At 49.4% G+C, this 288,358-nt stretch overlaps 8 protein-coding genes and 3 non-coding genes across 28 annotated transcripts; 3 read left to right on the plus strand and 8 right to left on the minus strand.

Moving 5' to 3' along the window:
• Nucleotides 1-10,433: 10,433 nt before the first annotated feature.
• LOC144950034 (lysosome-associated membrane glycoprotein 1-like) lies at nt 10,434-26,200 on the minus strand. The gene is made up of 10 exons (XM_078879997.1): nt 26,060-26,200; nt 20,140-20,426; nt 17,601-17,717; nt 16,126-16,198; nt 15,390-15,554; nt 14,631-14,794; nt 14,241-14,363; nt 13,621-13,690; nt 13,321-13,488; nt 10,434-12,378 (listed from the first exon to the last, which is right to left on the minus strand). Exons 1-10 carry the CDS (start codon nt 26,121-26,123, stop codon nt 12,239-12,241), a joined length of 1,371 nt encoding a protein of 456 aa, XP_078736123.1. The 5' UTR covers nt 26,124-26,200; the 3' UTR covers nt 10,434-12,238.
• Nucleotides 26,201-30,620: 4,420 nt separating this feature from the next.
• LOC144950035 (cullin-4A-like) lies at nt 30,621-65,958 on the minus strand. Of its 2 annotated transcripts, none has more exons than XM_078879999.1 (20): nt 65,226-65,958; nt 53,814-53,929; nt 53,023-53,127; nt 51,978-52,046; nt 51,144-51,217; nt 50,584-50,746; nt 50,221-50,310; nt 49,230-49,312; nt 47,661-47,728; nt 47,205-47,323; nt 44,150-44,342; nt 43,116-43,220; nt 42,896-43,006; nt 42,547-42,632; nt 41,600-41,698; nt 40,922-41,035; nt 36,713-36,818; nt 33,031-33,203; nt 32,226-32,378; nt 30,621-31,326 (listed from the first exon to the last, which is right to left on the minus strand). In XM_078879999.1, the coding sequence occupies exons 1-20, from the start codon at nt 65,704-65,706 to the stop codon at nt 31,231-31,233; spliced, it is 2,604 nt and encodes an 867-aa protein (XP_078736125.1). In that variant the 5' UTR covers nt 65,707-65,958; the 3' UTR covers nt 30,621-31,230. The 2 variants fall into 2 exon arrangements, with proteins under 2 accessions (XP_078736125.1, XP_078736124.1); XM_078879998.1 differs by having other exon boundaries at nt 41,600-41,707.
• A 9,509-nt stretch (nt 65,959-75,467) lies between these two features.
• LOC144950036 (rho guanine nucleotide exchange factor 7-like) lies at nt 75,468-154,239 on the minus strand. 6 transcript variants are annotated; one of them, XM_078880006.1, is made up of 22 exons: nt 153,734-154,239; nt 144,937-145,883; nt 142,043-142,126; nt 138,773-138,857; nt 124,810-124,940; nt 116,816-117,014; nt 116,431-116,519; nt 116,008-116,102; nt 114,852-114,947; nt 113,121-113,243; nt 106,790-106,928; nt 106,278-106,337; nt 105,025-105,171; nt 104,383-104,469; nt 103,896-103,974; nt 103,317-103,456; nt 102,826-103,086; nt 101,982-102,072; nt 101,369-101,461; nt 82,758-82,857; nt 81,489-81,543; nt 75,468-80,919 (listed from the first exon to the last, which is right to left on the minus strand). In XM_078880006.1, the coding sequence occupies exons 2-22, from the start codon at nt 145,105-145,107 to the stop codon at nt 80,794-80,796; spliced, it is 2,451 nt and encodes an 816-aa protein (XP_078736132.1). In that variant the 5' UTR covers nt 145,108-145,883; nt 153,734-154,239; the 3' UTR covers nt 75,468-80,793. The 6 variants fall into 6 exon arrangements, with proteins under 6 accessions (XP_078736132.1, XP_078736130.1, XP_078736127.1 ...); XM_078880004.1 differs by having other exon boundaries at nt 124,798-124,940; XM_078880001.1 differs by lacking the exons at nt 75,468-80,919; nt 81,489-81,543; nt 82,758-82,857 and adding an exon at nt 86,486-95,591 and having other exon boundaries at nt 124,798-124,940; nt 144,937-145,879.
• Nucleotides 154,240-159,840: 5,601 nt separating this feature from the next.
• On the minus strand, nt 159,841-176,141 carry LOC144950038 (RNA-binding motif protein, X chromosome-like). 5 transcript variants are annotated; one of them, XM_078880008.1, is made up of 10 exons: nt 176,103-176,141; nt 174,686-174,807; nt 173,327-173,433; nt 172,445-172,562; nt 170,937-171,036; nt 169,532-169,615; nt 169,111-169,193; nt 162,450-166,612; nt 161,802-161,892; nt 159,841-160,575 (listed from the first exon to the last, which is right to left on the minus strand). In XM_078880008.1, the coding sequence occupies exons 2-8, from the start codon at nt 174,789-174,791 to the stop codon at nt 166,158-166,160; spliced, it is 1,053 nt and encodes a 350-aa protein (XP_078736134.1). In that variant the 5' UTR covers nt 174,792-174,807; nt 176,103-176,141; the 3' UTR covers nt 159,841-160,575; nt 161,802-161,892; nt 162,450-166,157. The 5 variants fall into 5 exon arrangements, with proteins under 5 accessions (XP_078736134.1, XP_078736136.1, XP_078736133.1 ...); XM_078880010.1 differs by lacking the exon at nt 162,450-166,612; XM_078880007.1 differs by having other exon boundaries at nt 161,802-166,612.
• LOC144950212 (small nucleolar RNA SNORD61) lies at nt 170,297-170,363 on the minus strand. Its single transcript, XR_013640361.1, has one exon. It is a non-coding gene; the product is annotated as a small nucleolar RNA SNORD61 (small nucleolar RNA).
• LOC144950213 (small nucleolar RNA SNORA17) lies at nt 172,877-173,012 on the minus strand. The gene has a single exon (XR_013640362.1). It is a non-coding gene; the product is annotated as a small nucleolar RNA SNORA17 (small nucleolar RNA).
• LOC144950211 (small nucleolar RNA SNORD61) lies at nt 173,716-173,784 on the minus strand. Its single transcript, XR_013640360.1, has one exon. It is a non-coding gene; the product is annotated as a small nucleolar RNA SNORD61 (small nucleolar RNA).
• A 2,322-nt stretch (nt 176,142-178,463) lies between the features above and the next one.
• Nucleotides 178,464-189,122, plus strand: LOC144950039 (zinc finger Y-chromosomal protein-like). Of its 2 annotated transcripts, none has more exons than XM_078880013.1 (7): nt 178,464-178,645; nt 180,181-180,356; nt 181,020-181,283; nt 183,276-183,410; nt 183,758-183,901; nt 184,465-184,632; nt 185,415-189,122. In XM_078880013.1, the coding sequence occupies exons 2-7, from the start codon at nt 180,254-180,256 to the stop codon at nt 186,647-186,649; spliced, it is 2,049 nt and encodes a 682-aa protein (XP_078736139.1). In that variant the 5' UTR covers nt 178,464-178,645; nt 180,181-180,253; the 3' UTR covers nt 186,650-189,122. The 2 variants fall into 2 exon arrangements, with proteins under 2 accessions (XP_078736139.1, XP_078736138.1); XM_078880012.1 differs by having other exon boundaries at nt 180,231-180,356.
• A 3,670-nt stretch (nt 189,123-192,792) lies between these two features.
• On the plus strand, nt 192,793-209,790 carry LOC144950042 (pyruvate dehydrogenase (acetyl-transferring) kinase isozyme 1, mitochondrial-like). Of its 2 annotated transcripts, none has more exons than XM_078880021.1 (11): nt 192,793-193,397; nt 200,405-200,546; nt 200,878-200,949; nt 201,078-201,262; nt 201,993-202,076; nt 203,556-203,633; nt 205,045-205,121; nt 205,813-205,908; nt 206,047-206,157; nt 206,327-206,440; nt 206,759-209,790. In XM_078880021.1, the coding sequence occupies exons 1-11, from the start codon at nt 193,277-193,279 to the stop codon at nt 206,894-206,896; spliced, it is 1,218 nt and encodes a 405-aa protein (XP_078736147.1). In that variant the 5' UTR covers nt 192,793-193,276; the 3' UTR covers nt 206,897-209,790. The 2 variants fall into 2 exon arrangements, with proteins under 2 accessions (XP_078736147.1, XP_078736148.1); XM_078880022.1 differs by lacking the exon at nt 192,793-193,397 and adding an exon at nt 195,195-195,255.
• A 1,655-nt stretch (nt 209,791-211,445) lies between these two features.
• Nucleotides 211,446-253,042, plus strand: LOC144950040 (phospholipid-transporting ATPase IF-like). 6 transcript variants are annotated; one of them, XM_078880014.1, is made up of 32 exons: nt 211,446-211,622; nt 220,931-221,050; nt 222,394-222,483; nt 223,202-223,282; nt 223,999-224,106; nt 224,844-224,972; nt 226,340-226,443; nt 226,873-226,926; nt 227,992-228,056; nt 228,590-228,671; nt 229,092-229,242; nt 229,663-229,860; nt 230,531-230,746; nt 231,198-231,400; nt 231,934-232,002; nt 232,444-232,517; nt 232,883-232,986; nt 233,689-233,870; nt 234,013-234,216; nt 234,604-234,757; nt 236,933-237,035; nt 237,842-237,987; nt 238,151-238,210; nt 238,440-238,567; nt 239,014-239,152; nt 239,451-239,474; nt 239,794-239,859; nt 240,202-240,305; nt 240,609-240,774; nt 246,200-246,412; nt 248,108-248,206; nt 251,372-251,565. In XM_078880014.1, the coding sequence occupies exons 1-32, from the start codon at nt 211,596-211,598 to the stop codon at nt 251,420-251,422; spliced, it is 3,714 nt and encodes a 1,237-aa protein (XP_078736140.1). In that variant the 5' UTR covers nt 211,446-211,595; the 3' UTR covers nt 251,423-251,565. The 6 variants fall into 6 exon arrangements, with proteins under 6 accessions (XP_078736140.1, XP_078736144.1, XP_078736142.1 ...); XM_078880018.1 differs by having other exon boundaries at nt 246,200-246,339; nt 251,372-251,452; XM_078880016.1 differs by lacking the exon at nt 248,108-248,206 and having other exon boundaries at nt 246,200-246,339; nt 251,372-253,042.
• A 4,959-nt stretch (nt 253,043-258,001) lies between these two features.
• Nucleotides 258,002-282,624, minus strand: LOC144950115 (uncharacterized). The gene is made up of 21 exons (XM_078880176.1): nt 282,469-282,624; nt 280,353-280,519; nt 279,722-279,746; nt 279,511-279,624; nt 279,020-279,148; nt 277,003-277,211; nt 276,054-276,168; nt 275,403-275,653; nt 274,825-275,164; nt 272,163-272,387; nt 269,277-269,445; nt 266,647-266,925; nt 265,939-266,018; nt 263,952-264,061; nt 262,912-263,314; nt 262,731-262,825; nt 261,881-261,959; nt 260,200-260,408; nt 259,252-259,363; nt 258,601-258,851; nt 258,002-258,363 (listed from the first exon to the last, which is right to left on the minus strand). The coding sequence occupies exons 1-21, from the start codon at nt 282,536-282,538 to the stop codon at nt 258,013-258,015; spliced, it is 3,783 nt and encodes a 1,260-aa protein (XP_078736302.1). The 5' UTR covers nt 282,539-282,624; the 3' UTR covers nt 258,002-258,012.
• Nucleotides 282,625-288,358: the final 5,734 nt, after the last annotated feature.

The following is a 288,358-nucleotide window of genomic DNA, read 5'->3' on the forward strand; positions in this document are numbered from 1 at the left end:
CGCTCGCTTGCGGGGGATTTGGCTCTCGGACCGTGGGGTTCGCCGAGATAAAATTTTGCCGGTGGGCATGCCCCCGGCCCCGCGGTGGGAATAGGCATTTCCGATTTTTAGTCTCTAAACTTTAAATTGGTCCGATTATTGATTTAGTGCGATTTCTCTTTATTTATTTACTTTTGCTGACCGGCACGTGACAAAGCACGCCTATGCGCATGCGCGAAGGCGGTTGCCCCAGGCAACGGGCAGCAACGCCGTCGCTGCGGGGTGGACGCCATTTTTAATTCCCGTTAAAAATATGCACACGCATTAACACGCGACGCTGAGGTAAATTCATCAAAGTTTCACGTCCTCTTCACTCCCCCCCCACCCCAATGTGCGCAATTACTATTATAGGGTCGGTAGCTAATACAATTATAGCGCTTAGACAGTATTATTCCAGCGCGGGGGGGGGGGGGGTGGTAGCGGCCCCAGCACCCAGCCTCGGCCGGGTGGGCAATCTAGACGAGGCCGGAGGCTCTGCACGGTACTAGGCCTCGACACCCCACACGTGTTAGGCGAAGACTTTGTGCTATAAACTCGATATACCCAGCGTTGCCCGGGGGAAAAATACATTTAAAATCTTCTGAAAACTTTAAAACATAACATACCAATGAAAATACAACTGTGTAATTAAAATTTTAAACCCGACCGAGCCAAGAATTGATTCTCTGAATCGCGCAAAGGAATCGAAGGTTGTAGAATCGGCTGATTCCCGTTTACTATAAGTTGGTTATAGAGTCGATATAAACTGCAACGAACGGGAAATATCCGGCGTTGCCAAGGGCAAAAATATATTTTAAAACTTCTGAAAACTTTTAAACATAACATACCAATCAAAATAAAACTCTGTAATTCAAATTGTTACCCAAGCGTGCCAAGAAGCGATTCTTTGGAATCGTTGCAAATGAATCGAGGGTTGTAGATTACTTTAGAATCGCCCTATTCCCTTTTTAACAAACTGCGTGTCGCCAAGTTTGCTTAACATTTCCAACAGACACACACATTCACACATTTAGCTTTCACATTTAACATACAAAACGTCAGCATGTACTGCTGTCATCATAGGCAAAAATATATACACCCTCACCACTCTCCCTCACCACTCTTCCTCACCACTCACCCCTCTCCCTCAACACTCACCCTCACCAATCATCCTCACCACCACCACTCACCCTCACCACTCACACTCAACACTCACCCTCACCACCACCACTCTCCCTCACCACCACTCACCCTCACCACCACCACTCACCCTCACCACTCACCCTCACCACTCTCACTACTCACCCCCACCACCACCACTCACCCTCACCACCACCACTCACCCTCACCACTCACCCTCACCACTCTCACTACTCACCCTCACCACCACCACTCACTCTCACCCTCACCACTCACAACTCACTCACCACTCACCCTCACCACTCACCCTGACCACTCACTCTCACTACTCACCCTCACCACCACTACTCACTCTCACCACTCACCCTCACCACTCACCCCTCTCCCTCAGCACGCACCCTCACCATCACTCACTCACCCTCACTACTCTCCCTCACCACTCTCTCAACACTCGCGCTCACCACTCACCCTCGCCAATCATCCTCGCCAATCATCCTCACTACTCACCACTCACCCTCACCACTCACCCTCACCACTCACCCACACCACTCACCCCTCTCCCTCACCACTCACGCTCACCACTCACCCTCACCACTCACCCTCACCACTCACCCTCACCACTCACCAATCACCCTCCCCAATCATCCTCACTACTCACCACTCTTCCTCACCACTCACCCTCACCCCTCTCCCTCACCACTCAGCCTCACCACTCACACTCACCACTCACCCTCACTCTCATCACTCACCCTCACCACTCACCCTCACCGCTCACCACTCACCCTCACCACTCACCATCACTGTGGTGGTGGTATCTGCTATGATGACAGTAGTACAAGCTGACGTTTTGTATGTTAAATGTGAAAAGCTAAATTAGTGAATGTGTGTGTCTGTTCGAAATGTTAAGCATACAGTACTTGGCGACACGTAAGCAAGTTTTTAAAACGGGAATAGGGTTAGTGGTGGTGGTGAGGGTGAGTGTTGAGGGTGAGTGGTGAGCGTGAGTGGTGAGTGGTGAGCGTGACTGGTGAGTGGTGAGGGTGAGTGGTGAGGGTGAGTAGTGAGTGGTGAGTAGTGAGTGGTGAGCGGTGAGGGTGAGTGGTGAGGGTGAGTAGTGAGTGGTGAGCGTGAGTGGTGAGAGTGAGTGGTGAGGGTGAGTGGTGATTGGTGAGGGTGTGATTGGTGAGGATGAGTGGTGAGTAGTGAGTGGGGAGGGTGAGTGGTGAGGGTAAGTGGTGAGGGTGAGTGGTGAGTGGTGCGGGCGAGTGGCGGTTGTGAGTGGTGATTAGTGAGGGGTGAGTGGTGAGCGTGAGTGGTGTGGGTGAGTGGTGAGGGGTGAGTGGTGAGCGGTGAGCAGTGAGGGTGAGTGGTGATTGGTGAAGGTGAGTGGTGAGGGCGAGTGGTGAGTGGTGAGGGTGAGTGGTTAGCGGTGAGGGTGAGTGGTTGTTGTGAGGGTGAGTGGTGAGAGTGAGTGGTGAGGGTGAGTGGCGGTTGTGAGTGGTGATTAGTGAGTGGTGTGTAGGTATATATACCTACGAGGGGTAAATATTTTTTTTGAGCGGGATGGGGGGGTCCACAATTTTCAGAAACCTTTTACATAAACTATTTACCCCACACTTTCTACAAATTTTTGGGCTTGTGCAAGCCTCATATATTTGTTGGTGGAGAAATGTACAAACGGCCAACCGGGCTTTGACAATACCTTCGTATCTGTGTATATAAATGTAAGGTTGTAAAGGAATATTTTTTTCACCCGGGCAATGCCGGGTACTTCCGCTAGTGTAATATATAGCATACTACGGCTAAATACAAAAGATGAATGAACGTTTTGTTGAAAAATAAAGATGTAAAAATTTAGCTAATTTTGGCTAAACGACATAGGTTAGCATGCTTATTTTTTATGGACGTGAAAATTGCATAGTGAAATTTCTGACTTTTAATTAAACATATGGCATACTAAGGCTGACCCAACTGAATTTGTTGAAAAATAAAGCTGTGGAAATTTGGCTTATTTTGGCTAAAAACGGTATGCCAATTTGAATATTTACTTGAACATTTCATCGTGAAATGTCCCACTTTTAATCTACATATATCATACTAACCCTATCCCTAAACCCTAACCCCCCTGACCCTAACCCTTAACCGCTAACCCTAAACAAACCCAAACCCAACCCTCTTTTGTATTGACAAATTGTCAACTTTGCACCTTAACGTTTGTTCTGAAATATATTTCGGGAAATGATTGCAGGGGGTGGGGGTTGACAATCACTGTCAGATTACACAAAATAAACGAAATCGATCGTAGGGAAGTATATTTGAAAAAACCTCGCAAAAACTCAATATTCAACGAGCGCGGACTCGCCTGAATTACATACAGGCTGCCGATAATCACCACGCAGGCCGCAATCTAAACACGTGTTGACGCACGATGTTAAACTTCATCCCTCATGGGGACGTGTTACAGCCTCCTCCTCGCCTCATTACAATGAAAAACAATGTGAGGATTTTGCACTTAAATAGCTTTAATGTTACACTTAAAAAAGCGACGGTCTACGAGTCTAGGCTATTACTAACTCTAAACACAAGACAGGCCTCGTAACTGTGTTTGACAAAAAAATTCCACTGAATGAGCTGGCAACTCACCTTGAGGAGCTGGGAATCCACCTTGACGAGCTGGTAAGCCATATGGTCGAGCTGGTGATCCACCTTGACGAGCTGCTAAGTCACATGGACCAGCTGTGATCGGTAGTTGAAGACGAATTCAACGACGCCACAAGAACCACGCGTTCTCCACGCGGTGCCCAGCCGAGATGGCGCCCTGCGTGGGGAAGCCCCGCCCCGCCCACGTGACGCCTCGCTCCGCACGCGCCTTCCCATCAATCATCCTCTAGCCGCCTGTCACGACTCTCGTTCACCACCTGGCCTCTACTGCTCGGTGCGCCCTCGTTCATTACATCGACAGTGCCACTTCCTTAATTATCTCTTCCCCTTTCTAATTTCTCTCAGCACCTGTGTTCTTCATATTAAAAAAATAGTAACTCCATGTAACGTGTATTTTTGTTATTCAATCTCCGACACTTCCATGTGTGAAAATGAAAGTATGTTCCAAATACAAATCCACACCCTGAAAGCAATCGCCACCAAACTTGGCTGGTATTTAATTCGTGGTTACGTCTGCCATCTGGTGGACATGTGCAGTGTAGGCCAACACAGTTCGCCAGCAGTTGCCGCTGTCAGGCGTCACCCCGCGCGTTCCCGCAGTTGTGAGTCGCTGCTGCTGCTGCGTCCTGGCGTGAGTCCCAAGCGGGTTGGCGGCAATGAAGCCGTGAAGACGCCGCACAGTGCCACTGCTGCTGTCACCGCGCCAGGCACTGCAGTGGTACCACGTGACCACACGGTGGCGCTACAGCACCATGCTGGTTAAGTTATTTTAGCGAGTTTACATGTTGGTTAGGTTATTTAGCGAGTGTCCATGTTGGTTAGGTTATTTAGCGAGTGTCCATGTTGGTTATTTAGCGAGTGTCCATGTTAGTTAAGTTATTTTAGTGAGTGTCCATGTTGGTTAGTATATTTAGCGAGTGTCCATGTTGGTGTGTATGTTGAACTTCTTTCACACCGTACATAGCCAACCATGGTCACCGTAGGTGCCGGAGAGGGACACCAAACTAAGCACGAAAAGCAGTTCTAAAGAAAATGTATTTTCAAGCTAGATTTTAAAAATGCGTAGCTCCAGTGACTTCTTAATGTCGGAGGGAAGAACATTCCAGACGGCTGCAGAAGTGCATCTGAAAGCGTGCAATGCAGCGACCGTCTTTGTTCGATGACTAGACAAAAGCTGCTGCGAAGATGACCAGAGTTTGCGTGATGGTTCATGCTCTTTGATGATATCAGCAAGGTATTGTGGTTCATTTGTGGCAAGCGCTTTGTATATAATGAGTGCAACCTTATAACGCTTGAGTTCGGCAACAGGAATCCAATGCAGTTAGGTGAGCACTGGGCAGACATGGGCGGATTTTGCAGTACCCGTCATGACGCCTCCCAAAAATATTGTACTCACTGCAGCTTGGTAATGTTTTCGGAATTTCTGGCCCGATTTCGTCGGGATTTGACAGAAATGTGTAGGGGCCTCAGATTACATGAAGCCTTGATTGAAAGAGTCACCCAGCTTAGCACGGTTAGCGAGGTACGGTGCGAAAGACGTTCAACATACATAGACGGCTACAAAAGGCGTCGTCTTTCATGAACTTTATTGCGAAGGTGTAAGGGGAGCATTTGAATTGTAAGAATAAACACTCATCGACAGACCTGAACACAATCTGGCTGTTTCCAGCGTTGACCAGGTTTCCCCCCACACTACACGGAGTGTGCAAGGGGCCGTCCATAAATGACGTCACGCGATTTTGGACGATTTTTGACGCCCCCCCCCCCTATCGTCACACGCGTCACAAAAAAGTCAGACCCCCCCCCCTCAAATATGACGTCACTAAGCTCTGCCCCCCCCCCCCCCCCAAAAAACCATGCTTCAAATCGCTTTAAACTATTGTAGTGCGTATTTAATGTGCCGCTGCACTCTGATGTTGTAGGATAAAACATGTATTAAAGTATATTTAATTAAGTGGAACGTGTTGTCTATATTTATTTAAAGTTGCGCATTTTGATGTGACGTCACATTTCTCACCCCCCCCCCCCCCGTCGTCACATATCGTCACAAATGTCTGTCCCCCCAGGTGCGTGACGTCAATTATGGACGGCCCCCAGGGCCATTTGCGTAATCGTTAATTTACTAAGTATGAACAATATTTGTGATCACATTTTTTGCAGAAAATTCTACAATTTGTAGTCTCAATGGAATCAACAGTAGGTGCTAGGGTTTCTGGGTTTGACGGCATCATTTCTTGCACTTAGCCATAGGAACGTGCAATTTACAAGATGCATCAGAATTAACTTTAGAGATGAAAATACTTGTATCGTCATTGAGGCCAAACAAACTGCTGAGCAGCAAATAAATAGCAAGTTGCCTACAACCAGGACCCAGACGATAGTGGCAGAGGACCCCAACAGATCCCTAGCATTCCTTTTAACCATAATTGAGATTCTGGCTGACAAATCCCGCGTGTTGTGAGAAAGGGGAGTGAGGTGTTGAACACAGCACAGGGTAGTGAAGGTCATGGTAGCGATGGAGATAAATGGCATTTATGGTGATTTTTTAAGGACTGAAAAAGTTACGGTGTTAATCATGTGTTACGATTGTCATGTGCTGTGTTGTTGGTGTCGATCAGAATTGCTGGTATTCCGCATCCCTGCTCCGCCGTCTGCCGATGAAGTACGCGATGACAACTCCGACGACAAAGACGGCCAGCACTGCCCCAACGATGATTGGAACCAGGAATTTGTCATCCACCTGACAATCCTCAGCTACTCACGTCAGGGGTCAGTGGCACAGGATAACAAAGGAAGACATGTTTCATGGGCACGTCAAATACAGCATATTTGGCAGCGCGGCGGCGGTTGGGATCACATCCGAGGTCATTAACTGCGAAATTTCAAACCTGATGGCAGTACGGAAAAGTGGGCTTGCGAACCTGGCTGTAGACCTTTGGATATAACCCCTATTATTATTTGTTGTGAGTGGCAGGGGAAGAGGGAGCGAGTGTCTTCAGGTGCACTGCTTTCCTCGTCAAACCACTCCTGAATCGGGAAATGGAATTGGCCAAAAATTCCATCCAGGCCCCCATTTTAAAAGTCTTGAGACCAAGCGTAGACGTTTTAAATCAAGCAGCACTTGCAGTAAAATAAAGGAAAACCCGAATCCCAGTTACATGTGAAAAACCACGAGTGAGAGGAATCTACAGTTATTTGAAACACGCTCAAATAACATTATGTAACACAATTTTTGTTTCTGGGTAGTAAGTGTTATTTCCTAATTGCTTATGCGTAAAAAGTATCGAAAAAGGCTATTATTCCCCCACAAACTTTGCTTTTGTGACCAGGGCAGTGATATTTTGAAATGGACCTATTTTCAATGAGAACACGGGCGAATGTGTCTTTTCGTTCACATAAAGTCAGAAAACAACATATGAATCACAATTAACATGTATTTATACTAAAGTAATACAATGACTACAAAAGATTTTAGTAGCGAGTAGTTTTTCGAGATTTAGTATTCTACTGTAAATCACTTTCACGAATCGGCCCCCAAATGTAGTCTCCCATCATGTTCTCGTTATACGGCAGCGCTCAAAGTCCAGTGTATCCTGGTGGAAGCGCTCACCTTGCTCCTCCGAGTACGCTCCCATGTTCTCCAATTTATCAAAATGAGCATAAAAGATATGGGCTTTGAAGAACATCCTACAGCATTTTATGCCGTAGTTCTTCACCAGTCTCAACCAGCCCCACAGTTTTCGACTTTGTGATTGCCCAGGAAGCCACGAACCACTGCGACAAAGCTGTTCCAAGCCGTTTTCTCCTTACTAATGAAGTTATTGGCGAATTCATTGCACTCCAGGATCTTCTTTATCTGTGGTCTGACGAAGACATCGGCTTTGGCCTTTGCCTCAGACAGCTTAGGGAAGAAGTCTTGAAGGTACTTGAAGGTTGCCAACTCCTTATCTACAGCTCTGACAAATTGTTTCATAAGGCCCAAATTGATGTCTAGTGGTGGCATCAGTACTTTCCGGGGGTCCATCAGTGGCTCTCACTTTGACGTTGTTCCTCCCCACAGAGAACTCGGTCCACTGTGGCCAGTCCTGCCTGTGGTAGTGCACCTTGGTGCCCCTGCTGTCCCAAAGGCAAAGATAGCAGGGAAACTTGGTAAAACCGCCTTGGAGACCCATCAGGAATGCCATCATTTTGAAGTCTTCGGTGACCTCCCAGCCATACTCATCATACTTCAAGGCGTCCAGCAAGGTATTGATGCTGTTGTAATCCTCTTTGGGGTGCACCGAGTGAGCCAGAGGAGGAGATGGGTACTTGTTACCATTATGGAGAAGCACAGCTTTGAGGCTCCTGGATGAGCTGTCAATGAAGAAGCACACTCACTGGTTACAGGCGATTTCGATTGCCTCGAACAGACTGGTCACATTGTGGCAGAAGCAGAGCCCATCTTGACGGGTGAAGAAGCTGCAAAAAGGTTGGTGATGCTTCCTCTGATCTGTGACTTGCAGTTTCATCCAACAAGTTCCGTTTGAGCCTAGACGTCAAAAACTCGGCATTGGACTTGGTGAGACCAAGATCTCTGATCGTCGTTGAGGTCTTTTTGGTTGAGGTAGTATGGGTTTCTCTCCTCAGCTCCACCTCTGAAATTGTCATCGGATCTACGTCTTCCTCACTCTCGGACTTGCTGCCCTCTTCTAATGATGGCTGCTCTCTCCCCAGAGTGGGTATGGGGAGCTCATGGCAATGTGGCACCAGGGAAATGGATGAAGGAAGGTCCGGATACGTGATAGCAGGTGCTTTCTTGCTAGTCCGACGTTTGGAAGGGTCCACCATGCAAAGTAGCAGCTGCTTGAGTATTCGGTGGGTTCCCACCAAATTCTTGGAATAGCGAACTTCATGGCGCTCTTTTCCCCTCTGTACAATCCGACAAAAATACATTTCACCCATGACTAAATGTGCAAGAGATTATCGCAACATTTTTCATATATATTTTTTAATAACATTGAAAATTGTAAAACATTTTAAAATTAGAAACTTTTACAATTAAAAAAATATTTACAAGTTTTATAACATAAAATTCCAAGCAACATCTTGCCTTCCAGAGTATTTTTTGCATTGCTCGCAGGTGAAATGAGGTGCCCAGGGTTCGTCTTGATCCCCGACAGGCATGCCGAAAAATGTCTTGTAGGTTTCATACATCTTCACAGATGCTTCCACAGAGTACGTTTTCGCTCGTTGATAAATTGGCGCAGACATAGCAAAATGCGTCTGCCGGATGCTTGCAACCTCTTGATGCCATCTCAGAAAAATGCAGATATGTATCCACTTAGGCAGCTGGAACTAAACTGGTGGGCTTAAGGCCCCTGTATTTATACTATTTATATTTTGACTTCAAGCTTTCGTGACTGCAGGAATTCATATTCTTCGGGTGTTTCGGTAAAGGTCACGTAGATTGGTTCAAATTAATGTTTATTTTATTTGTATTAATTTGAACCTATCTACGTGACTTTACCGAAAGACCCAAAGAATACTATATTACTGGAAAATTCTAGAATGTTCTAGAAGTTACTCCAAGTTTACTCAGCACTGAATCTGGAATGTACATTTTTAAATATCATCGTCCTAGTCACCAAAGCAAAGTTTGTGAGGAATAAAAGCCATTTTCTGTACCTTTGAGGCAAAAGCAATTAGGAAATAAACACTACCCAGGAACAAAAATGTTTTGTTAGTGTCATTGGTTGTGTTCTCCAAGATTCACAGAAGTCGATTTGATTTCTCAATGCAATAGCAGAACGATTGTAACCAGATAAAAATTTAACTTGAATATTTCCTGTAGATCATTTCCAATCAGAGACGTGAATTATATGCTTATAAAAAAACGAAGGTGATGCAATTTATTTTCCAGGTGGCGAGACTGGGTGGTGCAAATCAAAAATCACAGGTCACACACCTTAAGGAACATGTGTCACCACACCAAACACATTTTATTGCAAAGTGTTCATTACATTGTAGTCGTTGAGACCTCGCCGACAAAAATGAGAATCACAGGATAATTTGCATACAATCACGTGTGCATCGAGTGGAAAAGCACCATGGTGACCTTCAGCACCCAAAATTCCCTCCATGCATCAGCTGTAAGCAAAATGCATTTTCAGCCTCTCATTGGGTTATATGGGAAAAAATAACGAGGTGATCGAAAAAAAATATATGCTGGCCTTGTGCATAAATCAGGATTGGTTTAATATTCAAGCCAACTGCTGGAATAGGACTATTCATTCAACGAGACAAACCTAGCCATGTTAACCTTAGCAAAACCAAGCATTGTAAACCCACCCATTACACATTTTTTACACGTTATAATCATGTTATATGGTGGCTTGGGAATAAATTAATAACTTTGTCAAAGTGCAGCATTGCATATTAACAGAAGCCGTGCCATAATGTAGAAGACGAACACTGACATTTATAACTGAAACAAATAAACCTAAGCACATTAAAATAAAACTGGAAACACTTCCACGCAGCAACCCTGAATAGATTTGATTTTCCCAAATGCAAAACTGTTCTCAGACGAGTATCCATTACCGATCTACAGATGAGTATTTGTGCCCAACATATGCAAAAGAGGTGCGTGTGCTATTGGACTTCAGTTTCAGGCCAGAAGCAGTCTTCAACAGAGGCGCAGCAATCACCCAGCTTTGCAAAAAACTGAAGTGAATGGGAACCATTTTTTACTCTGCTGCTACAATTGCATGCAATTATTGCACCATAACCTGGTTACTGATATGCCGTTGCAGTTGCATGGCCTTATCATTGCATTTCAGCCAGTTTCACAGCGATGAATGATTGGAAAGCATTGCCTACAGATATGCTATTGTGCCAAAGCCTAGAGGCAACAGGGCAAAATACATTGTTAATCTGCACAAGACTAAAACGATGCAAAATGTTGGGAATTCAGCGACTGATAATCAAATTGACTTAAAAGTGGCCCACCTTTAAAACTTCTGACAATGACAAATGCAAGACTTTACATGTAATTGTTCATATGGATGGTTCACAAAACGCAGTCATAATACATGTACTGCTCTTGCAAGAGGACAAAGACAGATGTAACCATGGAACACATTGCTAACCTTTGTGGCTCAAAAATAAGTTTTTCCCTGAACACTCGCATTGTTCCAAAGTAAAATTCCAATCATAAACCTCACAAAGGACTCCTGTGACAATGCCCAGAAACAATTGTGACAAACATCCCCCACAATCCACACCACAACTACTTACCTCATCCTCTCAATGGACTCTCATGCTAATAAAGCCACTAAGAATCATGTCCCTACACAAATGACTGCATAGCCCAGGTTTCACAGGTGGCACTCCATGGACACACATTGAGAACTTATAACTGGGAATTGAACGTACAAGTCAGCATTTAAATATATTTTGTACACGGCATTGTTATTTTTGAAGTGTTCCCTTATGTTGCAAGTGACGGTGCATATCAACCAAACGCTTGTGTTATTAAAGTGGTCCGACCCTTTGACACGCTTAGTGGCGTGATTCAGTGTATTTAGCAGCTTTGCATAAACAAATCCTTTCAAGTGAACCATCCAGAAAACACCGTCCCTGCCTCACCGTGCAGTTGACAGCTGCCCCACTCCTGCTTCCTGGAGCCAAGAAGATTTTTTTTCTACAAATTATGCCAAACTGGGCTGGATTGGCAAGCAAATATGATAAACGCACATATACAAAAGTACGAGCAAGGTATTCTAACAGGGTCACAGCCCACAAGTGCACAGAGGAGCAGTATTGTGCAAATAGCTCAGCCCAGTCAACGTGTGGATTGAGATTTGTAATGAGACTGAATGCCGACAACTTGGCAGAATACTTGACCACTCGTGGTGTTGTATTGCACTCTAAAGCCACCAATGTCAATTGGTAATCACGGTCTCAATTCAGCTCAAAAGAACAACCATTTTTAAGCAAAGCTTAATTGTTTCCATCATTTTCTGTATATCACTGTTAGTTTGGAAAACACAAAATGCACTTATGAATGACGTTGTTGGATAGTGTAGTTGGATAGTGTAGTTCGATAGTGTTATTGGACTTGTGTTGACGGCATTTCATCAAGCACACCGAGTGTGCCAGCTGTAGCGAGCGTGTGTGTTGTGGTCCAATTAATTTAGTCACGGAAAGACTAACGGTGCCAGTGCAGGGGCTCATCTCATCTGTGTGTAAAACGACTCTCGATGGCAACATCCCATTGTGCAAGTGGCCATGCACTGCACCCTACACGAAGACAAGCTACCTGCACTGCGATACGGAATTTGCAACGTGCTTCTCTCTGGTGCTTTAGGAGGAGCCGACGCATGGAGTCGTGGCTTTGGTTGGGTGGGTGACGAGGGAGTGCGGGGAGCGATGTGTGCCTCTAGATGGACTGGTATCCGGTGTGGTTCTTGCGTCTGCCGATGAGGTAGGCAACGAGTACTACGACGATGAGGCAGGCGAGCACGGAGCCCACTATGATGGGGATCAGCACGCCGCCCACGTCCCGAGTACACTCCTCCGCTGCACACAGCCAGGGCCACGGTTACTCCTCACACACAGCTCCCCCTTCATTTCACTCCCCACACACACGACTCGCCCATCACTCACCCACGACACTCCTCGCCAAGGTGCAGCCAGAGTCGTATTTACTCCTCTCCACACATTCTTACTCATCTCAGACACAGCAGTCTCCGTTCTCTCCTCAATCCTCCACGTGCAAACAGGCATAGAAATGCAGTTTTACACGTATCAGGCTTTTGTGACCAATATCATCCATAATACAGGTTGTGGGTTATATCACTTAAATATAAATGTGTAATTAAATCCGCCACCACCCGACAAAGCCAATCAGGAAGGTTTGTCACGTGAACATGCCAATTCGTTACTAGTACAGCACACAAAAGTGTGTTGGAGAGCAAATCCACAACATTTACAATCCGAGCATGTTCTGTTCATATGATAAACCTCACTAATTGGCTGTGTCAGGGTGCTGGCAGGTTAACGACACATTCATATTTACGCAATCTAATCTAAAAAGAAATGTATTATGGAAGCACGGAAATGTGCATTTCCTCACGACATTGCAAAATCACCACTCACCACAAAGTTCCCCCTCACCCACCATACACCAGTCACCCTCACCACCACGATGCCACACAAACAGGAAGTTGCTCTTGATCCGATGCAATCATCTGCTAGTCAAGGCAACTGCACCGTCGGACTTCTGGCGTTTAGATCGATAATGGAGAGAGGCGTACAGCACAACTGCCTCACGCGACACAAACCACACAATGTAACGGCCGCATCAGGCTGCCCAAGCTCGGCTCATTCTCAACCAAATTCCAACTTCGGTCTCACCTCTTCTGTTGCCATCAGTAGTGCAGCGTCACCGAGTGTAGTGCCAGTGTGTGGTGCCACTGTGAGTGTAGTGCCGTTTCCGACCAAGGAAGCAGGCTCCCTCACCTGTGCTGAAGGCATCATTTTTCACTTGGAATGGCTGCAGTCGCAGGTCGCTGACCATCAGCAGGATCTGGTCACCGATGCTCTCGTTCTGCTTAGCCTTGCACATGTAGGAGCTTCCCAAGTTTGCAGGGAAGAGGGTCAGGTTCCCCTTTGAGCCCACAAATGTATCTGGGTGCATTCCAAATGACAGTGCCAACACAAGGACAGTTAAGCCTACGAAGATTGGCAATTGATTGTTTACAGCTATTTGCAATTCTGGCATCGCCACATGTATGAACGACCAGCTTGTACAAGTCTCACCATTGGGGGCATCAGGAATATGCAGCTTCAGGTCAATGCTGATCTGCTCCAGGTGGAATCTCTTGTTGCTCTGTAAAAACCAAACCGGTTATACATCTCCCCACCTGTTGCCATCACCCAGCCCTCATTTCCCTGTACAGTTATCAGTGCAAAGGAACATTAGAACTGTGACAGGTGAACATTACCAGATCCTCATTGAAACAATACAGACCACCATTTCCAATGGTTCTAAGCATAAGAAAGCCTCCAACTATCAAGACCCTTTCAGGAGGGTCCCGATTGGAATGTCGAAAATTATATTTTTTGCAAGGCGGTGTTATGGACCGGTGTTATGACCATTATAAATTCAAAAGGGTCAGTACACGAGTAAATATTGCAATGTAACTCGATAGCATTTTCATTTTAAAATTGGCTCGGAAACAAGGCTCATGAGACAAAGCCTCATGTGAAAGCAATAAAAAAATGGCCATGTGTTTTAGTCAGATGAACAAACGCTGGTATTGTCATTTTACTTTCCATGCACGACTGTCTGAAGCACTGTGCCACACGAGCGACAGGAATGTATGCGCAATGTACCCTGCATTCGTTCTTTAGCTACACCCATGCGCACACACACTTACTGTCGCAAAGGAGAAGGCAATGAAGCCTTCGGCAAAGGTCAGGTTGAGCAGTGAAGTAATGCTTTGGCAGTGCCCAGATGCAGATGTCCGACTCGGATGCACCACAAATATGTGAGTCTTGTTCTGCAAGAGAAAGTCTTGCGATCAAGAAATGATAATAATCACAATGTCCTGGAAAAAGTACAGCCTTGCTGCTACAGCCGAGTATGAAGTTTGCATGTGGACTTGGGAGGGAACCAACAGCGGAGAGTGAGATCCAGACAGCGTAGGCTGCATTTGAAAAGAAGCAATCTCCATGGATCGAAGGCCGACAGAGAAGATGGGGCAACCATGGTCGTATAAAAGCACCACAAATGAGCATTGCAAACGTGGCAACTGCCACTGCCTCACCTGAGAGTCCTCCACCTGCACCTCCAGAGCCACGTCCACAAGCAAGCATGCATGGCCCTTTTCCGACACGTTGTATTTCCCTGGCAGGAACGGTGGGCTGCTGGTGCTCGGGGAGTGCGTTGTGGTCGGGATCGGCGTCGTTTTGTCCTGAGTGCAGTCGGTCACTGTAAGAAAGAGGGAGAAAAATCACCTTAGTCATCTCGAATAAAAAAAAAAAAAAAAGAGTCTTTCAATCACCATACTAAATAAAAATTACGTCCATCATTCACTGCAAAGTTTGAATCAAATTTTCCACCAACATTTGTTTAAACTTTTGCGAGTCTCATCAGCAGGACATGGACCTTAAAACAATGCTGCTATAGGAAAAAAACATCCACTAATGCCAAGACAAAGCTAAAAGTTTGTTTAAATATAGCTTAAACCATACCTTGGTATATTGCCTCATTACACAACCACACAGATGACACTTGATGATGTTGTACAACTGTGTTCTCTTTAGTTGTTTACCAGCTTCCACACCATGCTATTCTTGCGCAAGTGTTCATTATAATAGTTGTATCTATTGCAGCTTCACAGACCATCACTTGGTCGCATTTGCTCATTTATTTTACTCGACTACAAACACTCAAGCGTGCATACATCGTCTCCACGATGGGCACGGGTTGAATGGAAACAGCACGGCAGCCGAAACGCCTCTCGGTCACTTTAAACGCATTACAAAGACACAGGACTGATCTGGACATGGCCTGCACTTGTTACCTGGCGAGAAGGTTCCATTCTCAAGGTTGAACGGCTGCAGCTGCACGTGGCTCAAGTCCAGAGAGAAGTTGGCAGTGACAGGAAGCTGAAGGTTGGCAATGCATCTGTAGGAGGTATTCGCCGGAGCCAGAGTGTAGCTCAGTGGGCCACTCGACGCCGAATACTCTGTAGGACATGGGTTGATAGGCGATGCCCGTTAATCGTTTACAGAAAGGAGGCTTAGCCATATACAGAGAGCAATATTGAATACTTTACTGAATATCACTGATCAGATATTAGTTTTATAGTATAAGAAGTATTGGTAACAAGGACTGGATCTTGTCTTTATAAAAAAACAAGAGTGCATGACTTGATATTATGAGTTCCTCGCACTTACATTTTGGACAACATTGGACAAGGCATCAAATCCCCCAGTCGTACTTTCTCTACTCTGCTCAATGTCTGCCAAATGAAGTCTCCACTGCACAGCTCCTTACACAGTAAGGTGGGCAGTTACACGGCCTTCAACAGTGGACCTAGGCATTAGGATAATTATTTCCAGGCCACAGTTGAACCGAGGATACACTAAAATAATGCAGACAGGCACATGCGCGACACCCCTGATGTAGACAATGCAACATCACATACGTTCTATGCCAAAGCAAACAGCCGGGATGTTAAAAACAAAATAGTGACTCAAGGCAAGAACATAAAACAGGAACCCGTTAGAGGAGGCCTAAACAGAGGCATTACTCACCTGCAACTTTTGCATCCGGAAATTGGTACTTAAGGGTTGCATTGACTTCTGTAACAGAAACCTCATTCTTGTCCTGATGAAACAAGCATACAGCAAGTTCAATGAGTATAAATTTTGTAAATGTATTCCATGTCCTGTGGTGCACTGTATAATCTAAGAAAAACTGAGGGTAGGTAGAGAATCACGGTCTCACAGTCATTCATGTGTAGTTTTGTGACTAATTTTACAGCTGTATATGGCCATGACAACACATGGCGGCATGAAGCACGAGCGTGGGTCGCCACGCACCGCACAATGTCACTCTTTGTTTACGAGCTGGCCGTGGAAGGCAGAAGTCAAGCTCAAACTTGCCTCCGAAGTCAAGGGAACCTAACAACAGGGTAGTGGGACCCTGGGTAACCTTCATTATTACTGCAGATGCTCCTCAAGCAGGCCAATAGCTCAAAACACTCGGAAGTGGACACACCTGGTGTATTGTTCAGGATGGTAGTACAGCTATGGATTCTTGAAGAGCGGATCGTATGTGTGGACTTTCAGTGCGTAACCCAGCTTCCTCCTATATGCCACGTATTCATGGCAATGGTCAAACATTTCAAGGTCAGGACCCTCCTGGAAGCGTTCATAGCAAGTGATGTTTCCCTGGTTAAATAAAGGGCATTTTTATTATATTACTTAGTCCGCATGGTTTACTTTTACAGTGTGAACTTCATACAGCCAGTGGCATTGCTTATGTCGCCAGGTGTCATAGACATACTTACTCAGGCAATCAGTGATGCGAGGGTTGTTTGGGGAACTTAGTTATCAGCACCCACAAATGGCCAGCCAGATTGGTTCTCACCACCGCCTAGTGATTTATGGCCAAATTGGACCTTCCCATGCCTCCCCTGGAAATGGATAATGAATGGCTCTCACTTGCATAACATCAAGAATCAGGAAACTTGTAGAATTTAAAAAAGGTACAACTGGTGGATGCGGTCACAGTGAAAGCTGCAGCAGCTGAAAAGTCTCTTGTTTGACACATACATGCAACCACACCGTTCAAATTAAATCGGCAAATGAAAATTATTGGGATGTGGAGGCACCTCACCCATGGATCACATGGACACACAGTATACACTACTCCTAAAGCTTCAATACATTAGTTCGTTTGCAATCGATGAAATGTAATCATGTGATACTGCATATTTATTCTCAGAAGGGTAACCTACAATGGGCAACCCCGCATATGGAGAAATTTGCGACCAGTCTCCAACTGAAGCTGCAAAAATACAAATTGGACTCAGGAGCTTAGCAGTACCAACTCTGCATGCACGGTGCACACCAACTCATTAACATTTTAGAAAAATTGATAAACGTGCCACTTAACGAGTTACATACAACTGCAGTAAAGGAATCTGAAAATAGTAAATAAAGAAAGTGGTGTTGAGGATCGGGTGAGGGGGGGCAAAGCTCATAATCATAAAGAGCCATCTCACCTTGGTGAACATAGCCAGCACAAATCCATGGGAAAACGTGAGGTTGAGAAGTGCCTCCGTGTGACCACACTTGCCACTGGCGACCGTATCTTTCGGATCAACGTTGAACTGGCCGACCTGCGGAGGGAAGAGATCATTAAGCAGCCTCATGGTCTGTCCTCGGTGAAAACACCACACGATACATTCACTTCCACTTGAATCAAATGTTTCCCTATACCATTCTAGATCTAGTGAATTGCTGGTTAAAGGACACTCAATTGATTTTGATAATGTTGAAGTTTCGTGCAAAACTAGCTACTACAGAATCTAGATTTGAAGTTTTCGTGACTGCAGGGATCCATACTCTTTGGTTCTTTCGGTAAAGTCATGTAGGTAGAAAATAAAATAAATCACGACGTTTCGATTGCAACACAAGCAATCATCATCAGGTGGGAAAACAACAGCAAGAAATGTTTTTGCTGAAGTGGGAGAGAGTTGCCGTGGTAAGAGGTTATACAGGCAAGAGAGGGGGAGGAGCAAGTAGGGAGAGGGAGGGGTGGGGGAAGCGTTGCGTGGACGCCAGGAGAGGGACACGAGGCTGGGGGGGGGAAGTGGGCGGGGCTGGGAGTGAGAGGCCGAGAGAGCTGGGGATGCCGGGGGGGGTAACTCGGAAAAATAGACTAGTAGTAGTGGTACCAGGCAGATATGATAGACGACAACCACTACAAAGCAGTTAGGGTTTTACCTGGTTAATAACATCCTTACAATGATTGCTCAATTTGTATCCATCTTCTCGGTTGAAGTTATGTCTATGTTTATATATCTGGATGGCTTCATGAACAAACCTTTGATAGTCACCCGAAGGTTTGCAGAGTACCTTGTCTCGGAAAAAAAATATCATGCGAGCCCCACAGCTGATGATTGCTTGTGTTGCAATCGAAACGTCGTGATTTATTTTATTTTATACCTATGTGACTTTACCGAAAGAACCAAAGAGTATAGCTACTACTGGCAAAGACTAATTAGATAATCCATCGAAATTGAAATAAATCAAAATAACTTTAACCGTTCGGATAGCTACCGCCTTAGTGCTGCGTGGAAGCGAATCATCAAATAATACATTACCTAAATGCATGCCTACAAAGGGCAGCGTACTTCAAAGGGGATTACCGTTGGTAGGGCTATTTTAATAGACAGGAAGGACAAGTTCAAAGGGCTTGCATAATGCACAATGTACGTTGCCTCAGTAATCTGCCCCCCCACATTGTGCAAGAGCGCAGTCACATATGCACCTCTATATAAGGAACGAAACGGGTGGACTTCTCCACAAATCTGGCTGTCGCCTGATGAAGCTAGTTGTGATTACTTGCGGAACATCGTACTCAGATTGTAAATGTGGTAGCTTGGCTCTCCAACACACCGGTGTGCTGTACTAGTGACGAATTGGCCACGTTCTGTTTACGTGACAACCCTTACTAGTTGGCTGCGTCGGGTGGTGGCGGGTTTTAACGACACATTTATATATTTACGCGATCCAACCCTAAAACCTCTACGAGTACCTAATGCAGTTTTAACCCTTCCAGAGACATGCGTTTTCTACTGTGCGCCATTGCAGCTAATCACCTTTTGTAATTTATTCTGTAAACTATCAGTTTTATTTCTGGTTTAAAAAAAAAATCAATGCATGGGGCATGACCCCTGGCAATTGTGCGATTTTTTTCTCTCCAAATTTTCCCACTAGATGGCAGCAGCACATATCATATACGAGTCCCAGCAAACAATCTACAGTACAGGAGAACCTTGAAAAGAACGGGGATTACATTATTGGAAAGTGCCGCAATAGGGCGAGGTACACGGCAAAAAAATGACACATCACAATTGAAATAAGTACTGATGTCAAATAAATTAATAACATATTTGAAATAAACTTGTAAACGCCCGATACAAAAAACATTCCGAGACAATAAAAAGAATACTGAATACTGTTCTTACCGATGATGATCCAAAGAGGGTGTGTGTGTTTGTCCGCGAGTAAGAAGCGGGAGTGCAATGGTTAGCACGTTGCGAGATGCATGTAGAACGGTTGGCAATGTACAGTGCAAACTTATTTTGCACTGTACATCGCCAACCGTGCTAATCGGAGGTGCAGGGGAAGGATAACAAACTGAACGCAAAAAAGATGCTTGCACGGCAAAGGTTGAGGTGCGACAGTCTGCCTCGTGTGCCTCGCCCGCCCGGCACCAAGGTACCAGCCAATGACACGGTACTTCCACGTACAGTATACCTGCGAAAAGCCCAAACTAACCCCTGCGATAGCTAAATTGGTGGACAAAGAGTTGCCACGATAGGTCGAATCCACGAGTTATAAACCTGCGATATAATACAAGTGTCTCCCGTACATTAATTAGGCTCAATAACTGGCCTCAGGGCACTTCCGAGATCCAAGAATAGCCAGGATTGGCTGTGAAAGTGTTAACTATTAATGCAGTGGAAATGAAGTGTTAACCAAGGTAACCTAATGTTAGTTTACAAGAGTAGCAGGCTGCACCCAGGTTCTCACCTTGATATTGCCGGCGTTGTCTTGGTAATTCACGTACAGCCTGAGCGCCAGGTCTGCACGAAGGCAAACGAGACTCTGCTGGCTCACGTTGTACGAACCCACACCTGGCTCCGGGAGGGCCGTGGTGCGAGCCGTGGTGCTGCTTTGTGTGGTAGTGTGGCTCTGTTGGGTGGTTGGAGGCTTGCTGGTAGTGGTTGCATTAGTCGTGGTGTTGTGAGCAGTTGTGGCGTTATTTTGCAGCAGCGATATTGTGGAGATCAGAGTGGGTGACACAGAGTCACCCGTCACTGCAAATGAGAATGCAGAGCATCGGTGTTTAGTGACAAAACCGTGGCACACAACTTCACCCTGGTGACATCAAATGCTGGGTCGGTCAAATTAACGTGGGTCCTACAAAAACATAATTCACGCAAACTTAGTATCTAGCAATTAACCCACATGTTCTGCCAAACAATAAATGAACAGAAAATACCATGAAATTTACACATTGAAAGTTAAATGCAATATCAATAAAAGTTTTCATTAGGGGCCGTCCATAAATGACGTCACACACCTGGGGGGGTTAGACATTTGTGACGATGTGTGACGAAGGGGGGGAGAGGGTGAGAAATGTGACGTCACATAAAAATGCGCAACTTTAAATAAATATAGACAACACGTTCTACTTAATTAAATAGACTTTAATAAATGTTTTATCCTACAACATCAGAGTGCAGCGCCACATTAAATATACACTACAATGACAATAGTTTAAAGCGATTTTAAAATGTTTCGTGGTATTCATAAACAATTGGATACAGTATATATTCTATTAGCTTAATTATGGGTAGTGGTAGGGTAAATATTCGATTGAATGAAAAAATCGTAGCAAGTACAGAGCATATATATGTACAGCGATAGGATTACAGGTAGCGATAGAAACAGGAGTGCGATGCACTGATGAGAGAAAACGAACTCGTAATCGGGTAGGGGAGGCACAACTATTTCCGGAAATGGGATTTAATCGTTTAATTTGGGGGCAAATTGTTCAGTTTCCAAGATATGGAAAATTCGTGTAACGAATCGCTCCGGAACTTAACTCTGCTGTAACCCCGGGACTGCATGTATTTAAAATGCCCATACAGTCCGTGTTATGAAATGTGTTACGATTCAACAAAAAGAGAAGCATTGTTAAACTCATAATTAAGAAGAAATATTGTACATTTGCATGTAACATTGTTAAAAATACCGAGTAGTAAATAAAAAAGAAAGTAACAAATAGAAAAAACCCCGTTTTATTTTCACTTACCTCAAGTCCCGATTGCTAGCTTGCAGTCGGAAGGGGCAATGAGTTACCACAATTGCACACACTCCAACGATCCCTCATGTAGTCTCAACAGGCTGTTGGGGCAGGCTGGCACGGCACACGAGGGGGCGAGGGGCCAGCGCCACGCCTGACTGCCTTTCTCCCCCCAGTGGCGATGTTTACACATTTGGGGAGGCCCAAGTCCCATTCAGATAATCGTCACCGATGTTGATCGTGAGCGGGAACTTTGTTGGAAGCCCAGCGCGCCAACCGTTGCACTACCACTCCCCCCCATACACATGCAGTGACATAAATGACGCCACTCCTGTGTTGCGACAGTCCCGAGGGATGACGGGTACTATGTGTGTGGGGTGCCCCTCTATGGCACCAGCATGGCACGGCATGGCACGGCATGACTGGCTAGAGGGCAGGGTCCGGGTGTCACCGAGGTCGGGCCAGGGCGCGATACCCTGCATGGTGAACCCGAGAGGGCACATGACCGGACGAGGGGGGCCAAGGGACCCCCAGATGGGAGTGCGAGGGTCACGTGATGAGGGACCCGGGCCTTCCCGAAGGATCTGGAAGGGGGCGTGGCCAAGGGCGGAGCCGGCCACACCGCAGCAGTTAGAAGCCACGTCCCGAGAGGGACCTGGGCTGTTCAACTCTGGGAAGACTCTCCCTCGTGTTAACTAAATGAGGAGCAGTGGTCACCACCCTATGTAGTTATCCTGTTGATGTTAAGAGTTGTATTAGTTAATAAACCGTGTTTGCCTCCAAGTTCTGGTGTGCGCCTCAATTGAACCCATTACACACACACGTCCACATAAAAAAATGCCTTATTATAGCTTTAACAGACTGTAGGAGCACGTCCTGTTAGCAAGTAGCACTTATGAAGGCCGGTATGGCACAAGAGGGGGTGTGGGTGGCCAACACCATGCCCGGCCACCTTTATCTTCCCAGTGGTGATATTTACACACCACACCTGGTACTGGCTTTTGGCCGTGATAAAGAATCAAACTCGGATCGCCGAGCGCGAGGCCGACTCATTACATCTCACGAGGATCGCTGCTCTGAACAAAATAGTTACGCGGTTCGGTTTGCACTTGTGAGTTTGCGTTTTAAGTGAATGTCATTTTTTTTATATTTCATGGCTCGCAAGTCGGGCCTTTGTAAGTCGAGGACTGCCTGTACCAGTAATATTTTACAATTACAACTAGTTACACATGGCGGCCGAAGTAACCGCTAAGTACATTTGCCCTCAAAAATTGGATGCTATCAAATTAACACTTTACAAAAGACCTACAACACGATATGAATGTATGACACTTCTAAATATGACCGCATTGTCGGACACTGCTATGGAATTGACGAAAATTGGTGGTAACCACAGAAAACAAGTGAGAATACTTGTGTATTCTGTGCAACGGAAACATGGAAGCAGTTTGGTGTCGATAATGGAGCAAAGTCTGGCAAAAATATGACACGTTCCATCAGCTTGGAGGTGGGGACAAGAGGGATAAGGGCCAGTTATAGTTGGAGGGTGTATCTTGAGGTTTTCCAGGTTTCAATGGCAATGACTTTGGCTTGCTTCTATTATCTAGAACATTTGCCCGTCCTGTGTACAATGGTGAAGAGATTTGAAAGCCATTTTTACCAACAGAGTCCCAGGTTCTTTAGGAACTTAGGACAAACGCCATCATATCCCAGTGCCTTGTTGGAACGTTGTGGCCCTGAAGGCCGCTTCCACTTTATCAGGTCTATGGTATCGTTAGATCTATTGCTTGCGGTAGTTGGGGAGTTGTTTCTGGACAGCTCATTTGTCGATTGGTGCCTTTGAACAGGACAGTGGCGTGTGGGAATCCACAATTTCCGTGGTTTTTGGTAGTCTGTGCTCTGTTGGTTGAGGCACCTAGGTTCCGGAAGAACTGCCAGGTTTTACAGCTTGAGTGAGTTACGTACAAGTCTGCAGTTACGTCTTGCCAACTTTTCTTTGTTTAGAGTTCAGGGACTCTTGCAGTACAGTGCCCATGTTGGTCACAAGTTCCAAGTGATGGTTTGACACTAAAAAGTTAAACATTAAGGTGATAGGTAACAGTATGGTAGTGTGACCCTTCTAGGCAGTCATGTTCACGGTGCTGCGTGAGCGGTGGTTTTATGATTTATGCACCACATGACTTTTTAAGCATGCATCCCCCAGCAACAACGTTTAAAGATCACAACCTGTGGTGCCGAAAACAAAAACCTGATTACAATTACGGTATGGATCCAACGATTTTAACAATTTCGAGACAAACATAACTACTGTTGTGCAGTTATCAAACCGTGGAGGTCAGAGAGGTGGACACATACAATACGACAGAGACAGGTGCAGATAGACCGACTGATGAAGACAAAGAGATTAGAGAAACACATTTGTATATATGTGACACGGAAAGGGTATCAACAAAAGACAAACAAAACTGTTCAATGTTTCCAGGGAGGTGGGGGGGGCTCCAGTAACTCAGCACTGGAAAGGAGCTCACAGGGAAACTCACGCGACCCTCTTCGAGCCACCCGACACCAGAGGGAGTTGTGCGCGTCCCATCACGTGAAACCCATAAGGCGGCTGGATAATATAATCAACACTCGCCATATTCCGGTGAAAGGTCACGGAGCCCACCATAGTATGACGCAAGAGTTCACTCCCCTGTACAAGGGGGTCGATAGTGGCGTCTGTGTACACATTGTACAGCTTCAGCCAGGATGCCAACACGTTCAGCCTTTGCACATTCCATCCACACGACACCGAACTTTTCCATTAATAAACAAAGTAGTTGCGAATTAACATCATGGTTGGGGGTTAATACAACCCATCATCCTTCTGGGATCAATAAAATTAGTTCGATTTCTTGGACAAGTCAACAGTGGTTGTCCTATGGAGCGACATTCCCTGCCACATGAATGATGATTTTCCACCACTGTCTCAGGACTAAACTGATGAGCACTGCACCAATGCCAATTTAATCGGGAAATAACTTTGCGTATTTAAGCCAAGTAATATGTTGTGTCGAATGTGTTCATATGGTCGAAACACTCGTATACGTAAATGTAAGCCGGGGTGCAGTGAAAAAGCCACTGTGTATTTGTCTTGATTTTAAGCTTTCGTGACTGCAGGAATCCATACTCTTTGGTTCCTTCGGTAAAGTTACGTAGGTAGAAAACAAATCACGTTTCGGGCGCAACACAAGCGTCCGTCATCCGGTGGTTTATTTTACACCTACGTGACTTTACCGAAAGAACCAAAGAGTTAGTTTATTTGTCATTTAAATGTTGATTTAACGTAGTGTGTATCTCAGCATAATCGCCTTCAAAGCAAGAAATGTGATGCAGTAGCAATCCGTCTACTGTGGAAGCCTCACAGACGTACAGTCAATTAAGCCTTCAGAGCCGGGATTAGGCAGCTCAAGTTAGAAACATTCTTTACAAGTTTGTGCCACCAATAATCCGTGTGACACGGCGTAACCACGGCAAGCTCAAGCCCGGTGCCCTCCCCAGGGCTTGAACTCACTGCCACGGGTCGAGTGCAGCCCTCTGCGCCACTAAGTCACCCAACACATGAAGAAATGCCGATCGACTTGCTGCAGAAGAGAATGTGGTGATGTTAACAATTGCCTTGCAAGTACGAACACCTTTAAAGTTATTAGTGTTCATTGAAACTGCAACGACTGCAGTGTGGGTTTCGACTCACGGCAGTGAACCCATATCCCAAACACTCTCAGCTCCCATTACTTGGACATCTGTGGAGCAAAAGCTTCATAGCTCATCAGATTCCTCCAGTCTAAATAAATATTCTAATTCTGACCTCTGTCAATCGTATTGCTATTACAAGTCACATTGTGTGAGATATACACACAAGGCAGTTCCTACGGGAAACGACTCGCAGTGGCCGCGCTGAGATATGCATGGGAGTCCGTAGACCAGGAGAGACCGGTTCCACCTGGGGTGGAAACATTAGTAGCAACTACCAACTCCTTTACATGGTCAGTAAGTTATGCAGTATGTGACTGAATTAGTCGCCTGATTGAAGTTACGTAATTAACTATTAATGGTCGCTTAGAGAAGCACCACGCACCAGGCAATGTTAACTCGCTTCAAGGGAATGGTTGCACACGCGACAACAAAGGGGCGATCTGGGAAAGAAAGAAAACTCAACCACCAATTCAACACGAGACCCAGCGCGGCTCCGCTGCAGCACTTGGCAATCCACATTCGACAGGGTTTACTTCATTGTTTCCGCCTCCCCGACTCACGATTTATTTCGTGAAATGGAACGCTCAGCAAAGCCCGACTTTCTGGACAATATTTGATGAATATTCTAGGACACTCGTTAAATTCAGCAAACTAAAATTGACGCAGTAAACAAGACGCGAGGCGGACGCGTGGTCACAGGCGCATTACCAACAACAACAACAACAGACAACACCAACAAAAGAGTTCGCGTCGTGAGCAGTGCAGACGATGGGGAAAGCAGCAGTGGAAGTGTGGAGGAGGGTCAGGAGTGGGCAGTGCGGAGTGGACGGAAAGCGCGCGTATAGGGGGAAGTTGCCGAGCGCGGAGAGTTGCCGAGCCCGCACACACACGAGGGTCTCTTCTCACCCGAGTGCGCGATGAGCACGAGGAGGAAGAGGAGGCCGAGGCCCGCGGTCGCCGTGGTCGCCATGTCTCCGTCTCAGCTGTTTCTGCTCGTGACTCCTCCACTTCCGCCTCACGCTCAGGACAGCACGTGACCGGTGATGGGCGGGGCTGATTGGCGCCCACAGCCACGTGCGACGCTTTAAACGGGCGGGAAAGCCGTACCACGTGACGCCGGATAACGAACTTCATTGGTTGAGCGCGCCAAGGCGGGGTGACTCGTTGGTATTTATGGGGGTCACGTGATACGGCGGGGAGGGAGGTCTCGTGACCGTGCGCGTGATCGACTCGAGATCACGTGGGAGTTGATCAGAGGTCGCAATCGGGTTTCTGATACCCGTACCCTACCCGATACCCGGCCGGGTATGGGTAGCCGGGTATCGGGTACCCGTTTGCGACCCTGGTGCGGCCGGGTACGGGTAAGGAATCAAAACCCGTTTGCGACCTCTGGAGTTGATGCTTCACACACGAAGACGGCCCCCGTATCGCCCGAGATGACTGATGGGACAAGGTTCTCTGAGTTGTACACTTCGGCTGGCAGGGCACACACGACGGCCGGGCGTGGTGTTGGACATCCCCACTTCCCTGATTGTCATGCCAGCCTTCATTCGTGCTTTATACTGTTTTTCTATTCGCGTGTTTTGTCTATAACTGTTAAATATGCAATACAATAATAGGGGTTTCCCCCTTTTTTCTGGCAACAAAACTGAAACCTTTTTACAGGATTCATGTCTGCATTAACCACAATACTTGCAGTGAAAATGCAAACAAAAACACTAATATATGCATTGTCCTTGAAACTGATTGGTCCACACCAGGGACGGCTTAGGAGGTTTAATTATGTTAAATATACCTTGTTTGTTTAATATTCCGATACTCGGTTCTCGGCAAAATTGTGTTTGTTTGCGTTGCTCGCGCACCACGGATCTCCTTTGTAATAAACTCCTTTAAAAAATGTTTTTTTAAACAACGGTTTTATTATCAACTTCGTTTAACTCACGGTTGAGACACGTGGCGCCTGCGTTTTGTGCGAGCCGATTCCACAGTTTAGGGACCGCGGCGTTTTTTACCTACACAAATATATAAATAACGCGTCCATACAAAATGTAAATTGCTTTAAAGTAGCGAATTAATTGATGCCGATTTTGATACAGGCATGCATGATCACCGGATCCGAGGACGTGTGCAAAATATGGAATTGATTGGACAACGGGAAGTGGACGAATTTTTGATTACAAGATTTAACCACGACAGAGGAATCAAGTTAAGTAAAACCGTTGAAAATAGCCGGGAAACTGGCACAAAAGGATCATCATCTGTTGCAATAAATCAAGAACTGTAAAATCAAACCATTGCCCCAGCTGAACAGTACAATAGGTTATTCCAAACAAGACTGAGATGCGAGATCTGCTGATCTGAATATACAGCACTTTATTTTCCTTACAATTCAAAAGTACTTTAATTTACAATACAAATCAAACCAACATGGAGCCGTGCAATGTTTTGTTTTCATTTTATAAACTGCTTTTATTTTTTAAATTCAATGTAAAGTTTAATAATGAAATATAGCCAGCGTAATGACATACACATCAGTTCAAATCTGTTGAACTGAACCACACATAAGCGCTTTCCATGAACTGTTTTGCGTGCATGTGTACATCGTGCCAAATGACAGCGTTCGCTTTAAACGCCATGAGTCGGGATGACGCTGCAAGGGGCCAGGGTGGGACTGAGCACGCACGCAATCGGCAATTCGCCATGACCAAACATTACATGAAAAGAGCACACATCTCACACTGTGCAGTCTCATTTCAACGCAGATAACACAAGTCATACATAACGGGGTTCCTAAAACAACTGTACTTACGGATATGGACTAAAAAATAAAGTTTAATATCCATGAACATGTGCGGTCACCACATTGCAAACTGAGCATCATCTCGAGTAGCTCGACTGGGGGACCCTTGGATGGGGCGTCACGTGCTGAAGGGGTTGAATTTGTAAAACTGCCTGTGCTGCATCTTAACCCATCTCCACTCTCACAGAGGGCGTCATGCGTGGCCACCATGCAATGAGGTCCATTAGGAGTCAAGTACATTAGTTGTATTGCAACACTGACCGTTGGGTCAATACAAAGGTCTGTGCTCTTGACACTCATAGATCTGTCATCAGGGTGGTTGCTCCAATGGATATGTGTTAATCAAAAACGGTGTCCTATTGAGAAAGATCCCACTAATGCCATATCTCAGGTATCACGCCGGACACTGTCAGTGTGGACATTGGTGAGGACACAGTGGGACAATTCAGGCTGGCTCCTTGCTCAATCATTCTCCATGCGGCGACGATCCCTGTGAGCCAGTGGCAGTGTCGATCGATCATGCAGGGATGTGTCGTGCTGGGAAACCATCTTATGGGCAACTTCGTCAAGCCGAAAGGACGCAGTAGAGCAAGTAGATGTCTTGCTTATATGTGGAGCACAGTCAAAACTCCAGGCACTCGTTTTATCCCACATTTAAAAGGAAATTGGTCAAACAGAGCAAGTAGGATTCTACTAAAGCGTTGAGAGTCAGCAAGGCTTTCTGGGTGAACATATCAAATTATAGTTTGAGAAAATATTAACGATGACTAAGTGAGGACCTTTACAGAGTATATTTCAGCAGAATCTGCAGTATTGTCAGTGTTTCCTGACAGGAAATTTTCAATGTAAAACTGAACCTCCACAACAAATGGACAATATGACTCTTACTAATGACACCTGTCTTTGACCAGCCCTCACAGCATTTAAATGGCATTACTGTCACTATCACTACGGTTTATCTATTAGCAGTGAACGCTGCTTCTGAGCAACTACACGAATTACACTTTGTAAATGTATTTATTTACTCAAGCAGTATTTTGCCAAATTTTCTAGGCTTAATTTACTCAATTCTTAATTCATATTCCTTCATGCCTGAAAGGGCTCGGAGAAACCAACGAAGAGTATTCTCCTCGAGGAGAGAATACTCAAACTCCACATGTCAGAAACCTACTTGCTGGGCTGCTTCTTACAGGGGCGATGGATGGCGCAAGAGAAACCAAAAGAAAAACCTCAACAGAATAGAGATGAATGCATACATATGGGTGCTCTGCGATATCCTGAGGTTTAACTTAAAGTCTACATTTCCACAGCCCAAATTAACCAGTCATGAGAGACATGGCGCGATGTATCATCATCCTGTTGGCGAGAACACACGGCTCTCGGCAGGGACCCTGGGTCTGAGGCTACCAGATTTCGGCCTTAAGACTTGCCAGCACACAGGTACGGATGAAATTAGTAAAAGCATGTCGCACCTAAATCTTGACGTAAAGCTTTCGTGACTGCTGGAATTCATATCATTTGGATCTTTCGGTAAAGTCACGTAGATAGGTTCAAAGAAAACAAAAATAAGTTTCGATCACAACACAAGCGGTCGTCATCAGGTGGTGTTGCGATCGAAACGTACTTTTTAACTTTCTTTGAACCTATCTACGTGACTTTACCGTAAGACCCAAAGAATAAGCATGTCGGAACCTTATCTCTAATTTCACAGATACCTCTTTAGCGCCCACGAGTGACCTAAGCTTTAGCCCAATTAACAGGACCTCATCATTTTCCTCAAAGTGTGACCTGGACCTACAGATCGGAGTTAAACAGGTGACTGGTTATCACCGTGAGCAACTAGCAAGGCCTTCGGGACCCACTCACTCCAGCATGAATTTAATACGTGGGGCATCACAGCCAACTACAGCTTTGTGAACTCAATCAACATTGTCTAAACTCGAAAATAAATACCCAGCAAATTGTTTGACTTAATTACGCTGAGAAAGTAGAGCAATCGATAGTCACAACTGTGGTGCCAACAGGAGAACTGCGAGACAGTAAATCCAGCAGCACTGGCCACTCGGGGCCCCAGCGAGTTATTGCTTTCATTACTTCTACGCCTGGCACAGCGAACCGAGGCGACACAATCTCGGCACGAGGGATGGAAAACTGGCAACACAAGGTAGCACCGAGGCAGCCGCAACCAAAACATCAACAGCGAATCAACGTAAGGTGAACGCTTTAACACTGGCGTCAGTGGTGCAGTCGAGGTTTTAACAGAAACTAGCAGAGAAAGGATCTGCATGGATAAACGGGGACGCTCATTTGTTTTAAAAAATAAACAAGTGCACAGGCCTACTAGCCGAGGCTCCAGACTCTACGTTGCTGAACTGAGCCCTATCCTTTCTTGGATGCATCCTCAGCTCAACTCACACATCCAAGGAGGATGCGACTTTAAAGCAGAAGGCGGCCGTGCTCATGGCTAAAATGGAAATGCAGCATTTAGGCAAAGTCTGGATGCCGTGGAGCTGTTTGAAGCGCTGGCGATGGGGTTCGCTCCAGTTTGCCGAGGCTTTGGCCCCGTGGCGCCGCATGCAGACACAAGTTTGGCTGCAGCGGTAATCATAGCGCATGGCAGGGACTGATGCTCACAGCGTGAAGCAGTTTGTTCCTTCCACGTGCGCATTTCTAATTTTTTTTTCAGTGTTCACTCTCCCAAGCGATCGTGAGGAGGGAGCAGAATTTTCAGCTGAACCCTTGGGGACACAAGCGGCCCACACCATTCCACTTTCCCCACAAACCAGTGTCAGAGGCAAAGTAGGCCATTATGAAGGAGCAGGGGCAGCAGTAGATGGGCAAGATGACCTCGGTCTTGAACTGGGCACCACCAATGCCATTGCAGATTTGTCCCCACTCCAGGCCAGGCTTCCAAGTGACACGGCATGGTGTTACCAACGCCATCTGCTAAATGCACATGGGCATCCGGCAGCTACACTCGTGTGTCCACGTCACTTCTGCGTTTCAGCACCAAGCACAGACGTAGGGCGGCGACGTGTGTACACAAACTTTAATTCATCCACTCACTTAACTCCAAAACCTGCATCAACACTATTGAGTTTTACTCGCTGTCGCATCGCGTTGCTTCCCCACACACTCTGCTCAGATTTGTCCATGGGTTAAAGCGTCCGTTTTGCAGACGAGCGCCGCTCCGCTCAGCTGCCGTGTCCGGTTTTTGGGAAGCAACGCTGCCCCAGTAAAAGCAGGGCCCCCCACGCTGCTCCGCCCCCCTTCACTCTCAGGCCACGTAGTGGTACTGATTGGCATTCTCCTTGTCGCGCTCCATGTAATCCCGGTCGATCAGAGACTCGATACGCTTTTTGAGGTCGGCCGGCTACAGGAGAATGAAGAAACAAAGAACAGCGACAATGTATGAGCGAGCGAGAGAGAAGATGCGAGCCCTGAGAGAGTGACCCTGTAAACATGAGCAATCGCCTAACAGTGAGCACACGTGCATGAGTGTGCGAGAAGAAAATGTACGCACAGGCATATAAGTGCGTGCACGTATATGAATATATAGGTATATGTGTAACAGGCTTTTGTTATATGGTCACTGAGAGAAGAGAAAGATGGACTGGTCTGACTGACTTGCTTCAGGAAACACTGAAGTTTGCAGTGACTTGAATAGACCTGATAGGCAGGGCTGGGTAGTGGACATGCATTGATTTAAGTGACTGAAACCTCAAGAATTACAGAATGAGAAATCTTAATTTCACGTCAGTCGGTTGAATTGGCCTAAACGTCGAGATCTGCCTCTCGTATCAGTGACAGATCAAAACAAGGAATATCAAGCATATGCATGAATTATGTAAAGCGCTCAAACCGTTTGAACTGGAAAGTACTAATTTGCGACAAAAATGTTGCTCAACGCTATGATGTCAAACGCCATGTGATTTAGTAAGCGACGTAATGGGTAGCTGAGGCGTCTATGGTGTGTGACATCACCTTATTAAGGGGCTTATCCATCTCTGGCTGCTTTTTTTATTGTACCGTTCAGCTGGGGATCAATTTGGCTGATTTATTCAATGGTAATTCCAAACATAGCAACAAGATACAATTTAATTCATATTGGATAATTCTTAAGAGAGTTGTCATGATTCTATTTTACAGACGGTAGAACTAATGCATGTTGCTTTCATCCTTAGTTGGTAATTATTACTTAAAAGCTGTGTGTTACCTCGTAATTAACAGTTTTCTTACGTGTAAGTAAGGTTGTGTGTTTGTCAGCATCACCTTTACGGGAAACTTGAGCTGGTTGTAGAGTTCCGTGACGAGCAGGTTGTGACTCAGTGTCTTCCTCATCTTCATGATACGCACGATGGCTGCATCAATCTGGTACTGCCGGTCTTGGAACACGCGCTCGTGCGTGCTCGCCTGCTCCTCCACCTGCCGTGATGCACACAGAGAGGCACTAAGACATCTCCTCGCTATGTGAAGGAAAATCGCCAAATATCAAATACCACCACAGTACTGTCTCCTCAGATCTCAGAAGCGAAGCAGATTTGAGCCTGGTTAGTACTTGGATGGGATAATGCCTGGGAATACCAGGTCTTGTAGGCTTGGACAAATGAGCCGACAGGCTAGCAATTAATTTACTCCATCTATGTGGATGGATTAAATTACAGCAGCTTCCTCGCTGAAGTTTCCTCCCACAAGACAAGCACTCATTAATATAAATGGCCAACATTCCAATGCCGGACCCTGTTGAAAAAGAGTATTAAGACAGCTATTCCGGGTTAAATTCATTACATTGTGATCACTGTTCTCTGAATTGCAATTTCTCAAATTTGTAAGCGACTTGACAATCAGTCGCTAGACTCCACCCTGTTAATCTTTCAGTTTTCAAAAACCGAAGGTGTGGATAATAGTGGATTAATAGAGCCATGGATAAGAGGCATTTCACTTTGATGCTCTAGTCCATGCGGTGTCCCGTAACTATCCTATCATGTTGCGCAACTCCTGGATCATGTAATACCACATGTAGATCGCACAACCTGTGATATTGCACAACCTTTGAGTTGTTGAGCTAACCCCTCACCGTCTCCTTCATCTGGATCTGGTTGATCTTGATGCGGAAGAGCTTGTGCTTGAAGTCCCCGTTGAGAAGGAAGTGGTCCCCGTCCTCCACGTCCTTGCTCTTGGGCTCTTTGTTGATGACGCGTGCCTTCCCACACGCCAGTGACTGCAGTGTACGCCGCAGCTCCCCATCCTCTGTACGCATCGTAAACAGACATGCAACACACACCCGTGAGACTCATGTGTACTACGCGGCTCTCCGTCGTCTGCGAGCGAGCATATATATACACAAAAATGAAGACCCCCAATATAGCCTTAACAAACTGTTGGGGCAAGTGCTACTAACGAGCACCTATTAAGGTTGATACGGCACACAAGGGGGTGGGTGGCCAGAACCACGCCGGGCAACCTTTGTCTCCCCAATGGTAATGTTTACACATTACACCAGGTACTCGTATGATGTGGAGTCGACCTAGGGGAGGCCGTGCGTGGGAATTGATCTTCTGTATGTACATACAGTGCCACTATGTACATAGAGAAGCGCACACACACACGTCTACATATATAGAGACGTGTACATTTATACACAAAAATCTGTACGCACGCACACACATGTATACATGTATACACAAAGGTGCAAACCTGTAAAAGCCTTTAACAGACTGTTGGAGTCAGTGCTGTTGGCAAGCACCTCTTAAGGCTGGCATGGCACACGAGGGTATGGGTGGCCAGCACCACACCAGGCCACCTTTGTCTCTCCACACCAGGTGCTCATTGAAGGCTGAATCGACCTGGCGGAAGCCCAGGACCTGTTCAAATTTTTATCACTGATGTTGGCCGTAAGTGGGAATCGAACTTGGGTCACCGGGTTTGTAATGCAGTGCGCTATCCACTTCGCTACCACTACACGTGTACACATACACGGACACCTGTACATGCACACGTATACACACACAGGTGTACAAATACACACGGGGGTCATTCAGGAAGGCTTCTCGGTACGCGCTCACTGTGCACAAGGCAGCACAAGGGTTAAGCCAACAGCCAGCGCAGGTTAGGCATTATCGAGACACATGACAGGGCCATAAAGAATGTCCACAGCTCACGCGGGGAGACAATGAGACTTGCCTCGCTGATAGATAAGACTCAGGCAAACATGGTTACTCAGAGACAAAGACAACTCGCATGGAGAGGAGGTATTGGACTCAGATGCACATGGAGACAATGCAGGGATACGGACACATTGAGAAGCCTGGAGACACAGCCTCATACCACAGGGGTGGTCAAAGGTTTGAAAAGGCAGCATTAAAAGCAAATTTTTTTTCACAAACTTGTTTTGATTAATTAGTTTATTTTGAGTTCGATCATCTAGGTATGTTAATTTTTTTACTATATCCCTCCAACAACCGACAGCCAATGAAACCAAGTTGTCATTTTGGCAAATATACCAACTAAATAGTTTTTTCAATAAAACAAAAAGTTTAAAGGTGTACAGAATGTTTGCAATTTTATACATTTCGCTGCAGATTACATTCAGCATCATCTGGTATTACCAAGATCCCAGCTCTCCCCTGAAAGTTTCCTTATCTAGGTCCTTCAGTAGGTGCCATAACATCATCATAACAGCCATGCAAGTGGACCAGTTGAATAGAGTTGATTGCTGGTTGATTGGTTGTGAATGGCAGGATAGATTAGTGTATTAAGGTGAATCTATTTAGTAACTGGTGAAAAGAAGCTCTCCTTAATTTGTTTAGGTAAAAACAGTGGCACGTGATTACGTAAAAGTGTACCAATAAATCAGCGTGTCTGCTCAAAACGCTAACTGTTGTGTACTGAACATTAACTGGGTTTGAGTCCAATACCAATAAAAGTGTTTATCTGCCAGGTGCTTTAAAACGTGTACGGGTTGCAATGGGCTTGGTCATGTGACCTTGAATTAAAGTCAGCATTTGAGGTCATGACTGCCAATGATGTTATCGTCATGGTGGCGAGGATATGTGATCTCCCTCACCTGGTATGCAGGCCGTCGTGGGTTCGATCCTGACCCTGACGCCTGTATATTTAGAGTTCCCATGTTTACCCCGTAAATTCATGGGTTTTTCTCCGGGTCCTCCGGTTTTACCCTCCACATTTAGAAACCTGCGTTCAGATTATTTGGCTGCTACTAAAAAATTCCACATGACACGCCACTTTGATGAGCTGTCATGTTTGTCCAGGTCACCTCTGAAAAAGAGCTAATAGCCGAGTGAGCTTTACCTGGTTAATAAAATAGTTTAGTTTAGATTATGGGAAGCACGAGCAGAGAGCACAGATCGATAGAGACCCCAGAGACTTGGGGTTCAAATTCAGGTATCAGCCCCCATCAGTAAAGTACAATTAAAATGAAGTGTCTTGTCTGATTACTTGTTTGGGGTGCGTGTGTCAATGCCGTTTCTATTCTTGTGTATGCAAATGTTCAGGATCTAAATGCCAACGTCAAGGTCTGCTCGCCACGAAGGGGCTCCAGGAGAAAGTTCGTGTAGTATTGCTATTCTTCCGTTGCAGACGTGGCAGACTAGTGGTTTGGGTTGCATGGCCACAATTGTCCTGTGGTGTTTGAGAATATATTCATTTGCAAGTGTGATTTCCCTCTCTGTATACATATTCATCTTCTTGGTTCTTTCGGTAAAGTCACGTAGAAGGAAAATAAAATAATAAAAATACAACATAATAAAATAATTCTCACGACGTTTCTATATATATCTTGTATTCTCCGCAGGGAATGGATTCTTTGCTACGCTGCAAGCTTCCTATCACCACTCTCCCATTGACATATTTCATTGCTTCCTCTTAGTACCTTTCACGCGACGGTCAATGGTATAGTGTATAGCATATTGTACAATAATAAATAGTATTAAAATGTAATGGTTAATACAATGTATAAGGTAATATATAGTATCGTAATTGTATAGTGAATATACAGCAGTGTGGTATACAGTTGGGTGGGTAGAATAATACATAGTGTAATATTACAATGTATGGTCTATAAGCATATTAGTTGCTGCGGCGCCATATTATTAACATTCCTTCCCTTTATTAATTCTAGCCTTACTCCCTCCCTTTGATACTGCTACTCCTGCATTGTGCATGGGCATAATGACTTTAAACCCCTCGCCAAACCTCCTACGCATTTCACAAGTAGTACTAATCACATACCTGCATTTTTCCATAAATATGCAAAATTCCTCTTGATATGCAAATAATTTTGTCAAGACGCTCTTCGCCCCTTCCATCCCAGCATAAATAGTCGTTCCAAGCCTGGGGCGTGCCATTCAGACTCTGTCTCCTTGACAGACCTGTTCTCCACCTGAAGACGGCTGCTTGCGTTGTGGCCGAAACGTCGTGAGAATTATTTTATTATGTTTTATTTTTATTATTTTCCTTCTACGTGACTTTACCGAAAGAACCAAGAAGATTAATCCCTGCAGTCATGAAAGCTTTAAATCGAAATGTATACATATTGTTCGAGATAATGCATGATTGTTACATTTTTCTATGTAACTCTGGAATTTTCCACTATTGCCAACCCCAGCTTGGGCTGGAGACGTGAAACAGGTCATAGCTCATCTGGCTCTTCCAGCTTAAAATAAAGTCTCTGTTTTTGTGTGTGCATGCGTTGCGTGTACGCTCGTATTCAGGGTGTGTATGCACGCGGACTCCCTCACCAATGCCTGTGGCCGTGCGAATATCTTCGAAGCTGAACTCCTCGCCCTCATTGAACATCAGCAGCACAAGGGTCTGAAAAAGCGACACCTGCAGCTCCTTCTTCCCCTGTGCGAGGAGGAGACGGAGAAGCCACGATCATTGACACACGGATTTCATTTGCAAATGCCCATTGCCAGGGCGGTCAAATCTTGTCCTTACGAGCCCCATACCAAAGCATCATATGGCTCAGAGCCACAAAAGTCGTACAGAATCACACACGCCTTCTTGCTCTCATGGCTCACACGGGGTGGATAACACTGGTCTACAGCCAAAATGTTTCCGAAATAAATGTAGTCCAATTAAAACGATGCTTAAAATTGTTGATTGGCTCTTGATTTTCAAGATATGCTACTGGGTCAGTATATACGATTCTGGACTGGCGAACGGCGGATGATAAGTGAGTTATAAAGGAAAGGGATCTCAATTTAAACCAGAAATTACTAAAATACATATTTCACTGGATCTATGAATAAATCTATGACTGGGTAAGGACAGTACTTGCTTATTGAGCAAAACAATGAATGATGCAATCTGAACTTGGTATTGCATCATACATATGTAGTGACTGTACTTGTCACTGTATGGTGCTGGGACTTGCGAAGTCACGGCCGGTGATGTTGTCATTGCGGGCAGCCCGGGTTGCGGGCTGCAGTACCAACTCTAGCGGTGGTTGGGCGAACGCTGGTTAGTGCGGATGCACGAGCAGCGTGCGGTGCCGGCTCCCGGTGAGGGAGCGAGAGGGAGCGTCAGCCAGCCAGGGTTACGCTGGGGCATGACGCTCTGGCTGTGACCTGTTGTCACGTGACCGGACGATACTGGAGGGGGGCCGCCGGTGGACGGTGGCCGAGGGGCGGTCACGTGGTCCCGGAGAGCTCTCGGGAACGTTCGAGAAGGAGCTGGAGAGACCTGGAAGGTGGGCGGGACAAGGGGCTGAGCCAGCCCCAGCCCGGGGGCATCTAACGAGGGCCCCGTGAGGAGCTCGGGGTTCTTCGTGTGCTCGAGGTGTTACGAAGATCCACGTACGTCGGGGAGAAGAAGCCTCTAGCCACGGGGGCCGGGACCCAGCTTGTGGTCCGGACCGGGATTTGCGAACCGTGTCTAGTTCTACATCCCTCTGCTGAACAAATTGCTCTATATCAGCTCTAGAAATCAGTGTCGTGCTCTCTTATTTGTCAGTGTTTGATTTTGCAAAGGGACACATTTTTGTTGAGCCAAAATGAGCAAAGATGCCTCGTACTTGTGTGAACAAAGCAGGTAACTTCTGCTTTGTTCACGGTGAAGTTACTTTTGCATCACAAAAGCGCAGTATAACCACTATGGTTAAGAAAGCATATCACCTTTATTTTGGCTGCAAAATTGAAGATCAGGACAAGATGTGGACCCCAAACATATGCTGCAGTACTTGTGCAAAAAATATTCGCCAGTGGTTGAACAGGAAAAGGAAATATATGCCTTTTGCAGTGCCAATGATTTGGATAGAGCCAACAGATATCAGCAATTGTTACTTCTGCATGGCGCCTCCAGTTGGAAAAGGTGTGTCAAAATCTAAAAAGTGGATTGCACTATCTAAACATTCCATCAGCTACACGCCCAGTACCCCACGGAGGACTGCCTGTTCCTGATGCACCACAATCACTCACTGGAGTCAGATGAGGAAGAGGATGAAACTTCTGGTCCTGAACCATCAAGGTCACATGACCCAGATTTTCTCCCATCCTCCTCCTCTGAACCACACCTCATAACACAAGGTGAACTGAAAGACCTTGTCAGGGATTTGGAACTACCCAAGAGTAAGGCAGAGCTGTTGGGCTCCATTCTTCTGCAGCAGTGGAATCTCCTGGCAGGTGATGTTTGGGTTTCCATGTTCAGTGACCGTCAAAAGAATCATGTCCCATTCTTCTTCATGGAAGGTTATCTTGGAGCCTGCAAGAACATCGATGGTGTGATGGCAGCCCTCAACAACTTTCATGATCCAGGTGAGTGGAGACTGTTCATTGTTCATTGAAGAGGAGTCTTAAAGCTGTTTGCTGCATAATGGCAATGTTTTTCCATCAATTCCAGTTGGTCATGCAGTCCATGTGAAGGAAACCTATGACAATATGAAACAACTTTTGAGGTGCATAAACTATGACCAACATACGTGGCAGCTTTGTGGCGATTTGAAGGTTGTTGCTCTCTTGCTTGGTCTGCAGACTGGATACACAAAGTACTGCTGTTTTCTCTGCGAATGGGATAGTTGCGCGAGAGATTCCCACTAAATCAAGATAGATTGGCCACTCCGAAAATCATTGGAGCCTTGGAGGAAAAGTTTTCCGCATCCACCACTTGTTGAATAAAGGAAGATTTTGTTACCACCCTTACACATCAAGCTGGGTTTGATGAAGAACATTGTCAAAGCCATGGACAAAACACAAGCAGCATTCAAGTACCTCCATGGAAAATTTCCAAGGTTAAGTGAAGCGAAGATAAAGGAAAGTGTCTTTGTTGGTCCCCAGATTCGTGAACTTCGTCTAGATGATGCGTTTGACAGTGCACTACGTGGCAAGGAAAAGATGGCATGGCAAGCCTTCCAGTTAGTGACAACAAATTTTCTCAGAAACAACTACAGGGAGTTGGTGGAAAACCTCCTCAAAAGCCTTGGTTGCAAAATGCCACTAAAGATACATTTTTGCACTCTCATCTAGATTTTTTCCCACTGAACTGTAGAGCATTGAGCGACGAGCATGGCGAGCGATGTCACCAGAACATTGCAACAATGGAGAAATGCTATCAGGGCAAATGGAGCCCATCAATGCTTGCAGACTATTGCTGGACTGTGACAAGAGATGCTCTATTTAATGAATACAAGAGACAAGCCAAGTAGCGCCGAGTAGACACTGAATAAGGACTAAACTATCTTTCCTATACAAGTAATTTTTTGTCTGTCTGTCTGTGTGTCTGTCTGTCTGCGCGGGTACCTTGAGACATTTTAAACTGACAAACTGTCGGGTTAACGTATCAAAAAAGTACACGGATACCACGCTGTATGCCTTGGGACGAAAAAGCGCTTTTCCTATTTCACATCTGTCAAGTTTAAGGTTGTTAAATGAACAATGTATTCCTTTTATAAGCACAGGGTGGTGCCAGAGCATGCATCTGCGCATGCGCGAGTTACGCCGACTCGCGGTGGTGGTTGCCCTAGCAACGCACACACGCAATCGGTGGGGGGGAATCCTCATTCGCGTTAAAAATGCAACAAAAAAATACACAAAGCTGAGGTAAATTCTTCAGTGTGATGTCCTCGTCTCCCCCCCCCCCACGTGTGCACTTACTACTATAGGGTCGGTAGATACTACTATGATAGTCCTTAGATAGTATTACTGTACAGTGGGCGGGGGGATGGTGGGGGGGGTAGTAGCAGCCCAGCCCCAGCCTGCAAAGTTGCCACCTCGGTCGGCTGGGCAATCTAGGTGAGGCTGGGGGCTCTGCACGGGACTAGGCCTCACCACGGCACTCGGTGAAGTTAGTAGTTAACTAGATACTATTATAGAGTTGTTATATACGACTATAGAGTCGGTAGTTACTACTGTAGAGTCGGTAGATACTACTGTAAAGTGGAGAGATACTACTGCAGAGTCGGTAGATGCTACCTTAGAGATATATAGATTCTGCTATAGTCAGCAGATACTACTATAGATTCAGTAGATACTAATATCGTCATTAGATACTACTGTAGTCAGTATTTACTACTATAGAGTTGGTTGATACTACTATAGAGTCAATAGATACAACTACAGTCAGTAGATACTACTATAGAGTCAGTAGATACTACTATAGAGTCAGTAGATACTACTATAGAGTCAGTCATCTCTGAAGCAGATTAAAAAAAAATTACAGACCAGTGTAAGCGGGGTGGTCCAGTGGGCTGGTTCGTTCATGCTGGTTGGCTGTGGAGTTTAAAAAAATTTAGACATTTGCGGGGGCTAGTGCCCCAAGCCACTCCTGTTTCCGCATATTGTCTGTGAGGCGCAATTGAATAACCCAGGGAGCCACAGTTGGCCACCCCCTGGCCTACTGCATCAGTCCAGCCAACAACCAGAAGTTGGGTTTTTTATGCCCACTTAGGATTGGACATTGTCCCCTTCATCCCCCCTTCCCCCTTTAGCCATGCAGCATAGCCCCAAAATCACCTCCTTGAACTCAGACTTGAGGACACAGTGCCCCAGACTGGGCTGCCACTGCAGCTTGCGGCCACTGTGCTTCCCCAGATAGAAGGTCTTGAACACCTCCTGCAGCTTCACCATCTGTGCACACACACACGTCAGAACATTACCATGAGCATCTGTGTACAAATGTGAGCAGGTATGCAAAGACATACCGTAATCCATATTTGATGAGTCGTGATTTTAGTATATCAGTACAGTAACAAATTAACTTACAAGTAAACTAAGCCACAAAACTAATGGTTACCCAATTCAGTTTTATCCACTCCAATTGCTGAAAGATATCAAATTTGAACTGACGGGAATTCATTTTGCCCAGATGACACGATTGGTTGTAATTAAGTTTACATGAAAGCATGTAACAGGTAGGCCGCTAGGAGGCGACTATCTCCTACCCATAATCAGATGACCCACATCCATGGGAAACTGCTATTTAAAGAGCATGAAGGTGCATTGTCTTAAGAAGCACCATTGAGTCGAGTGTGCAACACAGACCAATGCTTAATTAACTCTGGAAATACTTCTGCTATTTCATATTCTGGAACCCGACAAGACTCTACTGATTAAATTACTTCTATAAGGGACATTCCCTTCCTCCCGTGAGGATGTGAGTGTGCAGTGTGTGACCGAGGCTGGTCGGCACACCTCAGGGGGTAGGTGGACCTCCATAGGCGTGTACGTCGGCCAGTAGCCCATGGTGAGGATGTTCACCGTCAGCTCAATGTTGTTGGCATCATTCTGGTTCTGCATGTACTTCACGTGCGCATAGACACAATCACATATATATGCATGTGCACACAACACATGCATGTGCACACACACGAGCCAACATTCACCACGAAGTGCAGATAACATCACCACAGCGCTTGTGTCAGGCTAGGTGTACTTGACGGCTACGGGACAAGTGTTATGGGTTGTCTGAAATACAAAAAAAGACAAAGATCCCCCGTATAGCCTTAACAGTCTGTAGGGGCAAGTGCTGTTAGCGAGCACCTATGAAGGCCGGAACAATACACGAGGGGGTGGGTGGCTAGCACCACGCCCGACCGCCTTTGTCTCCCCAGTGGCGATGTTTACACACCGCACCAGGTACTCATTTGAGGCTGAGTCGACCTCGGAGAGGCCCAGGACCGGTTCAGATCATCGTCACTGGTGTTGGCCGTGAGCAGGAATCGAACCCAGGTCTCAGGGTTCGTAGCACAGCACGCTAACCGCGACACTACCGCGACACTACCGCTCCCCACGTGTCTGAAATACAAACACGTGCACACACAACACATCCCACGAGCGTACAAGAGGATGCACACACAAACACACAGGGTGGACAGGCTGACGGCCCCCAAAACCGGATCCCCCTCTCAACCCACACACAGATTGCAGATGCTACCTGTTGTGCTGCCTATTCAGTTCACAGACGCACGGAGCACACACCCCACGGCCTCATTAGAGAAAAGCGCTCGTGTTGTTAGCTGAAGGTGAGTCTCATGACCTTACAAGAACTCAAGCGCTTGTGCCGTGCCACCATTCCAAGAACATTAACATTGGGCAAGAGACAGTGGTGCAAGCTGTGATGTCTGGAGGCCATGAGTCACCTGCTTGAACTGAATCATGATATCCTTGGACAGCTCCATGTCCTTGAACATGCCCTCCAGTTTGCTGGTAAACGCCCCTCCACACTCTGCACACAACCACACAATGCCATTTAGCAGTATCCAGAGACTGTCGGGGCAAGTGCCATTACGGAGCACCTACTAAGCCCAGCAGGGCGTATGAGTTGGTGGTGGGTGTGGACAACGCAAAACTCATCTGCCTTTGTGAGTGCCGATGTGGACCACATTACACAGGGCATAAAGGGCACAAAGGAAACAGAGTTGACCCGAGACACATGGGGCATATGAAGATGTTAAACCCAGACACACACGGAAACATGCCCACACCAACCGTGCTTGAGTTTGGAGAGCATGGACTTCTCAGCGTCCACAGACGCACTCTTCCCCACCAGCAGCCTTTTCGCCAGGTCCTTCTTGTAGAATGCCTCAAACACGTCTTTTCCTGCAAACACACACAGATATAGCAGAGTGAAACATAGGGAGAGGGGGGAAGAAGACAAAGGAAAAGGGGCGTGGAAGGAACGAGGCTTGGGGACAGGGTGTCTCCTCACCGTGGATGAAGCGGAAGATGATCATGATCTTGTCAAGCAGCCTCTCCAGCTCCTCGTCAGTCGCCTCTTTGTTCCCCGCGCGCAGTTTAGAATCCACATACTTGGCTGTAAATGCAACACCAGCCATTCACCAATAAGAGGTGGTCACATCGCCAAAGTACTTGTGCGAGGCTAGGTGCACTTTGAGACCACGTGAAGTGTTGGAACACTCGCTGACAGGTCATGGAACAGACCCTGGTGCCATGGGTTGACTGAGATGGCTGCCAGATGCACCAGCTGTGCCCTCTACTGTGCCAACTTTATTCTTTTTAGCCACCCAGCACGCCGCTCATTGGTGTGAGCATCGTTCCTCTATCCTCTGCTGTTGCTGAAGGACTGCCTACAACTGCCTAGTAGCTTCCTTAACGAGCCTCCTCTTCAGAGGCTGATCTTTGACACTGCTGGTACCAGTCATCAGCAAGTCTACGTAGCTCGATATCCTCCTTTACCACATAAACCCATCTCTTCTCTACCCCGTGCAGCTCCTATTTAGCCCTTTCTACCTTGCCAAATAGAAGCTGTTTGGACATGTGGTGGCTGAGCATGCGGGCTACATGACCCAGTCAATTGTAGCGCCTTGCCTGCCGGAGTTCATTAATGGGACTGTGTCCAAATCTTTCAAGGATAGTTGAGCTCCTCACACAATGCAGTTTGGTTAAACCCCGGATGAAACATAAGCTAGCTTGCTTATTTCAATCTGCCACAAATGTTCCTTCACAGGGCTGCAGGTTTCACAGGCAACACAACATTTTCTAAAGTTTTGTTCATACCAGATCTTTAAAAGTTTTATTGTCACCTCCCCCATTAAATATGGACAGAACTAATGATTTAAAGGCCTTCAACCTTTTTGAAAGTGCTTTCACGTGAACTTGAGCACATGGTTTGAGAGCAGACATGGACCAGTATGCGAGCGGTGCCGACTCAGTGCTTGGACATGGCCATTATGAGCCCGCGATGGAGCCACCCTGCTCGATGCGCTTTGCGTGGGCTCTGACCGATGAGCTCAGCAGGCTTGTTGAGCCTCTTGTTGATGAACGTCTCGAAGGCCTCCTTCATGGCGTTGATGAACTTGTCGCTGCGCTGGAAGCAAACCTCCACGATCACGTCCACCTTCTCCTTGAAATCCAGCAGTTCCTGCACCATCGTCTTGTCCTTTTCGGGGTTCACCACGATCGTCGTGCCGAACACCTGCCACCCGTACACCGAGCAGCAGCCAATAATAATGTCAGCGGAGGCTTTTATGGAACGCTGAGGGGACCATCGTTAGCAGCCGAAAGCGCCTTCCTCTGCTGTGCTACAAAGCATTCACGGACCACGACAATGCGTGTCTAAAATGGGTGGGGTGGGGAAATTGACAGAAATTCTGTCAATGTACCAGATTTACAGGTGAAAGATAACTCTGCAGGCAGATTACATTTCAGTGTACATGGTTAACATAAAACACGATTGTAAGATTCCTCCAGATATTCATGCTAGGAATGTTCGCTTGGTTTGCTCTGAAGAATGTACGCACTCGCTCACAACAAAGACAAATATCCCCATATAGCCTTAGCAGACAGTTTGGGCAAGTGCTATTAGCGAGCACCTATGAAGGCCGGCAGGCACACAAGGAGGTGGGTGGCAAGCACCATGCCGACTAGCTTTGTCTCCGTAGAGGTAATGTTTACACAGCACCAGATACTCATTTGAGGCTGAGTAAACCGAGGGAATCGCCAGGACCAGTTCAGATAATCATCACTGGTGTTGGCCATGAGCGGGAATCGAACTGAGGTTACCGGGGTCATAGCGCAGCGCACTAACCACTACACGAGCGGTTCGCTAACACTCACTGCCAGACAGACACACTGACCCGCCCACCTCGACTTACAGACCCTCTCACACTTACACACTCAACCACACTAACAACAAAGACCCCCAATAAACATACAGGCTGTAGGTGCAGGTGTTGCTTAGTGGGCACCTATGAAGGCTAGCACGACTCAAGAGGAGGTGGTGTGGTGAACATCACAACCAGTGGCCAGTGTCTCCCCAGTACTGACATTTACACATCACACCAGGTACTCATTTAAGACTCAATCAACTTCGAAGAGGCCCTAGACCGATTCAGATAGTCACCACTAAGGTTGGCCATGGCTGGGAATTGAACTTGGGTCGCCGGGTTTGTAGTTCAGTGCGATAACCACAAACACTGCAGACACTCAATTAGTCACACAAATAAAGATCCCCCGTATAGCCGTAACCGATTGTAGGAGCAAGTGCTGTTAGCGAACATCTATGAAGGCCGGCAAAGCTCACCATCCCTGACACATGCCCCTCACTCCTCTCTCCCTCCTATCGTAACAAAAGGGGTTCCACAGGGTTCACGTCCTCGGCCCCCTCTTGTTCTCTCTTCATGTCAATGACTTGGGTACTGACCTGGATCATTCCAGGGTTAAGCTGTTTGCAGATGACACGATACTGATTACTGCTGGCCGCTCTCCGGATGACGTGATTGCTAAGCTCCAGGGTGATTTCAACCAACAACAACATCAGCTAGTTGCTCTTAAACTAGTCCTGAATACCTCCAAAACCAAGGTCCTATGCTTCTCACCAGGACTAAAGCAGGAAGTATTTTTTCCCCAATTAAATTCCTTAAATAATGATCAAATAGAACAAGCAAAGATCTATAAGTATCTTGGGGTCATCTTTTGATTAAAAACTGAATTTTCAAGATCACATTGATTATATTGGTAAAAATAAAAAATTGATTTTCTGTATCGACACAAGCACTGCTTCCCGTCTATGTTCTGTTTGGAATTGATAAAAGCTACCATACTGCCTCTACTTGATTACTGTGACATTGTATATAAATCAGCCCACAGTACTATACTGAAGAAGCTTGACTCAATCTATTACTCGGCCTTAAGATTTGCATTGAACTGCCCATATAGGACCCACCACTGTGATCTCTACATTGGGTCAAACTTAACATCTCTTAATGGACGGCTTGTGCATCAGATAAAATGTATTCACGATGCACTAACAAAAAAATCAGCAGACTACCTGCTGGATCTCCTCACTGTTTCCAAGAACAAACGTGACCTAAGGTCCTTGCTCATTTACCAGCTTCATATTCCTTATTGCCGTACAAACACAGGAGGAAGGTCCTTTGCTGTTGATGCCACCAGAGTCTGGAATGCTATCACCAATAAACTGCAACTTGGATCATTACCTGTGAGATCTGCACTCAAAACTGCTCTTGAGGAGCTGTACACCCCCCCCGCTGCCACTGCTATACAGAGTGGCCTGAAATCAAATGCATCTCTCCGAATGTCCGCTGCAAAGTATGATCTTGAGTTTTTATTATAGTGTGCTGATCTTTAAAGGTGCATTGAAAATTTGATACTCCTACTGATACTCCTGCTGTTATGGAGTGACTTATGCTGCCAGCTATGGCTACAAAGATGGGTCGTATATGTTATGTATATCGCTTATTGTTAAATTTGAATCACAGTTCCTATGATCACTGTTACATTGTTTTTATAGCTTTATTTTGGTGATTTCGAAAACGTATGGTGAAGGCATGTTTATTTGTTGAAGTACGGAGTTAGCCTGATAAATTTCGATTTAAAGCTTTCGTGACTGCAGGGATTCATCTTCTTGGTTCTTTCGGTAAAGTCACGTAGAAGGGAAGTAATAAAATAATAAAAATAAAACATAATAAAATAATATGTTTTATTTTTATTATTTTATTACGTCCCTTCTACGTGACTTTACCGAAAGAACCAAGAAGATTAGCCTGATAACTTTCATCGAAATTGTCTTATGGTTGTTATTGTTTTACTTGCATCCCACTGGGATTTTTGCACACAGCGTTGATATACAGTGTTTTTTTTCTGGAAGAATTTGCTGTTTATTTGCTGGATGTTTCTGTTGCGCGTCGTCACTTTAAGATGTTCTTTGTTCATGTTTTTGTTTGTTGCAGTTGAACCCGAGTCAAGAGCCGCATGGCTCATAGGGCTATACCTAATAAATGAAACTGAATCATGTCTCTGTGGCAGTAAACCACACCTTGATGTAGTCGGCCCAGTGCTGCAGCAAGACCTGGATTCCGCCCTTAACACGGCTGAACAGCTGATAGAGCAGGGACAGTTCAGGAATCCGGTTCTCATCCAGGAGGTTGTTCAACCCTGCAAATGCACACAAACTTATATACACACACAATATACATACTGACACATATCCACACAAACACAAGTATACAGATCAAGCAGACTGTTCAGTAGTGTGGAATTTGATTGGTGAGTCTCATGGTGTGGTGGTAAGTAGTGGGCACAGTCCTATGGTGAGTAGTGGTATGTCATGGTGAGTCTCGTGGTAAATTGTGATGAGTATTGGCAAATCTCATGATGAATAGTAATGAGTAGTTGCCAGTCTCGTGCTGTGGAGTCTCATGGTGTGGTGGCAAGTCTTGCAAGGAGTAGACAAGAGGCTATTGGTCAGTAGTGGGGAGTGTACAGGCTGCACCTTTCTGCAGGATGGCCGTCAAGTGCTCCCCTAGTAGCTGTTTCTCCACGGAGGCGATGAGTGACTTCCTGCAATGAGATGGCACAAAGACATACGTCATCAATGGGACATGCGTCGGTGAGCGTGTGTGAGCAAACAGGATTGATTGTGAAAGAATGAGGGCATATGCTTATGAGCAGTTCTCGTGTGGCAGAGGAGGACACTGGATCAGTTGAGCGGCTTTATCTTTCATCAGCCACATAGCGGAGTGTGGAAGCTACCTGACCTATTGCTCCATGCGAAGCTCCTGGTCTTCTCAGACACAGTTACACCTTTCCTTCAGTATACTTGTGAAACGTGGACTCCACTTTCAAGAAACATCTGCGCCTATTTGAAACATTCAGGCTGGTCTGCCTCTAAACCATCCTGGGTTTATATTCTTTGGCTCTTTCCGTAAAGTCACATATATAAAAATAATAATAAAAATAAAGTTAATTAAAAAAACCTTCGTGAGTTTACTGGCAATCCATAATGTAGACTGTAGCCTGATTTTTAAGCTGGTGAGCGTATTGGCAATCTATAATGCAGGCTGTAGCCTGGTTCGTAACCTAAGTGAGCACACTGTTAGTATATAATGTCGGCTTATTCTGGTTCTTTCAGACTTATTCTGGTTCTTTCATCCTGGGTTTACTTAGACTGGAATGCGTGAGTTCACAGACTCATTAAAGTTCTGGAAGCAAGCTGCATTGGCTGGGTCATGAAGCCTGCATGCCCAGCCATCGCATGCCCAGCCATCACATGCCCAAGCAGGTTGTTTGGCAGGATAGAGGAGGCTAACTGGGCACAGCACGAGCTGAAGAGGAGAAGGGCTGATGTAGTACCAGAGGATATGCAGCTCGTTGCACTTACTGATGATTAGTACGAGCGGTATCAAGATCGCTTCTGTGGAGGATGCTTGTGAAGGACACTACTGGGCAGTTGCAGGCAATCGCTCTCCAAAAACCGACACTCGTAACAACGAGCGGAGCGCCGGGTGGCTAAAACGCAGCAAATTGGCAGTGGGGAGCACAGGTGTGCCGTGACCTCCTGGTAGCAAGCTTTCTGTACTTTACGTGGCCTCCAAGTGCACCTAGCCTGGAAAAAGCACCGTCGTGATGTAACCAGCACTTCGTGGCCAATGGTGACTGCTGCTATTGTTGTCTTCTCATGTGTGATGAGTGGCGGTGTAGTGATTTTCACAATGCACTTCGATCCTGGTGGAACTGCATTGGTATACGTGTTAAAAATTTGTGTGCATTAGACCTGGGCAATTCTCACGATTCCTATCCTTATAACGTGATTCCGCTCTCAGAATTCAACACGGTTATTAGCAGCGCTGTGAGATTAGCAGAATCTCAGAATCATGGAGGAATCAGGCCGTGTGGACCTGGACATGGCATCGTATAACGGACGGCCCGTGGGGTCTGACCAGTCTAGTAAATTGTATTGTACTGCGTACACATTGGTCAAATGCTACAATTAGCTTCGATATAAGTGTGCCGATGCGCATGCTATGCGTGTGTGTGCAGTTTTTCCCATGTGCAGCATTACTGTGTGCTCTGGTCAAGGTAGGTGATGATTCTGTCGGACTCCTCCTCTAGCCGCTTGTTCACATGATGCAAGTACTCCGGCACCTGCGCAGATACCACAGAGTCTCACGTGACTGCCACAGTACACTTGGTACCTTATGGATTGATACAGCATTGCACAATGTGCTGCCTCAGAAACACTTTAATTAACAAGTGCTTTTCCTCTTTCATATCAGCTAAGAAACCAATTCCGCTCACTGCCAGAATTAGTTGAGCGTACTGTACACGTTCTGTTAAGATTTTTTTCTCCGTTAATTATTTTGAAATTGAGCCATCAGCGTCATGTAACATGACAAATACATTCCCATTTGAAGCTCACAGCAGGGAAAACTCCATCACTCAGTCAATGAACCACCACGAAAGATGACATCCACAGGCTGCTTATTCACACCAAGTGGCAACATTTTTGAACGCTCTGCAACAAGTGCCAATTGTTGTGTGGAGATTGTTTAGTCCTCTGGGCTTGAAATTAAAGACAACACCCACATTTTACATAAAGATGTTGTTGTACAATGACTGAAACTATTAATTGAAAATAGGTTTCATCAAATGTGGCTGAAACCCAGATCAGAAGTCAGAATTTTAGCAGTGCCGGTTCAGTGCACTGACACCGCAAGGCCTCGGCATGGAATGACTGACTACTCCCCCACACCATGATTCAGTGAATTGTCAAGATTTGGGGTTCTGATTTGACTAAAAAAAGTATTCCCTTAGGACTCATGTGTACCACTTTGTTTATACTGTCTTTCCTGCAAGGTCATACGAGCTGTCTCATTTGTTCTTATGCCAAAACCACCAGCCTTAAGGTAACATACACATATAAATTACACTTAACATAAACAATCGAGTGTCCCTAGTATTAACCCCCAAAGTTGTCCAAGCACCTCCTTGCTTGTGTGCACTGTCAGTTCGAATGCCATGTGGTGGAGATGCTGGTGATGGCAATAAGTCACCTCGCGCTCCTGCATAAGCCTCTGTCCCTCCGCTGCGTACAGGCGATTTGTTTCAACCAAGAACCTCTGCTCAAAGCAGTCCTGGTATATCTGTGCACCAGCCCAAGAGCACACAGCAAAAGCAGGTCAGTCACACACGGCCTCCCGGACACGCAGTTATAGGTGAACAGAACAGACTAAAAATGTACTGGGTACAGACAAGAGGTGTACAGGTGGCTCGTATACACTCATCAAGCGGACAGACAGCATACTGATCAATGGTTGTGTATATTTGGCTGTGTACATGGCTATGTGTGTACACACCTGCAAGTTAATACAGCACACTGAGCAATGGGTGCGTGTGTATACTTGGCACGTACACACCTGCAGGTCAGACAGCATGCTGAGGAGGCTGCGCAGGAGGCTACGGTCAACCGTCTCGCCGCTGCGCTCACGCTCAATGAGCAGCAGGAGCCCGTCGATCGTGCGGTTCTGCACTAGGCGGTCACTCACAACGTGCGTGCGGAACAGCTCCAGACCCATGTCCCTGTACACACACACAAAAACAAAGGTCCTCTGTATGCTGTTAGCGAGCCCCTATTTAGCCCGGCACGACACATGAGGGGGTGGGTGGCCAGCAGCACGACTGGCTGCCTTTGTTATCCCAGTGTTGATGTTAACACACCACACGAGGTACTCATTTAAGACTGAAACAACCTGATGGCGGTGCATGATTGGTTCAGACGTTCGTCACTAATTTTGGCATTGAGTGAGAAATGAACTCAGGTCACCAGATTCCAAGGATTGTGATATGTAAAAATGATAGAAGACCTTACTGCAACTCGAGATTTGGAACATTGACCCAAAAGCTCTACCACACACTGACTCACTTCATGCACCAAAGTAGCACAGCTTTACGAGTAGACAAGAAGCTAATAACTCACCATATGGAGGGCAACATAGAGTTCTGCAGCACGTACGTACGGTCCAGAAACAGGAAGATACTTCTGATCATTATCTGTGGCACAGAAAACACAGGTCAACCATGAGCTTCTACGTGCAATGGCACTGCTGGGCAGGCGGTGTTATAGCGGGTGCCCGTCAAGGCTGGGATGAACCAGTGCAAACCCGAACCCTCTTTCGGACTACATTGCAATCCAAGTACTTACTTCAGGTAGGGTTAACACCAGGTTTCAGGTACCAACTGTTGTAAACATTGGTTTATATAGTGTCCGTGAGAAATTTAATGGTGTGAAGAAGCCATAATTCAGCATTGGATTAACGTGGCTAATGATGAGAATGATAGCGTCTAAATGTGACCACATTTCAAGCCAGGTCAATGAGATCGTAGTGCAATCACTGACCACACTACCATACCGATACACTCAGACACACTTTAAAATAAACACAACAAATCCCCCACAGAGCCATTAAAACTGGTGGGGCAAATACTGTCTACAAGCACCTATTAAGGATGGAACAGCGCATGGAAGGGGTAGTGGGCAGGACCACACCTGGCCACCAATGTTTCCATAGTGGAGATGTATACACGCTGTGCTAGTTACTGATTTAAGGCTGATTTGACCAAGGGGAAGCGAGGAATTATTTCTGATACCACTTGCCAATGATGTTAGCCGTGAGCAGGAACCAAAGATTGCTGGGTTCATAGTGAGTGCAGGAACCACTGCACCACTGCAGCCCACACACAAACTCACATCATAGGGTGCGTCTTGCTTAGAAGCAGCTCATGTCAGTACCTATGGCATAAGCTGTCTTACCATCTGCCGGCAGTGATCTTGCCAGCACTTGTCGATGTGCTTCAGGAACAACACGCTGTCCATCGAGCCTGTGGGTTTTTGTTAAGGGCGACGGCTGTACACACATAGATGCCCGATTCATAACTTAGTATCAATCTGCATCTTTCATTTAACCAGCACTTCTTTTCAATGTATTTGCTGATACAGTTATTTATTCAGATTTTGGTTTTGGGTTAATCAGTGAATGTGTGGGTGAGTTTTATTATTGTTCTTCTTTCATATGGCTGATGTAGATGCAGAGCAACAACTACAATTTTACATTCAGGTGGTCAAGCCAAATAACCGTGTCATGTGTAGCGGAGTGTATCGCTGTGATGTCTCCTTCGCATTTGTGGATCAGGCATTGCATCGTTAGACGTTGCATGATCCAAGGCCGTAGCCATGAAGTCAACATTGGGGGGACCAAATCTTCCAGGGTGTCTGGGGGTCCCAACCCAGAAAAATATTAATCTCGATTTGAAGTTTTCGTGACTGCAGGGATCCATACTTTGGTTCTTTCGGTAAAGTCACGTAGGTAGAAAATAAAATAAATTATATCACGACGTTTCGTGGATAATGAAATTGACCTACGAATACCTATCTTTTTAATGAATTACCTTCAATAAATACATAAACTATGAAATACATTAAAATTCTACGCGAAAATTTTTGTTATAATAAGCAGTAGGAGAATGCAGCAATGCCAATGATCATTGCGATGCCATTACTGCTCCTGTATATACACATTTGGATAGACTGGGAAGTCATCTTGATCTCTTAACTTTATTTCATCACTTAATTTTATCACTTTCTCATATCACATTTTCTCATCACTTTATATCATAACTTTATTTCTCTCTTTCTCTCTCGATGCAGTCGTATAATGTTCCAGATATGATTCGCGGATAGCAAGTTCACTATTAACAATGGAATAATACATTTAGTAAGTGATAGGGTCAACTGGTAGGTGGGTGGGTATATGTGCAGGTGGGTGAGTGCTGCCCATGTTGCAAGTGGGCCAAGGATATCCCCAGAAGTGCTGGATCTGAGCGCGGATGTGCTCCTCGCACACCTGCCGCAGCTGTAGGTAAAGCTTTGCAGAGATCTTGTACGAACACAGGTTCTCCACCGCCTACCAGATGGAGGGGGAGCATGGCAGAACCAGCACCAACATCATCATTACCATGCACTACACCATAATGGATCCTCAATAGGGATATCATTTTAACTAAATAACTATGCTTAATAATTATACAAGGTTATGAAGATGCCTTCGGATCATGCCGACAGCTATACAAATGTATGTGGAACAAGGCACCGATTCAACGAATTATAATTTCCACACACTCAAATACTCGCATCAAATTGTGCGTGCTAGCAGTGATTAATTTAATTTATGTATGTCACGTAACACCCTGCAGCCACAACCTTCAAGTTCATTGTTTAACCAGGTGAAAACTCAAAGAGACCAGGCTAGAAGCACTACATTCACCAAAATAACAAAATATCTAGCCATCTATCAGTGTGAGCTCCAGGTTCGGAGGTGAAATGCCAACGTAAGCCAGCACTTCCGCTCTGTTCAAAACCTCTTTTGGCTGAGCTGAGTCCACTCCCCCATGTCACCCCCCTACTATGTCCACCTTTGTCTTCCTCTTGCTCGTTTGCCTTAGATTTCCCCAAGGATGAGGTGTGCCAGAAAGGCTCCATGTGAGGCTTGAGCTCCATGTCATAAAGCTTGCACTCTAGAGGTTATATTGGAACCCCAATCCATGACAGAGTGAAGAATGGTTCCACACCACCCTGTGTTGCTGGGCTCACCTGGTAGAGCTCCTCTAGGTTGTACTTAATGGAGGTGCTGTTCTGGATCGCCTGCACAGCCTCCTGCAGCTTTTGCCACGTCTCCGCAGGGTAGCTGTCAGGCAGCTTGGGCTTGTCTGCACACACGCACACATACACACATATATAGAATACATGCACACAACAGCCGCCAATCACCACTAAGTGATGGTGATGTCACCACAGAACTTTTGCAAGGCTAGATGCACTTTGGGGTCACATGAAGTTTGGAAGACTCCCTGGTAGGTCACGGGACAGACCCAGATGTTACGCGTCAACTAAGAGGACCACCACCTGTGCTCCCCACTGTACGAACTTGTTGCATTTTAGAGAACCGGTAAACCACTCACCTTTGTTGTTGGAGGGCAACTTCCTCCAACTGCCCAGTAGCATCCTTTGAGCCTCTTCCACATAAGTCGATATTGATACCGCTGGTACCAGTATTGGCAAGTTCAATGAGCTTCCCACACAAAAATGAAGGTTTTTGTTTGTTATACATATGTAGGGACATAAATGGCGTCCCTGGGGTGTGACTATTGTGAGGAGATGCGCTCCCTTTACCTGCACTTGTCTGCCGATGGGGACTCGAGGGGTCTGTCACGTTGGCTAGGGTGCCATCGGGAGAGTCAGGGGAAGTGACGTGGCAAGAGCCGGGGTGGGGCCACGCTCAGGGAAGGGAAAGGGAAGAGGCGGGGCCTTGGGACAGTGTGAGGCAGTAAGTGTGGGGCTCGGATGGTGCATGGTCACGCTGGTGGAAGCCGGAGCCGAAAGTGTTGAGGCTCCGGGCATGAAGAATCCTCCCTCTCTCTCGTTGAGGTGTAGAATAGCCTTGTTGTAGCTGTTACTGTTAAGTGAATAAAGTGTGGTGCCTCCTATCCCAGTGTGCCTCGTCAGACACGCATTACACATACAGTACGGGCTCTCATACAAATACAAGTGTACATGTTCATGGAGAGATCTAACAATTGCTGTTCACCACTAAGTGGTTGTGACGTCACCATGTGCCTGTGCCAGGCTAGGTGCACTTTTTGGCCACATAAAGTGTCAAAGCTCGCAGAAGATTTCGATTTAAAGCTTTCGTGACTGCAGGGATTCATCTTCTTGGTTCTTTCGGTAAAGTCACGTAGAAGGGAAATAATAAAATAAAATACATTTTTTACATAATAAAATTAAATTCTCATGACGTTTCGGCCACAACATAAGCAGCCGTCCTCAGGTGAAGAACAGGGCTGTTGGAAAGACAGCATCCGAATGGACACCACCAAGCTTGGCAGCGTATATTTAAGCTGGGTTAGAGGAGGAGAGCGCCTTGACAAAGGAATTTACATATCAACAGAGGAATTAGCATATTTATGGAAAATGCAGATATGGGATTAGTCACTACTTGTGGAATGTGTAGGTGGTGGGGGGGTCTCAAAGTCATATTATGCTCGAGTATTATGCAGGATTAGCAGTCATAAAGGGAGGAAGTAGGATTAGCAGTAATAAAGGGAGGGAAATTTTAATAGTAAGGAGCTGCAGCAGCCAAACCACCACGTAAAAAACTAAAATATATTGAGAAACTATGAAGGATGAAAGAGCACATGAGTGGGTGATAGTGTGGCCCGCATCATGATCGAGTGTATTTGTCCATCAGTGCCTTATTTATATACACAGCACGAAATATTTCAAAAAGGTTAAGTTGCCCAAAACCAAGAACAGGTTCAGATTTCGCTTGTCATTGATGGTTGGCTATGTACGCTGCGAAAGAGGTTCAGCTTACATACATGTTACCTGTGGCCGTGAACAGAACTCAGGACACTGGGTTGTATGTTGAACTTATTTCACACCGTATGTCGCCAACTGTGCTAATCGGAAGTGAACACAGATTGTCAGTTTTGTAGCAGAGTGCACACACAACTACAACAACCATTCACCACTAAGTGGCGGTGACGTCACAACGGTGCTTGTGCCAGGCTACAAAGACAAAGATCCCCCGTATAGCTTGAACAAACTGTAGGAACAAGTGCTGTGAGTGAGCACCTATGAAGGCCGGCACGGCACACAAGGGGGTGGGTGTCCAGCACTATGCCCGGCTGCCTTTTGGGTCCCGAGTGGCAATGTTTACACACCGGACCAGGTACTCAATTTGAGGCCGAGTGGACCTAGGGAAGGCCCGGGACAGGTTCAGATAATCGTAACTTGTATTGACCATGAGCGGGAATTGAACCCGAGTCACCGTGGTTGTAGTGAAGCACGCTAACCGCTACACCACCGCTATGCCACCACATGCACACATGCAGAAAGACAAAGACTTTCCATTTAACATGACAGACTGTTGCACCAAGTATTGTTTAGGCCAGCATGACAGACAATATGGTGGTATGACCAGCACCATGCCTGGCTATGTTGTATTCCCAGTCCTGATGTTTGCACACTGCACTAGGTACCCTGTAATGGCCGAGCCAGCCAAGGTGCAGGATAGATTCAGATACAACTTGGCACAGATGTTAACCATGTTCTGGAATCAGTCAGGGCACTGGGATTTATAGCACTACGTGAACCAATGAAACACTGCAAGTACACAAAACGACAAAAGATCACCCATATTGCCTTAACAGACGTTTTTGGGCAAGTGCTGTTCATGACCGTCGTCTCCCCAGTAATGATGGTTACACATGGCACCAGGTACTCAATTGAGGCTAAGTCGACCTAGGGGAGGCCCAGAAACGGTTCAGATAATCGTCACTGGTGTAGGCCGTGAGTGGGAATCAAACCTGAGTCACCGGATTCGTAGCAGTGTGTTAACCAATGCACCACCGCAAGTGCACACACACGCGCACACATACACGGCACGCCATTGCAATGGTTTCCTCCCAATAGATCTGTAAGAATAATATTATCAAATTCCCCCAATGGTGGAGACAAACACTAAGCAGTGCTCATAAAGGAAAGGAGTCACGTTTACTTCTCTCAGAATCTTATTTAGACTGGAGGAATCCGATGAGCTATGAAGTTATTTTTCAGAGATGTCCAAGAGGGCTTCATCAGCAAGTTATAAGAATACAAAAAAACAATCAAGAGAGCAAAATAGAGAACAGGTAAGCAAGTCACGCAACATAAATAAAGTATATAAGTACAAATGGTATAAGTGCATAGAATCCTGAAATGCAAGCTTGGGCAAGGCAGCAAAATAACAACAAAAAGAGTCCCAGACCACACCAAGACATGTATATAGCCCCAAAAGCCTCACCGAGTCTCAAGAGCTTTTCAAGAGGGTCTGAAAAAATAACCTTGCAGAAAATGGTCAAAGGAGATTTCAGGAGCCTAGAGCAGTGGTCCATAAGGTGGTGGGATGTGGCCTGCGGAACTGTTGCAAATACAGTGATCCCTCGTTTATCGCGGTTAATGGGGACCGGAACCCCTCGCGATAGGTGAAAATCCGCGAAGTAGGATTGGCCCCCTAGGAATTTCCGTATAGGTGTGTGTGGGTACCAGAATGTTTAAAATATGTATATTTATACTTTATATATATATTTTACTTAAATCTATTTAATTATAAAACCTTAATATTATACATTCACTCTCTCTCTCTCATACGATACGTATTATGGTGTTCTACACTCACCAATGACAGTACAGTAGTATCTTGAGACTTGACTCCAGTAATGACGACGACGAGGATGACAATGACGATGACAATGACGACGATGACAGACCTGTGCAGTTCGATGAATGTGATGATGAATGATGATGATGATGGTGTTACTGCACAGGTATAATGAGGCCTTTAAATCAGTTCGAAAAATCCGCGACGCACTGAGGCCGCGAAACTTGAACTGCGAAGTGGCGAGGGATTACTGTACTACAAATTGTAGTTTCTATTTGAAATATCTGATATTGGTGCACTGTCATTCACGAAAAATGAGGGTTGAAAGTGTTCCGTAAATCCAGAAGGGCCTAGTGGATAACACTCAAGAGCAAAACACAGGTGACCTCGAGCCGCTTGCTGTATTGCCATCTCGTGGCCACCTCGCAGTCAAGCAGGTTTGAGTGTTGCACAAATCTTCATGTTCTCCAAAGCGCTGGACGACACGTATTCACGAGCTTTTCATATTCAGAGGTGACTGAAGACGGAAATATAAAAATCCAAAATACATTTCATTATTGGCAAAGCGCTAATTGCTCGAACAGAGGAAATGCCACTAAATTCAAATTGTTGTTACAATGATGTCTATTTCCCTGATAAACATACACGTCTCAGAGACATATGTATGTAGCCAACCGTGCTAATCTGAGGTGCAGAAGAGACCACGAACAGTCGTAGCCTGGCTCAAAACTAGCCTGCTCATAAACTCGAGGCGACGGCACGGCCGCTCATCAACACAAAACTCCCAACACGTACAAATTCATAAGGGCGCCATGGTGGCGAGATGTTAGATACCTCACCTGGAATACAGGATGCCGTGGGTTCGATCCCGATCCTGACGCCTATATAATTGGAGTTTGTGTGTTCTCCCCGTGATCGCGTGAAACATGCGTTGACAGTATTTGGCTGCTATACATTTCCACTTAAGCCACTTCGTTGAGCTATTACTTGTAGTTAGGTAGCTATATAGCTCAGTGGGGTTTCCCTGGTAAAATAAAAATAGTAAACCAAAAGTTGTAGGCTTTAAAGTGCTCACATTTCACCTAAAGAGTGCCACTATCCCCATATTAACGAAGAGCATAGTTCTGTGAAGCAACTCAACTTGCACACCCAGGCTACTGACATGAAAACATGGAAGCTGCCATGATGAATTGAAAACTCCATTGAGCACTCACAATATACGCATGCACCATACATCAGTCAGATTCATACAATAGCCAATGCCACATGAAATAAGATGAAATTCTCAGTGGGTTTATCCTAAGATAAATAATAATTACACCTCATGTGACATGGATTGGTGTCCAAGCAATGAGGATGTCTCAATGAGGAGCTTCGGGTCCATTAATAGCATCAAAAGGCCTGGTGGGTAAATGTGATGTTGGAACCAGTTTAGTGTTTCCTATTAAGAATGAAGATGCTTCATCCTTAAATAAAGACATCATAAAAGGTGCAGTGGGGCTTTCCTGACTGAAGATATAAAATACTGAAAACTACAAGCGTCCATACATTTGGGTTCGTCAAGAGCAGGAGATGGAGAGACTGGATCAAAAGGTGCCCCATGCTTCCAAGCCTGAGCCCTGATCTTCGTCAATGAGGCACAATCCAAACATTCAGATTTTTACAAAGACTTCTCAACACCTCAAATGTTCACCTCCGGCAGGAGCCGTTTGCATTGACAGTTCCGCTCCTAGGCTATGGGCTCCGTTTAATACCTGTAAACTGAATAAACTAACAAAATTTTCTGAAATCTTGATGCCATATAAAATAAAAAGTTAAAATGGTACTGAAGAACCGATTTGAAATTCACAAATGCAAGGCCTATATCACATTCAAAAACTACTCACTTATCACTCCACCTCAACCTCGCCTAGATTCCTTCTGGGCAAAGGTGGCCCATCCCTGGAAGGCTTACTAGGCCACAGTGGGAGATGGTGCAAAGGACTGTCCCATGTCACAGTTACGCCCAATTCTTCAAACCACTGCTGCCAGTGCGAGGTTGCAGATGTGATTGACTGAGCGGTGAACTCCGTGTAAGGCTGAAAGCCCCGTGTGGGGCTGTGAAGAAGTAGCTATGCGTCCAGTGTGATGCTGTTAGCAGTGAAGCTGCGAGGGAGTGGCTGTGAGTGATAAGCTTGTGCCGGAGGCCCCGAGGGGACAGGTGTCTATGACGTCTCCTGGCCAAACCCCATTTGGCGGAGCCAGGAGATTGAATCTCGGGGCTCCTCCAGAAACAACAAAAAGCCACTACGGATGGCCACGTGGAATGTCGAACACTTACTGCAGAGGAGAGGCTGCCACTCCTCTGTCAGGAGCTGGACCGGTACTGCCTGGATCTCTGTGGCATTCAGGAGGTCCGGCGGACCGGCTCTGGCTCCTCCCACCATGAGGGGTGGACAGTCCTACACTCGGGGCAGGAGACTGCCAAACAACAGGGAGTGGCTCTTCTTCTGAACAAAAGAATGAAGGGGGCGTGGGAGCGTGGCGGTGAGGTGTGGGAAGCTGTAAGCCCCAGGCTACTTTGGGCTCGCCTTCCCATCAACCGGAGACGAGGAGTGGTGGTCGTGGTTACTTATGCCCCCACCGAAGACGAACATCCGTGGAGGGATACAGGCAAGGCTGATGAGTCAGATGCCTTCTATGTCCTCCTGTCACAAGTGCTAGCTAAAGTAGCCACTCGGGAAAGAGTCATCTTGTTGGGTGACTTTAATGCCCGAGTTGGTCATGATGCTGGCACCTGGTCTGGAGTGATAGGAAGGCATGGGTCAGATCACCTCAATAACAACGATAGGAGACCGCTAGATTTTCGTGCAGCCCATGGGCTTGTAATTACCAACACGCTGTTCCAGCATCGGCGCATCCACACAACATCATGGATGCATGCCGGGTCCAAGCAAGAACATCTGCTGGACTACATAGTGACAGAACAGCGGATGCGGGCCCATGTCCTTGACACCAGGACCTACCGTGGAGCTGATCTGCCCTCTGACCATCGACTTGTCATCTGTAAGATGCGCCTGCCATTCTTCCACTCCGGTGGTGGGTGTACACCCAGAACCCCATTCAAATCTAAGGTGGCCTGGTCTCAGCTGATGAAAGTTGCAAGCTAGAATTTCATAATCGCTTGCGACTGGGGTTGGCATCGTCCCCCACTCCTCCAGATTTCGAGTGTAAATGGGTGAGGTTTAGGACTGTGACTCAGGCAGCTGCAGTGGCTGCTTTGGGTACGCAGTCCAGACCTCCCCAGAGACCCTGGCTGACAGAGGAGGTGTTCAAGCTGGCTGAGAAAAAGCGACAGGCCCACTCTAATCGTCTACAGCATCCCACGTCAGAGAATGAGGAGGCTTACCACAGCCTTCGCTCGGAGGTTCGGAGAGCTGTGAGGCGCTGCAAGGATGGGTGGTGGTCGCGGGTTGCTGAGAAGATGGAGTCTGCCTCAATGGCCTGCGATCACAAATCCCTATTTAACTCCAACAAAAAAGTAACCTGCAGTGCCACACCTATTAACATCATTAGGGGAAAAAACGGTGATTCAATCTCCGACCCCCAGGAACACGTTTGCAGATTTGCTGAGCATTTCTGTTAAGTCCTGGGGGAGGGGAAATCCCTCGACATGGAAAACATCGTGGGACAAAAGTGGGGATGACCCTGCTGAGGCTGCCGTGCCTCAAATATTGGAAAAAGTCATCCCCTGTGAGTGGCTGACTGAGGTGCCATCTGTTGAGGAAGTACTGAAGGCGATCCAGAGTCTGAGACCAGGAAAGGCACCGGACAGAGATAATCTCCCAAGCAAAATGCTGATGGAGGGTGGCGTTTGTGCACAGACTGCCCTACATGACATCATAACAACAGTATGGACCACTGGACGGGTTCCACAGGATTGGAAGGATGCCCTGGTGGTCCCCTCTAAGAAGTGTGACCGCACAGACTGTAACAACTACAGGGGCATCTCACTCCTCAGTGTGCCACGCTGAGGAGAGGCTTGGGGAGCCCCAATGTGGTTTCAGGAATGGGCGGTCCTGTACAGATGCCATATTCTCTGTCCGTTTGCTACAGTTGAGGTGTAGGGAATTCCAACAAGACCTACATCTTTGCTTTATTGACCTGGTCCAGGCCTATGATACCATCAGTAGGCCTGGGCTCTGGGTTGTTCTTCGTGCTTTCGGAGTCCCTGACCCTCTGCTTACGATCATTAAGGACCTTCATGATGGTGAGCGGGCCCGGTTAAAACTACGTGGCCGGGAGTTGGTGCGACAGGGATGTCCTCTGGCTCCAACATTATTTAACATATTTTTCGACCATGTAGTTCGTGAAGCCTTTGATGGCTGTACCAGAGGAATTTCCATCTGGTAAAGATACAATGGGAGGCTGATCGATGCCCGGGTGTGGTCAACCACATTATGTATGCCGATGATCTGGTAATTGACGCTCACTCAGAGGAGGAGTTGGAGGCGCTGCTGCTGAAACTGGAGCGTGCCACTAAGAGGTGGGGCCTTACTATCAGCCCCACCAAAACTAAGCACTTGCCTGGGTATTTTGTACCATCGGGCACTCCACCCCCACAACTCCCAATCGGTGATGGGGTCAGTTGTGGAGAGAGTGGAGAGTTTCCCATACCTGGGCAGTGTGCTCATGACCGGCTCCGGTTTGACAGCACAGGTCTCACTCAGAATCAGTTGAGCGGCATTATCTTTTCATCGGTTGCGTAACGCTGTGTGGAAGCTACCTGGTCTGTCGCTCCGCACGAAGCTTCAAGTCTTCTCGGCCACGGTCATTCCCTCCCTTCTGTACGCTAGCGAAACATGGACCCCCCTAATGCAGTATCTTCGCCGATTGGAAACATTTAGGCTGGCCTGCCTATGATCCATACTGGGTTTAAGCAGGCTGGATTGTGTGAGGAGCTCACAAATCTTTGAAAGATCGGAGCAAAGTCCCATCGGTGAGCTCCTCCGGCAGGCAAGGCTGCGTTGGCTGGGTCATGTAGCCCGCATGCCCAGTCACCGCATGCTTAAACAGCTTTTGTTTGGCCGGACAGAGGGGGCTATACGGGCGCGGCACGGGCTAGAGAAGAGATAGAGTGATGTGGTACAGGAGGATGTGGAGCTGAGTGGACATGCCGATGACTGGTCCCAGCGGTGTCAAAATCGGCCTCTGTGGAGGAGGCTCGTGAAAGACGCTGCTGGGCAGTTGGAAGCAGTCGCCCTCCAACAACAACGGAGGGCGGAGGAGCGACGCTCACAACAACGAGCGGAGCACCGCTCGGGGGGCACAGGTGGTGCATCAGCCAGTCATCTCGGTCATCTCAGTCAGTTGACCCGTGGCACCTGGGTCTGCCTCGTGACCTCCTGCCAGCGGGCGTTCGACACTTCACGTGGCCTCAAGGTGCACATGGGCCTGGCACAAGCGTCGTGGTGACGTCACCGCTACTTAGTGGCGAATGGCGGTTGTTGTTGTGAGTGAGCCCCCGTGTGAGGCTGAGTGAGCAGTTGTGAGCCCCGTGTGAAGCGATGGAGAAATGTCCTAACTCAGTCATGCCGGCCTCTGACTGCGGCTCAGGGAAAGTTATTTATGGTCACGTGAGTGAGGAAAGCTCCGCTCACTGCCTGGGAGCATCGTGGCCGAGTTTGTGTCGTGAGGATTGCGTGCGAACGCGTCACATATAAGACATTCCATCACACAGCACAACATGACAAACAAATATAACACAATAAAAGTGAAAACAAAAGAAAATAGAACCCAACAGAACAAATCTGATCATAAAGCAACTTTAACAAAAACTACCCAACACAACCAAACAATACAAAACACTGCCTAAACTACCTAAACATCACACGGAACCAAATACAACCCAACATTACCTAAAGCATACTAAACCCAACACAACCTAAACAATACACTGACCACAATACTACCCAACACTGCGAAAACAAGACACTAAATCCAACACGACCTAATATACACAACGTGGTCGTCATGTAAGCCTGGTCCAGCATGTATAACTATAGGTGGATAGTACAGCGATAAGACATCTCATATGAAACACTTATTAATGTCTTCATGAATGTAACACAGCTACAATAATTATTTGTCATACGTTATGTTGGTATTACAAATCTATTCAAATGCCTGGATGCTTGTGTTTTATTTAAAGGCCTAGCAAGTTTCAAGCCCCTCTTTTTGCCTAGATCCCCTGCCGGGTTCGCTCGACAGGGCTGCCTAGGTGATGAGGGAGGGCGGGGGGGTCACGTAGATACAAGGGCCGTGATTGAGGGCAGTGCCTGTTTATTGGCATCTGTGTTGGAAACTAAAGAAACTAAGTGACAGAGATTAACATCGCACTTGTGTAAAATGTGATCACTGGAACTATTTTACGAGCAGGAAAGTAAAAATGTTTCATAACCCAAAAACAATACAAGCGTGACCCACCACTACGACATTAGACTAGTGACGTCATTGATTTGACACTGGTACACATTCACTATCGCAGAGTTAAACACACATTGCTGCCATAGAGATACACACACCACGACGATCACAGACACGCCATTACGATCAGATACACCCAGATAGTTATACAAAACACCATAACAAACACTCATGCAGAAATACAAACACCTTCACTATCACAAACACCATGACAAAGAAACACCATTAACAATACAGACGAAACAGCATTACTAACACATACACAAATGATGTCACTAAAACACACACCATTAAACAAACAAATCACCAGAGGTGTGGACTCGAGTCATGTGACTTGGACTCGAGTCAGACTCGAGTCATGAATTTGATGACTTGCGACTCGACTTGGACTTGCATAACAATGACTTTGTCCCACCTATGAGATGTGGACTCGAGTCATGTGACTTGGACTCGAGTCAGACTCGAGTCATGAATTTGATGACTTGCGACTCGACTTGGACTTGCATAACAATGACTTTGTCCCACCTCTGCAAATCACCCATAGGAACACATACATTACTACTAGATATACACAAAATATAATTAAATAGTATACACACGATTACTGAAACGCTCGCAATCCTCACTACACAATAACACAAATGGACAAATACGATACACACACTAAACAATGTCACAAACGAAACCCATTCCCCATTGATGCCTGGTCCCCGCCATGTGAATGCGGTGTTTACATCTCAGGGCTGACAAGAGTTGAACAAGTTACCAGTGTCATCGTCACAACGCAGTACAGACGACCCGAAGTGAACTCCACTAACTCTTCCTCGCTCTTTTAGGCCGAGTCCACCTAGCGGGGCCTTCACGGTTTAGCAAGGAATCAGATCCGACACTCGTTTGTATGTATTGTGTATGGTGAACTTCTTTCGCACCTCCGATCAGCACGTAGCCAACCGTACTCATCGGAGGTGCGATCCTTTATGCACACACTCACTCACACATACAACAGCACAAGATCCTTCATGTAGCCTTTAAACTGGGGTGGGAAAAGTGGTGCTAGAGAGCAAATATTAAGGGGCCGGAATGCTGCACCAGGGGGTGGTGTGGCCAGGACCACGCCAGGCAGCCTTTGTATCCCCAGTGGCGATGCTTACACGACAGTGGCTTGGTCGACCTCGGGGAACAGTAGAATAGGTTCGATCAGGCCACATACTGCCACCACACGCCACTGATAAAACCATTGGCCTGGAGTCGAACTCGGATGGCCGAGGTCGTCGTGCGGTGCCCGAACCACTCCATCACCACCACACACGAACACACGGCAGAGCAGCCTGGGCCCGCACCTCTGAAGTTCTTGATGACGAGCTTCTTGGCCGAGCCGGGTTTGTTGTTGCCGCTGCTGCCGCCCGCGGCCGCCTTGGTGAGGCCATTCGTGTGGCCGAGCGCCGAGATGGTCGCCCTGCGCTGGTTCTGCTGCCCCTCGTCCATGTCGCACTGCTGCCCCTTGAACCTCTTGGCGGCGTGGTGCGCGGTGCCGTGGGGCGACTGCAGAGCCGAGTGGAGTTGGGCCTGTCCCGGACTCGGCTCCAACCCCTGCCCAGAGTCTTTCCCCGAGCCAGACACCTGCGCTGAACCCTGCTGCTGCTGCTGCGCTTGCCCCGAGTCTTTCCCCGAGCCCTGGCCTGAGACCTGTCCTAGAGGGCTGTGGCTAAACCCTGCCACCTCCTGCCCTCTCCCCGCTGCTGCCGCTGCTGCTGCTGCTGCCGCCCTCTCTCCCTGCTGCTCCGTGGCCCCCGCGCTCCCCTCGGCGCGCAGCATCAACATGAACCGCGGCCCGGGGGGGGGCTGCGCGCCGCGTGGCCGTGCGCGCCGCGCGTGGCTGCGTCTAGAGTCGCGGCACGAGTGGCTGTTGTGAGTGGCTGCTGCTGCTGATGCCTATGCTGTTGTGTATCGTGGCCGTGGTTATCGTTGTTGTTGTTTCTGGGTGTTTGTTGTTATTGTTGTCGCTTCTTGACGTTGCCGCTCGCGCTCCTTTGTAGGCGACTCTAAGATGGCCACCACTGCGGCACAAAGCATGACGGGAAGCGCGAAATAAATAAATAACCCGAGGAGGGGCGGGTCCAAGGGCGGGGCTCTAGCTGGTGGTGACGTCACGTCAAGGTTATTTTTAGCGCGTTGCGTCATCGCGGATTGGCGGGAAGCATCAACTGGCGAGGAGTGCCCGGATGTAGCACTGAAAGTGCGGGGGGCTGGGAGAACTTTCCCTCACGGAGGTCCAATTTGGATCTTTAAATACTCAATATATTTTAGCGAGCCGCGCATTAGTTGCCACTTTAACTTTGAGGATGCTTAGAACTGGATGATCCATTGCCTAATGCGCCGCACACCGCGTCTCGAACAGCGCCGGCATCGACTTGATGGGTGACAGCACGAAGCTGATTAAGCTGGCAAGTTCAAGTTCATTTATTAGGTATAGCCCTGTGAGCCATTCAGCTCTTGAATCGGGTGCAACCGCAACAAACAAAAAACAAAAACATGAACAAAAAACATCTTAAAGTGAATATGTGACTAAGTGCAAACAGAAAATCCAAGAAAAGACAGCAAAACATTGCAGAAAAAACACCGTACACCAACACTGTGTGCAAAAATCCCAGTGGGATGCAAGTCAAACAACAACAACAACCACAAGACAGCTTAGATTAAGGCCATCAGTCTAACTCTGTACTACAACAAACAAACATGGCTAAACCAATACACTTTTCGAAATCACCAAAATAAAGCCATGAAAGCAATGAAAAAGCAATCATAGGAACTGTGACAGAATTTTCACAATAAATGGCATAAACAACATGTACTACCAAAACCCTGCAGCCATAGCTGGCTGCATGAGTCACTCCACCTTTAAGATCAGCACACTAAATCAAAACACAGGTCATACTTTGTAGCGATCATCCGGAGCGAAACATTTTATTTTAGGTCACTGAATAGCACTGGCAGCTAGGGGTGTACAACTCCTCTAGAGCAGTTTTGAGTGAAGATCTCATAGGTAGTGACTCAAGTTTCAATTTATTGGCAACAGCATTCCAGACCCTGGGGGCATCAATAGCAAAGGCCCTTCCTCCAGTATATGTACGGCAATAGGGAATATTAAGCTGGTAAATGAGTGTAGACCTTAGGTCAAATTTGTTCTTTGAAACAGAGATGAGATCCAGCAGGTAATCAGCAGATTCTTTTGCAAGTACATCATGAATAAATAAGATCTGGTGCACAAGCCGTCGAACATTCAGAGATGTTAAGTTTGACCCAATGTAGAGATCACAGTGGTGAGTCCTATATGGGCAGTTCAATGCAAATCTTAAGGCCGAGTGATACATTGAGTCAAGCTTCTTCAGTACAGTACTTGGGGCTGATTTATAAACAATGTCACAGTAATCAAGTAGAGGCAGTATGGTAGCTTTAATCAATTCCAAACGGAAAATAGGGGGGAAGCAGTGCTTGTGTCGATATAGAAAACCAATTTTAATTTTTGTCTTTTTCCCAATATAATCAATGTGATCTTCAAAATTCAGTTTTGAATCCAGGATGATCCCAAGATACTTATAGATCTTAACTTGCTCTATTTGATCATTATTTAAGGAATGTAATTTGGGGAAAATAACTTCCCGCTTTAGTCCTGGTGAGAAGCATAGCACCTTGGTTTTGGCAGGATTTAGGACTAGTTTAAGAGCAACTAGCTGATGTTGTAGTTTGTTGAAATCACTCTGGAGCTTAGCAATCACGTCATCCGGAGAGCGGCCAGCAGTAATTAGTACCGTGTCATCTGCAAAAAGATTTACCCTGGAATAATCCAGTTCAGTGCCCAAGTCATTTACATAAAGAGAGAACAAGAGGGGGCCGAGAATGGAACCCTGTGGAACCCCTTTTGTTATCTTAACACTGTTTGACCTCCAACCATCTGTGAATACAGTTTGGGTGCGAGAAAAGAGGTAATTTTTTAACCATTTTACTGTGTTTTCGGAAAAACCGAGGCAACTTATTTTACTAAGCAGGATGTTGTGGTCTACTGTATCAAAAGCTTTGGACAAGTCAAGAAAAAGACAGGCGCAGTACTGCTTATTATCAAGGCTACTGTAAATGTGATTCATAGAGTCTAATGCAGCAGATGTGGTGCTGTATTTTTTTCGGAACCCAGATTGTTTTAGATGTAATAGATTGTTGGCGGACAGGAAACTGATAATTTGGTAGTTCAATAATTTTTCAAAAATTTTCATCAACGGGGATAAAATTGAGATAGGTCGGTAGTTATTTGGATCATCTTTAGGGCCCCCTTTGTGAAGTGGACGAACATAGGAATGTTTCCATTCTAGAGGAACTGATGCTTCTTTGATGGACAGGTTGAAAATATGGGCTATAGGTTTGTATATTAGGTGACCAACACTTAGTAGAGCAAAGACGGGAATACTATCTGCTCCGGTAGAGGAGGACCCTTTGAGGAAGGACAGTTGTTTCAGAACATTACTTTCGTGGATTGGCTGAAAACTAAATTCGCTTAATGTTTGGATAGGGGTGTAGGAATTTGCATGAGCAGGGGTGACTCCCAATAGATTATCAAATAGGGTACCAGCTTCAGAAAAATGAAGGTTAAAATTGTCAACTATTTTTTGGGGATCTGAAAAATATTCCCCATTTCGGTTAAGCTGAACGGGCAGATGATCTGTTTTGGATGCCTTTTCGATACATTTGATTGTTTTCCAGAAAATCCTGGCATTTCCATGAGATTCAAGGAGAGTAGAAGAGAAGTAGTCATTTTTTGCATGCCGTATTTTTTTGACGCATCTATTCCTTAAAATCCTGTATTCTAGCCAGTCATTAACCAAATTACTTTTCTGAGCACATGCCCAAGCCTTGTCTCTAGTTTTCATGAGTTTTGTAATCAAAGGATCAAACCATGGTGGACGATTGCCTTTAGTTTTAAATTTAACCAACGGAGCATGTTTGTTAAGAATTTGTAGAAACGTGTACCTGAAGGTCTCCCAAGCCGTAGTCAGGTTTGGAATATCACAGACCTTGTCAATATCCGAGTGAAGCACATCATTAGTAAATGCCTGTATGCTGAAGTGTCTCATGGAGTGCTTCTCAACCAATTTAGGGGGGGCTTTGTGTCTGGCTGATGATCTCACCCCAAAAATGAAGGAGTGATCACTAAGGTTATTACCTAGAACACCAGTCAGTGCGAAATTGTGAGGGGCATTTGTCAATAGGACGTCAAGCAGAGATGACTGTCCCGGATTTTTTAGGTTGGGTCTTGTGGGGACATTTATTAATTGCCCGGTGTGTGAGCGGGTCTTGGCGACACGTGGAACGATGCACGATGATGACTCTGCAACGTCCCACGAAGGGACCCGTGATGACTATTAACTTGTCGCTTTACGGTCAACTTTGTGAGATCGTTTCATCATCATCATCGTGGTGGTGCCCGGGCACCGTGAGGGGCAATGCTCACCACGTCTCTCCCTCGCACCAGTAAAAACTCCTCCTCCAGTCGCCACATCCCTCCTCTAGTGTCCTACAGCTCTCACCGTGAGTCTCTTAGATATCGGCAGATGTTTGTGTGTTCGCTTCTCCACTGCTGCACCACTCGCCTCGTCATGGTCACTCGGCGCTTCAGCCGCTCTCCTGCAACCACGGGGGGAGCTCCACCACAACCACCACGGGGGGAGCTCCACCACAACCACCACGGGGGAGCTCCACCATCCCGTGGAGAGCTCCACCACAACCACCACGGGGGGAGCTCCACCACAACCACCACGGGGGAGCTCCACCACAACCACCACGGGGGAGCTCCACCACAACCACGGGGGGGAGCTCCATCACAACCACCACGGGGGGAGCTCCACCACAACCACCACGGGGGGAGCTCCATCACAACCACCACGGGGGGGAGCTCCACCACCACGGGGGGAGCTCCATCACAACCACCACGGGGGAGCTCCACCACAACCACCACGGGGGGAGCTCCACCACCACCACGGGGGGAGCACCACCACAACCACCACGGGGGGAGCTCCACCACAACCACCACGGGGGAGCTCCACCACAACCACCACGGGGGGGGAGCTCCACCACCACCACGGGGGGAGCTCCACCACCACGGGGGGAGCTCCACCACAACCACCACGGGGGGGAGCTCCACCACCACGGGGGGGAGCTCCACCACAACCACCACGGGGGGAGCTCCACCACAACCACCACGGGGGGGAGCTCCACCACCACGGGGGGGAACTCCACCACCACCACGGGGGGAGCTCCATCACAACCACCACGGGGGGGAGCTCCACCACCACCACGGGGGGAGCTCCACCACCACGGGGGGAGCTCCATCACAACCACCACGGGGGGAGCTCCACCACAACCACCACGGGGGGGAGCTCCACCACCACGGGGGGGAGCTCCACCACAACCACCACGGGGGGAGCTCCACCACAACCACCACGGGGGGGGAGCTCCACCACCACCACCACGGGGGGAGCTCCACCACCACGGGGGGAGCTCCATCACAACCACCGCGGGGGGGAGCTCCACCACCACGGGGGGGAGCTCCACCACAACCACCACGGGGGGAGCTCCACCACAACCACCACGGGGGGGAGCTCCACCACCACCACCACGGGGGGAGCTGCACCACAACCACCACGGGAGGAGCTCCACCACAACCACCACGAGGGGAGCTCCATCACAACCACCACGGGGGGAGCTCCATCACAACCACCACGGGGGGGAGCTCCACCACAACCACCACGGGGGGAGCTCCACCACAACCACCACGGGGGGGAGCTCCATCACCACCACCACGGGGGGGAGCTCCACCACAACCACCACGGGGGGGAGCTCCACCACCACAACCACGGGGGGAGCTCCATCACAACCACCACGGGGGGGAGCTCCACAACCACGGGAGAGCCGGACAACGTGGCCGTCGTGGTTGCCCTTTGCTCTCAGCGCCCCGCTGGGCTCCATACCTCTCGACTCACGATCTCACCATGCGTTAGTGCAGGGGTCCTCAAACTTTTTAAACAGGGGGCCAGTTCACTGTCCCTCAGACCGTTGGAGGGCCGGACTATAGTTAAAAAAAACTATGAACAAATTCCTATGCACACTGCATATATCTTATTTTGAAGTAAAGAAACAAAACGGGAACAAATACAATATTTAAAATGAAGAACAAGTAAAGTTAAATCAACAAACTTGCCAGTATTTTAATGGGAACTATGGGCCTGCCTTTGGCTAATGAGATGGTCAATGTCCGGTTCCATATTTGTCACTGCTAGTCGTAACAAGTGATGCAAGTGTGCATCCGTTAGTCTAGATCTGGTTGGAGATTTCAAATGTTTCATTCTGGAAAAAGTCTGTTCACAGACATAAGTGCTGCCAAAGAGGGTTGCCATTTTGAGTGCATGGTTCCTGAGATGAGGATATGTCTCAGAGGAGAGAGATGCATAGAAATTATGAAGGCTGCTTGACTTGAATGCGTCTTTCAGAGAGTCACAATTCTGCAGTTCAGCCAGTTCCATTTGGTAAATTGTATCCACATTTTCAATGTCAATAGAAAATGGGTTACGGAAAAGCTGTATGTCCTGTTCATGGAGATGAAGCTCTTTAAATCTAAATTGGAACTCCTTTTGCAATTTTTCCAGTGAATCCACATATGTTTTGTTTGGGAATGCAACCAATCAATGGTTTTTCCGCTAACAGATTTTGAGTTGTGGGGAGATGGCAGAAGTTGTCCTCCTTCACTTGTTTGATGAGGAGGCCTAATTTTATTTCAAATGCTTTGACATGTGATTGCATATCACAGATGAGCTTCCCCTTTCCTTGAAGTTGCACATTGAAACTGTTGAGTAGCTCTGTTACATCTGTCAGAAAGGCAAGGTGCCATTTCCATTCTGCATCATTGAGCTCTGGTACTTCTTTGTTTTTTGAAAGCAGAAAAGCTGTAATCTGTGGAAGTCATAGAAACGTTTCAAAACTCTCCCTCGACTCAGCCAACAGACTTCTGTGTGGTACAGAACATCTTCATAGTCAACATTTAGCTCAGACAGAAATTCCTGAAATTGTCTGTGGTTTAGTGCATGAGCTCTAATGAATTTCGATTTAAAGCTTTCGTGACTGCAGGGATTCATCTTCTTGGTTCTTTCGGTAAAGTCACGTAGAAGGGAAGTAATAAAATAATAAAAATAAAACATAATAAAATAATTCTCACGACGTTTCGGCCACAACGCAAGCAGCCGTCCTCAGGTGAAAACCAGGTCTTTCGAGACGACAGCGTCTGAATGAAACAGCACACGAGCTTGGAGCATATATATATGCTGGGTTGGAAGGGGTGGGGGGGAAGGGCGCCATGACAAAAAAAATTGCATATCAAGAGGAATTTAGCATATTTATGGGAAATGCAGGTATGTGATTAGTACTACATATGCCCGTGCATTATGCAGGACTAGCAGCATCAAAGGGAGGGGATATGGGAAATGCAGGAATGTGATTAGTACTACATATGCCCGTGCATTATGCAGGATTAGCAGCATCAAAGGGAGGGGTAGCATTAATACTCCTTCCCTTTATTAAATCTACCCCTCCCTTTGATGCTGCTAATCCTGCATAATGCACGGGCATAATTAGTACTATTCACATACCTTCATTTCCCATATCCCCTCCCTTTGATGCTGCTAGTCCTGCATAATGCACGGGCATATGTAGTACTAATCACATACTTGCATTTCCCATAAATATGCTAAATTCCTCTTGATATGCAAATTCCTTTGTCAAGGCGCCCAGCTTATATATATGCTCCAAGCTCGTGTGCTGTTTCGTTCAGACGCTGTCGCGTCGACAGACCTGGTTTTCACCTGAGGACGGCTGCTTGCGTTGTGGCCGAAACGTCGTGAGAATTATTTTTATTATGTTTTATTTTTATTATTTTATTACTTCCCTTCTACGTAGCTCTAATGAAGTTAATACAAGATACCACAATTTTCATAACAGAGTCCCACTTCAGTGATTTACTACACAGCGCTTGTTGGTGGATGAGGCAGTGTATGACTATTGGATGAAAATGGTTATGTTTGTCCATCTCTTGGTTAATGCGAGCAATTACTCCTTTCTTAGACCCCAACATGCTAGGAGCACCATCAGTTGTCACACTGGCTAGTTTAGCCCAGTTCAGCTCCAAACCATTCACAGTTTGGCAAACCTTTTCATAGATATCCTCTCCTGTAGTTGTCCCTTTGATGCTTTGCAGTGCAGCAAGCTCTTCTGTGACTTCGAAATAGTCATTCGTCCCACGAATAAAAATTAGAAGTTGTGCAGAATCACGAACATCATTGCTTTCGTCGAGTGCCAAGGAAAAATAGTAAAGTTTTTTTGTGGAGTTTTGCAAATGCTGATGCAAATTGTCTCCCATTTCTTCAATTCTCCGTGTAATTGTAGGTCCTGAAAGACTCACTGTACTAAATAAATCGGCCTTCTCTGGACACATCTCTTTGGCAACAGAAAGAAGGCATTCTTTAACAAATTCTCCCTCCACGAATGGTCTGCCAGTGCACGCTATTAGCTTGGTAACTTGAAAACTTGCTCGCAGTGATGAAATATTTAGCTGCTTTTGCTTCACAAAAGTATTTTGCTGAGTTGTTAATGTATTTTTCAGTTTTAATATTTTATCTTTTCTCACTTCTCCGACCAAAAAATCATATTTATCTTCATGTTGAGTTTCATAGTGTCGACGTAAATTGTATTCTTTGAACACAGACACTATATTCTGGCATATCAGACACACAGCTCTTTCCTTGTACTGCATGAAAAAGTAATCATAAGTCCACTGTTCTTTGAATATCCTACACTCCGAGTCAATTTTTCTCTTTCTTGACATCATTGTTTCCTAGGGAGTCAAAATTGCTATTAGTAAAATACCAATATATATACAGCGCTACAAAAACAATATGCCAGCAATAACTTTGCCCACACAGAGACATACAGACTGCACTGCCCATCAATGCAGTCTGATTGGGGGAACTCCGCTTTTACCCCAGGCTCACACTGGTGCGGGTGCCATTAAAACGTTAATTATACCTGCAGTTTTGTTCACAGTGCAGCCGGCCCCTCCCACATGCCCTGGCTTCCTCTGAGTCCTGGGAGGTGGAGTAGTAGTCCGGCTGCGCTGTTCAGTACCTCCCACCGCCTGAAGCTTGATTGCGGCCGGACTACAATTCCCATGATCCAGCGCTTCAGCCGGCCAGCCAATCGGCGGCGGCCGCCCCCTCTCCCTCTTCCACCAATGACCGTCCTTCTCATGTAGAAAATAAGTAACAGACAGGCAGCGGCGGCAAAAACACCCGGCGGGCCGGATAAATGTCCTCGGCGGGCCGCATGTGGCCCGCGGGCCGTAGTTTGAGGACCCCTGCGTTAGTGTGTAGTGTGTCAATGTGTAGTGTGTCAGTGGTTCGGAGACGAGGGTTCTAGGAGGCACCTTTATTCAACGCCTTCATAACTGAGCAGGTTCGCCCACGCACTCTCCGTGGTCGCCCAGCCTCAACACAACCCCGAGACAGCCAACAACTCTCCGGCCGTGCGACATCGAGCAGCCAAGACGACGACAGCGACGACGAGACGAGTCTACTCCCCACACCGGCACCCTGCTGAGCTCCCAGCAGCGCCTTCTATGCCTCCCAGCGCGGCCTGGCTCCTTCCTCCCTCCCTTCTGTAACCCACGAGCCGCCCCAGGGCCTTCCAGACGGCGTCTGCCATGGGCCTCGCCCCAGTTCCTCCGCCCTGCCGACACGGAGCCGTGTCCACCGCAGTCGCCGCTGCTGGGCACCAGCTGGCGCTATTACACTACAGGTGTATTATACTTCATTCTTTTATCTGATAAATGTCCCCTCTCTTGAGGCAAGGGGCGATCCATTTAGTAGGTACGCAAAAATCTGTAAAAACTTGACCCTCGCCCTGTACGCACGTGGACTTTTTACACCCCCCCCCCCCCCGAATCCTATAGAACGGCCGATATTTAATCCACGCAGAAACGATCAATGATTAATAATATGAACGTGTTAAAGCAAACAGATAGTCCACCGCAGGGACTAACTCATTTGAATGGCAATGTAGACAAATTATCGAGGCTTCACCCCCCCCCCCCCCCCCCGTTTCCTATGCGTACATTGTCAGTAGACCCCCCACCCCATACGCAAGCGAAAGCATTTGGGTTACCCCCCCCCTACATGCTTACGTACTAAATGGATGGCCCCCAATTGACAAATTTCCAATTTCATCGCCACAGCCTTACCGTCAACATCTACACGATTCTGTCTCAGTCGTGAAGGTAATTCTCCGAGTCCACGAGCTCCGTGTCCCTGGAGTCCACGAGCTTCCCTCGAGTCTTTGCTACAGACTCGCCACTGTTACTTGCTCTCAAGTTAAATCTGTGAGTTTTCTCAACAAAATCATATACAGGATAATCAATAATTAACTCATTCATAATTTTCCTCAGTGAGGTGTAAATGAGGATATAATTCAGCGGGAAACAACATCACGCCATAATTACACTGCGAGATACATTTGCGCATTCACCAGTAAAACTTTATTAAAGACACCGTAATAGAAAAAATAACTCTGAAGAACTCCAAGTATACATTTATAAGCAGAGTTTATATAACAGTATGATATTACACGAGCCTTTGAGGCAATTATCCACAGCTAAAATTAAATCATTCATAATACTTAAGCGATACACCACCGCTCACAGTAGCACGGCCAATAGAGCAGAGTTCCTGACCTCCAGACCGTAAGTTCACACCCTGGTCAGGGTCGACTGTCCCCCCCCCCTTCATCACATCACCACTGTCGTCTCTTCAAGGTTGGTAAAATAAGTACCGCCTGCTGCAGCTGTACTTATTACAGGGAAGTCAACGGTCTCCTTGTGTTCACTTAAGGATACACTGGTCCCTCTCATAGGAACGTGGATTTTCGCAGGTAAATGGATGAGGATGGAGGTGTGCACCACCAGCATTCACTCAAGTGCTTATTTCAGGCCGAATCAACCTAGGCGACCACCTGATAAGACATACCAATCTGACTACAGTGTTAAACTTGCACATTTGCAAAGGAACTGGAACACCAGGGAGCATTGTCTGGACTTGCAGTAGGAAGAATGCTCCCTGTTCTATGCATTTTGCATCAGAATCCAGGCTTCATTTTCATGCAGGTATCATCTGTTCTACTCGTGGTTACGTGATAAAGTCCTCACATCGCTAAACAAGTATAATTGGATTCATGTGGTGTTGACATCGCCACTTCAATTGGCTGCTGCTACAGTTTTTTACAGTTACTTTTGTTCATCCTGTGACATTTTCAGGATGGCCATGCCAAGCAGGGGGGGAAAAATGTTGTTTCCTAATTAAGTGATTTCAGAGTAATTTATCTAATTTGGCACACAATGGCCTACTCTGCTCCAAATGACATCACGGAATTTTCAAAGTTCACTGTGAAGCAGATGGCGCATATTTTATGGTTAATACACCCATCGTGTTAACCATGACACCTTGCTGATTCAAACCGCGAAGCTCTGCAAAAAGCAAATGCGATACTGCTCAGCAATGTCACCGCTAAAGTTCATTTGCAGACCAAGTCTGTAGTCCAGGGTGGCTCCATTACCTACCATTAATGATGCGCATAACATAAACGCAATTCAAGCTGCAAATTCACCCTGACGTTGAGAGGTGTTGAGACTGAGAGGTTACGGAACCACTCTGACATCTCAACTTTGGTTCCCAGAGAAGGGCTTTCAGGTCACAGCGAGGCCAGTGAATGAGTTTGTGGCTCCACAAAATTAGGCTTTTCCCATTTAAACTTAATTTGGAGTTTTCGTGACTGCAGGAATTACTTTTTGGTTCTTTCGGTAAAGTCACGTATAAAAAGAAAATAATAAATTAAATACTAGCATACGACGTTTCGATTGCAACACAAGCAATCAGATATAAATGAAATAGAAACACAAATCTAGTATACAATGAGTGCCACTCACCGTGCCACTCATTGACATGCTAATTTCTCTAACCCCTCCCTCTCTCTCCGCCCCCGCCCCCTCTATTTAAGGCCTCGACACAGAGGCGTGGTTTCTCTGTGTGCCTGTTTGTCTCTCTCTATGTATCTCTGTGATATCTGTCTGCTTATATGTCTGTCTATATGTCTCTGGTTCTGTGTTTTATCTCTCTCTCAAATTTAGCATTCTCAGGAAGAACGTAATCAACCAGGTAGGGTGTTGACTGTTATGTTATCCGACTCTGTTGTATTACATTACATTTCTAAGTATACTAGATTTGTGTTTCTATTTCATTTATACCTGATGATTGCTTGTGTTGCAATCGAAACGTCGTATGCTAGTATTAAATTTATTATTTTCTTTTTATACGTGACTTACCGAAAGAACCAAAGAGTTTTCCCATTTAAGCAGTCTCCTCACAATCATAACAAACCAGATGAGATCAGCGCTAAGAGTGGATGAAAGGCGTTGGAATCCAACAATGCGGGTTAAACAGAGCAACAAAAGTGCAATTTTCCAAGATTGAATCTTTGTTACACAACCCGTGTGAGGCTGCATTGTTCACGTTCGTGTCACCTTGAGGGTAACTGAGGAAAGCTCCAAACCTGCTTTGATTCACAAAGGCAACCTGGGATTTGTGGCTAGTTACACAAAGCAACTTGAACTAGGTTTCTCATAACCTGAATGACTTTCAGTTGCAGACGAAGCAGAAAATGACACTTTAGTTGCTCGAAACAACTGTTCTTGTCTCCTGTAACACAAGTAAAAGGCACATACAGGACCAGTTCATTCGCAACCCCAATGGCAATTCCATTCACAATGTGGATGTATACAGTGTCTGAATGTGACTGCATGTTAAACCATTGTACACGAGGCCGGGGGGGGGCATCAAGAAAATGTTAAGAGGATTTCAAGTCTTTTTCATTTGAAATGGACGCGACGGGTGAAACAAGCCCCAGGGAGAATAAAGCAACGTGAAACCTTCATGCAGGTATCAGCTGTTCTTCTCATGGTTACGTGGTAAAGTCTCAACGTGAAACCCTTGAGACCAACTCGCAGGAGCTGCCATGACGCATCCAGAGTCCCGTCCACAGCTGCAGGACGCCACGAGCTCAGCAGCCGTGGAGTGACGGCATCGACAGCAGCACGGACATTTTGTAACGCAATTAAGATTCCGATTTCCGACTCAACTCAATTTACATTTGTGACGAGTTTAAAGTAGCCGCCTGTTTGCGTTTCTTGATCCCACCCTGCTCAGAGGGATTCTCAGTCGCGACGCGTTTTAGATTGCTGCAGTAAAACGCCTTTGGGCACCAGAAACTGCGATAGAGAACTACAAGCCGAACGTCAGGACGCGTGTTAAGATTGACAGGGGAAGAAGGGGGCACACGAGCCAACTGGCATCAGCTCCACTCCCAATCCGAAATGGACAGCGAGCCACTAACCCTACCCCTAAGGATAACCAACTAGACATCGGACACAAGCACAAACCCTCCCACTTGACCCTGCACTTCTAGCCTAACCTCCGGCACTTAACAGGCCCGTCTCACCGTTCGTTTCGTTTTTGGAGCTCACGCCGTCCTTGTTCATGGCTCTAGCATCCCGATTCATAGGTCATCGACTACTCACTCAGACCTCCCAGGTTCACAAGCAGCACAGACGCCTCACAATATATCACAGCGTCACCCCTATCCCACACGCTCCAAAGAACATTGGTGTGGAGCAGGGATGTACCATTTGTCTTTCTGCAGTGGTGATGACGAACCATTCAAGTGACCCCCATTATCTGGCAATAACACCTACGTAATTCAGTCCAGAGATATGAGATACTAATGATAAGACTAGCTACGATAATGTGACTGAGGCTGGAGGTGAGTCACTTATGTCATTATGCATCGTGTTTCACACCTCCAATCACCGGTCTTGAAGCCGAGTTCAGAACACATCATAATGTATTGGTTTTGAGAAGACAAACGAGGGAAACGTCCTCGATTCAGTGTTACTGGATGAATTCACATTCATATACTCACTATACCTGGGCACGTTAAAGTAGCTTACGTGCGCCTAGATGGAATTTTATGGACATGTTCTGACAGGTTAGGTAGGTGGCTTGACTTTTTTTAAGGCACGAAATCACAACTTGGTCACAGGACGAGTTGAATATGCGGTGTCAGTAATGTGTTTATCTCGCAACACAGCACAGTAACCATTAGTGGATAATGTGGCTTCACGGTGCACTCAATATCCCATCTGTAGCCCAGACCTCAACGTATAAGTGCCACGCATACGAGTTCTAAACGGGGATTGTCGCATCCCTAGTGGGTGACTAAGCTCAATGCTCTGTGAGATGAATGTGTGAATAATGATTGGTAAATTCACACAGCACAGGAAGTGCGCTGTCAAGAAGTAATGGGTTTCTTATGTTGCGGTGGCTCCACGTTTGGCACAGGACCCCTCACGCTGTGCGCACTGAGTATTGGGTAACAATAAGACGCCGCTGTCTGCTTCTCTATTGCATCTGTCCAATCCCACTGGCTGCGTGCTGCCTAATACTGATCTCACCCAACTCTGAATGCCACTGCCCAGAACAAGTGTCCTCCACAGCAAGAGCTCCGAGCGTTGCGTTCCTTCACACATATTCAACACTGTTCGTTTTTACCACAATCACAGATTACTCAGAGATGATGGCATTTAAAGCCCAAGCACCCACACCACGTGAATACAGTGTAAAGACGAATGCAGATGCAATTACGAGCCATTTCAACTTGCTTGTTAAATTTCTTCTCTTCGTCAAAAGGCGGATTTGTCTCACTGCGTCGTCACAAAGACATAACGAGCGCAGTCTCTTGTCGAGGACACTAATTATTGCTCGCCTCTAATATCTGCCACTCGAGACAAACGCCTGTGTTAGAGTGAAAAAACGATGGAATCATAATTACATTTTAGTGATAGCTCGTCATTGAGGGAGACCCGGACACACGTCGTCTGCTGTGGGAAGCGAGTTTCTGTGTTGTACAAGGAGGCATCCTCAGCGCTCAGTGTGAATGGTCAGAGCCAGAGGCCTTTGTATTCTCAAAGTGCGTGCACTTCCCTTTACAGCGGCGCTCTCTCACAGCAGGCTGAGAGGTATCAAGATATAAATACACAATCCACACGTTTAAAACTAACCATGCAGCAAAATAGCAATGAGACCCACCATACAAGGATTCACAAGTTCTCGAGTCCTTAGGGTTGCTCTTCTGCAGCTACAGGGGGGCAAATGAGATCAAGCTGTACTAGCTGGATCCACATCAAGTGGACACGAGCAGCAAATCGTGACGCTTCTCAAACTTCGAAATTTACTGCTGAGCACTTCTCACCAACGACTGTGAAACAGGGTCGGTGGATCACACAGGGATGGGTGCAGCAAAGTACAAGATGCGGGATAAGGAGGCGGTGGCTCAAAGGGACAGTACAGCAAGTAGCTTTAAGACGTATGGGTGCTGGAGTCTTCTCTGATATGTGGAGTTTCTCCGTGAACTCCAGTTTACATCCAAAATTACAAACTAAGTGGCCAAACATGGCAAGCAAGAGCCCTGAGACTCGCACTTCATCTGAATATCTTGACACGGATGATTATTATTAACGTATAGTAAACAAAGTTAAGGATTTAAAAATGAACTTGCATTTGCCTTTAAAATTTGGAATATTGAGATGTGACACTGGACAAACAAACACTGACTCTTTGAATTGCTTACACAAAGTAATTGATTCAGTTGGTGAGACTATGAGTCTGTGAGGTTGTGAGTGAGGTGACGAGCGATGGAGGTGAGTTGTAGAAGTGGCTAGGTGCTGCCCTCGTCCCACACCGCTTCCCCTCCACTCGGCTTTAGGTGCCTCAACAGCAACTTCTGCAGATCCTGGCGTGCGCGGCTCTCTTCCTCCAGCGTCACACGCAGCCTCTGGGACTCCTGACGCACACGAGGGGGTGGGGTAGGGGTCAAGCAGAGTGATGCCACTGTAGCTTCTCACTACAAACGCTCTCTCTCGTCCGCCAGATCCCGCAGCTGCTGCGTATTCGACACACGACCTCCAAGGTCTGCCCTGACAGTATCCCAATGTCTGCCCTTAGGTAGGTCTTCTCTTCCTTTTGGTCACCAGGCATGTGGAGACCACCCTGATGTCTAAGAAATCGGCCCTCTCCTGTCCTGCACACGTGTCCCACCCAGTGCAACCTTTTTCCTGATAATTTCCACAACACTCACCTGCTCTGTTCTCTTCTGGAATTCCGCATTGCCTGCCCTGTCTTCTCACCAGGAGTAAGGGATTATGAGAATGTTGTAGGGGGAACACTTTTCGTATACACAGAACGATACCTGGTGCGATGTGAAAACAACCACGGGAGGACAAAGGCGGCCAGGCGGAGTGCTACCCACACCACCCCATCGTGTCGTGCCAGCTGAACTGCTAACAGGACTTGCCCCAAGAGCCCATAGAGTTCACACAGGGATCTGTGTATTTGTAAATGAGGGCACCGTACCTGTTTGAGCTCCTGAACCTGGTCCCGTAGGGCGTACACTGTATCCACCAGACTCCTAAATGCACACACACATTCATAAACATATAAACAAATATCACCCACATAGCCTTAACAGACTATAGGAGCAAGTGCTGTTTGCGAACACCCATGAAGGCGGTGGGTGGCCAGCACCACACCCAACCAACTTTGTCTCCCTAGTGGTGATGTTTACACACCGCACCAGGTACTCATTTGAGGCTGAGTCGACCCTAGGGGAGGCCCAGGACCAGTTCAGATAATCGGCACTGTTGTTCACTGTGAGCGGGAATCAAACCCGGGTCAACACATTTGTCACGCGGAACGTTAACCGCTACACTACCACTTCCCACTGCAAGCACACACATTCACACACATACACGGCACACCATACGCAATGGTTTCCTCCAAATATAATATCAGGAGGTGACGGGACAGACCTAGGTGCCATGGGTTGACTGAGATGACTGGCAGATGCATCACCTGTGCCCTCTGCTGTGCCGACTTGTTGTATTTATCCGCCCGGCACTCGTTGTTGCGAGCGTCGCTCCTCTACCTTCTGTTATTGTTGGAGGGTAACCACCTCCAAATGCCCAGTAGCGTCCTTCACGAGCCTCCTCCATCGAGGCAATCTTAACAATGCTGGTACCAGTCTTTAGAAAGTCCACTCAGCTCCACATCCTCCTGTACCGCATCAGTTCATCTCCTCTCCAGCCCATGCCCTACCCATTTGGTCCCCTCTATCCAGTCAAACAAAAGCTGCTTGGGCATGCTGGCTACATGGCCCAGCCAACACAGTCTTGCCCACCAGAGGCGCTCACTAATGGGAATGTGTCCAGATCTGTCGAGGATATGTGAGCTCTTCACATAATCCAGCCTGGTTAAACCCAGGAGAGATCGTAGGCAGGCCAGCCTAAATGTTTCTAACCGACGAAGATGCTGCATTAGGGGGGTCCACGTTTCGCAAGCGTAGAGAAGGGAGGGAATGACCGTGGCCGAGAAGACCTGAAGCTTCGTGCGGAGCGACAGACCAGATAGCTTCCACACAGCGTTATGCAACCGATGAAAAGATAATGCCGCTCGACTGATTCGAAGTGAGACCTCTGCTGTTAAACCGGAGCCGGTCATATACACACATGCACTTATATACATACACGTGGACACACACTCGCGTACACATATATACACATGTTGACACAGAGACACACACACAGCGCACACAGTATACTCGCACTCACTCTCACACACTCTCACTTCTCCTCGATGACCGTCTGTCCATTTCCGCTCATCTCCTCCATGATGATTTTTTCCTCCTCGGGCAGCAGCAACTGCGGCGTCGCTTCCCGGGGACAAACTGAGCAGAGGAACATCAAGGATGACACTCAGGGGTGACTCATGGGCAAGTCTCACAGGACAACCCTCACAGGGCGACTCAAAGGTACCTCAGAGGGATGATTGCCATGGACGACTCGTGGGATAACTCTCATGTGGGACTCACAAGGGGTGGTGCACAGGATGACACATTGATTGTTCATGAATGACTCTCATGGGCAACTTTAACAGTTGAGATGATGGTAGCAGACTCGCAGTATGTCTACATCTCCTCTAGATCTCTCTGTCTTCCCGTTTATCTCTCAGTTTGTCTGCGTTTGTCTCTCCATCTCTCTAGGATTATGTAGCTGTTTATCCGCATCTCGAATCTCTTACACTGGATGCAGATTTCTGGTGTTCTTCATATATTGTCAGTCCCTCCCCCTGACACCTGTGCATCGTGGATGTCCACCCCGATTGCCCACTCCTTAAAACTAGGTCCCATCCCTCGCACCTTCTGCAACGAGTGTGTGGAGTTCGAGATCTGGGCTTTCGTACCAAGGCCAGGAGCTGAACCTCATTTACGAGGATTGCAGTGCAAGCGTGATAACTATTCCACCATGACTCCCCGACCAAGACAAACGACCACACAAGTTGCCATTTACTACAGTGGCAGTCATTTCTGCGTGGTGCATATGTATTACATTAATATTCCGCTTGTTTGCCCAGCAAAGCCTCACTATTTTCAGGAAGGTCCTGCCAAGTTTTGGCAGTAAGAGTGATGATTGCTGCTGTATGCATTCTTGTTGCTGCTGTGCTCAAGCACCACAGATATCCCTTGTAAAATAGCCAAACTACTGGCTAAACGGGATCAACTGTGTAACAAATCAAAATAACGGAACATTTGAACTTAAGCTTAGGAATTTTCAGGTAATATTAAAATTTGTATCATTTCCATTGAGCGAGTGTGTAATCGCCGAGCTGTGCGGTAGCCTCCTCAGTGGCCACATTCCCACGCGTGTCTCTCGTGGAGACCTCCGCCAAGCTGAGTGGACAACAACACGCCGTATCGTTCGTAGTGCCACAGTTGCAGTATGGGTTGTCACGAAGACCCCAACGGTGGAGGTTGGCTGCAAGAGACCTTGCCCTCTCTGGCAGCTGTTCAATAGGGCCCACTGACGGCATGGAAGGTTGGAGCCAGGTGGGCAAACTGTAGGATCTGCGTTAAGGAATTGGTTTGGTGCTGATTTTTCTCTCCATTCCTCCTGCCAGCCACTCTGCCAAGCAGTCCTGGATCATTACGTTGATACAGTGGCCTAATCCTGCAAATGACTGAACAGGATCTTTAACGTCCACTGCAAAGCAGTCAGTGCATATTTTATGGTTAATGCCGCAGTGTTAACCGGGGCGGCCACTGGATTCCAGCCATGAACCTCTTCAACAAGCGGCGAACGCTCTACTGCTGGGCAATGGTCACCGGCCCGAGGCTCCATGGACTTTTTGGCCACCGGAAGTGCAAATGGATCACGAGCAACGGTCATGGTCCAGGCCCAGATTACACGAGCCAACAGATGTGGACACTACCCACACTTTTCAATGTGCCAATATTCTGATTGTGACACTTACATACATGTAATACTCTCATAGTTCATAACCATGTACACTCAACCTGAAAGATAATCTCAAGAGCCATACAGACTGCTGTGGCAAGTGCTGTTGGCAATCATCTATTAAAGCTGGAACAGCACACGGAGGGATGGTCTGGCCAGAACCACACTCGGTAATCTTTATTTCCCTAGTAGTGATGTTTACGCGCTGCTCCGGGTCCTCATTTAAGGCCGAGTCGAAAATGGAGGAGCTCAGACCCAGTTCAGTATCGCTCGCACTTATGTTACTCATGGCAGGGACTCAAACTCGAGTCGTTGCATTCGTAGCAGTCCGCCGAGCACTGCTACTGCTCCAACAACAAAAACCGCCATTCGCCACTAAGTGGCGGTGACGTCACCACGACGCTTGTGCCAGGCTATGTGCACCTTGAGGCCACGTGAAGTGTCGAACGCCCGCTGGCAGGTCACGGGGCAGACCCAAATGCCACGGGTCGACCGACTGAGATGACTGGCTGATGCACCACCTGTGCCCTCTACTGTGCCAACTTGCTGTGCTTTAGCCACCCGGCGCTCCGCCCGTTGTTGTGAGCGTTGCTCCTCCGCCCTCCGTTGTTGTTGGAGGGCGACTGCCTCCAACTGCCCAGTAGCGTCTTTCACGAGCCTCCTCCACAGAGGCTGATCTTGACACCGCTGGTACCAGTCATTGGCAAGTCCACTTAGCTCCACGTCCTCCTGTACCACATCACTCCATCTCTTCTCTAGCCCATGTCGTGCCCGTTTCGCCCCCTCGATCCAGCTGAACAAAAGCTGTTTAGGCATGCGGTGGCTAGGCATGCGAGCGACATGGTGCAGCCAATGCAGCCTTGCCTGCCGGAGGAGCTCACCGATGGGACTTTGTCCAGATCTTTCAAGGATTTGTGAGCTCCTCACACAATCCAGCCTGGTTAAACCTAGGATGGATCGTAGGCAGGCCAGCCTAAATGTTTCTAACCGACGAAGATGTTTCATTAGGGGGGTCCACGTTTCGCAAGCGTAGAGAAGGGAGGGAATAATCGTGGCCGAGAAGACCTGAAGCTTCGTGTGGAGCGACAGACCAGGTAGCTTCCACACAGCGTTACGCAACCGATGAAAAGATAATGCAGCTCGACTGATTCGGAGTGAGACCTCTGCTGTTAAACCGGAGCCGGTTATGAGCACACTGGCCAGGTATGGGGAAGCTCTCCACAACTGCCCTATCACCAATTGGGAGTTGTGGGGGTGGAGTGTCCGATGGTACAACATACCCAGGCAGGTGCTTAGTTTTGGTGGGGCTGATGGTAAGGCCCCACCTCTTAGTGGAAAGCTCCAGGTTCAGCAGCAGCGCCGAGTGAGCAGCAATTACCAGATCATCGGCATACATAACGTGGTTTAGCAATAGGGAGCCATCCCTTGACCGCACCTGGGCATTGATCTGCCATCCCATTGTATCTGTACCAGATGGAAATTCCTCCGGTACAGCTATTGAAGGCTTCACGAACTACATGGTCGAAATAGATGTAAAATAGTGCTACTGCTCCCCACACTTGTACACACACTGGTATACATAGAAAGACAGCAACCCAAAAAACAAAGATTCCCCCATATAGTTTGAACAGACTGTTGGGGCAAGTGCTGTTAGCGAGCACCTATGAAGTCCGGCACGGCACACGAGGGGGCAGGTGGCCATCACTACGCCCGACCGCCTTTGTCTCCCCAGTGGCGATGCTTACACACCACAGCAGGTATTAATTTGAGGTTGTGTCGATCTAGGGGAGGCCCAGGGCCGGTTCAAATATTCGTCACTCGGGCCACCGGGTTTGTAGCGCAGTATGCCAACCACTATCCTACCGCTCCCCACACACTCTCTCATAACACTCGTATACACAGAAACAATGAATCACACACACACTCGTTCACGCATAAACATACCAATACACACATCACACACCACCAGACACTGCAGCGTCCATTGACGCCACAGCCCAGTTACCCTCTACAGGGTCAGTCACCGGCCCAACCGTGTGGCATCTGACAGGCACGCGGACACCGTGTGCACCACTGTTTATTTGTCAGGGAGTGGAATCGCACGGCCACAGTATAGGGAGAACATCAACACGGCGCCACCTTCACCGCACGCCGTGCTCTGAAGAGGGCGAAAAGAAGCACCGCGCCCAATGTACCGGCGCACCAGGATTTAACCACAAGCAGCAGCAGCACCACACTCGAGTCTGAGAGTCATTAGTACTAGGACCACGGACTAGCCCACTCAGCAGGGACTCGGAGCTTGCCAGGGAGTGGACCCGGTAGACATGGCCACACAGCCACCTCCGCGGCCATCTCCCTGCCTTCGGAACATGACTCCGACTTGCATCAGGAATTGCGATCAAATTTGTTAAATAAAACTTCTAAACATTCATGTGAGCTACCTGCTTTTTGAGTTTGATGATTCGGCAATGGCTTGAGGTTTTAGATGTTTGTTCTTGTAAAGCAGTGGTTCTTACCCTTTACTGCAGCCTTGCACCCCTTTGGTTCTCAATCGTAAAACAATTTACGTTAACAAATACAGAGGTTTAATGAAACAAAGTAGTTGTACTTGCGTACCCATACTTAATTTGTGTTTCCATGATTTACCTTCTAAAAAAATCTGCCCATATGTCTCACACCTGGGGTGCGTGCGTGCACCCCAGGTGAACCACTGTTGTAAAGTACCCTGGGATGCCCTGCACTCCCAGCTCTGTATATAAACAAATGGTTTATTTAATTTCACATCAATTATGGTATTTTATGCGACCAGTCAGTCGAGTCCCTTCAATGTGCACGTCTCGCCCAGCACGTGCTGTGGTGTCAAGAGCTGTCCTCTGTCTGCATGGTGTCAGTCATCCAACATGGTAATATTTTAATATTTTAGAACTCAGATGGTTGTTTTTCATGTACTCATTGGTGAGCGGGCTGAGACCATCACCTTGTTACACTTCACACCTTGTTACACTTCAGAACCCGGTGTCATGAAGGGCGACTGGAACCCGAATTTGGGCTCACACCTGGCTTCCAGCGGAGATGAATGGGGCTCCCTTCGTATGGCTGGCAAGGGTTGTTTAAAATAAATAACGGTTCTTGAGATTTGGTAAAAATGCCGTCGTTATTCCACCATCTTCGCGGCCTGACGACAGGACTCCTCGAGCCACGAGGAGGCCGTGTTCCCGAAGGTCCATGTCATGAAAATACGAGGGTTAAATTACTTTTAATTACTACAAGTCTAGTTCCTTCTCCTATAAAGATACAACCCAAAGCACATGGCCATCATCTTGTAGCTACACACCTATGCCGTGTATACCCCACACTCTTGAAGCTTCGTTGGTGAGAAAAATATAAGAATTTAACATCAGCCAAGTATTTAATTAGGGAACATGAGACATCAATGTGAATGTATTACTGCAGGGACATCACAGAGTGTTATCATGAGAAAGCTGCCCATGCTCTCACAGTGACAACAATAACAATTTCCTTCGTTTAACCAGGGAAGTCCAAATTTCATGGCGTTTTTAAGACGGTCCGCATTTGGCTCAACCATGCTCGGCTTTCGTGATCGGACGTGATTTGCTCGTAATATCGTCTATACTTTCCACTTGAACTGTTCACGCTGCAGTGGGACACGGCCTGGGTGGGAAGCTAATGGATTGAGGAACCGTGTGATTATGGGATGGTGTCTTCTTCTAAGGACAAGGAATCTACGAGATCACAAATGCTGGACCGCAGTTAAACACGAGCGTGCAAAAGTCATCGCGGAATAAACTGCGTCATTATTGATGCTTAGAAAACAATAATTTAAAAACACATCTGTGTAAATACTAACATTTGCATTAAAAATCCAGCTTAAAACACACATCATGTATGCACACATACACACGCGTGCAGGATAACCTGCCTACAAATCTACGCTGCAATGTCACACTCGTAGACGCGAGGTTCTATATAAACACGACGCAATGGGATTATTTGTAAATATTTGTACTCAAAACGAATTTTTACCATTAACCTTGATTCGGATGACACCAGGGATCTGATGCCGACGCGCGTTTGTGCTTTTAAAAATTCCCCCGATTCGGCAGCCGCACCAGACCGACCGAGCCACAGGGCCGGTCGCCACCTCCCCTTTCTCTTCTCTCCACGTCCTCACCGTGGGTCACGGTGACACCCGTGTGCACCAGCCTGAGAGACTGCACCGGGGGTGCGAGTCAGGCGCTTCCCTTTGTACGGGAAGGAGAGCTTAGCATAGTTGGTATAATCATTGCAGGGAAATTAATGCGTTATGGCAATAACTTAATGAATCGGCAAAATAGAGCAAAATTTGTTAATAAAAATAACATGATTTACCCAGGAGAGCCTCGCCGAGACTAAGACTATTTAAAGAGGATCCTGCATTATCGACAACACTCATACTGGTGAGCACATTGGAGAACTCAGATCGCAGTGTGCCACATCTCAGTACAACCAGTGTACACAACGGTCGACAGCCTACTTGCTGTACTGCCATCTCTCACATACATGGAGACAGAATAGAGAATGTGGGCTCTGGGCGAGAGCACGAGCCAGGAGTAGATTCACAGCACTATTTCAAACAAAACTACAAGTGGAAGTTGGTTGTCCCTCCCCACACCTCTGATTTACGTGGTTGGCAACGTAAGTGTGAAAGAAGTTCAACATACAAATAAACATTGCAGGCTGGGAATAACGAGATTTGACAGCACAGCGGTGTGCAGCATCACATGGACAACATCTCTCAGCCCTATCCAGACCACCAGCTCACAATAACAGAATGTGGCCATATTGTTATTTAAGCAACCAAATCAGACTGCTTCCTGTTGGGATGGCCCCTTGAGCACCTCCGGTTAGCACGGTTGGCAACGTACAGTGTGAAAGACGTTCAACATACATACACACAGTTTAAAACACAGGCTTTCGCGACAAATACTATCCATAAGAGGTTTTTGGGTTAAATCGCATTGTTTTGTTGAACCTGCCACCACCCGACACAGCCAATTAGTGAGGTTTGTCACGTAAACTAAACACACCAATTCGTACCCGAGTGTGTTCGGCTGGATATCCATTGTAATTTACATGCAGACATTAACCCCCGTTCTGGCCTTCGTACCTGATTGGCTCACAAGTGACATCCTATTTATCCCTCTATTTAAGACCGAAACCGGAGGATTCCTCCACAACTCTGTCGCCTGTAATTACTGGCAGAATGTCATACTCGAATTGCAAATGTTGTGGGTTCATTCTCCAACAGACCGGTGTGCCCTGTACTAGTAACCAATCGGCATGTTCTGTTCACGTGACAAACCTCACTAATTGACTGTCGGGTGGTGGTGGGTTTAACGACATTTATATTTACGTGATCTATCCCAAAAACCTCTATTATGGATACATCCATCCATCCATCAGAGATTTTTGGGTTATAACGCGTAAATGCGTCGTTCAAACCTTCCACCACCCGACACAGCCAACTAGTAAGGGTTGTTAAGTAAACAGAACGTGCCAATTCGTCACTAGTACAGTACACCGGTGTGTTGGAGGGAGCGAAGCCACAACATTTACAATCTGAGTACAACGTTTCGCCAGTAATTACAAATAGCTTCATCAGGCGACAGCCAGATTTGTGCAGAAGTCTAACTGTTTTGTTCCTTATATAGAGACGTAGATGTGTTGACCACGCTTCTGCACTCTTGCGCCACGTGGGGGGGGGGGGGGGAATTACTGAAGCAACGTACATTATGCATTATGCGAGCCTTTGAACTTGTCCTTCCTGTCTATTGTGTGTATTAAATAGATGTATCAACGGTAATCCCTATGGAAGTATGCTGCCCTTTGTAGCCATTCATTTGCACAATGTATTGATTATTCGTTTCCACGCAGCACTAAGCGATCTAACCCAAAAAAACCCTCTATTATGGATGATATTGGTCACGAAAGCCGACGTGTTATACATACATACACTTTCTCTAAACTGAGTTGGCCGTCAAAATGACAAATTGGCCACGCATTCACTATTGAGCTCGACGTCTAAATAGGGATGAGAGCTTTTGTATGTGATCTGCGCACCTGTGTTAAATCTACTGGAAATAACATTGTGAGACTGCAAGTAGAACACAAAGATTAGAGGACACACTCAAGTTAATGACATCATATTGAGCGTTAAGAGAAGCAGGCGTGGGCGGGACGCGCCACGGCAAGAAGGGACGGTGGCCGACGATCGATACGAATGACGGAGTGGCAGCCAAAAGAGGGAACGCGGCGCCTTACGAGAGGACGTATACCAGCTCGTGTGCTGGCTGGATTGTTACATCGCAGGGCCATGATACGTAGAAATGGTTTTGAAATGCCTTCATCCAGCAGCGGATTGATCACGGCTCTTGATGATGAGGGAAGTAGCACAGAGCTGATGCAGAGTGGCAGCGCTGGACAGTGACAACTCAATTATCTCTGCAGGAGAAATAACTCGGCTTATTGCAATGAAAGTCTATTCATATAAATTAGTATCATTTTACAAAAAGGAATACTATTTCTTAAACAGCAACTGCTGGCAACATTTACTGTGATCAATGCTTTGTTTTTACAGTAGTGTCCTGATTACAAAGAGATATTGTTGGACGGAATCCATCACGTACAACTTCCTGGAAATAAAACGAATTCACTGCTTCCCAAACACATTTTACAAATTATGAAAAACGTAGACATGTAGAGTGCGTTGTTTGGAAGGACGTAGACATTTCCATTCTTTCAATAAATTTTCCAAACAACTTTTGATTGAAAAAATGGCAACGAGTTGAAACCGTGGCGAATGACCCAAGACCCGGTTCCTGCATCACTCAGAGCCGCTGGGCGGAGCCACTCGGGTCCCGACGTCTCAAACCCCCTTGGCACCAAACCCACCCTGGCACCACCCTGGCACCGCGATAGCGAGGTCCTCGCACGCAAACTAAACAAGGCGTGCACAGGGCCGCCTGTGGACGCTTCTCCCGCTGCTCCTGTAATCCTCAGCGGGCTGCCTGAGTTTGGCCGAGTCAAGGATGAGATCGCCGAATCCGAGGATTCCTACGCCCCAAGTTGTCGCGGTCCAGACCACTCGTCACGCCGCATGGCTACGGCGCACCACCATTTGAGGTCTCTCTCCAACAGGTGCAGAACAACACGAATAATTAAGAATAATAAGTAACATAGACCATCCTGCGTCACAGTACAGCAAACAGGTTGCCACTTAGAGCAATCCAATGCCCCCACTTGTCGCAGTCTTGTGTCACCATCACTCAGACCGCTTTCCATGTGACACCAGAAGATGCAAATTGCATCTGCGCTGTTTACTTCCAGCCTCATCATTCTCTCCTTTGTTATTTTCTGGGACCCGCATGAAGGCCCTCATCCAGCATTGGTGCGTGGACAAAGCGACTTCACTGCGGCCTCCTCACCGATGTGGTGGACGTGGCCCCACCAACTTAAACAGCATTATTTCACAAGCGATCTCTTAGCCAATTGTTCCGTCAACAGACATCGTTTGTTCTAAGGTCCTTTCAGGTTTATGAATATTGCTGTTTATGAGTGTCAGCAGCAGCTATGGCTGTAATGACTCATGCACTCATCCCGATCTGTGATCGTCAGCAGTCACTCTAGTGATGTCACAGTGGCCTTGCACACTTCACAATAAGCCACTGGAGTGGCAGTACTCGAGTGCCCATCAACGCAACTTTAACTGATTATTTTTTCATAAACAACGCTTCAAGCTTGTGTGGAACAGTCCGGGACAAGCAGAATAAGTGTATCTATTAGAGAAGAGCTTTTTATCGTTTGGGGTTGTAGCTTTCTTTCATGTTTGGTCGCAACCAGGAGAAACTCAATTGGTTGCTTCCAAAAGCACGCACTGAAGAGACTATGGAGCTGATGTGTGTATCACTGGGATGACCGCAGTTGTTAATACAGCGACACAGGAATTAGTGCAGTTGGCTACGGCCATAAGACAACTGAGGAGCCAAACAAGAGCACCCAAACGAGCCACAGTTTCTGTATCGAGAGGAGGGTCCTGTCTCGGCTGAGTCGGGGTTCCGATGGGGTCGAGGGGATGCTACACTGGCTGCTGATTGGAGCGACTGGTGACAAATTCGCGTGCATCATAGAGAAACCCTTGTCAGTGTAAGTCGTCAAATCCTCCCGCCGCCCATGACGTCCACAGCACAACCCCTTGGGGCATGACATTACCAAAGTAAAACAGGAATCAAGGGCAACACAGGGGCGCACGGCGACATGACTAACGCGGCGAATATTCCATCACATCTTGTGTGTGGTTACCATTGGTTGCTGCAAATGAGCGTCCATTGTTTAGACTTAACGGGAGGCCTATTGAGTACAAAAGTGCACAAATCTCATCTCAGCAGCCGATATCTGCTGTTCGCATTCTGAAATATTTTAAACACGCATTTGTGCATCTGCACAGGTTCAAACCCTTAAAACAACTTCTATTTTACACGCGTATCAGCCCAGGCTGTGTGTGCCCACTCGCATGTGCGAGGGAGTCTCCGAGAGGCCAAACTCGTCACAGTGGCCACCGAGATTCGAACTTCCGAGTTCAACCACACCGGGCAAGGGCGGCTCAGCCGCCACCCCCCACCCCGCAAATCTTGCCGAGTGCTCCGACCCTCGGAATTAAATACCCATAATGCAAAGTGGTGTGCACAGGTTTAACGCGCCACAGATCATGGTGATACTTTTCGCAAATGAGCGATTCTGTCAGGCACCGACGACACGAATTCTGCACGTCAGCACCATGCATGTGGGCAGTGAGACAGCTCCCGCATTAGAGAGCTCATTAAGTGCCTAACTCACTCACAAACAGCACCACTTCTAGTCCCACTACGTTTCTGTTTCCTGTTCAGTGTTAATATAGGCGTGTGTGCTATTTATTGGTGTGTGGGTACAAGTCGGTACGTGTGTGCGAGTGCTTGTATGCACAAGTGTGCGTGTGTCCACCCAGGAGTGTCTACTCAGGTTTGTGTATATGAAGGTTTGTGTATATGAAGGGATGTGAATGTACGTTGAACTCTCTTGCACCATACGTGGCCAACCGTGCTAATCCGACTGCTGCAGTTTGCGTGCTGTGCTACGAACCCGGCGACGGGAATTCGATTCCTGCTCAGGGGTAACATCTGTGACGATTATCTGAACCAGTCCTGTGCCTCCCCTAAATCTACTCAGTCTCGGTGTGTAAACATCACCACTCGGGAAATAAAGGCGGCCGGGCGTGGTACTGGCCACCCATCCCTTCGTGTGCCTGTGCAGGCCTTCGTAGATGCTCGCTCACAGCATTTGCCCTAACAGTCTGTAAAGGCTATACAAGGGATCTTTGTCTTTGTACTAAGAGGTGTATAAACACACTTCGGTGTGTATGGATAATTGTGGCGAGTGCGGGGTGCAGTCAGTGTGCGTGCGCAAGGTGTCTGTGTGTACAGCGGTGTGCAGACCTTGCGCACGGGGGGCTTGCCTACACAATCGGTGCAAGGTCATGCATGTGAATCAAAACTGCCGATGTGCTCCACGAGTGGGAAGAGTGCACGCACGGATGTGAATACGCAGATGTGTGTGTGCAGAGATTTAATTATCAGTATGCAGTGAATCTTAATTTTGGAGCTTTCGTGACTGCAGGAATCATTCTTTGTTTCTTTCGGTTAAGTCACGTCTAAAGATAAAATAATAAATTAAAATAATAGTATATTACGACGTTTCGATTGCAACACAAGCAATCATCATCAGGCATAAAAGAAATAGCAACAAAAATGTGATGTAATACACATTTCAATATTTTGCTAGGTTATTTAATTTTCGTGTGCCTTTCTCCTAATTTTCAAGCTTGCGTGCCCGTGCCACGTCGTCATCTTACTTGCAGCAGCAGTACGTTGCCGTACACTCATTGATATGCTAATTTTCTCTGCCCCCTCCCTCTCTCCGTCCCCGCCCCCCCCTCTCTATATTTAAGGGACCGTCACAGAAACGACCCCTCTCTTTGTGCCGATATGTGTCCTCTCTCTGTGTGCCGTTGTGATGTCTGTCTGCTTGTATGTCTGTTTATAGTTTTCTAGTTAGATTTTTGTTGCTATTTCTTTTATGCCTGATGATGATTGCTTGTGTTGCAATCGAAACGTCGTAATATACTATTATTTTAATTTATTATTTTATCTTTAGACGTGACTTAACCGAAAGAAACAAAGAAAGTATGCAGTGAATTATGCGAGACCCAGGGAGCCTGCATATCTCTGAACCTAAGTGGATACGTATGTGCATGCATGCATATTGGTGTGTGTGCATGTCTCAGCATACATTTGTCCAATGCGTGTTTGCCAATCTGCATGTATACACATGTACACGCAGGCATGTGTGAATGTGATTTGTACATGTGTGGATACATGTATATATGTGCCCAATGTGGGGAGCGGTCATGTAGCGGTTTGCGCGCTGCACTACGAACACAGCAACCCGAGTTCGATTCCCGGCCAACATCAGTAACTATTATCTTAACCAGTTCTGGGCCTCCCCTAGGTCGACTTAGCCTCAAATGAGTACTTGGTGAAATGTTAAAAGGTGACCATAGCCACCCAAAAACTCGTGTGCCACGCTGGCTCGTTAACAGCCCTTGCCCCAACAGTCTGTTGAGGCTAAAATGGGAGATCTTTGTCTTTGTGTGTGTCTGTCACAGTGAGTGTGTATGTCAGTGAGAGTGCCCATCTGTGTTCTTAGTTCTGGTGGTGAATGTATGAGTGTGTGCGCCGAGTGCTGTGCAGGCTGCGGTACAGTGGATACTGCGGCTGCTGCAGTGACTGCTGCAGCTGTTGTGGCTGTTGTGGCTGCTGCTGCTGCTGGTGCTGCTGGTGATGATGGTGGTGATGGTGCTGCTGGTGGTGGTGATGGTGCTGCTGCTGGTGTGAATGGTGGTGGTGGTGCTGCTGGTGCGGCTGGCTCTGGGGCAGCCACACGCTGTCGCTCTCCGCTGGGGGGGGCTGCTCTCCGGGGTGCTCGGCGGGGCCCGACAGAGACCCCCGCCGGGAGCCTGCCCCTTCAGGGGGCGGCAGCAGCACGTGGTTGTGCATCAGATCAGTCGCTTGCCAGGCTATGGCACGCACAGGGAGGAGGAGGAGGGGGGGGGGTATGGGGAGGAGGGCACATGGACGAGGGGGAAGGAAGGTGAAGGAAGTGGGAGCAGGGAGGAGGCAGGAAGAGGGAGGAAAAGAAGTAGGAGGAGGAGGGCACAGAGGAGAAGGTAGGGCGGGAGGAGGCAGGGGGAGGTGGAGGGCATGGGGAGGAGCAGGGCACGGTGGAAGATAAGAAACGAGGGGAATTATGTGAGGGAGGGAGCAGAGGGAGATGGCGTTGGAAGCTCCGAATCAGGTCGAAGATGACATCACAAGGGATATGTTTGCGAGGGAAGGAACGGGCGAGGAACCATCACAAACAGCAGCAGCCAAGACAGAGAGATGAGGCAGCACAGCGGAATTAATTGGATGTGCGGATACAGCGATAACAGAGACAAAACATAAAAGGAGTTAATGAACACGTGGGGCGTGATTAGAAAGCAGCAGGGAGGAGATTGGGAATAAGCAGTTATGTTTCAGAATAAGCAAAGCCCGTTGAAGTTGCAATGTTAAGATGTGGAGTGGATGTTAAAGAGTGAGGGTTGTCAAGGAGAGGTGTGAGTTTGTGGTGGAGGCAATGATGAATCCGAGACAATCAGTGCGAGGGTTCATGTTGTGATGCAGCAGAGGGGACGTGGGGGCAGTTTAGGCCCAAGAGGCAGTTTTCCAACAGCCAGAGCGAGGTGCAAGCGAGGTGCGAGCGAGGTGCGAGCGAGGTGCGAGCGAGGTGCGAGCGACCATGAGAAGCAGGGCCATGCGATGGTTCCATGCAATGAGAGAAACAAGCGACACAAAGCCACAATGATGCAAAACAGCAACAAAACACAAAAACAGTTTATACAATTGTGTCAAACGGAATTAATAAACATAATCACGCAAAATGCAAATGTTTATATTAATAAAACGTAAGTGTTAATCCATTAAGATTATCATGGATATTAAATAAAGGATCATGAAATAATGCACAGTTATGCAATGTTATGTTTAAAATGATGACAGACAACGAAAATGTATGCCAAATTGATTATTGCAACGTGATTATAATAAATGGTGATGATTTGAACAATGGCAACAAATTATTTGGTGTGGAAATGTATGGATTAAGACCGACATTTATGAGTGATTCAAGTGAAAATGGGAATAAAAATGTTGATCAAGATACACATTGCAAACAGCAAGGGGAGTGCAGCGCGCGATAGCGGTGCAGTTAGCAGCGGTGAGGGGACATGGAGACGACGGGTGGTGACACGGACACAGCACGGGGAGGGGACACGCAGATGGTGGCACGGGGAGGAGAGACGCAGACGGTGGCACGGGGAGGAGAGGAGACAGAGATGTGGCAAAGGGAGGAGAGGAGACCGATCGTTAGTTTAGTTTGCAACAGCAGCAGCAGCACCAGGCAAGATTAGACAGGCGTCACGGAACACAATCGACACAATCACAACACAAGACACAACACCAGAGACAACAAAGACAAGAGATACACAACACAATACACGAGACAGCAACAACGGCAGATGAACGTGCCACACATGGAACACGTCACCTGAGGACACATCACAAATGTGTAAAACCTTACACGAGACAAACACTATGGGGAGACACACCGTGAGACATCACAAACACAAAACAAGCACAACCTGACATCAGAACACAAGTCGTACGTGACACAACCCACAAAAACTAGACAAGCACAACGAGGCAGCTCAAGACGCACAACATTAAACTCGGACAAATGTGACGTGAATACACGAAGAACACAAACGCAAGACAAATAAAAACCCAAGACAAACTGAACACAACAAATAAAAGAACACAAACACGAGACAGCAAACACGAGTTGCGTTAGCGTTAGGGTGAGCATGAGGAGTCCGAGTGCAAAAGCAGCAGCAGCAGCATCATGAGTCTGTGATGCGAGAGACAGACGCAGGTGAGAAGCAGCAACCACAGCCTCAAGTAGAGGGCCTCATTCTCTCAACCACTCCCCCTCATAACTGCAGTCACCCTCTCAGTAACTCAATCTCTCACTCTCTCATGCTTTCACCTTATCATTCTCCGGACACCAACAAATGTCGTTGACACCGAGATTCACTTCTATGTAACTGTGCAGTAAAAATCTAAATCTCACGGCCCAATCTGTGACCAGCCTGAAGCCATTTGACTCGCTGCCCAGGACAATGCGGTTTCACCACACGTTGCTGATCCCCAGGTGGAACGGCGCCGTGAGTCCGATGGGTTTCATTCTCACGTGTTTCATTGCCGAGTACCGGTGTGGTCACAGTTCGGTGACAAGCTGCGTGCGTTGGGCGTTCACCACGTGCGTATGCCGCGTCACGTGACCATGCGAAGTTAGGCCCTGTGAGAACGCGACGCTCACAGTCGCTGCCTGACACTTTACAGCTCTGATACAACAGCACTATCTCGTTTTCAAGACCAGGATGGACTCGAAAGAAATTGTTCCTAATGAGTTCCAGACCAGAGCTCCTAGACCCAAGTCCCTGGCACAGCCTGATTCACATTTCTGATTGAAGACATGCACGAACCATCCACCCCAAGCAGTCTGGTTGATAGTCACAGAAGGGATAGGACAGCTTCTAAGCATGAGATTCCAAATTTACTTAGGTCAATGGCAGCTTCACGGCCTACAAAACATACATTCTCAACGAATGTATTATTAGGAAATAAATAACACGAGAAGTTAACGGCGCGTTTGAAACTGTGAGGGTTTAAACGCGAATCCACCGAAGAGATCTGCAGCACAAAACCCTGCGAATGCTGGAGGCTCGAGCCACCCACGGTCGAGCGAGCAGCAAGGGAACAGCGAGCGAGCAACGAGCGCGCGGCACTGAAGCTGGACAGCCGGAGCTTCAAGCGACACCACCGCAGGCTGCATGAGCAGTAGCTGCGCAGCGTGGCGAGCGACAGGGCCCCCAGAAGCGATCGAGAAGCGATCGAGCAGTGACCAAGGAGCCCCAGAGAGAACCATCAGAGCTGGGGTGGGGAACCATTCCTCCCGAGGGCCCAATAGTGCAGTCAAATACCCCTGGGGGCTACCACACATTGCATGTGGGTCATTGCGTGTTCGCTATGTATGCATTAATTGACATCCAGGACATCCTTGCAAATGAGACGTTCCGTTTCAAGGCATTATTCAGGTAATATATTTATGATATAAAAAGTCAAAAAATAAACACTAACACAAAGACCTCAGTCACCACTGCCACAGCAAGAGACCCTTCGAGTGACAGCCGTGAATGAGCGCGTTCAAATTATAATTGTGACATTGTGGACAGGTCGAAAATATTCACCTCTAATACCCAATTAGTTTGGCTATGATGCTCTGTGAGCCGTTTCAAGGGGGTAGGTAGGCCTCATGGGACATGAAGTCATGGGTTCCCCACCATGGGTGAGGGAGAAGAGGATAGAGCGGAGTGCACGACCAAGAGCGTCGTCCGAAGTCTCTGTTACAGCCAATGTGAGAGCCAAACCTCAAGGTGCCACAAACAGCGGCTCTGTAGGCTGACTACGATGGAATACGACAAAAGGAATGCGAGCTTACTCTCCGAGTGACTTCGCTCGAGAATCCGTGAAACGTAACTTGAAAACACAAATTAACTTTGCACAAATGGAGCTCCCTGCAGAACTGGTGCCAAGTGGCAGCCACAGAGCTTCAATTGAAATCAAACCGATTCACGCAGGACACGTGCACTAAATGAGCCTGCGAGCTTAATTCATGAGAATTCATTGAATCGCAAGGTGGGGGGGGCAACCATTGTACGTCTGAGTGGGGTATGGTGACGTTACAGAGGACAGCAGCCCTTCAATTATCCACGAGTCTCAAGACTGCTTGGAATATGCAGCACTGTATTGCGAGTTTGCCAAACGTGAAAGTAAACAGAAATACAGGAGAAAACCCACGCATGCAGAGGAGAAATTCCCAAAGGGCACGACACATACAGCCTGTCAGCACCCACTTGCCGTACCACCCGACACCACCCGACTGCCCTACAGATGTAATGCTGGCTCCATCTCTGTGTGCTCAGCCAACCCCTGCTCCAGGTGTGTGATCTTTCACGAGCAGCAAGCTCTCCACTCTGGGACCGTCACTCACACACCGGCACCACTGCGTGCGTCGCTCATTCACATAGCGTCCAGAAACACCCTGTGGCCTTTCCCGTGCTTCTGCTAACGCTGACGTCGACAAGAGGAGTCTCTGCTCATCCCTGGGCAGCATCAGAAGCATCTTGAAATCAACACCTTCAGCTGATGATTCACCCAGGCAATTGAAAGACCATGATAGGAAAATAGAAATCCTCCCCAACATAACGATTCTCCCGGATCTCCCTTGGATAAGAAACAATGAAGCTCAACATTGCCTAGTTGAGTGAATTGAGGTGGCCAGGTGACTAAGGGATACGAGCAATGAACCAGAATTGTCAGAGGCCAGAGTTCAACTACAGGTTTCAACCACAGAGATTACGTTAGGTTCCCCAGTGTAAGAGAGTGTGAGGTTCGGTCACAAACGACTGCACAAACGATCCACCGATTTAAGTTCTGTTTTCGTTTAACTCGGCCGAAGGCAGATGGTGCTAAGAGCTAAGATCTGTAAGTAACACTGGGTGACTGTTAAGCAACAAAACCCTCTTCAGGGGGCACAAGTGAACACCACCCAGTGCTGTGTGAGAGCCAAATACAGACCCGTGAAGTGGTTCTGTGACGCCATCTTTTCCTCGGATGTGACGCTTGGCTGACTTTATTCATGGGTAACCGGCGAGTCACGCAATAGAGCCCTCGGTGACCGTGTGGTTCTCGTAGAACTCCGCTGAACTTAGTGGACTGGCTGCAGTTTGGGTTGTCAAAAAGACCCCAACGGTGGAGGTTGGGCTGCACAGAGACCTTGCTCGGCTGACTGAACGTATCTCTTCACCTCTCTCCTCCGATTTGTGATCAAATTAAACAAGCCTCGGGCCTTCTCCATCCAGGAGGGATGCACACAAAGCATCGTGACACCGCACAACACAAACGTTTGGAATCTTTGGCAGTTTTTATTGTAATATTGCGTTAGAATTTTTTTATAAAGTACCAAAAAAGTTAAACAGAAATATATCAAACGACATCCACCCTGTATTATTATTATTGCCCATACAAGAATACCGGATGCGGCACGCGACGTGGCCCAGTAATAGGAATCACATGCAGACACCAGAGCCGCCCCCACCAGTTAGCGACGCAGCACGACGCTGACAGCGTTCCCCATCAGTAAGAGTCTGTGCAAGCAAGACTAGTGATGCTAGCAATATCTGGGACTCAAATTCGGGACACTGGGTTCGTAGTGCAGAGCGATAACCACCCAGGCAATGCTTCCCATAATACAGATATATGCACACTCACTGCCAGACACACGCACATTCACTGAAACACACAACAGAGTACCGTCAACCAAAGACACAGTCATAATCTCTCACCCATGCACTTGCACACCACTCGTGTACAAGCGAGTGGCTATGAAATCACTTCGCTAGATTAGAAACTACAGCTCCACGTGACGCGGATCGGCTGTCGCACGCTTACGACGTCACGCACGACGCGGCGCGCACGACGCGGCACGCACGACGCGGCACGCACGACGCGGCACGCACGTGGCATGTACGTGGCACACGGGGGGCGGTACGTGTGGGGCGGTATGTAGTACACACCGGGCCCACTGGACAAGGGTGACGGGGAGGCGTACACAGAGGCCGGCTGCGTCACTTACTGGAGTTGAGCGTCTGGCGCGTCTTGGCGCTGGTGCAATACGCCTCGATCACCTTCAGGATCTGAGAATCCTCCTCCAGCGCCACCGCCGTGCCTACAGCACATGGGGAGAGACGGGGAGAGGGGATGACGAGGGGAAATTATAACAAGTATGAGAGCACTTGTCCAGGCATTCACACTCAATCAATCACTTTTACTCAATTACCAACTTACTAAGTAAATCGCGTATTTCCTCAATCAAGTGCTCCCTCATTAAACCACTCACCTAACTGTTCACTTATTCAATCACTTATTCAACCACTTAATTACTCAGAGCCATCAATCATTATAACACTCGCTTATTCACTCAACACTCATTGGTTGCTTCACCCACTGTTGCACACATCCACCCACCCCACCCATCCACCCATGACATCCCCACCCACCCATCCACACACACAAACCACATCCCCACCCACCCAGTCACCAAACCCCCAGCCACCCAATCCCCACCCATCAACCCGATCCATACCAAACGACCAACCCCATCCCCACACGCCCTGCCACCGATTGGTTAACCACGAGCGTGACGGCGATTGCCGGATGTCTGGCGAGCGTTGTGACAAGAGCCTCACTTTTGCGTAGCGTGGGGTCGTCGTCTGATGGTTTCCGCGTCTTGCGGGAGGAGAGCAGCTTCTTCACGGCCTTGGGGCTCTTACTGAGATCCTGCACAGACAACACCACGGCTCGCTCACTCGCACTCTCACATTCGCTCACAAACACAATCTCACACCCTCATATGCTCCCTCTGCTATCCTCGGCTACCCTATACGATGAGAGGAAATGCTTGCATGACAGTGTTGCCAACTTAGTGATTTTGTTCCTCGATCCAGCCACGAAATATTGTCAAAACAACTAGCGACTCATCTAGCGACGTTCCACGAAAAAATACACAAATCATATTAGGAGCGATCCCTGGTCTGTGTTAAAGATCCTGTAACAGATCATTGCGAGCCATACTTGGCGAATTGTCGTGACATTTTATGCAACTTCACAAGCTCTATCTGTCACTTCTTTAGATTTATTTGGCGACTTTCCGATTTAAGGAGTTGGTAACACTGGGCACTGGGCTAGTGTCTGTGACTGCATGTTGAGGAGCCCCATGATGGATGCTACTGGGCAGCTGGAGAGAGTTAATCACCAGCAACAATGGGGGGCGGAGGAGCGCACTCACAAGAATGATTGGAGCGCAGGGTGGCTAAAACGCACAAAGTTTGTAGTGAGGAGCACAGGTAGTACGCCTGCCAGCCATCTCGGTCAATCAACAGGTAACACCTGGGTCTGTTCCGTGACCTCCCGCCAGTGAGTCTTCCTTGTTTAACGTGGCACCTAGCCTGGCACAAGCACCGTGGTGACATCACCTTTACTTTGTGGCGAATGGCGGTGCTGGTTATTGTTCCCGTTTGTCCTAGCGCTCACCTCCTTGTAGATTAGCGCTGCCGAGGGCCTCAATGGCGGCGCCGGCCTCAAGCAGCTGAGGCTCCAGGGCTTGGCGAGACGGGGGGGCTCGAGAGGGGCCCGCGACACCGCCGACAAGGCTCCCCCCCCGTGGCCCCCGTGGCCCCCGTGGCCCCCGTGGGCCCCGGCTAGCGGCAGGGTGTGGTATCCAGGGTTAAGCGCCGGAGATTTGGGCCCCGAATCTGAGGTCTTGCAGGCGTGGGACGGGGGTGGTGATGGGAGCTGTGAAACGAAGACAAGGTGAGACACAGGGACAGACAAAACAGGTGTCTCTAGTCTAATCTCCCATATTAATGTGTCTCTGTGGGTTTACAATGTTATAATCTCATGCCTCTGTCCCCCTGTGTATCCGTGTATCGATTCACACATGTCCCCGTGTTCCGCGTATCCCCATATCCTCATGTCCCCATATCCCAGTCTCTCTACTCTACCCATGCCCCCGTGCCCCTCACATTGTGCGAGGGCGCCGTCTTGGCACCGGGCGTGCTGCATGTCGCAGCGGGGCCCTTGGTTTGCCGGTGCAGATGCTCTATCCACTGTTGCGCGTCCTGGGGGCTCTGGCAGGATACCACGATCCTTTCTATCATGCTCCCTGCACACACACATACATTCATAACATACGTATGTAATGTACATAGTCGTCCTTTATTTGGTATACTTGCTCCCTAAGTACACGCACACACACACATATGCACGTGTGTAACCCTCCAACAACAGTGGAGGAGAGGAGTGAAGCTCACATCGAGTGGAGCGCTGGGCAGCTGGAACATGGCAAGGTGGCATAGTGGGCAGCACGGGTAGTGCATGTGCCAGTCATTAAACCCATAGCACCTGGGTGTTCCATGATCTCCTGCCAGCGACCCTTCGAAATTTCAAATGGCCTCAAAGTGCACCTATTCTGGCACAAGTGCTACGGTGACATGACCGTCACTTAATGAATGCCAGTTGTTGTTGCATATATGAATGTGTTTGCGAATATATATTTGTATAGTATATGTGTGTACGTGAGGCTCCCAACACGAAGCTCAAACCTGTGATTTCAAATGCATTCCGCACGATCTCTGTGTCCTCCAGTTTCGTGACCGTCATGCCCGTGAGCGGCAACTTGCCCTGCAGGACAAGGGGATAGACCACGAGGTTCACTCACACACTCACTCACCAGCTCACACATTCACTGAATGATCCACTCACCTGCTTACTCACTAAGTCATCCACTCTTATGCTCATCCAGCCATCAACACACTCACCCAACCACCCACACACACAAACTCACCAACCCATTCATACATTAACTCACCCACTTACTCACCCATCCATCCATACACTCACCCACGCACACGATGGGGTCTGCATTCACTCACCGGCTCACTCACTCAGCGCTCCAACTAGTTGAGTGGCTCACTCACCCCACGTCTTCATGTTCCGGTGTACCCCCATGTGTCCCCGTGTGTCCCGCATATCCCCACGTGTCTCGAGTGCCTCCATGTCTCACATGTCCTATGTGTCCCCGTGTGTCACCTGGTAAATGAAGCTGCTCATGCGAGGACTTGCTGACAGCATCAGGAGAACAGTGGGGAAGAGCAGGAGGTACCGCTCGCTCCGCTCCTATACGCATGCACACGTGTACACACGTACACTCTTAATATGCACACTGATCACAAAGACAAAGACACTCCGTATAGCTTTAACAGACTTCAGGGGAAAGTGCGGTTAGCAAGCACATATGAAGGCCGGCACAGCACAATAGGGGGTGGGTGGCCAGCACCCCACCCGGCCATCTTTGTCTTCCTCGTGGTGGTGATTACACACCACACCCGGTACTCATGAGCCAAACTAGGGGAGGCCCAGGACCGGTTCCAATAATCGTCTCTGGTGTTGGCCGTGAGCAGGCATCAAACTCGCTCACACCACGACAAACACCCTCATGTTGCCTACACAGACTATTTGGGTGAGTACTGTTAGCGAGCATCTACAAAAGCTGATATAATGCTCATACACTCACCCACTCATCCTCCAACCCATCCACCCAATCTACAAAGACAAAGATCCCCCATATAGCCTCAACAGACTGTTGGAGCAAGTGCTGTTAGCGAGCACCGAAGATGCTAACACTCTTTCACAACCACACCCTTACATACACACAGACACTCGCTCGCTCACGTCGCTGCCGGCGCACTGCACGAGCGCGTGGGACACGAAGAGGACGCCGCCCAGTGAGCGGATCCCCTCCCCCTCCCAGCCCTGGATCGTCTCCGTAACCATCTGCAGCTCCAGCTCCTTGCGCTTGCGCATGTCTGTGCACTGCGCCTGCATGGAGGAGGAGGAAGAACGCAGGCAGCGTCACAACGCCGACGGTCGGAATCACCGGCACTGTGAACGCGATTCACATAGGGGCAATCTTGACACCGCCAGTACTAGTCATCGGCAAGTCCACTCAGCTCCACATCTACCCATTTCCAATTCAAGCCCATGCGGCGCCAGTTTAGACCCCTCACCACCACAAATACAATCTCATCGTCAATATAACTATATGGTGGTGGTCATGATGATGACCACCACCATCACCACCACCACCTCTATCCGGCCAAAGAGAACCTGCTTTGGCATGCGGTCATTGGGCATGCGGGCTGGTTGACTAGCTAACGTAGCCTCGCCTGCCGGAGCTCACTGTTGGGACTGTATTCAAACATTTCAAGTATCTGTGAGCTCCTCAAACAATCAAGCTGATTGAACTCAGGATGGCGTAAGCAGGCCAGCCTGAATGTAACAATCCGGCACCAGTGTTCCTGTAAAGGGGTCAGTGTTTTACAATTACAGAGATAAAAAGTTACAAATGTGGCTGAGAAGACCTTAAACTTCCATGTAGCGTTCGGCAGCCGATGAAAAGATAATGCCGCTAAATTGTTACGAAGTGAGACTTCAGCTGCCAATCTAGCGCTATTCAAAGCACATTTTCCTTCTATGGGAACTTTAACGCCACCATTGCTGAGGCAGTTGCAGAAGGTGGACATAGACCTGTAGTGTGCACGCGCAGTTGATGAGAGGCACGTGTGGTAACTGAGTGACGCACGTGCGGCTGGGGGGAGGCGTCTGTGTGTGGGCTGCGGGTTGGCTGTCGGGCAGGTCCTGGAAGGTGGGCGGAGTCTAGCTGGGGGAATAAAAGCCGGCGTGCGGGAACACACGGGGGTCTTCTTCTTTGTCCTGAGCAGGTGTGGGTGGTGTCGGAGAGAGTAGGGGCGGCTAGTAGGGATTGAGGTGTACCACGCGTGGTGTTGTGCGTGAAGTGTCGTGTGCGCTCAACACTGGGGTGTATGGAGATTAATAAAGAATGAGCAGGTGTCACGTTACCTTCCCTCAGAGTAGGTTCCACACTACACATGCACACACGCACACACAAGTGTGTGTTCCCTCACCGAGAGGCCCTTGAACGCGGTCATAGATATCTGGATGTCCGTCTTGTCCGGGTGAGTGTCCTGCAATGACAGAGGCAACCTCTTACTCCTATCCAGGGCAGCTTCTCCCCCTCAATACGGAAATTACATTTTCAGTACGATTATAGATGTTATACATAGGGTGTATGCTTGATAGTAGTTGTGATCCGTGTGTGCGTTGTGTTGTCTCTGGATATTGTCTGTGGATGTCACTCATGATCTGTGATAAAGCTGTTTGGTCTATGTGTTATTCAATTTGTAAGATCTCGTGTCTGTGGGTGCTGTTCTGTGTTGTCACTGGCAAATGTCTAAAGTTAAGCACAAGATCATTTCATGATTCAAGTTGTTAGATCCCAGGTGTCTGTGTATGTGCTATCTCTGGACACTGTAGCTGTCACACACAGGACTACGTCGCTGGGAGGGATTAGGGAGGGAGCGATTGGGAAGGGGATTGGGGAGGAATTGGGGAGGTAGGGAGGGATTGGGGAGAGCACCTCGATGTGCCGCTCCAGCTCCTTGAGGAGAGTTGGGTATCTGTCGAGCCGCATAAACGGTTTGCTGAGGCTCGTGGTGAGCATCAGGATCCCAGGGCTGTTCGCACCCTTACTCTCCATGAACTCCCCCAGCATCTCCCTGCCACATGACATTTATCATCATTAAAATCACCATCATCACCATCACCGTCGCCATCGTCTTCATCATTATTATAATGACCTGCCCCAACATCTCCATGCCACAGGAAATTCATCATCATTAAAATCACCATCATCACCATCGCCACCGCCTTCATCATTACTATTGAAGTGACATAGAATTGGTCACTAAGCAGCATAGCGCTGGTTGCTGGCAGGGAAGGGGATCTGCAGCTTGTAGCAGCCCTGACTGACAGCAGGCCACGTGATAGACCCGAGAGGGATCTAGGGGAAATGTTACGGAAGGGACACGTTGAGAGCCCGCTCGTAGGTTCCAGAAGGGGGGCGTGGCCGGGACAGGAAGATCGTCACCATCATCGCTGTCAAGTGCCTTCGTCGCTGTCGTCTCATCTGATATATTGCGCTGCTAGATGTAGTTGGCTGTCTTAGTTCAGCACCGTCAGTGTCAGACAGCTAGCGTTGTGTTGTCGGCAAGCAACCAGTGTTGAGTTGCGTATAAGCGAGAGACAGAGAGTGTGTAACAGTGTAGGGTGTGTATTGTACAAAATGTGCTCTGTGTTTAATGAAAGAATTGCATCCAAGAAGTGACATCTCCAAGTCAGTCACTACACTATCATAAATTCCTCCAGCATCCCCATGCCACAGGAGATGAATCACTGCCACCATCATCAACACCACAAACATCACCATCACCATGAACTCTTTACAGCATCTCCCTGGCATGGCAACTTTACCAACACGTAAGTGTGTGTGTGGGGAACGGTAGTGTAGTGGTTAGCATGCTGCAAGATGAACCCGGTGACCCAAGTTCGATTCCCGCTCACGACCAGCAACAGTGGCGAATATCTTAACTGGTCCCGGGCCTCCCCTAGGTTGACTCAGCCTGAATCGAGTATCTGGTGCAATATGTAAACATCGCCACTAGAGACAAGGGCGGCTGGGGGTGGGTTCTGGCCACCCATGACCCCTCTTGTGTGTCGTGTCTGCCTTCATAGGTGTTTGCCAACAGCACTTGTCCCAACAGTGTATTAAGGCTATATGGGGATCATTGTATTATTATAATTGTGTGTCGTACAACAGCTGGATGTAGGCCACAGCCTTTAAACTGATGAAAGTCGAGTGATCCGAGGTGCTCCGTCAACTGTTTACCAAGGCCGTAGATCTTCCCCCGATTCCATTTGTCCTGCCTCGCTGCTCCACGTCAAGAACCTCTCTTCTCAATTACTGCCGCTTTCACCAACACACTCGCACTGCACTGGAATGCGAGCCGATCAATCATGATGACACCGACAGGCCCCATAACAAGCACGTCGAGAATCGTGGGGTGTTTTACCCACAATGCGTGCGGCGTAAACAACGCGGAACCTATCTGATCATCAACATCATAGGCGACAATCAATCCACTACTAAATTTAAGCTTCCCCACGCCCTCACCATCTCTCACGGTCCTGCAACACAAAACTCCGTCTTCGCACCAGCACATCAGCTGGTTTCACAGCTCCATCCCCACGGTGTCTTTACTCGACGGGTTTGTGGCGAATCGTGCCGGGTGTGGATGAGGAAGTGCGGTGTCGTTTCAGACAAGTTTTCCAGGAGCCAATGGCAGCGGCAGAAAGACAAAGGCAGCATTGTAAAGCAACAACAACGTGCCATTGAGCCCCGAGGCCAGCAGCTGTTCCACGGCAGGGAGGGGTAAGCCCCGACATGCACACGGGCACGTTTGTACGAAGCACATACTCCACATTCCCACAGACACACGTGCACATATACAAGCACACATATATGCAGATACAGAGTCAAAGGTTCCCCATATAGACTCGAGTAAATTGTTGGGGAAAGTGCTGTTCTTGAGCACCTATGAAGGCCGGCATGGCACTCGAAGGGGTGGGTGAACAGCGCCACGCCCAGCCGCCTTTTTATCCCCAGTGCTGATGTTGACACACCACACCAGGTCCTCATTTAAGACTAAGTCGGCCTAAGAGAGGCCCAAGACCGGTTCAAATATTCACAACTGATGTTGACCATAAGCGGGAATCAAACTCGGGTTTCCAATTTCATAGCGCAGTGCACTTACTAACACACTCATGCTCCCAACATAAAACATCAGCTGACAGTGACAAAGACATTGCCACAGTGCTTGCATCAGACTATATGCACTTTGAGGCCACGTGAAGTGTCAAAGCCTCTCTGGTACGAGTTCACGGGACAGACCCAGGTGCCATGGGCTGAGTGAGATGACTGGCAGATGCGCCACATGTGCTCCCCACTGTGCGAACTTAATCCGTTTTAGCCGCCCGGCGCTCCGCTCGTTGTTTTGAGCATCGCTCCTCTGCCCAGTAGCGTCCTTCACGAGCCTCGTCCAAAGAGGCCACTCTTGACACCACTGGTAGCAGTCGTCGGCCAATCCACTTCGCTCCACGTCTTCCTGTACTGGATGAGCCCATCTTTTCTTTAGCCCATACAGCACCCATTTAGCACCTCCAATCTGGCTAAACAGAAACGGCTTGGGAAAGAGGTGGCTAGGTATGTGGGCTACATGACTCAACCAATGTAGCCTTGCTTACCGGAGGAGCTGTGTCCAGATCCACATACACAAAACAAACTCGCATTCATTAATAACAGTGCATTAAAAGGAAACATGTATAATAGGCGACGTTTCGGGCAATGGCCCTTCTTCATAGCACATACACACAGATATACGGGTGATTGATAGCAGTGGCGAGTAGCCGACGCAGAGCGGCACGGCTGAAATTAAGCCCTGCCTGCGCCCAGTTCACGACGCGCCACAGGAGGTCAGAACTCCGCGTTGTTGCCTCAACATTCCCTTTGTTGCGCTGGCCTTACCAGGAGCTCACAAATAGCTCTGGCACCAGCAGTGCAATGAGGAAGTTTGTGTTTGAGTTAAGTAAGCACATTGAACTGGTGTGATGCTTTGGGCTGATGCTCGCTCTGCTGTTGCTGCTGCTATGTGGCTTGTGCAGAAGCAATAAGGGTTTCTGGGTTGTCACAAAGAACCAACACGGACACGAAAACTGACAATAAAAACACAAGGCACTGCTGTGTGCGCCGCGTATGGCACACGTGCTAACCATGAGAATGCAGTAATGACTCGTGTTTCGTATTCCCACAGAAAATGCCCATCAAGGCTAAGGTGGCAAGTGAGCATGCATCCATTCATTATTGAAAATAGTATTTCACCGTGTCTGTATTTCTGTGTCTAAAGTTTGTGTACTCACGTGCTTCAATCTGTCTTCTTATCATGTATTGTATTCTTGTGTCCCATCTATCTGCATCTCTGTGTGCTTGTCTCCATGTCTCTGTGTTCCTTCCAGTCTGTATGTCCCTGTGTCTCTCTAAGCCTGTATCTGCATCTCCTCGACATGTTCTGTGTCCTTGTGTCCTGTCCCTCAATGTCCACGTGTCTCTCTCACCTGGCAGGGGGCCGTCGTCTCCCCTCTGCGCTTTCCTCGCTCGCCGAACGAGGCCTCCCACACAGACACTGCATGATGTTGCAGCCTTCTCCTCCTCCACCACGCAGCCGATTCAGAATCTTAAAGGAGCTTTGGTCTGGCTCTGTCTCAAGCCTTAACACTTAAGACTAAATTTTAGAGGTGGCTCTGTTTGGCTCTGTGAATGTTATGAATTGACAATGAACCCTAATAATCCACCAAGTAGGTTATTCTGACTCTTAGTCTCAATATGTAGTTTAAGTTTATTTGATTTAACTAGGTGGGAGCTTAAAATACCACAATAAGTCTCATTTGCAAGAGTGACCTGGGCCACCAATATGGCAAATGCAATAGCATAAAACGAGGTACTGTCCGTTACTTGGCAAGGGGAGGGGGTCGCTTCAAGCGGCCAATGCAGGCGTGCACGCAGCTACTAATCCTGCAGAGTGCCCACCGGGCGGGCGACTCGGAATGGGAAAACTTTGGGTGGCTCGGCGCTCACTACAAGAACTCCTCGGCAACACCGACTAAACCGGCTGACTTGGCAGCGTCTTAACTACACCGACGTCTTAGCGACCCAGCGAACCACAGCCAGCGAGACAACTGCACAACAACAGGCTGTGTGTGACTCGATGCTCACGGTAGCCACAGCCGGATACACAACCAGAGACCAGCAAACTAAGCTTTGCTATATTGCATACCCCTGATACTCATCAGTAATCCAGACAAGAATACAACAGACAACACACGAGATTTTCCTGTACACCCGAGGCACTCATGAGCTGGCTACAGCTGGCTGCACCATGATGGTGGCATCGGCGAGGAGAGTCGTGGGCTTACCACCACCACCGCCTCCACCAGTGCGGTTTCGCCGTGCGGTCTGTCTGGTCTGGACGGCTACGGTGAAACCGAGAGCTGGCGAGATGACACTGGAAGCCCACAGCCCAAATAAACAACACAGGCGGCTTCCCCAGCACTCCTCCTCTCTGTAAATACGAGCCTCCATCTGCCCCTACTCACACGGCTGGGAAACCACGGGGGTCCAACCGCGGCCAGGGGGACTCCAGACTAGCGACGACTGGCAATTCTATTCGTTCCTTAGTGGCAGAAATGACGTAGGTTATCAAAGTTAAACTTAATGTAAATTTTATAACTTAATTCAACTGTTTTCAAAGCGAAATCGCTTCCCTTAAACGGCCACTAGCAGTGCTGGGTTATTGTGATTTCAGTTTTGTTTTTTTACAGTCGCATACAGTGGAAATTCAAGAGTGCACAGAGGGGAGTAGAGTGAGATGACGGGGGAGATGTTTCTTCAGATTTTGAACCAGCTGGCCAGGCTTGGGCAAAATTAGCCCACATTTCACGCAGGCAACTGGAGAGTACAAACTAATTGTTGCTAACCTAATGATATGTTTAAAAATCCCAGAGGTAGGATAGTGTGCTGAGGGGAGAAGAGTGATTTGAGATGGGAGAGGTGGAGAGTGCATGGAGAGGAAGTAAAGGGGAGAGATAAGAGGGTGCACGGAAGAGGAGGATGTGAAAGGGAGAAGTAGGTGAGTGTGGAGGTTAGGAGAGTGAAAGGGAAGAGGAATGCAGGGGCCAATGCATCCTTGACTTTGATCCGGGATTGAATTGGGAGCCTGTGTAGGGATTGAACTTCACTTAACCAGGCAGCAGGACACCGAGATGCCTCCGAAATCCCAGTGGCTCACAACACTACACACCATCATCGAGTATTAACCACTACTCACAGTTACAAGCATGGCAAGCAGGCGAGTGTCCACTTTGTGAACTGACGCTTGATTTCCAGCAGAGGTGGGAATCCCCTTGAACCCCCCTCCAAACTCGCATCAACAACGCCCCACCTCGGGAGTTGTAACAGTTGTGTTGTGTGTGTATTAATGTATTCATTTGTGTAAACGCAGACCCCGTGTGCACAGCTGAGACAACTGTGGCTCAAGGCGACAGCACACAACCCCCGCAGGGCTCCACTGACACCTCGCATGTGTAGAGTGAGGGCTTCGTCTCCACTCCAGCCACTCCATCATCGCCCTCGGCCACCATCATCGCTAAAAATCGTCATCGACGTAACCATCGTAACCGTAGTCATCGTTGTTGTTGTCATCATTCTAACACAATGTGTAAACAATTCCACGCTATGGCGGGGGCGAGTTTATCCAAGGAACAACCATGATGACTATAGCCTGACGACATGCACACACAAGCGTTTAACGTGCCAACCATAATCGTTTCAGCTTGCCTGTAATATTTAGAATCCTAACAAATTCAGAAATTATATCCACAGAGTTTCTCTGAAAAGTACAATGAGCATCGCCAGAAGGTCTATAAAGTAGTCAGTGTAACAGCACTGGAAGTCAGGAGTCACCGTGTCACCCGACCTGGCTTCCTTAAATAGGGATCACGATCTGAAAGTAACAATCAATTAGATTTAACAAAAAATGTAGCATTTCAAATAAATTAATTCTTATTTTACGATAATTCATATGGGCCAATGATTCACAGATGACTTATTTGGTTGTAATGATTGCTCTGCAATTTACCACCGAGCCTAAATAACAATAATTGACATGTTAAATGCTTGTACACCACGTGACAATTAATTTGTTTGCCCGTGTTGGGTAGTGGAGGGTTCCGGATGACACAGATCTGGTCAGACCATGACGTGGCCTTAACCCAAACACTATTGTGAGTCTCACACACACCTGTTGTCCTGCAGAACCTTGACGGCCCAGGGGTGATTGGCGCAGTACTCCAGGTAGAGCGTCTCCATCTGCGAGCGCAGGCTCATGAAGCAGGAGCCCACATGCTGCTGCGCCTCTGGCAGCCTGCAGCAGGGACGGGGCACGAGGCAGGGGCTGTGAGTCGAGCGAGTATTTCGATATGCATGCACGTGGGGAGCGGTGGTGCAGTGTTTAGCGCACTGCGCTACGAACTCGGAAACCGACATTCGATACCCACTCATGACCAATATCAGTGATGGATATGTGAAGCGGTCCTGGCCCTCCCCTAGGTCTGCTCAGCCTTAAATGAGCACCTGGTGCGGTGTGCAAACATCAGCATTGGGGAGACAAAGACGGCCAGGCGTGGTACTTGCCGCAACACCCGCTTATGTACCATAAGTGTTCACTAGCAGCACTTGAACCTCATGGCGGAATCTCGGGGTCCCGAATAAACGGAAGTCAAAATCGTAAATAGTTTATTTATTTTTGCCGACTCCGTCTCACTGCGCACATAAACGCCGCGACCCACCTGGCGCGGATCATTCTGTTGTCGTGTCGTGTCCAAGCAGCAGCAGCGAGCACATATGCGCAGAAGAGCTGAACAAGCGAATACACTCCATGCTCGGGTACGGGCAGGATCATGAGGTTTATCCAAAGCTGCTCAAACTGCCTACGCGACTTAAGTCCTTTATCTGTCACCACGGTCTGCATAATACAGTTAAACTGCTCTCTTATCTTCATTATTATTTGTGACCTACCAATGTCTGCAGCCAGGATCAATCGATGACAATCCTATTACCTGCAGATATTTAACAGATGACATGCGTTGCACCGTTAATTCCTCCTGTTTGATAATACTTCTCTTGTCCGTATGCATCTGTGCAGATAGGTTTTTTTTGCGGTTAAGCCATAGTCCCCACATACTGCTCCTATCAATGTGGATAAGAGGAGCGGCGACCCACTACTCTGTAGAGCAAAATTGGTATAAACGCTCGCTACAATATGAACAGCGCATTGATAACGCGTACTATTTTATGTACTGTTCACAAAGTGTGTTCACAAATCCACACTTATAAACACGATGCTTGACAGAGGGGTGTAAACATTTTTTCCGATATTGTATTTAAATAGAGGTACTGCAGCGAAGTAGTTTTCAGTTTTAAAGGCAAAGTTTAACAAGACAACACTTGTCACCATCCTTCAAACCCATTGGTGAAAAAGATAAAAGTTTTTGTTTACATTATAATATTTATGCGAGAGCCGGGGGCTTATGGGACCCCGGGGTCCCGCCATGAGGTTCACTTGTACCAAGAGTCTGTTAAGGATATTCGTTCTTGGTCTTTGTAATACAATACGCTGGTGTATATAAGTCATATCAAACCAATTTACTGCTCAAATGAGCATTGAGACAGTGCTCATGTCATGTTTACAGCCCTGAGTCAATGATAGAAATTCAACATTCTTATGGTGGGGACGGGCATACCCACAGGACAACTGCATTGATTATAAATAGTGGTACTCATTTTATCGACCCAGGAGGATTGTATGTTTGCTTTCACACTGTACGTAGCCAACCATGCTAATCGGAGGTGCGGGGGAAGGATGGGCTGAGTCAACCCCCAATCAGGAAATGAACTCGCAACCTTGCAAATTCGAGCCGCTCTCTCTCTGCCGCTGAGCCACCAGGCTGGGTTGTGTGTGCGTGAGCCTCACTTGGCGCACTCCTCCAGACTGTGCACCAGGCTCTGCTGGAAGCTGGCGATCACCTCCAAGTTCCCCAGCAGCAGCGCCACGTCTGCTGGCGGCAGCCTGCACCAACACCGCCATCGTAACCATCAACATCGTCACCATCGACACAATCAATATCACCATTACCACGAGCACCATAACCAAGACCATTACTACAACCAACATGACCACCACCATCAACAAACACCATCATCAAAAATACCACCACTCCCAATACCACTAACTCCAACGACACCATCACCAATAACACAATGGCCATCTTTACACGCAGTCAGTGACATCTCGTCTCATCTCAACACATTTTGAAAGAGCATCCCCCAGTGCCAGCCACTGGCAGAGCCAGTGGGGGGGGGGGGGGGGGGTGGCACGTGCCCCCCCAATGATCATTGGGGTTTATTAGTAATAAATCGGCATTTTGCGACCTCCACTGCCACTGTGTAGCATATTATTACATGCCAGGGACTCTATGAGATGATAGGACAATAGTCTGAGTCCAGAATTGGCAATAAGTAACGGCAAAGCGGTTATAAGTGACTCAGAATTGTGTGCAGTTTCGTGTATACAGTCCACGACTTCCCTGAAGGCATCAACACCTTCAGCGAGCGCGATGCCGATCACACGACGCGGTTCGAATTCGACCCTCGAGCAATGGCTGCGCCATCACCGCACACGCGTCGAATAAAAAGCAAGGGACAAGTCATTACTTACTAACAACTCCTCTATCAGTTTTCATTGCTGGAGGGGTTGCCCCCGCTACCTGATAAAATCCTGGCTCCGCCATTGGTGCCAGCTAGCCCTGTGCGGCACAACAAGGTGATTCAGCACTTACGCTGCCAATGGGCATGAGTAGGGGCGATGATTGCTGTGTGTTTCTGAATTGAGTAATTTACGGGTATTCGGTTGGGTTTGGCAAATTCGAATCACGATGTCGGCACACAATGGCCGACTCGTTTTGAATGACGTCATGGGATCTTTACAGTCCCCTGCATGTTTACGGTTAATACCCTCGGAGTAATTACCCAGGCGGCCTGCCAGACTAAAACCGTGAACCTCTGCCACAAACGGAAAACGCGCTACCGCCGAGCCATTCCGCTGCCCCGATGGCGGCGCAAGTGCGTACTTGTCGCTGGCCTGCAGGGGTCGTAGGAACGTGGCGAGCAGGCAGTGCAGCTCCTTGCTGTACTCCTGCTCAGTCTCCACGATGTTCTTCACCACCTGCATGAGCCATGCAGGGCGAGGGAGGGACGCACAGTAAGCGGCCGCACGAGGCCGAACTCCTGGGATCCAGCGCCAAGGAGGCCAGGTTGGTAGATTGCCACGTTGACCCCCACACACCCAGACGCGTGCGGCTTTCTTTCCCATACCAGTGACGTATCTGAACCAGTCCTGGGCATCCCATTGGTTGACTCAGCCTTAGTGTTACCATCACGAGGGAGACAACGGTGGCCTGGTACAGCACTTGCACAATAAAATATCTTTAGGCTAATGGGGGATCATGGGGGATCATTTCCTTGTTTGTATGAATTTGGTAAACACCACTGACCACGTCATAGTAGCCCTTGGCAGCTGGAGGGCTCTCGGGGGGTTTGGCTCCACCCTTTGAGCCCACAGCCTTTGGTGATGTGGGTCGATCTGTAAGGCACACACACACACAGCAGTGACATTCACTCAGAGCACACGACTCCACACAACACACACACACAGGGGAGAGAGCTGGAAGACTAGGGCTAGGTCTAAGTTTAAGTGCTATGGTTTGGAGCAAGGCCTGTGAGAGAGACAGGCATAGAGACAGAGACAGGGCAACAAGTGAATAGATAGGGAGAAGGATGTAGTGACCGGAAGACAGGTATAGAAGCAGGTGAAGGGACAGGGAGACAAGTGAGACACAGGGGGACAAGGTGAGTGGAGATGGGGGCTGGGCTGCCCACCGGAGGCCTTGAGCTCGCGCACGTAGTTGCTGGGGAACCAGCCCGTGTGGCCATTGAACGCCCCCTCCCACCAGCCGCCGTGCTCAACGCGCGTCACCGTGATCACGTCGCCCTTCTCGAACGACAGCTCGTCCTCGTTGGTCCTCTGGAACGTGAACTTGGCACGCACCACCATGCCTCCCCCGCTCTCTGTCATCTCCTGACGAGGGGAGAGGGGGTTCGGGGAGGGTCGGAGAGAGGTTTGAGGAGGGTGGGAGAGGGGGAGAGGTGGGACAGAGCAGGGTAACGATTGGTAAATTAAAATCGAATATAAACTTCAAACATTGTGTCATGCGTACAAGAACTGCCTGTGCACGTACAATTCATAGAGCATGTGTCGTGATTAGTATCACATCGATAACCATTCGGTCAATGCACTGCTGATATACACACACACATACAAGCGCGCACACATTCTCAAACATGCACTCACTCAACCACCCACTCACTCAAACTCACACTTGTGCATGGCCCCCAGGTGCCGGTAGTGAGTGGCAAGCGAGATAAGAGTTTCTTTATTGCGCACACTTCCTCTCCATCTCCACTTCTTCATCAAGCATCTGCCCCTCCTCCTCCACGCAAAAACCGGCACCGCCCCTCCCCCACAGCCTCAGCCCAAATAGTAATACAATCGCACAAAGTGACGTCATTCAAACCACAGCCCTACCCGATAGCAGCCACTCAACACGCCGCCACTCAACACGCCGCCACTCAGCACACCGCCACTCAGCCAAACTCCCGCCACTCAGCCAAACTCCCATCACTCAGCACACCGCCACTCAGCACACCGCACTCAGCACACCACCACTCAGCACGCCGCCACTCAGCACACCGCCACTCAGCCAAACTCCCATCACTCAGCACACCGCCACTCAACACGCCGCCACTCAGCACACCGCCACTCAACACGCCGCCACTCAGCCAAACTCCCATCACTCAGCACACCGCCACTCAGCACACCGCCACTCAACACACCGCCACTCAACACGCCGCCCTCAGCACACCGCCCTCAGCACACCGCCACTCAACACGCCGCCACTCAGCACGCCGCCACTCAACACGCCGCCACTCAGCACGCCGCCACTCAACACACCGCCCTCAGCACACCGCCACTCAACACACCGCCCTCAGCAAACCGCCACTCAGCACACCGCCACTCAGCACACCGCCACTCAACACGCCGCCACTCAACACACGGCCACTCAGCCAAACTCCAATCACTCAGCACACCGCCACTCAGCACACCGCCACTCAGCACACCGCACTCAGATCGCCGCCACTCAGCACACCGCCACTCAGCACACCGCCACTCAGCACACCGCCACTCAGCTCAAAGACACTCAGCTCAAAGACACTCAGCTCACAGCCAAACCCGGTAGAAACCTTTGAACAATAATCTGCAATGCTGGTTCCCCTAGAGAGAGATACTATGGCTGTATTTGGCAGCGAGTAAATCGATATTTCTCTGTACCTCAATAGACTCTGCTGCCAAAATGCTCACATTGATAATCTTCTTTAGCTCTCATGCAAGCTGGGTGCTTTTCCTCACAATTTAGTAATGTTAGAACTGATAACTTTATGTGCAACTAGGATGGTTACTGTAGGCAGACGACAACCAAACCATTGAAATAAAGAGACGAATGGGGCTAGGGTGAGTGATCATCTGAAAACTCAAGTTTATAACGACAAGTAATGCAGCAATGAGCCTGGAGAAGAACAATCGGTGTGCGCTCACTGCGGGAACATGCGGCTCGGACACAATCACTCGTGGAAAATATAGAGCAAAACATTTAAAGTGATAAAGCAGCGTGGACAGACACATGGTTGGAATTACACTGAGAGACAGAATGAGGAACACACATGGGTTAAAGACATCATCTAAAACTATAAAACTATAAATAAAAGCTTGCTAAGGCAGGAAGAGTCTCTTGGAAGGATGACAACGGAGTAGCAGCCAAGGCATAGAATCTGTCTGAGTAGACACCCACCATGGAGATGGAGCTGTGAATTTGGCTCCTGTTCAGGTGCTGGATGGATTATTACATCACAGGATCATGAGGGGTGGTGGCGGCTTTGGAAGGCCTTCATCCAGCAGTGGATTGATAATGGCTGATGATGATGAGAAAGGCAAAACGGCACACAGCCACACGCACCATATGTATGTTGCACTTTGTCCGTACTGTACGTAGTCAAACGTGCTAATCGGAGGTACGCAGCCAACCGTGCTATTATGGCTGAATAGAACAATGCCCGGCCATCTTTGTATCCCAAGTGATGCTGTTTGCACACCAGGTCCTCCTTTAAGGCCTACTCGGCCTTGTAAAGGCCTCACACCAGTTCAGATATTCGCCCCTGATGTTGGGTGCGAGTGGGAATCGACATCAGGGTTCGTAATAGTGTGCCAAGCACCGCACTACCACTCCACACACAGGCACACACAGTTACGACGACAAAGATCCCCGTAAATCCAAACAGACTGTTGGGGCAAGTGCTGTTAGCAAGCACCTTTTAAGGTCAGCACGGCACATGAGGGGGTGGGTGGCCAGCACCACGCCCGGCCTCCTTTGTCTTCCCAGTGGTGATGTTTACACACCGCACCAGGTACTCATTTGAGACTGAGTTAACCTAAGGGAGGCCCAGGACCGGTTCAGATAATAGTCACTGGTGTTGGCCGTGAGCTGCAATCGAACTCGGTCGCCGGATTCAAAGCGCAGCACACTAACCGCACTGCTGCTCCCCATACTGATACACACACATATTGATACACCGACTTAGTCGTGCACACGATGAGTGCCGATGGGCTCGGTAGCACTCACACTCACTCCCGGGAATTCATAAAAACGATTGCCGACGCGAATCAGCGAGCGCCCCAGGTAGTTACCAGTGTGGGGCCCTGCTTCTGTGCGGCTGACAGCCTCCGGAAGAACGCAGTGCTGCTCCGCAGCATCTCCACCACGCACCGCTCGGACCCAGCACAATCCCCACCACCACCGCCACCACCAGAATCCCTGGAACTACCACCACGATTTCCAGGACCGCTGCTACTCACAATGACCCGAGCTGACGAGATTGCCAATTCCCAAACTCGCGATCCCCAATGCGGCAGCCCCTGACTGAGCCCCAAGAGATGTCACGACGCTGGAGACGACAACAGTCGATGACAATGAGACGGTGCTAATTCACGAACAAACTTCCTGCGACAGCGACTTAAGTCGCGCTAACTTGTCAGTGGTTCGGATGTATTGAATGTGCGAGACAACTTTGACTTCCTCACGACATTCATTTTAGAGCTAAAGCTGTGCTCCCAGAGTCGGTCCAGGATAGCTTTTGATGCCACTCGCCACTGACTTTAGCCGTTTCTGGGATTCGAACTTCGACAGCAGCACTGTTGAAAGGACACCGTGCTGTCTGCTAGCCCGGCAGTCCAGGCTACCAGGAAGAGGAAGGCGGTGAGTGGCCGTTGGGCTTTTTGAGGATCTTGAGATATCGCTGTTGGCGGGGAGAAATCCGCGGCAGCCTGCGTTTGCAGATTCATTTCTTACACAGTTGTTGAGGAAAGGCTCATAATGTCAAGGGGCCAGAAACAAACAGAGTTGTAACAGATAAAGAGTTACCACAATTCTTGAATTGAGCAAGGTTATGAGAACTTTGGAATGAGAAACAATGAGAGGGAATTTCCAAGTGTACCAGTGCAAGGGAAGAAGCAGAAATTGAAGTGTTGCGGCCTACAGTGGGGCGAGTGAGTGGGTGGGTGTGCTGCTGTCACCTGCTGTGTGGGGGGTGAGCGGGAGAGTGGGTGAGTAAGTGGGAGTGAGTGAAGAGTTGGATGAGTGGGTGTGCTGTTGTAACCTGCTGTGTGGGGGTGAGTGTGTAAGTGGGAGTGAGTGAAGAGTTGGATGAGTGGGTGTGCTGTTGTAACCTGCTGTGTGGGGGGTGAGTGCATGCGTGTGAGTGCCTTGTTCCGACCTGCAGTGTGGTGGTTGAACACTGTGGATGAGACAAAACAGCCAGTTTGGTAGACTGGGAGGGGGAATCAACGAGTGAAGTTCATCGGAACAGTTACCACGGGAGTAGCAATAGAAGATCAATAAGAAGGCAATGGAGCATCAGTGAGCGAGTAACTAGAGTGCATCAGTGAGTGCTGGACTATCAGTCACCCTGACTGCTTCGCGTTGAGAATCTATCAAGTGCAGCAAGTGGTTAGAAGTGTGTTCCGTGTGCTCAGCAACTACAAGTCAAGATTATGAACATATCTCACCAAGACCGTATCATGCCAGCCCTCAAACTTAAAAATAAATGGGCGTAAGTGGCTGGGTGGCTCACGAAGGTCAGAGTGGCCCTATTGGAGACACAGACCCAGCAGGGTATGAACTTGGGTTTTGGCCTTCTATGATTAAGAGTAATTAATAAACACATTTAATATCTGCGCCACTCTCACAGTACAATGTTATCGTGAACATGCTATGTTTTACAAATAGTATATTCTGCCAGTGGATGGTTATGTTGCTATGTGGTTTTACCCAATTAAGTAATATGCAGGTAATTTTCCAAATGTGGATCGTTACACCGACATACGTGGCCTACTCTTTTTGGAATACCACCACGGGATGTGTAACATTGACTGTGAAGCGGAGTATTTATGGTGACTACACCAAGCAATATTGTGACCAGGGGGGCCGCTAGACTCACACCGCGGCGAACCTGTGCAACATACGGCAAGCGTGGTAACACTCGTTCCTCACGAGTAGCGGGTTTATGATCTCAACCGAGTCACCTATGACTTCACGTGGCAAAACCATCATTCACTTGTCGATTGATTCAGTGTCGCACAGCTCCGAAGGCTGCATTGTAGTCGTGTATCAGACGTCTGATACTCAGCGTCCCACGCTGTATGTTCAGGGCATGGAAGAGTGGCCTCTATTGTTTGGTGGAAATCAAACTTAAGTGACTGAAGTGGCTCTGTGGTGTCTCCGATTAGCACGGTTGGCTACGAACAGTGCGAAAGAAGTTGACAACATGCATACATACGTACGTGTCACCTTCCAGGGCCCCTGGCTGACACTATGTGAGGCACAGCTGACTGAAGAAATAAAAAAGGACACGAAGTACATCCTCACAACCCACCTTCATTCACACAAGGAGACCAATCACCATGATGCCATGTTGCTTAACTTAGTGGTGTACATTGAACGAGACCTATTGGTATTGAGCAATGGCACAGTAGTTAGCGCTCTGCGCTAAAACCTAGGAAACCCGAGTTTTATTCCCGACCACAACTAACATAAGTGGTGAGTGAGATCAGAACCAGTCATGGGTCTTCCACCTTCACCAACCCTCACTGACCAAAATGGAATGATGAAGTGTGACCAAAACAGCATGGCGAGGCTTTCATCCAGCAGCGGACTGAGCGAGGGCTGTAATAAATGGGTATGTGAATTACGATGATGATTGAAATGCCACCAGGAGTGAGTGCCGGTGCAGGCTGCAGGCCTTGGCACTCTATAAAGCCAGGTCGTATTGTACTGCACGCTGGCCGAGATGGAAATAGCTCCTCACAATTAAGGAACAACCCTCTCCCGCTGGCTTCCGCGCATTTCTTTGGTCCTCTCATGAGGAAGTGGGCATAAGCACAAGGCCCCAAGCCTCCGTCCTCGCAAATGCCTGAATATTTCAACAGCTCCTTTATACCTAGTAATTGAATGCTCCTTAAAACTCTGCTTGATGGTACACACACATCTAGATCACATTGGCTCATTCTCTACTGTCCCCTATTGTAAATTTTTAGATTTTTTTACATTAAAAAGTAAGGTCACAGCCACCCAACTGCTCGCTCATGCCACCGCTTGGTACTTTGGCCTACTCTTCCAGCCAGACATCTTTGAAGAAACAAAAACAAGATACCTGATTAGACCTCCCTGGACAGTGTATGGAGACTCAGGGAGGCTTTTCCGGATTAACAAAATGCATTTTAAAATAAATTATATTGTCATTTTTTGTAATAATTATTACAATTTATGCTGCTTATTTACCCAGGACAGCCTCACTGAGTCTCAATACTTTTTCAGGAGAGTCCTGCCACGTTATCGCAGAAGGGGGGAACAATTGCCGTGTGTTTCCCAATTGAGTAGGAAATAATTTGACGTTCTCGACCAGCGTTTGAAGTCGCAACCTCCCGATTGCGAGACACTCCCCTTCCACCGCCAAGCTACATCTACAGCGTTGAAATGAGATAACCAAAATCAGCGGGAAGAGAATAATTGATACGAAATTGAATCACAACCCAGAAGTGTCACAATTCATCATCACATGTGTAGAGGATGGAACAACCCCTAACACGCAAACGAGGGGGCGCACACGCCGCTACGGAGCACGGCGTGGTGTGCGCACGCTGTGGTGTACTCACACAGGCTAGTATCTGATGCACGCACGCAGTCAGCCGCACGTGCCTGCATAAGTAAGCAGTGCCATGAGATGCGGTTGCATGTAGACCGTACATATGTAGTGACTGTACTTGTCACTGTATGGTGCCGGGACTTGCGAAGTCACGGCCGGTGATGTTGTCATTGCGGGCGGCCCGGGTTGCGGGCTGCAGTACCAACTCTAGCGGTGGTTGGGCGAACGCTGGTTAGTGCGGAGGCACCACGAGCAGCGTGCGGTGCCGGCTCCCGGTGAGGGAGCGAGAGGGAGTGTCAGCCAGCCAGGGTTACGCTGGGGCATGACGCTCTGGCTGTGACCTGTTGTCACGTGACCGGACGATACTGGAGGGGGCCACCGGTGGACGGGGGCCGAGAGGTGGTCACGTGGTCCCGGAGAGCTCTCGGGAACGTTCGAGAAGGAGCTCGAAAAACCTGGAAGGTGGGCGGGGCAAGGGGCGGAGCCAGCCCCAGCCCAGGGGCATCTAACGAGTGCCCCATGAGGAGCTCGAGGTTCTTCGTGTGCTCGAGGTGTTACGAAGATCCACGTACGTCAGAGAGAAGAAGCCTCTAGCCACGGGGGCCAGGACCCAGCTTGTGGTCTGGACCGGGATAGTGAACCGTGTCTAGTTCTGCCATAGCGTGGTGAGATGGCCATTCGAGACCCGAGCGTAAGGTTGTGTTATGTTTGTGCTCCTAAGATAACGTTTGGGACTTAGTTGGACTCACTACACATACATCCACATTGTATTGTACCGACTCAAACAGACATTCATAGTCAGGGACCCACAGACTCACACAAGGATTCATAGTCTCACAGAAACCCAGACTAACAGAATCAGAATATTTCCACTGGAGGAATCCGATGAGCTATAAAGCTCTTTTTCACAGATGTCCAGTAGGGGTGGGTAAGAACGTTACAACAAACAGGTAAACAAATCACTCAAACACGTAAAAATAAACCATCCACATCCTGCCAGGCAAAGCAGGGTGAGGTATTAACTTATTTTTCTGAAGCGACCTGGCCACAAATGATAGCTCAACAAAGTAGACCACCATTTGGACATTTATTACACCAACATTATATAAATAATCTTAATGCATGTTTCTCAATGTGGAGGGAAAAACCGGAAGACCCAGAGAAAAAATCCATTCGGAGAACGTGCAAACTCTAAATATACAGGCTTCAGGGTCCGAATCGAACTTCCGACCTCCTGCATACCGGGCGAGGAAGACAACATCCCAGAGAGCCAAAGACTCAGACCCACAGACACTGACTCTCACCACACTCCCTCCTCCTTCACACTCCCTTCCTCACCACTCCCCTGACTGCCCCCCCCCCCCAAGCTACACTCCATGTCCTCACAACTCTCCATCCCATCTCAGCACTCCAATCACCACACTCCATCTCACCACTCTTCCCTCACCATCATCTCAGCACGCTCCCCCCTCCACATTCCACTCACCGCAGCCACCACTCTCAACTTCCTCACCACGCTCCCCCTCCCATCACCCCGTTGCCTGGCTCACCGCGCTGCTCACCAGGCTCTTGGACTGGCGCTGTGAGGGGCGGCTCGTGGTGCTGGAGGAGCGGGGGACCGAGGCAGAGTCCACGGATTTGTTGCGGTGAGTGGAGCGGCGAGTGCCGCCTGGCTCTCCGCTCACCTCGATGTCTGCTCACACACGGACACAACGACACAGATCCCCAGTATAGCCTTAACAGACTGTTGGTGGATGTGTTTTTAGCTAGCACCTATGAAGGCTGGCACGGCACGCGAGGAGGTGGGTGGACAGCACCATGCCCGCCCGTATTTGTCATCCCAGTGGCGATGTTTACACACCGTACCAGGTACTCATGAGGCCGAGTCGACCTAGGGAAGGGCCAGAACCGGTTCAGATAATCTTCACCGATGTTGGCCGTGAGAAGAAATCGAACTCGGGTCGCCAAGTTTGTAGCACAGCGCGCTAACCGTTGCACCGCTCCTCACACCCTCTCACACACACTCCCTAACCCTAAACCACGTACGAGTCTCACGGATTATTACCCTTGAGAGTCAGTATTTCACAATGCTGAGTGTCTCTCACGGCCATGCAAGAGTTTTCACGTTGCCGTTTACCCGTTGTAAACAACACCTATTTACTGTAGGGCACCGGCAGCTGTACCGATGGCTCGTGGTGTAAATGTGAAGGGCAGCTCCACACGAGTTCTGTCTGCACTCACAGCCTTTGAGAAAAATGCAGGAAATAATTTGATTTACGAGGGGAGAGCGGTGGGGAGTGTTCACTTAGTGGTGGACATGAGGCTATTTATGCTACACGAACTCAATTCGTAATCTCCCCTTTTATCTTCACAAGTGCACTCGCCATTTCCTGCTGTCTGACAGTTCAATATTTCTGTGCCTCGGTTTCTTGCGTTTCTCTGTCTTCCTCAGTGTAAAGTTTTGTTCCCCCAAAGTTCTTCAGTAGGGTTCTTGCCGATTTGAACCCTTCGGGGTCGACGTGTACATACACACCTTAAAAACACTCGAACTAACACATACACTGGTCACACCTCCCTTTGTTCAAAGCCAGGTCCAAAGATCACCACCACCACCATGACCACCGCCACCACCGCCACCACCACCACCATGGTGTTTCCGGGGCCGCGACTGTCTCGACCCCCATCCAGGTACCTCGCGAGTTGCGCGACTTCCTGCGCGACTTGCTCCTGCGCCTCTTGGAAGTTCCGTCCATAATGAACCCCGTCGCCCAGCACCCTAGGCTAAATGGCGGGTGAGCGGGCGGGCGAGCGAGCAAGCGGGTGGGCGAGCAAGGTTCCGCTCAATCAATCACAGAACCGCCACACCTTTTTTTTTACGGCGGCAGCAGCGGGCAAATGGGCGGTGGGCGGGTAGGGTGATAGCGGATTCCTGTGAGAGGGCGTGTGCACACGCCCACGCACACAAAGGTATGCACAGGTAGGATGGGAAGCCACAGGAAATTGGTTTTCCCATTCAGTCACTGTCTGTGAGATCTCAGGACGAGAGGGTTTACACTGATCGAAAAATGCAGATTCTCTCTGCAAAGAAACCTCCTTCCAGGAGGGTGTTGCCTGGGATGATAAGCCATTTGCTTTGTCAGTGATTTGCATATGGGAGGAGACTGACGTGCAAGAAAAAAACCCACGCAAATTAAGGGGATAGCTCTTCATCTGCACGAGACAGGACAGCAAACTATTTGCTGTCCTACAAACGCACAGGTGGGTGTCTTGCACGCATGACCTCTACACAATCTACCAATCTGACGTATGCATGCTGAACTTCTTTTGCACCGTCAGTAGTCAACCGTGCTAATCGGAGGTTAGGGTGATTAATCTCTGGGTGGCAATCGGCCACCACTACTCCCAGGCGTGTTTAAACAGTGACAAATTATTGCAATAAACTTGGGTTGTTAAACTTGGGTAAGTTAAATGATAACTGATAAACACATTATTCCCCCCCACCTACTTTGCGCAAGAGCACAGAAGTGTGGTCATCACATCTACGCCTCTATATAAGGAACGAAACAGGTGGACTTCTCCACAAATCTTGCTGTCGCCTGATGAAGCTAGTTGTAATTACTGGCGAAACGTCACAGTACTCAGATTGTAAATGTTGTGGCTTGGCTCTCGAAAACACAGATTAGTGCTGTACTCGTGACGAATTGGCCACGTTCTGTTTACGTGACAACCCTTACTAGTTGGCTGTGTCAGGTGGTGGCGGGTTTTAACGACACATTTATATATTTACACAATCTCACCCAAAAAAACCTATTATAGATGATAAACACTTAAGTGTTTTCAAAATTGATTACTGGTGCCGAAAGATAGGAACTTGAAATCGATTCTCGTGGAATTGTATTAATGATTGCACTGATCGGCACACGCGAAAGTACAAACTGCATGGTGGCAGGCCTAAGCATTGCAATAAAAGGGTAAATAGAGAGTAAAGGCTCAGCCCTGCCATTGCTCGCTCACGCCACTGCTGGCGGATGGGCCTCCACTAGACAGCTCCAGAGCCTATTTGTTCTCCTGTTCTACGCTGTACAGATGTCTCCGTTAGAAGAGGTGGGCATACCCACACTCTGCCCCAAACACACATAACCTGTTGATCGACTTAACTGTGGTGTACTCATTTATATGGCTGAGTGGACTGCCGAGCCGGGAGATGGAATTGAACTGGTGACCTCTGGAGTGCAAGCAGAGTGTGCTGCCCACTACATCAGTGGCAGATGCGTTCTGTTTAAAAGTAAAAACGTCACTTTTGCTCGAGACATTTCTATTCGTGGCAAACCAGTAACCGGTTTATTACCGTTTTTTCCCAAGTACAGGCAGTACCGACTTACAAACATTCGCACTGACGAACAAGCTCCATAAGATATATATTTTTTAAACATCTGACTTGCGAACGTGAACTCGCACTTGTGAACTGAACCGTGAAACTAGTGTGACATGCAAATGTACAATATTTCTTCTTATTCACGAGTTTAACAATGCTTCCTTTTTTGTTGAACCGTAACAACATTTTACAACATTGACAGTATGTGGATTTAAATGGAGTACATTGTTGTCTTCGACTCACGAAAGGGTCTCAGGAACGGAACCCATTCATAAGTCGGTGGGACCCATTAGCTGCCTTGCTAAGGGGACTTGGGTCACTGTGACTATGTTAATGATTAGGCAAAGTAATCGTTCACCACACTCCAAGCGATCGGACGAATTGTCACAATACAGGGATCACAACTCAATTCACAAGCCCATTACCAAATCACCATATATGTGCCCGATCTCATCAAATCTTGAACGCTAAGCAGGTTTGAGCCTGGATAGTGCTAGGATTGCTGATCACCGTGCATAAAAAGCTATAGTCCGTGAAAGGGCTTCATTGCGGGCAGCAGAGGGCAGTGCAGTAAAATCCATTGTTAACTCTATCTCCATGCTCGTTGGATTAACCAAACGGGATTGACCAACGTAGTGAAGTGCGGTAAACTAACCCCAACAACCCGCACGGCATGGGGAGGCCATTATCCTGCAGTGTATTGACAAAAGAGCTGTCAGATTAAAACGATTTCATTCAAGAATTGTTTATTTCATCTCGTTTATATCATCTCATATCATTTCCATTTTGTCTAATTTAAACACTTTGGTTCACTCTGTAGGCCTAAATGTAACATTATCAAATGCAATTTGTATGAATCATCATTATTGTTATTATACATGTTCACCCAGGAAGGCCTCACCGAGTCTCAAGACTCTTTTTCAGGAGGATCCCGCCAAATTTTCGCAGTAGGGGACAATGATGCTGCTGTGCTATCCCAATTAAGTAATTTGCAGGTAATGTTTCAGCATTGGGATGTTTGGCCAATACCAATTACATTGTATGGTTATTTTAGCTATGACAGGAAACGGTACAACCTGGAGGAAACCCATTCATACCATGTGGAGAACAAACTCAACAGAAGGGCGTCCGAGTCGGGAATCAAACCGAGGGCCCTCCTTGCTGTGAGTCATAAGTGTTACTACTGGCGCTGCCCTGCCGCATAAACAAAATCGATGCTCACAAGCGTGATTCAGTGCAGCTGTGAGGAGAGTAGGGCTTGATCTTAACGAGTCTTTACGTGCCTACAAGGTGATCTCGCCCTCTTGTGGATGGACGGGAGTGTAGCACTCAGATTGGTGTGTTCACAAGCACACGACTGCTCACTTGGGGGGGGGGGGGCAAAGGGCGGGGAGTGGCTGCTGCCAAAAGCCGAGGGGGCCGAGGGCTGTAAAGCTTTGTCAGGGCTCGGCTATAGAATGACCTCCAGCGTGGTTCAACTCAGGGTCAAGTCGCTCCATTGATTTCAAACGAAATTGGCCCAGCATCCCAATGTAGCAGCATCCTTCTGAAAGTCTTGAGACTCTCCTGAATAAATAAAAATTATTTGATGACACGGATAAAAAATCTTGCCCCGACGCCTTCCAGGCATGGAGCGCTCTTTCATAAAAATTTTGAGAAAACAAATTACATTCTCACGTTTCCCTTTGTGTTCCAATTCAGCAGAGACAGAAGCACCACTCGCGAGGGTCCGGCGCCACATTTAATTAATACGTGGAGTGCCTGAGAACCCGAAGTGAACAGTGCGCTCTAAGAAATAAATTATTTAGTGGCACACTGCACGTGCTGTTGTCGAGAGAAATGTGCTTTGTATAAAATCACTTACGAAACCACAGTGCTACAATCAGGCACGCTTACTTAGATCAAACTCATTGTGAATAAACCATTTATTGGTTTTCAGATTCAGTTTCATGTATTAGGTATAACCCTGTGAGCCATGCGGCTCTTGACTCGGGTGCAACCGCAACAAACAAAAACGTGAACAAGAAACATCTTAAAGTGACTACACGCAACAGACAAATCCAGGAAAAAACAGCAAAGTCTTCCAGTTGGCAGGGGTTCAATCTGTGTGCTAGGACTAAGGGCCATTGTCCAAAACAAGTCAATATTTTTGACTGAAGTGATTGAAGCCTACGTGTTAAACTGATGCGCTTGTTATTCAGACTATTGGGTCAGTGGATGGGTGAGGAGAGGCGCTTGCAGGCTTGTTGCCGCTCCTGTTCCACTTGCTGTGGTTCTCTGGTTCTGCCAGAGCTGCTGCTCCCTGAATCTGCCCGAGTTGCGGCTCCCAGGTTCTGCCCGAGCTGCTGCTCCCTGGATCTGCCTAAGCTGTACCTTGAGTCAAATCCAGTTCATCTCTTCTCTTGATTGGTGCTTCAGTATTAATCACGTTCTGATTGTCCTACCATCACACCTGCCCGTCTTGGCCTATGATCAGCTTGCTGTGCTCTACAACCAGCTAGTCTTGTCTAAGCTCGTCATCACCAATTATAAACTACTCAGTTCATGTCCTTAGGAGCCTCCGTCCCTTTTCTCCTGACGAATTTCGGATGGACTGGTGGACGGAGGAGGCCTGTAGGGAGGTTGGAATCTGGGAGCCAGTGAGGATTGATGGTTCCAAATTATTGTCTACTCATAAGATCTCGGTTGTCTCACGTCCGCTTTAGACCCTCGGATCCAGATTCCCAGATGACCTACCCCATCGGCCTCGGGTTATAATAAATATACCAATCAAAAATTTCCCCTGAGCTGCGAAATAGAGGTATCAGTGGTAAGGAGCCTGTACTGAAGTTTATCCTTATGAATGTCAGGTCGGTCGTGCAATGGGCCCTTTAAGTATGTGACACGATTGCTTTGGGCTGTTCCCACCTAACTTTTATTAATGGCTTTGACCTGGAGTCGACCAACCTTTAGCCGATTTAGTCCCAGATGGGTATTCAATATTGCATATTCCCAGACCAGGTAAAAAGAAAGGTGGCAGGGTGGCGGTGATCTTTCAGGCTGGTCTCATCTGTGCCATGTGCCCTGGTCCCAAAGTTGGGTCATTTGAATACATGACCGTGCATTGTTCCCTGAATGAGAATCAGGGCCTGTATGTCACCCTTGATTGTATGTCTCAGCTGTCCGAGGTGATTTCTCCCTTGTTCCTGGAATTTCATCGTGCAATTGTGCTGGGAAATTTCAATGCATGGATGGATGACCCATCTGACAGTTTGGTTAGAGACTTTTTGGATACCATGGGTTCCATGGGATTTACTCAGTTTATTCAGGGCCCAACCCATGACCATGGTCACACGATCGACCTAGTATTCACCCAGGGGGTCTCAGTAGGGGCCATTAAATGTTCGTCTGCACTATGGACTGATTACAGGGCGATTCATGCTGAGATCAAGGGTCTCCGCACTCCTCTCCGACGGTCTGGGGAACTTCAGGGATGCTGGGTTCGGCCCAAAAGGCTAATGACCACTTCTGGATTTCATGACGCCTTATCGGCCATATTTCCTCTTACTGTGACAGTGGTACCACTGTCCAATTTAGTGCTCCGATCTGCTATCGATGACCATGCTCCTAGCCGCCGTCTTCATGCTTAAGTTACCACGAGCACCCCCTGGTATTCCAGAGACCTCAGGGCCCTATAAGTACAACTTAGGAAAATGGAACGATGCTGGCACAAATCTCAGCTCGATGATGATCGAACAGCTCTACGAGTTTGTCAATGGGTTTACACACAAACTATCTTCATAGCGAAGAAAAAGTACGTTGCCATGATACTTGACTCAGCAAGGAACTGTTGGATATATGCCCCCCTTTTTAATTTTAAAATTAATTTTTTTTAAGAATTATTCTGCCAACATAGATAATATCGTTTTTTTTTAATAGACACGGGGCAACGTGAGAACGGACACGCCCCCACACTCCCACAGAGGTCCCCACACACTAACACAGATGTGCGCACACCTCATTTCAAAGGAAAGAGGGCATGAAAGAAGGGTAATCAAGATCATAAAAACTCCCCGAATTTCACACAAGAGGAACAAGGGAGGGGGGAATGGTAGCCGGGGGGTTCTGGAAGAAACATCCTTTCGTAAAGAAAAAAAACCCCTTTTATAAGTACAAAACCAGGCCACGAAATATATAATTATATTCTTAACAAAGGAACAACATTAACGATAAAAAAAAACACAAACGGGTTTTGAACCATGTTAGACAAACTAGTACAACTTAGCCATGAAGTAAGCAAACAGTATCCATCCTCACTACAATTGAAAATCAGACTACAGTCTGCTTTAGAATCGCGACCCATCATTGTTAATTAAATACTGACATTATTTACCTTCATAGAATTTCTACACGGCCGGGCCGAAGCATCGAAGAACAATTATGGCATATATTTCGCTCCAAAACAAAATTCTTAGCCGGGATAGCAGATTAAATAATCACAAGAAGTCAAATAATAAGTACGGAATTAAAGTGAATATCCTAGGAGCTAACGGTGAATAAGGCTCTCAAAATTAACCAAACACAACAACCCCCTGAAAACAACAGCAGCAACACGACCGTCTTTGTCTTTCCGAGAGGATCTCCACACGCAGGCACCAAGCCGGGAAATGACACCAATAAAACTCCCGGGCAATGGCTCAAAGGAAATTAACACGCTCTCAGAAATAAATAAATAAGCGCATGCGCCGGGCGCTTCCACCGTGGAAACAACCGTCTTTGTCTTCCCACAACACGGACAGCAAAAATTGCACACGCAAGGAATAACATCTCCATGAGAGATCGGGTCACGATGAAACATCGGGAACACGGTTTCGGCTTAACTGGGGCATAATGGAATAAGTCGCATTTCAACTTCCAAACCAAAACAACTTAAGCTGTGTGAGACAAAAGATATGATCCCCGAGCGAGGGCGGAAATAATTAAGCTCGCTTAACGCGTAGGTTGTCGCGACAAATATTATTCAGTAACAAAAACATGGATTCGAATATCTCTTTTATATATATAACTCGACGCGAATCATCGGTCTGGCTAATGTATAACTTCGTTGGCGCCGTCACGAGCCCCCCCCCCCTTCCAGAACGACAACAGCTGTGTCTTCAGAGCTAATAAACACGGACAAACACGCAAGCGAAACACACGGACGAACACACACACACAGGAAGGTTTTATGACAGACTTTGAACAACTCGGGAAACGGAGGGCATTTTCTCAACATAAGCCGGGGAAAAATCCATTCAATACACTTCGTCAGGGGCCTGGCCCCCCACCACACATCGCCAGGGCTTCGACTCCACCACAGATCGTCAAGAAGCTTTCGTCATCCAGCATGACGAGAATCGCGAGGTAGCGACGTGCTGCTACAAGCCGAGGTCTGCACCACCTAAGAAGAATTACTACACTGAGCCGCCGAGCTGCGAGTGAAACGGACGGAGATTCCAGCTATCACTCTCGAGCCAACAACTTCAACCCAACGTCAATATCAGCAACGAGCGAAAGCATCGTTCATCGCCGGAGCGACAACCAACGAGAACCGACTCGTCATCCAGCAGTGGAGAGAAAGAGCGCGCCACCGCGCCGTCAGCTACGAGAGCGCGCCACCGCGCCGTCAGCTACGAGAGCGCGCCACCGCGCCGTCAGCTACGAGAGCGCGCCACCGCGCCGTCAGCTACGAGAGCGCGCCACCGCGCCGTCAGCTACGAGAGCGCGCCACCGCGCCGTCAGCTACGAGAGCGCGCCACCGCGCCGTCAGCTACCGAGAGCGCGCCACCGTGCCGTCAGCTACCGAGGGCCGCCAAGCGCCGCCAAGCGCCGCCGCTCACCTCATCGCGGAGAAAGTGTCAGCTGCAACTCGCACAGACGGCAGAGAGGTTGTATCACTCCCCACATACAGACTCGAGGAAAGAGAGAAAATCTTGTCAAACCAGTTTCCTTTGTCATAGAGCCTCGCCGAAGAATTAATTAAAACAGAGCCAGATTAGCTCTCCCGCAACACGCCCTCACCCACCATTGACTCCAACATTCCGTTAAAATAATATTATACTTACCGATGAATCTATTGACATATACTTTCGCCTCGGGGATACAATAAGTGCTTTTATTAACGCAAAACGAAATGTGTCATGCTTGTTTTCAAACTCGGCCAGTCGCCGATGGTGATCGATACAAAAACGAACTAATGAGATGCCTGGTGGAGAGGTAGAGGTTACGATTGCATAATAATTTTTGGTCATTCAGTTCGTTAAATGCACAATATCGAAAATGCATAAGAGTTTTGAGTTAGTCAATTTAGTAAATGCATAAGTGTTCATTCATTCATTTTAGTCAATGCTTAATCTCGTAATTGCATAAGAATTTTAGTTATCCATATTAATCGAATGCTTGATATCGCAAATGCATAAGTGTTTGGTTATTCATGAATTATTGACGCATGTTTGACCTGCATGATAGAATGTCACATGCTTGTTAGAATAAATTGCTTAACACCAACTGTTCGAGTGCTTCTTTCCAAGTCCATGCAAAACCATCATATTTTTGATAACTGTATCCTGTGATGAGATATGAAAATGGAGACCTAAATATCATAACACACGCTAGGATAATCGGTAAACGTTTAATCATTGATCATCGTGTTATCCTGATTGACATAACTCTGGATAAACGAAGCTGAGCCTAATTACCACAACTGCTCACATTAACATCATCGCAAGCATCCGCATAACTTACTACGATTATCTCAGCGATTATCATAATTTATGCATATAATTACTCACACTATCATAATATATGCATATAATCACATGCATTATCATAATTTATGCATGTTAATACACACATTAACATAATTAATGCGATTTGCGCATTTTTTGGAAAATTATTAATTTTTATTATTTTCATCAAAATTTCATAATCCGACACATACAACAGAACCACCTTTCTGAGCTGTTCAGGAAGGTAAACAGTTTCATTCACTCAGACTGTACGTCCATAAAGGTTGCTCTTTCTGAAGAGCACTGCAAATATTTCCATCAGTTATGTTCTAATAAGATCAATCGCATTAGAGAGGGTGTCTGCCCAGCAATTAGTCCCGATCTTTGCTTGGACTCAAGGGCTCCTCTCGTCTTTGAGGCACTTTTACCAGTCCTGCCTGCAGACCTCATCCAGACTACTACGGGGATGAAATGGACCACCTCTGATTTAGATGCCTGTTCCTTCTGGCTTCTTAAGGTGGCCTTTGAGCCAGTGATCCCAATGGTGACCGAATTGGTAAACTCTTCCCTTTCAGAAGGATTGTTTCCGGAACCCCTGAAAATGGCTTTAGTCCGACCACTTCTAAATAAAACGGTACTGGATGTCGATATCCTGGCTAACTATCACCCGATCTCCCTTTATAGGGAAGATTATAGAAAGGGTGGCCTTTTCCCAGTTGGAGTCGTATCTTGAGGCCAAGTGCTTCTTTGACATCACTCAATCAGGCTTCAGGGCCCATCATGGAACTAAGTCCACCTTGGTTTGCGTGGCAGACGATCTCCTCATGGCGATGGACAGGGGCTGTATTTCAGCCCTTGTTATGTTGGACCTGTCAGCGGCTTTTGATATAATTGGGGGTTTTATTGCGGTGCCTGCAGCACCTGGCAGGAATCGGAGGCACTGCCTTACAGTGGATTGAATCATTTCTGCAGGCACGACCCAGGAGGTGGCCTTGGGTCCCCATGTGTCACCTGCTGGACCCTCTCCTTACGGTATCCCTCAGGGGTCCGTTTTATCTCCCCTTTTATTCAATGTCTATGTTAGGCCTCTGGGAGATATCATCCGGAGGCACGGTTTACAGTGCCATCAGTATGCCGTTGACTCCCAGATATATGTCTCCTTCTCAGGTGACCCAGGCGCACGCTGCGGGCCGTCAACCCGAGGAAGGCTGCGGGACCTGATGGCGTCCCGGGACGTGTGCTGAGGGACTGTGCTGACGAGCTGGCTGGAGTCTTCACAAGGATTTTCAACCTGTCTCTGGAACAGTCCACTGTACCACCCTGCCTAAAGTCCTCCACCATAGTCCCCCTGCCCAAAAAAACCCACATTTCCAGCTACAACGACTACCGGCCAGTAGCACTCACGCCAGTGGTGATGAAGTGCTTTGAAAAACTGGTCCGGAGTCACATCATAGGAAGCTTGCCCCGAAACCTTGACCCCCACCAGTTTGCCTACAGAGCGAACCGATCCACGGAGGACGCCGTAGCCACAGCACTACATGCTGCACTGTCACACCTGGAGCAGCAGGGGAGCTATGTGCGGATGCTCTTCGTGGATTACAGTTCTGCGTTCAACACCATCCTCCCACACAAACTGGTGGAAAACTGGGCGACCTGGGGATTCCACATTCCACCTGCATGTGGATACATAGTTTCCTCTCGGGCCGCAGACAGAGGGTCAGAGTGGGCCGTCATACATCCACAGCCCTGAGCCTCAGTACCGGCTCCCCCCAGGGCTGTGTACTGAGCCCCCTGCTCTACTCCCTCTACACACATGACTGCGTCGCCGTCCACCATAGCAACACCATTGTGAAGTTTGCTGATGACACCACAGTGGTGGGGCTCATCTCTGGGGGGGATGAGTCTGCCTACAGGGACGAGGTGGAGCGGCTGACAGCATACTGCAGGGGCAACAACCTGCTCCTTAACACCGCAAAGACCAAGGAGCTCATAATAGACTACAGGAGAAAGAAAACGGACACTCCACCAGTAATCATCAGCGGGGACTGTGTGGAGAGGGTGGCAGACTTCTGCTTCCTGGGAGTCCACATTGGGGAGGGCCTGACCTGGAGCGCCAACAGCACTGAGCTTCTGAAAAAGGCCCAGCAGAGACTTTACTTCCTGAGAATCCTCAGGAATAATAACATCACACAGAAACTGCTGGTGTCCTTCTACCGAGCCTCCATCGAGAGCATTCTTACATACTGCATCTGTGTATGGTACACCAGCTGCACAGTGGCTCAGAGGAAAGCGCTCCAGAGGGTCATCAACACAGCCCAAAAGATCGCCGGCTGCCATCTCCCCACACTGGAAGAACTACACAGTTCACGTTGCATCAAAAAAGCACAGATCATTCTAAAGGACTCTTCACACCCTGGACACTCACTGTTTGAGCTGTTGCCATCAGGCAGACGATTCAGATCAGTCAAAACAAGGACAAACAGATTCAAACAGAGCTTTTATCCTACAGCGATCACCACACTCAATAATGCTAATTAATTATTAAGTAATAGTGTTTACAATTGAATGTGAAATAGAGATGTGCAATGACAAAATGTAACCTTATGTGGGTATGTGGGTATACTTGGGCTGTTTTTATATATAGTATAAATTGATTATCTTTCATTTAATTTTATTTTTATTTTCTTGTTTTATTTAATTTAAATTTATGAATGATGCCCTGACTGGTGAGCATTTTAAATTTCGTTGTACTGGTGACAATAACAATAAACGATCTATCTATCTATGCAGCCCTCGCCGGCTTAACAGACTGTCTGGAAGAGGTAGCTGTATGGATGCAGCAGAACTGGCTAAGGCTGAATCCTGACAAGACGGAGCTGATGATTGTAGGGTCAGAGTCGACTGAGGATGGGTCAGGGGGAGCTTGAGCCTCCATTAATTAATGGAGTATGCCCTCAGGCCAGGCCCTCCTAGCTCAGCATAGACTTTTTCATTCTACGCTGGGCAGTAGCAGGTAGGGGCCTTCTCAAGTGTGGCACCTAAGATGTGGAATTCTCTTCTACCGGCCCTCAGATTGGCTCCAAGCAACAAATAGCTCAGGAAACTCTGCAAGACTAATTTTTTCCTTGTTATGCCCTCTTTCGTGGGGGCGAGTTTTTACCCAAAATTTTTTTTATGAATGAGACGAGATCTCATTCGGCCAACTTACAGAACAACTTTACTTTGTACAGACAGGTTTCATTGTTAATTTCCCTTAATGGATTTGATGCCTCCTTTTGCTTTAAAGTTTAGTTGCGGACTTTTTTATTATCTTACTTTGTTTTTTATTTAAGACTTACAACTGTACCTTCTATTTTGGATGGGTTATAGCACATTTTGGCAGGATTGGACCAGCTCTGTGAAATTCCACATACCTATGGCAGGGATGAGTATAAAGAGGACAATCACCGCGAACTTCACACAAAACAGTGCTCATTTCATCACCAATGGAAAGATTACGATGACGATTTCGAGTCGCAACTTGATCACTGCCCTTGTGATTACGAACTCATGACCTTGTAATTGCGATTACAGTGGCACACAGCCCAATTGTTTTCATGATCATATTACATGTTATTTTTTGACAGATGTTTATTTAAACTTACAGCCCGGAGATCACTGCCACCTCCCTGGCATCTGCGAGTCACAAAGCAATAGGTACTGGAGTGAATACCTGAAGAGTGTGTAATTACGTGTTTTTGGACATGGAAAATAAAGTGGAGATTGCAGGCTATTCATCAACCATCAATTGCGGAGAACGAAAAATAATTGCCAAAGTGGCCCGACCAGCAACACAACATCTAACATGTCACCAAGTTTGAGACTGAGTGAATGTCCACTGACACTAATGAAGCTTCAGTTTAGGGCAGGGGTCGGCAACCAAAATAACAAGAAGAGCCATTTCTTTCCAATTCGGTACAAAATTCAGTATTTCAAGAGCCGCAATGCATCTGAGTACATACTGTACATACGTACATATTGTCAAGAAGCAGCCCGTAAAGAGCCGCATGCGGCTCCGGAGCCGTAGGTTGCTGACCCCTGGTTTAGGGCATTGTTTTTTAACTGTATTTTCCGGTGGGTCACACAAAACAATTAGCAAGTGCTGGCGGGAAATGTGGTTTTATACTTTAAGACGTCATGTGGCATAACGAATGCATAATGTCTACATGGCCACTAGACTGTATCTCTTCTCTACAGCTCTCTGTAACTATCTCTGGCTTATCTCTCTTTCATCTCACTCTAATTTTTATCTCTTTAGGTCTTGGTGAGCCATATTTATTTATCACTCCAAGGGCTACATCTGAACCGCGGGTCGCCAGGTGAAGAACCCTGGTGTAGGGGAGTGTGTGTGTGTGCCGTGCTTACCAGCTGTGGCCTTATTCAGTGCGACCAGCGTGTTGAGAACGCAGTCAAAGTTTTGTCCCTTGTACAAGTCATGTGGCTCGAAGAGCTGCAGGAAACAGACATACGTTCAAATACTAGCACATGCGTACTCACTCACATACACATAGAGACGAGCAAACACACCCGTATACACACACGCACAAATGTACACCTTCATTACATTCACCCCCATCTTAACTCAATGAATTGTTGCAAGAATAACCCAGAACCCTGGAATATTGATGGTACAATAGGCCATGAAATGAACATAAAGACAAAGATCCCCCATATAGCCTGTAAGAGACTGTTGGGGCAAGTGCTGTTAGAGAGCACTTATGAAGGCAGCCACAGCACACAAAGGGGTGGGTGGCTAGCACCACGCCCGGCCGCCTTTGTCTCACCAGATACTCACTTGAGGCCGAGTCAACCTAGGGCAGGCCCAGGACTGGTTCAGATAATTGTCACTGGTGTTAGCCGTGAGAGGGAATCGAACCTGGGTCACCAGGTTGGTAGCGCAGCGCGCTAAACGCTACACTACCAATCCCCACAATGAACACACCCAAACACAATAACAGCCACTACTCTCCACTAAGTGATGGTGACATGACCACAGCTTGTGTGCCACGCTAGGTGACAAAACACACATCCACTGCGCACACGTACACACCGACGCATCTCAACAGACAACACAGCATAGAGGCACAACAACGGCAAAGGAAGGGAACGATCTCTCTTGGCCCTGTGTTGGGAATTGGTGCAACATCACCTCCATACAATGGCCTCTACACACAGCCACGACAGGAAGGAAACTCATTTGACACAAGTCCCATGCCACATAAATAAGCAAACAAACACCCCCTCCCCCATACATTACACTACCAAGGCAAAATAAATGTGAATACAATGTACCTTCTTTCCAAATGTCTCTCACGTAAAATTGTGTTTTTACACATCTCATTACCCCCCCCCACATTGCACCAGGTGGCTCAGCAATCCTGAACTTGTAATCGAAAGGTTGCAAGTTCAATTCATAGTTGACTCAACACTTCATCCCTCTGGGGTCACTTTGTTGGGAAGTTAGCACTAGTTGTTGTCTAGATAACCTTGCCTCCGCCATAGGTAAGTGGAATGTCCATCACTGGCTGAGGGCAGTACACAGGAGCTGAGCACCAATTTAATACTTATTGTCGTCAATGCTCATCAGCCGCACAGCCTTCTGGGAGTGCATATATTTAATTGGTTTGAGCAGCATTCGGTTAATGCAAGCAAACTCTGGATCGGCTTCAACATCCAGTGTCCTATCAGCAATCAAGCTCCTTAAACCCATGCAGGAAGCCATACTGTTGATCCGTCGTAACAATTCCACACATTGACAATATCCTTTTCTGACTCGGTGTAGGCATTCATAACGACAGACATGCTTAACTGTGCCATACATTCAAAACGACACACTGTTTGCTTAGTGCTTACCCAGGCTCCAAATTCCAGCTTGTACAAGTGCACTTATATTTTACTTCCTGCTCTTTACTATTTGGTTCTTTCGGCAAAGTCACGTAGGTAGAAATAAAATAAAACAAATCCCGACATTTCGATCGCAACACAAGCAATCTTCGTCAGGTGAGACAACCACAGCAAGAAAACTGCTGCAGTGGGCGAGAGAGCTGCCGTGGCAAGAGGTCATATAGGCAAGAACGGGGGTGGCAAGGGGGGAGAGAGTAAATCTTCATGATGTACTTTAGTAGTTCATTGTGTTTAACTTACCTTATCTACCAATTCAGCATCTGTGGTCACAATGCTCGCTTTATATTGTTTTAATTAGTGTTTTCTAATTAAATATTAAACTCAAACTCCCTGCTTGACCAAGGCCGACAAGTTACACTACAGTTATCACATTGTCCTGCTGCTGCTCTAAAATAATGTAGTCACAATCTTAACTCTACTGAACTTATGGTCTAAACATGGCTGTATGTATGTTGAACTTCTTTCGCACCTTACGTAGCCAACCATGCTAATCTAACTAAACAGAAAACTAATCACAAAGAGCAGTTCTAAATAAAATTAGTTTTCAATTTAAATGCAAAAGTGCATAGATCCAGTGGCTATAATCGGAAGAGCGTTCCAGATGGCTGCAGAAGCGCATCTAAAAGCGCACGATGCAGTGGCCGTCTTAGGCAAAAGCTGCTGCTGTGAGGGATGACCGGAACCCGCGTTATTGTTTATGTTCATTGACGAGATCAGCTAGAAAATCACAGCTAGAAATGTTTAAGTAAAAAAATTCTAGCTGTGATTTTCACACCTGATGATGATTGCTTGTGTTGCAATCGAAACGTCGTGATTTAATTTATTTTCATTTATTTTTTATTTCAATTTTTATATTTTATTTTTTACCTACGTGACTATTTGAGTAATTTTCATATCATTCGAATTTGGAAAATGTGGACGATGATGCCGGCACTCAATTGCCTTGTTTAGAATATAACGAGACATTTACCGTCCACCGTGATGCAGACTGTGTGTTTTGAGGGTAATACAGTCGCAGCATTAAACAGGGCGGTCTGCAGAACACGAACCGCGATCCTCTACAACGGACTGAAACCGCGCTCCTGCGAGGCCGTTCACAGCCACGTGACATTCAAGACACGATGGGAGAACCGACCCAATCGTCACAATGGTGCATTGTTCTGTCTAGAAATCACGTTGTGTCAAGTGTTAACTATCACTCGTAAACTTTCCCGCCAGCACACAATATACAGTACTGGCCAATGGATTTTTTCATTCAGAGAAACATTGAAAACTCGGCATGGGGTAAGGAGCAGTAGGGGAGATAATGGAGTGATTCTCAGGGTTCCCTGTTGATGCACGATGCTCACTGGTCCAGATTAAGGCACCTCTGCGATCACCATGCTTCAGTGTTAATGTCGATGCATATCCTGTACTGTATAGTGTATCTAAAATAAGCCACCGGTTCAGGCATCTCTGGGAATATTAGGGCTCCGTGTTAATTCTCAATGCTAATAATAGTGTTAGTATCCACAAGTCAATTCACGAAATCATAAAAAATAATGTGACCATCATCATAAAGAGTATTAACGGCAGAGAGAAGGAATATGCTCGTGTCCCTGCGCCGGGTGGATGGTTACATCGCAGAATCGTGGGGAATGTCGGCAGCTTAGGGAAGGGCGGTTCTTTATCCAGCAGTGGATAGACCAAGGCTGCTGCTGCTGAGTCGCGAATGAGACGAAACCATCTCACCTCGAGCCGCAGATGAGAAACCCCCTTGAGGAACTCGCGAATGTTGCTCACGCATTCAGCCTCCGCCTTGGGCTCCTGGAACACCTGCGTCACAAGCGCAACGATACATATAAATAATGAAGTTGATTATAAATTACAAAATGTTAATGGGAACAGCCGCAGTCACAGCCGCGACTCGTCCCAATTCAAACCTCGGCCATCTGCCGACTGTATATGGCAGGAGGAAGGCGCGAACTTTAACCCGGAGACGGGGCGTGGCCTGCGGTGAGTGACGTCATCACGCACGCCGGGTTCCCCCGTGGGAACCGCGCCCCATTCGCATGCGCGATGACGTCAGTCACTAGCGTGATGACGTCACGCACTAGCGTGATGACGCCAAGAGATGCGGACTGAATGGAGGTGACGCCTTCGTGACGCTTTATTTATTTATTTATTTTCCTCTCGAGGGGGCGGCGCTTGCGCAGCTGCGTCAACCCCCCACCGCACTCAACACGCAACGTGTCAACACCGTGGTCTTCGTCCGATAAACATATGATGGGCGACGTTTCGGGCAATGGCCTTTCTTCAGAATACATCAAAGGTTCCATTTATGCCAAATCATTGCCCGAAGCGTCAATCACCACACAACCTGACACGTCTTTCCGCTTGAGGCAGCAGTGTTATTGACACGGATTGCATTGTTGTTGTGCACCACTGCCGACGCAGCAACAACAACAACAATAGCAGCGCCACCCAGGGGAATGTTGACTGCCAAGGAGGCGGGTCCTGCCTGGGACGTCCCCACGCGGTGTTAGTTATTTATTTATTTCCTCGCTCGTGGCCGCCACTGGGTGCTGCTGTGGACACCCCCACCCACCCACCCCCCTTGTGTCGTCGAGGCCAGCGCCACCTTGTCCTGTGCACGAGTTGTAAACTCATCGCACAGAAGAAGATCGTAGGATCGGTGCTGCCATCAAATAGCATCGGCCACCCTGCGTGTGCAGTGCACACATGCACGGTCTCTTCCACGAACTCGACAACAACAACAAGCTCAACACATTCATTAATGACGCTGTGGCCTGAAAATGACAATATATAATCCATGATAGGCGACGTTTTAGGCAACAGCCCTTCTTCATTTGTTGTATGTGCTATGAAAAAGGACCATTGCCCGAAACGGAGCCAATTATATATTTTACCTTTGAAGCCCGTGGAGTGTTATTATTGACAAATGTGTTTAGAGTTTGTGCACCACTGCCGAAGTAGCATCGCCAGAGTATTTGTTTAGACTCTCGAGGCAACTGTTACAAGGTTGTTATTACAGCGGCCATGTAGCTCAAGAGTGAGGGCTCACAATCGGAAGGTGCAGAGTTCAAACCCCGGTTGAGGGTTGATTCGGCCCATCAGTTCACTTTGTATGTTGAAATTCTGTCGCACCGGATGTAGCCAGCCATGCTAATCGGAGCTGCGAATGTCCCCACTTTGTGGGGAAGTCACCACTTATGGAGCTTTGCCAGGATGGACCCCAGGGATGGCTGCCGGTGGATGGACACTGCTCCGAGGCGACTCAGCGAATGCTGCCACATTTAATGGAAACACACAATGTCTATACTGCCTGTTGAAGTCAGTTTTCCTCCCTGGAAAATCCACATTCCTATGGTGTGGACTGGCGTTATGAGAGTACAACCTCGAGTGTAATCTCACCAAGTGATGCTTACACCCACCCCTGACACGGCCATTATGAACAGACTGCGAGAAACACATCCCCAAGAGCTTGAACCGAGAACCTCCGCTGCTGTGCAGGTTCAAGGCCTCGCTTGAACATCTGAGAGGGCCAGCCACTTTTATATTCCATTTTTCTGTGCGTGAGAGTGGAAAGTGCTTTGGGCCGCTTAGTAGTCAAACTGCATTCCTCACACCACCCCCATCCACTTTCTGGTTGGCCCACATTTTTATATTTCATTTGCAAGGCAGCATGAAGTTGTAAAGATAACATCGAAAAGTAAAACCAGGACATAATTTCCATACTCGGGAAAAAAAACTGCATTGAACTAGTCCTGGCACAACAAACCAGATGTTTTTTTTTTAATAAAGTGGAACGTTTTGACCGAAAATTGAGTTAAAGGCTCTGATACAATGTGATATGCGGAGTAAACATTCACATTGAATGGGTGATGGAGGGAATTCATAATATATATTTGAAGTCTGAGCCAGCTCCAAGTTTTTAGCCACATGTGATTTACTAGAATCGGGAGTTGTGTTTCTCACAAGCGAAGTTAATAAATTATTATTTTCTTGCACAGGTTTTTTATTTATAGTATATTAGGTGGTCAGGTAATTTTTGTCGTTAGAGATGGGACTGAAACCATCAACTCATTACACTTACGAATCCAGTTTAAGCACAGGTTGCCAAAACCCGTATTAATGTCATGCATCTCAGTGGTGCCAGCTTGATGCCCTTTCCCGAGTTGCCCACATGCCTGTGTGTGTGTTTCTACTTTGATTATTATTTTCCCTTTTTTCCCAAAAGTTCCAACTCCATTGCAGTTATTTTCCATTCCACAACCCGAGCTGTGCCGCTGATGTCACACACAGAATAAATGAGTTGAGAAGCATGGAGACGATGCAAATGAAAAATATATTAACACCTGCCCAGGCCTTGCTTGGCCCCGAGTGAGGTTCAAGAGTATTGTGAGGCCTGCATATTACAGTTTGGTTCTGGCTCGGCTTCGCAAATAGCCAATTAAAAAACACCAGCAGGTACCGCGCACGAGTGGCTCGGATATGTTGCAAAAAGGAGTACCGGTAATTGATTTTCACCGCGAGTAATCCTCTCAGGAGAGAGCTGTTCTAACACTGTTGCCGGCTTAGCAAATCCGACATAGCCACACTGAGCCAGGTGCGTGCTCCCCTACCTTGGCTGTCTCCAGCGAGCCGGGCAGCAGGCGATCCAGAAGGCGGCACAGCACGAGCCCATCGCGCAGGGAGCGCTGCAGGAAGGCGCCCGGGTCGGACACGCGCTTCTTGGGCGAGTGCAGCACACCCAGTGTGATAAGCCATGTCACCGTCTGCTCCGCAGAGTTCATGGCTTCCTCTCACTCACTTTCGCAAGTTCGCGACCTCGCCACCAACCAGCATGCCCGAGTCACCCGCCGCGAGACTCCACCGTTCCTCCTCCTCGTTCCACCACCGTCGCTCTCTTCTCCTTGCTCTCCCCTTGACACCTCCAGAAATCTCGCTCTGGCCTCCTTCAGCTCCACTCGTCAACTTTTGTTCAATTAAATGCTCGACGCTTGTGGCATCTTCAGCACGCCGAAGGCGATGGGGACTGGCATACACTTGCTTGAGCAAGGAGACTATTGCTAAGTTTCTGATTCACTTTTTGTTGGAATTTGTTCTTTGTTCAATTCGAATTGGTTTGAAATAACAATAAATGGGACAAATGTGTACGTCCTTCCAAAAACGGCTGTTGTGAGACCTTGCCTCTTTCCAAGGCAGTAATGACTCAACCGGCTGTGTGCAAAATGTGGAGCCAAGGACTTTGGAGGTGATATCCCTGCACTGGGAATTGCAGGCAATTGCTTATTCCAAAATTTCAGGACATGGCAACTATTGTTCCAGAATATCTGATTAAGGTATCCCTCATCCCAGTAGCTTGGGAAAATAAGTTTTGTTTCAGGAATTTATAACATCACATCACTCATTTCAGATCTTCATACATGGGGTTCCTGGAACTGAGGAGGAGCAATTGAGATCCTGAGTCTGGGTTCCTATAATCCATTGCACTTATTTCTGGCCATGTGTTTGAGGTGTGGCTCTTCCAGGTGTTATTCCCACATCTCTTGCTGTCACCTCCGTCTACCTGAACAAACACGACCACAATCCAGTCATCTAGTCAGGCTGTGAATCAGGCAGTGATATTTCTTTACATGCATCAATAAGTCCACATATCAGCCAGTCAGTTCTTAAGGCAGTCTGAATGTCAGGAGTCAAAGAGTATATTTGTATTCTTGGGTCTTTCGGTAAAGTCACGTAGATAGGTTCAAAGAAAATAACAAAAAAATAACAAAAAACTACTGTAGGTTATTGGTCTAAAAATCGAATTGGCCAATGGATTAAAAGAATCCGACACAGTATTGATATGTGGAGATGCAGAACAGAGATTTGCTTCTGCTGTATCTGCAATCTGCACATTCATGTTTGTTATGTTTTTGTTATGTTTTTGGGATTTTACCAAATGATATTCAAACGGTGCAATTTTCCTTGTGACATGTAATTAATTTCCCTTTTGAACTCAAACACAGCAAGCAGTGCACCACTCTGTCAGGGGACAGCCCTGAAATATAATATCACAGAACTCCATCTCAAGCCACTACAATGGGATTCTCTCTGCACACGTGGTGCCTGTATGGTGTATGCCCTGGACAGTGTTTGTCACAGCGATCAGCACGACACGTGTAAAGCTCAGAGTGTGTATGTATGTTGAACTTCTTTCGCACAGTACGTATCCAACCGTCCTAATCGGAGGTGCGGGGGAAGAACAGCATACTAAAGACAAAAAGCTGTTCTGAAGGAGCCAAATCAATACAACCCAAACCAAATGCAAAGCCAATTTAACACGTAGGCGGCTTTCACGACCAATATCATCCATGAGAGTTTTTTTTTTATTAGATCGCGCAAATATATAAATGTGTCGTTAAAACCCGCCACCACCCGACACAGCCAACTAGTAAGGGTTGTCACGTAAACAGAACGTGGCCAATTCGTCACTAGTACAGCACACCGGTGTGTTGGAGAGCCAAGCCACAACATTTACAATCTGAGTACGACGTTTCGCCAGTAATTACAACTAGCTTCATCAGGCGTCAGCCAGATTTGTGCAGAAGTCTTACTGTTTCGTTCCTTATATAGAGGTGCATATGTGGTGACCACGCTTCTGCACTCTTGCGCCACGTGGGGGGGGGATTACTGAGGCAACATACATTATGTATTATGCGAATCCTTTTAACTTGTCATTCCTGTCTATTGTGTGTATTAAAATAGCCTACCAACAGTAATCCCTATTGAAGTATGCTGCCCTTTATCAGCATTAATTAAAATAATGAATTATTTGATAATTCGCTTCCACACAGCACTAAGGCGGTAGCTATCCGAACGGTTAAAGTTATTTGTACGTCTTTCAATTTCGATAGATGCTCTAATTAGTCTTGGGCAGTAGTAGCTAGTTTTGCACAGAACTTCAAAATTATCAAAATCAATTGAGTGTCCTTGTTGGCATGCGTGTTCTGCTACTGTTGACAGTTGTATTTGGGATAATTTAATATTTCTCTGATGTTCTTTTAGTCTCGTGCTGATCATTCGTCCTGTTGGCCCAACATAACATTTGCCACACGTGCATTTAACCCTGTACACACCTTGTTGATAGCTTCGGTAATGCATCTTTTGTAACAGATATTAATTTCTGTATTTTATGTACCGTGCCAAATCTGACATGGATGTTTTATTTTTCCAAACATCTGGCTAATTTATCAGTTACTCCCGCAATGTACGGTATTTTGATCGTTTTAATTACATGGGTAGTTTCAATGCTCTTGTTATTTGAATTGGTTTTGGCATTCAATGCCCAGTTGATTTGTGCATCTTTGTAACCGTTAATTTGCAGTGCTTCTTTAACATGTTGGATTTCACTTCTCAGACTGTCATCATCTGACACTTTCTTTGCTCGATGAATGAGCGTCTTGATAAGACCAGATTTATGTGCGGAGTGATGGTGTGACTCTGCATTCAGATAGGCGTAAGTATGCGTTTTCTTTCGGTAAACACTGTGTGTTATTTTACCATTTCGACCCGGTCCAGTAGAATATCCAGAAATGGTGAAGTTCTGTCAGCTTACACTTCCATGGTGAACTGGATGGATGGGTTTTGCGAGTTGAGATGATTTCTAAATGCGTTCAGTGTATCTTTTCTATGTGGCCAGACCACCAATGTGTCATCCACATATCTCAACAAAGCAGATGGTTTTAGTGTGCTTGAAGCTATTGCTTTAGTTTCAAAATCTTACATATACAAATGCAATTATATTATTTGGCTATTTTGGTAAAGTCACATAGATAGAATTTTTTTTTATAAAAAAAACCCCTAAATGCAATGTGATGGTATGTTTGTGCAGCCATTGGTGACCTAGATAAAACCATGAACTCACTCCACGTGAGAACACAGTTTAATTACAACTCATTCTACCTCGGCCCATGGGTGTCTGTGCGAGTCCTTGTAAGTCTTTGTCTTGAAAGAATACTGATTAATTTAACAATGCTGATTAATTCATGGCTGATGGGTTGTGTAAGAAATATATTTTATATGTATTCATGCGGAGAAACGGGCGGATGTGTCTAAGAAACGTATTGTGTCTGCTTATTGACGTTGTTATGCAAGTCACTAGTGACTGGGCTGAAACCGGTGCGTGCATGGGGGTGATGCTGGGCTGGGCTCTGCACCACGAAGCGTCCCCTCGGCCCCCCGAGTTCACTGCTTAGCGGTGGATCACGGTGATGGCCCCCCCACCTCACGTCCTAATGGAGGTGGAACTACGCCTGGCTGGAAAAACAATCGATTAGCAAGGTTGGCTACGTACGGAAGAAGTCCAATCCTATATACTGTACATAGAGGAGCTGGTTTCACCACTGTGGCTGGGTGCCTGAAACCTGGATTCAGAGCCAGCAGTGCCACTCGGCCACTTCTCCGTCGATTACAGGGTTAAGGGCACAGGGTTAAGGGCACAGGGTTAAGGACACAGGGTTAAGGACACAGGGTTAAGGGCACAGGGTTAAGGGCACAGGGTTAAGGGCACAGGGTTAAGGGCACAGGGTTAAGGGCACAGGGTTAAGGACACAGGGTTAAGGGCACAGGGTTAAGGACACAGGGTTAAGGGCACAGGGTTAAGAACACAGGGTTAAGGACACAGGGTTAAGGACACAGGGTTAAGGGCATAGGGTTAAGGACACAGGGTTAAGAGCACAGGGTTAGGGCACAGGGTTAGGGCACAGGGTTAAGGACACAGGTTTAAGGCACAGGGTTAGGGCACAGGGTTAAGGGCACAGGGTTAAGGGCACAGGGTTAAGGGCACAGGGTTAAGGGCACAGGGTTAAGGGCACAGGGTTAAGGACACAGGGTTAAGGACACAGGGTTAAGGACACAGGGTTAAGGACACAGGGTTAAGGACACAGGGTTAAGGGCACAGGGTTAAGGGCACAGGGTTAAGGGCACAGGGTTAAGGGCACAGGGTTAAGGGCACAGGGTTAAGGACACAGGGTTAAGGGCACAGGGTTAAGGACACAAGGTTAAGGGCACAGGGTTAATGGCACAGGGTTAAGGACACAGGGTTAAGGGCACAGGGTTAAGGGCACATGGTTAATGGCACAGGGTTAAGGACACAGGGTTAAGGACACAGGGTTAAGGGCACAGGGTTAAGGACACAGGGTTAAGGGCACAGGGTTAATGGCACAGGGTTAAGGACACAGGGTTAAGGGCACAGGGTTAAGGACACAGGGTTAAGGACACAGGGTTAAGGACACAGGGTTAAGGACACAGGATTAAGGACACTGGGTTAGGGCACATGGTTAATGGCACAGGGTTAAGAACACATGGTTAAGGACACAGGGTTAAGGGCACAGGGTTAAGGGCACAGGGTTAAGGGCACAGGGTTAAGGACACAGGATTAAGGACACAGGGTTAGGGCACATGGTTAATGGCACAGGGTTAAGGACACATGGTTAAGGACACAGGGTTAAGGACACAGGGTTAGGGACACAGGGTTAAGGACACAGGGTTAAGGGCACATGGTTAATGGCACAGGGTTAAGGACACGGGGTTAAGGGCACAGGGTTAAGGACACAGGGTTAAGGGCACAGGGTTAATGGCACAGGGTTAAGGACACAGGGTTAAGGGCACATGGTTAATGGCACAGGGTTAAGGACACAGGGTTAAGGACACAGGGTTAAGGGCACAGGGTTAAGGGCACAGGGTTAAGGGCACAGGGTTAAGGACACAGGGTTAAGGACACAGGGTTAGGGCACAGGGTTAGGGCACAGGGTTAAGGGCACAGGGTTAAGGGCACAGGGTTAAGGACACAGGGTTAAGGACACAGGGTTAAGGACACAGGCACTGGGGATGTAAGAAGACAGCGGTGGCTTTGGGGCACTGTAAAAGGCGTCTAATAAAGTGCAAATGAACATTATTATGGCCTCTGACATGGGGATGTGGAATTTCCAACCTCTGGCACAGAGTTTTTGACAGCGGCGACCAACTCGCGACGCTTGTTAGATCCAGACGCCACTCTTGAGTCGGTTTGGTTACGTAAATTATTCAGCTTTTGAGTCAATCTATGGGCGTCGCTCCCCGAGTTGCTTATTCAGAAGAAGAGAAACTACAGCCGGGTCACTCCCGTCAGTGCACGAGCGACTGTATTCACCTATGTAGAGTTACCGTGCACACACACAACACCCCGCACACACACAACACACCGTACACACACACAACACACCGTACACACACCAACACACCGTGCACAAACACAACACACCGTACACACACCAACACACCGTGCACACACACAACACACCGCACACACACAACACACCGTACACACACACAACACACCGTACACACACCAACACACCATGCACACACAACACACCGTGCACACACACAACACACCGTACACACACAACACCGTACACACACACAACACAGTATGATTACTGTACACACAATAATATACACAAATACAAAGATCCCCCGAACAGCCTGTTACAGCCTGTTGGGGCAAGTGCTGCCGCCAGCCACCTATGAAGGCCGGCACGGAGCACAGCGAATACCACACGGGACACATCATCACACAATGAACACCCTCAGCAAGACAAAGAACCCCCATATATAATCCATGATATGGGTGTTTTGGGTTGGATCGCGTAAAAATGTTGTTAAACTCGCCACCACCCGACAAAGCCAATTAGTGAGGTTTGTCACGTGAACAGAACGTGCCAATTCGTTGCTGGTACAGCACCACCGGGGTGTCGGAGAGCAAATCCACAACATTGACAACCCCCACATATACACACATATATACTCATCAACCTTCACAGTTGTTGTTGCAAGTGCTGCTAAGACGGACGGCATGGAAAACGAGGGGTCGATGGTCCAGTACCAAGTCCGGGCCGCCTTTATCTCCCCCCCAACTGATGATGATGATTACACACCGCACCAGGAACTCATTTACAGGCCCGGGACCCGTCCAGATAATCGTGACCGATGTTGCCCGTCAACCACTGCGCCACCGCTCCCCGTCATCATCACACGCACACAACCCATACACCTACAGATATATACACACTAGAAACACACACAACACACACAACACAACACACACAACACACTGTCATCACTGTTGTAGGGCCCCTTTGTCAACCAACGACTGGATGAAGGCTTCCACACACGACACACACACAGCATACACACGTTACATGTCAGACGTCACCACGGTTCGCACACTCCACTGTATATTGTACACAATATACTCACATCTATTGCCTACACACACCGCACATAAATACCCACTATATATCATATTGTCTATACACGTACACGCTCATATACACGCATAGTATTTATCAGAGGTGTGGACTCGAGTCATGTGACTTGGACTCGAGTCAGACTCGAGTCATGAATTTGATGACTTGCGACTCGACTAGGACTTGCATAACAATGACTTTGTCCCACCTATGAGATGTGGACTCGAGTCATGTGACTTGGACTCGAGTCAGACTCGAGTCATGAATTTGATGACTTGCGACTCGACTTGGACTTGCATAACAATGACTTTGTCCCACCTCTGGTATTTATAATATTGTCTATACACACGATATTAACACACACGACCTCTCCGATACACATTATATGTACACATTGTAATATCGTCGATACACACACTGTACATGCCACACATGTTAATCATGCATGCACACAGATTCTCAATATTGTCGATCAACTTACACACCATACATGGCACACACGCACACCACCATACCCCATTGTCTCCACACACCACCATACCCCATTGTCTCTACACACACACACCACCATATCCCATTGTCTCTACACACACACACCACCATATCCCATTGTCTCAACACATACACACCACCATACCCCATTGTCTCTACACACACACACCACCATACCCCATTGTCTCTACACACACACACCACCATACCCCATTGTCTCTACACACACACACACCACCATATCCCATTGTTTCTACACACACACCACCATATCCCATTGTCTCTATACACACACACCACCATATCCCATTGTCTCAACACATACACACCACCATACCCCATTGTCTCTACACACACACCACCATACCCCATTGTCTCTACACACACACACACCACCATATCCCATTGTCTCTACACACACACACCACCATACCCCATTGTCTCTACACATACACACCACCATACCCCATTGTCTCTACACACACACACCACCATACCCCATTGTCTCTACACACACACACACCACCATATCCCATTGTCTCTACACACACACACCACCATACCCCATTGTCTCTACACACACACACACCACCATATCCCATTGTCTCTACACATACACACCACCATACCCCATTGTCTCTACACACACACACCACCATACCCCATTGTCTCTTCACACACACACCACCATATCCCATTGTCTCTACACACACACACACCACCATACTCCATTGTCTCTACACGCACACACACCACCATACCCCATTGTCTCTACACACACACACCACCATATCCCATTGTCTCTACACACACACACACCACCATACTCCATTGTCTCTACACGCACACACACCACCATACCCCATTGTCTCTACACACACACACCATATCCCATTGTCTCTAAACACACACACCACCATACCCCATTGTCTCTACACACACACACACACCACCATATCCCATTGTCTCTACACACACACACACCACCATATCCCATTGTCTCTACACACACACACGACCATATCTCATTGTCTCTACACACACACCACCACCATATCCCATTGTCTCTACACACACACCACCATATCCCATTGTCTCTACACACACACACCACCATACTCCATTGTCTCTACACGCACACACACCACCATATCCCATTGTCTCTACACACACACCACCATATCCCATTGTCTCTACACACACACACCACCATATCACATTGTCTCTACACACACACCACCATACCCCATTGTCTCTACACACACACCACCATATCACATTGTCTCTACACACACACCACCACCATATCCCATTGTCTCTACACACACACCACCATACCCCATTGTCTCTACACACAACGCGCCTTCTTGTCTGCAGTATCCACATACACAATGTATATAACACACACACCACCATACAGCCTATTGTCTGTTCACATACCGCATTCACACGCTGTATATGACACGCATGTCAATAACCCATACATTATCTGTACATGCTATTGCCTATACACACTATACTCGATACACACTACTCCCCATACACACTACTACAGTGTATATATACACACGACAGTTTACATGCAGTATACAGTTTCCAGGACACACGCTAAATAAACACATGTGGTGGTGTGTGTCTGTGTGCTGAATCTTACCGCAATCTCTCCGCTCTGCCCTCTTCTCGCCGCTGTGTCTCTGTGTCTGTCTGTGTGTCTCTGTGTACGTGTCTGTGTGTGTCTGTGTGTGTGTCTGTGCGTACGTTTCTGTGCGTACGTTTCTGTGTGTACGTGTCTGTGTGTGTACGTGTCTGTGTGTACGTGTCTCTGTGTCTGTGTGTCTCTTTCTGTACGTGTCTCTGTGTCTGTGTGTACGTGTCTGTGTGTCTGTGTCTCTGTGTGTCTGTGTCTCTGTGTGTCTGTGTGTACGTCTCTGTCTGTACGTGTCTGTGTGTACGTGTCTGTACGTGTCTCTGTCTGTGTGTACGTGTCTCTGTGTCTGTGTGTACGTGTCTGTCTGTGTGTACGTGTCTGTCTGTGTGTCTCTGTGTGAGTGTGTCTGTCTGTCTGTGTGTCTGTGTATGAGCAGACGGATGAACCGAGACGCGGACGGCCTGACGGGACACAGAGACTCAGGGCGGGGTCCGGATGAGAGAGAGGGGAGGAGGAGGTGGAGGAGGAGGAGGGGGTGGGGAATGGAGGGGAGGGAGGAGGGGGGGGGAATGAGGAAGGAGAGGATGGAGGAGTGGGGGCTGGTGGGAGGGGATGGTGAAAGGAGGGGGTGGAGGGGAAGGCGGTGAATGGAGGAGGCAAGGGGGTGGAGGGAATGAAGAAGGGAGAGGATGGAGAGGAAGGGGATGGAGGGGAGGAAAGGAGATTGGGGAGGGAGGGGAGGGAGGTGCGTGGGGGTCGTGCCTGGGACGTGGTGACATCATTGTCAATCACTATGAGACCTCCTTTCTACCATTGTCAATCTCCCACAGGAAGGTGACGATTGCTACGGCAGGCACACACAGCATGGATGGACCTCACCTCAGAGTGAGCGCGTGTCTCTTCTGTAGAGGCCGTCAGCCGCTCACTGAACTGAATTGTTATCATTTGTTCAGGAAAGCCTCACCGAGTTTCAATACCCTTCTTCGGGAGCGTCCTTCACTGGGATGTTTGATAAACGACGATTGTCCTCGTGTATGAGGGGATACAGGTCAGTGTGGGCACACAAGTGAAGTCACGTTGCAATCTGGGCCGTAGTCCGACTCTTTAACTCGTTAATGCCGCCTCTAATCACCCGGGAACGTCTCTCCTTAACGCTCGTGACGTCACTCCACGTCAACTTGCCCCCCTCATGAGCAAGTGACGTCCTCCAAGTGGACACCCCCCCACCCCTCATTAATATTCATGAGCAGGTGACGTCCTCCAAATGCCCCCCGCCCATTATTACTCCCGACTATAACTAAAATGAGCCAAGAATGTCTGTGTGCAACGCTCGTGACGTCACTCCACGTCGACCAGCCCCCCTCATTAATAATCATTAAGAGGTGACGTCCTCCAAATGGACCCCCCCCATCATAACAATTAGCGGGTGACGTCACTCCACATGGGGGGGCGAGGCGCCGCCTACCCCCACGTCACGTGGTCTCCGTCACGCTGCTGTTGAGACATCAAAGTAAAAAGGACGTCGTGATGAACGAGGGATTCTAACCTTTACATGTAATATGTCTGTGTCACCGCGCCCTTACACAAAGCACGCAAATTGATGCAATGAATACCACGTCGCGGTCTGCTTTTCTCTTGAAAGTTTCACATTTACTGCAATACACCCGTCCTTGGACGGGCAAAATGCGAGTCTTTGATGTTCTTCACCCCTGCGAGGGTCAACTTTTGAGGCTATAAACTTTAAGAGGTGGAATTGGAGAAATTCCGAAATTCCGAACCAAAATTTGGTCAAAAGAGGTTCATGGGCGTAGATAACCCACACAGCGGCACATGGGGACATCGGTAACTTATCCCAACTATTTTTGCGTTCACCTACCAGGGGCCATCCATAAATGACGTCACGCACATAGGGGGGGGGGGTCAGACATTTGTGACGATGTGTGACGAGGGGGGGGGGTTGAGAAATGTGACGTCACATCAAAATGCGCAACTTTAAATAAATATAGAATTGTTATAACAACACTGATTGTTATAACAACACTCCTACAACATCAGAATGCAGCGCCACATTAAATACGCACTACAATGACAATAGTTTAAAGCGATTTGAAGCATGTTTTATTTTCAAGTGGGAAATATGGTTTGGGGGGGGGGGGCAGCGCTTTGTGACGTCATATTTGAGGGGGGGAGGTCTGACTTTTGTGACGCAGTGTGACGAGGGGGGGGGATCAAAAATCGTCCAAAATCGCGTGACGTCATTTATGGACGGCCCCCTAGTCGAGTAGTGTAACCAATGATCAATAATGATCTATTAAATAATCAGCCCAGCTCAAACAAAGCCACATACCGTCATGTATAAATGGGTTTCATCAGTGCACACTCCCAGGATATTAAAAGATGACCTCTATGCAGCAGTGGTTTGATTATAGCTATTAGCAAACCAGGCATGCTTTTTTTCTCATAATATATCTTTATCTGCAAAACTGCCTATTTGCATGCCTCGCAGGATATCATAAATGCGAAATTGTCATTCTCACGCTTCTACTGAAAGTCATGTATTCATCTTTACCCTCCAGGCTTATTTTCCATGATTCTCCTTTATAAGATCTTCCCGAGTCTCTCATCCACCACATTCAATATAACACTGCTGTAAGAGTGCTTACTCGTACGCAAAAACGTCATCACAACTTCTAATGGACGTTCCCTTTATTAGCTTCCCATTCAGTATCAAATCAAATTTAAGATCCGACTCAGGGTTACAACATGGGCCCTGCGTATCTCATTTCTGCCGACTGCCCTGCCCGATGCTCAAATCCCAGTAAAAGCCGTTAAATTCAACTCGGTTTACGATGATAAACAGGTGATGCGTTGAGGGGTTTTGTTGGTTTAAAAGGTCCTCGTTAATCTCTTCTGTCCGACACGTGGCCACCCCACCGAAGGTTTCTTGCCTTGTGTGACGAGCTGAGTGCATTATGGGAGCCCGTCAGTGGGTTGATGTTTTGGATGGTGTAAGCAGCTGAAAGTTCGACTTGGTCAACGTTGTAAACGCCTTTTGGTACTTTATTATCTTTTGTTAATTTTGATTATTTCTGCACTTGGTCACCACATTCCTGCTCGGTTTCCCCGGGACTGATCCAGCTGGGAAGGTACTCCGAATGAGAGTCCCTGCTGGCAGGAAAAGGCCAAAGCGGAGGCCAGTGTCCTTGTGGCTGCTGCAAGTCGATCGCCATCTCCAGGGGTTGGGACTGGCACGGAAGCCGCCCTCGCAGATCACGGCCACGGGGGACGCTCAGGGCTGGAGCCGGAGGGCGAGCGACGTGGAGGCGGATGCCCCAAAATCTGATCACCTCGTTCACGAGTTCCTTTTCTGGGGATTAATCCCTTCTGTGATGTGTGCAATTAATGTACCGCGGTGATATGCAACTCTACGAATGACGCTGTATCAACTAAACCAGGGGTCGGCAACCAAAATAACAAGAAGAGCCATTTCTTTCCAATTCGGTACAAAATTCAGTATTTCAAGAGCCGCAATGCATCTGAGTACATACTGTACATACGTACATATCGTCAAGAAGCAGCCCGTAAAGAGCCGCATGCGGCTCCGGAGCCGTAGGTTGCCGACCCCTGCACTAAACAATTGCACGGTTGACCAGTGGCGGGCGGTGTATTTCACTCCTCGGCCTTCAGTGCTATCCTCCCGCAATGAAACCGCGTTCGAATAACCTCACCGTGACACTAGGGCCATAGGCTATTGCCATTCGACGTAACCATTCCATATTCACAGTGACAGTAACCTTTATCGAGTGGAATAAAGTGATTTAGCACGAGGCTCAACACCGATGAGAGGCACAATCCACTTGTGGAGGAGTATTGCGAGTCACCATGAGGGTGCGAACAGGAGGAGGTGCGAGCGGGTTGACAGTCAAGGATGGCGCAACGTCACCGGTGGTGCTGCAGGGGGGTCCACTTTCGGGAACAAAGGCGGGTCCGAGCTGGGGGGAGGAGCCGCCCAAAGGGTTCTTAAGGGGACCCCCCCCGTGGTCGTTGTGGGGAGCCAGGGGGTCTCTCCCTCCTCGCCGCGGAGCGGTGTTGGCTGAACCCCCGCTCCGGGCAGACGAGTGGGAGAGCCCCAAGGGGTAGCCCAGGGCAGGACCCAGATAGCATTCAGTGACCGGGATAGAGAGCACCTACCACCCCTGGCGCGAGCACAGAGTACCGAGTGTAACAGTGTTAAATACACGGCAACAGCCCTTACGGTATTCCTCGTCTCCGCGTGGTTCTACTGCACAACCCACTAATTGCAGAGACGTGAATACACGGTGACTGAAACCATCAAGGATGTACCACTATTACGCAGGACAGGATGCTGCATCACAAATAGACATTGCATAGCCCAAATCAATGTAATTACCATAGAAACAAGAACGAACTCACAACAACCAATCACATTTACTCATACGACCACCAAGCAAGCAAACATGCCGTAAAACACAAACACAATCAGGATTCAACAGGCTTCCCTACAAAACAAATGTAAAGCACTATATGTAAAAATCTAAACGTCACGAAATAAAGTTTAAATAAATCTTAGATGACGAGCCTTTTGCCCGTCCAAGGACGGGTGCATTGCAGTAAATCTGAAACTTGCAAACTTGATTATTAATGAGGGGGGCTGGCCGACGTGGAGTGACGTCACCTGCTCATGATTATTGAGGGTGGGGGGGTGCTGCATGTGGAGTGACGTCACCTGATGATTATTAACAAGGGGAAGGGTCCATGTGGAGTGACGTCACCTGCTCATGACTATTAATGAGGGGGGCTGGCTGACGTGGAGTGACGTCACGCGCGGGGAAGACATTCTTGGCTCATAGTCGTTAATGCTACGTTACGTGCTAGTTTGTGTTACTAACTGGCCCTCCGATCACGCCACATGGAAAATGTTAACGTAGGCGGCTAGGCCAGCAAGAAGGCTCCGGTGTGTCAAAGAACACGCCCAACATGGCAAACTCGAAATCTGATTGGTTAAAAAATGAGTCAACATTGTTCCTATTTGCTTCAACAGCAGAGGGGATTCACTCGACATTCTGAAGGCCTCAGAGAGATTTCTCACCCGGACAGGCAGAGACAGCACAGGTGGAAATCAAATGTATTAGCTGCACTGGAAGCAGCGCAACTGAGGGAGGGAGTAGCAATTAAATGACGTCAAAACCGACGGGAACGAACTTTGTAAAATACATATAGCATTAATGAAAATATGTTAAATTACAAATATAATTTTCTGATTGACAATTTCTAGGCCAGCAGAGGCGGCCTTGCTGGCCCTGACGGCCCGATTCTGCGGCTGCCAATAGCGATGATCCCAGCAGCAGCAGAGAGCCGTTGTCGGTCGTCTTGCTGGAAAGAATCCGGAGCCACTGCTCCATCACTCCCACCACCTGCCCCACGATTGTCAGGACTGACAAACGGCGCCCCACTATTTTAGACGCACACTCACAGCCCACCGTGGTATTTTTATTCTGGTGGCATGAGGCCGTTGTTGGGATTTGAATTTAGGGTGTGGAACCCTTCTTACTTGGCCTTTCAAACACAGGCTCAGAAAACCACAGGGCCTCTGTGATTGCTTTGGTGTTCAATCGCTCCACATATTTAGTAATATTGGAGGTTGTCGTTGAGCCAGGACCGCTGAGAGCCTAAGTTCAGCGGCCTGTGATTAACCCGGATTTCTTCCGAAGGGATGGGCCTCATCCAAGTCAGCAACGACTGGACCAAAATTGCATACTTGAAATTTAATGGGTAAATTCCAGCTCTCACTCCATACAATCCCTGATCCATCACCCACTTCCCCAATGTCCCATTCTGCATTCTACACCTCTCCTCCCAGGTGGCCATCGCTCACCTCGTATGCACCGCAATATTCTTTTGAATAACAGTTCATAAAACACAACCGTGAATACTTGCAGAAATAACCACACATAGATCGGTGGAGTTATCAAGAGTCCACATCAATCAACGCAGCATCTCCAATGTCTGTAAAGGGCCTCTTGCTCCAACCCCAATCACCAGATGTGGCTGGTTTTGCTACACTCGCGAGCAAAGGAAACATTACACGGAACTGCAGTGCATCTCTCCAGGGAGGGTTTATTGAATAAAAATACTGTTGCAAAATATGCTTTGCCCATTCACACATCCAGCTTTTCATCGCCAATTCCCAATTCCCAATCGCATGTGTACACAAATGAGTTCAACACAAAAGTAAAAACACAGGGAGTCTTCCTGTCCTAGTGTGCGACTAATGATCTGCATTGACGGGTGAGCCAGTGGTTAGAATTAAATGATAGGGACCGGTTTCACCATAACCATGGGAAGCATTGGATCGGATTAAACGAAGTCTCATCAACAACGTTGTACATTGTAAAGTGACTGCCGCGATCGATGTCAAAGCACGAGCAGCATTTGCCGACTCAGCAAGTTTGTCGAGAAACCCGATGACTTTTGGGGTTTCCCAAGTGACGCCATTTTGTCAAAGGGACAAATCTCGCAACATTCTGCGATGACACGAATCATATTTAGGAGTGACCCAAGGTGTCTCAACGATCCTGCGTCAGTTCACGACGTGTAATATTCTTTATCGTGACATTTGGAACAGCCGCCCGGGATCAACGCAAGGCTCGGCACCCGGTGGAGCTAGTCTCGGTGCAACGCGACGACGTCATGAAGACGAGAACCGGGCGACTCCCCAAGGCCTTCAACTCCTCAATGCTGCTTCTCTCCATGCCTCCAGAGGTGCTGGATGCACACAGCCTCATCGTTCGTCGAGGCCGACACGGTCCATCCCAACACTTCTCAGTCTAGAGCCAAGAGATGAGAGAAATTCATTGAGATAAGCAGGGTGGGGGGTTTGCCTCTGGACATCACGTGTGGAGGAAGAACCAAACACGCCAAACAATGAGAGCAGCTTTCACTTGGCAATGTGAACACGTGTACATGCACAGCCTGTTTGTCAATCCACTGTTGGATGAGAGCTGCCCCAAACCTGTAAGGGTTATTGGACCATCCAGAACTCCTCTTATCCACAGCCCTATTATCCAAGACTCCTATTATTTACTGCAGCTGTAGGGGTCTGTGGCCCTGTTCCTTTCTATTTCTGCAAATGTATCCATAAAGCACAGCAATGCTGCTTCCTAATATTCAGTTGTTTTATGGATAAGTTGAAGCAAATTACTTCTATAATTAGCAGGTTAATACCGGCTAATTGACATTGTCATTAGTCCTATTATCCGCAATTTACTTCGGGGATAAGAGTTGTGTCAAATCCATTCTGTTACCCATAGGGTTATCTGCATTCTTTTACCCCGCAGATAATGAATTTAAATCGCAGAGGATCTCATATCACGAGGGATAAGAGTGATGTACTTCACCATGCTGGTCAGTGAGACTTGTTGGTGTATGACCTGCATTGTTCAGAATCAGAATATTTATCTTGGAGCAATCCGATGAGATATGAAGCTTTTTCACAGATGTCCAGTCGAGGCAGGTCAGATAGTTACATTACAAAGATAGGAATGCACAGTACAGGAAAGGTAAGATAGTCACTACCTTTAATGCAGTTACATTAAAAGTAACATGTGTGGAAATCTGCGTACAAAAGACATGTATCCTTGCAGTTTGCAAGTTGTGTGTAAAATAATAGAAATAAAAAACAATAAATCGCACGTTGAGAAGGGTATCTCTCTCCTGCCCCTTGGGTTCAATAACAATGTACAGTTATTTTTCAAGTCTTCATTCAGCCCCACAGATGAACGCAGGCGAAATGGTGCATGCGAATTAGAGGCAGCGCATTCACCTGTGTGAATGGATTTAGAGAAGAGCCATCTTAGTTCCTAGCACTGCACAAATCCAGAAAACTGCTTTAATGACGCAGTGTCACATACACTGCAGTCAGCCACTCCCACGCTCGAATCAGGGAAGTTTGCTTTGTGCAAGTTGTGCCAGGGAGCCTTTGAAAATATGTATCTGGCCACCCCTTAATTTGGGGTTTAGAACGCGAGTGGGCGTAATGAAACCTGGTACGTACCTCTCGGTGGACGTGCGTTTCCAACTGGCTGCTTGTTCATAAGACACCAAATTCAGTTGGTGCTCGGATCACGATGAATCGTTGGCTCACTCTGCAAAGAGAACGGGCGGACATGCTCGTTAGAGGTCGGCCGGCAGCGCAGACACCCGCCAGCGTTCACACTTCCCTACAGCGCCCTGCGATAACGCAAGTCCAAATCATTCAACAGATTCATCATTTTAAGTCGCTGCATGACAAGGTATTTTCTTAAAAACCCACACTCAAGGAAAAGGGGGGGGGAGGGAGATATTTTCTGTCATGACGAATGTTTAAATTCAATCCCAGTTTGACGTTGGGACGGACAGTTTTTGAACAATGCACCGAATATTCTGTAACGCTAAACAAAGGATTTTCTGACATTAACGTTCTTGTTTTGCGTGTCATTCAACAAGTAGTCTGGCAAGAAACACGTTTTTCTCGTGGAATCCGATGAAGTCAGTTCAGACCAAGTGAAAACTCTGGCATTGAAAGGTTACGTGCTGCATTCATCTATTTGAAAACATTAAAGAAAATAATAACTGGCTACAAGTTTTTTTTCCCTGGGGAAATGAATGGAAAATGACGAAGTATGTTTTTGTTTGGGTTTTGCTTTCTTTTTTTTTGAGTTACCAGTCCTCCATTGCTTGCCGTCCCAGATGAATTTTGACTCCTCCACCCTGATCCGTCCATGTTGCCGTTTGAATCCTTGTGACATTGGCTTTCAGGAGTGGATTCGTTAAACATCGGTTTCGACACAAACAAACCCAGCATCACAGCTACGGCAGGCTACTGCTTGTACGTGGACCCTAGTCGGTTACACTTTTACCAATGTACCATCAAGCGAGACGCATCGTGTGAGATGGCACCACAACACCTTGCAAGCCAATGGAGGGGCTCGTGGATGCCAGTGGGACACTCCAGCCACATTCAAAGACGCCATTTAGAATGAAACGGCTCTCATTTGACATTGTATTTGCTTCATATCAGCCGTCTGTATTTCTCAGCCCATCAACACCGACTGGAGATGCAATTAATTTGACATTTGCTAATGAGCGCAGTAACAAAGTGCAGAGATGCGCAGATGCTCGTCTTTCTTTTTAAAATCGTAACATCACCGAGCACTGATCATTCAACACTTGTGCTCATTTTAAAACAGGACTAGAGAACGCCAATTACTAGAGACAAGGACCACGTAATAATAAAATTGAAAAACCTTGGCATGCAAACGGCCTGTGTGAATGAGCGATTGAACTGCCTCCCTTCACCGCTTTGGAAGGGCAATGGCAGAGGAGCTGTGAATGGGGGAAAAAACGGAAAGTCGGAGTCGCTTACTGTTTGATGAAAACCGGCAGCTCGGAGCACGGACTGGTGGTGCAGTGCCCTTGCATCTGAGAAAGCCGGTCTTTTTTACGTTGCTCAATCTCTCAGACTACAATCTCCCACATGGTGGTGTGAATAAAGCTGGCAAACCAATACAATCGAGGAAGTATTTTTATATTGGAATGCAGAGTTCATTTTCTGTCGCCACGTGACAACACAAACAAGCAGGCTATTCCATGCAAGTTGTTTTTTTGGTCTGAATGTTTTAAAGTGTTGCCTCTTGGTTTGGGTTTGCAGCTTAGTTTACGTGGAGATTGTAATGAGACCATGGCCACGGATGAACCGTGTACTTGTGAGAATGTTCCTTCAACTTTGGAATTCCTACCAAGGTACACCAGTGACAAAATTAACTCAATGTGAAGCAATTTTATCAGTCTGGTATTCTAAATCCAAGTTCAGTTTCGCTTTCCCATTTCATGAACCTGAACTGTGCTCACATGTAAACATTTCAATGGGGTAGCTGTGACCCACGTCGTTGTATTGCAGTATTGTTTTAATGTAACTCGTTGATGTGCCCACGATTCACCCTTCATGTCTCCGTGAAGTCACAAAGGGTAAAATTATCTGATCTTCTCAATCGTTGAAGCTCCCACGAGAGCCTGTGTCACTATTTGCATGGATGCGAAACACAACCGCGCATTTGATCAGCGCATTTACGTTTGAATGCTGGTCATGCTCAACAATGTAAGCTTGGTTAACGTTGCATCGTAATTAACATGTGAACAGGGCTTTGCTTTTGCTGATAATAAAGATTTGGCAATTGCATGATGACACTGCGTAGATGCCATGTGACATGACCTGTTGGGAATGGGTAGTTGCGAGGCAGCTTGGTGTTTGGGCTTCATCCGTCGCTATGAAGCGGACTCTACAAACCCTGTGATGTTCACAAGAGCAGGGTATAGTGTACCAAAGCTCAAATGAAACATGTACTAGCCGATTAATTGAAAGCTCTCCTCTTACAAGTCTGAAGTCTCTTGCTAAGAGGATTCTCAATGGGTTTGTGCACGTGATAATTAAACAGGAATTAAACAAATTGATTGAAAAGGTTTTAAATGTTCTATTTACCGATTACCATCAACATGGCAAAACGCAGAACATGCACGCTCTGGAGATGTAACGTGTTGCTGGCAGCCTCACTTGTGGTTGTAAAGGATGTATGGTTTGGCAACAACAGGATGGCTGCCACTGTTGGTTAAAGTGTTGGGAAACGACCGCGGTGGAACGATTATCGAGTGCTCGGCTCGCAATGTGGCTTTTGGTCCTTTCCCATCATGAAGAACAGGGCAAACGACAAACGAGTAGCGACACTCCTTCAGCTTCAGGTTAAACACATTTCAGACTGCGTTTCCACAATTGACTTTGAATAGCGCATGGCCAAACCCTACTGAACGTATGAAATGTAACTTCATATTTCAAAAACTTTCAATTTTCCTTCCAAGGCAATAATCTTTTGATCGTTTCAATAGCTGTTCCACTGAAGGCAACTCCGCAAGACTTTTTTTATTTTGGCTTGAGATGTTTTGAGAGATGCGCCCATTTCATTTGGGTTTGTTTTGGTCACTTAAATCTGTTTAACCTGCACGACTGAGATGCTCTGTCACGAGCCCGCTTGGTGATTTGAATGGAAACTTTCACTTCTGTCTCTCTCGTTTATTTGTTTATCAAGTGTCACGACAGTTGAATTACTACAAAAACTCAAACAGCATTGCAAACACGTTCTCCCGGCGTGTACAACATCGTGAACTCCGCTGTTGCGACTGTATTTAGAAGAGAACCCAACTTGTGTTCGTTTCCGACAACTGTTAAAAACACCAGCACAGCAGTAAAAATGCAAGACGTGGGAATCGGCTCGACATTGACGTTAGAAAAGTTGACGGTTTACTCAAGATTGGGATTTTAATATAATTTTGAAAATTCTGCTTTGGTGTTGAATATGTACATGTAACAGCTCCATGACGAGTGTCTGCGTATTCAGACACTCCATTTTGTTGCTGTTGGAATATTTTTGCCTCATGCGTTATTTCACTTTCCCTGGACGGCAAATTAAGGCCGATATATACCTGATGTCAACTAAAGCATGTTCCACACCCCTTGAAATGGGCCCTCAAGCCTCCTGTAATGGTTTTCCTTCATTTTAAATCATCAGACCTATAATCAGATGTTTGCTATTGTATCTCTTGACATCAGGTTCCTTCTAAATGTTTTGACAAATCCAAGTGTCGATTTTCTTAATGCAAATCTATTCCGCCATCTAACATCGCACTCGTCGTTACCTTGCCATTTTAATTGGAAACATGAACACATCCTAAGACTGCACGTCTATTAACAATATACGTAAAATATTAATACCATTAATATCAAATGAGACTCGCCAAAGTGAAAAAAAAAATTAGGCCCCACGGCATTATGGAAAAAACCTCAAACGCCTCTTATTGACCACCAGTGGCGGCAGCATCCTGATCTAGCTGGCAACCGTGCTGCAGTACAACACTGTACTGACGATATCCAATCAAGATAAATGCCACTGTACAATGGTCACTAAGCATGTCTTGACTCACAGTAAGTTAAAAACATTCTCATTTGCACCGTCATTTGATTACGTAGCCGATGTACCGTGTTGCACCGCCTTTTTTCAGGTGAATTATAACTCGCATGTTTAAATACTCCACATGTGTTTTGAGCATTGGAATCTATTATAAATGTTACATTGCTAATCAGCTACGCTGCCTCACTGAAAATTAAAGCGGCTGCACATTCGGCTTTTCCCATAATGCCTCACACCAGCCTAAACACAATGACATCTTGGCCACCGCCTGCCGACGGCACTCTCACTGGCCGGAGAGTCCATGAGCTTGCCAAATAACACACATTAGTCGTATATAGTAGTAGAAATAATGACAGGGATAACAATGACAATCGGGTGGGAGGGGGACATTAACATCCAGGGCTCAGCTCTGCTCAGTAGCGGCTCCTGCCCCTAGAATCCCCACCGCGTGCGGCAGGGGGCCCATAGGAATCCCGAGCGGGGGCGCCATAAGAATCTCTGGGGGGGGCCCCGTACGAATCTCTGGGCGGGCCGTACGAGTCCCTCGGGGGGCCATACGACTCTCTAGGGGCACCTCTCCCTCCGCGTCCTGCCCCGGCCCCGCCGTAGGGGTCACGCGGGGCTCCCCCCCCGCGGCCGCCGGCCGAATAGGCATCGCGCGGCTGAAAGCCGCCGCGGCCACCGTCCCCGCCGCGGCCCCCCCGGCCTGGACGGTCCCCGGAGCCACGAGTGGAGGCGCCATAACGCGCGGTGCCGCCACCGCCCCCGTAAGCGTCGCGTGAGCTCGCGCCGCTGTAGTCTTCGTAGCGTGCGGTGGTACCGCCACCGCCAAACGAGCCGCGCGTGGGCGGGGCGCTACGGGCGCTACCTGTGGGGTTCAGTCGCAACTTGTGAATCCTACAACATTGTGGATTTCAGCGGGTACAAAACAGTCCTGCTGCCTGCATTTAGTCCTACAGGAGCTTGAATGGACCACAAACGTTTCCGGTGCCTGCGTTTAATACCAGTGCGAGTCGATCTCAAATGTTTGATTTAGACCTGCATTTAATCCCAGCGATTTGAGTTGGTCTCAAATGTTTCCGCTGCCTGCCCTTGCAGGAGTTGAATCCATGAGTTTCAGAGGTGCGCGCTTTTGACAACTTGCCCATAAAATAATCCCACATGAACTAAACATTTTCACTTTCTTTTTGAATGTGGATTTCATTTATTCATGAGCAACTTTGTGTTTCTGAAATGGGATTCCATCAATACTTGGGAGCAGTTTGGTTCACGAGCTAGAGGTGATGAGATCTGTGTCGATACTCAAGAACTCTTCATTTCAGGATATAATGCCCGTGCTCTGGTGGCTGTGGAAAGAACTGCACACAGGGTTTGTGGCGACACCACTGAGGCTGATTCAGAGACCAAGCAATTCACAACAGACGCAGTTAAGGGCTTATAGCGCTTGCATGAAATAACAGTGTTGAATTCCTGTAGCTGCTCCTTAGGGTCTGTGGAAATAGCAAAATCTGTGTATTGACGATTGATGCTGTGGTATAGCTTATAAGCCAGTGTGAAAGTCAAAATTTGAAAGCAATCTGCATCTTTTTTTGTTACAGAGTTCTCTTCGAGAGTCCTTCTATATAACAATCTGAGGACTGACACTTAAAAAACCATTCCAATTCGTTTGAAGTATGAACACAATATTCCTTCTTTACATTGTAAAAAAATGAAGCAAACTTCATTTTTCTAGTTCTCATTCTCAAGAGCACATTTTTCTAAAAAAACAACATAAAAAACACGTGTAATGATCAAAAAATGTACAAGGCAATTATAACTCCGATTCTATTTTAATCTCTCGTTGGAAAGATGCAATGTCTCTAGGACATGAATAACATTCAGCCACTGCCTCAGGTTGCCGTCCCAAAGCAGGCATTTGTTATATTGTTGAAATGCACTTCCTCGTAATTATTTTAAACAAAATGTACCTCTCCAGAGATGGTGGATGGTTGTGAAGCTCTACGAGACTAACAGCAGCAAGATATTAAGGTTTTACCCATCAGACAGCTCGCCATGCGCATGCTCAACTATACGTAGAGTTCGTGAATTGTATGTCAAGGACGGCAAATGTTTTCAAGAGACCCTCGATTCAGGAGATTTGTGTAGTTAAATCACCCTGGCACACCGACTCGTTCATGTTCGTGCCACCACACAGAATATTACTGCAGCGCTTTTGACTCTAGGTGTCAAAGCAGCTCAGAGGTCAGACTGCTAAGTTGGAATCGCTGGGAATATTGGCAGCTGCCAGGGATTAAACCAGGTCTCCAAGTGTAGCGAGTTGGTCTTGGATCAGTGACCAATGACTGCATGCAAAACAGATCAAATTAAAATTGGTTCTGCAACTTAATATGGATAAAGTTCCAGCTCAGAAAACTAAGAAATATTGAATCGACTGCCATGCAAACATGAATCTGTACCTAGGTGTGGGACAATGTTGCACCCCCCTCCTAGTACATGGATTTAAAAAATTGTGACATCTGCACCTGTGGGCCCTCCAACATATTTGAAGCACTGCCCTGTGAGCGCTGCAACCGGATTGTTTTTCTATGGATGCGATTATGACCATCAATGACACATGCATCAATATACCACGACAATCACATTACTTGAATTAGCAACTATGTAGTATGTTCACACTCGTCGTTTTGTATGGTAACAAAGACAATAATTTGGGGCAGGTTTTCTAAAACGATAGTACAGTGTGCAAACAAAGTTCTGGATGTTTGGGTAAAGGGGGCAGTAGTGATGGCCTTTATTAGCATAAACAATTTTCTCCAATCACATGCCAGTTTACCGATAAAAGCATAAGACCAGATCACCTGGAAATCATCTGATCCCATTAGATCTCAGAAGCCAAAGCAGGTGAGTGCCTGGATAGTGCTTGGATGCATAAACAGGTTGTCTCACGAGTGGAAAAGGCAGGGCAGCAAATAATGAAAAGTCCTGTTTCCCCGTCTACTCTCCCAGCTTTAACCAACCTGCACTATCGTGAGGCACGGTCAAATAACCCAATGACAGCGCAGGCTGCGCTCATCCAGCAGTGGATTAAGAAGTGTTGTTGTACATGTCCACTGGCAGCATGGGTCAAGCACATCACTCGTATGTACATGCACAGCACTTTAGTCAACCCACCTTAAGGATTAGGGTTTCCGCACACCATGCCCAAGAAATGTAACCATACTTTGCCACGCTGGTCGACGTAGGTTTAAAGCAATGGCAGGAAAAAAGGAAGGTGCTGTCGGGGAGTAATAAGGCATGTAATTTTTGACTGGAAGGGGAGGGGCTCGATAGGGGGGAACCGATTGAGGGGTTGGTGGGGGCACTCACTGTAGCTGTCATAGGCGTCCCTGTAGTTGCCGCCACTGGCGCCGTAGTCGCGGGACTCCCGGCTGGAGTAGCCATCGCGCTCACTGCCACGTGGAGACCACGGCGAGAGGAGCACAAGTGACAGCAGGAGACCAAGTAGGTCACGAAAGAGAGAACGCACAAAAAGAGAATCCATGAGCAAACACGATAACACATGAACAATGCAGAGAAAAAAATGCACAGGTCCATCACCTGAACCACACACCTGTACCAATATGAACTTACTCAACCATCTATCACTCACCCATTCCCACACCACTCACAGATGTCACACTCGACTTCACGCACTCAACCGTACCCACATGGAGTCACTCACCCGTCTCTACCTCCCCTTACTCACCTATACCCACGTCACTCACCCGTCTCTACGTCACCCACTCACCCGTAGGCACGAGCCCCTGCTCTGTACCCGTCGCCCCTGTGTCCCCCGTAGTGCTCTTGTGAGTCTGGCGAGCCTCCATAATCCCTGCCGGAGTAGCTGCACCAACACACGGCGCTCAGTGTAAGCTCAAATTAACAATATTATTCCCTCTTTAACATCACGGTGAACGTCAGCGCCTCCAGCGACTGCAGGGGTGAAGAGTCTCATTCTGTATGGTGCACGTTCAGTTTGGAGAAGCCATTCGATGGCGTTGGGGAATGCCAGATGGAGTCTGTTTGTACCTCGTACAAAAGCATACGTTCAGCAATGATCGGTCGCATGGGTGATGGATCACACTTCATTCACAACTACACCGGCATAGGCTCGTATAGACCCATGCACTCATGACAACCCAAACTCGCATAAAGACCCGCACTGTACAACATGTTATGTGATCTTCCATGTGTAGTTCTAACAAGAATCAGCACAGACTTGTAGGGGTGATGTGAACCCATTGTATACATCAAAAATCATAAAAAAATAAATTTCCATATATCACGATCTTAAAAAATATATCAATTGGTTCGACTGCCATGTCATTAATATTAGTGGCTAGGCCTGCGGGAAAATTCGATTCTGTGGGCCAGTCACTAACATGGAGGGTTCTATCTCATCATGACATGCCTAAAGTGCAATTGTCATTAAATTGGATACATTTTCGATTTATATTAATCGATGCAAACCACCCCTGATTTGTTTATGCCATTGCTGGCAAAGGCGTGCGCAGTGCTCAGTACTTCTTAGAGGACAAAGTGAAATAATCAGGTATTCAGCACAGAAGTTTCATCACTGCACTGGGCTAACCCTCACTGAAGTTCACACAAGCAGTGCCAGCTGCATCTACATGGGTATCGTCCTGTCATGGAAACAACGCCTATCTGCTGGCCAAACCACCTTGCGTGTCGTGTCAGCTTCCTAAGAGATTGACTGTGCTTTTCCATTATGATGTAACGATACACACGTATCTGCGCCATCTACACAAGACAAATGCGTGAAGAAACTGCCCAACACGTGCATAAACGCATTGGCAATGCTCGACACCGGGAGGAAACTGTTGTATGTGGGGGCAGACATGGGTCGCACTGGGTAAAGGAGGCGTTGGTGTCGTAGCCATTGCACTGAACTCCAATGCCAGAAAAGTCAATGAGATTGACTACACTCAGTAATTGGTACCTGCAACTCACCCAGATTTACCAGAGATTACTGGTTAACAACTGCTGTTATACATCCACCAAGTGTCAATGCATCTCTAAAAATATTCAATGAAGTCCTACATCGAGTACCTGGAGAACACTCACAAACAGCGAGATAATGTTCCCTCATCTCACTCCTCAATCCCTCTAAACCGCCGCTTGTCCACCCTTACCCTCCTTCCCGGGGGGTATAGTAGTCGTCGTAGTCGTCGCGCCGTGACGGGGGGCCGTCTCGGCGAGCTGGGGGGCCTCCGTAGCCATCCCTGTCACGGCCTGCAGCACAGGGTACCCCCAGAAATGGCTTCAATACTCATACAGTTTCCCTACACAATCACAACTTCCCCTCACCACTCGCCAGGGATATGTGGGCAGAAACAGGCAGGTGCTACATTAGAAATAAGTCCATTACATTTTTATTTTTCAAATAGTACATAAATTAGAACTCTAAGGAACCCGTTCTACATAGCAACATTACATTGATAATTTGTGAATTGAATGCATTTTGCCTATCTTTCAGTGTGGTCTCGTAAACACATTTTACTGTGGCTCAATGCTGGGTTAGGGAATTTTGAGTGTCCAGTGATTTCTCGTCATAGGAGGGAGGTAACGTTCAAAGCCCCACACAGAATAGATTTGGACTGAAGATCAAATGCATTACTGTTGGTGGGAGTGCTTTATCTTTTGCAGCTCCTGTGTAATCCACTACATTCATACATAACAGCTCCCTTTCAAGTTTCAAATTACAATTCTAAACTTAGTTTTCTGCTGCCTACGACTTGTGTGCTGAGCCTTCATGATATTTATAGCCTATTGGGGTGCCGTTTGCATGGATGACGCTGCGTGGGATGAAACTCGTTGTTGATATGTACTTTCGTCGATGTTGGAGCTTAGGTGTTTGCCATTGACCCAGCCTGCTTCGTGTTGCGCTGCCTTCTGTACCCTTGATCCTGTTTTTATTTCGTTTCTATGGTGTTCGTGCAATTTTTTTTGTTAACGTGGTTAGTGATGTTCAGCATTGAGATTTAATTTGCATAAATGTAATGACAAAATTATTCTTAACAAAAGTCAATCCTGCTTAGGTCTCACTAATCTGCATCTTTCGTCTATAGCACTAATATCGTGTTTCTATTTCATCTCACTAATCTGTACCTCTCTTCTTCCGTTATCATATCCCTATCTCATTAATCTCTCGACAGTTTTCAATCAGTGTTATCGCTTTCCACTAACTAATCCATATCTGTTTCAGGTGGGCCAAAACTCTCCGTGGCCCATTGGACGGACACCAGTTGGATCAGTTCCTAAGCTGACCGATGCTCCAAGTTTCTTAGAGGAAAAAACACAACAGCACGGTCGCCTCAGTGCTTCACTGCTCATCACGGCACCGGGGTCATTCGCACTCCTTGTGCGATTCAGGGTCGCAATTCTAGAACCATTTTCCATCCCCATTGGGTGGTCGTGTGGAATATGTGACATTGAGGTTTGTTTACGTGATGTTACGATCACTTGATTGCGCCCCGCAACTTATCAGATCTTGGAAGCGAAATAAGTTTGAGCCTGGACAGTGTCCGGATAGGCAAGTGCTCTGCAGAAGAGCCAGTTGATGGAGGAAGTCCAATAAGTCCAAGATTGAGTCAGCGAGCTAGCTGCAACGAGGGAGGGACCTGGTGATGAGGAGCCTCACCTCGGTAGGATCCGCGCCCACCCCGGAAGCCAAACCCCCGATAAGAGCCGAATCGACCACCGCCTTCGAACGATGGTTTCGTTGCCTGCTCCACCTTGATATTCCTGCCATCCAGGGGCTGTGGCAGGGGAACATGCACACACGCGGGGGGGGGGGGGGGAGAAATCACGAGTCCACCGATGGGTCTTGTGTGTAAAACTAAATCGTTACAGCCTTGAGTAGAGGGATTGTTAACCGCCCTGGATACACACACAAATACAACGTACAGGGAGAACTTATTCAAATAGTTAATTCCTGCACCACCCTGCAAACCCAACTACACGAGTTTTGTTCCTGGCCGCGATATCAACAGGAGTGCATTTCTAAACCGGCGCGGGGTTCTCTCCCCCCCTTCTGTCTGTATCAGGACAGCCACATTGGTGTTAGTGCGGCATTGTTGGCTCCACAATCATTCAGGGCGACCATGTAGGTGGCGGCCGAGTGTAAACTAGGAACCAGTTTAATCTGTGCCTCGCGTGACACAGTGAGGGCAAGGGGAGGCCATCACTGTAACGCCTAGCGGGGCATATGTGAGATGTCGGGTTAACGCATTTGGGTTCTATGCAAGGCATCCTTATTACAAAGTGCTCAAATGCCCTGGCGTGAAAGGCATGATAAAAAAACTAATTATTGCATTATTCCGACTTCAAATCAGACAGTTGTAATATTAAGACAATTTCATGCTTGAGCCTGTGTGAACATTATCAGTTGCATTTATCTATGAAAAGTCTGTGGAACTCATTGCAATAGTTTTAAACAGTGTGTGGAACTAATCAAGTGTTTTACTCTGACCAGTGTGGTGGAACCGAGGGGGGTGGAGACTGCACGGGTCACGGCACTCACCTTCCCGTTCATGTCCCTCTCGGCACCCTTCGCGTCGTCAGGGTTCGCAAACGTCACAAAGGCGAAGCCTCTGGAGCGGTTCGTCTCCCGGTCCTTCATGATCAGCACTGGGGAGGAACACGAGCAGATATTAGAGACAGAGCCATTGAGAAAGAAAGTACAGCAGAGAGGGGCACAGAACCAAAGTAGATAGACGGCCCACAGACAAAACAATGACAGAATATAGAGGCATGAACAAAGGAGTATTAGACAAAAACAAATGGTAAACAGGACAGGAGGTGAATACGGGAGACATAGGAGGGGACTCAAAGACTGGAGACTAGTATGGATCTCGATGGTGGCAGCTCAGCGCTGACCTCTGGGCCACCCCTAGTGTTCAACAGCAGTCAGTGCTCAGTACTTCTTAGAGGACAGGATGTGAACATCATTTGTTCTCAGAGTTGAAGATTCATCACAGCACCGCGATCACAACTTGGATCACCTGACCGCACACATCACAGCCTTCATGTATTACTAGGATTTGGGGTTAGCCACTTTGACCATCTTTAACAATCATTTTCCTGTGCATTATAAAAGTCGGCGAGAGCATAAAATTATATGAAAAGATTGGACAGTGTGTGTGCAGCAAGTCATTAAACTTGGCTTACAGTGCGTGTTAATACATATTTGTTTTCGTCCAGTTTTATTCTGCTATATTTGTTAAGGGTTGATTACTTTCTGTAAAGCAATGAGGCCTTGTGTGAATGGCACTGTTCAAAATGGAGTTTTCGTTCATTCCTGCCAGAACCCAGTTAACGAAGTAGTGGATCAAAATCATTATTTATTTTCAGTCAGATCATGGTCTCCACGTAGGGAGTGATGCCTTACTCCCCTATTTCGTAATTCAATGAATTGATTCAGGCTAATAATTCGATTCAAGAATGATTCCAGCTTTTTGAACAGTGGTGTGACCATAGTAGCCTGTATTAGCTGCTGGGGTCAGGTGAACCGATTACACACAAAATATTGAATTCCTAGATTTATGTTCAAGCCATAGGATGTGTGAACTGGACGAAATTAAACTATAATCGATTAAAAGCTGTATCCATACACTATAAATAAACATATGCACAAGATGCTCGGGATCTTCTGGACAGAATTAAATATTGGCTCTGTACAAAAACACTAACTCAAGTGCCAACATACATGCAAGTTTCTCTGATAGAACAGGGTTGCATGTTACAAAACAATCCAGTAGTGACCACCACCTGCCGCCTTGTGGAAGCAGTAAGGCATCTTCTCTGGGCTCCGACCACTTGCGTACAAGTGGTCGGAGCCGAGAGAAGATCCAGAGAAGATGCGTAATAAATGGAAGCGCACCTTCAGCGACCCTCCCATACTTGGAGAAGATCGTCTCCAGCGCGTTTTCATTTGTATCGGTGCTGAGTCCACCGATGAACAATTTCCCTGGGTCGACCTCGCCCATCTTGAGACAAGAGTTCCTGCAATAAACGCAAGAGCAGTTAAAACACGACACAGCAGTACGTACCGACCAGTACCAGGGCTCAGCCATCTCAAGAGCATTAAACACAGCAGTTTAGTCTTCTTTCGTATGTCGAGATGCAGAGATAAGCAACTTAATTTGGAACAGCAACAAAAATAAGTCTAGATCACTTAGCCATTCAATGGAGTTGGCTATGAGCTCATCAATTGCTTTGATTTGGCGTTGACCATGTACTGTTTGCAGTCGTTGGACAAGATAGAGAACAAGCGAGTCTTAAACACAAATCAGCACGGGTGCACGCCTTGCCCTATGATAAAATTGTATACGGGCTGGAGAATAAGCACATCGTAGTCTCCAACCTGTATCCACTACCTCTGGCCTCGGTGTCGGAAATGTACCTCCACATTTTTAATGTTATCGGCCCTATTGATGCTTTCTGGTCAGAGGTCGTGCCCTACAACACGGCAGAGAAACGGATATGCCAGCACCATCACAACGCGTGTATGAAACCACAACCTCGTGTGAACGGTCATGTTCGGTTTTCGAAGTACAATACAGGTTAACTTTCCTTAACGTTTTACTTAAATCAATATTCAGTTACATTTGAAAAGTCACCGCATAAACCTTCATGTCAGACTTTGCATTATTCCCGAGGGCAGTCGTGCTGTACGATGTTCCCCGCATGCACCAGCGTACAACCCCCACGACCCGGTAGGGCGTGTGGCGAGGCCCCCATCCAGCAGCAGAAAGGGCAAAGCATCCGCCCACGTGGGGATCACTCGACGAATTTCGGCGTTAAGCGCATGCGCAGTGGCGCCATCAGAGGGCTCTTTCAAAGGCCTGGTGGGTGGGGATCGGTAACCTGCGAACGCGATTGGTCTACAGGCGACACGTGATCGGAACGGGCCAATGAGACGCAACCTCTCGGGGCCACGACGCTTAACATGGCGGTTTAAAACACGCGGCCCGGGGTTCGCTTTCATTATCCTAGCTGTAAATACATCGGCTTAAATAAAAAAAATACTAATAAGCGATTTAGCTCGACACGGCTCGCGGGGAAAAACTCGATCGCAACGAGGCGCCTTCACCGCCACCCCCCGAACAATAGAAAATGGCCGCGAAACAAAAAAGCCACCTTTTTATTCCAAAATGTCCGCATTAAAACACAAATGTCTGCATGCGGCGAAATCGCCTCGACTATAAACGTACTATAAACGTAAGTGTGCAGATAAATAAAAATAAAACAAACGTTAATTAAAATCCGCGGAGAAAGCACAACACACAGCCACTCACCTAGATAGCCACGAACAGAATGGCGGAGCGCGCAAAGGATTGCGGGAGGGTGCGTCATGTCTCTCATATAGCCGCATAAATTATGTTAATAGCATACCGAAGGTTTCATTGGTAGGCATAAATTATGCTACTATTAAGAGCATTTGATTGGACTGCTTAAATTATGTTAATCATATGTATTGTTTGATTGGCTTCTGCGTATTTAAAATGTATTGGGATTCGATCGCATAAAATTATGTTCAACTACACATCTACGTGACTTTACCGAAAGACCCAAAGAATTCTAGATTTGAAGCTTTCGTGACTGCAATGATTCATATTCTCAGGTTTTTTTCGGTAAAGTCACGTAGGTAAAAGATTAGCTGCATCACCTTGATGCAGCTAATCTGGCTGTGACGGTCCCACCTGATGACGGAGACTTGTGTTGCCTCCGAAACGTCGTGAATTTTATTTTTATTTTGTTTTATTTTACTTTCATTACTTTTAATGTTTTACCTACGTGACTTTACCGAAAAAAACCTGAGAATATGACCCAAAGAATATGAATTCCTGCAGTCACGAAAGCTTTAAGTCAAGATTACACATTTTATTGGCTCACATTTTTGAATTACTCTGATACGTGTATTTCATTGCTTTGAACAATAGCTCATGATTTATTAGCATTTAATTGAGTTTATCCAGATACTCTTGGTTATTACGTAAATTGTGTTTATTTACGCAAGGGATAAATTGCGTGAAAATGTTGAATGCTTAGTGAACGTTAATTCGGACACCAAATTATAATGTAAACGATTATCGATAAATTACGTTCATGATTCCTCGAGCTTTGTGAACAGAATATAAACGTCTGCTTGAGGGTTGTCAAAATAATTTCGCAATAACGGTAACAATGAAAAACCGGTAATAACCGGTTACCGTTTGCCGCACATTTAAAGATGTCTCGGGAGTAATCGAAACACTTTGAATGGAGAAGCGAAGGGAGCTGCCATTGGTATAATGGGGAGCACGCGGAGGAATTGCCAAGAGGTCGCTGGTTCGTTTCGATCTCTCTGGGCGGCAGCTTAGACAATGGGGCCTTTCTCTCACTCCGCCGGCAGGCCCCGTGTGGTGGGAGGGTGAAGTGGGTGGCTTGTGTCGTGTCTAGAACGCTCTTCAGCGCCGTATGGAGCAGCCAGCCGTGATCATCGGAGGTGCGGGGAAGTCGACCAAACAACAGCTCGGACTCCTTTTAATGGGAGGCTCTTCCTCCCCCAGCAATGATCAGCAGTGGCGGAGGCATTGCTCCGTTTTCAGTGTCATTTATTGTGTAGAGCCCTGTGAGCCACGAGGCTCTTGACTCGGGTTCAACCGCAACAAACAAAACACGAACAAAGAACATCTTAAAGTGACGACGCGCAACAGAAACATCCAGGAAGGAGAAACAGCAAAAACTTTCGGAAAGAATCACCGCACATCCACGCTGTGCGAACATCCCAATGGGATGCAAGTCGAACAATCACAACCATAAGACAATTTATATAAAGTTGTCAGGCTAACTCCATACTTTAACTAACATGGCTTAACCATACGTTTTCGAAATTACCAAAATAAAGCTAAAAAAAACAATGTAACAGTGATCACAGGAACTGATTCAAATGTAACAATAAACGATATAAACAACACGTAGACCAAACTTTGCATGAGTCACTCCACAACAGCAGGGGCATCAAACATGTACAATTCACCTCTAAAGCTCAGCAGCACACTTTGAGACACGAAGGGACACGTTTCGAGGCCGCGGTGCGGTTTGTACGTTCGCCCATTCCGTCTATTCAAATTCTATTTAGCGAGTGAATTAAGTAGCAACTAAACCCGACGTGAAGTGTTCATAGAGCTGATGGTGGCTTCCAGGCCCTCGGGGCAGGTTCGCTTGGTGGGAAGGGTGCGGGACTCAGATCGGCGCCCTTCCTTTGTTTGGGTAAAGCCACGACGGTGACCCCAATAAGGTTACATGGGGTGGGTTTCAGGCGTTGCAGCCATAGCTGCAGCATTGTATAAACAGGACTAATACAGTACCAACAAAGCAGAAAGATGCACTGTATAATGAAAATCTTGTAAGCAATTCAAAACATTGGGTAACGATAAGATTCTGGAAGTGTTTACTGGTTATCGTTCCAGGACCCCAATCCGCGTTAACTTGGCTTAACGCTTCCCACAGGCGGTGATGGTGCATCTGTCGCCGCAGGAACAATGGAAGCCCACGTGAACGCGAGATATTCCGCTTCGAGACACGATTCATTGCAGCATCGATTATATACCACGATTCTTGCTGCCCAACACCCAATATTAGTGTAAAGCGATTCAGCGTAGCGATTCCATGGATCGATTACTGCGTCGGTTTTGGCGGGAAGCGAGCGTGCGTGGCCCCGCCCTCCGTGACGTCACCGCTAGTCTAACCCCGGCCTGGGCCGGGCTCGGGGAGGCCCCGCGTCTCCCCTGCACTCTCCGCGCTCTCCCCTCGCCTCGCTCTCCCCGCGCTCACGGCCCCACGGAGGCGCCCTCAGGTGAGCGAGAGACGCATCCCGCGAGGCGTGACCGTGTGAGGCGTGGCCGTGTGAGGCAAGCTCGGCGCTTCAGCACACCGTGGCGGCTTCTTCTCGTTAATGCGGACGCGCGGTCGTGTTGTGCGCGCGCGCCGCCAAGCACCGTGCGTGGCGCGGGAATCTCATGGCTGTGCTGTTGACGGTGATGTTGATGGTGTTGATGATGGGGCTGTTGACGGTGCTGTGCGCGGCCGCCATGTTGGGTTGGTGTCGCTGGCCGCCATTGTCAGGCGAGGGGAGGGGCTACAGCACCCATAACCCCCACAGCCCCGCCCTTCACCCCCTCGAGTGGGCACGCCCCTCGTCCCCCCCATGATGTCATCCGCAATGCAGCCCCGCCCCTTACTCCACCCGCACCGAATCAAACTAAATTCTCAAGTGCAGTGAGTTGATGGTCTGAGCCAATTCGCCAATGGCCGCACAGAAACCAACCGCATTCAATCTGTTTCTGCACTCAATTTGGCCGCATTCCTGCGCTGAGAATTGCAAGAACAGTTTGTCGTTAAAAGGACATTTATCTCCGTAGCAGGGCAGGTGGGAAAGTGCTGCTCCCTACTGGGTTGAGCTGGTCACTTAAAGCAGATTCTACGGTATCTGCTTCCGTGGGCCATTTGTTAACTGCCCTGACACCGATAGCACAATCGAAATTAAATTAGAAGATTTCAATAATGAGGCTTTGCTCAATAAGTTACCTCCATCGTGTGTGGTGTGTGTGCATTTCCAGCCATGGCGAATATCAGTTGGGAACATGTGAACCGGTCTAGGATCTCCCCTCTATCGACTCATCCTTAATATGTGTGGTGTAAACATCACTACTGAGGAGACTAAGGCAGCTAGGTGGTTATTCTGGCCATGCCACCTTGCACGCAAAGCCACCTTTAATAGGTGCTTGCCTAAACGTTTCTCTAAACAGTCTTTGTCAACCGATGTAGACGAAGCGACACAATTAATGAATCGCCAGCTATGATCAATCCACTGCTGGATAAAGGATCCACAAGCCTGTGATATAACAATCTGCCACCTGAACCTCGAGTTTATTTTATCCCTGCAGTGGATGATCTCCTGGGCACGTTCATTACTTTGCCTGCCACAAGCCAATAAAATATCCAAACTAATTCGCAGTGCCAACATAGAACAGGGCTCCTAATATAATGAGTGCTTTGATATTCCTGCCATTCTTAATGTGCAAGGCTATTAAGACGGTGCTGTGTTCACAGATGGGTACAGTCTGGCAGTGGGGGCCATGCCGCTGTGTGGTTTTGCTCAATATGCGAGTAATGTTTGACATTCATTACATTTTTACGGTGACCTGGGCACACACGGCCTACACTTTTTTTAAAACGTTAAGGGATCTTTAACGTCAACCGTGAAGGAGACGGTGCTTAGTAATTACGGTGTATACGTGTATTAACCAGTGCGGCCGCTGAACTTTAACCACCACGAACATTTGCAACAGATGGCAAACGTGCTACCGTTATGTCACTGCCCATGGGAAGCTGGCTTTGCAGGCTACACGAAGCGAGTGTGTTACCTTGTCGGCGTGAAGGCCGTCCCGAATGAGCCGTGGCCATGGAGAACGAGGAGGACAGCCTGAGCACTGAGCTGCAGTTCCAGGAGGAGAACGTGGTCACCACGGTGATGGGTGAGGAGGAGGATGAGGTACATGACGCAGGTGAGATGCCTTTTACTACCCTCGCGTCTCTCACACTTTGCCTATGGTTTGTGCAGGGTCAGTGATGTCACTGCCTAAAGCCGGCTCCACCCCTCAACAATCCGTTGCACTATAAAATCATACCCAAATTTGCCTGCAATTGCTATGTACACATTTTACCGATTAGTTGTGCAACAAGGAAATTATACGGAGCATTCAGGATTGTAATGACAAATCACAGTTGGCATATGCTTGTGTGTGACACCTTTTGTGGTGGGGAGTGGTGGTGCAGTGATTAGCGTGCTGCACTTCGAACCTGGCGAAATGAGTTTGATTTCCGTTCATAACCAATAACAGTGATGGATCATTGAGCTGGTCCTGGGCATCCTCTAGGTCGACTCAGTGATAAATGAGTACTGTACCTGGCGTATATAAAATCACCACTGGGGAGATAAAGACGGCTGGGTGTGGCGTTATCCACTCACCCCTCCGTACCAACCTTGATAGGTGTTCGATAATACTTGCCCAAACATTCTGTAATAGGCTATAAAGGTGATCTTTGTCTTGCTGTAATATGCATGTATTTGTGGTGTACAGTATATGCATGGTGCTTGATGTGTTTGTACTCTGTGTGTGTGCCGTGTGATGTCTCGCTTGTGTTTTGTTACATATGTGATGTTGCAGTGGCGATGTCCCCGTGTCTGCTGACGCCACCGCATGGGAGCCTTGCGACTGATGCGGTGACGAAGCTCAGCTCATCGGTCACAATGAAGCCGGCCTCCGCCTCCCAGCAGGAGGAGGAGGAGGAGGAGGAGGGCACGTGCAAGGGTTTCCTTCTGTACAGCGCATCGTGCCACACCAGCACGGGCCCAGCCACCGCCCTGACCAGCTCCCCCATGCTCACCACCCTCGCACTCCCACACCTCCACTCCTACCCGGCCCCTCCAGGTGGGTCTCCTACATGGGAAGCAAGGGGGCACATTTGGAAGTTAGATATTCAAATCTTAGGGTGGGTCTCAGACTTAAATGAGTACCTGGTACGTTGTCAACATCAGCACTGGGGAGAGACGACAGACGGCTGGGCGTATATTCCCTTGTGTACAGTCCCAGCCTATGTCGGTGCTCACTCACACTTGCCCCGACCGTCTGCTTAGGCTAAACGGGGGATCTTAGTTTCTGTAAGGGCAATGACATGGCCCAGCAGGAGCGTGTTGGCCGCATATTGCAGAGGTTTGCGGTTTGAACCCAGCTTCAGTGAATTCTGCGGGTATAGTAACCATAAATATACACTGTGATTCACAGTGGATGTTTACTACATTCACATTTGTAATCGAGTAAGGCCATGTGTTGCCAGTGTCACGGGCCAAATTCACACAGCAACATCGCCCCCTACTGCAGACTTACAGCCCACTTGCAGGTTGATGCTGTGTTCACCTTGTGCTCAGCAGCACAGGGACAGCTATCACCAGACACGGTTCCCTTGGCTCGACTGGGCTGTTCCGCTTGGTCGTTTGTGTATGTGTGTGTGCATGTGTGTGCGCATGTGCGTGTGTGTGCGCATGTGCGTGTGTGTGTGCGTGCTTGTGAAACATGGACCCCTCTAATGGAACCTCTGCGCCGGTTATAAACATTCAGGCTGGCATGCCTACCATCCATCTTGAGTTTAACTAGGCTGGATTGTGTGAGGAGCTCACAAATCTATGAAAGATCTAGACACATTCGCATCAGTGAGCTCCTCCGGCAGGCAAGGTCACTTTGGCTGGGTCATGTCGCCCACATGCCCAGCCACTGCATGCTCAAGCAGCTACTGTTTGGCCACATAGAGGGGGCTAAACGGGCACGACATGGGCTGGAGAAAAGATGGACTGATGCGGTACGGGAGGATGTGGAGCCGAGTGGACTTGCCGATGACTGGTACCAGCAGTGTCAAGATCTGCCTCTAGGGAGGAGGCTCGTGAAGGATGCTACTGGCAGTTGGAGGCAGTCGCCCTCAAGCAACAACGGAAGGCAGAGGAGCAATTCTCACAACTACGAGCGGAGCGCCGGGCAGCTAAAATGCAGCAAGTTAGCACAGTAGGGGGTACAGCTGGTGCATCTTCTGGTCATCTCGGTCAGCCAACCCCATGGCACCTGGGTCTGTCCGGAGACCTGTCAGCGATCCTTTGACACTTCACATGGCCTCAAATAGCACCTGGCCTGGCATAGGCGCCGTGGTGATGTCACCGTCACTTAGTGGTGAATGGCGGGTACTGGTATTGGTGCATGCGTGTAGCCAAGTCAGAGCCTGGCAAGGGAGAGCAAGGCAACTCGCAGACTCCCAAGGTGACCGACAAGGGGGTGCAGGACGGGAAAGATTGCCCCGATCTCATCAAGGTTTACATCTTCAAGGCTGACTCCGACAGCAGTCAGGGTAATGCAGCCATTCGCATAGGTCAGCCGTGGTGTGTGTGTCACGTGCCATGTGTGCAGCGTGTGTGGTGTGTGTAGGGTATGTGTCTCGTGCCGTATGTGTGTGTGATGTGTTGGTGTGCGCCACGTTCCATGTGTGTAGTATGTCCATGCCATGTGTTTTGTTGTCTTCACCGCACGTTCGTGCATGTGGTATTACTAGTGTGTCTTGCGTATACCTGTCAACCTCTTATCAGTGCCTACCTTATTACAGACCAATTCACACCTCATTGTTCACCCTGTCTCCTTATAAATCTCAACATTCATCCTACAAAGTCCGATCACAAGGGAGAAACACAAATAGACTAAAAAATGTTTGCCCCTATTGAAATGGTTGTACACTGTATGGACCCGAAAACTCAATTTGCCTGTACAAGAATACAGGTGAACTGTATGGGTTGACAGGTATGCTTGCATGCCATGTGTGTGGGGTATAAGCAGTGTGTGTATGTGGTGTTCACTGCACGCTCCTGTATCTCTCACTGCGTGTAGGTGGCAGTGTCACGGTGGACCACAGCGACGTGATGCCCGAGGTCTCGCTGGACAGTGCTGGCTCGCTCGCCCAGCAAGACAAGATGGTCTACATGGCCGTGAAGGACTCTGAGCCAGAAGGGGAGGATGTGAGGAGTGAGTGTGGCTCTCCCAACTTCTTCCCAACTCTCCCCTACCTTTCCACAATGCTAACCCTAACACAGACTGAGCCTTGAAGCTTCAATTAGAGTAAAACACTCGGATTGTAGAGATACCGTAAAGTGTCTCAATAAGGTAAAACATATTTTTGAACACTCTCCAACCATCTGACTGTAATGTGGGGACACGATCATTTTTGTAAAGATGATCCGATATGAATAACATTTTGTATCAAGCTTTGTTGCTGTTTGTTACTGGTTAAATTCACCACGGGTATGCGAACAAAAAGTGGTTGAAAGATAAGCCTTGGCCTGGGTGATAACGTGTGTGTGTGTGTGCGCCAGGCTGTGCGGACATGACGGACGAGGTATACATGGAGGTGATCGTGGGCGAGGAGGAAGAGGGCGTTGCTGTGGTATCGGAGTCGCCCCAGGGTGACGTGGCACTGGGCTGTGACTTCCTGCCTGTGCCGTGGACGGTGGAGTACAGTACGTGGGGCATATGGGGTCACTGAAGGCCGGGGGTCACCGAGGAGAGCGGAGTCTGTGAGATAGTGTGAGATATCTTCTCACCCACTGTGGGTCAGGCGATGCCCAGCGAATCCAGTGACTCGCAAAGTGCCTTCCTGCTCCAACACGTGTAGGCAGTGCTCATCTTTATGTATGTTGAACTTCTTTCGCACCGTATGTAGTCAACTATGCAAATCGGAGGTGCGGGGGAATGACAACAAATGAAACGCAACAAGCAGTTCTAAGAAGTTGGTTTTCAATCTAGATATGATGCTGCATGCGATGTTGTGTGACACAGCTCATCTACATGGACGTGGTACTCTATGACGCTGTGTGTGACGCTGTCTTTGATCGATTGTCGGTTCTGAGCCATTCTCAGGCACCTTCATTCACACCGTTCAACCTGTACTGCCTTTCCTCACCGTTTAACTTAAACTCACCACCACCTTTACCGTTTCTCACCGCTTCACCTCCACCACCACCTTTCCTCACTCTTTAACCTCACCACCACCAAATCTCACTTGTTGCTCCATTGTATGCAGCCACAAGCCCAAAAGTGGCTGACGGAAATGGAGACTTGGGGATGCCGGCACAGCCGAGCAGCGCAGCGTTAGTACCGGCACTGGTAGCGGCGGTGGCGGCGCGGGGAGCAGTGCACAAGAAGCGGGACGGACTTGGCGTGTCTGGTCAGCAGCAGCAGCCATCCACAAGTGAGTCGCCACCATTGAAAGGGGTCATTGAGCATTCAGGTCAGGGATGTTCGTGTGGTAGTGATGTGTAAGTGGTGATGTTGATGAGTGTTGATGTATTCGTGTTGGTGTGCTAGTTATGGCGTATATCATGGTTGGTTAGTTCGTGTTGATATGTAAGTGATGGCGTGTTGGTGAATTTGTGATGGGGTGTTCGTGTTAATGGTGGTGTTAGTGTTCGTGTATCAGAGGTAATGTGTTAGTATTGGTATACCAGTTTTCAAGTGTCTATATTAGTATCAGTGTGTGAAGAGTGTGTGTGTCGGTGTGTTAGTGTGGAAGTATTGGCATGTTGGTGTGTTAATCTTGGGGTGTTGGTGTGTTAGTAATACAGGTTTTTTGGGTTAGATTGCGTAAATATATAAATGTGTCGTTAAACCTGCCACCACCTGACACAGCCAATTAGTAAGGTTTTTTACGTAAACAAAGGAACGAAACAGGAGGATTTTTCCACAAATTTGGCTGTCGCCTGATGAAGCTGGTTGTAATTACTGGCGAAACGTCGTACTCAGATTGTAAATGTTGTGGCTTTGCTCTCCAACACACTGGTGTGCTGTACTAGTAACAAATTGGCATGGTATATTTACGCGATCTTTACCCAAAAAACCTGTATCAAGGATGATATTGGTCGCGAAAGCCTACGTGTTAAACTGGTGTGTTAGTGTGGGCCTGTCCATGGGGACTTCTGATACTCCAGCCAGATTCTGACTGCACGCCTTCCCCGACCACCCTGCCCCTCGCAGCCATAATCATCGGCCCCAATGGCAAACCATTCCACGTGCACCCGTGCAGCGTGTGCGGCAAGAAGTTCAAGACGCGGGGCTTCCTCAAGAAGCATATGAAGAACCATCCGGAGCAGACCACCCGCAAGAAGTACCGGTGCACCGACTGTGGCTATGGCACGGGCAAGAAGGCGAATTTCCACAGCCACCTCCAGAGCCACCGCCCGGCGCTACTGCCACCGGCGACGATGGCTGCGGCAGCCCTGGTTGGTTCGCGCCAGCACCGCGCCGAGATGCACAAGTGCCGCTCGTGCGACTACGAGACGGCCGAGCCGTCGCTGCTGAGTCGCCACCTCGTGGCCGTGCACAGCAAGAGCTTCCCGCACCGCTGCCCTGAGTGCGGCAAGGCCTTCCGTCACCCGTCGGAGCTGAACAAGCACGTGCGCATCCACACGGGTGAGAAGCCCTACGCCTGTGCCCTCTGCAACTACCGCAGCACTTGCGGCTCCAACCTGAAGGCTCACGTGCGGTGCAGGCACGGAGGGGCCAGCGCCGCGCTAATGCCACCGCCACCACCACCACCATTGTCATCGCATCGCCGCGACAACAAGTGCAGCGTTGGACTTCTGTCGGACGGTGAAAGCCGGCAACGGCACTGCCGCACCGCCGCCGCTGCCGGCGCCGGCACTTTCCACTGCTACCACTGCGGTCACGTGAGTTTCAACAGCAACGCGCTGAAACGCCACGTCATCTCGATGCACACCAAGGATTTTCCGCACACGTGCGCAGTCTGCGGTAAAGGCTTCCACCTGCCGTCGACGCTGCGCAAGCATGCGGCGCGGCACAAGGACCGGCGGCCGCTGCATGAGTGCCGGCACTGTGGCTTCGAGAGCGGCGACCCGTTCGCGCTGAGCCGGCACATCCTGTCGGTGCACACGAAGAAGGAGGAGGAGGAGGGGGAGGAGGAGGATGCAGCGCTCGTGTGTAAGCGCTGCCACAAGTCGTTCCGGCAGAGGGGTGAGCTGAAGAAGCACATGAGGAAGGTGCACAAGTGCAATAAGCTGTACGAGTGCGAATTCTGCGATTACACGACGAGCGACGCGTCGGGCTTCAAGCGCCACGTCATCTCCATCCACACCAAGGACTACCCGCACCGCTGTGAGCTCTGCGACAAGGGCTTCCGCCGTCCCTCCGAGAAGAAGCAGCACGTCCTAAAGCAGCACAAGGACGTGAAGCTGTACGTGGTGCAGCAGTAGGTGCCGCAGTAGCGTTGCACTCGGTTATCACCCTTCCTCCTGTCTCCTCCGCTCTGTGAGTGGAGGTGGAGTTTGTGATCCGGCCAGTGGTGCCAACTCATGATTTGTCGCAAGGAAGAAAAATCTTGCACACACGTGGACTGTGTAATGCGTTCCAACGTACGATTGTTTCTAGAAGTATTTAATTCGCGTTAATAACGTTACACTCTGAGACTTGCAACGAGATGGCATCCCAGAATTTCGCGTCGGTGTGAATCTGCAGGGGCTGCTCACATTAACCGGGTGAACGCTCTGAATTCTGGAGTGACTGAGTGGGGAATGCATACCGGTTGCACAGGTTTGCCTGCTTGTTCTCCTGCCCCACTGTCTGGAGGACGCATTGTTTCTAACAACAGCACAAAGCACAATCGGGGCCGTAGGCCAGCATGGGTGAAAGGTACTGATTATGCCTCATGCAGTGGAAGCGAATGTCCAGTTGCCAGGTTCCTCCACTGCTAGCTGAGACTCGGTTTGGTTGCCCCTGCGCAGGCATCGGGAGCTCACCGAGTTATGTCCCATGATGCCGTGCGACCTCAGAATGAGAGAAACTCACGTGACCAGACCTGGAGATCAATGACAATTGTAACTGTGCAATTGGTAGTGAATTGCAATCATAATGTAATAGTAAATATTTTAAGTTAACATTGCTTTTGTAATTATAATTCGCTCCAGGTTTTCCATGTGACAGTACTTTGACAAATGAACTGCTATGAATCTGTTGCAGACACTTTAAATTCAGAATCTTTAAAGATAAAATAACATGCATGTTGTTACTGACATCATGTGTAGAGAGTGGTTAGCATGGTACTGCACTATGAATCCGGGGACCCGAGTTCTGATTACCTGCCGTGGCGAGTGACGTGTGAACTGGTTCTGAGCTCATCACGCTTCAACTGTATGGAATGTCCGTCTCCGCATAGGACGCACCTATCCCTGCCCTTGCATACGTGCATTTGTTGTTGTGCGACTAATGCTGCGTCTTATTTTCATAAGCTCTTACTACGAGTGAATGCTTACACGCAGTATGGAAGAAATATATCAAATATAAAGGGTTAACTCTTTTTTTCCTCCGATTGAGTTTTATAGCGTTTGGAAATGTGTGGAGACTTTTTAAGGGCTCGATGACTTTAATGAAACCTAAATCAGTACGTTTTACCGCGTACACGTTTAAATGTACATAATGTGTATACGCATATCTCTATATATGTTTGTGTGTTTCGTAATAATAAATGTGGAATTCCCAATCCATTTCGGTGACGTGAATGTTCCGTGAGTGCTTAAGAGAGCTGTGTTTAGGGGTAGTTGTGCTCGGGTCATGAGTAGGATTGTGCCAATGGTTGAGTGGTCCATGTGAGAGGTGTATTGGGTCATAGGCGTACTCGTATTCGGGCGGCGTGAATGATGAATACATTGAGGTTTGTGTTCTCGTTTGAGCACCACTGCCCGCACTATTGCTCCTTGTTTAAATGACGACTGTATCTTAGCCTACTTGGCCTGCCAAGTCTCCCTTGCCGAAGGAAGTTCTCAAGGGCACTGAATTGATGCGTGTATCATGTGACAAACGTTAGCGACCGCCGTGCAGTTGGAATACTGACAAGTGGAGCACTGCTATGAATCTGATACACTTTAAATTTTGAATCTTTAAAGGTAACAAAACATGCCTGTTGTAACTGGCATCCATGTGTAGGTTGGGAAAAAGGGTATCGCGGTTATCACGCTGAGCTATAAACCCGGCTCCACGAGTTTGATTCCCGGCCATGGCTAACATGATTGGTGAGTGATATCTAAGCCGGTCCTGAGCGCCCCCACCACTTCACCACCTTGCACGGACCACCGTGGTGAAGTTTGGTCAAACTAACTCTGTGACCGATAGTCTGGGAAGGCCTTGAATGAATTATCATTTCATTGCTATTGAAATGTGTAACATTGACAGGGTTATAAGTGTTGATGAAATTTGAATTATTCAAGGTGATAATCGTCTCGGGCTGTACAGTGAGCTCATGGCAGTTGCAGAATGTAATTGAGATCAAGCTCGGCGTCCATGATGAGTGAACGTTGGCAACCGATGTTCTGACTGAACACTTTCGTGACTGCAGGAATTAATATTCTTTGGTTCTTTCGGTAAAGTCACGTAGATATAAAAATAAAGATAAAGTGAATAAAAATAATAATACATTAAGTTAAATAATAACCAGGCTACAGTCTACATTATAGACTGCCAGTACACTCACCCAGCTTAATAACCATTGCTACAGTCTACATTATAGACTGCCAGTACACTCACCCAGCTTAATAACCAGGCTACAGTCTATATTATAGACTGCCAGTACACTCACCCAGCTTAATACCAGGCTACAGTCTACATTCTAGACTGCCAGTACGCTCACTCAGGTTAATAACCAGGCTACAGTCTACATTATAGACTGCCAGTACACTCACCCAGCTTAATAACCAGGCTACAGCCTACATTATAGACTGCCAGTACACTCACCCAGCTTAATAACCAGGCAACAGCCTACATTATAGACTGCTAGTACACTCACTCAGCTTAATAACCAGGCTACAGTCTACATTATAGACTGCCAGTACACTCACCCAGCTTAATAACCAGGCTACAGTCTACATAATAGACTGCCAGTACACTCACCCAGCTTAATAACCAGGCTACAGTCTACATTATAGACTGCCAGTACACTCACCCAGCTTAATAACCAAGCTACAGTCTACATTATAGACTGCCAGTACACTCACCCAGCTTAATAACCAGGCTACAGCCTACATTATAGACTGCTAGTACACTCACTCAGCTTAATAACCAGGCTAAAGTCTACATTATAGACTGCCAGTACACTCACCCAGCTTAACCAGGCTACAGTCTACATTATAGACTGCCAGTACGCTCACTCAGGTTAATAACCAGGCTACAGTCTACATTATAGACTGTCAGTACACTCACCCAGCTTAATAACCAGGCTACAGTCTACATTATAGACTGTCAGTACGCTCACTCAGCTTAATAACCAGGCTACAGTCTACATTATAGACTGCCAGTACGCTCCACCTTTCGCCTGGCCACCATGCCAGGGTCTCGTGGATGTTTCCATTTGCCACACAAACACGCTCGGTGACGTCGTCTTCCAAGGACATTGTTCTGACATGGTGTAACGATACACTTCACATGATGACAGCTAAATATACACACAATGTAACTGGTGTTGACCAAACATCCCAATGCAAAAACTAAATACCTGCAAATTACTCAATTGGGATTACACACAGCAGCATCACCCGTACTATGAAAACTTAACAGGACCCTCCTGAAAAAGAGTATTTTCATGGAGGCTTTCCTTTGTAAACAAGTGTAGTAATAGTTCTACTGTCGGTAGCACATTTGGAATATCGGCAAAAAAGAAGCAACAATGATTCAAAATAATGTGTTTACTTGATTTTGCGTAAATCAGGAACAAACTCTGTATCCGTATGGCTGAGTAGATGCCCAAATTGAGACTAGTGGACCTTAATTAAAATATTTAACTTGGATAATTCCTTGAGATGGAACATCTTGTGTACAAGGGAGTCCAGGGAGTCAATTAACACATAGCAAACATGGCACGTGTGCGAACATTTGTTCAGGTGGACCTGGTATTGAAATAGCAGTGCAAATCTCAAATGCATATACAAAACAGGCAGAAAATACCATTTCAGAAATTGACAATATGGGAATAAATGTTTGACTTAACTTTCGTGACTGCAGGAATTCAAATTCTTTGGTAATTTCGGTAAATTTCGATTTAAAGCTTTCGTGACTGCAGGGATTCATCTTCTTGGTTCTTTCGGTAAAGTCACGTAGAAGGGAAATAATAAAATAATAAAAATAAAACAATAAAATAATTCTCACGACGTTTCGGCCACAACGCAAGCAGCCGTCCTCAGGTGAAGAACAGGTCTGTCGGAAAGACAGCGTCTGAATGAACACCACCAGGCTTGGCAGCGTATATTTTTCGGTAAAGTCACGTAGATAAAAACAAAATTATACTAAATTAATACAAATGATGGCCGCTTGTGTTGCGATCGAAACGTCGTGCTTTTTATTTTAATGTTTTCTATCTACGTGATTTTACCGAAAGAACCAAAGAATATGGGAATTAAACATTAGCAATTAATACCAATTTAGATTACAACACCACTGAATATGTGCGTACCATTTTTGTACCTTATACAATTAATTTACAATGATTAAATTGCCAGTACAATACTGTGACTTTTGGTTTTGTGTAAGCTGAGATCGGACTGGCTGTTTGTGGAATTCTAATTTAACGTATTATCGTGAAATGGTGCTGTGATCGCGTTTTTCTTTGTGACTGCTGCTCCAGCCTGAGAACTGTTGTGTCAATACGAGGCAGTGTTTTTACGAGGCTCGTGTTGTTGAGCCATATGGTCTCTCTGTTCTCTTTCTATATGGACGGAGCACGAATGTTTAATTACGTTGTACATATTCACAGTAATAAATTTTTTGGAAAAAGTATCAGGTTTAGCATGCCAGCTGACTTGTACAACTGAGTTTCCAGTTGGATCCGTTGCTGTTTATTTGACTAATAATTTGGAAAATAGATTGAATGGATAGAAAATTATACCTTAAAATATCACTCAAGACCACTACAAACGATTGTAACGCGTGACTCGTTAAAAAATAAATGTGTGTAAAACGCTTGGTGACCGATTCACCCCACCTTGAGATTTCATCATCACGATTCAGATCCAAGACTGTTGATGTTTCTGTTGTGAATGTAGCAGCGATTGATGGTACCAGGGGTCACGTTAACCAATTACCATCGGAATTTGTCTCGCCACTGCTGTAACAAGCGCCTCCCCATGCCTTTACCTTCCCATCTCCCGCACGATATAAGCTGATATCATCGCTCCATCTCCGTGATGGTCATCATCCATTGTCGCGATGTGCCCTGCCCAAGCCTCATTCCTTAACCTCCTTCAATACGATGGGTGACCTGGCCGAGATGATGTCCACTGTGGAAGCTTGGTGGTTTGGAGATTAAGCCGGGCAGATTGTTGATGATAATCGGAACCCGTAACTGATATTCCTTACCATGCTAGGCTTGCACCTCCATCACTCACCACCACTCACTCACCCGAAGACACATTGGTGGTCTCTCATGGATTACCCATCTTCAGTTTGATTTTCTAATTAAATATTAACAGACCAAGTTGGCATTTGCAAATTGCAAAACACACTACACCCACCAACAACACGTATTTATAACACGCACATGTACAGCAAGTCTGTTTGCCAATCAACTGTTGAATATGGGCTTCCCACGCTGTGCTGGTCGTGAGTATTGTTTTAACCATACTTCACCTCCGATTCGCACGGTTCACGACTTACGAAAGCAGTTCAACATACCACGCTGATGATCAGTGCGGGTTTATGAAGGGAGCACAGTGGATATTTGCTGCTCTCCACCCTGTTGGCAAGCTTTCCACAATAAAGTATATCTATGATTCTATGAGGATGACGTTTCAGACAATAGCCCTCCTTCCTCTTAGAGTGGACAGCGAAGTTGATTGGAAACAGCAGTGTCTTACACTGGTACTCTAAACGCAATGGAATATTTAACTAGAGCTGAACTTTAATTTAATGTCCAGCAGCCCCTTATCAATCTTCCTCTCACCCCGTGCGCGGGTCAAGCCGTTATTTGACCATTCACTACGCTGGCCAGTGCGGGCACGTAACTACAGTACATTACACATCTTTAAATAAAATCGAAATACGTAATATGCTTACTTAAATGTATCAAAGTGTAATCTACCGAGGCCGTGGTCGTAGCGTTTCGATACAGTACTGTCATAATCAGGGCTTAATGTCGGAGCTGGCCTGGGCTGACCCTGGGAAGACGTTTTCGCTGAGATTGATAGTGAAGGGGAGTCAAATACTCGAAGATCATGAGAAATTCATCTTCTTATGATGACGTCACAAAGCACTGGCATCAATCACGGAGCTGTCAACACACGTGGCGGGCGCGTGTCACGTGACTGGAGGCTCGGCCTCGCACGTAGCCCCGTGTCACGTGACCGAACGGCGAGGAAGGGGAGGGGCTCCCCCCCCCCTGCTATCTGCGAGTCGCCGCGCCGCGTGTGGCTACTGCTGCTGTTGTTGTTGCTGCTGCTGTTGTTGTTGTTGCTGTTGTTGCTGCTGCTGTTGCTGCTGCTGTCGTTGCTGCTGCTGTTGTTGTTGCTGCTGCTGTTGTTGTTCTGTGGTGCCGCAAGCGCAGAGGGGAGACGCGCGGGGCTTCTCTCCCATCCTCGCTTCTCGTCTCCATCGACGGCAGTCGCTGCAGCCGGTGGGGTGCTGCGTGGTGGCCTCGCTCAGCCAGATCGCCGGTAGCCCTGACGACCTCCTCCACTCCTGGGAGCCTCCTCCACTCCTGGAGTCCCCGTGAGGAGGCCCCCCGTGAGGAGGCCCCCCGTGAGGAGGCCCCGTGTGGAGGCCCCCCGTGTGGAGGCCCCCCGTGAGGAGGCCCCGTGTGGAGGCCCCGTGAGGAGGCCCCCCGTGAGGAGGGAGCTCCGCTCGCGATGCGGCTGCTGCGCTGCCTGCGGCGCGCCGCCTCTGCGCTGCAGTCGCTGCAGTCGCAGGTGGAGTTCTACTCCCGCTTCTCGCCCTCGCCCCTCTCCATCAAACAGTTCCTCGACTTCGGTGAGGACCCGCGCCCCCCACTCGCTCGCCCCCCACTCACTCGCCCCCAACTCGCTCGCCCCCAACTCGCTCGCCCCCCACTCACTCGCCCCCCACTCACGCACATCGCACGCGGCAGGACACACGCGGCGCGCTCTGCTCCGTTTCTGATTTATTGTAAATTAATGGGTAAAAACCGGGGTTGCCCGCGCGTATGGCAGTGTTTGTCAATATACGTAAATATGTTACAATTTTAGTCTGGAAACGAGGGTAAGTGTCCCATGCGGTGACTTGCACAGACTGCCATGTGCACGTTCGCGCGTGCCGTGACTAGAATGCCACTGGGAATGGTGACTGGTTAAAGGATTTTTAAAAGGTTCCCCGTTTTCGTGTAACAACCTTACTGAACACAAGCGTGTACATAGTGCATGTCTACACACCTTCATCTTCACACACTCTGTATGTGGACACCATCAGCCATAGTCATCCCACTGCTGAATGAGAGGGTTGTTTACCATACTTCATGCTTGGTCGAGCAACCCGAAGACACTCGCACGTGCACCCACATGACATCACGCAGTGTGCACCCTGCACACTGCGTGGTGCACATTGCAGTGTGCAGGGTGCTCCCACATGGGCATCACGCATCCTGCAGTGTGCACCCACATGGGCACCGTGCAGTGTGCACCCCTGCGCGGTGACTGCACACACACACGAGGGGTTTAATTCCCCACTTTTATATTCTCCGGGTTGCTGGAGGCCTGGGGTAGGTGGCACGTGCCGCGTCGTGTACCCGAGTCGTGGTGTACTGGATGTGTGGTGTACTGGATGTGTGGTGTACTGGATGTGTGTTGTACTGGATGTGTGTTGTACTGGATGTGTGTTGTACTGGATGTGTGGTGTACTGGATGTGTGTTGTACTGGATGTGTGGTGTACTGGATGTGTGGTGTACTGGATGTGTGGTGTACTGGATGTGTGGTGTACTGGATGTGTGGTGTACTGGATGTGTGGTGTACTGGATGTGTGGTGCACTGGATGTGTGGTGTACTGGATGTGTGTTGTACTGGATGTGTGGTGTACTGGATGTGTGGTGTACTGGATGTGTGGTGTACTGGATGTGTGGTGTACTGGATGTGTGGTGTACTGGATGTGTGTTGTACTGGATGTGTGGTGTACTGGATGTGTGGTGTACTGGATGTGTGGTGTACTGGATGTGCGGTGTGTGCCGGCGTACGACGGGAAATAAACCGGCTCCAATGAATCCCCTGAACACGTGGATACGTCTTTGCCTGATGCAGTCATGGAGACTAAATCCCACCACCATCATCATCACTGGCAACTACGTCGGGCGGAATCGACCGACATTGGTCCCAGAACAGGTTAACATAATAATCAGCACAACGTGGCAACTGGTGATGTTGTTGACGTGTTGTTGTTGTTGACGTGTTGTTGTTGTGCTCATGGCGGTGTCTCCGTGTCAGCGCCTCTGTCGTTGTCGTTGCCATTCAAACCGACTCATTGTATTTGTTACCGCGCTTACGCGGGAAGGGGTTTTGCCCGGTCACGTGATGTAGCTCCCGCCAATGGACGCTTCGCTGGTGGAGGCACGGCTCCCGTGTTGCTTATGCGGACTATGAAATCCACGTGCCGGCTGGCCCACGTAAACAATCCCAAAATGAACAGATTTGTATTTAGTTTATTCAATGGTTCCTTTCCTTTCACACTTTAATTTTACACTTTAATGTACGTGAATTTTCCATCTCGTGTAACGTTAAGCATGCACTTCACTGTGATCCTGGCACATACCCTGTTTATTGGTTCTGTTACTATTAATGGGAGCGGCTGCCACTGGGCTGACCTTGAGAAGAAAATTAAAATGTAAGTCTCTAAATTAAACATTTCCCTCAATAAGTCACCACCCCCACATTAAACACACTGTGCGCATTTAAACTGCATGGGCTCCTCCCTGCCGGTGTATTCGCTGCGTCAGTCATTGGTCCTTGATAGAAGATGCACTTCCAGTGCTGTATGGTGAATATTCAATACACGGCGCGTGGTAACATTGAGATGGGAAGCCAATAATAGGACCTCGTGGACTAAAAATATATTTGTGGTATTTAATATATGGAGGCAGAACTGAGGTCCGATTATATTTGCTTTCGTCCATATTGTAAAGGCTGAGCCGACCTAGGAAAAACCCCAGGACCAGTTTGGATATTTGCAAATTACTTTAGCCATCTTTGTGAATGTGCGTGTATGCATGTTGAAATAATTTCGCACCTTATTTACCAAACCCGTGCTAATCGGAGGTGCGGGGGAAGGACAGCAAGTACACGGAGCAGACGCACGCACAAGATTATCACCAGATGAGAACTCTCAGATAGGATACTGTTTTTACACGAGAGGCCGACAGTACATGGAATTCACAGGACATCATGATTCAACTACTGTGTTGTAAAATTAAGTACAATTTGCTGAAGCACAATAAAACCTGAAGGCATACACTAAATAACAGACATTCAAGTGTATCGGTGTTCCTTAGTTCCATCCTCGTTAATGTTCTAAAGCCGATGCTTGCTCGCCCTTCTGTTCAATGCAACATCTATTATACACATGGGATAACACGTTGGCTTTCGCGACCAATATTATTAATAATAAAGCTTGTTGGGTTAGATCGTGTAAAGTATAAATGTGTCGAAACCCTCCACCACCCGACACGGCCAATCAGTAAGGGATTTGTCACGTAAAAAACGCCAAATAGTTCACTACTTCAGCCCACCGGTGTGTTGGAGAGTGAATCCACAACATTTACAATCTGAGTAGTACGACATTCCGCTGGTAATTACATCCAGCATCATCGGGCGATGTGCTCGATGATGCTGGATGTAATTTGATGTTATTTGAGTTGAGTATTTTATGATGTTTGTTGCACTTCCCTTTTATTTTGCTGAGACACTGATTCTGTTATCTGTCTTGGTTTTTATGGTGCTGCTGTTCTGTTCTGAACTATAAAATATGTTGTACCTCAGCCTCCCTGTAGCAAAGGAAAGTTAAAAATAAAGGACAGTCAGCAAGTCTCTATTCTTTATTTAATCAGAAGATTAAATTAATCAAGACGCATGAAACATCTTTGCCTCTTTATAAAGGCAACACGTCTAACCCACGTCTCGTAGTGATTCGTGTATTTCTCTAGCAACTGGGTAACCCGAGTTCAATTTATGACCACAGCTAACATCAATGGTGAATATTTAAATCGCTCCTTGGTCAAGGTGCGCAAGACATCAGCACTGGGGAGATAAATGCGGCCGAACATGGTTCCGGTCACACCATTCCCTCTTCATCCGTGCCGGTCTCCATAGGTGATTGCCAACAGCACGTCACAGTCTGTTAAAGGCTACACGGGGATCTTTGTCCCGTCGCTTTGTGTGCTGTATGAGACCCCACGGTACATGGTGGTTGTGAGATAATGGGTGCGTGTGATGCAGGGGGTAGTTATTGATCTCCTATAACAGATTCCAGGGTTGTGATTCTGCTTGGGGCAAAATTAAGATACAGGACACGTTTGTGTGGTGAAGCTTAGTGTGGACCCGTGACCTTCTTAACAATCCATTGCGTAGTCTGTTGTGCGTAAGCTCGGGCTAGAACGATTTGTTCCCCAGCGACGTGATGCATTCTCACTGTCCAGGCTCCTGATTTGATTCGAGAATCGATATTTTAAAAATGATTATGGCTGCAGGGGTCACGTGAACTCACATGAACACGTCGTATAAAATAAAATTTAACTTTTTGTCATTAACACTGCCTTACAAGAGAAAGTTGTGTTTTACAAAACATTAAACGCTGGTGTTACATGCATTGTATTATTTTGTAATCAGGCCAGAGGGTGATGGATAGTGTTGATTACGGTTGTACATCTGTTTTCAAAATATATTTGCCAGACAATACAAACAATATCAAAATAAATTACAAAACAAACTTGGATGGCATCTCTCTTGGCTATTAATAGACGTTGCCTATTTCCATTACACTCAGGAGGTTTGCGTCTCCAGCCTTGACCTCGGTTAACCTCCCTTGGACCTCTACTCCCCCCCATTCCTCTCTGGCTATGTCCATTATGGTTACAGCTCCTCTGGTGCTGTCCTCTATAAATATCAATAACGACTGATGTTGGATAGAGCCCTGCCCTCCATCACACCGGGTCATCTCGGAGCACTTTACGTGCCATCGGCAACTCGCATCTCATCTCAACACATGTGTCTATTACTGCTCCATGTGGTGTCTTTGATATACACAGTTGAGAGCTCATTTAAAATTAGTTTTAGTCAATAGAATTGAGACCTGATTGAACATGATTAAAAACACAAACTCAGCACATTGGTCACTAACAGAACACACATGTAATAGGTTAACATTTATTTTATAAGGCAATGTTAATGATAAATATGCCAAGTTCGTTAAATCTTAGTCCGCTTGTCCTGGTGAGGGTAGCGGAAGCAACATGTTGAGTAGGGGGTGTCCAGACCTCCCTTTCCCTGACGACAGACTGGGGAATTCCCAGGTGTTCCCAGGCCAGCTGAGCAATGTAGTCCCGCCAGCGTGTCCTGGGCCGGCCTCGGGGTCTTTGCCCAGTGGCACGTGCCCGGTAGAATTCCGAGGGGAGTCTATTCGGGGGGGCGGGGCATCCTTGCCAGGTGCCCAAACCACCTCAACTGGCTCCTCTCGATCCGGAGGAGTAGCAGCTCAACTCTGAGGCTCTCCTGGATTACCGAGCTCCTCACCTGATCATGGAGAGTGAGCCTGGCAACCCTGCGGAGAAACCTCATTTCGGCCCCTTGTATCCACGATCTCATCCTTTCGGTCATTACCCAAAGCTCATGACCATAGGTGAGGAAGGGAACGTAGATCGACCTATAAACCGACAGCTTTGTTCGAGAATCCAGCTTCCGCTTCACTACCACAGAACGGTGCAGTGCCCGCAACACTACGGACATCGCGCCGATTCGCCGGCCGATCTCCTGCTTCCACTTACCATCACTTGTGAAAGAGACACTGAGGTACTTAAACTCCTCCACTAAGGACAGCTGTTCCCTCCTCACGTGGAGAGAACAATCCACCGTCTCCTGGGAGTGAACCATGACCTCAGATTTGGAGGTGCTGATCCTCATCCCAGCCGCTTCACACTCGGCATTAAGCCGTTTAAGTGCCCGCTGGAGATCACAGACCTCGGCTGCGCCTTGATATCCTGTCCATGAAAATAATAAAACGGGAGTGGAGACACAAGACATACTGTTGGCGGAGTCCCAACACCCACAGTGAACGACTGATTTAACACCAAGAATACGGACACAGCTCTCACTCTGGGAATAGAGGGACCGGATAGCGCACAAAAGCGGCACCGGTACGTCATACTCGCAGCACCTCTCACAAGACATTGCGGGGAGCACGGCCATATGCTTTCTCACATTCTACCCAAAGCAGAAGTAGACTGGAGAAGCATACTCCTATGACCCCTTAAATATTTGTGAGAGGGAAAAGAGCTGGTCCATTGGTCCACGACAATGACGGAATCCACATTTTTCCTCCTGAATCTGAGGCTCAGCCACTGGGCAGAAGCTCTTCTCCAGAAGTCTGGCAAAAGCTTTACCTGGGACGCTGAGGAGTGTGGTTCCTCAGCAGTTGGAGCACACCCTCTGGTCTTTTAAAAACATGGGAACCACGACCCCAGTTTGCCAATCCAGAGGTACTGTACCTGCGAAGTATATTGTTTATTTGTGTTTGTGCTTTTCTGCCAACATTTCCCCTAAATATTAAATTTTACCTTATCAACCACAGAATATTCTCCCAGTTACAACTTGCTTCCCCCAAACTGCTGAATTACAACAACATCACACAGCGGATGCGCTTTCTTTTACTCTGATCAACAATGCTAAATATCCCACCGTGCCACTACGGTCACCAATCTCACACCATGGGCCACAGTGTGACACCATCATTCGCCGGCAGTATATGAGATAATCACCAAGTGTGTGTGTGAGTTTCGATGGTCACTAGGCTGCTCGCCTGGTGAACATCTATTCACTACATCTCCCGCTTTTCATTTGCTGGCAGCCTGGCTTAGGCCAGCATGGGATCATGAAGCTTCCCCGTGGCAATGCGTTGTAGCCCAAATATATTTCAAATGATGCTGTAATATCACTTACGCCTCGTTGCGTGGAGTGATCCACTCACTATTGCACTATTGTGTATGTTGCTGATGTGCAGGGCCGCTGTTGTGTGTCACGCTGTAAATGTTTACCCAGAGCGCCAGGTTCGTGTGCACCTTTGAGGTCGCCGGGCTAATCGTTTGTGCCACGGTCTTTACCGCACCGCCACACCCTATTTTAAAATTCACGGCTCGGACACAAACAGCCGCGAGCGCTTGAGACGGTCGACTAAAAATACCCAGAAAGGTCATGGTGCGTGCACACAGGATGGAGTTCTGGAGGTTGCGATGCCTCTGTCGTGCCAGGCGATGTTATGTATGCTGATGATGAGGATTTGGAGCTGAATGCGCTTGCTGACAATTAGTAGCAGCAGTGTCAAGATTGACTTCTGTAAAGGAGGTGTGTGAAGGACGCTAGTGGGCAGCAGTAACGTCCTTCACAGGAACTTGGAGCACCTAGAGAAAACCCACACATGCGAGTGTCACATTCTCCTGGCGAGCCTGGGTACAGCACTTCCTTGATGCCCACGGGAAAGGAAGTTTCACAAAATTTGTGTGTGGGGATCCACCAACCCTGCCCGCTGCCTCCACAGCGCTGGATCACAGGCCACGTGGCACGGAGCAGAGGGCGTAGTGGTTAGCGCACTGCGCTACGATCCTAGAGACCCTCGTTGGATTCCTGCTCACGGTGCGATGTAAACCCATCGCCACTAAGGAGACAAAGGCAACTATGCGTGATGCTGGTCACTCACTCCTTCTTGTGCTGTGCTGGCCTTTATAGTTGCTCGCGAACTACAGTCTGTCTTTTTGTGTGACGGTGCGCAGGCTTTAAGAATGCGTGTGAGCGAACGTCGTTCGTCTTCCTGCGCCAGGAGCTGCCCGTGCGTCTCGCCAACACCATGAAGGAGATCAACCTCCTGCCCGAGAAGCTGCTGCACACGCCCTCTGTGCAGCTCGTGCAGAGCTGGTCAGTGTGCCACCTGTTGTGTGTCTGTATGTGTGTGTTTGTGTACATGTGTCTGAACGAGGGTGTGCATGTGTCTCTATCAGCAGCTCATGCAGGGGTAGTGGGTGTGCCGCCTCCTGTGTGTACATCTTTGTGTCTGCATTGCGTGTATTTGTGTTGACATGTATATTTGTGTGTCTTTATATACGTGTCTGTGCACGGCACCTCCTTGTGTGCTGCAGCAGTCTTAACAGCCAACCTCTAACAGCACTTGCCCTGATGTAGGCTACATTCCCAAGTTGAGCAAAGTGCATAACTGAATTTAACATGGTAGGGGTGTGTGTTGCACCAGGTACGCCAAGAGCATGACCGAGATCCTGGGGTACGTGGATAAGAACCCCGATGATGGAAAGGTCCTCACCAAGTAAGAGCTCCTCTCGCCACCCGTCTCAGTTCCATTCAGAGCAGTGGAGAGCCCACGGAGACCACCCATACAGAGTACATCTTGCACGTGTACATGTGTTGAGCAGTGTGTGTGCGTGCGTATTCCAGCTTCACAGAGACGCTGCTGGAGGTGCGCACCCTGCACAAGGACGTGGTGCCCACGATGGCGCAGGGCGTGATGGAGTACAAGGAGGTGTTGGGCGTCGACCCGGCCTCCGACCGCAACGTGCAGTACTTCCTCGACCGCTTCTACATGAGCCGCATCTCCTTCCGCATGCTCATCAACCAGCACGGTGTGCCGCTCGCCACCCACTTAATACCACACAGCAACCCACTACACACCACCCAGGAACCCACCAACCACTACACACCACCCAGCAACCACTACACACTACACACCACCCAGTAACCACTACACACCACCCAGTAACCCACTACACACCACCCAGTAACCACTACACACTACACACCACCCAGTAACCACTACACACCACCCAGTAACCCACTACCCACTACACACAGCTGCCACCCACAACCACCCAACCATCACCCCACAACCCACAACCTCTTAACTCTCCCCTCTATACCCATGATCCCTGATCCCTAACCCTGATGGCAGACTCTGCAGCTACTCATACAGCGACCCATGCCTTGTGAACTCTGTACACGTGTGTGCACATTGGTGTATGCGTGCGTATGTCGACACTTATGAACACGTCGGCCATTGTGTGCTGGCGTCAATGTCCAAATTTGCCAAATTGGAAAAATGACCTGAAAATCACTGAATTGGAATTACATTCTATTGTCATCTGCGACTGGCAGAATAATTGTATGTTTGTTGAACTTCTTTTGCCTGTTGGCTGTTAGGGAGTGGCCTTGTGCCGCACGGGGACAGCTGCCACTGGGGTTGCCCCTTGACATTGTTCAGATGATGTGCGATAAGGCACTTTGAGTTACTGAGGCCTTTTAAGTGTCACCATCCGTGCAAAGACGATGCTTAGTGTGTGCGCATGTCACTTGCAGCGCTTCTCTTTGGCCTGGAGGACATCCACCCGAAGCACATTGGAACCATCGACCCCACATGCCAGGTGGCAGAGGTGGTGCAGGGTGAGTGGCGGAAGAAGCCGGAGATGAACCTCGGACTTCTCGGATGAACATTGCTCCTAGTGTCTCCTGGTGTGATCAAAGCTGCTTCATGTTTCATGTAGCCTGTGTAGAGGAACTGTTAGAGATTCATTTGTAACTGATTTAGCCATCCTATTTGTCTGAGAGTTGGTGAATTATAGATGTACCCACTAAGCCACCCACCAACCCACTCACCCACCCACCACCTTCATATGTTAATTTGGGACAGTGCGGAGTTACACGGTCCGTAGTTTGAAGTTCATAGCTACAGTCGCACACCAGGCGAGAGTCTATTCTGCACTTGTGCATTTTGTGTACGCATCTTCAGTGGTGTATGGGGATCCGGTTAAGCGCTGCCATTGTTTCTGTGGAAGATGAAAGTCTGCTGGGCAGTGTGGTGGTGGGCTTGGTGGGCAGTGTGGTGGTGGGCTCGCTGGGCAGTGAGGTGGTGGGCTCGCTGGGCAGTGAGGTGGTGGGCTCGCTGGGCAGTGCGGTGGTGGGCTCGCTGGGCAGTGCGGTGGTGGGCTCGCTGGGCAGTGTGGTGGTGGGCTCGCTGGGCAGTGTGGTGGTGGGCTCGCTGGGCAGTGCGGTGGTGGGCTCGCTGGGCAGTGTGGTGGTGGGCTCGCTGGGCAGTGCGGTGGTGGGCTCGCTGGGCAGTGTGGTGGTGGGCTCGCTGGGCAGTGCGGTGGTGGGCTCGCTGGGCAGTGTGGTGGTGGGCTCGCTGGGCAGTGTGGTGGTGGGCTCGCTGGGCAGTGCGGTGGTGGGCTCGCTGGGCAGTGTGGTGGTGGGCTCGCTGGGCAGTGCGGTGGTGGGCTCGCTGGGCAGTGTGGTGTTGGGCACGTTGTTTGAAGCCCACGAGTTGCTTCGCACCATGTCCATGTTGACACTTGGACGAGTTCGGGATCTCCGCCGTGGTCGCGAGATCTTGGTCAGGGCGTCTTTATCGGCAGGAGCTTTGAGTCGGCTTCTGATTGTTGCAAGTCACATGGTGAATATGTGGTGGTACGATATTTGCCAGTACAGGACACCTAGACACTGGTATAGATGTTAAAGCTGCTGTGATTGTCCACATCACAATGTTCTGAATGTGGTCAGAACTCTCGACTCTCAACCGAAAAATTGTGAGTTCAAACACTGAGTAGGGCTCAACCCATCCTGTCATCATCATTCCTCTTGGGTCAATAAAATGAGGACCCCTTTGTTAGATGTCTACAGTGATTGTTCTTTGGGTGAACTGGCCCTTGTCAGAATTATGTGGAATTCATACCACACAGGCAACCGGTGAAGACGCTCTGACTTGAGAGCACCTCCCCCGTCACATGACATGTCAGCCGTGAACTTGTACCTGTCCACCCCAGTGCGCCTGGGTCTGTCCTGACACCTTCATCAGCGAGGTGTGCATCATCGTGCACCTAGCCTGTCGCAGCACCCATGCGCCCCTGCGCGTGTGTGTGTTCACAGATGCCTTCGATAGCGCCAAGCAGCTGTGCAATCAGTACTACCTGGGATGTCCCGACGTTCAGATCGAGCAGCACAACGGTAGGCACGCTGCCAGCACAGCCCTGGCACCTCGCACGGGAGGGGGCGCGCCCTCCGGTGCCCTTGAGACATCTTGGGCACGCGGTGGTTTCATGACGTCATCGTGCATCACAAGCCTTATGACAAATTGTAACGTTGCCACGATTGGAAAGATTCGCGTCCAGCTTATGTTGAATGAACTTTAAGTTTAAGAACTTTTTAGTAATCTACTTTTGCATATTGCAAGCACTAACATGTAAGTAAAATGCAAAATACTATATTGGCCTTGCCAAATTATCCAATATTCAATATTCCGAATAATGTACAATGGTACTCCTCTCTCGTGCCTGCAACCTCAATTTTTTTTCTTCCAAATTTGTTTTTCAAAACTATTCACACACCATACGCATTGACACACCTGCATCAGTTCTATCCACAACATTGGATTTAAACATGATTTGAAGCTTTCGTCACTGCAGGAATTACTCTTTGGTTCTTTCGGTAAAGTCCCGTAGAAAGAAAATAAATGAAATCATATAATACGACATTTTGATCGCAACACAAGCAATCGTCATCAGGTAGAACTAAATTTGAGAGAGAGACAAAACACACACGGAGACACACAGACAGACACATAAGCAGAGAGAAACAACACAGACACACAGAGACACGCACACAACATAGACACACATTGGATTTGTCTCAGTCCCTTTATATTACTTCTTGATGTGGGTGTAGACGACATTTCCGAGAGGGTTGGCTTGCACAGAGTGCATAAAAAAGGTAAAGTCCAAAGCAAGAGGTCTGCACTAACGCTCACCACACGCGCCGCCACCACACTGAGTAATTGTTTTGGTTGTGGCGCGTGGCGTCGCTCCACGTGAATGCCTAAATTGGACCATTCGGTTTGGAAATTCGGCTCGTGACGAATTACGAATACTGTATATATGCCAAAAGCGCAGCTGTGCCTAATTGTCCCCAATTACGAATGGTTATATTGCAAATAATATTTTCTTCTCTGGTTTGTGTGCCTCCAGATATTGGTGAACACTTTTATCCTTGTGGTTGCTATTTTCTAGACCAAGTTCCATGTAGCAATGTGATTTTATACCAATGTTTCATTCGTATTGGATCACCTTTACAACGGTCATCATGACCACCTGGCTGGACACTGACAGCTTATGCATAATCGATCTCAACCTGGAAAGTGGTAATGCTCTACATTCCCTTGCCTTCACTCGATAAGCACGACCAGGACTCTGCGAGTCATACATTCAGTCGATGGGTTTCACTGAAACTGAGCCGGGCCGGAGGATGGGAGCGAGTGTGCGAGCAGCGTGCGTTGTGGTGAGGCGGTGGCGAGAGTTGTCACGCATGCGGGTGAGGAGGTGTTTTTTCTCTCTCTGTTTCCCTCCATGCTGCCTGACCGTAGGGAAGAACCCGGGCCTTCCCATCCAGGCTGTGTATGTGCCCTCTCACCTCTTTCACATGCTCTTTGAGCTCTTAAAGGTAAGCAGCCCCCCACGTTCCTAGGCGTCCACGGTCGCCGTTTGTTTTATGCTTCACTCCAAGAAGGGATCTTGGAGCTAGTTCTGTTGTATCCGCTTCCGTGGGCCGCTCTCTAACGTGCAGGGCTGGGCGCTGCGAGAAAGCCAAGAGAATTCTTTATCGCAACGTGACGTCGACGTTGAGTGCGATTGTGCGGTCGCGTGTTGCTACAAAGACTCTCAAAGTGATTCGGGAGGGGGAGAGATTTATCGATTAACATTGATTTGTCTCTGTTTTAGTAATGTTATTAGAATTAAGATTTGTATCTAACGTTGTGAGATGCAGAATCCATATGGAACTCTTAGCAGTGTATCACCTCACCATCCAACACGTGCATGAGGCTGTACAATCTGTTTCGTCAATTGAATGAATGCCGACATGGTATTGGAGGGGTCTCCACAAGTCCAGCAACCAAGGGGAAGAGAAGCCGCCCTATAGCTGATGGTGGGAGTCTGTCCGCGCCGATCTTGGAGATGGCTGCGTGCGTCTGCTGTGCAAGGGTGAGATCTGCCAAAGGGTGGAGAGCATTGGTAGCGAGGTGTGGTAGTGGCATCGGAAACCTTGGCCATGCAGACGTCGCAGTCTTATTTGAATCTCCCCTCCCCCCCTGACCCTTTCCCCTTGTGCCCCCCCACCCATGCTCCCCCACCAGAATGCGGTGCGAGCGACGGTGGAGCACCACGGGGAGTCGGACTTCCCCCCCGTTCACGTGCTCATCACGCTCGGCCCTGAGGACCTCACCATCAAGGTGGCCAAGGGGGACCAGGGGAAGTGTAATGTGACTCGTGGTGGTGTGTCTCATGGTGTGGTGTGACTCGTGGTAGCGTGTGTCTTGGTGGTGTGGCTGACCCATGGTCTGGCCGGTGCGCGCGCGCTGCGTGTGAAGGTGAGCGATCAGGGAGGAGGAGTTCCTCTCAGGAAGATTGAGCGACTCTTCCACTACATGTACTCCACCGCGCCTCCACCCCACACCGACGTCTCCCGCGCCCCGCCACTGGTACGCTCACCCTCCCCCCTCCCCTGCTGGTAGGCTCACCCTCCCCCCTCCCCTGCTGGTAGGCTCACCCTCCCCTCTCTCTTGGTGAAGTCTCTGCTGGTTGTGGAAGCTTCCTCCTGCTGGGTGGTGCTGCACTTCAGAACGGGCCACGTGCGACTCTCTCCCGCAGGCCGGCTTTGGCTTCGGCCTGCCCATATCGCGGCTCTACGCGCAGTACTTCAATGGGGACCTGAAGCTCTACTCCATGGAGGGGCAGGGCACGGACGCGCTCATCTACCTGAAGGTGGTGCTGCCCGCACGCACCACGTTCGACGTCGTTCTCCCCAGTGTTGCTTGTACCAATCCAGTACTGCTGAAATGATGCACTCCCAGAAGGCCTTACGGGCGATGTGTAATCGTACACATATATTGCTTGCATGGAGGGGCAGGCGTGTTTTACTGTTTGTGTCTCCCATGACGCGCCTCTGGGTTGCGCCGCGCGTCGTTGAGACGACGACCGGTGACTCGCTGCGTGTGCGCGCTTGGACTAACCGAAGTCGCAACGCACGGGCGGTGACGGGTGCCACGTGGGCGGTGACGAGTGCCGCGCGGTGTGTTGCAGGCGCTGTCGAGTGAGTCGGTGGAGAAGCTGCCGGTGTTTAACCGCTCAGCGTGGCGCCACTACCGCAACTTGCATGAGGCCGACGACTGGTGCGTGCCGAGCAGCGAGCCGCGCAACGTGCTCAACAAGACGACCTGACTGCACCTCTCCACTACTCTGAGCTCCTCACACCGCACGATGTAATTAACGACTAGACCACCCGCTCTCGCCACACTACAGTGCAATACACCACCCGACAACTCTACACTCAACTACATAAGACACCTGTACTATACCACACTACTCTGTTACACTGCGCTGCACTTCACTACCCTGCAGTGAGCCATGCAACATGTGAGCAGCGCTATAGATGCCTCATGCTGAATGAGGGCTTCTCAAAAACATTTGGACTCTACACCAGTGCACACCACAGTAAACACTACCACACCGCGCTCACGCGGACACAAACGGTACTGCAGTAATGCACTCTTCCGCACCACTTGGGCCTTTGAAGGCCGTATCGATGAGCAGTGCTGCGCAGCTATGAAAAGTGATCACACTCCGTGTGCTTGGTATGTGCTACTGGGCCAAGGCTCGTACACACGCACGCACACGCACACGCACACACGCACACGCACACACAAAAGAGTGTGCACACTGTAGGTGTCGCCTCGCTCCAATCTGTGCATCGGATGAGTATTCTGTATCTGATGAGACGAGGGTTCTGCATCAGATTGGATGTGCGGTGGTGTTTGGCCTCACGGTAAATAGGTCCATGGGTTCAGTTCCTGACACACAGCACCTTTCTTCTGCGTGGAATTAGTTTTTAGTTTGTTTCCCCCCTCGTCTGCATGTGTTTCCTCCAGGTTTTCCCACAATAATAAAATATGCGATATTATTAGTATTGGCCAAACATCCAAATGCTGAAAACTTACCGGCAGATTATTCAATTGTCATTATACATGGCAACTTCACCCCCGACTACAGAAAGATGGCGGGACCCTCCTGAAAAATGATCTTGAGACTCGTTGAGGTTTTCCTGGGTAAGCGAGCGTGGTAGTAATAATGTCCTGTATTGGAGCAGATGAGGGTTTTGTATCGGATCGATTAGGGTTCTGTAATTGTTGAAGAAAGGGTTCCGTGTTAGATGGTACGAGTTGTGTATTTCATAGAGGGTAGTTCTGACGAGACGAGGGCTCTATAAGTTTGCTGGAGGTGACCAGGTGTCAAATGCACTGAAGTGCTGATTTTGTACGTTCAAGGCAGAGACAGTGAGCACTCACAGTGATGTTTTAAGTGATAGATCTTCAAGATTATAAATCTTGAACAAAGGGTTTTGGTTGTTAAGCAAATGTGTGTATTGATGAATGGTTATACAACATATACCGTGTGTAGTGTACGTTTCGTGGAAAGCATGTGGCCCTGTGGAAGGGAACTCGTGTGATATTGGAATTCCAGTAGTGACGGCATGACGAGCATGTTGTCACGACTGGAACTGAAGGTGAAATATATTTATTTGAAATTGGTGTCCTTTATTTAACCAGGCGAGGGCACGTCTATATTAATTACCTCTTTTGCACATGAGTCCTGGTACTTGCATGGTCGACAGTTGTTAATGTATCGGTGGTGAAGTGGCATTTACCGCTTATTGCAGAGGTTCACAGTTCAAATCCAGCAAGCCATCCTGATTAATGCTGCGGTGTAGTAACCATAACATACTATGTGCTGTCTGCCTCTCAATGGACGTTAAAGATCCCGTCACTGTAGGAGAATGTTTGTCAGTCACGGTCCAATTTAGCACAAATTTAATAATTATGCCACTAAATATTAAATTGGAAACGCATCGCAATTGTCGCCTCCTGTGAAAACTTGGCAGGACCTTCTTGGAAAACAGTTGAGGCCCAGTGAGGCTTTGCTGGTTTAATAACAGTAACACAAATAATCTCGAATAGTTTCATGAATAGCGACCAAAAGTGCAAGACAAGAAGTAGTAGCACAGCCGCCGTCGACTATTTTTGAGACATCGCCTGACTGAAATTCTCTTCCAGTCGCCATGGGGTTAAGTTGCCACCAATTCGGTGAGGGTTGGAGTGAATTCTGTCTCACTTAAGTTTTGAAAACTGTTCATTGAATGAGGCCAGGCTCCAGATCCTCTGGGGGAGGGGGGGGGCAGAAGAGCGGTTGTGTGAGGGGCCATGGTCACCGTGATTCGCCACTAACAAGCGTAAACTCGACGGCCAAGGGGACACTTGGCGGTGCAAGGTTCAGCCCAGCGCCGGCCTCGCATCGGCCCTTATTTGGATGTTCATCTCTTGACCGTTGAATAGAATGCACAGAAATGTGGCACCGTGGGGAGCACAGGCGGGTGCATCTGTCAGTCATCTTGAGTCGGTCACCCGATTACGATTGGGTCTGTTGTCAACTGCCATCGAGCCTTTGACGATGCATAAGCTTGCGGTATTGTCAAATAACGTATTAAAATGTATTGCTCAGTTTGTATGCACCCAATCGGTTCACGTGACCCCTGCAACCACTAGATGCCGTTACAATGTAAAAAATATCGATTTCTAGAATCAAAGTGCGACCGAATTGCGGCAATTTGTTGAAATCGCCGTGGGGGTGAATCGTCGACCTCTACGGCAGGGAGCGAGTCGGCGGCGGCCTCGTCGTAGTCGCCCCTCGAGGCGTGGATCGCAACGCCGTCGCTATAAGCGCGGTTCAAAATGTGGGCTTTGTTTAAGGCGTGGAGGCATTTGCTGGCAGTCGCGGCAGATGCCACATGCAGGGGCATTCTCACAGCTTTTCCAGTGCCCTACTTACAGAGAGCATGCCCCCCTCGCCTCTCTCTCAGCCAACAATCTCCCAGTCTCCCCCCCCGCCCGCCGCCACGAACCCCGCACTTCATACCGAGCCGAATGCACGGCGTGGCTTCTTTAAGTAGCAGACATCTAAAACAATCCTCGCTCAAGTTGTTTGTTCTGATGCCAGTAATTCACTCTAAATATGAACGATGCTTTTATTATTAGCAATAAAGGATTGTGTTCTGCCTTGTCCATGCCAATTAGTTTTGTCGTTGTGCCGGGCTGGGGTTAAAGTCGCCGTTATTTAGCGCTGCGGTGCATCCGGAGAGGTGACCTCTTTATCAGCAGCGGAGAGCCAACGGAGAGTGAAAGTGTCTACTTGAGGGAAGACCTGCATCATCTACCGTCTCGTCCTCAGGATGCATTCTGCTTCATGGAGGAGTCGTTGAAATGCACGGTTTGAAAATCGAGGGGGAGCGGTGGCGTATGAGTTAGCGCACTGTGCCATCAACCCCCACAACAGCGATGTCTGAACTGGCCCTGGTGTCGCAGTGAACGTATTAAAAGCGGCTTACTCGACGTTTACACATTGGAGTTTGCTTTTAAGTAACCCGCTTGATGTTATACACTTAATGCAGTACAGGAGAACAGTACTGGCGTTAAGTAGGGATGACAGGCATCCACGTGTTCGAAAGTGGGGTTTCATTAAAACCAAACATTCTTAAACAGGAGCTGGTCAAACATCCCAATGCAAGATAAATTAACAGCAATTTTTATAGATTTAAAAGAATATTTACATTCCTTCCTCTGCTTTAGTGACTTGAACTTTTGGAAATAAACTTTACTGACGTTTAACAGAAGAGCCATCGCTGTTTAAATGTGTCCTGAGTCGGTCGTAAGTGAAGTTTGGGGCCATCCATTGAGCACGTCGGCATGCAGGGGCGGGGGGGTCTACTGACAATGTACACATAGGAAACGGGGGGGGGGGGGGGGTGAAGCCTCGATAATAATGCAGCCGGCGGTGGACTATCTGTTTGCTTAAATACGTTCATATTATTAATCATTGATCGTTTCTGCGTGGATTAAATAGCGTGGATTAAATATCGGCCGTTCTATAGGACAGGGAGGGGTCAAGTTTTGACAGATTTCTTCGTACCTACTAAATGGATGGCCCCTTTGTGCCACAAATCGATCCATTGTGGCCTTAAATAGACGTAATAAATGTGTCGCGAATGAGACCGTCGTAAACCGGTTGTAAAGTTTCGCAAACTTTACAGATTTTTTTACTAAGATTAAAAAAATACACATGGAATGTTTAATTGAATATTAATGTTACACGAATGTCATGCTCTCAAAAATTTTACTTTAAAAAATAAGGACAGGCAAACGCATACTTGTTCCATTATCGTATGATGATGTTTGTGAGAGCTCGCATCTGGTTAAACAAATTCAAGTAAAAATTCAATTGTACCGCAGTACAGAGATCTGGCTTGAGCTGCAAATGCAGATATCATGCACGACACACGCTCGCAGACCTGTTATTGCATTCATTGCACTGCATGAAAGAACACGCAACATGACTTGCAAATGCGGACAGTTTGCATCAACGTGTATCCAAAGACGTTTAAATCAATAGTGTTGCAGTGGAGACACACCCACGGCTGCAAATGCAGCTCATGCATTTGCATGCTTTCAGATCTGTTCTTGCACGTCGATTCTGTTCAATGAAATTAATTGAACTGCAGTACAGAAATTAAACGTAATCTGTAAATGCGGACGAATCATATTCACAAACGCATTTAAAGCTTATGAATTAAAGTGGTAAAACACGGTTCGGGCTGCAAACACCGCCTCGGCTGCAAAGCGGTGACGCCGTGCGTCCCGGTTTTCGGTAACGGGGGCGGGGCACTGACGTGGAAGTGGATGCCACTGACCACCCATCGCCACAACTCTCGTGCCGCTGCTGCCGCCGCTGCTGCTTCTCCTGCCGTGACAAGCGAAGCCGCATCCCGTCTCGCAGAGGGAACTCGTTTTCACTCCGATCTCCGCGCCAGGGAATGTGGCGGCGGTTCCAGAGATGTCTGGTGAGTCGCGCAAATCCGCCCACGATCTCCGTGGCGGAGACCGTTCGGTTCCGTCCTCTGGCGGAGGCGAGTCATGTCGGGTAGGCAGCTCAGGAAAGGCGTGAGGCGGAGTGGGCTGCTAGGCCGCACGGACCAGATTAGTTAAAAAAGTTACTTTCATTGTTTAGTTGCTGGTTATAGTTTGCGTGAGAAGGTAACCGGTTCGTGAATGTGTTTGTGAGCGTGCGCGGCCTGTTGTTAGTGCAGGGGTTGGTTCACAGCGCTGTCCCTGAGGCATTGGTGGCTGGGTTCGCAATGATCATTAAAGTTTGTTCCGTTTAAAGTTACGTTAACCAGTGCTCGTGTTGATAGTGTGGATAACGAATTTTACTCACATTACAAGTACATATTGCCGTTGTTGGGTGGATTCGTGGGTTGATAATGACCACGTCACAGGCACTGAGCCAGCGATGTTGAGGAATAGGTTCGAGACCTCGGTCCAGGTGTCTCACCGGCTCATAATGGCCATGCCGGATATCGATCATCTGTGTGGTTAACATTAAAGTTGGGAGTATTTCTCTCGGGGAGTTCATAATGGGCATGCCGACCTGGTAATGTCCGTATCAGAGACACTGAGATGCTGCCTGTAAGCTATTAAGCTGTTTTTATCTAAAGGGATTAATCACGGCCATGTCAGAGACACAAATCGGACACCGCCACCGCTGATAACCCGTGGGTTCGTGCCCCGAGCTGGTGTGGCCGGGGCTACCTCATGGCCGTGTCAAGGCCACTGAGATTCTGTACCAAGTTGCGGGCATTGAGTGGCTTTGCGGGGAGGTTCGTCTTGGCTGTCAAATCCACTTGGCTCCACTGCGGTCGGGGGCTACAGCCCTGAGGGCCGCTGCCGCTCGGGGGATGATTCACGATGGCCGTGTCTGGGACTTGGTGTGATCGATAAACGGGTGATCGATCGAGTTGCGCTCAAACTTGATGCCTCCGCCCAGGTCGTCGGTGACTGCATTTAAAACAATGCTGCGATCATAGACTACGAACGATTTGCACGTCTCACGTATCCCCGGCTGGATTACTGGACTAGATATTACCACACCATATTGGTTGACGACTGCCTCGTGTCACAGCAGCCCACAGGGTTATGCCACGTGATGTTGTGGCGAGTGTCGGGGAGGTCGGTGGCGCAGAAGCCGCACCCCGGGGCTTGGCGAGGAGGCCCTTGCTGACTCGATGAGTGTTGAAATCTTGCATCTGTTAGAGGAGACTCAAAAATAGCGAATGAGTGAGAATTATCTATGGAGGCAGTGACCCCTGACCACAGGAACGAGGAATTTATACCTGGCTTATAAAGTTCCTGATCGATTCAAGAGCCGAATGTCACACAGGGATATACCAAATCAATTAAACTGAAAACTGAAACTGAAGTTCATATTTTTTTGGAAAAAATATTTCTGCTTCTACCTCTGTACAGCACTTTGTGTTCTCTGGGTGAAATGTGCTTTTACAAGTGACATTTGTAATTTCACATTTTCTGAATAATGCCACAAATTCAACACTGCGTTGGGAAGGTTGAGATAGCATATTATTTAGTCTATGCAGTACTGTATATACATTATACAAAGCTAAATAGGGCAGTACTCGGGTTACGAACCTAATTCGTTCGCGATACTCATTCAAAAGTCGAACGGTTCGTAAGTCGGAACACAATAATGTAATGTACTATTTAAATGCCCTTACGGTCAGTGTTATGAAATCTGTTACGGTTCAATGAAAAGGGAAGCATTGTTAAACTCATAAATACGGATAAATATTGTACATCTGCATGTGAAACTTTAGAAAAGTACTGTATCGTAAATAAAACATAAAAAACTGTTTTATTTTCACTTATCAGGAGTCCCGATTTCTCGCTTGTAGTCAGAAAGAAGTCGCAACAATTGTGCACACACAAAGGCAAAGAGACACCACAACGCGACCCCCGTATAGCCTTGGCAGACTGTCGGGGCAAGAGCTGTTGGCGAGCGTCGCCTATGAAGGCCGGCACGGCACACGAGGGGGGTGAACGACCAGCGCCACGCACGTCCGCCTTTGTCTCCCCAGTGGCGATGTTTACACACCTCACAATGTACTCATTTGAGGCTGAGTCGACCTAGGGGAGGCCCATGACCGGTTCAGATAATCGTCACTGGTGTTGGCCGTGAGCGGGAATCGAACCCGGGTCGCCAGATTCATAGCGCAGCGTGCTAACCGCTACACCACCGCTCCCCCAACACACACAGACACAGACACTCCGAGCACGAAGCCGACTCATCTCTGGCGGAGGAATCGCTCCTCTGAACCAAAATAGTTACGCGGTTCGGTTTGCAATTGCGAGTTCTCGTTTTAAGTGAATGTTGTATTTGATATTTCATGGAAGCTGGTTGGTAAGTACGGGTGTTCGTCAATCGAGGACTGCCTGTACAGTATTTTAATTTCAAAGGGGCTCCCGCCCATATGTGCTGTCATGTGAGATGAAACGAGAAACAGTTGCGAGTGGAGCCGGTTTTACACTTTTGAGGAAGTTGTTTAAATACTTTTATTCTTCATTCTAAAACCCTGCGAAATTCATTGTGCTTTACATGGCACAATCAGGTGTCTAGATTTGACCGCATCACAAGCCACTATTAAAATGTAAGCGTACTAATGGCAGTGGGTTATGGAGTACTGTACATATAGAACCAGTGGGCTATGGAGTACAAACATAACCAGTGGGTTACAGAGTACATAGAGAACCGGTTGGCTTTGGAGCACATTACAGAACCAGTGGGATATGGAGTACAAACAGAACCAATGGGTTATGGAGAATATTCAGAACCAGTGGGTTACAGAGTACATACAGAACCAGTGGGATATGGAGTACAAACAGAACCAGTGGGTTACAGAGTATATACAGAACCAGTGGGTCCAACTGAGTTGCAGACGTTATCTTAGGGGCAACACTATTTACACAACGGTACGTAACATAACACAATCTACACTCGGGTCTCGAATGCCCATCTCACCACGCTACGGTAGAACTAGACACGGTTCGCTATCCCGGTCCGGACCACAAGCTGCTAGGTCCCGGCCCCCATGGCGAGAGGCTTCTTCTCCCCGACGTGGATCTTCGTAACACCTCGAGCACACGAAGAACCCTGAGCTCCTCACGGGGCCCTCGTTAGATGCCCCCGGGCTGGGGCTGGCTCCGCCCCTCGCCCCGCCCACCTTCCAGGTCTCTCCAGCTCCTTCTCGAAGGCTCCCGAGAGCTCTTTTGGACCACGTGACCGTCCCGCGGCCCCCGTCCACCGGTGGCCCCCCTCCAGTATCGTCCGGTCACGTGTCAGCGGGTCAACCAGCGTATCATGCCCAAAGGTAACCCTGGCTGGCTGACGCTCCCTCTCGTTTCCTCACCGGGAGCCGGCACCGCACACCGCTCGCGGTGCCTCCGTGCTAACCAGCGCTCACCTAAGCCCCGCTAGGGCCGGTACTACATCCCGTAATCCGGGCTGCCCATAATGACAACACATTACCCGCCGCGGCTTCGTAAGCCCCGGCACCACACAGTGACAAGCACAGTCACTACAGAACCAGTTGGTTACAGAGTACATAACCGTAAGTTATCGTCGTTGTGCTGGAAAGCTGCCCGATATGTTTTATGGATGTACCGCGTGTTGTTCGGCACCATGACCAACGTTTTCTCCACGTGCTGGAAGCTTCAGGAATTTAATTCAGTTCGAATAGTGATACTGTATTTGGGTTTAGTTCCGGAATAAACTCCCAAACTCGTCTAGCGGAACGTTGGGCATCGTGATCAGTCTATAAATAATCTGCCTGAGCCGGCTTTCATTGCAGGGCATTTATTTTTCAGCGTTGAATTATGTTTGTTGAATCTTTTTTTTTAATCTTGTGATGCAGTTGTCTTTCCTTCATTGCTGTAACTTTATTTTAATTGTTTTGCTTTTGTCATTTTGGTGACCCAGGTCAGTCACTCTTTCAAATGAGACACGTATCTCTTGAGTTTCCACCTGCTTAAACAAATACATTTGACTCAATTGATTGTGGCGTAACCCTGCAACCACTCCGGAGAGCTTAGAGGAGGTGTTGCTGTTTTTATGGTCACAACTGTAAGATAAGCGAGCATAGACTCCTGCGGTGGTGCTCTGTGTATGGTGATGATCGCACCACGCCTGTTAAACATTAATGCCGTCTTGTGACCACTGCTGCTGCTGTCACGTGTGTCTTCTGCTTCAGAAAGCAGAGGAAGCAGAGATTTATTGCTTCGGGCCGACTTGTGGTCAGAGTCTCGTAATCTCTTCCGTGTCCCCAGCACAGACAGCCGCCTCTTGTTCAGCTGAATGCGTAGACACCGCAGGCTGTCAACAGTGTGCACTGCAGTTTCACAGCTGAAGCCCGGGAGATGTCTTATCTGTGTAACTCCGAGAAGGAAAACCCACAGCAATCAGCTGATCTTCTGGCTGAGCCATGACAGAGATTGGTACCGCCTGGTGACATAATCATTATCATCAACCATGATCAATCCACCTTGGAATTAATGCATCCCAAAGCAGTCACCATCCTTCCCTGTCCCGCGATGCAACAATCCACCCAGCACTTGCACGTAAGCCGAAGTTATCGCTCCGTCTCTACAGTGGACATCCTCTTGGATCTGTTCCATCCCTTGGCCATCGATCCTTCTAGTGGCATGTCCTGTCCAAGCCTACTGGTTTTATTTAAGAGTGTGATTTGTTTTTTTAATGTAGGGTGTCACTACCAATATTACGATTCATAAATAGTTTATTTTTAGATTAGATCATATAGGTATAATGCCAATTTTCAGCTATACCCTCCACCTCCCCACAGCCAATCAAATCAAAATGTCACGTGGGCAAATATGCCAATTGATTTTGAGTGATGAAAAGTTGGAATGATGTGTTCAACCCGCGTCTGTTATCTAATCCATGTGTTCCTCTTTCTATCTTTAAAATTTTAATCAAGCATGTGTCTCTCCGTGCGTCTTTACACAAGGAGGCACTTGGGGTCAAATTCACATCTTGACTAAGTGGCCGAACCCATCTCCTCGGTGTCTTGCCTCAGCCATGGCAATGTAATGATACTGCCTGAGTGCGATTGTGCTGCTTGCGTGTGTGCTGCGTGTATGTTGTGTGTGTACGCTGCTCGCGATTATGAGCATGTCCTACTTTGGTGCCCCGCCTGCCCGAGTGTCATTGCTTGTTTCACGAGCTGTGCAACAAGGTTAAGCCCAACTTAGGTGTAAAATCCCAGGCTAATCCGGACAAACTATTCGCAAGGGAGCCGATGAGATTATTGGACCCCCACAGAAGTCTTTCTTTTCTCAGTCTTTCTTCCTGGCAGTAACATTATCTTTCGGTGAAGCAAGAAAGCTACGCTGCAGTCACGAACTCGGTGTGGGGACATAGACTGGGGCAGTTGCACTGATTTTGGGAATCTTTTGGAAGACACTTAAAACATTGGAGTAATCATTAGCTTCATCTGAAAGTAGATTTTTAAGTTGGGTGTAGTACACAAAACCGATAAGGAACTGTGAATCAGAAATAACTTGTTCACTGATCTCGATGAGGGAGAGCGACGCCCATATCATACCACTGCGTTGTCGGACAAAACTGACTTTTTCATCCACGTTGGGATGGTGGCGACGATCCACTCAGTTTCGTGTGTGCATAAGACCATTCACCTGCTACATATGTAGTGAGTCCAACTGAGTCGCAGACGTTGTCTTGGGAGCAACACTATTTATTTCACCAACTCAACATAACATAACACAACCTACACTTGGGTGTTGAATGTACATCTAGCCACGCTACGGCAGAACTAGACACGGTTCGCTATCCCGGCCTGGACCACAAGCTGGGTCCCGGACCGCGTGGCTAAAGGCTTCTTTTACCCAACGTGGATCTTCTTCACCAGCAACACGAAGAACCCCGAGCCCCTCACGGGGCTCCCGTTATATCGGCCTGGGCTTGGGCTCGCTCCGCCCCTCGCCCCGCCCACCTTCTCGATCTCTCGAGCTCTTTCCCGAAGGCTGCCGAGAGCTCTTTTACACCACGTGACCGCTCAGCAGCCCCCGTCCACCGGTGGCCCCCCTCCAATATCATCCGGTCACGTGTCGGCAGGTCAACTAGCGTATCATGCCCCAACGTAACCCTGGCTGGCTGACACTCCCTCTCGCTCCCTCACCGGGAGCCCGCACCGCACGCTGTACGTGGTGCCTCCGCACTGACTAGCGCTCACCCAAGCCCCGCTAGGGCCGGTACTACGCCCGTAAGCGGGCTACACGTAATGCCAACACATTATCCGCCGTGGCTTCGTAAGCCCGGCACCAAACAGTGACATTCACAGTCAGTCCACATAAATAAGTCGTGTTTTATGAAACTATGCATAATCATCTTCAATTGTGTAGTAATAATAATAATAAAACAATGATTGTCTTAACACACAAGTTTTCTCAGCCGGTATTACGGGTCAGCATTGCATATTGGGTTAGGCCACGTCAGGATCTGACATCGTATCCAATTGCTGATATATTTTGTTGAGAATTGTTCTTTGACTTACCCGTGAAATGACTCAATATGTACATGAGAACATTCACTTTGTTTGGCTGTGTCGGGTGGTGGAGGGTCTTAACGGCACAAATGGGGTTGGATCATTACTTGGCCTAAACCACAATCCAATTATGAATGCATCAAAAACGGGGATGTCATTAATTAAGTCAGAATTTTCTCACTGGGTCTGTGGACTTAGAGGAGCGCCTCTTGAACTCGGTTAGGAACTCCAGAAGGAAGTGCTGCATGAAACCATGATGGGCCTAGGAAGGGCTTTGGCTCTGAGTTTGAGGTGGAAACAGAAGTCGGTGCCGAATACGAATGTGACTTGCAGGTTTTCGCAGCCGCCTGGAATAATAAGAGGAGAAATGCTCAACACGCAGCCCCACCAGGAAAACAACAGGAGGAAATATTCTCGGGCTTTACCCCAGCATGCAACCCTGAGTCCCGGAGAACAGTTTCCCTGTCTTACAGGCATTTGCACGACCTTGCGCAGGACGTTTAATGTTGTTAAAGCCGGGGCGGTCAGTCCATTCACTCAATTAATAGACTACAAATTACAATCAATTACTTAATTTGTGGTCGGTTACTCGTTGCCCCTCTTTAAAAACGGTGGCCGCTCGCACATTTTGCAGTCTCCCGAAGGCAGGAAACCCCCAATAAACCAATCACCAAGCCCCTTCTATCACCTCCCATCCAGCGGCACACTTGGAGAGAACAGTGGATTTTTCCCCCCACAACTATTTTCGTGCAATCCAATTAGTCGAGCAATCGGACCAGTAATTGGCAGAGTTATCGATCAGTTGGATAATTAGAGAGCCCAGCTCTGCAGTCCACCATGAACCTGGTGTAATCTGTGGCATACATTCCACCTGCCGGCGTTGCTAGGACAAGGTGCGCGGCTCTCACACCCTGCCCCGCACCCTGGTTGCTCCGTGCCGGGCTTTTATTGCTTACGCGGTGCGAGTGTGCGGCTCGTGTACAGTGGATGATGATGACTCGACATCTCGGCAGCGGAACTTGTGGTTCTGTCGCCTTAGGCCACCAACCACCATTACCGCGTGGGCAGGTTTGCGCCATTGGTGACCACAAGTCAGAAATATTCCTGACTCCTATTCCAGGAAGTGGCACTGCTCTCGATAAATCATCTTCAGAATGTTGCCATCGTAATAGCACCTTGAGACATTGTGAAAGGCGCCTAATAAGTACAAGTTTTTGTTAATATTATTATCGTCGTCGTGATCAGCCTCAATGGTGCCCTGCCTTGCCACGGAAAAAAGCCAGATTGGGGGTGCCCGTGCTAGCCAAATAATTACCTAAATTTGGTTGGCACCCACCCAAGATTCATTCAAGAAAGTCCACGCTGAGGCTTCGTTTATATAAATGCATGTGTGCGTGTACAGCAGTTTTTCCCATTCTGCTGCTGGATGAGTGCCTTCCCACAGCACATTAGTCATGGGGTTTGTTTGACCATACTTTACCATGCGGGTTAGTACAGGTTGGTGATGGCTATGGTAGTGGGAGCAGCGACAAGCCCAGATATTCACCACTGATGGAGGCCGCGGCCGGGAATCAAACTCTGGTTGCTGGTTTTATTGTGCAGCGCGCTGATAAATGCACCACCGCTCCTCCCCAATTGATGAATTTTTGGGCATTTAATATTCAGCTCTTTGATGGTTAGCGAGGACGTGACCATGTCTTGCCAATCACAGCGCTTCTAGTATGTGCAAATAAACTATTTAACAACCGTTTTTAAAGTCGTGCCTTTTTTTTATTTGCTTAACTCGATTCATACTGCAGTCCACGTTAAACACAGTAACACTGACAATGGGCATTTGTCTTTCAGACAATACAATTGCACTGTTTGGAAATTTAAAATTTTGTATCATATTGACCAGCGCGGTGAGGTACGGCTGCCACGGTGAACTTGTTCATGTTTTTGTTCATGTTTTTGTTTTTTTGTTTTTTGCGGTTGCACCCGATTCAAGAGCCGAATGGCTCACAGGGCTATACCTAATAAATTAAACTTGAAAACTTGAAACTTGAACTACCACCACCACCTTTCCCATACCAGGCCAGTTCACTATGAACACATGGATGGTTCATAGTTAACCGGCATTACTCACAAACACGGTGAGTTGGTAATTTAAAACAGGCAGCCAAAGTAATGTGTCGGCCTCGTTAGATTTTTATCATAATCACTCACGGCTGTGTGCGATGGAGAGGGTGGTAGGTCACCATGCACTGCGGCTTCACACAGTGCTGTACTGCTTACATCACACGCACACACATTGTAACTGTTACAGTAGTCTCCGGATTATCAGACGCACGTTCCCCCTTGTGATTTAAAGCAAAGGCTATACGGGGGATCTTTGTCTTTGTGCTATTATGACCTGCAGCATGGTGGGTGAATGCAGTGTGGGCGAGATGAGACAGAATATGGGCTGGTGGGAGCCCCATGGGGATGAATAAGAGTAACGACATCCTGCAGCCACGTCACGGCCATGGAATGGCTCCCAGATACCGGGTGGTGGTGGTGGCCACGTACGTGGGCTGTGTGCATAGCGCACACATTTTTGCGAAACTACTCTCCCGTGGGTGTCCGGGGTGCGATTCGCTAGCTCGCTAGCAGACGGCAGTACAGCAAAAATGTGCAATCCACCTGTTCCATCTGTATGACCCGTTGCGTGCGATCCCTGTGCGTGACCCCACCTTGCCCAGGGGCTGGAGCAGACGCAGGTGACGGACACGCGGACGGTGCGCGTGTCGAATCACGCGCCGCCCCACATCGATCACTACGTGCCTCAGTGGTTTCCCGACAACCGCATAATTTCGTCCAAGGTGCGTGCCCTCCGCGTCGCCGTCTATAACCGCGTCTCCTGGCACGACCACGCCACCAGCGCCATTGTCACACGGTGGTCGTCTGGTACCAAGCACCGGTGCCGTCAAGCAGGCGTGCGGAGCCACCACCCCCTCCGAGCTTGCTGCCGGCCCGCGTCTTCATTTCACATGGCCGTGACTTCATTTCATGTGGTCCTTGACTTGGATATTTAAATTCTATTTTGCTTCCAACAGTCATGAGAAATGTACGTCGCGGCGAGGTGCAGATCAATTGGGCGGGACGTGCTGCGCTCGATGTGTCTTTATTGGAGAATCCGCAACAGATTTGCGGACCATTTACCACAGCCTCACTCGGCCAGCTCCTAGATCTACCCTGACAAACTCCCTCTATCTGCCTTTCGGTCTTTACGCTTGGTTGCAGCATTTGTAGAGACCACTTCAATGCCAATATTATTTCAGATGTATACAAATAGGGCGATGTGTGTTTGGTGAGCTGTGGAAAGCATAGAGTTCATTTCAGAGGTTTTTTGTTAACAGCAGTGGTAACACCTGTGCCTCACAGCACAGAGGCCCGGAGTTTTTTATTCCTTATGTGGGTGCTTTTTTGCGTTTAAAGTTTGTTGTGCCCTGTTCTGCATGGGTTTCCTACGCGTTCTCCAGTTTCCACCAATAGTTAAAAAACAATCATATCATGTAACTGGTATTGGGCAAACATCCGAATGCGGAAATTTACCTGCAAATCACTAAATTGAGATCACACGCCGCAGCAACATTGCCCACTTACGCGAAGAACTTTGCAGGACCCTCCTATAAATGAGTCTTGAGACTCAGTGAGGCTTTCCGGGTTAAACAAGCGTAGCAACAATGATAATGTTGAAGGTAAGAATTAACCTGCTTAATAGAGAGAGGCAGTCCTAGGCAGGGGAGAGAGGAGTTTTGTGGATGAGTTAGGAATATTTATGAATGTTGTCACAGAGGACGTCGGCTCTGCTTTGCTCCCTGTGACTGTCCCCACCCCTCTGTGCGCCTGTTGCAGGATGGGGAGCGGCGGCGCTGCAGTTAGCGTGCTGCACTCCGAACTCGAGTTCGTTTCAAGCTCACAACCAATAATGGTGGCGAATGTTTAAACCGATCCTGGGCATACCCTAGATCGACTCAGTTTTAAACGAGAGTACCTGGTACGATGTGTAAACGTCAGCCGTGGGTGTAGACAAATGTGGCCTGACGTGGTGCTGGCCACCCACCCTCTCGTGTGCCGTGCTGGCCTTGATAGGTGCTACTCACTAACTGCACTCGCCCTGACAGTCCATTAATGGCTATACGGGGGATGCCGTGTGTTACAGTACACCGTGTGGAACTTCATTCCCAAGAATCTCTTCGAGCAGTTCCGCAGAATCGCAAACTTCTACTTCATCATCATCTTCCTGGTGCAGGTGAGAGGCGCGCTCCATCTCCCAATCACTCATGCCCCCTCCCCCCCCCCCCACTCTGCTGCTGCGTACACTTGTACAGCACCCTTTGTCTATCCACTGCTGGATGAAGCGCTTCCGATGCCGTGCGGATCATGCGGATTGTCTGCCCATACTTGACCACACTGGTCGGTGAGGTTAAATGAAACGTGGAACGTCGAAGTACAGTACAACAATGGATTGCGCTACACTGCTTTCTGCAATGTAGTCCAGCGGCAACCTGTAAGAACCTGCCACGAGCACCGAGATTCAGACGCAGATAAGAGGTGACGCGAACCTGGAATCGAGCCCGATTACGGGAGCTCGGATGAAGGCCACTGGTCGAGACTGAGAGGACGTGCACCGCAAATATGGAGCGACGAAACAAGGTCGTGCGGAGTCGCTACAAGGATTGTTTGGTGCCAGGACTGAGAGATCGCACCGGCTTGGGAAGGTCTTCATCCAGTAGTAGATAGATCAATAATGATGATGATGATGATCATGACGGGAACCCGGGATACTAAATCTGTCTGTATTGCTGCATGCGGCTTGCGGCAACCGTGCCTGTGATGCTGATGCGAGTGAGCCAGCGTGCTGCTGCTCGTTAATCGGGGTGGGGATGGGATGTTAATCTGTGCTCTAGAGGACACTCTCTGTGGACTGTGTGCTCATCTCTGCCTCCCGCCCTCTTGGTGTTTTGCAGCTCATAATAGACACTCCCACGAGTCCAGTCACCAGCGGGCTCCCCCTCTTTTTTGTAATAATCGTCACGGCCATCAAACAGGTGAGTTTGGTAAAACCCCCACCCCTAGTTTCACAAATGAGCTCTGGCGTTACGCAATTATCTTCCATTACAACCGTGGTCGTGCTTTTCCCTCGCGGTTTGAAGTTGCGCAGCAACGCACGGCTCTCTCGCAAGGAAATTTCAAAACGAGAGTGGCTTATGAGAGGAGGATGTGAGATAAACGGTTGAATGCTGCGTGCTTGGTGTCGTAGGGCCATACGGCAACGTGCGATGGGCAACGTGGGCTCGCTGTTCTGCTGTCCGTGCAGACCAATGAGCGTTAACCCCTTGTCTGCGCGATGCAGCTGTAGAGCGAGTGGCTCGTTTGAGTTCAAGTCCTAGCTGGAGGAGTTGACATCCTTCTGGGGTTGATAAAATTAATTGCACTTTGTGAGGAAGTCACCAGCGGTTGTCCTATGGTAGACCTGCCCCCGCCATAATAATGTGGGATTTCCACCGGCTGGCTCATGGCTGTAAGCAGGAGATGCTCATCTGAGGCTCGTCCCACCGCGGTTGACGCACGAGCGCGTGCGGGCCGCTTTGCCTGGTGAGCGTCGCTCACGGCGGGGTCGTGGGTTATGCTTGCTTGCGTCCTACGCTGGCTCACCTCCTACGCTGCGTTTTTCGCTGCCATGCTCGGCCCCGTCACCGATGATGTTCGCCTCAAACAGCGCCCAGCCCGCCGCTGCTGAGTTGCCTCTCTGTGACTGTCCCAGGGATATGAAGACTGGCTCCGGCACAAAGCCGACAACGAGACCAACAACTACACGGTGTATGCGGTACGCAGCGGCGGCCTCGTAAAGACGCGCTCCAAAAACATTCGGGTGAGACGCACGGCGGCGGTGCTGCAGGGGGAGGCGGTCGCCACGCGTTGCGGAGGTTCACGGTTGGAATCTGCCAGGCCGCTCTGGTTAATGCCGTGGTGCGCGTATTAACTGGAAAATATTACTCGCGCCATCTGCTTCGCTTGCACTGGACGTTAATTCATTCAAAGAAGTGTAGTCAATTGTGCGCCGGTGTAAGGGGCTCATTTTGTCCAAATTTGAATAATTACGCCATAAATTATTAAGTTGTAAACGAATATCAATCATCATCCTCTCCTGGCAGGAACACATGAAGGGAAGTTCCAACACGTAGAGGGTCCGGAGGTGTTCATTGAGATGAACTACGCATAGGGAGTTGGCCCAAGCACGCTCCAGGGCTATGTTTGGGTGTGTGTTATTTACTAAAGCCCTAGCCTCCTTGCCTAGCCAATTCTCCGTTAGAGCCCACCCACGTCTCCTGTTGCAAACGTCAAGCGTTTCTTAAACAAGGAACTGCCGCTCGGCTTACTTGGCGTTCCGCCAATGGGAAACTTCCTGCATTTTTCAAATGACAGAAGTGTAATTGCTTCCGCATGGGTGGCAACATGAATTAAATACGCTAATTTCATATTAGTACTGCTGCGGGTGCTGCTGGTGCCGACATTTCTGGCGCCGACGTCGGCGTTGCTTCTGACGTTGGCTGCGGCGGTGACCCCGTGACCCAGCGCCTTGACCTCGCGACCCTGTGACCCCCGCAGGTGGGCGACATCGTGCGTGTCACGTCAGACGAGACGTTCCCGTGTGATCTGGTGCTGCTCTCGTCATGCAACGGGGACGGCACATGTCACGTGACGACTGCGAGCCTCGATGGGGAAACCAACCTCAAGGTTCTCCACTTGCGCAACGCTCGCTCCATGTTCCCGCGCCGATGCGTTCACCTTTGCCTTGCGAGATGACATTTGCCCTGGCGTTCGGACGCGGTTCAGTTTTATCCACGAGCTGAGCGGCCGTGCCAGGTCCCTGAGAGGGTCGAGAGAGCAGAGGTCATTAGGGAGCGGCAGCCATGTCATCACCATCATCCGCAGCTGCCACGCGTTCATTCGCAGTGACTTGGTGTCGCCGTGTATAGCGCTGTGCCAGTCCACTGCTGAATGAGAGCCTTCCTATGGACTCATTCAGATATTACTCCCCATGGATATGAGCTGTGGTAAAGCATGGAAATTGATGCGTGATAACCACTGTGCCCTCGCTCCACAATACAAAATAAAAGTAATTGTTATAATTACATAGAGCATAGCACAGCGAGCGGTAAGACTGCTTCGAGACCCTTAGTAATCTGCCCTTTTAAAAGGGGCTCCCACACTGTGCGTCAGCAAGGCAACCCATTAACAGGCGCTTAGCAAACACTACCAGCTGGGTTTGCAAAGCGTCTCAGCGCGTCCACATCTCAAAACATCACGTTCCACAGTGTACCACGTTCCACAGTGTGCGGATCGTTAATGTTCAGCAGCCACCTATGACCATATAACCCTGCATGGGCCATAACAATGAGAATGGAGTTGGCCAACATTGCCATCCGTGGTCAAATGAGCCAGGGCCCGCCCAATCTCGTATTTCGGTGGCTCATTGCTTGGATGGGCTACCACCGTGTGCATAAGGCAGCTGCTGCAGGCTGCTTAAAATAATAATAATCGTTCTTCATCGTACCGGTGAGCGAGCAGAAGCAATTATACTTGACGCGTTATTAAACGCTTGCACTCATGACAAATTAATTTGTTTGGCTGCGTCGGGTGGTGGACGGTCCTGAAAGACACGGCTTTGGTCAGATCATTGGGAGGCCAAGCCCGAAAGTCAGCTGTGCATTGAGTGGACATGTTGACCGTGTCCCGCGAACCTTTACAAGGAAATGTACTTTCCATCTACGGATGCCTCTGACGCCAAGCGCAGAGGACAAAGTCCGCACGGCCACGTCATAGCGCATGACAGGAGGGCGGCATCATAGTACAGATGGGTTTCATTCACATTACACATGATTTAGATGTGTGATTTCATTACGTTGACAATTTGTCATTTGTATCTAAATTACACGGCACTGTCAATTTGTCTCCCATTACATTACTCCAGTAATTTGTAATTCGATGGTACATATTTGCCCATTTCTGGCTGTGTTTATTTATGAGTGTGGGGGCTAGGGTTTCTCTGCTGCTGCTGCGGTTGTTAAGTGCCGTTGTCTGCGTCCCCACGCTTTGTGCAGACCCACACGGCCCTGCTGGACACGGCGAGGTTGCAGTCGCTGCTGCAGCTCTCTGAGCTGCACGCCACCATCGAGTGTGAACAGCCGCAGCCCGACCTCTACAGGTGACCCGAATGCGACATCGCCGTCGTCATCGTCGCCATCGTCGCCATCATCATTGCCCGCGATAATGCGCCAGGGAAACTCTGGGGAAATCTTGGTTTCCGGCAGTGGATTTCGCACCATTTTTTGTTGTCAAAAGTCTAGTGGGCCGAATCTGGACAAGGGCCAACAGCTGGAGATATGATGGAAGATGATTAGTTTGCAATGCAATATGGAAGTGGGGATGAGGGCAAGATGGAAAGAAATCTATTATTTGGTGAAAAGCACCTGTTAATTCGTTAATGATATCGGCCAGTTATCCTGATGCAGGCACCTCGTGAAAAAGAGCCTTGTGACTCATTGAGGCTTTCCTGGGGCTGTCGTCGTTGTTGTTGTGGTTGTTGTTGTGGTGTATCTAATGGTAACGGAGCATGCGCTGTGTTGATGGGCAGGTTTGTGGGCAGGATGGTGATCCACCTGGAAGACACGGAGCAAGATGTTGTGAGGTGAGACACGGCAGCATGGCGACCATCGGCATGCGTGCCGCTTGCACGCCTACCAAGCGATGATGGCGACTGTCTGTTTCACGGTGGATGTTATGGATCCCGTGATGTCGGTCGATAACAGTCGGCCATTGTGTGCCGGCGTCACGGCCCACATTCGTCAAATTTTAAAGATTCCACTGCAAGTTACTCGAGTGGGATTGCACAGAGCCACATTGTCCAGTCCGGGGAAATCATTGCAGACCGTGTCTGTGAAATAGCCCCTCCATGATAGCCTCGAGCTTTGAGAACTGCGCGGATACCAAACGTTTTAGGCCATTACTTTTTATTCGTTATTAATGAGAGAGTAAGTGGCCCAGTGGCTAGGAGCTCAGATGCCCTGCGTTCGACTTCAAGTTCCGTTCTAGGTTTCTGCCCTCTGTCGTTAAAGCACGGTTTACTTTGATAGTACCGTACTTAAGCAGTAAACTTTGTAAAACTGGAATTTAAGAAAATATTATTTGGTTTTGATGTCACTTTTCAAAACATGAGCAAGGTTTTTGCTACTGTTTTAGCTAAGCATGTGGCTGGAGGTGGCTCAGAGGTCAGAGCGCTGGCACCGGTGAGATCCAGGGTCCAAATCCAGGATTTGGCCATCTTCCATTAAACCGGCGTCTCAAGCGCAGGGAGATGGTGCTGTCCGGCGCAGAGATGGAGTCATACAGTCAACTCGTGTGCAGGATCTGGGTACATTGTTACATTGTAGGACCATGAGAGGTGGTGGTGGCTTGGGGGAGTCCCTGATCCAGCGGTGGATTGATCATGGCTGATGATGACAATGGTGAAACGCTCACAGTCAGCTGCATTACATAGAGCTTAGCTTGAGTAACTCATGCAGCAGAGCCCATTGGGATGAGGGGCAAGTGGTTGGTATTTTGTGTAAATGTCGGCATGAGCAGAACACTGCTGCGTGTCCCACGTGTGTCTGTGTGTATGTGTAATCGTGTCTGTGTGTATGTGTCATCATGTCTGTGTGTGTGTGTCATCGTGTCTGTGTGTATGTGCTGTTGTTCTGACTGCTCTCCTCAGGCCCCTGGGACAGGAAAACCTCCTGCTCCGGGGCGCTCGCCTCAAAAACACCGACGAGCTCTTCGGTGAGCATCCCTTGAGACCGCGTCTCCCTCCTCCCATGCTTTGCGCTTCCCCACAGCGAGAGGGGAAGTGCAGGGCGCCCCACCTGCGTTCTGCTGGTCTGCAGCTCTCTCATCTCACTCTTGTTAATCTCTCCATCATCCTACTCACCTGGTATCTAGGACCAGCTGCAGCTCTTCTCGGACGGGTTTGGGGTGGGGGGGCAGTAGAGCGGTTTTGCGGGGGCCACCGTCGCAGCGGTTTACCGCTAATGAGTGTGAACTTAGGGGGACCGAGGGGACACTTGGTGGTGCGGGGCCCAAGCCAGCGCCTCGCGAGCGCCGGCCCGGTCTGTATCTCCTCTTGTCTCGGTGTAACATAGCCAAATTGGCCGCTGCAAGGGCCTTTGTGGGCCAGATGTGACCTGCGGGCCCGCCAGGTGAAGAGGGCCACTGTGGCCGTGTGAAGTATCTGGTGTACCACGAGGCGGGAGCGGCCTCCCTGCCGTGGCCGGGGTCGTGTTTCACGGAGCCGCGTGGTTGCTTCTCGTCGCCAGGCGTCGCCGTTTACACGGGCATGGAGACCAAGATGGCGCTCAACTACAAGGGCAAGTCGCAGAAGCGCTCTGCCGTGGAGAAGTGCGTCTCTTCTCTCCCGCGTGCTCCCGGCCACATTTTGTCACCCTCCCGAGTTGATTTGTTCACGTGTAACTTGTTCTCCACTCTCCTGCCCAAGTTGACATTGTTTAAGTCTTAACTCCGTCCGTCGGTAATGTGGGGTCACGATAATTCGAATGACTGATTCGATACGAACAGAACTTTGATGTAAGCCACGTTGCTATCTCATCTTCCAGTCATCTCGCTCAATTCAATACCCGACCTCAACGTGCACCTAGCCTGGCACAATCGCCATGGTGACGTCACTGCCTCTTAGTGGTGAAGGGCGGTTGTTGTTGTCTGTACGTGTCTGTGTGTGGGTTTGTACATGCCTGTGTATGTGACCATACATGCCTGCCTGCGTGCATGTCCGTACGTATGTGCGTGCGTGTGTGCGCCCAGGTCGATGAACTCATTCCTCACCGTGTACCTCACCCTGCTGTTGGTGAAGGCTCTGCTGAGCACGGTGCTCAAGTACTGGTGGCAGGCGACGCCGCAGAATGACGAGCCCTGGTACAACGGCAAGTCCGACAAGCTGAAGCACGTCAACAAGGTGAGGGCCGTCACCATCTCACATGGACTCGGGGTCGTGGGCTGGCCCCACCTCCTCTTGTGAGGTCAGCTCTCACCTCCCTGGTTTGATGAATACTCCGGTAAATTCCTCCACTTGTGAATTCCTCGCGATCCAATCATGCGTTCAACAACTACCACAATTGATTTCACAGATTCGCACTGTTATAAATTATACACATTCGTGTGTTCCATAGAAATTAACAATTTATTTCTGGCTTAGGCCATGTTATGAATTGACCATATCTGTGTCATTAAGAACCTTCCACCACCTGACACAGCCTAACTAAATACTTCTCGTGTGCACTGGTGTTGTTTGGTAACACTCTTCCGTGTGACCGCTACGCGGGCCAAGCTAACGTGTGCAGTGTGCGGTGTGCTGCGTGCCGTGTCGCCCCGGCAGTTCCTCGCCGGCTTTGCCGACTTCCTGGCCTTCATGGTCCTTTACAACTACATCATCCCCATCTCGCTCTACGTCACCGTGGAGATGCAGAAGTTCCTCGGATCCCTCTTCATCAGCTGGGATATGGCGCTGTACGACGAGGGCTCCAACGAGCGTGCACTCGTCAACACCTCCGACCTCAATGAGGAGCTGGGCCAGGTGGGTTTGGGCGGATGTAGTGTCAACCACAGTGTCAACTACAGTGTCAACTAGAGGCCTCCCTGAGAGGTGTCCACCATAGTAAACATGTAATGTGTCTGTGAATTGTAAACCTTGGGTTTGTCTGTCAAAACTCAACCACAAGTGTCAACCATAGGCGCAGATATTCAGTGTGATCTCGATTATTCATAGCACGAAGGGCTTATTGATTAAACACAGCCTTCCCTGGGCACATTGTTCTGTTCTCAGCTTTCCAAAAGCACTTAAGAACATTCCATCAATTTGATTGTGTTCCACCATCAATAGCAGACCACGGTTCACACGTTCTACTGTGATTCGTTATTGCATTTCGGGGGAGGCCACCACATCATTATCGGACCAAATCCGTGTCGTTAGGAACCCTCCACCACCTGACACAGCGACGCAAATTAACTGACTAGGCATGTATGGGGATAATGATGCGCCAATGACGATTGTTTCGGCTCCCTGGGCGATTAGCTGGAAAGTTACGGCAAGTTTCGTTTGACTCCTGGCCTCTGACTGTTTCTATTGTGTGTGCATCTCTCTGTGTGTCTGTCTCTAACTGCCTGTACGTGTCTGTGCGCATCCCTCCGTGCATCGTCTGTCGTTTTGCGTCCATTCATGTGCGTCTGTCTGTCCGTGAGCGCAGGTGGAGTACGTGTTCACGGACAAGACGGGCACGCTGACGGAGAACGACATGCAGTTCCGCCAGTGCTCTATCGGCGGGGTCAAGTACGTGGAGGAGGACGGGGTCCTTCTCCCGCTCGGCGGCGGCGGTGCCGGTGGAACCGTCGACGACGACGATGGCGGTGCCGGTGCCGCCACTCCCGACAGCCCGGCCGCCATCTCCAGCAGCAACATCACTGTACGCTCACCGGGGCGGTGGGGGTGGGAGGGAGGTGCCAGGGACGCGGTGAGGTAGAGATGTAACTGGGTGACTGCAATGTGAGTGACCCATAATAGACTGTTAAATAAGTAAATACATTTGTATATATCCTTCTGCTCATTTCGCTTGTGCGCCCGATGTCTCATAATGAGACGATACGCCGGTGGGGAGAATCGTCGCGAGTGCCGCAGTATGACATCACAGATTAATCCGAGTGAACTCTGGCCCACGCCGTGGTGGGGCAGCTCTTTCCCATCTGCCATGCCACGAGAATAATGTTTGCGACAGCCAAACAGATATTTTACATTTTATTTTGGCCAAGTTGAGTGCAGAACCGAGCGTAATGTGAAGTTTTTTTGGTCAGCTGATGAGGGGAGCGGCCCCGCGTCAGGCGAGCGAATGTCTCGCGTCTGCGCATCTTCCGTCACAGCCGTCCGTGGTGCAGTTCTTCCTGGCGCTGGCGCTGTGCCACACGGTTCACATCAGCAAGGAGGAGGGGGGCAGCGCGGACGAGGCGGGGGGCGCCTCCGTGGGCAGGGCCACGGGAAGGGGAGGCAGTGCCGCCAGCCAACCCGCCGTGCTCTACTACGCCTCCTCTCCGGACGAGAAGGCCCTGGTGGAGGCCGCGCAGAGGTGCGTGCTTGCGATCGGCTCGCGCTTACGGAGACGCGGGTGGAGATCGTGTTCCTGGGTTGGATCTATCCACCGGCGTAGTCTTGTGGGACGAGTTAATTCAGAAATCCGTGATGGGTGGAATTGAAAGGTCTCAGCCTATTGCGTGCTTACAATATAAATCGGAGCCCGTAGAGCAAACATGGTGGGAGTTATTTGCCTTATCTGTCAGATTCCTACGTGAAGGAAAAACAGACTTGCTCCCGATAAATCACTCGCTACTCTTGAGAACTAGGCTGAATCACAGGCGGCAAATGCTGCGTTTGAACTGAGAATCTCAGAAGTGCGAGTTCAGTGCTTGGTGAGAAGTAAAATGTAACAGGATGGGTTGGTTGCATAATCATCGGTGACCAGGCTGTGGCCGTGAACTCTGCTGCACTTGAGCCCCGGAGCATCTCCGTGGTTGCTCTGTTGGTGCTGCCCCTGTGGTGGGGGCGGCGAGAACTCGGCGCCGCCGTGAGCGTCGCGCCGCCATGCCCCGCATGTCTCCGCAGGCTCGGAGTCACCTTCCTTGGGCTGCACGGGGACATCATGGAGGTTCGAACCATGGGCGATGTGAACAGGTACGCACACCGGGTCCACGCAGGGAGACGCACCCCACGAACCTGCTTCTTGTGTCGATTAGAGCCAGCCATTCCGATTATTTTGAGTAGCCGATTACTCCTCTGATTTTCAGGCACGTTGCTCGACTCGTGGGATTAAACAAAAATCCTCGAAAAAAAGTGTCACCCTTTTCTCGCCACTTCTGGGTGATAGATCCATGGAGGAGCATGCCTCATGGATAGAATCGATTCACAGACAATCATATTCACTGCAGATCGATTCAGAAGCGCGGATTAACAGGAGTAGTGGATAACAAGTACACGGATAAGAGAGGAGGATTCACTCTCTCAATGTGCGTAGCACCCGGCGGCGTGCGTTTTGAAGTGAGGGGGGCCGTGGAAGCCGTGCGTGGCCCCGCCGTGCCGCAGGGCTGGGTTGCTGAGTGAGCGTCCGTGCCGCAGGTTCAAGCTGCTGCAGGTGCTGGAGTTCGACTCCAACCGGAGGTGCATGAGTGTCATCGTGGAGAAGGGGTCGGGTGAGTGGCGCGTGTGTGTGCACGTGTGTGTGTGTGCACGTGTGTGTGCACGTGTGTGTGTACGTGTGTGTGCGCGTGCGCGTGTGTGCACGTGTGTGTGCACGTGTGTGTGCACGTGTGTGTGCACATGTGTTTGTGGTGCTGCCCCCACCCCCTTGTGTGCCGTGCCGGCATTCATACACGCTCGCTTATGGCACTTGCCCCCAATAATCTATGGAGGTTATACGGGGGACCTTTGTCTTTAGGTTTGAATATGAAAACGAGGTGGTCAGACAATCACCTCTCCACACGAATGGGCCTCTTAGCTGGCGAGGGCATGGGTCATGGGCAACTTGGTCACACACCTCTTTCTCTGTCTCCCACAGGCGATGTCCTCGTCATCACCAAGGGAGCCGAGTCGTCCATCCTGCCCAAGGTCGTGTCGGGAGAGGTGGAGCGCACGCGGCATCACGTGGACGAGTTCGCCATGGTATGGACCGGCCCGTGTGACGCTCCAACGACCATCGAGGCTGCAGTGCTCCTCTCGTATTTATCGCCCTACGGAGCCAGCGGTGCAAATTCCACATTCCGATGAAGGGGTCGAGTCTATCCACAGGACAACCTCTCTTGGCTTCCCCACAAATCCTCCCCCCAAGCAGGATTCGACCTCAAAACCTTTGGTTGCAAGCTGCCCGCTCCGTTGCCGAGCTGCTGCCCGCTGAGCTGCTGGCCGCTGCACCGCAACTGACGCTATTTTCTGACCAACTAAGCGTGACATTGATTCTTTCATTACCATTCATCGCGCGGGACACAAGGGAGGGACTGAACACGTGCACTCTCACTGCGATAACTCAAGCCCCATCAGCACACGAAGCCTACAAATCAAAACACGGATTAACGTCTTTTGATTTGGGGCAATGTTAACGGCGCTTGCTCCAATAGTCCATTAAGGCTATATGGGGGATCTTTGTTTTTGCTGTTGTTACAAAATATGAAATGCAGCCATTACTATCATTGCAAGCAGTCGTGCTTAAAGATTGTTGCAACCTATTTAGACTCGACTGGAGGGATTTAACAGAGGGGCGCTTAGGTCAGCCCCCTCCAGCCGCCTCCCTGCCGCTTCTCCTGGTTTGCCTTCTAACGCCGTCCGCGAACGCGCGCCCCCTTGCTCTCCCCGACTTCCGTCACGCAGGAAGGCCTGCGCACCCTGTGCCTTGCTTACAAGGCTCTGAGCGGGGCGGAGTACTTGGAGACGGAGCAGCGGCTGCACGCGGCGCGCGTGGCGCTACAGAACCGCGACGACGAGACGCGTGCCGCCTTCGACGCCATCGAGAGTGGCCTGCACCTGTTGGGGGCCACCGGCGTGGAGGACCGGTGCGTGCGGGTCGGCATGGCCAACCACACGTACTGCACTACATGTCTTTCACCACACACACCGCCACGCCGCATGCCTTACATGTGGTGCGCCACCCCCTCCGCCCCCACCCCCTGTCCCCCCCCCCCCCACCACTCACAGGCTGCAGGAGGAGGTGCCCGAGACGATCGAGGGGCTCCGGCGTGCGGGCATCAAGGTGTGGGTGCTTACGGGTGACAAGCAGGAGACGGCCGTCAACGTGAGCTACTCGTGCGGCCACTTGCAGCGCGGCATGGCCGTGCTGGAGCTCACGGTCCAGACCTCGGCCGAGGAGTGCGCCGAGACGCTGCTGCAGCTGCTCAAGCGGTGAGGTCGTCGCGTCCACGCGTGCGAGCGTTCACATATGCACGCACGCAGTTTATGGGCGCCAGGCCGTCTACCTCTCTTGTTGGAACCGGACGCGTTTCCTTCCACGCACTTCCCGTCTCCTAGCAACCTCGCCCGATATGTTGGTAGTCATCCAGCCCCGCGCTGTCGGCCGTCGCCATCAGGGATCCCGTGCATCGTCCCGTTCTTGGGCCGTGACTGAGTTCCATCCCTGTCTGTTCCGTTATTGTTCCACTCTCCTTTCTTTCATCAGCTGTGTGTGATGCAGCGGGTGTGTGCGCGCGTTTTGCTTTGTTGCGGTGCAGGGTAAGGAGGGACGGTGTGACGAAGCGGGGCGTGTGTGTGTGCCATGTTGTTGCGCTGCAGGATGAACGAGGACGGCGTGACGCAGCAGGCGCTGGTGGTGGACGGTGCGAGTCTGTCGCTGGCGCTGTGTGAGCACCAGGAACTCTTCATGACCGTTTGCCAGAGCTGCGTTGCTGTTGTTTGCTGCCGCATGGCGCCGCTGCAGAAGGCCAAGGTGAGCGCAGCGGATGGCGCTGCCGTGTGTGTGTGTGTTGGTCTTTGTGTATGTGTGTGTGTGTTGGTCTTTGTGTATGTGCGTGTGTGTGTGTTGGTCTTTGTGTATGTGCGTGTGTGTGTGTTGGTCTTTGTGTATGTGCGTGTGTGTGTGTTGGTCTTTCCCTGTACACCTTGGGGTGCGAAAGGGATGTCCTCTGGCTCCCAAATTATTTAACATCTATTTCGACTGCGTAGTTCGTGAAGCCTTCAATAGCTGTACCGGGGGAATTTCCATTTGGTACAGAAATAATGGGAGGCTGATCGACGCCCGGGTGCGATCAAGGGATGGCTCCCTATTGGTCAACCACGTTATGTATGCCGATGATTTGGTAATAGCTGCTCATTCGGAAGAGGAGTTGGAGACGCTGCTGCTGAGACTGGAGCGTGCCACTAAGAGGTGGGGCCTTACCATCAGCCCCACCAAAACTAAGCACCTGCCTGGGTATTTTGTACCATCGGACACTCCACCCCCACAACTCCCAATTGGTGATGGGGCAGTTGTGGAGAGAGTGGAGAGTTTCCCATACCTGGGCAGTGTGCATATGACCGGCTCCAGTTTATCAGCAGAGGTCTCACTCCGAATCAGTCGAGCGGCAATATCTTTTCATCGGTTGCGTAACGCTGTGTGGAAGCTACCTGGTCTGTCGCTCCGCACGAAGCTTCAGGTCTTCTCGGCCACGGTCATTCCCTCCCTTCTCTATGCTTGCGAAACGTGGGCCCCCCTAGTGGAGCATCTTCGCCGGTTGGAAACATTTAGGCTGGCCTGCCTACGATCCATCCTGGGTTTAACCAGGCTGGATTGTGTGAGGAGCTCACAAGTCCTTGAAAGATCTGGGCAAAGTCCCATCAGTGAGCTCCTCCGGTAGGCAAGGCTGCGTTGGCTGGGTCATGTAGCCCGCATGCCCAGCCACCGCATGCCTAAACAGCTTTTGTTCGGCCGGATCGAGGGGGCTAAACGGGCGCGGTACGGGCTAGAGAAGAGATGGAGTGATGTGGTACAGGAGGACGTGGAGCTGAGTGGACTTGCCGATGACTGATACCAGCGGTGTCAAGATCGGCCTCAGTGGAGGAGGCTCGTGAAGGACGCTACTGGGCAGTTGGAGGCAGTCGCCCTCCAACAACAACGGAGGGCGGAGGAGCGACGCTCACAACAACGAGCGGAGCGCCGGGTGGCTAAAGCACAGCAAGTTGGTACAGTAGGGGGCACAGGTGGTGCATCAGCCAGTCATCTCGGTCATCTCGGTCAGTCGACCCGTGGCACCTGGGTCTGCCCCGTGACCTCCTGCCAGCGGGCGTTCGACACTTCACGTGGCCTCAAGGTGCACATGGCCTGGCACAAGCGTCGTGGTGACGTCACCGCCACTTAGTGGCGAATGGCGGTTGTTGTTGTGTTGGTCTTTGTGTATGTGCGTGTGTGTGTGTTGGTCTTTGTGTATGTGCGTGTGTGTGTGTTGGTCTTTGTGTATGTGCGTGTGTGTTGGTCTTTGTGTATGTGCGTGTGTGTGTGTGTTGGTCTTTGTGTATGTGCGTGTGTGTTGGTCTTTGTGTATGTGCGTTTGTGTGTGTGTTGGTATTTGTGTATGTGCGTTTGTGTGTGTGTTGGTATTTGTGTATGTGCGTGTGTGTGTGTTGGTCTTTGTGTATGTGCGTGTGTGTGTGTTGGTCTTTGTGTATGTGCGTGTGTGTGTTGGTCTTTGTGTATGTGTGTGTGTGTGTTGGTCTTTGTGTATGTGCGTGTGTTGTTTGTTGGTCTTTGTGTATGTTCTGGTGTGTGTGTGTGTGTATAAGTCGGTGTTTGTAGACGCGTACGCGTGTGTGCATATAAGCAGGAGTGTAGCGGTTGGCACGCCACGCTCTGCACCTGGCGACCCGAGTTCGAGTCCCGCTCACGGCCAGCACCGGTGACGATTATCTTAACTGGTCCTGGGCCTCCCTCGGTTGACTCGGCCTCAAATGAGTATTTTGTGCAATGTGTAAACATTGCCGCTAGGGAGACAAAGGTGGCCGGGCTTGGTGCTGGCCACCCACCCCCTTATGTGCTGTGCCGGCCTTTATAGGTTCTCACCAACAGCACTTGCCCCAACAGTCTGTTCAGCCTTTGTCGATCTTTGTCATTGTGGTGGCGGTGGTGCAGGTGGTGCGTCTGATAAAGACATCGTCCAGCAGCCCCATCACCCTGGCCATTGGGGATGGAGCCAACGACGTTAGCATGATCCAGGAGGCGCACGTGGGCATCGGTGAGACACGGAGACACGAGGAGACACAGGGGCACATGGGGATAAACAGGGCGACATGGGAAACACGGGGTCAAACGAGAACACACGGGGAGACGCATGCATACAACAGAGACAATTTTTTGTAGAAGGGCCGATAATGCAGCTGTGTCAATGCAAATTAGTAATTTTCTGGTAATATTTTCGGCATTGGGATGTTTGGCCAAATTCCAGTTATGTTTAAAGTTATGGGAGGAAACCATAAAACTCGGAGGAAACCCATTGCAGAAGAGGGGAGAACGTCCCAACTCCACATAGAGTGGGGCCAGGATCGAGGATTGAACCCGGGTTCTTCTTGCTGTGAGAGGCAGGTGTTACCACTACACCACCACTGCCACACTGCTGCTTGTGACCCTTGTATTGCCGCGAGACTCCGCGCCTCGTGCTCACCGGAGCCACGGGACGCCCGTGATAATCTTGTTACTCTGCTTGTTTGGTTATTAGATTTTTCAAACAAGGAAGCAATTCAGTCGTAAGTTAATGTGGGTTTAATACAAGTTATGTCGTGGAGTCGGCGTTTCATGATGCGTGCATGCATCACACATGCGTGTCGATGACATTGATCGGTATCTTTATGGAGAGGATGATGTTGATTATGTTGACGCGATGGTTATCATGATGATGGTTATATTAATGACAGTGGTAAGCACAGTTACTATGTCATAAGATGACAGTGATGATACGAAGATGATGGTTATAATGACGACGACAATGAAGATAACGATCGCGCCTCTTCTGTGCCACTCCCCCCACCCCCTGTGCGACACAAGGCATTATGGGTAAGGAGGGCCGGCAAGCGGTGAGGAACAGCGACTACGCCATCGCGCGCTTCCGCTTCCTGCTACGCCTGCTGCTTGTGCACGGACACTTCTACTACGTCCGCGTGGCCGAGCTCGTGCAGTACTTCTTCTACAAGGTGAGCAACCGTTCTGCGTGTCTCTCCAACCTCCGAGCCGGCCGGAGCACCCAGCCGGCGCTCCCGAGAGCTTGAGTTCGAACCCCGGATCTCGGCGGTGCCGTGGTTACCTCTCGCCATACTCATCGCCGCCGCTCGTGTCGCTGTCTTCTTGTTGTTGCAGAACGTGTGCTTCATCATGCCGCAGTTTCTCTACCAGTTCTACTGTGGCTTCTCCCAACAGGTGATGCCTCCGTCGCCACTCACAGCCTCGTCTATCTTTTTTGTTATGACTACTGTACGTTTGGTTACCCAGGTCCCGCCAGTCTTGACTATTCTTCTAGAGGGTCCTGCCAATCTTGGACAGTAGGGGGCCACGATTGTTATGCATACTCACAATGGAGTAGTTTTCTGGGAATGAATAAAGTATCCAAATGTGGAGCTTCGGTGCTGCGGTGCGTGCCGCCCCGCAGACGCTGTACGACAGCGCCTACCTCACGCTCTACAACATCTGCTTCACCTCGCTGCCCGTCCTGCTCTACAGCCTCGTGGAGCAGCACGTCAAGCCCGACATGCTCATGAACACACCGGCGCTCTACCGGTGAGCGCAGCGCTGCCACAAACAATCGCGCGTCGCGCTCCTGGTGCCGTTCAATTTCGCTCCACGTTTCAACCGCAGCTTGGGGCTCTGTTGTTGAGTGCAGAGTGGTTGGCGCCGCGCTACTCGAAAACTCGGGCATCTTGAATTGGATTTCCGCTCACAGTCAACATTAGTGGCGAGCGATACCTGAAATGGTCCTGTGCCACCCATCCCTCTTTGCTAACCCTCACTGGCCAGCGTGGTGAAGGTATGGTAAAATAGCCCTCACGATGGACACGACAAAGAGAGAGCTTGATCCAGCTGTGGTTTGACAAAGGGTTGTTTATAATTATTTCATCATCAGTCGTGAACAGAAGGGCCCTCCCCGAGTCGTCAACCGTCATGACTATTTCTCTTCACTGGAGCTCCCCTGTGAAGCGGTGTGGCCGGTTCTGTGTCTCCCGCAGGGACGTGAGCCGCAACTCACTGCTGGGCGTGCGGCCCTTCATCTATTGGACGGTGCTCGGCGTCTTCGACGGCCTCGTCTTTTACTTTGGAGTCTTCCTCCTCTTCGGCCACCACACTTCGCTCTCCAGCAACGGGCAGGTGAGCGACAGGCGCCGGCGCTCGCGACTTTGCTTGCCGCCGCTCGCTCCTCCGGCAACGTGAGCCAGCGGCGGAGGGGTGGGAGGGACCAGTGTGGGGCTCCCGCGGCATTCGTGCAGCAAGGTGGCGGCGTGTCCGCGTTCCTGGCCTCGTCTCGCACTTCCCTCCTCGCTTACAGACTTCCTTCCCTTGCCGCTGAGCTCACTTGCCTTCACGGCTCTTCTCTCACTCGCTCTCACTCCGCGTTCCTCTTCCGCCTTCTCCTCCTCCTTGTGTTTCTCATGCTTGCTGATGAAAGGCCTACAATCCAAACAAGCACCAGGTGAGTTGGCGCTCTGCGTGTACCCTGGGAGTATGAGCAGCGTTGAGTTAGGATTGGGCCTTGGTGGGGGGTCGGAGTCTCGGGCGAAGGTTGACTGGGTCCTTCAACAAAGTGCCAAGGAGAGACACTTCGTAGTGGGGCCTCTGGTTGACACTCGCAGAGAGGCCAGTGGAGGGATGCGAGGATCTCGCGCGTTGAAACTGAGATCACGGGGATTTTACCAGAAGCTCCGCCACGCGCGGTGACCCACAGACCGAGGCCTTCCCCAGGCCGCTGTGTGGGGGGACCCTGAGACGAGCGCCGGTGTCTCCCTCAATAGATGTTCGGGAACTGGACCCTGGGGACGATGATCTTCACCGTGTTGGTGTTCACGGTGAACCTCAAGGTGAGCCCCCTCTCGCTCCCTCCCTCCCCCCTCACTCCCCAACCCCTCCCCTTCCCAATCCCTCCATGGTGCAATTTCTATGGTAAAGTTGCCTGCGTAAGTGTTAACATTGATGACGGTGGCATTGATGTTGTGTTTGTGTACGTATGAGTGTGTCTTTGTATTTGTGTGTTTATATATACGTCTAAGTAGTGGCCTTCATAAGTCCTCACAGCCCCAAAAGCCTGCCTTTGTGTCTATGTGTTTGTGTATATATGTGTTTTGTGGGGGCGTGCGTGCATGTCTGTGTTTTTGTGTGTGTGTGCATGTACCTCTGTGTGCGTGGTGTGTGTGGTGGTGCAGCTGGCCCTCGACACGCGGTACTGGACGTGGATGAATCACCTGGTGACTTGGGGCTCCCTGGGCTTCTACATCCTCTTCTCGCTCTTCTATAGTGGCATCATCTGGTGAGAGGGGTGCATGTGATTGTGTGTGTGTGTGAGTGTAGAGGAGGCCCTCCAACAACAGCGGAGGTTGGAGGGGTGGCGCACAAAACAACGAGGGGAGCGCCGGGTGGCTAATACCCAGCGAGGTGGCATGTGTGCATGTGTGTTGTGTTATCAGTGATATCTGCGTATAAACGTGTGGGTTGCATTGTTGTTAATGACGCGTCTCTGTAGATGCCTATATGTGTGTGCGGAACATGTACTTTGTGTTCACATGTGCGTGCGTATTTACCGTGTGCGTGTACGCTCTCTCCGCGCGTGCAGGCCGTTCCTGCGGGCGCAGGACATGTACTTTGTGTTCATGCAGCTGCTGTCGAGTGGCCCCGCGTGGCTTGGCATCATGTTGCTCGTCACTGTGAGCCTCCTGCCCGACCTGCTCAAGCAGACGGTGTGGAGGACTCTGTGGCCCACAGCCACGCAGCTCTTGCAGGTATTACGCAGGCACACACGCACACGTACATGCACGAACGTGGATGGGAGAGCAGGGGGGGTGATGAGAGAGACCTGAATAGGGGACAGGGGAAAGGGAGAGAGGGGCGACGATGGGATAGAGGCCGTGGCAAGTCGTGGACTAAGGCAGATGGGGGGTACAAAATAAATAATATATATAATAAAAACACTAAAGACGCATTTATTTATACATTTCAGAAAATTCATGTCCAAAAGTGAGAGAAGGCAGGTTGCCGTTAGCCAAGCGCGTGGAAATCCGATGCCTCCGTTGGCACGGGGTCGTCAGTCGCGTCCATCCACTTCGCGAGTGGTAACCTCGCGCTCTCTCTCGCTGAGTCCGGCTCCAAGCGACTTTGCCGGGTAGGCCTCGTGTGAAGCCTGGAGCCGGTGAATCGACTTGAAGGGTCTAACGTGGAGGTAGAAGGGCAAATGTTACACGAGAGAGAGAGAACCTGTGGTGTGGAAAGAGAGAGAACGGCAGACAAGGAGAGGCAGCATGGAGACATCGAATCTCGCGTGCGCCGCTGTGCGGGCGTCTCTGTGTTTTTCGTTTGCCCATGTGGCGTGAGTGCTGCCCTGTTGCTATCTGTGTCTCCTCTCTTCCCTGTGCCGCTAAAATCCACCGTGTGCAGCCCGTGTCCCCTATTGAAGCAAGCAGTGAAATACGACCAGGGGGGGGCGGCCGCGTGGCCCAGTGGGGCGGTATCGCACTTGGAGCCAATTTACTCCGAGGCCGGGGGCCGAATCGCGAAGCCCCCCACCAGCCATGAGTATATTTAATTGTTATCAGCGTTATCGTCCGCTGTAATGTGAACGATAATGACTGTGGTGTCACCTTGTCTCAAAGTGAACAGCGTGTACGAGACAGGCCAACCAGATGAATAGACAACAGACACTAGACAGACAACACACTGCTGGATGAAGGCCTCGCGCCGTTTGTATGTATGTTGAACTTCTTTTGCACTGTATGTAGCCAACTGTGCTAATCGGCGGTACGTTTAGGTCTTTTGGGGGGTTGCTCAACCATATTTCACCAAGCTGGTCCTCCGTGCAGGTTGGTGAAGGGGGTGAGCAGGATCGTTTTCGGACACCATTCGCCACTGATGTTAGCCGTGGTCGTACAGACGTGTTTCCGCGGGCCGCTGCTTGAAGGTCCCTGGCAGAGGGGCACCGTTGCCCACCTCCGCCTCTTGTTGTCCACCTCTCCCATGTGTCTGCTTCCTTGTCGCTTCGCCACGACGTCATTGCGCACGCCGCGTGAACGCGCGCAGCCGGGACTGCGCCGCCACTGCGCCGCCGCCGCCACGGTGCCGCCGCCACGCCAGCGTGTGCACCGCGCGCCTGCCCGTGCACCCCGCCCCCCCGTGCCGTTGCAGAAGGAGGAAGACCCCCCGTGCGTACGGGGGGTGCTGGCGGGCGAGGAGCGCGGCCCGCCGGACGGAGAGGTGGCCGCGAGGCCCCTGCTGGCCGGCCCTGCGCACGCTGCCACGTAAAGGCCCGTTCGCTTATGGGGTGGGGAGGGTGCACGCAGCTGCACGAGAACCCACGGGAACATTGGCACGCACGCTGGCCGCCTTGCAGCTTGCAGTGTGTTCCCTCGCCTCCTACCAACTCCCTCGCTGCTCTGCTCCGTGCTATGCTTGTGTGGGTTTTTCCAAGCTGCATTGGTATCATGGATTCTTTTTCTCTTGTCTAGAAAAACCTGGAATTGTAAATTCTGGCTTTGTTATCAGCTGGGCAGCGCAAGGTTGTGGTTGGCTGTACATGGTCACGTGATCAGCAGGCATGCAACAATTCACCCCCTTACCCTTTTTCGCCATTTCGTGAATTGTGATGATTTTAAACCACAAATCAATTTCAGAATCGGTTATTACAATTTTATTCCTCGCCCCCCCATTAATTTAACTGTCATATTTGCATACAATTTAGCCGGGTGTTGGTGGCGGCTACGCATGCCTGTAAACCAGCACTGTGGAGGCGAGGAGGGTTGGTGGATCACACAAATGTTGTGAAACTGCGTGGGCGTTGCAGTGCCGTACCCTAGCTCGCCAGGAGAAGGCGGTACAGCAAACATGTGGACTCGATCTGTTCGGTCAGTGCGGGTTAGAGTGTTGCCCCCTCGCACACGTGGGGTTTCTTCAGGTGCTCTGGTTTCCTTCCACATGTCAAACTCTGATTAATCGTCTGAAAACACCTGAAGATATAGGGGACCACGGGGCTTGGACAGTTGTTGGCCCGCGTGCTTGCTGCTGCCTTCCTGCTTATCTGTGGTTTCTCCTGGCTCCTCTGAGTTGTTCTGCCTTTGAGAGTTAGCGACTACTGCATTATTATATCGTTTATCTACATTGTAAAAAAATCAAGTCTCACCCCCGTCACATTTGTTGCGTGTATTTTGAGCTTGGGAATCCATGTCAACCAGTGTTTTGTAACGCCCAGCGTTCGCGTTCCCGACGTCACTAACCAAACCAGCGGCGATTGCAAGTCTGGCCTGGGTTCGGTCCCCGACTCTCTCTCTCTCTTCCCCTGTTTCTGCATGTGTTTCCTCTGGGTGGTTCTCCAGTTTTTTTTCCAAAGTGTTACTAAAACCCACACATTGTCTCTGGCTTCGTACACGGTGACATTGCCCCCAACTGCGAAAACTTGGCAGGACCCTCCTGAAAAAGAGTCTTGAGACTCAGTGAGGCTCTCCATCGTGAACAAGCGTAGTAACAATAGCACTAATTGGTCACTGCTGAATGAAGGTCTTTTGAGGCCACCGCCACCTCCCATGGTACCTGTACATGAGATGATTTTGTCGCTCTGTCTGCGGACGGAAATGTTTAGGTTACTTTTTAAATCTTTCTGTTTTTGTGTAAATCCTTGCAGTCGGTATGTCCCCCTGAACATCGTGTTCCGGAGTCCAATGGTCCCTTTGATGATGAAGTTTACATCGGAGTCCTGAGCTGGGAGTGGACGCGCAGAGATCCGTACGCCCGCACGCCTGATGTTCACTGGTGGCAAAATGAGCCTCGTGTGAAACGCAGCGATTCCAGTGAAACTGAACCAAGACAAACACTGGCAGTGTCACCGGGCTGCTACACAAACCTGAATGGAGAACGGGTGGGGATCATTACCAATGCCTTTGTGCCACTGGACACAGGAAATAATTGGAATCCAGTTTAATTTTCGTAGAAAAGATTGCATCTGAACTGACAATTACCAAATGACATAAATGCGAAACTAGACATTGCGTAGAGTGAGAAACCGAAGATAGAAGGAAACCCATAAATTAATGAAGAACCCTCGACTGCAACGCAGGAGGAGACGTATAACAGCGATGACACCCGGTCCGTTTCTCTCACTTGTTTTCTCGCCATGGTCCCACCAGCAGAGTGGATAAGAGTGACACTGGCTGGAGAACTTGACTCTCAACCTGAAGTTCGCGAGTTCCAACCCCTACCTGGGTTAAACTCGGCTCATCATCCTTGTGGGGATTAATAAAATGAGTATCGGTGTAACAGTTCACCACCCCCCGCAGCGATTTGGTGATTTTTTTTTTTGCCACGCAATGTGCCACCCACTCCAGTTTACCAGTGATCCAGAAACTATTTCCACACCTGGCACACCACATCCAGTTTACCACCTCTCGCTTGGGCTGTGGCTACCGCCATTCATGTACCACCTATGCCATTTTCGAAAAACGGCCTGTGACATATTCAGTAGGAAATGAATCTCTGGACCCAGAGCCTGATTTCAAAACGTAGAGCAGCGCGTGCGTCTGATTGGCTCATGTTGAGCCGCGGGCCGGGTGTGCTCAGACAAAGGAGTGGAGTTTTTGTCGCTCCACTGTTCTGTCGCCTTTGTGCTGGGTGGGCTTGGGACACTCGCTGCCTTTGCTGGACGACTCTTGCATGGGAATGCCTTTGAAGCATGAGCATGGCGGTGGGGTGGGGGGTCGGTTGGGTCCTTGAGCCATTGGCCTGAAAATGGGCAATCGGTACCAGCCAGGGTGGGAGATGCTCCCAGGGATTTTCACAAAGCATTTGAGCTCTGTGACACACAGGTGTCTGATAGCAAGGGCACCGTGGTAGCTTTGTATGAGAAAAAGATAATTAAAGAAGGATGCCTTAATTTGTTTGATCGAGAATATAATTTTGAAAAAAAGCCACTGTGATATGGAACTGTGGAATATGAACATAGAGGAAGTGCATATATAAAAAGATGGAGTGTCAGCTCTCCGCCCATGGTGGACCTTGCCCACCATGGTGGATGCTGGTAGCATTGGCCACTCCTGGTGGGACCAACCACAACCCCGTTAGCTCACGGGTTGTGTGCGCTCGTGTGTGGGTATTGCATGGGCCCTGCATCTGTTTAAGTTTGTCGTGTGCTTGCTCTGTGCTACAGAACTAACGCACGCTCTCTTTACGCTGTCTGCATGGTTTGCTGGTCGTGACAATGCGCGAGGGTCGCTGAAATTGGTTTTATGTTAAGAGTCAGGTGGTGTTGATTAACTTTGTATTGATGTGAACGGTGAATGTGGTTTATATTTTGGTAGTGGCAAAGGAGGTCCCATGAAGTATAAAATAATAAGACGAACAATGCTAATTTATTTTTGTAAAATATCAAAACCTTTTGACCATTGCTTCACGAGCACAGTTACAATATGTGTCTCTGTGTACAGGAGTTCAGACATGCTTGCATGGCAGCACTGCTAAGAGTGTAATTCCCGTGTCGTTGCGTCATTGGTAGCAGAGAGGTTAACGTGGCAAATAGAGAATGTTTAAAGGCAAGGTCTCTGTGGGAACATAGAATATTAACGCCCGTAGAGGGCGATGACAGATGCGTACGTGCCGTACACACGCGTGCTGTGGCTTCACTCTGTAAATAATTGTTTTCCCAGCCGTTTAGTGGACACAACTTACATATGAACTTGTCTGTCTGTTGAGTGTCTCGTGTGGACAAAGTGCCCGGGTAGGTCTCTGTGTGTGAGCCAAGGCAGGCCATGACACTGACCTCGCTGTGTCTGCTCTCTCCCCCACCCACCCACCCGCCCACCCACTCGTGACCTCCCAATTCCCACGGTGCTTTTCAAACCGTCTCCTCCGTGCCGCAACCTCGCCACTGTCTGACGCCGTCACTCAACATCGCCGTCACTCAACACCACCAGCATTCAACACCACCATCATTCAACACCATAATCCAACACCACACACCGTAACTGATTACCACGCACCATCGTTCAATCTCTCACTCGATCCCACCAATCGTCACCACTCGATCTGCACCGTAACCACTCCGCTCACTTACCATCACCACCCCTGGCGCACCGTCACACGCCACTCTCGCCACCACCCCGCTCACCCATCGCCGCCCCACCCACCCATCGTCGCCTCCTTGCGCCATCGCCACCCCGGTGCCCCCTGCAGGAGGCCGTAAGCGTGGGGCGCCGCGGGGCCGGCGTCTCGGAGAGCACGCCACTCGCCGAGATGGCGCGACACCTCCGCAGGAGAATGTACGGCGCGGGAGGAGGAGCAGGAGGGAGAGGCAAGCGCTCGCCGACCTCCAGGTCCGGCATGGCGGCGGCTGCGGCGGCGGCGGCGTCGCTAGACAACGGGCACGTGTTCCTGGTGGACGCAGAGGTCCTGTCGGACGTGACTCAAGTGTGACGACGCGGGGCCCCGTCCATTCACCTCAATTTCCCCCCCACCCCGGACCCCCCCTGGCCACCGTGAAGCCGAGTCTAGCCGCTGGGATGACCACGGCGCCTCGTGCGCCGACCCGAACCTGAGACTGACCGGAGTCCCAGAGCGAGTCGTGGCGTCGCCACGCCCGGCTCGTCCCACGGCCTCCACTCCAGCCCTGCTCACTGCCGGCTCTCACAGACTCGAGGCTTAATGACGGAGGGGGCACTACTTAATACCTCTTGCAGTTGGGCCTAAAGAAGCCTTTGTTTAACTTCAGTGTTCCGAGTGAGCCGAAACATGTTGGGTCTGTCGATGGCTGGTTTGAATTGTCGCTGAGGTAGGACTGGGGAACTGTGCAGCTGATGCAACTTGTGTTCACTCGCGCAGAACGTTGCCCTCTCTGGTATGGTTCCCAAAAGGCCTTGCCGCCCAAATGCACGGCTCTGCACTGCTGCTCGTGCTTTTGTTTAAAAAACGTTTCAACTGTGTCCTCATGTAGCCCACAGTGCCTCTGGGATCAGTCATTCATACACCAGGATTAATTTGTAGGGCTAGCCACTTAATGTTTGGGCTGCTTGGGGTCAAGTAAATCAGGTTCCTGAAAGTATGTTGACAAATAGGGCTCAGTCATATTTATGTATATTGAACTTCTTTTGCACCGTACGTAGCCAACCATGCTAATTGGAGGTGCAGGGGAAGGACAACAAAACGTTTAAACCAAACAATACTTTTCAGCATTGTCAAATCCACTGCTGGATCCAAGGCCTTCTCAAGTGCCGGTCGTTCCATGGGGCTGGCCGCCGCCCACCGCTCCAGGAGGAGGAGGTGTGCAGCGGGGCTGCTTCCCCGCCAGTCCCGGCCAGACCGTGCGCTCGTTGGCGTTCGCCACGGTTTACAGGGTTCGCTGAGAATATGCGCGCCCAATGTCATTTGTTGTTTGCGAGATATGTGGATGCATTTACAACTGAAGTCATCGCCTTTGTGAAAGTGCACTCTTCAATCCTTAACGCCTTTTGTAGGCCCCACTTGCCCTTGTGGGTGACGTCGCCTCCTCCAAATCCTGCACCTTTAACCCCTAAAAGCGCCTCTCTCGCCATGCTTGTCCCGTGTCCTTCGAGCCCCGTTTCCTCCGTCTGAATCTCGAGGGTCGACCCCCCTGGCCCCGATCAGACCCCAGCCCAGCCAACAAACACATAACGACGGGGAGTCGTGTGCTCTCTCCGAGGTTCTCCGGCACTCGTCCCCGTTGGAGGCTTGAACCACCAGACCAGACTCCTCGTCAGCTGCACCACGGCCCCAACTCCCCTCCTCTCGAGCTTCCGAGCCCCTCCCCCACAGCTCGTAAGCCCCTCCCACACCCGAGTTCCTCCCACCCAGCCTTAGCCCCTCCCCACAGCTCGTAAGCCCCTCCCACACCTGAGTCCCACCCAGCCTTAGCCCCTCCCCACAGCTCGTAAGCCCCTCCCACATCTGAGTCCCACCCAGCCTTAGCCCCTCCCCCACAGCTTTTAAGCCCCTCCCACACCTGAGTCCCTCCCACCAGTCTTAGCCCCTCCCCACAGCTCGTAAGCCCCTCCCACACCCGAGTTTCTCCCACCCAGCATTCGCCCCTCCCACGGATGGGTGACCCGTGGCTGTGCCTTCTTGCAGCAGCGGCGGCAGCAGCAGATGGACTTTGGGGGTCCCCGAGGCCGCCCCCCGGAACGCGGTGTAGCGAGCGGCGGCGTTGAGCCCTCCTGCTCTGCGGCTGTAAGTCTCTTGAGGGTAGACGATGTACGGCACCCCGCGGGCCTGTGAGTTGAGCAACGGACCGTCGGCTGTGGCAGCTTCTTGTGTTGCCATGTGGTGGAGGGGTGGGGGGAGTAACAGTGGGAGACTTCGTGTCCCCTGGCCGATCTCACTTCTTTGGGATTTTAGTCGTTGGATGTTGAAGGAATACGCCACCAGAAAACCAGATCCAATTGTCTCTTACATAATGCACTTGTGGTCTGCAGGAGTGTTCACCTGGTTATTTAAATGACCACTACGCTCCAGATACCTAGGCTGCATTGTCCGGACTGTCTGACATGGGTTTGAAGTTTTGTTCATGAGAAGGAAGACGTTCGAGTCTATGGGCAGGCACCTAATTCTAAGGCCTCGCCATCAATGGGCGGCACCTCGTCTCATGTGATAGCGCTTCAAATACAGCCCAGGATGCCAGCACCTGGTTGTGTGAACTAAACGTAAAACAACAGCGCTTTATTATTTCAGTAACATCCTTCAATTGCGTGTTTAACTGCTGACGTCACAACGATTTTGCCATATGTTGAAATGCCACATTTCTCGCGAGTAATGCTTTAACAGGGTTATATTTAATTTCGATGGCAAAATATTACTTTACACTTTTTATTGTTAATGTATTACGGTTTATGTTCGCCGTTATCTTATCTGTGACACGCTGCACTGATTTTACTTACCTTGAGGAATGAACCCCGCCCCAGTAGGATTTGAGGGATTGTCTGCGCCAGGTTTTGTAGAACGGCCCGTGGCAGGTTTTTGCAAACAGCAGTCCGCGTGTGGCTCAATGAGGGATTCGACTGGGAGACGATTGCCCGGTGATTATTGGCTCGGCGCTGAGTCGCCATGTGCCACACAGGGACAGCTGCCACTGGAGGTGCCCTTTCAAATATTTTAGATGAGACGAGATGCAAGTCTGGACATCTGTGAAAAAGCTTCATAGCTCATCGGATTCTTCGAGGATAAATAACGATTCTGAATTCTGTAGCTTGTTAAACGTTCTCTTGAGACGCCCCGGCCAAACGAAGGGGCGGCTCCGTCACTGGCAACGCCTCGTCAGCGTCACACTGGAAGAAGCGGCGTGCGCCTTTGGCCTTAGATCCGGCGCGCAAACTCTCGCGGTTGGGGGTTTCCACAGCCGCCTCTGGGAGGGGGGGAAGCGTTTTGGTTTTTCGCCTCTGATCTGTGACGCCCCCCCCCCGTGTCTTTTATGCGGCCCGGTGGTGTCGCAGTGGCACCGTGACGAGGGTTGCCACCCCCACGGTACAAACAACCAGGACGTGTCCTGGGAAGCAGAAGAGAATGTCGCCCAGCACTGCAATCGGGCGTTGTCTTGAGTGGTGTATCGCGAGTTTCTTTACGCAGCAAGCTCAATCCTAAGATAACCAGGACAGGTGGCAACCCTAGCCGCGGTACCTGAGCTATCCGGTAGCGCTCGAGTCGTGGTGAGTAGTCCCCTCCGTGTGCGAACATCCGCCTTGCGGGAAAAAAAACAGAGGACCACTCCATTTCATACAGCCCTGCCCATTTCATAGACGGGACGGCAAACTTAAATTAGAAAACGTGGCAACAGAGCGGATTGCATTGGGTTTGGAATTGGCGGTGCTGTTAATAACTTTAGAGCCGCTGATTTTCTTCGAATGAGTAATTCGTGAGCATTACACAGAACTCGCACACAGAGCCACCCACTCTGCCAGAGTGATACTGCCTTGTCACAAACACCCTGAACCGCCACAGTCCCTGACTAAACCACACACCGGCCCCCTCTTCATATGCCACAGCAACAACCAGATTACCCTGAATGTGCCCGGTCTCGCCAGATTTTTGGAAGCTAAGCAAAAAATTAGCCTGGTTAAAACTTGGGTGGGAGACTCCTTTAGAATGCCAGCTGTTGTAGGCATGGGCTGTCAGGTGGCCAAGATTTATCAGTCCACCAATACGTTCTTAAATCTATCTGTGCAGAGCTTTGGGAGTTTCATAAGCATGGACCTTCTCTGGGTTCTCCTTTTTTCCTACCGCATGAAATTGAAGGTTGCCAAACAGAAGTGGCCAAACATCGCTATGTAGCAGCACTCGCCTGAAAGTCACAAAGACCTTTCCGTTTTTGCCCGGATGAAAGGTCAACCAATAGGGGCACACTCTGAACCATTGAGTTGTTTCGTACAAGCAGTCGTTGCGTTGCACCCCCCGCTCCATTCCACACGAAAGGCCTCAAAACACCGGGAGGAGAACCGCCTTCATTTGCAGCATGAGGCACCTCGCAGCATGGCGCTGAGCACACACGCGCTGTCTGCTGGCAGTCGTGTTCAGTCTGATCACTGGATCATGTGGAGCCCATTTGTGAATCCACTGCGGGTGAAGCCCCCCCCCCACACGCTGTGGCGGTTGAGTGTATTTGACCATACTTCACCATGCTGCTCGGTGTGGATTGATGAAGGCGGGAAACATAGACGTGGGAGCATAGAAGTACGATACAACAGTGAATTTTACACGTATGTTTTCGTGACCAATATCCATAATAGAGGGTGTTTTGGTTTAGATCGCATAAATATAAATGTGTCGTTAAACCCGCTACCGCCTGACGCATTAAATTAGTAAGGTTTAAACCCGCAACATTTACACTGGATTTACTCTCCAACACACCAGTGCGTTCTACTAGTAACGAATTGACATGTTTTGTTTCCGTGACAAACCTTAATAATTGGCTGTCGGTTTAACGACACTTTTGTACGCGATCTACCCCAAAACAACTTCTTGGACAACCGTGAGTGTTGCTGTACTACTGTCTGCTGCCCACCACGTATTTCTGCAGCAGCCTATAACAACTGTTTATGCACACAGTAGTCACCCATCCAAGCACTATCCAGGGTCAACCCTCCTCAGCTTCAGAGGTCTGATGAGATCGGGTGCGTTTTCCGTAATTTGCTTGTGGGCAATTTAAATTTTGAGAATAACAAAATGCAGCCTGGGATCCAAACATTTGCAGACTACAGCAGAGAAATAATTCCCTTCCTGCAAAAGTGTGGACAGTTGAGTGCTGAATGTTGTGAAGTGTCGGTGTTTGCCATGGCTCGTCATGGACCCATGTTGATGCTCTTCTCTCTTGTATGGATGTCTGTTCTCCCATCTTCCCTTCAGCCTCATGGACGACGTTTGCACGCGTCCCTCTTCTGCTGTGGTCTCTTCTGAGCGATGGGTGCCAGCTGGAGTCAAACACCGGCCTCTTTCTCGCATCGCTCACTCCCTCATCTTTACATCCTTCCGCTCTTGTCTGTCCATCGCCTCACCTTCTTGGCATCTTTGTCATTTCAGTCTATGACATCCGGGGCTTAATGTCTCACTAAATATGTTCTGGGTTGCTTGTAGGCTGGAGTTGGTGGCACTTGACTCGTAGCCAATAACAGGCAGGCAGCGAGAGGGAGACTGCGGGAGGCGGTACTGGATGTGGTGCACCGTAGTTTGGTAGCGGCGTTGTTGGCGGCTGGGTGCGATGCCTCCCAAACGCCACAGCCAATCGGGTGCCCGGGACAGCGCTCGGCTCTTTTGGCACCCCGAGCTTGGCAGTGGAAATTCCACATTATTCTGGCCGAGACCTCGCAACGTGAAATTCAACTTTTGCAATTGTGAGTCACACGCCTCGACTGTGTCAGCTGCCCGATAGAATGTCCGTGTGTTAGACCAATCGTGGACAGGTGTGGCCTGTGTCGCAAGTTGGCATGGTTTTACTCTCTGATCGAGCTCCAGGATGCCTGCGTGTGAGGACGTTGGGACTCGTTTTGTTGACCCCGAAGTCCACACCGGGGTGCTCCGGGTTGTACCTCCTATGTTGTACCAGCGCTGCTTATCACAAATATTCATGCTCCTGTCTTTGAAGCCGCGCTTGAATCTGCATGATGCGTTCCATTTCCTGTGCGTACGTAGACTTCCGATTCGCACAGTTGGCTACGTACGGTGAGAAAGAAGTTTAACGTACAGGCACGTTGTTTGACATTGTTGCGCCGTCTCCTGAGTCTCAGAGTTGTTCAGCCGGATCCACACCTGGGCGATAATTTGCGCAACGCTGTTGCATGCAACTAAATCGCTTATATATGGAAAAGTGGCGACGGACTCACTTTCCAGCATCGACCCGCTCAGCGATCCGGGGTGACCTCTTTCATCACGAGCTCCACGTTTGTGAACTCTGCCGTTGTTTTCTTGTTGCGTGATTTGTTGTTGCCCAACTACAGCGGTGCTCACTCGCATGTGAACAGATCCCATTGCATTTTAAACCTCTCACCTCTCTGCGTTGTTATTGATTTCCTGCCGAGGCTAAGTGGCTTACCTTCTTCCTTTGCACCTGATATATATTTATACATTTACACCCCCCCCCCCCAAAAAAACCTGTTCTAAATATCGTTATTTTATTTATATGTTCAAAGCACGCGTACGGGAGCTCTACGTGTAACAAATTGCACTGGCGTGGCGGGTTTGTGGTACTTTTGTATTCGTTATACAATAAGCAATACAATCAAAACATGTTCCAAAAGCCAAATACTTCAGGAGTCCTTCAAAGTGAAAGTCCACTGTTGAACTGCCCTTGTGGTGCATCATCTGTTTAGTTCTACCCCAGCTCTAGTTTTTACAAAATAGAGGTGTCTTGTGTAAAAGAATTAAGAGACTTGGTCAACGATATGAAGGAATTGTATAAGTTTGTCCGTGAAAGTCCATTGAATGTTGATTACTTTTACCCCGTGCACATGCGTATATCTTTTATATCTGTTCTGCGATAACTTGAAAATAATGCAATAAAATGTCAAACTGTTGACCAGATGCGAATGTTTGGACTCCTCTATTGGGCACGTGACCGTCCACCACCGGTGACGGTGATAGTTGTGTTGCCTCCTCTCATTGGTTCCGCCTCGAAGCTCCGCTTGCCGAAAGTAACATTCGCGTGTACTTTGTTAGTGCCGCCAAGCGACGGGTCGCCGTCACGTCGACAGTGACTCGATCAGGGTGCAGCCCTGCAAGCCCCTGCTCACGTCACTGCTGCTGGACGGTGCCTTCCCATGGGAGGGAACTCGAAAGAGCCCCGTGACCCATTGCTCTTGGTCTACTCTTTCACGCTGGCTAGACATCTCGGAAGAGGTGAGAAGTAATCCACACTGTACCCCACCACACCCGACCTGCCTATCGATTAAACTTGTGTAATATGAGGATATATCCGGCTCACTGACGTATCACAACTCGTCATGGTGATTGGCTCTGCCGGTCCTGGTTTACAGCCAATGGGGGGAAGCCTGGGGGCATGGTCCTGACGTGATGGAAAGGTGACAGCTATAAGGATTGGTTCTGCTGGCTTTGGCCACAGCCAATGGGGAGATGAGTCAGGGGCATGGTCCCGAGAGCTGACGAGGGAGCCTGGAAGATTCTATGCAGGCTAACGAGGATTGGCGGAAACGTACCACGTGACCCGGGTATTAAATAGGGGTGGAGACGAACGACACGTGGTCAGAACGGGAACTAACAGAGGAAGGGGGCCACGCGGGAGCGGGGCTCCGACTTGCCACGTGGCAGTGCATCTCTCTCTGTTTATCTGTCCCTCTCACGCTGCCTATCAGCAGCGTGAAGTAACTAACATAAGTTGAATAAAAGACGGATTCCAGAAGTCGTCTCAACGAGCTTGAATACACTTGTAAGCTCCTGTACTGTGTGTGACTGGTAAGTTCCTGTACTGTGTGTGTGTGTGTGTCTGGTGAGCTCCTGTACTGTGTGTGTGTGTGGTGAGCTCCTGTACTGTGTCTCTGGTGAGCTCCTGTACTGTGTGTGTGTGACTGGTAAGCTCCTGTACTGTGTGTGTGTCTGGTAAGCTCCTGCACTGTGTGTGTGTGACTGGTAAGCTCCTGTACTGTGTGTGACTGGTAAGTTCCTGTACTGTGTGTGTGTGTCTGGTAAGCTCCTGTACTGTGTGTGTGTGACTGGTAAGCTCCTGTACTGTGTGTGTGTCTGGTAAGCTTCTGTACTGTGTGTGTGTCTGGTAAGCTCCTGTACTGTGTGTGTGTGTGTGTGTCTGGTAAGCTCCTGTACTGTGTGTGTCTGGTGAGCTCCTGTACTGTGTGTGTGTGACTGGTAAGCTCCTGTACTGTGTGTGTGTCTGGTAAGCTCCTGTACTGTGTGTGTGTGTGACTGGTAAGCTCCTGTACTGTGTGTGTCTGGTAAGCTCCTGTACTGTGTGTGTCTGGTGAGCTCCTGTACTGTGTGTGTGTGACTGGTAAGCTCCTGTACTGTGTGTGACTGGTAAGCTCCTGTACTGTGTGTGTGTGTGACTGGTAAGCTCCTGTACTGTGTGTGTGTCTGGTAAGCTCCTGTACTGTGTGTGTGTGTCTGGTAAGCTGTACTGTGTGTGTGTGACTGGTAAGCTCCTGTACTGTGTGTGTGTCTGGTGAGCTCCTGTACTGTGTGTGTGTGTCTGGTAAGCTCCTGCACTGTGTGTGTGTGTCTGGTAAGCTCCTGCACTGTGTGTGTGTGTCTGGTAAGCTCCTGCACTGTGTGTGTGTGTCTGGTAAGCTCCTGTACTGTGTGTGTGACTGGTAAGCTCCTGTACTGTGTGTGTGTGTCTGGTAAGCTCCTGTACTGTGTGTGTGTCTGGTAAGCTCCTGTACTGTGTCTCTGGTGAGCTCCTGTACTGTGTGTGTGTCTGGTAAGCTCCTGTACTGTGTCTCTGGTGAGCTCCTGTACTGTGTGTGTGTGACTGGTAAGCTCCTGTACTGTGTGTGTGTCTGGTGAGCTCCTGTACTGTGTGTGTGTGTGACTGGTAAGCTCCTGTACTGTGTGTGTGTCTGGTAAGCTGTACTGTGTGTGTGTGTGACTGGTAAGCTCCTGTACTGTGTGTGTGTCTGGTAAGCTCCTGTACTCTGCGTGTGTGTCTGGTAAGCTCCTGTACTGTGCGTGTGGCAGTGGGGGTGGGGGCAGCGTGGGGACGGACGCGTGGCCGGGGAGAGCCCTCCACGTTCCTGCACAGGGCCGTGGTGGTTGCTCCGGTGACAGCTCCCGTCCCACAGATGCACCGAGCTGGGTTTGGTGAGTGTGTGCGCCTTATCGTTTACACAGGCAGTGTTGGGGCTCGTTTATCGCCACGCGTGGGCAGTGGAAAACTGCCCACAGTTAGAGAAGGGACGTCTCTGGTGATGCTCGCTGCTGTTGCTGTTTTTGTGGCAGTGGTGCACAAACACAACTAACAAAAAACCCCTCCACACTTTCAACAATCGCTACATTGTGACCCTAAAAGAAAATATGAGAGGCAGTTATTGAAAGGACGATGAGTTAAGTTGTGGCCAGGGAAATGGCCCTTTGACAGAGCACATATGAACAAGGATCATTGCCCGAAACGTCATCTTTTACATGTCACGTATAGGTTTTTTATTTTGTACGGCAATGTCGTCTGAATGCGTTGCGTTTTTCCCCACAGTGATCGGCGACGGCTCATCAACAGAGACGCCCTGTGGCACGAGGCAGCAGTAGGCCACGATGGCTCATGCCATGCTGGTGATGCCTAACAAGTGTAGAGGAGTAGAATAGGGACGTGGCGTCATGTGCGCTGTCCAGTGCGATGACGTCACGGGACGTGGTGTCATGCGCTCTGGGCGGCGCAATGACATCACAGCTCCTCTAGTATAAAGGGGGGACCCTGTGACGTAAGTGGGGTCATAGCTGGAGTCTAGGGTCGGAAGAGGGTGGAACGGGGAGCCAGGGTCAAGAGGGTAGGGATAGGGAATAGCACAGTGCCAGGGCTGGACGTGGCTGTGCTCCTCGGTCGGCCGTGTTGGCTGATCCCACGGCCGGCGCAGAGGAGACGGCACAGGGCAGCCGGCTGTGTCGGGACCCAGTGGGACCTAGCCCGGGATCCCTAACCCCTGGGAGTTGTATACCCTCGTGTATTGTTATATCTTTAGTAAACTTACGGCGAAAGCCCTTAACCGTCAAGCCGTCTCCGAGCGAGTCGTCGGGGACTTCTCAACACAAGGATGACACCGGTGTACAGTTGTCTCCTTGACGAATGCCGCAGCCGTCCAAAACTTACGTGGCGACAACTGTGACCGTTTCGAGTTGGCGGCTCGAGCGGCAGCGCGTGGCGGTGATGCCGCGTGGCGTGCCGGGCAGCATGGGAAGACTGGGGTCGTTGTCACCCCGCTGGGTCACCCCGGAGAGCCTCGCTCGGTCACAGCTCGTTTTTAACAGGGCCCTGCCACCTCTTCGGAGTAGGGGATGTTGCTGCTGATCCTGCTGTTACGACTGCTGTGTGATCCCAAGTGAATTATTTGCAGGTAATGTTTCAGCACTGGGGTGTTTGATTCAATATAGGTTACAATGTGTCGTTAATTTAGCTATGGGAGGAAACCAGGACACCCGGAGGAAACCCTTGCAGAACAGAGGGAGAGAATACAAACTCCGCACAGAGTGGCATCTACGTAAGGAACTGAATCCAGGTGCTTGCTGCTCCACCCAGCTCTCCCGTCGCCACCTCAGACCTTGCTCTGCCCCACCCCCCACCTCTCTCTCCCCCCAGCTGCCCCACCCCCAACCCCCCCCACCTCTCTCTCCCCCCAGCTGCCCCACCCCCAACCCCCCCCACCTCTCTCTCCCCCCAGCTGCCCCACCCCCAACCCCCCCCACCTCTCTCTCCCCCCAGCTGCCCCACCCCCAACCCCCCCCCCACCTCTCTCTCCCCCCAGCTGCCCCACCCCAACCCCCCCCCCACCTCTCCCTCTCCCCAGCTGCCCCACCCCCAACCCCCCCCACCTCTCTCTCCCCCCAGCTGCCCCACCCCCAACCCCCCCCACCTCTCTCTCCCCCCAGCTGCCCCACCCCCAACCCCCCCCCCACCTCTCCCTCTCCCCAGCTCTCCTGTCGCCGGTAAACAAAGCTCGCCCACTTCAAACAGTGTCGTTTCATTGTACAAACAATTCGAATAATTTAAAACGTGATAACGTGTGCAATTTTAGTGTGAGTGGTTTATTCAGCAGTGCTTCAGTCAAAGGTAAGTGTTGCATAGTGGATAGTCCTACCATGAAAACATTAAACGAGTTATGACATGTCACACGTGTAAAATACTTTTGGGATAGCCCGCAGGGTCTTGTTTCGTTTGTAAAATTGGTATACCCCGCGGGTTATATGCGGGAAAATACGGTACTCGGGCCTCTTTTAAATGGCAGGCCGCCCCCACAAGCTGCAGCCTCCCGAAGTGAGGGAAACCCCCTTTCGAGGCACGCCCAGCGTGAGGCGGCCAGTTTACGCCGATGACATCAACAAGCCCCGCCCATCGCCCACCACCAAGCCCCGCCCATCGCCCAGTGGCACACGTGACAATGGAGGTGAGAATCTTGTTTGCAAGTAATTGATTAGTTGAACGATCGAAGAGCCCAGCATTAGTCACGGCCCACACTGGCTTTCGTTGGAACCCTTGACGACGCACGCGTGATCGTTGTGAGCGTATCGTGCGCCCACGGATGGCCACACAGCAAACTTAACCATTCACGCATTCCATTCACTCAGTCCTCCTACTGTCAACAAGACCCTCATTCCTCCAAGGAGTTGTGGGTTATCAAGTTCATCCCTTCAAGACACCCTTAAATCAACACAACGGTATACGGCAACTAAAACTCATACTCAACTTCGTGCACCTTGTGGATTATTTCTCAAACGTATCCCCACCATTTTCCACTCCCCAACTCTCCCATTGTGGCATCGTTTTTGTCCCCCCACCCCCACCCCCTACCTCCCCGATCATCTGCCGGCGCCTGTGTTCAGTTCTGGCGGCTGCGCCGGAGATTGCGCCCAGCGGTGGGGATTTCGTCCTTGTAGACGCTGTAGTTCTTCATCACCGTGTCGATCCAGGGCAAATAGCGTGAGACGCGGGCGTAGATCCCGAACTTTCCCTTGCGGTTGCAGCCCTCGCCCCAGCTGATGATGCCGGTGGAGAACCACGTGTTGGCGTAGGGCGTGACGTGGGGGCCACCGCTTTCACCCTGGCACGCGTCTGTCTTCGAGTCGCTGTAGCCGGCGCAAAACATGTTCTTGGTGATGGTGTAGCTGCTCGATTCCTTGCACCGTGCCATGTCCTGGTACGGCACAAAGGACGTCTGCAGCACTTCGGCCTGTGCACGGGGACAGGCGGGGATGCGCAACCAAATATAAATTGGAGAAAAAGAATTGCATTACAGAAGAATGAAAAAATAGTGGACAAACACAAGTCAATATTACATAAAATGCATTTCTTGATAGCTGAATCGGCCAAATATTCACATGCATTCAGGGCCATTTTGTATATAGACGAGGACATGTGTCAAATGGGTGGGTGGAAGGTGGAGGTGGGTGGGAAGAGGTCACGGTACCTTTAACCTGCGCTTGCCCAGGATACCCCAGCCGCTGATGCGAGCCAGCTCCTCCTTGAGCACGTTGTCCGCAAAGTCCGGCTCGGGCAGGCAGGCGGGCAGCACGTACTTGTTGAACTTGATGGGCTCGCTCATCCGCAGTAGCGCGATGTCGTTGTCGTTGGTAGCGATGCTAAAGCGGTTATGCATCGCCATCTGCTTGATGGATATCTTCTGCTCCGTGGGCTCGGACACCGTGCGGTTGTGCTCACCTAGGGACGGGGAGGGAGAGGGGTGGGGGGGGCATGTAAGCAGCCAATTGGACGATGTGGTGCTGCGGTTCCAGACCTCTTGCATGGCGGTCCCTGGTCAAGACCGATGCCAACATTGCAGCCCAACGTTGGCAACTCCCCAAGCCGTTGCCGTGCCCATGCAATCCTACGGCGCGGCCACGCCGCCGGATTTCATCACTCCACCTCCATGCGCGGACGTGCTCTCCGGACGCGCCCCATTCGTCCTCATCGACGGCTTCCACTCCTTCGTAATTATTGACCGTCGGCCATCACCCCCTTGTAGCGATCAGCCCTGGCCCACCGACATTCTTTAGAAGTCGCGAGTGAAGCCACTGAATCTGCCCTTGGTTTGGACGAGACGCGATGCAGGGCGACTCACCGACGACGATGTCGGGCTCGTATGGGATGCAGTGGGCGGCCGTCAGGACCCACTCCCGGTTGAGGATGGTTCCGCCACAAATGCCCTCACCCTTCTTGTCCAGAATCAGAACCTGGGAACAGAGGCGAGGGCAAGACGATGAGGGAGCCTCGACCCCATGGGCTGTACCAGAATGCTTGGCAAGGTCACGTGATGCAGGGCCCTTGTGTTCCCTAGTTTTTTAATGGAGCGTCTTGAATTTTATCCAGCAGATCGGTGGTGAGTAAAAATTTTAGTTGGGGGTTGATTCAATTCCATCATCCATCTAGGGTTGATAAAAGAGTACCACTTTATGGAGAAGTCGATCGTGATTGATCTATGGACAGATTAATATCTGCCATAGGAATGTGGAATTTCCAACACTGGCTCATGGCTGTAAACACCTGAAACTCAGCAAGTCACTTTGACTTGTATTTATTTACGTGTAAAGGAGTTCCAGACCGGGTGAGTCTTGCAAGCGGACTTTAGTCCGTCTTCAGTGCAGCGCATCGCGCTTCAGGGATTCACTCCGTTCAGGCACCACCCGAGCCTCTCCCCTCTGCTCCTCTCTCCCCGTCCCTTGCAGGACTCCCCCCAACTCTCCACCAATCCCTTTCGTTTGTCCTAACGGCATCCCAACTGACCCCTCATTTGCATCTTTCAAATGATTCTGATGACCAATCAGATTTTAATAGTTCTCCACCTTCCAATCAGATTGTGCGCCCGACGTCGGCTCCCCCTGCGACAGCTCCTCGCCAGTGAGAGTCGGGTGCTCTACTTGAGCCAACGAGCCCTGAGACCCGGGGAGCATTTTTTAAAATCAGGTCCGCCACTTAGCGCCCCTTCCATATGCATTGGAGCTGCAGAGTTTAACCCCACGGTGTACTATCTGCTGTTGCTGTAGTGTCTGCTCCTGCTGTTGTTGTGTACCTGCCAGGGACACTCCCCGAGGGGGCATTCTTCTCCCCCTGCGATGCGTAAGTCCGCCTCGGACCCCTCTGCAATGTAGCTGCTGTTGTCGGACACCGTGGAGTGAGGGGGCACGGGTTGGACCGGCGTTTCCACTGTGACGGATGAAGCCTCTCGCTTCGACCGAGGCTTCTGCACCTGCACCTGGATTCTGCCACACGGGAAGGGCACTGCCCCCCACACCCCACAAGCACCATGCCGGTGCCCCCCACAAATGAACGTGAGACACGTTCGTCGAGGTTTGACGTCTGGCCAACCCAAACCGATCTATCCAAGAGCAACCTCCAAGACCTCCCCAAGTCAAGATGTTGCGGCCATGCAACCCAAATTATGGACCATATAGTGAACTGCTGAAGTCTGCGCTCCTTAAACGGAGGAACAAAACTACCAAAACTCTCTCCTGAAGCCCTCTTGTCATGGAGAGCAGGCCTCGACATCAAGCTCCTGAAGACATTGCTGCTGACATCATAGCAAGTATCGACTAGAGTAAAATCGCTACGACCGTGGTTCCTGTTCCCGTGAACTTCACCAATTGATCTCTACAGCGATGTTGAGGACGCGCTCGATCAGACATCTCACCCACCACACTGTGCCACCACCACACTGTAGATCACAATAACACACTCGCCCACTCACGCACTCACACATCCACGACACTGCAGGTCACAACAATCATCTTACTCCATACCACTGCTCTCCACATTGGAATTCCCTCCGACCATCAGCGTCTCTTCCCAAAGCTCCTATAATAATACTGTAATAACCTCGCTCCATTCGATTCAATAAACCCGTTACACTGTTAATTATTTGCAGGACCCACCATTGTGACCTCTACTTAAAATCCAATCTCACGTGACTTGCTGCAAGAACAAATCTACATTGGGCCCTGTTCAGTCATAAAGTCCTTATTGGAAAATATGTACTATACTTAGCTAATTCATTAACCTTATTGTCAAACTCAAGAAACCTAAGACGTCCATCTAATTGCCTTTTACCATTCCCAAGAGCAGTAATTAGAATTGGTGACACCAATACATTGGAACAACAACAACAACTTTGTTTCCTCCCTGAACATCGTAAATCTTCCTTCAAAACATAAAATCAAGCAGAATATTAGTGCTGGATACGACCACATTTGCTGGTGTGATTTGTAACTTTGATTCTTAACCGTATATCGATGGTTACATTTTAATGTGTAACTTTATTGAGGAACTCTGTGTTCTCTTGGTGTGGTCTGGGACTATTGGTGTCGTTTTGCTGCGGATTCTTCCTGCAGTCTAAATAATGATTCTGACAACTTTGGCAGTGCTGTTTGTTGCTGACCGCTTGATGTTTTGGGCCCTATGGCCTATTGTGCTCATCAACTGTGACAAAAACAAACCCTGACCTTACAATCTAAACTAAATCTATATATTTTATAAAGTCGACAATCTAAACACGTTACCTTGTCAGTTCATAACTTGACGTTAAATGCTGGTGCACGCACGACTCAATCCTATTTGTTTGGCCGAGTCGGGTGGTAGAGGGTCTAACGACGCAAACGTGGCCGGCTCATTGAGTGGCCCAAACCCGAACATCGACTGTGAGCCACCCCTCCCGCTTTTCCCGCGTGTGGCAGCGGGCGGCTGGCGGCGTTCGTTACCCACGGGCTGGCAGGACTTGCCGTCGTCGAGCAGTTTGTAGTCCTTGGCGCAGGAACAGGAGAACTGCTCATCCGAGCCCTAGCAGAAGTGCTCGCAGCCGCCGTTACGGAAGATGCAGCCCAGCTTGGCTGGACAAGGGGGGGGGGGGCGTTATTTCGCTCGTTCCCTTCACCCTCACTTTCGTTTTAATTCGCATCTCTGATGGTTTCGTGGGAATCGCTCTTCAACTTTTACCGGTGAGCGAGCCGGAGCGACAATCGGTCGGCGCGTCGTCGATTATATTTATGGGTCGCTCGCTTCCCGAGTTTATTCTGCGTCGTGTCACCCGCGGCAAAACACGACGCCACGGAAGTTGATATCGCAGAACCGCTTGCGAGATGCGGTGATGTGTGGCGCGTACAGATTTCGCAGGTGTTCCCATCATAGCAGCTGAGGCAGTCGCAGGTGTATTGGTTGATCCCGTCCTTGCAGACGCCATTATTTTGCATGGGTTGGAGCTGCACTGGTCTCCGTCTGGGGCACGCGAAACACGGCACCACCATCACGTGCACTGTCACCGGCGGCGTTTGCGTTCACGTCCCGGCGCTTTGCGCGACCTGTGTCGTGCGGTTCGTCACTCACCGAAGTATTTGTTCCAGAATTCATTCTGGAAAAAAGCACAGAGCGAAGGGCATCATTTGGTGTGGGGTGGGGAGCGTGAGGAGGCGCGCGGCGTGGTCGAGCCGGGTCAGGGTGCGGATTGTGGGGCCTGCTGCCCATGGCACCTGTGTGTGTGTGAGCTTGACGGTCACGCATCCAAGCACTTTCCAGGCTCGGACCCTGATGACCTCCCCACCGAGGGACGATCACCGCGAGCATCCTGAGAGGTCTGGGCACGCGAGTGTGAGCACAGTCCGGGCTCGCGCCGTTCTCACAGCGAGGACTCTGCTGTGCTTCACAGACGGCTGCAGAGTCCGCGGTGGGTCCACAACATGGGGCCATGCCGCTCTCTGGTTTAACCCAATGGAGTCATTTTCGAGTAATATTTTACGTTTGGCCCGCGACTCCGGCCTTGGGAAAAACGTCGCGGGATCGATTTCATCCGCTGCGACGAATCCCCGCGGCACCGACAAGGGCGGTTCGCTGGGGTCGAACCACCGCGAATCCCCGCGGCACACAAAACAACGACCCGCGGGCAGCGCGAGGCCCGGGGGCCGCAGCTCGGAGGCCACCGCCGCCCCTGGGGTGTCTCGGGTGGTGGCGACGGCGCGAGTTGGGCCGCGAGCGGATGGCAGCCGTCTCACCGTGGTGTCAATGTTCTCGAACACCTCGCGTGCCTCCTCGAAGCTGCAGCGCTCCTCCATGCACTCGCGCTCCAGGTTCCCCTTGCGCAGCTCCTCCAAGCCGTTGTTGGCGCGCCGCGCCCGCGCCAGGACGATCGCCACCTGGCGCCGCTGTAGGAACACGTTGGCTGTGTGTACGTGCGTGCGTGCGTGTGTGTATAGGTGCATGTGTGTGCATACGTGCGTGTGTGTGTACGAGGAGCGGTAGTGTAGCGGTTAGCGCGCTGCGCTACGAATCCGGCGAACCGAGTTCGATTCCCACTCACGGCTAACACCAGTGACGATTGTCTGAACCTGTCCTGGGCCTCCCCTAGGTCGACTCGGCCTTAAGTGAGTACCTGGTGTGGTGTGTAAACATCAGCACTGGGGAGACAAAGGCGACCGGGGGTTTTGCTGGCCACCCACCCCCTTGTGTGCCATGTTGGGCTTCATAGCTGCCAACATCCGTGAGTTGATCTGACAATCAGGAGCACAAAATCCGAGTGTGTATTTGAGGATGTAAGCGCAGCCCTGAAAGTGCCTATTCACACCACTGCTGCCCAGCGGCCTCCACCGGAGGGAGGTCTACTCGACTGTCCAGATGTATCCCAAGATCTAGGCGTCCCCACACTTTACCCCACCACACGTGACGTGCCGATCGACTGCGGGTACCAAATTTGTGCCGCTGGGTGGACAGAGGCGGTGGGGGAGGGATTTGAGAAACTCGCCCCCATTGTTTCAATTGCCGCGCCGGGAGATGGAAGCGAACCCGGTCCCCCTTGGGGTTGAGTCCAGCACGCTGCTGACCGTCGTCCTCACGCACATAACCGTGTGTGCGGCGACGCACGCGAGAGGGCATGCGGGCCCAGCCGTGTTGTCCTGTGCGGTGCACACCAAACACAATGTGTCTTCACTTTTCTCAAGGTCAACTAATATTTACCAAACCCAAACACGGGCTACGGCTTGATCCGCGTGCAGGTCAGCCATAGAGAGTGAGACAGAGAGAACGAGGGAGCGAGAGAGAGCGAGGGAGCGAGAGAGCCCCCCCACCAGTGGCACCACGGCTGGGACACGGGACGCGCTATCAGGACAAACACGCACCACGTGAGTGTGTGTGTCCACGACACTGTTTGCTCTCCTCGCTCTCTGTTTGACTTGGGACTTAGTCTCAACACCAAAAACATTCGATACCTAGTTCACATAAAACGTTTCTGACAAACAGCAACGATGCAAACGTTGAAAAATCCATTTTGGTTGCCATCATCAGCATCATCAATCGTCGAATTTATTTCCGGCTCAACTGAGCATCGAGGTGGTGACCCTCTCCTGCGCACAGCCCCGAGCCAGCGGTGGAAGTTCCACATTCACATAGCGGGGATGAGCCTCTGTCTACATGGTAACCGCTGTTGACTTTCCCACGAAGTAGTCTACACTTTATCGACCCCGAAGGGATGATGGGTCCAATCAACTCCCTAAACAGGATTTAACTCGCAACATGCAGATTTTTGACTAAACCCACAAACATGTATAACAAGCATTCAGCCTTTGTACAATCTGCTAAAACAATCAGCAGTTCCTGAAGAACTGCATTGTGGCCCGCTTGTATTAGATCGCCACGAGAATAAATCTGAGAAAATGCGATCAACCAACAGCTGATGTGCTCACCACTGTGCCATCGCCTCACCCAAACCCTCATGGGGACAATGTGGATCGTGCAGAGTTTGAATACCACTGCGTCTCCAGACGTTGAACAAACACTTGGCGTCGTGCACATCGCATAGACACTGAAACATCTAGAGGAGAGAGAGAGCCATCGGATTCTATTTGCATTGAGAGACAGAAAGATTAATGTATGGGAATATATGCAGGCTAATGGCATCATCTACACTGTTAGATCATACCATTAATAATAATAATGGTCAAAGATAATAATAATAATGTGTCAAGGATAATGATGTTGTGGATTAACGTGCGCCAAGGAGAGAAATTGTAAACACTTGTGGGTTATGGACAGCGGGGTCATATCAGGACAAGCAGGTGTTGCTGGGGGACAACGGCCGGAGAGAGACGGCTCGTTAGGTAATTATGGGATGCAGGGCAGTGATTGGCTGGTTGTTGTTGTCAGAGACAAGGTGGCACCAGTAAGTCTGGGGATGGGAGCAGGTGGTGGCGGGGTTCCGCGGGCGCGGGGCGTCGGGGGGACGCCGGTTAATTAATTGGAAATTAATGAGGACGGGGATAAATACGGGAGCGTGAGAGTGAGACGGGGTTGTTGTACTGGGAGCTGGACGGAGACGGTTGGAGCAGAAGAAGAAGAATAGGTTAGCAGTAGAGACGGAGACGAAGAAGATCTGAGAGATAGAATAGGGTAGCAGTGGAGCAGGAGAAGAAGGGATGAGAAAAGATAGGGTAGCAGTGGAACGGGAACAGAGAGAGCGACAGTTGGAGTAAGACAGAGAAGCCGAGGGAAAGCGAGACGGTCGAAGCCGAGACGGGCGAAGCAGAGAGGAGAGTCGGGGGAGAGAGAGACGGAGAGAGAGAGGGAGGGAACGGAGCGATCGAGGCCAGCGGAGTGCGGCGAGCGAGCAGAGAACGCGCTGGAGTCTTGGTTGTATTGTGCTGAGTTTGATGAAAACAAAGTGACGACAGAAAAAGAAGAAGTTGTCCGCGTAAAGTTCGGCACTAAATTTGGTGTCAGGAGTGACTGCCGAACCGCGCCGACATGTCGAAGAAATCGGCTAAATGAGGAAACGTACCGGCGGACTCGTCGAACGACAGCAGCGATGCAGACGTGGTGACCCCGTCGGGGCAAGAGGTTGCCGCTCCCCCGGCGGACCTGGACAATCGGGTGCCTCCGCGGCAGGAGGGTGAACCAAGTGACGCAGAGACTCCGAGCCCGGCTAAAGAATGGAGGGTCGTCATGGCCCAGTGGGATGCCAAGCTGGCGACGCTCGCGGAGGCGTTTAACCGCTTCACAGTGACAGAACGAGCATCGCCGACGGTGTCGGGCCAGTCCCTGCCCGCTCATCCACCACCGGTGGTGGCCAAAGACGCGGCCGCGACTCCCGCCACGCCATGAACGGAGCCGGACGCCGTTGAGGCGCCGGGGTCGCCACCCCCGGGTTCACTGCACCGGCTACATGTGGAGCGCTTCGAGGCAAAAGTTGGCGACTGGACGGCATTTTCACGGCGCTTCCGAGCGAGCGGCGTATCAGTCGCTCGACTGGGTGGAGAGCGACGCGCTACGGACCCTGTCGACGGCCCAGGATGACGACACGCTGGCGGCATTCTACGGCATCCCTGCTAATGACCGCTCATCGCTGACGGGGGCATTCGCGGCAATGCAGGACATATACGAGCCACGGTCAGTCGCCAAGAGGAAATTTCAGTTAAGGAAGCGGGTGGACATGGAGTCTCCCCTCGCTTACCGCAGCGCGCTGTTGGCCCTCGGCCAGGTGGCTTACCCGGCGATGGACCAAGCTGCTCTTGACTCTCTGGCCCAGGAGAAGCTGCTGCTGATGGCAAAGGAGTTGCGGGTCGTCCTTTCGCTTCCCAGCAACAGCGACGACGACATGTCGTCTTTGCAGATAGCCAGGAACATCCAAACCAATCTGGATCTCCGCGACGAACCGACGGCGGCGGTGGCGCAGCCTCTGGTGGTGTGCGCCGGTGCGGCTGGGAGCCCGGAGGAGCTGGAGGAGCCGGGGTCGCTTGCAGGAGCGGCCGGATTGCCGCTCGCGAGCCTGCCCCGTCGCACCAAGATGTACGGAGGTGGCGTGCAGCGGACGTGCTATGAGTGCTGGCGGAGAGGACATCTCGCCCGTGACTGCTGGCGATGCAAGGGCGCTTTATCAAGGGCGCCGGGCGACTACAACCGCGGATTTCTCCCGTTTCGTGGTCCACAGGCAGGTCGCGACACATTTAATACACGGCCGTTTCTTCTGCATCACTCATCCGCGCCACCTCACCCTGTAACCACTCATTCGTACGGGTCGCACGGCAATGTTGTATGGGGCGCGTTGGTACATCGCGTTTTGGGTGCCGCGCCGGGTTCATCGGATGTGATGGTGCTTGTTCAAGGGGTGGAGGTCTTTATCGATACAGGGGCTTCGGCGACCCTCATCTCTTCGCAAACTTTTCGCTCGTTGCCAACCTCGCCCCAGGCCTTGGAACCGGTTGATGGGCCATGTATAGCGGCAAATGGGGGTAGCCTGGGAATTTTGGGTCGCATGCTCGCAACAATTCAGATGGGAGAGGTGAATTGTCAGGAAAATTTCTTAAATTTTTGGGAACTTCGTCTAAATTTGCAACAGCAAACGCCGTGGTGCAGGCTGTGGTTAGTCGCACGGTGCGCATTCCGCCTACAACGCAGATGCTCGTGCTGCTGTGCTTGAAAAAGGGCCTGCCTTTGGAAAACCCGCTGGAGGGTATATTGCTAACACCTTCGAACGCTGTGTCACAGACACCCTTCTTAGTTGGGGATTTCACGATGATGCCGGCAAATTGCGACCCGTTCATACAGATTGTCAATACTGGGCACGAGCCCATTCTCATTCAAGAGGGTCTACGTTAGCGCATGCGATGGCGGCGCAGAACTCGGACGGGGGATGCACTGCCGCGGTGTGACGAAGAACTGGGCTGGTTACGGGATTTGTACGAGCAAAACCACGATTTGGCACCCGAGCAGCGGTCGCGTCTCCGCAAACTACTTTTGGAATTCAGGGATGTTTTCAGTTCGGGGAAGTATGATGTTGGTCGTACGTCCTCGTTGCATCATCACGTAGAGACTAGAGATGCACATCCGATTCGCCTAAATTCCCATCGTATGAGTCCGTTGGAGAAAGATTGTATTCAGCAAACTGTGGGTGAGATGTTAGAACAAGATATCGTTTCTCCTTCCTCCAGCCTGTGTGGGGCTCCCATCGTACTGGTTAAAAAACATGATGGGTCCCTGAGATTTTGCGTCGATTATCGCAAACTCAATAAGATTTCGGTAGCAGATGCGTACCCACTTCCGCGCATTTATGACTCATTGGACGCCCTGTCCGGCGCGAAATTTTTCTCGACCCTCGACCTCTTGTCGGGCTTTTGGCAATTGCCCCTGGACGAAGAGTCTAAGCTGAAAAAGGCCTTCCGAACACCACAGGGATTGTTCCATTTCAACGTGCTCCCGATAGGGCTACACTCCGCGCCAGCCACCTTCCAATGGCTAATGGAACTCGTATTGTCTGGATTGCAGTGAGAGTCGTGTTTGATATATCTTGACGATGTCATTGTTTTCAGTAAAGATTTTGAAGGGCATTTGCAGCGATTGCGTGCTGTGTTTGGCCGGGTGCGGGACGCCAATTTGAAATTTAATCCCCAAAAGTGCCAATTGCTAAGGACGTCTGTCAAATATTTGGGTCACGTTGTTAGCGCATCAGGAGTCGCACTGATCCGGACAAAACAAGCTGTGTACGCACGTGGCCAGTGCCCTAAACGGTGTCGGAGGTGCGTAGCTTCGTGGGTTTTGCGTCGTACTACCGCCGATTTGTCATATTTTGCCACAATTGCAAGGCCACTGCATACATTGACCGCCAAGGGTAAGAAGTTCCTCTGGGGTGACGAGGAAAAGCGTTCGTTTGAGACGCTTCAGGATGCTTTAGCAGATGCACCGCCGCTCGTATATCCGGATTTCACCAAGATGTTTATTCTCGACACAGACGTCAGTGACACTGGCATAGGCGCCATCTTGTCACAAAATATTGACGGGGTTGAAAGGGTTGTGGTGTACAGCAGCCGCGTGTTGTCCCCGGCAGAGCAAGAATATTGTGTGATGCGCAGGGAGCTGTTGGCCATTGTACACTTCGTTCATCTGTACCGACCGTACTTGTATGGCAGGGATTTCTTGGTCCACACTGACCACGCGGCGCTGCAATACTCTTTGCGGGTTGACCAGCCCTCGGGCCAGATGGCCCGTTGGCTCGAAATCCTACAGGGATACTCCTTTACGGTCCAACACAGGAAGGGGACGCGTCATTTCAACACGGACGCTTAATTGCGATTGTCTCAGCCGTCAGGCTCGTGCAGGTGTACTGAGGGTTTGCTGCGTTGCGGTCTGCCGCTGCAGGGCGTTCCGACTATGGCCGCCGCAGCCGATTCGGACCCAGCTAATGGGGTCCCCGCCGAGGGGTCCGGCTTACTGGGGTTGTCGCTGGCTCGTTGGACGCGCCTACAGGTGGACGATTCCTTTTTGTCCAGAATGAAGCTTTGGGCCTCCCGCTCTAGAGGGTCGGAGGATCGCCCCTTCCTTCGGCTTATCGACGATCTCCTCGTGTGGTGGGACGTCATACTGCAAAAATTCTGTATTGTTGTTCCGTTGTGTTTGAGGGGCAAGCTCATTCGTGACACGCACGAGAAGCTGATGCATTTGGGGGAGAAGAAAACCGCGTTGACCTTGTGCAATTATTTTTATTGGCCGGGTATGCAAAACGACGTTCATCTATTTGTTAAGTCCTGCCACGAGTGCGCGCGGCGGAAGGCGCTTGCGCAACCATATCGGGTACCGTTACAATCGATACGAGTCTCCCGTGTTAACGAAATTGTTGCCCTGGATATTTTGGGCCCGTTCCCCATCACCCCGTGGGGTCACAAATATTTGCTGGTAGGACTCGAGTACCTCACTCGGTGGCCTATGCCATTGCCACTGGCGGACCAATCGGTGGGGTCGATTGCCGAGGCTTTCCTGCAGGGATACGTCCTCGATAAAGGCGCCCCAGAGCACCTGCTCACCGATCAGGGCAATTTTATTCCTCCCGTCTACTTAAAGAAGTGTGTGACTCACTGGGTATGAAAAAGATTCAGACGTCCCTGTACCACCCGCAAACTGACGGGATGGTCGAGCGCCTGCACAGGATGCTAGCGTCTATGTTGTGCCAACAGGTCAATTCAGCGCAGACTGATTGGGACCTATACGTTCCGGCGGCCTTAGCCGCTTACAGGTTGGCTTTGCACGCCTCAACGGGGTATTCGCCATTCGATTTAATGTACGGTCGGGAACCAGAGGCCCCAGCCCTGGTCAGGTTGGGCGTGCAAGTGAGGGGGAAGTCATCGGCGGTACCTGCCCCCATGCAGGTGGTATTAGACCGTCTGAAGGAGGCTAGAGAGGCCTCGTTGGGTAACACCGTGAGACGGCAGGCTGCCAATGCTCCCCTGCACGGCACACAGTCTCAGCGAGAGCCCTGGTGTGTGGGGGATAGGGCTTGGCGGTACTGTCCTATGGTGCCAGTGGGCACATCTCCAAAGTTCCATCGACCCTGGCAGGGTGCCGTTGAAATTGTGGAAACTCGTCGGGACCAGAGTGTATGAATTCGCTGCGGCAGGCGCCTATGGCATGTTCACCCGTCGCGTCTTAAGAAATTTGTGTCTCCATATGATGCGTCATCTCCCATCCCGGAACGGCCTGTATTGGATGTGTCTGACGAACCTGTGGTACGGCGGCATGGGAACGCACCTCAGCAGTCTGCCCTCCGTGTGCCTGCAGGACCGCCGCTATTGGCTCAGGAGAGGCTTTCTGGCAGGCTCTCTGGCCGTGTGCCAGTTGGCCAGCTGATGACCGTTGTCACGAGGGTGGGCACGCATCAAGGGTGGAACGCAGCCCCGTGTCAACGAGGGAGCGGGGTGATGGACCAGCTGCTGGAACCCGCTCTCGAGGAAGGATTTTCCATTGAATTCGACTGAAGCGCTACTATACTGAATCCGTTGTTGGTGGGACTATAATTGTGTTGTTGGTTGTTGCAGGTTGTTCACCCGTCCATTGGTCGCACGTTAGGTTGCTTGTGCTTAGCCGGGACGGCTAATTCTTTATCACGGGGCGGGGGGGGGGGGTGATTTAGTGGATTAACGTGCGCCAAGGGGGGATATTGTAAACACTTGTGGGTTATGGACAGCGGGGTCGTATCAGGACAAGCAGGAGTTGCTGGGGGACAACGGCCGGAGAGAGACGGGTCGTTAGGTGATTATAGGATGCAGGGCAGTGATTGGCCGGTTGTTGTCAGAGACAAGGTGGCGCCAGTAAGTCTGGGGATGGGAGCAGGTGGTGGTGGGGGCCGCCGGCGCGGGGCGTCGGGGGGGACGCCGGTTAATTAAGTGGAAATTAATGAGGATGGGGATAAATACGGGAGCGTGAGGGTGAGACGGGGTTGTTGTGCTGGGAGCTGGACGGAGATGGTCGGAGCAGAAGAAGAAGAATAGGTTAGCAGTAGAGACGGAGACGAAGAAGATATGAGAGATAGAATAGGGTAGCAGTGGAGCAGGAGAAGAAGAAGTGATGAGAGAAAAGATAGGCTAGCAGTGGAACGGGAACAGAGAGAGACAGTTGGAGTGAGACGGAGAAGCCGAGAGAGAGAGAGACAGTCGGAGAGAGACGGAGACGAGAGAGAGAGAGACAGTTGGAGAGAGACGGAGACGAGAGAGAGAGAGAGGGACAGTTGGAGTGAGACGGAGAAGCCGAGGGAAAGTGAGACGGTCGAAGCCGAGACAGGCGAAGCAGAGAGGAGAGTCGGGGGAGAGAGAGACGGAGAGAGAGAGGGAGGGAACGGAGTGAGCGAGGCCAGCGGAGTGCGGCGAGCGAGCAAAGAACGCGCTGGAGTCTTGGTTGTGGACTGTGCTGAGTTTTATGAAAATAAAGTGACAACGGAAAAAGAAGAAGTTGTCCGCGTAAAGTTCAGCACTACAATAATAATAATGGTCAAGGATAATAATAATAATGGTAAAGGATGGTCATAACGGAGGGGCGGCCAGGGAGCGGAACGCGTCTGAGAGGACGTCCACCGAGGAGACGGAGCGATGAGATGAGCTTCTCGCGTGCACGAGCTGGATGGATCGATGCATAGCGGGACCGTGAGAGGTGGCGGCTCGGGGAGGCCTTCGTCCAGCAGCGGATTGATCCTGGCTGCTGGCGAAGGTGATTGCGGGTCACGCGACGCGCACGCTCACTCACCGTGGCACGTGCTGGAGAGGAGCAGCACCGACCACAGGAGGCGGACGTTTCGGCCGCAGGAGGAAGCCATCGGTGTCCCAGCACTCCTCGCGTCTCCACACTTCTGCTCTCCTCCTCCTCCTCCTAGCTGATCCAGACTCGGGTGGCCTCCTCCCTCTCTCCCCTTCCCTCTCCCTGACCCGGGGGCCTCGCGATGCCAAATGCGGCTCGCCCCCTTTTCATCCGCTGCCTCGACGCTCGGCAGATAACGCGAGGACAGGGGGAGGGGGGCAGATTGCGGGGGAGAGGGCCCAGGGATGAGCAGTCTCACTCGGGACTCTGGTATCATTTTTACCCTGCACAAGCGAGACGCGCCGAGCTAGGCTGGCGCGGCTCTTGAGGCGCTGGGCTGTTTTTTCACTGCAGTTCCGAGCCGTGCTGCTGATGTCACACGCGGTGAACGAGTGGAGACGCGTGTAGATGACGCAGTGACGCTCTGTACTTACGGCGTACTGATTGACGTCAGGCAATGAACGGGTTATTAGCCCCACCCCTGGCCCTGCTGGGCCCCGAACCACATTCAGATGCCTTGGTGAGGCCGGTGTACCATGGTCTGGCTTGGCATGTCAAACATCCAGTGGAAAACTACCCGTACCAGGAATGTCCCGTGCGAGCGCAGCTCGGATGTACCAGTAGAAAATTGTGCGAACATAATCCCCAGGACCCATACGGTGTGGGGAGGCCCTGATCCAGCATTAGAGTGGCTAAAGGGCTGCCTGTGTGCGCATGCATTAATTTACTACGCTTTCTATTGCTTGTGATTTTTGTCCAGTACAGAATTTAATATTAAAATGTTTTAGAGGTCCGTTAACTTACTCTAAACGTGTAACAACAGCTGCCGTTCGCCACTAAGTGGCGGTGACGTCACAATGGAGCCTGTGCCATGCGAGGTGCACTTTAGTGCCTTTAAAGTGTCGAAGGCTCGCTGGCAGCAGGTCATGGGACAGACCCAGGTGCCGTGGACTGACTAACTGAGATGACTGGCAGATGTATAAAGTCTGCTCCACACTGCCAAATAGCAGCGTTTTTTAGCTGCCCGGCGGTCTGTTCGTTGTTTTGTGCGTTGCTCCTCTGCCCTTCGTTGTTGCTCCACAGAGGCCGATCTTGACATCGCTGGTACCAGTCATCTACAAGTCCAATCAGCTCCACATAATTCTGTCACCTATCAGTCAATCTCTTCTCTCGGCCGTGCTGCACCTGTTATCCCCTTCTCTCTGGGTAAGCAGAAGCTGCTTTGGTATGCGGTGGCTGGGTATGCGGGCTCCATGTCCCAACCAACGCAGCCTTGCTTGCCGAAGGAGCTCACTGATGGGAATGTGTCCAGATATTTAAAGGATCTGTGAGCTCCTCACACTCCAGTCTGGTTAAACCCAGGAATGATCTAGGCAGGCCAGCCTGAATGGTTCAAACCGGCGCAAATGTTCCTTTAGAGGACTCCACGTTTCGCAAGGATAGAAACGGAAGCGTATAACTGGCCGAGAAGACCCAGAGCTTCGTATGGAGTGATAGACCAGGTAACTTGCACACTGCGTTATGCAGCTGATGACAAGACAATGCCGCTTGGTTGATTTGGAGTGAGACCTCGGCTGCCAAACCGGAGTCAGTCATAAGCAAACTGCCGAAGTACTAAAAAGTATCCACTCTCTCCACAACTGCCCCGTCACTCATGGGGAGAGGATTGATGGGAGATAGTGAGGACCCATCTCTTAGTCGCACGCTGTCGGTTCAGCAGTAGCATCTCCAACTCCTTCACAAAGTGGACAGCAATTGCCAGATCATCCACATACATAATGGTCGACATAGGCTAACCACTGCACTGGCTGTGAGTGTAGGGCAGTACAGCAAGAGGCTCATACGAAACATCAAGACTGGTGACCTTTGACAAATGTTGGCGCTCGGAGAACCCAACGGTTTCTTGGTCTCACGGCAAAGTTGCTGAGTTGGCAATGATGTCAATGGCAGGGTTATGGTCCCCGTGGGACAGGTCCCACTCCGGTTCCTCTCGGATGGGGGGGGGGGAAATCCCCTTTCGAGGCACGCCCAGCGTGAGGCGGCCAATTTACGCCGATGACATCAACAAGCCCCGCTCATTGCCCACCACCAAGCCCCGCCCATCGCCCAGTGGCACACGTGACAATGGAGGTGAGAATCTTGTTTGCAAGTAATTGATTAGTTGAACTATCGAAGAGCCCAGCATTAGTCACGGCCCACACTGGCTTTCGTTGGAACCCTTGACGACGCACGCGTGATCGTTGTGAGCGTATCGTGCGCCCACGGATGGCCCCACAGCAAACTTAACCATTCACGCATTCCATTCACTCAGTCCTCCTACTGTCAACAAGACCCTCATGCATCCAAGGAGTCGTGGGTTATCAAGTTTATCCCTTCAAGACACTTGTTTAAATCAACACAACGGTATACTAATCTTGATTTGAAGCTTTCGTGACCAAAGAGTATACAACGGTATTCGGCAACTCAACTTCATGCACCGTGTGGATTATTTCTCAAACGTATCCCCACCATTTTCCACTCCCCAACTCTCCCATTGTGGCATCGTTTTTGTCCCCCCACCCCCACCCCCGACCTCCCTGATCATCTGCCGGCGCCTGTGCTCAGTTCTGGCGGCTGCGCCGGAGATTGCGCCCAGCGGTGGGGATTTCGTCCTTGTAGACGCTGTAGTTCTTCATCACCGTGTCGATCCAGGGCAAATAGCGTGAGACGCGGGCGTAGATCCCGAACTTTCCCTTGCGGTTGCAGCCCTCGCCCCAGCTGATGATGCCGGTGGAGAACCACGTGTTGGCGTAGGGCGTGACGTGGGGGCCACCGCTGTCGCCCTGGCACGCGTCCGTCTTCGAGTCGCTGTAGCCGGCGCAAAACATGTTCTTGGTGATGGTGTAGCTGCTCGATTCCTTGCACCGTGCCATGTCCTGGTACGGCACAAAGGACGTCTGCAGCACTTTGGCCTGTGCACGGGGACGGGCGGGGATGCGCAACCAAATATAAATCGGCGAAAAAAGAATCGCATTACAGAAGAATGAAAAAATAGTGGACAAACACAAGTTAATATTAAATACAATTCATTTCTTGATAGCTGAATCGGCCAAATATTAACATGCATTCAGGGCCATTATGTATATAGACGAGGACATGTGTCAAATGGGTGGGTGGAAGGTGGAGGTGGGTGGGAAGAGGTCACGGTACCTTTAACCCGCGCTCGCGCAGGTAACCCCAGCCGCTGATGCGAGCCAGCTCCTCCTTGAGCACGTTGTCCGCAAAGTCCGGCTCGGGCAGGCAGGCGGGCAGCACGTACTTGTTGAACTTGATGGGCTCGCTCATCTGCAGCAGCGCAATGTCGTTGTCGTAGGTGGCGTTGCTAAAGCGGTTGTGCATCACCATCTGCTTGATGGATATCTGCTGCTCCGTGGGCTCGGACACCGTGCGGTTGTGCTCACCTAGGGACGGGGAGGGAGAGGGGTGGGGGGGGCATGTAAGCAGCGAATTGGACGATGTGGTGCTGCGGTTCCAGACCTCTTGCATGGCGGTCCCTGGTCAAGACCGCTGCCAACATTGCAGCCCAACGTCGGCAACTCCCCAAGCCGTTGCCGTGCCCAAGCAATCCTATGGCGCAGCCACGCCGCCGGATTTCATCACTCCACCTCCATGCGCGGATGACCCCGCTGGACGCGCCCCATTTGTCATCGTCGACGGCTTCAGCTCCTTCGTAATTATTGACCGTCGGCCATCACCCCCTTGTAGCGATCAGCCCTGGCCCACCGACATTCTTTAGAAGTTGCGAGTGAAGCCACTGAATCTGCCCTTGGTTTGGACGAGACGCGATGCAGGGCGACTCACCGACGATGACGATGTCGGGCTCGGACGGGATGCAGTGGGCGGCCGTCAGGACCCACTCCCGGTTGAGGATGGTTCCGCCACAAAAGCCCTCACCCTTCTTGTCCAGAATCAGAACCTGGGAAAAGAGGCGAGGGCGAGACGATGAGGGAGCCTCGTCCCCATGGGCTGTGCCAGAACGCTTGGCAAGGTCACGTGATGCAGGGCCCTTGTGTTCCCTAGTTTTCCAATGGAGCGTCTTGAATTTTATCCAGCAGATCGGTGGTGAGTAAAAATTTTAGTTGGGGGTTGATTCAACTCCATCATCCCTCTAGGGTTGATAAAAAGAGTACCACTTTGTGGAGAAGTCGATCGTGATTGATCTATGGACAGATTAATATCTGCCATAGGAATGTGGAATTTCCAACACTGGCTCATGGCTGTAAACACCTGAAACTCAGCAAGTCACTTTGAATTTACGTGTAAAGGAGTTCCAGACTGGGTGAGTCTTGCAAGCGGACTTTAGTCCGTCTTCAGTGCAGCGCATCGCGCTTCAGGGATTCACTCCGTTCAGGCACCACCCGAGCCTCTCCCCTCTGCTCCTCTCTCCCCGTCCCTTGCAGGACTCCCCCCAACTCTCCACCAATCCCTTTCGTTTGTCCGAACGGCATCCCAACTGACCCCTCATTTGCATCTTTAAAATTATTCTGATGACCAATCAGATTTTAATGGTTCTCCACCTTCCAATCAAATTGTGCGCCCGACGTCGGCTCCCCCTGCGACAGCTCCTCGCCAGTGAGAGTCGGGTGCTCTACTTGAGCCAACGAGCCCTGAGACCCGGGGAGCATTTTTGAAAATCAGGTCAGCCACTTAGCGCCCCTTCCATATGCATTGGAGCTGCAGAGTTTAACCCCACGGTGTACTATCTGCTGTTGCTGATGCTGCAGTGTCTGCTGCTGATGTTGTTGTGTACCTGCCAGGGACACTCCCCGAGGGGGCATTCTTCTCCCCCCGCGATGCGTAAGTCCCCCTCAGACCCCTCTGCAATGTAGCTGCTGTTGTCGGACACCGTGGAGTGAGGGGGCACGGGTTGGACCGGCGTTGCCACAGTGACGGATGAAGCCTCTCGCTTCGACCGAGGCTTCTTCACCTGCACCTGGATTCTGCCACACGGGAAGGGCACTGCCCCCCACACCCCACAAGCACCATGCCGGTGCCCCCCACAAATGAATGTGAGACACGTTCGTCGAGGTTTGACGTCTGGCCAACCCAAACCGATCTATCCAAGAGCAACCTCCAAGACCTCCCCAAGTCAAGATGTTGCGGCCATGCAACCCAAATTACGGACCATATAGTGAACCGCTGAAGTCTGCACTCCTTAACCTGAGGAGCAAAACTACCCAAACATCATAGCAAGGATCGACTCGAGGAGTAAAATCGCTACGACCGTGGTTCCTGTTCCCGTGAACTTCACTCGTTGATCCCTACAGCGATGTTGAGGACGCACTCGATCAGACATCTCACCCACCACACTGTGCCACCACAACACTGTAGATCACAATAAAACACTCGCCCACTCACGCACTCACACATCCACTCACGACACTGCAGGTCACAGCAATCGTCTTTCATCTTACTCCATACCACCGCTCTCCACATTGGAATTCCCTCCGACCATCAGCGTCTCTTCCCAAAGCTCCTATAATAATACTGTAATAACCTCGCTCCATTCGATTCGATAAACCCGTTACACTGTTAATTATTTGCAGGACCCACCATTGTGACTTCTACTTAAAATCCAATCTCACATGACTTGATTCAAGAACAAATCTACATCGGGCCCTGTTCAGTCATAAAGTCCTAATTCGAAAATATGTACTATACTTAGCTAATTCATTAACCTCATTGTCAAACTCAAGAAACCTAAGACGTCCATCTAATTGCCTTTTACCTTTCCCAAGAGCAGTTATTAGATTTGGTGACACCAATACATTGGAATAACAACAACAACTTGGTTTCCTCCCTGAACATCGTAAATCTTCCTTCAAAACATAAAATCAAGCAGAAGATTAGTGCTGGATACGACCACATTTGCTGGTGTGATTTGTAACTTTGATTCTTAACCGTATATCGATGGTTACATTTTAATGTGTAATTTTATTGAGGGACTCTGTGTTGTCTTGGTGTGGTCTGGGACTATTGGTGTCGTTTTGTTGCGGATTCCTCCTGCAGTCTAATTTTCAGGCTTGCTTGCTGTGCCATCGTACTCGCAGCACCACGTTTTCTTTTGGACCACTCATTGATATGCTAATTTTTTCTAACCCCCCTGCCTCTCTCTGCCTCCGCCCCCCCTCTGTCTATTTAAGGCCACCCCACAGAGACGATCACCCCTCTCTGTCACCTGTGTTGCTCTCGCTATGTATGTATCTTGTGATATCTATCTGCTAATATGTCTGTCTATAGTTTTCTGGTTAGATATTATGTCGCTATTTCATTATACCTGATGATGATTGCTTGTGTTGCAATCGAAACGTCGTATTCTATTATTTAATTTAATTTATTATTTTATCTTTAGACGTGACTTAACCGAAAGAACCAAATAATAATTCCTGCAGTCACGAAAGTTCTAAAATTAAGAGTCTAAATATTGATTCTGACAACTTTGGCAGTGCTGTTTGTTGCTGACCGCTTGATGTTTTGGGCCCTATGGCCTATTGTGCTCATCAACTGTGACAAAAACAAACCCTGACCTTACAATCGAAACTAAAAAGTCGACAAGCTAAACACGTATCCTTGTCAGTTCATAACTTGACGTTAAATGTTGGTGCACGCACGACTCAATCCCATTTGTTTGGCCGAGTCGGGTGGTAGAGGGTTTCAAGACGCAAACGTGGCCGGCTCATTGAGTGGTCCAAACCCGAACATCGACTGTGAGCCACCCCTCCCATTTTTCCCGCGCGTGGCAGCGGGCGGCTGGCGGCGTTCGTTACCCACGGGCTGGCAGGACTTGCCGTCGTCGAGCAGTTTGTAGTCCTTGGCGCAGGAGCAGGAGAACTTCTCGTCCGAGCCCTGGCAGAAGTGCTCACAGCCGCCGTTACGGAAGCTGCAGCCCAGCTTGGCTGCACAGGGGGGGGGGGAGGGGGGGCGTCATTTCGCTCGTTCGCTTCACCCTCACTTTCGTCTTAATTCGCATCTCTGATGGTTTCGTGGAAATCGCTCTTCAACTTTTACCGGTGAGCGAGCCGGAGCGACAATCGGTCGGCACGTCGTCGAACGCCGGCACGCGCGATGGTTGAGTGCGATCGGATGCGTCGGGTAGCTACGGTCATTCACAACGTGGCCTGACCCGAACATCGATTATATTATTGGGTCGCTCGCTTCCCGAGTTTATTCTGCGTCGTGTCGCCCGCGGCAAAACACGACACCGCGGAAGTTGATATCGCAGAACCGCTTGCGAGGTGCGGTGATGTGCGGTGCATACAGATTTCGCAGGTGTTCCCATCGTAGCCGCTGAGGCAGTAGCAGGTGTACTGGTTGATCCCGTCCTTGCAGACGCCATTATTCTTGCACGGGTTGGAGCTGCACTGGTCTCCGTCTGGGGCACGCGAGACACGGCACCACCATCACGCGCACCGTCACCAGCGGCGTTTGCGTTCACGTCCCCGAACTGTGCCATGCGGTTCGTCACTCACCCGAGTATTTGTTCCAGAAGTCATTCTGGAAAAAAGCACAGAGCGAAGGGCATCATTTGGTGTGGGGGGTGGGGGGGGCGTGAGGAAGCGGGTCAGGGTGCGGATTGTGGGGCCTGCTGCCCATGGCACCTGTGTGTGTGTGAGCTTGACGGTCACGCATCCAAGCACTTTCCAGGCTCGGACCCTGATGACCTCCCCACCGAGGGACGATCACCGCGAGCATCCTGAGAGGTCTGGGCACGCGAGTGTGAGCACAGTCCGGGCTCGCGCCGTTCTCACAGCGAGGACTCTGTTGTGCTTCACAGACGGCTGCAGAGTCCGTGGTGGGTCCACAACATGGGGCCATGCCGCTCTCTGGTTTAACCCAACGGAGTAATTTTCGAGTAATATTTTACGTTTGGCCCGCGACTCCGGCCTTGGGAATAACGTCGCGGGATCGATTTCATCCGCTGCGACGAATCCCCGCGGCACCGACCAGGGCGGTTCGCTGGGGTCGAACCGCCGCGAATCCCCGCGGCACACAAAACGACGACCCGTGGGCAGCGCGTGGCCCGGGGGCCGCATCTCGGAGGCCACCGCCGCCCCTGGGGCATCTCGGGTGGTGGCGACGGCGCGAGTTGGGCCGCCTCACCGTGGCGTCAATGTTCTCGAACACCTCGCGCGCCTCCTCGAAGCTGCAGCGCTCCTCCATGCACTCGCGCTCTAGGTTCCCCTTGCGCAGCTCCTCCCAGCCGCTGTTGGCGCGCCGCGCCCGCGCCAGGACGATCGCCGCCTGGCGCCGCTGTAGGAACACGTTGGCTGTGTGTGCATGCGTGCGTGTGTGTGTGTATACGTGCGTGTGTGTGTACATACGTGCGTGTGTGTGTGGGGGAGCGGTAGTGTAGCGGTTAGCGCGCTGCGCTACGAATCCGACGACCCGAGTTCGATTCCCGCTCACGGTTAACACCGGTGACGATTATCTGAACCCGTCCTAGGCCTCCCCTAGGTCGACTCGGCCTTAAGTTAGTGCCTGGTGCGGGTTGTAAACATCAGCACTGGGCTTCATAGCTGCCAACATCCGTGAGTTGATATGACAATCGAGAGCACAAAATCCGAGTGTTTTTGAGGATGTAAGCGCAGCCCTGAAAGTGCCTACTCACACAACTGCTGGCCAGCGGCCTCCACTCGACCACACTGTCCAGATGTATCCCAAGATCTGGGCGTCCCCACACTTCACCCCACCACACGCGACCTGCCGATCGACTGCGGGTACCAAATTTGTGCCGCTGGGTGGACAGAGGCGGTGGCGGAGGGATTTGAGAAACTCTCCCCCATTGTTTCAACTGCCGCGCCGGGAGATGGAAGCGAACCGGTTCCCCTCGGGGTTGATTCCAGCACGCTGCCGACCGTCGTCCTCACGCACAGAACCGTGTGTGAGGCGACGCACGCGAGAGGGCACGCGGGCCCAGCCGTGTTGTCCTGTGCGGTGTCTTCACTTTTCTCAAGGCCAACAAATATTTACCAAACCCAAACACGGGCTACGGCTATATCTGATCCGCACGCAGGTCAGCGAGGGAGCGAGAGAGAGTGAGAGAGAGCGAGAGAGAGTCCCCCCCAGTGGCACCACCGCTGGGACACTGGACGCGCTATCAGGACAAACACGCACCACGTGAGTGTGTGTGTCCACGACACTGTTTGCTCTCCTCGCTCTCTGTTTGACTTGGGACTTAGTCTCAACACCAAAAACATTCGATACCTAGTTCACATAAAACGTTTCTGACCAAGAGCTACGATGCAAACGTTGAAAATCCATTTTTGGTGCCATCATCATTAATCGTCGAATTTATTTCCGGCTCAACTGAGCATCGAGGTGGTGACCCTCTCCTGCGCACAGCCCCGAGCCAGCGGTGGAAGTTCCACATTCACATAGCGGGGATGAGCCTCTGTCTACATGGTAGCCGTTGTTGACTTTCCCACGTAGTGGTCTACACTTTATTGACCCCGAAGGGATGATGGGTCCAATCAACGCCCTACACAGGATTTGAACTCGCAACATGCAGATTTTTGACTCAACCCACAAACATGTATAACAAGCATTCAGCCTTTGTACAATCTGCTAAAACAATCAGCAATTCCTGAAGAACTACATTGTGGTCCGCTTGTATAGATCGCACGAGAATAAATCTGAGAAAATGCGATCAACCAACAGCTGATGTGCTCACCACTGCGCCATCGCCTCAACCAAACCCTCATGCGGACAATGTGGATCGTGCAGAGTTTGAATACCACTGCGTCTCCAGACGTTGCACAAACACACGGCGTCGTGCACATCGCATAGACACCGAAACATCCAGAGGAGAGAGAGAGCCATCGGATGCTATTTGCATTGAGAGACAGAAAGATGAACGTATGGGAATATACGCAGGCTAATGGCATCATCTAAACTGTTCAGAGAAGCCAGTGAAGCTTGGACAGGGCGCGTCGCGGCTCGAAGGGACAATGGGGGGTGGTCAGAGATCGTAATAATAATAATGATTGTCTAGGATGATCATAACGAAGTGGCGGCCAGGGAGCGGAACGCGTCTGAGAGGTCGTCCGCCGAGGAGACGGAGCGATGAGATGAGCTTCTCGCGTGCACGAGCTGGATGGATCGATGCATAGCGGGACCGTGAGAGGTGGCGGCTCGGGGAGGCCTTCGTCCAGCAGCGGATTGATCCTGGCTGCTGGCGAAGGTGATTGCGGGTCACGCGACGCGCACGCTCACTCACCGTGACACGTGCTGGAGAGGAGCAGCACCGACCACAGGAGGCGGACGTTTCGGCCGCAGGAGGAAGCCATCGGTGTCCCAGCACTCCTCGCGTCTCCACACTTCTGCTCTCCTCCTCCTCCTCCTAGCTGATCCAGACTCGGGTGGCCTCCTCCCTCTCTCCCCTTCCCTCTCCCTGACCCGGGGGCCTCGCGATGCCAAATGCGGCTCGCCCCCTTTTCATCCGCTGCCTCGACGCTCGGCAGATAACGCGAGGACAGGGGGAGGGGGGCAGATTGCGGGTGAGAGGGCCCATGGATGAGCAGTCTCACTCGGGGCTCTGGTATCATTTTTACCCTGCACAAGCGAGACGCGCCGAGCTAGGCTGGCGCGGCTCTTGAGGCGCTGGGCTGTTTTTTCACTGCAGAAACCGAGCCGTGCTGCTGATGTCACACGTGGTGAACGAGTGGAGACGCGTGTAGATGACGCAGTGAGGCTCTGTACTTACGGCGTACTGACTGACGTCAGGCAATGAACGGGTAATTAGCCCCACCCCTGGCCCTGCTGGGCCCCGAACCACATTCAGATGCCTTGGTGAGGTCGGTGTACCATGGTCTGGCTTGGCATGTCAAACATCCTGTGGAAAACTACCTGTACCGGGAAGGTCCCGTGCGAGCGCAGCTCGGATGTACCAGTGGAAAAGTGTGTCAACATAATCCCCATGACCCACACGATGTGGGGAGGCCCTCATCCAGCAGTGGAGTGGCTATAGGGCTGCCCGTGTGCGCATGCATTAATTTACTACGCTTTTTATTGCTTGTGATTTTTGTCCAGTATTTAATATTAAAATGTTTTAGAGGTCCGTTAACTTACTCTAAACGTGCAACAACAGCTGCCGTTCGCCACTAAGTGGCAGTGACGTCACCATGGTGCCTGTGCCATGCGAGGTGCACTTTGAGGCCTTTAAAGTGTCGAAGGCTTGCTGGTTGGAGGTCACGGGACAGACCCAGGTGCCGTGGACTGACTAACTGAGATGACTGGCAGATGTGTAGTGCTGATCTTTACGCAGACAACTTCTCCTTTTTCCGTCGTCACTTTTTATTACAAAACTCTTTACATTCCACAACCGTGATTTTAGCACGTTCTCTGCTCACTCGCCGCGCTCCGCTTGCCTCGCTCGCTCCGCTCCCTCCGTTTCTCTCCATCTCTCTCCCCGACTCTCCTCTCTGCTTCGACTGTCTCGCTCTCGGCGTCTCCGTCTCACTCTGACTGTCTCTCTCTCTCGGCGTCTCCGTCTCACTCTCTGTCTCTCATATCTTCTCTCGTTCCTGTTCCACTGCTTCTCCCCGACTGTCTCCGTCCAGCTCCCAGCAACAACTCCCCGTCCCTCTCTCACGCTCCCGTATTTGTAGTGCTGAACTTTACGCAGACAACTTATTTTTCCATCGTCACTTTATTTTACAAACTCAGCACATTCCACAACCAAGACTCCAGCGCGTTCTCTGCTCGCTCGCCGCGCTCCGCTGGCCTCGCTCGCTCCGTTCCATCCCTCTCTCGCTATATCTCTCTCTCTGTGCGTCCTGGGAGGCGGTCGCACCTGCTGGGCGCTCCCGTTTTCCCAGGTGTGTGGACGGAGGCCTGTGCTTCAGGGTATCCTGAGCCTGGCCTGAGGGAGAGAGTCTTCGTTCTTCTTTCTCGTTACGCCCTGGGGTTGCTGCTGCCGTTTTACTATGGCACAGTATTCCAGGCTGGAGTGTCTCTCGCGGAAGAACGGCATCATATGCTTCCCTCCGCCCGAGATCGTCGCCGAGACCGTCGCAGCCGCTGTGGCCGCGCGCATCGGCCATGCGGGCCTCCTCGCCACCCAAAGGCAAGATCGCGGCGTGGTTGTGTACGTGACCCAGAAGAGTATGGTGGCACGCCTAGTGGAGACGGGGCTCGACATCGGGGGGGAACTGTTTGTGCAGTGCACCCCATTCTCGACGGCCGCTGTCAGGGTGCTGCTCTCAGGTGCGCCGCCATTTCTCAAGGGCATAGATATACAACGAGATCTGCAGCGCTTCGGGACGGTGATCTCGAGCGTTACCATGTTGCCATTGAGAACGAAAGACCCAAAACTTGCACATGTATTGTCGCTCCAGTGCTAAACATTCATGAGACTGAAGGATGGTAACGCGGACCTAGATGTGACCCTCAAGTACACCATTGAGGGTTATGTCTACACCAATGTTTGCCTCCAGGGCCATGCCGCGGTGCTATGGGTGTGGTGGCGTTGGACACACCCGAAGAAACGGCCTGGCAAAAGAAAGTGGAAAAGCAGCTCAGCCTGCGCAAACAGCAGCAGCAGCAGGGCGGGAGCAGCAGCAACAGGCGCCGTCGCCGCCGCAGCAGTAGCAGCAGCGGCAGCAGCAGCAGCCGCCGCTGCCGCAGCAGAAGCAGCAGAAGCAGGCGCAGCCGCCGCTGCCGCCGAGGCAGCAGCATAACAAGTAGCAGCAGCAACAACAACAGCACCAGCAGCAGCAGCCACAGGAGAGCCTGCGGCAGCTGCAGCAGAAGGAAGGTCTGCTGCAGCAGCAGCAGCAGGAGGGACTGCAGCAGCAGCAGCAGAACCCCACCGACTCTGCTGCTGGCCACGCTCAGCCGGTGACTGACGACGGGGAGGACGATTTCACCATCGTTGAATCACGGAAGCGAAAGGCTAGAGGAGGCACTGCGGTGGGGGGGTGCGGTGGCACCCTTCCAAAGCGCACAGCCGCAGCCGAAGAAGACAACAGCAGCATCGACGAGCGGGACGACCGCCTAGATGCAGCAGCAGAACGTGGCGATGAGCCCGAGCCACAGGATGTGGCAATAGACAATGACAAAGCCAACCTGCCGGACGACGCCGAGGTGGACGGGCGGCCACCGGAGGGGGGGGGGGGGGGGCTGGAGGCCACCGCCGTACCCGCCGGGGACACGGCGCTCGGGGGTGCAGGCCGGCCTACCTCCTCACCCGACGGGGTGATGGCTAGAGAGGCCACAGAAGAGAGCCAGCCCGAGCTCGAGGGAACCTCGAAACGGCATGGCTCGACAGAAGAGGCGGCATCCGAGCCTTACCCGGGCGCCAGAGGACTCAGACGACGAAGGGTCGGAGTCCGACGTCGATGAGAATATGAGCGAGAGGAGTTACTCGCATGTTAAGAAGGAGCGGGAATACGCACCCGATAAAATCCTCCAATTCCTCCAGAATACCTACAGAAAGTGGGGGGTCAAACCTGAGGAGCATTTCCCCGGCGTGCCGGGTTTCTCAAAGACCGCGCAGATAATATATCGCAATCCGGCAGACTTCAAGTTCACCGTACGAGAAGTCTACCGGTTGAAGGCGCTGATGCTAAAAGTGAAAAAGGGGTGCATTTCCCAATCTGAGTGCCCCCCCCTGCTGCTGATGTTGCAGCCGACACATAAAGCCATGGCCTCCTCCGGTGTTAGGATTTCGAGTCTAAATTGCAACGGGGCTCGAGGTGACAAAAGGTGGCACCGTATCTGTAGCTTTCTAAACGAGCAGAATGCAGACGTGACGTTTCTACAGGAAACGCACCTCGACGCCACTCTGCAGGCCCAACGCCAGCACCTTATGGGCAACCAGGCCTTCTTTAGTCACGGAAGAGACAACCTCGCTGGGGTTGCAATCATGTTTGGCCCAAAGTTTCTCCCGGAGGGCGTGGTCTTCAAGGAGATCCAAGAAGGACACTTGATCTCTGTAGACTTTGTGTTTAATGACACGAGGCTGAGGTGTTTTAACGTGTACGCGCCGAGCAAAAGCCGTGAAAGGAAGCGTTTCTTCTCCGGCACACTGTGGGATGCCTTAGAGGCAAGCAGTGCGGACGAGGTGCTTACGGTCGTGGGTGGAGATTGGAACTGCACCCTCGACCCGGCACTCGACCGCAACAGCCCTGAACCCCCTAAATGCATCAGCTTCTCGTGCAACACAACGGAACAGCAATACAGAATTTTTGCAGTACGACGTCCCACCGCACGAGGAGATCCTCCGACCCTCTAGAGCGGGAGGCCCAAAGCCTCATTCTGGACAAGGAGGAATCGTCCACCTGTAGGCGTGTCCAACGAGCCAGCGACAACCCCAGTAAGCCGGACCCCTCGGCGGGGACCCCATCAGCTGGGACCGAATCGGTGGTGGCGGCCATAGCTGGAACGCCCTGCAGTGGCGGACCGCAACGCAGCAAACCCTCAGTACACCTGTACGAGCCTGACGGCTGAGGCAATCGCGATTAAGCATCCGCGTTGACATGACGCGTCCCCTTCCTGTGTTGGACCGTAAAGGAGTATCCCTGTAGGATTTCGAGCCAACGGGCCATCTGGCCCGAGGGCTGGTCAACCTGCAAAGAGTATTGCAGCGCCGCGTGGTCAGTGCGGACCAAGAAATCCCTGCCATACAAGTACGGTCGGAACAGCTGAACGAAGTGCACAATGGCCAACAGCTCCCTGCGCATCACACGATATCTTTGCTCTGCCGGGGACAACACAAGGCTGCCGTACGCCACAACCCTTTCAACCCCGTCGATATTTTGCAACAAGACGGCGCCTATGCCAGTGTCACTGGCGTCTGTGTCGAGAATAAACATCTTGGTGAAATCTGGATATCCGAGCGGCGGCGCATCTGCTAAAGCGTCCCGAAGCGTATCCTCGTCACCCGAGAGGAACTGCTTACCCTTGGCGGTCAATGTATGCGGCGGCCTCGCAATTGTGGCAAAATCTGACAAATCGGCGATAGTACGACACAAAACCCACGAAGCTACGCACCTCCGACACCATTGTTGGCACTGGCCACGTGCGTACACAGCTCGTTTTGTCCGGATCCGTTTCGACTCCTGATGCGCTAACAACGTGACCCAAATATTTAACAGACGTCCTTAGAAAATGGCACTTTTGGGGCTTAAATTTCAAGTTGGAGTCCCGTACCCGGCTAAACACAGCACGCAATCGCTGCAAATGCCCGTCAAAATCTTTACTGAAAACAATGACGTCATCAAGATATATCAAACACGATTCCCACTGCAATCCAGACAATATCAGTTCCATTAACCGTTGGAAGGTGGCCGGCGTGGAGTGTAGCCCCATCGGGACTACGTTGAAATGAAACAATCCCTGTGGTGTTCGGAAGACAGTTTTCGGCTTAGACTCTTCGTCCAGGGGCAATTGCCAAAAGCCCGACAAGAGGTCGAGGGTCGAGAAAAATTTCGCGCCGGACAGGGCGTCCAATGAGTCATCAATGCGTGGAAGCCGGTACGCATCCGCAACCGAAATCTTATTGAGTTTGCGATAATCAACGCAAAATCGCAGGAACCCGTCACGTTTTTTAACCAGTACGATGGGAGCCCCCCACGGGCTGGAGGAAGGCGAAACGATCTTTTGTTCTAACATTTCATCCACAGTTTGCCGAATACAATCCTTTTCCAGCGGACTCATGCGATGGGAATTTAGGCGAATCGGGGGCGCATCCCTAGTCTCTATGTGATGCCGCAACAGGGATGTACGACTAACATCATATTTCCCCGAACTGAAAACATCCCTGAATTCCAAAAGCCGTTTGTGGAGACGCGACCGCTGCTCGGGTGTCAGATCGTGGTTTTGCTCGTACAAATCCCGCAACCAGGCCGGTTCTTCGTCACACCGCGGCAGTACATCCCCCTCACTTGCTGCCAAGCACACCTCCATGTCCGAGTTCTGCGCCGCCATCGCATGCGCTAATGTATTCCCCTCTTGAATGACAATGGGCTCGTGCCCAGTATTGACAATCTGCATGAATGGGTCGCAATTTGCCGGCACCATCGTGAAAGGCCCGACGAATGAAGGTGTCCGTGACACAGCGTTCAAAGGTGTTAGCAATATTCCCTTTAGCGGGTTTTCCAAAGGCA

This window comes from Lampetra fluviatilis, chromosome 56 (assembly GCF_964198595.1).
Source record: "Lampetra fluviatilis chromosome 56, kcLamFluv1.1, whole genome shotgun sequence".
NCBI classification, from domain to species: domain Eukaryota; kingdom Metazoa; phylum Chordata; class Hyperoartia; order Petromyzontiformes; family Petromyzontidae; genus Lampetra; species Lampetra fluviatilis.

Coding starts and splice junctions, on each gene's coding strand:
- LOC144950034 (XM_078879997.1), bottom strand. CDS start 26,123: ATGGCGACCACGGCGACCGCGGGCCTCGGCCTCCTCTTCCTCCTCGTG. Junction 16,199..17,600: donor TGCTGGCTATGTTCACCAAG/GTGAGATGGCTC, acceptor TTGTTTCATCAG/GACAAGAATGAGGTTTCTGT. Junction 13,691..14,240: donor TTGCCTTCTCCTTTGCGACA/GTAAGTGTGTGT, acceptor TGGTTTTTACAG/AGCAACAAGAGATTCCACCT.
- LOC144950035 (XM_078879998.1), bottom strand. CDS start 65,706: ATGTTGATGCTGCGCGCCGAGGGGAGCGCGGGGGCCACGGAGCAGCAG. Junction 47,729..49,229: donor TACCTTGACCAGAGCACACA/GTAATGCTGCAC, acceptor ATCTCATTGCAG/GAAGTCACTCATCGCCTCCG. Junction 42,633..42,895: donor GCTCTCCAAACTCAAGCACG/GTTGGTGTGGGC, acceptor GGTTGTGTGCAG/AGTGTGGAGGGGCGTTTACC.
- LOC144950036 (XM_078880001.1), bottom strand. CDS start 145,107: ATGAACTCTGCGGAGCAGACGGTGACATGGCTTATCACACTGGGTGTG. Junction 142,127..144,936: donor GCTCGCTGGAGACAGCCAAG/GTAGGGGAGCAC, acceptor CTTGTGACGCAG/GTGTTCCAGGAGCCCAAGGC. Junction 101,462..101,981: donor CGACCCCACGCTACGCAAAA/GTGAGGCTCTTG, acceptor CATGTGCTGTAG/GCACGGCGGTGGCGCTGGAG.
- LOC144950038 (XM_078880008.1), bottom strand. CDS start 174,791: ATGGGCGAGGTCGACCCAGGGAAATTGTTCATCGGTGGACTCAGCACC. Junction 172,563..173,326: donor AGAGGGACATGAACGGGAAG/GTGAGTGCCGTG, acceptor CCCCTGCCACAG/CCCCTGGATGGCAGGAATAT. Junction 169,616..170,936: donor TATACCCCCCGGGAAGGAGG/GTAAGGGTGGAC, acceptor CTACTCCGGCAG/GGATTATGGAGGCTCGCCAG.
- LOC144950039 (XM_078880013.1), top strand. CDS start 180,254: ATGGAGAACGAGGAGGACAGCCTGAGCACTGAGCTGCAGTTCCAGGAG. Junction 181,284..183,275: donor CTCCTACCCGGCCCCTCCAG/GTGGGTCTCCTA, acceptor CACTGCGTGTAG/GTGGCAGTGTCACGGTGGAC. Junction 183,411..183,757: donor AGAAGGGGAGGATGTGAGGA/GTGAGTGTGGCT, acceptor TGTGTGCGCCAG/GCTGTGCGGACATGACGGAC.
- LOC144950042 (XM_078880021.1), top strand. CDS start 193,277: ATGCGGCTGCTGCGCTGCCTGCGGCGCGCCGCCTCTGCGCTGCAGTCG. Junction 200,547..200,877: donor GTGCAGCTCGTGCAGAGCTG/GTCAGTGTGCCA, acceptor GTGTTGCACCAG/GTACGCCAAGAGCATGACCG. Junction 206,441..206,758: donor ACGCGCTCATCTACCTGAAG/GTGGTGCTGCCC, acceptor GGTGTGTTGCAG/GCGCTGTCGAGTGAGTCGGT.
- LOC144950040 (XM_078880014.1), top strand. CDS start 211,596: ATGTGGCGGCGGTTCCAGAGATGTCTG. Junction 229,861..230,530: donor TCAATGAGGAGCTGGGCCAG/GTGGGTTTGGGC, acceptor CCGTGAGCGCAG/GTGGAGTACGTGTTCACGGA. Junction 238,568..239,013: donor AACACACCGGCGCTCTACCG/GTGAGCGCAGCG, acceptor TGTCTCCCGCAG/GGACGTGAGCCGCAACTCAC.
- LOC144950115 (XM_078880176.1), bottom strand. CDS start 282,538: ATGGCTTCCTCCTGCGGCCGAAACGTCCGCCTCCTGTGGTCGGTGCTG. Junction 269,446..272,162: donor CCTCTCCAGCACGTGCCACG/GTGAGTGAGCGT, acceptor CCGACCCTCTAG/AGCGGGAGGCCCAAAGCTTC. Junction 261,960..262,730: donor GACCTCTCAGGATGCTCGCG/GTGATCGTCCCT, acceptor CACTTCTGCTAG/GGCTCGGATGAGCAGTTCTC.